The sequence below is a fragment of the Bufo bufo genome, chromosome 5 (assembly GCF_905171765.1).
Source record: "Bufo bufo chromosome 5, aBufBuf1.1, whole genome shotgun sequence".
Lineage (NCBI taxonomy): Eukaryota > Metazoa > Chordata > Amphibia > Anura > Bufonidae > Bufo > Bufo bufo.
Window position 1 is genome coordinate 47,668,597 of NC_053393.1, and position 236,412 is coordinate 47,905,008.

General features: G+C 45.3%; 1 protein-coding gene across 1 annotated transcript; it reads right to left on the minus strand.

The window, feature by feature from the left end:
• Positions 1 to 40,774: 40,774 nt before the first annotated feature.
• On the minus strand, positions 40,775 to 231,153 carry TAF2 (TATA-box binding protein associated factor 2). Its single transcript, XM_040432008.1, has 26 exons — positions 230,924 to 231,153; positions 228,663 to 228,717; positions 222,353 to 222,513; positions 216,338 to 216,456; positions 207,985 to 208,126; positions 203,659 to 203,890; positions 201,742 to 201,926; positions 192,282 to 192,395; positions 190,566 to 190,665; positions 190,142 to 190,227; positions 179,292 to 179,427; positions 167,870 to 168,024; positions 159,504 to 159,618; positions 153,749 to 153,858; positions 148,787 to 148,852; positions 147,313 to 147,565; positions 135,654 to 135,794; positions 134,930 to 135,040; positions 129,465 to 129,658; positions 127,864 to 128,003; positions 97,669 to 97,738; positions 84,455 to 84,564; positions 61,752 to 61,981; positions 56,892 to 56,993; positions 54,668 to 54,773; positions 40,775 to 41,285 (listed from the first exon to the last, which is right to left on the minus strand). The coding sequence occupies exons 1-26, from the start codon at positions 230,974 to 230,976 to the stop codon at positions 41,020 to 41,022; spliced, it is 3,552 nt and encodes a 1,183-aa protein (XP_040287942.1). The 5' UTR covers positions 230,977 to 231,153; the 3' UTR covers positions 40,775 to 41,019.
• Between the last annotated feature and the right edge of the window lie 5,259 nt (positions 231,154 to 236,412).

Consider the following 236,412-nt stretch of genomic DNA (forward strand, 5'->3'; position numbering starts at 1 on the left):
AGTGCTAACCACTGAGCCACCATGCTGTCCATCAGAATATATTATGAGGCAATGACTGAATTTATTGAGTAATGTAGACGCTGTGTATATGACCGATTGGGGTATACCAGGCATCCTCTCTTAAGACCATCTTTTTAAGTCAAAAGTGGCACTCCCTTAGAAGGGTCTGGTTTGTCTAACCATTGACTCCAACGGTCATCATGTAAAGCTTCATGAACACTTGCTGATCACTTCCCTTGGTGTTAATGGCTCTGGGACCCCTTCCCCCTTGGTCTAAAATTTTTTATGGAATCTACCACATGGAAAAATCTATTACATTTTCTATGGAAGAAGGACTGCGCAGCAACCAGACCTCCAGGTGTCTCCAAAACAATGGAATCTGAAGGAATCAATGTAATTTTGGAGATCTCTACCGGATTAAGAAGAATAAAATATCTTAAGTGGTTATAGCTTTCGTCTTGCTTGGACAACCACTTGTTATACACCTTCATTAAACCTTGATGTCACGGTCGCTCCAGCGACAGGTGGCAGGAGATCGGTGAAACTGGCAACACGTGGTTTGATCTGACATGTTTTCCGTTTGGATCAAATGGCGTCTGTGTTGTTTCTGGTGCTCGCCACACCTTCTTTCCCTAGGTGTGGCTATTAGGGTCATTTAACCTTCTCTATTTATAGTTGCTTCTCCCACAATGCGGTTTATAGCTTCTGTTTGGACCTTTGGATAGATTGTGGTTGGTTCTCGGCTGAGTTCCTGGTGCTTCCATAGCACCTTTGAAGTTAAGTCTTTCCTTTCCCTTTTGTATTTTGTTTGGGTTCTTTGTGTTGCATTTCCCTATTGTTTGTATTAGGCCTGTAGGAGACTCCTGTTCGTCATTCCTTTTGGAGGAACAGGTAGTCTCATCCCTGCCATTAGTACCAGGGTCCTATAGGGCTTTATTCCTGCGTATGAACTCATCTACCTTTGGGGTCTGTTCATACTGGTAGTCAGTTAGGATTTTGGTTAGGGTTTTCACTAGGAGGTGTCCATTTTCCTTCCCTAGTTCTCAGGCCTGATTCCCTGTTCCCCCTTCCCTCCTATGCTCGGTGTGGTGTTTCCCTCCCATACCGAAGTGTGACACTTGTTTAGTTCTAGAGTCCCCTTCCCATCTTAGAGAGTGACTGTGTATCCACAAATTGTGTCCTTAAGGAGCCTATACATGCACCGTTCAAGCAGGCAATTATCGGGAACTGACTGGACTGGGACTGAAATTCAGCCCCAACATTTTAAAACAGACAAGCCCACTTTCTGCGTGGTGAATGTGAACTTGTTTGTGTGCCCTCTATCTAACCCCCCTCCCCTGCCACAGTGCTAATGGAATATTTGGATGGTCATACTACTAAACATACAGGAGAACACAGCACCACATATCCATTACATCCAGTGATGTCTCCTCTGATGTAGACATATTTTTCCCTCATCTTCTCCATTGGAAGCAGACCGCCATGATGACATCTTTAAGCCAAGTCTTATCTCTGCAAAGTTTGCCACACAGATATCTTAGATTCCTCACTTTTCCACAATCCCCCCGGCGCCCAACAGTGTTATTCTACTGCTAACCCAATACCATGCCAGCTATGCTCCTTAATGTCTCAAATATTATACTGAAGAAATAACAGTACCATACAGATTGTCCCCCTCCCCCCATACTAGTGCTCCTCTACAATGATAATGCTCCCTGAAAGTGCCCCGATTAGCAGTAGTACTATGTAGTACTATAGTTGTGTTCAACTAGAATAATGGCCCACAGTGCTACTAGCAGTAATAGTAACCCATAGTGCTCTTAGCAATCATAAAGCTCCATAAAGTGCCCCCAAGCAGTAATAAGGCCCCTGAAAGTGCTCTCAGTAGTAATAAGGCCCCCCTAAAGTGCCCCAATAACAATAAGGCCCGCTAAAATGCACGCAGTAGTAATAAGGCCCCTCCGTAGTGCCCCCTTGTAGTGCCCCAGTAGTTATAATGCCCATTGTACTGCCCTAGTACTTACGGTGTATTATACCCTTGCAGAGCTCTACCATAGTTATAGTGTCCCCCTGTAGTGACCCTAGTAGTTATAATGCCCCCCATATTGCCCCATTATTTATGTCCCCCTCAGAATAATAATAATAATAATAAAAATACTCTCCCGCTCCATGCTTCAGTCGGCGAAACAGGTCATAGGACTAGTCTGGCCTGCCGTCTGAGTTGTCCATGACCCAATGCTGGAAGTAACTGTGAAGTCATTGTGCTGCCTGCATCGTGGCACAATAGTGTGACCGCCTGAGAACTGGTGCATCACTTCACTAGCAAATGCAGTGCCTCATAGGCTTCAGACCCTGTGGCCTATGAGAGTGAACAGCGGGGCCAGAAACCATTTGTTCCTATGCCCCGTCACACTATTTAACTGTGTTGATATACTGAGGATGGCGAAACAGTTGTATCTACAGCGGCCACTACTTTTGAGGCCCTGGGTAAAACGTTTTACCCAGGGCCCAAGCCCAAGATGTTTTGACCTAGTGACTCCCCATCTGGCATTTGCTAGAATTGCCAGATGGGCAGTCCAGCCCTGGCCAGAAACAATGATTTAGGTTTCCACATAAACAATCAATTCCCCCAATAAACAAGAGTTTTGCTCGTTCCTGAGGTGATCTGCAGCACCTTTGAAGGGCCAATTATCAGGAAAACGCGTTCGTACTGACGATACTCAGCCCAACAATTGCCCCATGTAAACCTGCTCTTACTTGGTACAGCCAAGGCTAATTTCACACCTGCACTTTCCCTTTCCGCTATTGAGATCTGTCATAGGATCCATCACCTAATGACTTACAATGGTTTTAGAGACGGATCCCTCATGGCTACTTTAGAGATAATACAACTGGATCTTTTCATAACCCTTGCAGACAGTTCTATTATTATGACGGAAGCGTTTTTGATGATCCATGACGAAAGTATTAAAGTACCCACCCCAATACAACTATACAAAGAAAAGAATCAAGCTCAAGATAATCTAGTCTAATTTTTACAGTAAATTCCTAACGAAGTGAGTTAGCGGAAGGTGCCATGGATCGATACTCCAGGAGGTTTGGTCATGGCACCTGGCTTAGGCAACTTTGACTTGGCTGCTTGAAAGTGACCAAAAGCCGATCAAGATGGCAAGGTAAGATAATACCACAAGTGTCAATATGATGCAAATGTATGATGAGCTTTTAGAGAGGAAGATTAAAAAAAGGATATGTGGAGGGCCCAGAAGGCACATTTTGTCTATGCTATAAGTTGGCCCTAAATTTAGCTTTGAGTATGAATAGAGGGAAAATGGTCCAGTTTGGGTGGAGGAAATGAGGATCTTCTGGCAATCACCTGGTCACAGCAGGTTTGGCTGCTGAAATCCTGGCGATCAGCTGCTATCACTGGGAGGAAGCTGTGGCCATCTACACATTTATCCTGCAGTGGCCACTGGAGGAGAAATGTGGTATTACATGTCGGCTATTCAAACAAACGGGCAGCTGAGTAAGAACTCCAGAGCAGGTTTGCTGAGCTATGATCTGGGTCCTGATATGTGATCTAGACCAAAAGAGACTCTGTGTGCTGAAATATAAGGTCCATGTACATGGCGTTGTTGTAAGCATGAGCCCTGGCTACAAAATCTGCATTTTGTTTTCTTTAGTGCAATGCTCTATGGTGTTAGCTGGACAATATTACAAAGCAATCTGTCGAAATGTACACCCTGTACGGCCATGGAGCTGAATTCCTGCATTTACCTGCATTTTCTAGTTCAGCTCAGATATTAGCAGATCCAGCAAGGTCAGCTCTTTTGTGTAATCCCTGATAATTTTTTCAGATTGACTAAACAAGATAGTATCTAGCATAAACATAGTAAGTAGCTATGGGCCTTTACAAACAGAACCTTAGGGCTGGAGTGTACTGTGGAACATCACACCAACATGACAGGTCAGTTCTGTTACCCCAAGAAACCATAACAAACAGACACAGGTGTGCGGTTTTACAACCGGGGACACTTACATACTTTAACTAAATAGACATATGACTGAACAGAAAATGACTGATAAGGCTACTTTCACCAATATTTTCTGGTATTGAGATCCGTCATAGGGTCTCAATACTGGGAAAAAACGCTTCAGTTTTGTCCCCATTCATTGTCAATGGGGACAAAACGTAACTGAACAGAACAGAATGCCCCAAAATGCATTCCGTTCCTTTCTCATACCGGAGAGCAAACCGCAGCATGTTGTAGTTTGCTATCCGTCCTGGGATGAGGAGCAAGACGGATTCTCATTATTTATTATTAAAGCGCCATTCATTCCATAGCGCTGTACATATGATAAGCGGTGCACATACATAATACAGACAATTGCACTAATCATAAACAAAACGAGTTACACACTGGTACATAAGGAGAGAGGGCCCTGCCCGTGAAGGCTTACAATCTACATGGTATGGGAGAAGGACACAGTAGGTGCGGGTGAAGCTGGTCATGGCGGTATAGAGGCAGCAGGGTCACTGGTTGTAGGCTTGTCTGAAGAGGTGGGTTTTCAGGTTTCTTTTGAAGGATTCCACTGTAGGTGAGAGTCTGATATGTTGGGGTAGCGAGTTCCAGAGTATGGGGGATGCGCGGGAGAAATCCTGGAGGCGATTGTGGGAAGAGGTGATAAGAGGAGAGAAGAGAAGGAGGTTTTGTGAGGATCGGAGAGTGCGTGTGGGGATGTATCGGGAAAGTAGCTCAGAGATGTATGGAGGGGACAGGTTGTGGACGAATTTGTATGTATTTGTTAGTACTTTGAAGTGAATTCGCTGGGCAATGGGGAGCCAGTGAAGGGATTGGCAGAGGGGAGAGGCAGAGGAGTAACAGGGTGAGAGGTGGATTAGTCGGGCAGCAGAGTTGAGGATAGATTGGAGGGGTGCGAGAGTGCTAGATGGAAGGCCACAGAGGAGAATGTTGCAGTAGTCTAGGCGGGAGATGATGAGGGCATGTACAAGCATTTTCGCAGTTTCAAAGTTAAGGAAAGCGCGAATGCGGGTGATGTTTTTGAGTTGGAGGCGGCAGGTGGTGGAAAGGGCTTGGATGTGCGGTCTGAAAGAGAGGGCAGAATCCAAGGTCACTCCAAGGCAGCGGACTTGGTTGACCAGGGATAGTGTGCAGCCATTGATCGTGATAGACAGGTCTGTTGGGGGGGGGTTGAGCAAGATGGGGGAAAGATGATGAGTTCTGTTTTATCCATGTTAAGTTTTAGAAAGCGAAAGGCGAAGAAGGATGATATAGAAGATAGACATTGTGGGATTATTGATAGTAAGGTGGTGATGTCTGGACCAGAGAGGTAGATTTGTGTGTCGTCAGCATAAGAGTGATACTGAAAGCCATGGGACTCTATGAGATATCCCAGGCCAAAAGTGTAGATAGAGAAGAGCAGGGGTCCTAGGACAGAGCCTTGCGGGACACTAACAGAGAGGGAATGAGACAAGGAGGTGGAGTGGGAGACACAAAATGTCAGTTCTGTGAGGTATGATGTGATCCAGGAGATGAGAGAGTTTGCAACAGAAGGGAGTGGTCAACAGTGTCGAAGGCAGAGGACAGGTCAAGGAGGAGGAGAGTAATGTTTTCTGGTTTTGGCTGTTAGTAGGTCATTGGTGACTTTGGTAAGGGCAGTCTCAGTCGAGTGGTGGGGTCGGAAGCCAGATTGTAGCCGGTCAAAGAGGGAGCAGAAGGAGAGGTGAGAGGACAGTTCCGAATGGACATGTTCAAGTAGCTTTGAGGCATACGGAAGAAGTGATATGGGGCGATAACTGGACAAAGCAGATGGGTCAAGTAAAGGCTTTTTGAGGATGGGAGTAATGGTAGCATGTTTAAAAGCAGAGGAGAAGACACCAGAGGTTAGTGATAGGTTGAAGAGATGAGTAAGGGCTGGGATAAACACTGTGGTGAGGTTAGGGATGAGGTGGGATGGATCCGTCATGACCCACAATGCAAGTCAATGGGGATGGATCAGTTTTCTCTGACACAATAGAAAATGGATCCATCCCCCATTGACTTTCAATGAAGTTCATGACGGATCCGTCTTGGGTATGTTAAAGATAATACAACCGGAACAGTTCATAACGGATGCAGATGGTTGTATTATCATGACGGAAGCGTTTTTGCAGAACCCTGGCGAATCCAGCAAAAATGCTAGTGTGAAAGTACCCTAATCGGAGTGTTACATCTAACAGGCAGTGCTCCAAAAAGAAATTAAGCCTTGATGGGAACATTTAGGGGGGGTTGGGTGCATCATAAAGGTCTCTACAGAGAGATCAGACACCTTTGACATTGGAAATCTGACACAACACTCTAGGCAGAGGGTTATTTAAACCAATGGACCTTTGCTTGGAAATCTGTGTCAGATTTCAAGTTACGGCCTGATCATGGCATCTTTTGCAGTAGTGGCCGCTTTGTTTTTATTGGTAGGTTATGCTGCCGTTGGAGGCCACGCCGCACCTTGAGACGATAATGGGTGTCTACAAGAGGCAGCACTTAGTGTAGGTTCCCATCCAAAATAGATCACCTTGCCGTGGTGGATAGGCAAAAATGATCTGAATCAAAATGTATTTGCTAACTATCTCACATTCACTTATATAGTAAGTGTAGCATTAGTTTATATATTTTGTGATCATGTATTTTGCATATGCAGAGTGCTGTTGCATGGTGTTTGATTTTGTATTTTACAGCTATGGCGACATGAACCTACACATTAGGATTTGATGACAATTTTTTCCTTGCTTTATGCACTTGGAGGTATGGCTGTCTCTATTTTGGTTGTGCACTCCTGAATAATCCATATTTCCCACAGGCTGATTTTAATTAGTGCAGTATAAAGCTGCAGCCTGCTCTTCCTGCATTCATTTGAGGTCTGCTGGCACCAGGAAAGGTAAAATACAGAGTAAGCTCAGCATATACAGTATGTGGAACATGCCTTCCCAAAAATTCATTGGATGACGGATGGCACAGAGAGAGGTGTTATATACAGTAGGTTACCATCCAAAGGAGGTCACCTTGCCGTGGTGGATGGGCACAAATGATTTTGTTAAAAATTTATTTGCTAAGAACCTAACCTTCATTTATATAGTGAGTGTAGCATTAGGTAATATATTTTGTGATCATGTATTTTGTGTATGCAGAGTGCTGTTATATTGTGTTTGATTCATTGGGGCTAAACCGTGCGTGGGTCTGCGGCATTCAAAGTAAAAAACCGTGGCAGATTTTGCACCTTCCAAATTTCTGTGTAAACATACCCTAATAGCAATCTTTAACTAATTACATAGTATATACAGTAAAGTTGAAAAAAGACACAGGTCCATCAAGTCCAGTCTATAATCCCATTGTTAATCCAGAGGAGTGCAAAAACCCAAGTGAGGCAGATGCCTATTGCTACATACAGGGAAGGGGGGGTCCTTCTCGACTATAATATTGGCAATCAGAATAAATCCTTGGATCAACGTTCCTTTGCCAGAAATCTAGTACATATGATTTGTGATACATTATTGCTTTCAAAAAAGGCATCCAGACCCCTCTTTAAAAAAATCAACCATCACAACCTCCTCTGGCAGACAAATCCCAGTCAATGACAGCGATCTCTGTACCATCCATTTTGTAGTTAGATTCCGCTAAACCGACAAGTTTGATAACCTGTATTAGCAGAGATGGACTAAGAATTTAAGGTGGCTTGGAATAAAAAAAACTTAAAAGTGGCCCCATGTTGTAGGTGGGTACAAATTGACAGGTCATGGGGCAACATAAGTAGGCAGGGCCAACAGAAGTAGGAGGGGCACAAAATACCGCCCCAGCAGAACCAAATACCACATTGCAGCCCTCACCACAGTATTCAACTGTATCACCGTCCTGAGTTCAGGAGGAAACCTGCAGCTGCCAGCCAAGTGCATGTAGCTGATACTCCTAGCATTAAATAATGCTAAGTGCATCAGATTATTCTGTATCCAGACGGTGTGCATGAAAAGGGCTCAGACGGCACCCTGGACACTGGCCCACCGGGAAATTTCCCTGTAGGGTCAATGGTCAGCCCATCCCTGTGTATTAGTACTTAAATCCAACCATTCACTTGACTTAAAGGGAATCGGTCACCTGGTTTGAGCATATTAAGGTGTTACTACTGCCATGTACAATAAAATACCTTATTTCTTGCTGTAGTCTTTATTTTTTGTTTCATGGTTTCATTAGCGATAAAATCCACTTTTTATGTTATGCAAATGAGTGTCCAAGGTGCCTAGAGGGGCGTTATTATCCTTCTCTGGAGCCCAGTAACTCCCCCCTACAGTGCCCAACCCGCCTTCCTTTAGAGCCCAAGCACGCCTCTTCCAGCATAAGTAACTGCCCACACCCGAACTCTTTGCTGCCGCCACCCTCCGCTATGTGAAATCACACTCAGGCGTAGTACCGTGGACTGCCTGCGCAATGTAGAAACTCCTGAGGGCAATAACTTTAAATTGGTCACTGGGCTAGGAGCTTCTACATCGCGCAGCCTGCGTTAGATTTCACATAGCAGAGGGGGGCAGTGGCAAAAAGTTCGGGTGTGGGCAGTTACTTAAGCTGGAAGAGGCGTGCTTGGGCTCTAAAGGAAGGCGGGCTGGGCACTGTAGGGGGGAGTTACTGGGCTCCAGAGAAGGATAATAACGCCCCTTTGGACACTCATTTGCATAACATAAAAAGTGGATTTTATCGTTAATGAAACCATGAAACAAAAAATGAAGACTACAGCAAGAAATAAGGTATTTTATTGTACATGGCAGTAGTAACACCTTAATATGCTCAAACCAGATGACAGATTCCCTTTAATCGTCCTCTGTTGCACCCACTATAGTTCAGCTAGGTCCTTATACACAAAAACTGTACACAATATTCCGTGTGGTCTGACTAGTGCTTATTACTGCAACTTGCAGCACAAAAGTTGTGTTTCCTTGGGACAAACTGCAAGATGTAAATAAAAATCAACATGGTTGGCGTGTTCACTTTGGTTTGCTTATTTCCTATAGGAAAATATTAAAGTTGTACACTGCGTGCAGAATTATTAGGCAAATGAGTATTTTGACCACATCATCCTCTTTATGCATGTTGTCTTACTCCAAGCTGTATAGGCTCGAAAGCCTACTACCAATTAAGCATATTAGGTGATGTGCATCTCTGTAATGAGAAGGGGTGTGGTCTAATGACATCAACACCCTATATTAGGTGTGCACAATTATTAGGCAACTTCCTTTCCTTTGGCAAAATGGGTCAAAAGAAGGACTTGACAGGCTCAGAAAAGTCAAAAAAAGTGAGATATCTTGCAGAGGGATGCAGCACTCTTAAAATTGCAAAGCTTCTGAAGCGTGATCATCGAACAATCAAGCGTTTCATTCAAAATAGTCAACAGGGTCGCAAGAAGCGTGTGGAAAAACCAAGGCGCAAAATAACTGCCCATGAACTGAGAAAAGTCAAGCGTGCAGCTGCCAAGATGCCACTTGCCACCAGTTTGGCCATATTTCAGAGCTGCAACATCACTGGAGTGCCCAAAAGCACAAGGTGTGCAATACTCAGAGACATGGCCAAGGTAAGAAAGGCTGAAAGACGACCACCATTGAACAAGACACACAAGCTGAAACGTCAAGACTGGGCCAAGAAATATCTCAAGACTGATTTTTCTAAGGTTTTATGGACTGATGAAATGAGAGTGAGTCTTGATGGGCCAGATGGATGGGCCCGTGGCTGGATTGGTAAAGGGCAGAGAGCTCCAGTCCGACTCAGACGCCAGCAAGGTGGAGGTGGAGTACTGGTTTGGGCTGGTATCATCAAAGATGAGCTTGTGGGGCCTTTTCGGGTTGAGGATGGAGTCAAGCTCAACTCCCAGTCCTACTGCCAGTTTCTGGAAGACACCTTCTTCAAGCAGTGGTACAGGAAGAAGTCTTCATCCTTCAAGAAAAACATGATTTTCATGCAGGACAATGCTCCATCACACGCGTCCAAGTACTCCACAGCGTGGCTGGCAAGAAAGGGTATAAAAGAAGAAAATCTAATGACATGGCCTCCTTGTTCACCTGATCTGAACCCCATTGAGAACCTGTGGTCCATCATCAAATGTGAGATTTACAAGGAGGGAAAACAGTACACCTCTCTGAACAGTGTCTGGGAGGCTGTGGTTGCTGCTGCACGCAATGTTGATGGTGAACAGATCAAAACACTGACAGAATCCATGGATGGCAGGCTTTTGAGTGTCCTTGCAAAGAAAGGTGGCTATATTGGTCACTGATTTGTTTTTGTTTTGTTTTTGAATGTCAGAAATGTATATTTGTGAATGTTGAGATGTTATATTGGTTTCACTGGTAAAAATAAATAATTGAAATGGGTATATATTTGTTTTTTGTTAAGTTGCCTAATAATTATGCACAGTAATAGTCACCTGCAAAAGCAGATATCCCCCTAAAATAGCTAAAACTAAAAACAAACTAAAAACTACTTCCAAAAATATTCAGCTTTGATATTAATGAGTTTTTTGGGTTCATTGAGAACATGGTTGTTCAATAATAAAATTAATCCTCAAAAATACAACTTGCCTAATAATTCTGCACTCCCTGTAGTGCCGGTCCCACTAATTCCTTTTTTTCCCCTCACAATGAAGACCTAGTCTAAGCCCTAAGTGCCAGAACAAGAGGATTCTACATAAAGCGGCGATGATCTACTAAATATAACAAAGAAAGTGCAAAGTGCCTCTCAACACAAATAAAGGCCCATCGTCCAAGGTTGAGCATTTTCTTTCCACATATTGGATCTTCCCATGTAATATTTCCTAGAGCCTTTTCTCTCATGACCATAATGCAAACCATCCAAGTGAAAATTAAATCTACCCTTTTCGGCTTAGGTGTTTATTATGTATGTGTGCCAAAGGATTACTCAGCAAAAGGGGACAGTAATCCTCTAAGCTCACTTCCTTGGCTTGTGCAAACGTCAACTTTCCAATAATTATTTCTGTGGTTCACATGGGGAAAATAATCTTTATGGGACAATTCTAAGAAAGTAGTATCATCCTATCAAACACGAATCTAAAAGATCTTTGATGAACCCGTTTGGTGACCATACAGATAAATGTTTAAAGAGGTTGTCCACTTGGACAAATTATTTTCGATAGAAGGTCCTCAGTTGATCATAAAGCGATCAGTGGAGAAAACCTGGCGGCAAGTGTTCAGTTTCCCTGCAGCGCCACCACAAGGGGGAAATTAAATATTCCACAAAGAAATCAATGGGCTGTCCGTGTAATTTATGTATTGGGACCTCCAAAGGAAGAGATGATGTTTATGCATTCAACGCTTTGGCTAATAGATGAGAGGTAGATACTCCCCTCCATTAGCTCATCCAATTTCCCATGTTTCCTTATTACAACTGTGTGATAGAAAAGCATCTATGCTCACAGAACATTTCCATGGTATAGTTCCATTCACTCACTGTTCCTGTGGACCCTACCTTAAACCATCCTGTTCCAAGTCATTCCTGGTAACTGCAGTACTACCTGACTACAGGGTATTCCAAGGGGCAGACTGGAAACTTAAAGTGGCCCTGGAAAAAACTAAAAGTGGGCCTATTTTGTAGTGGGGCCCAAAATGACAGAAGGCAGGGTCAACACAAGTAGGCAGGGCTAGCAATACCATATTGCAGTACATTATACCACCCTAGCAGAGCCAAATACCACAGTGCATCACAAAATACCTCCCCAAAAACTGCCACTCTGGTGGTGGCCAGAGCCAGCTGCCATGTTTTGTACTACTACTCCAGTTGCCTTAGGATGGCAATTCAGTTGAATTCAGGAGGGGAATGTCAGATCATTATTTACCATGGCTGGTAGAAATAAGGGGGGCTCAAGCGGCACCCCGGTCATCTGCCCACTGGGAAGTTATGGTCGGTCCGAACCTGCCTTGATCCTTGGTTACTATGCCTGCTTCCCGAACACATGGTTCCGTTCTATACCACGATCCTGCCCGGCACTCTTGTTCGAGCCCTGGCTCTACAATCTAGCCTGTCCATGTTCCAGCTCCTTGTCTGTTGCAGGTGTCCATGCTTCTGTTCTGTTCCATGCTCTACAGCTGGTTGTCATTGTTGCTGGTGACTATTGCATGGACTGCAACCTGGGGATCCTCCTGCAGCAAAGTCCTCATCTCTGTATGGAGGTTAAATTGTTAAATCTAAGAGATCTCTTAGGCTTTGAGCCCTAGTCTACCCAGCGCAAAATTGACTATGGCCATAAGGATCCACATTTATGTCAAGAAACAGTACTGTATATTGAAACCTGATCAAGTTGAATAATAGGGGAACCCTACAGAATAGGAATCATTGACAAAAACTCTCTGGATATGGTCCTTGAGCAGATTATTAATCACATTACAAACTGTACTTTCTAAACCTATAGACTTTATTTTCTCTGGCGAGTCAAGACGCTTTTGCAAAGTCCAAAAACACCAGGGGGGTAATTTACAATCAGAAATACTCCTATATTAGGCGCATTTCTGGCGCAGATTGCGGCGCAAAGGTTATTTGTGTCGCAATCTGGGACTTTTCCCCGTTCGCGCCAGGTCAAAAAAATTGGGCGTGGCAAGGACTCATTTGTCATTGTATATGCCTGTTTAAGGCGTAGAAAATGGTCGAAATGTAAGCCAGCAAGGAAGCTGGCTTACATTTAGACCGACGCTGATATGCCGAAGTTATGTAGAGGCCAGCGCCTCTACATAACTTCGGCGGGCCCACCGCCAGCGGAGGTGCTTATTTAATGCTGGTCTCAATAAATGACACCCTAAATCCACAGCCACCGCTCTTGTCCAGGCTTCTACTCACCTCTTCATAAGAACAACTAAGGTTAGTTAGTATGACAACTTCCGTCCTTGGAAAAACCACACTGCCTTATAATCACTTAAAATACTGGCTGGCATAGATTTCAGGGTTCTATGGCAGAAAACTGGCAAAGAAGATGATAAATGTGGCGGAGCCACCAGCCCTGTCCCCTCCCTCACCACGTCCCCTTCTCAGGAAAGTGGTGAGACCAGCGGAGAAATGGCACTTGCGTAAAGATTTTTGTGCAGGTACCGTAGGAAAAGTTGCAAACGTCCAGCTTGCGACTTTTTCACGCCACAAAAGTGGCCTATCTTTATGAAAATTTGCCCCAAAGTGTTCTCTACTTCGTGTTTCTCCAGCATTACGTATTCACAAATCTCCTGCTAACACTATCACGTGGGTCAGAAATCTTTTAAGAATTGTTTTTTTTTTAGCCAAAAACAGGGCAGCGGGAGTCAGGCTCGCTTCACGGGAAATAACATTTTAAATTAATCCCCCATGAGATCGTAAGATGGGACTGGATTTGTTTGATGGTAGCAGATTTCATCAGAGGGCCAAGAGCAGAAAGAACAAGGCTAATATTGCTCATGAGACTTGTGAACTGGAAACATGAAAGGTTTACACAGAAAACCAAGCGTGGCCATGTGGTAATGATCTCAGTTACTTTACTCTGACGCCAAGATAGCTTTCTCCAGTAATGTTGTCATCTCGGAGTTTCATAGTATCCAAGTGGAGGAGCGAGTGGTGCACAGTTCTCAGCTATATAGATAGTCATGTGGAAGCTTTTCTTTTTCCAATCAGTATCCAAACAGTATACAGAACAGTGATGCCACTGCAAAAAAAACTATATATGCACCTAGCAATAACTTATTAAACACAGCCTTCACATATAGGCAATTTTGGCATTGCCCTCATTGGAAAAATAAAACCCCGGCAGACAGTTCTTGTAATCTTCTACCAATTCTCTTCAAATTCTAAGAGAATGGTTTTCCACTCCTCTATAGACAATATTTTAAGCTGCGCGATGTTTGATGGGATTTTTGTATTATTTGTCATAGTGGAAGGTCCACATTTGCTCGGGAATGTCAGCGATATTGTCTGGTGTGAGGGGTACTGCTGCCGCCACTTTGTATTTGTGCAGGGCATCATGATTGGCGGTCTCCTGTGTGGCTTGGGGTATGCATTTTTCCTATATACTGGAGGTGGGCTGTGCCTGGCAACAGCTGAAATTTTGCTGATCATTTCCATTGTTAAACTCAAGCACACTGGAGGAAGTTACGGATGGGTGGGGGCATGTGTAGTTTCATATTGATGCGACGGTATTGTCAGAAGTTGGAGAGCATCTTCAGGACATTTTGTGGGGGGAGGGCATGTGGATATGGGGGTTTCTGTATTGTACACTTATTAAAATGTTAATAAAAGAGACTTAATTAAAAAAAAATAATAATAAAAAAGGTCCACATTTGGCTGGGCTTCAATCTTTCGACAAAAGGTCTCATTTCCATTGTCGTGCTCTACAATGAAATTCTTTTTTTCTGTGGTTTTGAGAAACATATCTTTCACCACTATGGCCAGATAACCATCTTTACATTGTCTGCCCGGAGCACTTTGTTCCAAAAGTCCTGATGTTTGCCTAAGTGTTCCTGGGGAAACGTTAGACTTGCTCTGAAGTTCCTTCTATTTTCCTGGTACCTCGCCTGTTGATCTTATTTGGGCAGCACCTCACCTATAGATCTTATATGGCGCAGCACCTCGCCTGTAGATCTTATTTGGCGCAGCACCTCACCTGTAGATCTTATTTGGCGCAGCACCTCGCCTGTAGATCTTATTTGGGCAGCACCTCGCCTGTAGATCTTATTTGGGCAGCACCTCGCCTGTAGATCTTATTTGGGCAGCACCTCGCCTGTAGATTTTATTTGGGCAGTACCTTGCATGTTGATCTTATTTGGCGCAGCACCTCGCCTGTAGATTTTATTTGGGCAGCACCTCGCCTGTAGATCTTATTTGGGCAGTAACTTACATGTAGATTTTATTTGGCGCAGCACCTCGCCTGTAGATCTTATTTGGCGCAGCACCTCGCCTGTAGATCTTATTTGGGCAGCACCTCGCCTGTAGATTTTATTTGGGCAGTACCTTGCATGTTGATCTTATTTGGCGCAGCACCTCACCTGTAGATTTTATTTGGGCAGCACCTTGCATGTTGATCTTATTTGCCGCAGCACCTCGCATGTAGATCTTATTTGGGCAGCACCTCGCCTGTAGATCTTATTTGGGCAGTAACTTACATGTAGATTTTATTTGGCGCAGCACCTCGCCTGTAGATCTTATTTGGCGCAGCACCTCGCCTGTAGATCTTATTTGGGCAGCATCTCGCCTGTAGATCTTATTTGGGCAGCACCTCGCCTGTAGATCTTATTTGGGCAGCACCTCGCCTGTAGATTTTATTTGGGCAGTACCTTGCATGTTGATCTTATTTGGCGCAGCACCTCGCCTGTAGATCTTATTTGGCGCAGCACCTCACCTGTAGATCTTATTTGGCGCAGCACCTCACCTGTAGATCTTATTTGGGCAGCACCTCGCCTGTAGATCTTATTTGGGCAGCACCTCGCCTGTAGATCTTATTTGGGCAGTAACTTACATGTAGATTTTATTTGGCGCAGCACCTCGCCTGTAGATCTTATTTGGCGCAGCACCTCGCCTGTAGATCTTATTTGGGCAGTAACTTACATGTAGATTTTATTTGGCGCAGCACCTCGCCTGTAGATCTTATTTGGGCAGTAACTTACATGTAGATTTTATTTGGCGCAGCACCTCGTCTGTAGATCTTATTTGGGCAGCACCTCGCCTGTAGATCTTATTTGGGCAGCACCTCGCCTGTAGATTTTATTTGGGCAGTACCTTGCATGTTGATCTTATTTGGCGCAGCACCTCGCCTGTAGATCTTATTTGGCGCAGCACCTCACCTGTAGATCTTATTTGGGCAGCACCTCGCCTGTAGATCTTATTTGGGCAGCACCTCGCCTGTAGATCTTATTTGGGCAGTAACTTACATGTAGATTTTATTTGGCGCAGCACCTCGCCTGTAGATCTTATTTGGCGCAGCACCTCGCCTGTAGATCTTATTTGGGCAGTAACTTACATGTAGATTTTATTTGGCGCAGCACCTCGCCTGTAGATCTTATTTGGGCAGTAACTTACATGTAGATTTTATTTGGCGCAGCACCTCGTCTGTAGATCTTATTTGGGCAGCACCTCGCCTGTAGATCTTATTTGGGCAGCACCTCGCCTGTAGATTTTATTTGGGCAGTACCTTGCATGTTGATCTTATTTGGCGCAGCACCTCGCCTGTAGATCTTATTTGGCGCAGCACCTCACCTGTAGATCTTATTTGGCGCAGCACCTCACCTGTAGATCTTATTTGGGCAGCACCTCGCCTGTAGATCTTATTTGGGCAGCACCTCGCCTGTAGATCTTATTTGGGCAGTAACTTACATGTAGATTTTATTTGGCGCAGCACCTCGCCTGTAGATCTTATTTGGGCAGTAACTTACATGTAGATTTTATTTGGCGCAGCACCTCGCCTGTAGATCTTATTTGGGCAGTAACTTACATGTAGATTTTATTTGGCGCAGCACCTCGTCTGTAGATCTTATTTGGCGCAGCACCTCGCCTGTAGATCTTATTTGGCGCAGCACCTCGCCTGTAGATCTTATTTGGGCAGCACCTCGCCTGTAGATCTTATTTGGCGCAGCACCTCGCCTGTAGATCTTATTCTGGCAGCACCTCGCCTGTAGATCTTATTTGGGCAGTAACTTACATGTAGATCTTATTTGGCACAGCACCTCGCCTGTAGATCTTATTTGGCACAGCACCTCGCCTGTAGATCTTATTTGGCACAGCACCTCGCCTGTAGATCTTATTTGGGCAGTAACTTACATGTAGATTTTATTTGGCGCAGCACCTCGCCTGTAGATCTTATTTGGGCAGTAACTTACATGTAGATTTTATTTGGCGCAGCACCTCGCCTGTAGATCTTATTTGGGCAGTAACTTACATGTAGATTTTATTTGGCGCAGCACCTCGCCTGTAGATCTTATTTGGGCAGCCTTTACATAATGGTAGACCCCTGCACTGTGACTTCAATAGTTATGAGAACTGCCTGTTTAAGCCCCCATACACATTAGTGTAGAGCTAAACCAGCCAAGAACTACAAACCGATGATGTCGGAAGGCAGAAGGATTGGGCAAAGTAAATATTTTCGCTCGATCCACTTGTTTCTTCCAGGAGATAAGCCACTGCCATACAAGCGTCTGCCAGTGGCTTTCTCCCCAAACGCGCATGTGTATGGGGGAGAGAAAACTGTCCGATGAATGATCATTCGTTCTACAGCTATTGAATCTGTGACCGCCCTTAGTCCCATGAAGTGATAAAAATAAAAAAAATCTGCATCAGAATGAAAAAAGAAGGATTAGAAGGATCACTCACCATTAACGACTCAGCCCAACCCAGCAAGCAATTGTCAGGACAAACCATTCATTCCTGACCACTGCCTGCTCATCAGAGAAAGTGAGATCTGAATTTACATGCAGCAATCACCTCCTCTGTATGAGGACGAGAATGACACCGATGCCGTCGCTCGTCACCGTAGAGAATCATTGTTTCTGGGCAGCAGATCCCTGTTTACACAGCACAATCCGCTGCCCAGAAATGATGTTTATAGTGTCTGAATCAACAATGCTTTTATCCGATCAATAAGTGTTTGCCCATTCATCGGGTAATCTGCGGCGCCTTTTACACATGGTGATTATCAGGAAAGAGTGTTCCTAGGAACTCTTCTTCGTGATAATTGCCTTGATCATCGACCCATGTAGAGGGGCCTTTAATGGCAGCTGCCTAGCACTGGTTGCTAATGTGTAGATCTTTTTAAAGTCCCTTTTACACGGGATGATTATCAGGAACAAACCTTCAGTTCAACCCACTGAACTCGCTCGTGTGAAACCAGCCTAAATCATAATTTCTGGGCAGCTAATTGTCCTGCGTAAACAGTGATCTGCTGCCCGGAAGAAATGTGTATGGGGATAAATGATCACAGCAACTACTGCTCATCCCCCTACAGTGGAGGCGACTGCTGCCTGTAAATGCAGCTCTCACCTCCTCTAGTGAACAGGCAATTATCCGGAAGGAACAGTTTGTTGCTGATAGTTGCCTGCTCATTCAGTTCATTAGGCTCATAGTTGCACACAACTAAGGCTCCATTCACACGTCAGTGGTGTATTGCGAATCCGCAATACACCGGGCCACACATGGCCGGCACCAAGTCCTATTCTTGTCCGCAAAAATAGGACATGCTCTATTTTCTTGCAGATCTGCGGACCGGAAGATCGGGGCCGTGCTTCGGAAATGCGGATGCGGAGAGCACATAGTGTTCTCTCCGCATCCATTCCATCCCCGTAGAGAATGAATGGGTCTGCACCCGTTCCGCACAATTGCGGAACGGATGCGGACGTGTGAATGGAGCCTTAAAGAGATAGTCTAACTCAACTGTAGATTATATATGTCCACATCTCTTCTGCTGTTGCATCAGAAAGCCAGTATTCATGCTGGCAACCCAGTGAACCCTATCATAGTGAATGAGATCCAATGGGCGCCGCCGGTCTCCAGTATATTTCGGGTACGGCAATTCCAGTATTCTGTTGCTATGCCAGAACAGAATAGCAAAATTATAACCGCAGATGTGGATGTAACCTAACTTTGCAAATACACTGCTTATCTTATACAGATCAAGACTTACAGCCTCTTCTAAAGCGGAGTTCAACCCTCCTACCATTCCATGCCTGTAGTTACACAGCTTATTCTGATGAAGGCCCCGCACATTAATATAACATAGATGAAACTAGATCATGTACTGCACTACAGAGGTTCAGTGTGTGGCTGTCGACAAGCTGTCAGCTGAGTCACAACTGACATCAAGGTGTCTATGGCTCACAGGGGGATAGAGTTACAGTCAGCCCAAACTCTAGAATGGCAAACATAGAGCATGCTTACACCCATCTCTATGACTTCCCCTGCAAGAACTGGGGGTCCTGGCATCTACTGAGGTTTGCCTGTTCCTGACGGCAGCTCCTACACCAGACATGTAGATGCAGCATTAGAACTCATGCACACAAACGTATTTTTTTTCCGTGTCCGTTCCGTTTTTTTTGAGGACCGTATGCAAAACCATTCATTTTTAATGGGTCTGCAAAAAAAAACAAAAAAAACGGAAGTTACTCCGTGTGCATTCCGTTTCCGTATTTCCATTCCGCAAAGAAATAGAACATGTCCTATTATTGTCCGCATTGCAGATAATGATAGTTCTGTTCTATTAGGGGCCAGAGGTTCCATTCTGCACACGGATTTTACGTACTTTTTGCGGATCGCAAAATACATATGGTCTAGTGCATGAGCCCTTAAGGAATAAACCAGGCTCAGTATGAGATAAAGGATTAACCTTTTTATAAATATATATATATTTTTTTACATATAAACTAACACATAATGTTTAACTGTAATCTTAGGTTTTAAATGATCATATAGGCTAATATTAAAACAGTCCGCCGGTGACCACATGAACAATGTTTCTTAATAAAGAACCTAAGTTTGGTCTTCAAACTTCTCAGTCATCAATTTACATCTTAGGAGCCTATCGGCACAAACTGTCTGGCTCCTTAAGGCCCCCACCGAGAAAAGTGGGTTCAGACGACAGTCTAATGTGTATGGGGAGCTCCTGACTCTCCCCCGACAGATGATATCAGGAGAGAGAGAAGGATATGACAAATATTGTCACCTAATGCCTTTGTTCTCCTGGGAGATAAGCTGTCATCTGCAGTAACAGATTTACATCTCAAGATTCGGCACCCATCAAGTAGGCAACACCTCAATTAGGGTCCATTCACATGTCCGTATGTGTTTTGCGGATCCGCCAAACACAGACACTGGCAATGTGCGTTTCACATGGCTGGCACTCTAAAAGAAAATGCCTTTTCTTGTCCGCAATTGCGGACAAGAATAGGACATGTTCTATTTTTTTTGCGGAACGGAAGTGCGGATCTGCAAATGCGGACAGCACATTCCGGCCCCATTGAAAATGAATGGGTTCGCACCTGTTCCGCAAAATTGCGGAACGGATGCAGACCCATTTTGCAGACGTGTGAATGGACCCTTAATGTATGGCTTTAAAATGTTTGTCCGATCCTAAAATGCAGGGGACTGCAGTGAGTTTCCGACATCCAGGGTCCTCAGCCACTGGCAGAGGATTTTTGACTAAGGTTCAGGAATCGGATGAAAATTAGTGATAACAATGGAAAATAATGTTTTGCGTGCATCAGTTTTTTTGCATGGAAATTATTACTGAAATTAAGCAGCTCGGTAATTAATCTCCAGGCCACATGTCAACATTTATAGTTTTACTATGAGATTCAGGGCTGAATTGGTGACCGGCTACCGCAGCCGTCATGCTAAGAAAAACTGAAGTTTGCAAAGTTTATTTGAACCATCTGTTTGCAATGAACTAGATTGGCCTTAGGGTAGCACAATACTTCATATTCTTAGGCCTCATGCACACCACCGTATGTGTTTTGCGGTCCGCAAATTGCGGATCCGCAAAAAAAACTGATGATGTCCGTATGGCATCCATTTTTTTTTTGCGGATCCATTGTAATAATACCTATTCTTGTCCGCAAACTGGAAAAAAATAGGACATGCACTATTTTTTTGGGGGGGCTACGGAACGGACATACTGATGCGGACAGCACACGGTGGGCTGTCTGCATTTTTTGCTGACCTATTGAAATGAATGGGTCCGCATCCTATCCGCAAAAAAAAAAACGGAACGGACAAGGAAACAAAATACGGTCGTGTGCATGAGGCCTTAGGCTTGTAGAGCTACAATAGTCACAAAGCTCATCTTCTCAAGGAGAGACAGTACCCCCCAAAAAGCTCATCTTCCCAAGGAGAGACAGTACCCCCAAAAAAGCTCATCCTGACATGGAGATTTTACCTTCCCTTTTCTAATATATCCAATGCAAATAGTTACTCTTGGAGTTCATATAAACTAAATGGTAAGGCAGAAGTTCAACTAAAATTTTGCATTATTTTCGGATAAAATGTTGCCTTTAAGGTATTATGCACACGACCGTAGATTTGGTCCACATTTTTTGCGGGTCGGATGCGGACCCATTCAGTTCAATGGGGCCATAAAAGATGTGGGCAGCATACCGTGTGCTGTCCACATCCGCCTGTCTGTTCCGTTGCACCCGCAACAAAAAATAGAACATGTCCTACTCTTGTCCGTTTTTCAATACAGGCCAGGATTTTCCGTAAAATGCAGAACGCACTTTGCAGACTACAAAAAAGGTTGGTTGAAAACTCAAATTGTTGGTTGAAAAATCAAATCCATCAAGTTGCAACAGTCTAAGGCCCCATTCACACGACCGTATTTTTGGTCCGGATCTGATCTGCAAGTTTTGCGGATCGGATGCGGGCCCATTCATTTCAATGGTGCCGCAACCCAAAAAATGTGGACAGCGCTCCATGCGCTGTCCGCATCCTTAAGTCTGTTCTGCTGCCCCTTTAAAAAAGATAGAACGTGTCTTATTCTTGTCCATTTTGCGGACAAGAATAGGCATTTTTAACATAGGGTGGGACATCTGGAACGGGAAAATGAGGGACTTACACCACCAGTATCCGCATTTTGCAGATCCGTGATTTGCAGACTGCAAAATAGATACAGTCGTGTGCATGTGGCCTTATACTTACAAGCCCGAGTTGATCCAGAGGAAGACAAAAAACATTTTAGATGGCAGAAAAAATTCCTTCCTGGGTCCTAGTGCAATCAGACAGATCCCTGATATACTAACCCCAGTAAAGCAGTGTAATGTGTTTTACAAGGAAGATATCTAACCTCTCCTTCACGCTATTCACACTTTCAGCCATTACCATTTCTTGACACTTTACGGGAACTTAACGGTTCGGATTTTAGAATTTCCTGATGAAATTGCACTTCTTTTAACTGTAAACATATTTTCCGTTGCGATAGAATTATTTACCACATAGGATATTAGAGGGACCATTTTTACACATTTATATAACAATATATCACAATCCTCTCAGTCTTCTCTAGAGTAAATACATTTAGTTTTGATAACCTTCCTTCACAGCTGAGATGTTCCATGCCTCATATTAATTTGGTTGCTCTTCTCTGTTCTCTCTCTAGCTGATATCTTTATTTTTTATGAACTGGTGACCAAAACTGGATTGCATACTCAAGAAATGGCCGCAGCAATGCTTTATAAAGGAGTAAAATAATACCATTCCTTTCCTAACGCAGGACTGCAAGATGTGATAGACATGTGCCGATTTTGCAACAAAAAGAAGAAAATAAAAACATTACAAAAATGATTTCCATCACCATTAAAATAGGTTTTAATAAAGTTTATCTGAAGGTTTAGCTATACTTTCACATGCTCAGATAAGGCCAGATGGACTGTCAGCTCCCCCTCTTTATAGAGTGTCCATAAAAGTATACAGAAGGGGGATTGAACCAACAGTCCATCTTGAGACATGGAAAAATGTTACTTTTTTTTTGGGGGGGGGGGTAGAAAAGAGTTGATAACTGGATTAAAAGCCATATTTCTCTGTGATAGTAGGCAATCACCTCTGGGACCCGCAACTATCTTTAGAACGGAGCCTGCAAAGTGAAGAAGGTCAAACCGCGCATGCACGACTGCCCTCCATTCACTTTCAGAGGTGGGACCGCCACCTATGAGACATTGGGGGCATATCCTAGCTTTAAGCATCTAAAACGTGGTTCAGAAAGACAAAACGTGGCCTTTAACCCGTTCGCTACCAGCGCCCGCTCACACGTGCAGCAGGCGCCTTGGCCGGCAGGTCTCTGCTGTTTCATACAGCAGAGACCTGCGGCTAATTACCATGACCGGCAATAATGCCGATCACGGTAATTAAAGGCTTTAGATGCCGTGATCAAGTGAGATCACAGCATCTAAATGCGCAAAAAAACGGAAGCTCGCTTCCGGGCTTCCTACTGATGCCCCGTGCGGCCAATGTGGGCATCGGCAGTTGTACTGAACACTGTAAGGCCCCATTCACACGTCCGCAATTCTGTTCCGCATTTTGCGGAACGGAATTGCGGACCCATTAATTTCCATGTGGCTGCACGATGTGCAGCCCGGATATGGAATTGCAGACCCGCACTTCCGTTCCCGAAAAAAAATAGAACATGTCATATGACAAGAATAGGCATGTTCTATTAGTGCCGGCGATGTGCGGTCGGCAAAATGCGGAACGCACATTGCCAGTGTCCGTGTTTTGCGGATCCGCAAAACACATTACGGACGTGTGAATAGAGCCTTAGCCTCGCTGACGAGGCTTTAAGTGTTCATGCTGCAATTTCTATTTTGGCCACCAGATGGCAGGCCAGGATAAGAAAAGAGCAATTTCTAGTTTAAATGTCATTTTAAAAATCCCTGATAGAACAAAATCATAAATTATAAAACATTATTTATAGGCTCATATATGAGCTTCAAAATCATCACAAAAAAACAAAAATAATATATATATAAAAAATATATATAAAAGTTTAAATCACCCCCCTTTCTGTATAATTAAAAAATACCTAAATAATAAATATAAACATCATAGGTATAAAGGTTTCGCGACCGAAAACGCCCATACTTTTAAAATATAAAAATAAAAAAATCCAATATGGCGAATGGCGTAACAGAAAAAAGGGTTAAAATGGACGATTTGTTGTTTTTTCATTGCTTCTCTTACCCCAAAAAATGTAATAAAAAAGTCACGCACACTCCAAAATGGTATCAATAAAAACGACAGATTATGGGCTCATTTTTTGCAGAACAAAAAGCTCAGTAGACATAAGTATCTGACCCAGAGAATGAAGGGCATGGGTCAGTTTTGTCATAAACAAAACGCTGTGGGAACAAAACCCGTAAAACGGTGGAGGAATTGTGCTTTTTTTCCAATTCCACCCCATTTGGAATTTTATTTACCGCTTCCCACTACATTTTATGCCACAATTAATAATGGTGTTAGAAATTAAAACCTGTCCCGCAATAAATAAGCCCTCGTACAGCTATGTGACCGGAAATATAAAAAGTTATGGCTCAAGGAAAATAGGGAAGAAAAATGAAAACGAAAAAACCTCTAGTAGCCTAAGGGTTAAAAAGCTCTGTGTATCTAAAGTGACTGCAACTAATCTTTGTTGATGCCTCAATACAAACACTTTAGACTTCTACATGAACTTGAATGCCGTGGTTTGCTACGTTCTATAACCATGGTGGCATCTGGCAGCCAGGACAACTAACGTCAAGAAGAAAAGGTTTCCATCCTGAACTCCTATTGATTCAATGTGTCCTACACGTCGTCATGTCTCCATGAAAACCAGCACTGGGACACTTAACATCAGCAGAACTTCAGGGGAGTAACATGGAGCCATGGGGCCCCACTCCACCATGACCAGTTTCAGTAGCAAGTTCAGGACATGAGAAGGTTATAATTATGTTAGTTTCCGTTATGCCCAGGGATAATGCAAGGTGATGCCACAATAGTGGAAGAATGTGCACAGTGATGTCACAGTACTGGAAACATCTACTCAGTGATGTCATAATACAAAGTGCCCACAGTGATGTCACAGTAATGGGATAATACACTGTGATGTCACAGTACAGAGATCATCTATTCAGTGATGTCATAGTGCATATATAATACACACAGTGATGTCACAATAGTGGTATAATGCACTGTGATGTCACAGTACAGAGATCATCTGTTCATAGATGTCATAGTGCAGAGATAATACAGATGATCTCTGTACTGTAACATCACAGTGCATTATACCATTACTGTAACATGACTGTGTTATCTCTGCACTATGACATCTATGAACAGATTATCTCTGTACTGTGACATCACTGTGTGTATTATCTCTGCACTATGACATCACTGAATAGATGATCTCTGTACTGTGACATCACTGAATAGATGATCTCTGTACTGTGACATCACAGTGCATTATACCACTATTGTGACATCACTGGGTGTATTATCTCTGCACTATGACATCAATGAACAGATGATTTCTGTACTGTGACATCACAGTGCATTATCCCATTACTGTAACATGACTGTGTGTATTATCTATGCACTATGACATCTATGATGTCACAACAGTGAGATAATGCACTGTGATGTCACAGTACAGAGATCATCTGTTCATAGATGTCACAGTGCAGAGATAATACACACAGTGATGTCACAATAGTGGGATAATGCACTGTGATGTCACAGTACAGAGATCATCTGTTCATAGATGTCACAGTGCAGAGATAATACACACAGTGATGTCACAATAGTGGGATAATGCACTGTGATGTCACAGTACAGAGATCATCTGTTCATGGATGTCACAGTGCAGAGATAATACATACAGTGATGTCACATAGGGTTGTTTTGGTTATCGAACATTTGATACCCAATCGATACTTTTAGCCCAGTATCGATACGATACCGGGATTTGTCTTTTTTCGATACTAGACTGTGCTACTGCACAGCCCAGTATCAGAGAATATGGATCGCACTGCTCTCAGCAGCACAGGGAAGAAAGAAGCAGTCTGTCCCTCCCCCTGTGCTGCTGCCGCTGCCTCCAATGAGGGCGCAGAGGGGGGCGGAGGAGGGGAGGGGCTGTGGCCACTGCGCCACCAATGATAACTAATGTTTAATACATTACAAATGCAGGCGGCGGCAGAAACACATTGCCGACACCCTGCCTCTGACAGGGCGCTGCAATCTACGGCAGTTAATCCCTCAGGTGCGGTACCTGAGGGGTTAATTGCCGCGGATCGCAGTGCCCTGTCAGAGGTCAGTGTAATCCTGGGGCTCCAATCGGTTGCCATGGCAGCCAGGACGCTACTGAAGCCCTGGCTGCCATGGTAACATCCCTGCTGCAGTGTGTACTATGCACAGGGCAGCAGGGAGAGTGTAAGATCCTATTCACCCTGATAGAGCTCTATCAGGGTGAATAGACAAGGGATTAAAACATCCCAGGTTCTAGCCCCTAAGGGAGGAAATAGTTATTAAAGGGAACCGGTCACCAGGATTTTGTGTATAGAGCTGAGGACATGGGTTGCTAGATGGCCGCTAGCACATCCGCAATACCCAGTCCCCATAGCTCTGTGTGCTTTTATAGTGTAAAAAAACCCTGATTTGATACATATGCATATCCCGGTTTTGGGATAAGCGTTATGTAGGAATGCAGAATTGATGGAGGTATCAGGGTACCCTGTAGGAAGGTATTAAAAAGTGTTACCATATGGGGCAGAAGAATGGAAGAAAAGGTCTTATAATACGTATAGGGTAAGCCATCAGGCCCAGGGGATTTGTTGTTTGGAAGTTGTTTCAAAACCTTCTGTAGTTCTTCAATTGTAATCTGTTGCATTGGGTTAGGAAGGAGTGGAAAAGTTTTTGGCGTTCTGTTTAATCAGATGGTAGCTGTTGTGGAAGGGAATACAAAGTCGCATAATATTCCTGAAACATAGCTGAGATAGTTTTTGGATCATATACCAGTGTACCATCAGGTCTTTCTCATAACCGATGGGGATCCTGAGATATTAGAGTCCTGCAGTTGGCGTGCTAAAATAGTATGCGACTTGTTGCCCCAGGTATAAAAAACTTTTGCCGTGAAAACAGCAGCCATCTTTCAGTTTTTTGGTATGCCAATTCATGCAACCTAGTTCGTAGCAAGACTATGCGACGCAACAAATGGCGCGAGGCTTTAGATTGTAATTGGGTTTCTAATTCATTTAACTGTGTTGTGAGAGTGCGTTGTTGAAGGTTACGGTCTCTTTTCAGTTTAGATCCTACAGCAATGCAGTGCCCTCTAAAAACCGCCTTATGTGCCTCCCATAGCGTAGACACGGAAGACACAGAAGATTGGTTCAGAGCAAAGTACTCCACAAGAGAATCATGAAGTTCTTGTCTAGGAATTGGGTTGGCAAGGAGGGTTTCATTTAGCCACCAATGACATATTTTCGTGTGATATCCAGATGTTTTGATATTGATAAATATAGGCGCATGATCAGACCAGGAGATGTTCCCCAACTCTGCCGATTCTAACATTCGGAGAGCCGAAATGTTCCCAAAAAAACTATCTATGCGGGTGTGCGTGCGGAGGCTGTCCCAATGGTTTCCTGAATACCTTGTTAAGGAATGGGATTTGAGCAGAATTAGGGGCATAAAGATTACACAACACCATGGGGACACAATTAAGTGATGCTTTGAGAATGACATATCTACCATCAGTATCAGATATATGGGAGTCTACTTGGATAGGGCAGTTGGCAGACAAGAGAATAGCAACTCCCGCGGTTTTCCTGCCTGCAGTGGCAGCGTAAACTCGTGGGAACAATTTAGATGCAAATTTGAAGGAACCTTCCTTGTCAAAATGTGTCTCCTGGAGAAAGACCACATCCGCCCTCTGGGAGCGTCATTCATTAAGAGCCAATCTTCATTTTACATTAGAGTTTAGGCCCGTCACATTCAATGACATGCACTTAATCATTATGACAATAGGTTAAGAGCACCAAGCTTGCTAATAAACTTATAACACATATTCTTCTGGTGAACCATCTGGCGAAAAGTGGTCTCTGATATTTGTGATAGGCGTGAGGGTAAACCGTGGTACCTAAAACAGAAGAAAGGGAGGGAGGACACAAAAGGGAGCGGGAGGACACAAACAAATACAGACACTCATCCAAAAACCACCATAGTGTCGGAACCTTGGGCAATAGTGCCCAGTAAGAGATCAATATAGTGCAACAATTAGATGCCAACAAACTCTGCACTGTATTCTCTTCCCTAAAAAAAGGAAGGGAAAGAGGAAGGGTAGAAAAAAGGACCTTTTTTGGAGGAGAGTGGATAAACGCTCCTAGGGATCGGGTGCTCAGAGAGGAAGAGCAAAAAATAAGTGAGAACAGACAGAAAAAAGTAAAACAAAACTGTAACAATTTCTCTTCCAATGGAGTCGCCGCATAATAAAGTAGCGGAAATAGGAGATGGGCAGTGGGGATCATCCCACACTAGACAGTTCATGGGGGAGCAGCACAGGAGCTAGAGGCAAGTAACTCATCTTGTAGAGCAGAGCGCTGTCTCTTCTTCCGGACTTCCTGCCAAACCGGAGCTGGAACAGGTGGCGGATCAGGTACCTCCCAGTCGTCTATTGATGGAGTGGAAATGTCCAGATCGGAGCAGAACATTGGAAGATCTGCGAAAGGCCCTTAGGACAGACGATTCGCCATTCTTGCAGGCTATCAGGGCAAAAGGGAAACCCCACCTATAGGGTATTTTCTTTTCTCGCAAGAGCATGAGCAGGGATTGCAAAACTTTCTGCTTATGTAATGTCAACCAGGAAAGGTCTTGATATATTTGGACCTTGGCACCATGGAAATCTAATAAACTAGCTTGAGCCATGATGCTTTCTTTCAGCTGAAAGTAGTGTACGCAACAGATCACGTCACGTGGTTGTGCGGAAGATGATTTGGGAAGAAGTGCCCTATGTGCCCGGTCCAGCTTAATAGCCTGTGGTTGTGGAGTTCCCAGTATCATATTGAAAAGTTCCAACAATATATTTTGCAAATTCTCATTTGCTGGAGGTTCAGGTAGTCCCGATTCGGATATTATTTCGACACGCTCTGTTATCTAAATCTTCCAAGTGGCGGGTATTTTCTCGGATAGTTTGACAGTGGGCTGAGATCACAGATTGTAAATGAGCGACGTATCTACGAGTGTCATCATGTTCAGATTCCACCGATTCAATGCGGGCAGACAGTTGTTTAAAGTCTTGTCGCAATGAGGAGATTTCAGATTTACATGCACTTCTCACTTCAGATATCAGTGTCTTGAAGTCATCTTTAGTAGGCAGGTGCTGCAGGGTCTGATGTAGCAGTGTGGAAGACTGTGCGGGCTGCAGTAATTCTTAGTCTCCCTGCCCTATGCCATCAGATAGTTGCTCCCACACTGTTTTGTCCCCCTCAGTGGTCATCTGGGAATGCGCAGAGTCTTTGGCCTCAGCAGAGGGGTCAGGCCAGTCGCGATGGTGTAGCAGCCTACTTCAGTTTTTTAGCCGCTAATTTCGGCGGCATGGCAGCGGCCTGACTAGGCCGGTTGCGGAGGCCCGGGAGTGCCGCTGACGGGTCCCCTCCACAACTATCTGGAGGTCTAGGGACAAATTCCCCCACTAGCGGGGACAAAGTGGAGAGGATGGTTTCTCCTACCTCGTTATGCGCCGCGTCTGGTGGCAAGGGACGCGCGCACTTCACTGCCGCTTCGCGGCTCTCAGAGGACCAGACCGGAAGTAGGCCGCAGGCAGGAGACGGAGGAGCTAAACTCTGTGTGAAGCAAGAGTCCAGCGTCAGGGACTTTGGATGGGTGACCGGAGCGATACTAGGGGCTCCTGGGTATGTTTTCTTGCCCATAGGAAGCGGGAGACTCTCCTTGCTTAAGATATGTGGCGGAGCTCAGCAGTTAGGCGGCCATCCCTGAAGACGTCCAGGCCACGCCCCCCGCAATTTTTTTTAGTCATCTTGTCCCCCCCAACAAAACAGGATAGGACTGTTCGATTATGGGCCGTACGTTCCACAAAATGCGGAATGCACGCGGCTTTTTTTTGGCATTTTTTTTTTTTTCGTGTGGTATCGAATATAGCAATACTTTTTTATGGTGTCGAAACCGAATCAAAATTTTGGTATCGAAACAACCCTAATGTCACAATAGTGGGATAATGCACTGTGATGTCACAGTACAGAGATCATCCGTCCATTGATGTCATAGTGCAGAGATAATACAGTGATGTTACAGTAATGGGATAATGTGCAAAGTGATGTCACAGTACAGCAATAAGGCTCACAGTGATGCCACAATAATATCATCATTTTATAATATCATAATACACTTGGTCATGAACAGAAATAAATCAGTGAGGTCGCACCACAGAAATAATGCAAAAAGTCATGCACTTTTTCATTCTCCACCCATATCACTAACTGTATATACTGTATATCTGAGTGGATATGGGCCCCCATAGCAGCTGCTAATAAAGGGGTTTTCTGATGAAGAGCTTTTAATGGTATCTGGCATGTAAAAAACATGACCTTTAGATATATGTGTGTACCTTGTGAGGATCATGTTGCACTTGACGTTGACTGTTTTGATTGATTTCAAGACCTGCTTTCTCTGACTTTCCTAAAGGTAAAGCTGCGAACTCTGAGCTTAGGGGCCGTTCTCTGTGAAGCTTCTCTCAATGATCTACACTGTGACATCCATCTCACATAGACGAGCTGGGATTTCTGGGAGAAAATGCAGAGGATTCATCTGGGATATATCATTTAAAGATTACATCGTTTTATGCACAACATACTTGGAAACGTTTCCATTGTTTATTAGATTAAGATCAAATGGGTAAAATATCCTCATTCTTGCTCTAAATCAATAAGTACCATTTGTTCTGCATATGTTAAATATATACACCAAATATGATGTAAAATAGACTTTTTGGTAAGCAGGGGAGCATCCAGAATGCGATCAACAGTAGACAGGTCCACAACAGCCTTATACACTTTCCATTGGCAGAACATTTCCGAATACTTTCTTTTGTTCCCTCATAACTTATAAGTAACTTAATGGCGGCTCAGCCATGACGTCCGTGTGAACAGCAGCTCAGGCTATTAACGCTCTCAGTCATATCAGATTTTACATAAATATTGGGCCCACTTCAAAACTAAATGGAGCACTAAATACACACATGGACATAATTGTTGGTACCCTTCTGTTAAAGAAAGAAAAGCCCACAATGGTCACTGAAATAACTCGAAACTGAGAAAAGTAATAATAAATACAAATTTACTGAAAATCAACTAATTAAAATCAGACATTGCTTTTGAATTGTGGTTCAACAGAATAATATTATTATTATTATTATTATTATTAATAATAAAATGTATGAAACTGGCCTGGACAAAAATAATGGTCCTAGAAAAGAATGAAAATAATTTGACCATAGGGACAAGTTAAGCTAAGGTGTGCCGTGTAATTTGCATCACAGGTGTCTTCAAACTTGTAATCAGTCAGTAGTCACTGTGAAAAGTAGCCACTGTGGTCTTTGGTATCATGGTGGGTACCACACTGGACATAGACCAAAGAAAGCTAAGGAGAGAGTTGTCTCAGGAGATTAGAAAGAAAATTCTAAACAAACATGTTAAAGGTAAAGGATATAAGATCATCTCCAAACAGCTTGATGTTCCTGTTACTACAACTGCACATATTATTATGAAGTTTAAGGTCTACAGGACTGTAGCTAACCTCCCTGGACATGGCCGCAAGAGGAAAACTGATGACAAATTGAAGAGACCTAATATAAATGGTAACCAAAGAGCCCAGGACAATTTCCAAACAGTTTAGAGGTGAACTCCAAGGTACAACAGTGTCAGATCGCATCATCCGTTGCTGTCTGAATCAAAGTGGAATTAATGGAAGACGACCGAGGAGGAAACCACTGTTGTAAGCAACTCATAAAAAAAAATAAAAAAAAATCGAGACTGGACTTTGCCAAAATGCATATTGATAAAGCCACAAAGCTGCTGAGAGAATGTCCTTTTGGACAGATGAGACAAAACTGGAGCATTTTGGCAAGTCCCATCAGCTCTATGTTCACAGATGCAAAAACGAAGCATATAAAGAAAAGAACATTGTACCTACTGTGAAACATGGAGGAAGCTCCGTTATGTTTTGCTGCATCTGGAACGTGGTGTCTTGAATCTGTGCAGGGTACGATGAAATCTCAAGACAAGCAAGGTATTCGGAACGAAATGTGCTGCCCAGTGTCAGAAAGCTTAGTCTCAGAAGGGTACCCCCACTGATGCTGCCACCCTGCCTGTTTTTTTAAAATAGCGCTCCTGCGCCCCATTATGGCCCCCCGCAAATTTCGCGCTCAGTATGCTAATACTGAGCATTGGGGAGGAGACGCAGTCTCTCTCTGTGGGCATCTCCTTCTCCCCTGGCTGTAGTGCTGTTCCATCGCAGCGCAGAGCGTCACAGCCAGGGAGAAAAAAAACCGTCCCTGGCTGTGACGCTCTGCGACTGGACAGCGCTACAGCCGGGGAGAAGGAGACGCCCACAGAGAGAGACTGCGTCTCCTCACCATTAGCATACTGAGCGCAAAATTTGCGGGGGGCCATAATGGGGCGCAGGAGCGCTATTTAAAAAAAAAACAGGCAAGGCATCTGCAGGGGGTACCCTTCTACAGATATTTATCTCACTTACTACAAACCCATGAAAGGTCCTCTAACAGGAGGTTTCCAACAATTTTGTCCACGTGTGTAGGTGGTGGGTTGGGGAGCAAAAAAAACAAACCTTGAGCGACAGTCATACAGGCTGCGTGCATGACCGAGAAATCAAAATCTTAATCCCCTCAGTACAATGATCCCAAGCGTGCTCGACTACTCCTGGAATTTATATAAAAGTGAAGGGACACGGGTAGAGGGAGACCTTTCCATTCCTAGCAGCACGAGACAGGGCCCATTCTCCAGAAGTGGGACCCACACCTATCGGACATTTATGGCCTATCTTGTGGACGCCATAAATGTCCAGATTGGACAACCTTTTTGAGGGGAAAAAATTCTGACCAAAAAAAAATACTAATTTTTCTCACCTACTAAACTGCTTCCAAGGCACTTAAAACTGAGGTAAAAGATGGGAACTTCAGCCAAAATGCGTTTCATCTTTAGTCTACCCTTTTTCATAGATTCTGTAAATGTTCTACTCTTCCATGCATGCGTTTCTGAATAGGCTGTCTCTTTTTGGCGGAAAAACGTGGATAGATTCGGCAATGTCTCTTTTCGGTGGTGTGCCTCAATATTGGTGTTGTTTCCTGTTGCCCGGAACATCCCATGGTACAGGACTGAGTCTGATGATAACTTGCAAATTGGAAGCTCTGAGTACAACATGGGCCACCGATCGGTAGGAGGAGGGATATGCAGCTGCCTTTTCTCTCTCGGGAAGCTGTATGCTGTTCGGCTGAAGCTACACAGTGACTTTGGCCACAACACGTCCCATGGCCAAACATAGAAGTTCAGTGCCACCTGCATTGCGACTAATGTAAACAAATAGGGTGTGACCTGCACGAGGCTGTGACCACGACATGGCAGTTTCTTGCAAGTGCATTGTGATCGTCGTGTAGTCTCAGTCACGTCAGCAATTCTGTTCCGCATTTTGCGGAACGGAATTGCGGACCCATTCATTTCTATGGGGCCGCACGATGTGCTGCCCGGATCCGGAGTTGCGGATCCGCAATTCCGTTCCCGGAAAAAATAGAACATGTCCTATTCTTGCGGACAGGATTAGGCATTTTCTATTAAGTGCCAGCAATGTGCGGTCCGCAAAATGCGGAACGCACATTGCCGGTGTCAGTGTTTTGCGGATCCACAAAACACACACGGATGTGTGAATCGACCCTAACTGCATGCAGTTCCTTCAGTGACAGAAGATGCAGCTACAGACACCTCCTCCGTTACCATTTATTATATTTTTGCTGTTTTTTATTTCATTGAAGTAAATTCCTATAATAGCACTGTGCAGCAAGGGAGAACTCATGGCCCCATCAAAAAAACAAAAAAATCCAAGTAATGCAGCCCTCGATAAAACGCTATTCCCAGATATATGGCCCATATTCTGCCAAGACCTTCCAGTTTGTAGGTTATCAGACTCTTTTCTGCAAGTAGAACAAGAAGAATAAACAACCACATGACAGTCTGGACTTATGTTGATGCTTCATCTTAATGGCAATCATCTGCACTTTGTTTATAATAACTGCTGTGCTCTTTCTGATCCCTCAGACTCATTAATTACTATAAATGAAAACTATTACCCATTACCTATGTGCTCTGGCCTACTCTGGAATCTGGAATTTTTTCAGCAGGGAATCTAGCAAGGGGACAAACAAAAAGAAGCAATGTTAGATATAAACGATGTACTGTATAGGTGCGTGTATATAAATATATATATATATATATATATATATATATTTTTATAGTCTAATTCATTATAACCACATCTTAGGAAATAATATGAAACTGCATAAGAAGAGATTATGGGGGGATTTAATAAGCTAAACGAGCTGGATTTATTGTACAGGGTGGGCCATTTATATGGATACACCTTAATAAAATGGGAATGGTTGGTGATATTAACTTCCTGTTTGTGGCACATTAGTATATGTGAGGGGTGAAACTTTTCAAGATGGGTGGTGACCATGGTGGCCATTTTGAAGTCGGCCATTTTGAATCCAACTTTTGTTTTTTCAATAGGAAGAGGGTCATTTGACACATCAAACTTATTGGGAATTTCACAAGAAAAACAATGGTGTGCTTGGTTTTAACGTAACTTTATTCTTTCACGAGTTATTTACAAGTTTCTGACCACTTACAAAATGTGTTCAATGTGCTGCCCATTGTGTTGGATTGTCAATGCAACCCTCTTCTCCCACTCTTCACACACTGATAGCAACACCGCAGGAGAAATGCTAGCACAGGCTTCCAGTATCCGTAGTTTCAGGTGCTGCACATCTCGTATCATCTGAAGGCAATCGTCTATGCTGTGAAGATACGAGATGTGCAGCACCTGAAACTACGGATACTGGAAGCCTGTGCTAGCATTTCTCCTGCGGTGTTGCTATCAGTGTGTGAAGAGTGGGAGAAGAGGGTTGCAATGACAATCCAACACAATGGGCAGCACATTGAACACATTTTGTAAGTGGTCAGAAACTTGTAAATAACTCATGAAAGAATAAAGTTACATTAAAACCAAGCACACCATTGTTTTTCTTGTGAAATTCCCAATAAGTTTGATGTGTCAAATGACCCTCTTCCTATTGAAAAAACAAAAGTTGGATTCAAAATGGCCGACTTCAAAATGGCCACCATGGTCACCACCCATCTTGAAAAGTTTCCCCCCCTCACATATACTAATGTGCCACAAACAGGAAGTTAATATCACCAACCATTCCCATTTTATTAAGGTGTATCCATATAAATGGCCCACCCTGTATTTTACACCTCACTGGTCAGTTTAGAAAAGTAGGGGGTGAGTCATAACACTCATATAGGTGGCTCCCTGTGAACCTCAAATCACACCCCAGCCCCGCGCGGCAGTGAAATCATGGGGTGCTGAACGGTGGCACAGTTTAATAGGAAGCCGTCACAAGCACCATAGACTACAAGGCTAAAAGTATTGATGTCTGTATGAGCAGCGGCAGATTGGCTTAAAGTGGCCCTGGAAAAAAGCATAAAAGTGGCCCCATGTTCTAGGAGTGTCTATATTGACAAGAGGCGGGGCAACAAGAGTAGGGGGTCAGCAATACCATAGCACAATTTTTTTTAATAAAAGGTGATAAAAATCAGTTATATATATCCAAAAATTGTACCAAGACTACAGCTCACCCTGCAAAAGACAAATTCTGTAGACAGAAAAACAAAAGTTATGGGTGCCATTTTGTTTGCAAAGATTTTTTTTTTTTAGAGTTTAAAATCTCATTGCAGTTTAAGACGTAAGCAATCTGAAAATCGCATATTCAGGTCCCCTAGGGGGCTTAAAAAAAGTAAACAAAGTATTAAATAAATAAATATTCAAATCACCCCGATTCCCTGTAAAAGATGCTCCTACTATTAAAAGATAAATGCATTTATCCCATATGGTGAACGTCGTAACAGAAAATTAAATCAAAATTGCCAATTCGACGTTTTCTTTCGCGGATTCACCGTGAAATTGAATAAAAAGCGATAAAAAGTCAAACAAACTTCAAAACAGTATCAATAAAAAACTACAGATTGCCCCACAAAAATGAGCTATGGGGGTCTGAATATGTCGATGCAAAGAAGAAATGTTTTTTTTTCCAGAAGTTTTTATTTTTTTCAGTATTAAAACACAAGAAAAACTATACATCTCTCTAATCATACTGACCCAGAGAGAGAAGATAACTGGTCAGTTTTACTGCATAGGGAATCCAGTAAAAACAAAACAGATGGTAAAATTGCTTTTTTTCTCCAATTTCAACTCATTTAGTATTTTTCCCATCTTCCCACTACATTGTATGCAATAGTAAATCGTGCCAATATAAAGTTCAACTTGTTCCGCAAAACACAAGCCTTTGTACGTCTAAGTGAACAAAAAAATAAAACGCAAAAAATAAAACGCAAAAAAATTTTTTAATTGTACTGACCTGCAGTGAATGCAAGAACGGTGAGGTATCGGTAGGAGGACGTACAACTTATTTTATACCCCAGGAAGCTTTTTCCCCCATAAAAGTAAACTGTTTGACAGCTCAAGGTAAACTTCCTTTATGAAATAGTAAAATACAGCAAACATTGAAATTGCAACACAAGGGGAAAAAGTCGTAAAAAATCACAGGATCGACAGATGTTAATGATATGTAAATGCAAAAAATATATTTAAAATACCTCGATTTATTTAGTAGCGAGTATGAGCGCCACGCACAGAAATCCACGCACTTGCACGCCATGGTATGCTTTTAGTGAGGTTAGGGTTTGGGGGGTACATCTCTCCTTGGGGAGAGAGTGCCTTAATCCACGTGAGGAGACTTATAGGCCATGCATGCTCCTCTGGAATTCTGGGAAGAAAAGGATGCAAATGAGCTCTTAACAAGCTCCGCCTCTGATGGCACCAGATGTAAGGCAGCTATCCTATAAGTCAATGTTCGACCCATTAACCCCTTAAGGACCGGGCCATTTTTCACCTTAAGGACCAGACTGACTTTATGTGGTGATAACTTTAAAAATGCTTTTACTTATCCAAGCGATTCTGAGATTGTTTTCTCGTCACATATTGTACTTCATGACGGTGGTAAATTTGAATCAAAATATTTCATTTTTATTTATAAAAAATACCAAATTTACCAAAAATTTGGAATAATTCTCAACTTTCCAAATTTCAATTTCTCTGCTTTTAAAACAGATAGTGATACCTCATATAATAGTTATTACTTTACATTTCGCATATGTCTACTTTATGTTGGGATCATTTTGGGAATGCCATTTTATTTTTTGGGGACGTTAGAAGGCTTAGAAATAAATCTTGAAATTTTTCAGAAAATTTCCCAAACCAATTTTTAAGGACCAGTTCAGGTCTGAAGTCACTTTGTGAGGCTTACATAATAGAAACTACCCAAAAATGACCCCATTCTAGAAACTACACCCCTCAAGGATTCAAAACTGATTTTACAAATGTTGTTAACCCTTTAGGTAAATGGAATATGGAGATGAAATTTCTGAATTTCACTTTTTTGGCAGATTTTCCATTTTAATAATTTTTTTCCGCTAACAAAGCAAGGGTTAACAGCCAAACTGAACTCAATATTTATTGCCCAGATTCTGTAGTTTACAGAAACACGCCATATGTGGTCGTAAACGCCACACGACAGGGCCTAGAAGGAAAGGAATGCCATATGGTTTTTGGAAAGCAGATTTTGATGGACTGGTTTTTTGACACCATGTCCCATTTGAAGCCCCCCGATGCACCCCTAGAGTATAAACTCCAAAAAAGTTACCCCATTTTAGAAACTAAACCCCTAAAGGTATTTAAAACTGATTTTAAAAATGCTGTTAACCCTTTAGGTGTTCCACAAGAATTAATGGAAAATGGAGATGAAATTTCTGAATTTCACTTTTTTGGCAGATTTTCAATTTTAATCATTTTTTTTCCGCTAACAAAGCAAAGGTTAACAGCCAAACAAAACTCATTATTTATTGCCAGGATTCTGTAGTTTACAGAAACACCCCAAGTGTGGTCGTAAACTGCTGTATTGGCACACGGCAGGGCACAGAAGGAAAGGAACGCCATATGGTTTCTGAAGGGCAGATTTCACTGGGATAATTTGAACTTACCATGTCACATTTGAAGACCCCCTGATGCACCCCTAGAGTAGAAACTACAAAAAAGTGACCCCATTTTGGAAACTACAGGATAAGGTGGCAGTTTTATTGGTACTATTTTAGGGTACAGATGATTTTTGGTTGCTCTATATTACACTTTTTGTGAGGCAAAGTAAAAAAAAATAGCTGTTTTGGCACCGTTTTTATGTTTTGTTTTTTACAACGTTCATCTGACAGGTTAGATCATGAGCTATTTTTATAAGGCAGGTTGTTACGGACGCGAAAATACCAAATATGTTTGTTTCAGTTTTACATAATAAAGCATTTTTGAAAACAATGCTTATTTAGTGTCTCCATATTCTGAAAGCCATAGTTTTTTTTTTTTTGGGCGACTGTCTTATGTAGAGGCTCAATTTTTTCAGTATGAGATGACGGTTTGATTGGTACAATTTTGGGGTGAATATGACTTTTTGAGATTTAAGGTGACAAAATGGCTTTTTGACACAGTTTGTATTTTTTTTTTACGGTGTTCACCTGAGGGATTAAGTCATGTGATATTTTTATAGAGAAGGTTTTTACCGATAGTGGCGATACCTAATATGTATATTTTTATTCATTTATTTAAGTTTTATACACTAATATCATTTTTGAAACAAAAAATAAATAAATCATGCGTTAGTGTCACCATAGTCTGAGCGTCATAGTTTTTTTTTACATTCTTTCAGCGATTCTCTTAGGTAGGGTATCATTTTTGCGGGATGAGATGTCAGTTTGATTGGTGCAATTTTGGGGTGCATATGACTTTTTGATCGCTTGCTATTAAACTTTTTGTGATGTAAGGTGACAAAATGGCTTTTTGACACAGTTTGTATTTTTTTTTTTACGGTGTTCACCTGAGGGGTTAGGTCATGTGGTATTTTTACAGAGCAGGTTGTTACGGACGTGGCGATACCTAATGTGTATTATTTTTTATTTTTACATTTAACACAATAAAAGCATTTTTGAAACAAAAAAAAAACAAAACATGTTTTAGTGTCTCCATAGTCAGAGCCACTGTTTTTTTATTTCTTGGGGCGATTGTCCTATGTAGGGGCTAATTTTTTGCGGCATGAGGTGACGGTTAGATTGGTACTATTTTGGAGGCATACGCCTTTTTTATTGCTTGGTGTTGCACTTTTAGTGATGTAAGGTGACAAAAATTGCTTTTTTTGACACAGTTTAATTTTTTTGGTGTCTATCGGACGGAGTGGCTCATGTGATACGGTCGTTACGGACCCGGTGATACCTAATATGTGCTTTTTTTTTTTATTATAAAATCAGGGAAGTTTTTTTCTTTTTACTTTTTTTTAACACGGAGTCATACACTAACAGGTTGCCTAGGAGACGAGCCTGAGGCTGGATCTCCTCGGCACACGTAGAAGGCAGGTCCCGATGCCGTGCAAGGCATTGGGCAGCCTCTGCACGGCATCGAGCTGCCTTCTGACACATTAAGTCCCCGCCACAGCAGCGCAGGGACTCGATGCGCTCACTCACCTGCCAGAAACAACTTCTATGTCGTGGTCAGCGCGGCCCACGGCATAGAAGGGGTTAATCCGCCGGCATCACTATAAACAGCGATGTCGGCGAATACAGCAGGGGCCTGGCTATCAGGGACTGCCAGACCCCTGCACTGATCGGGCGCGCACCGCTTCGGTATCCGCCCGATCAGCCCGCCGTGCATGTACAGCGGAATGCATTCTGGCAATGCATCCCCCGCCGTACATGCATGGCGATTTGCGTTAAGGGGTTAAATAGGCCTTGAGACATGACTCGGAGAGATAGTACCCCCTAAATCCGGACTTAGGCCTCTCACCCAGTTAAGGCTACTTTCACATTAGCGTTTTTTTTTGCTGCATCCGGCAGGATCCAGCAAAAACGCTTCAGTTACTGATTCAGTTACTGATAATACAACCATCTGCATCCGTTTGAATGGTTCCGTCATGAACTCCATTGAAAGTCAATGGGGGACGGATCCGTTTTCTATTGTGGCAGATTGTGCCAGAGAAAACGGATACGTCCCCAGTGACTTGCATTGGGGGTCATGATGGATCCATTTTGCTCCGCATCCCAGGACAGAAAGAAAAATACATGTTGCGGTTTGCTCTCCGATATGGGAACGCAACTAAACGGAACGGAATGCATTTTGGAGTATTCCACTCTGTTCAGTTCAGTCCCCATTGATGATGGGGACAAAACTGAAGCGTTTTTTCCCGGTATTGAGACCCTATGACGGAACTCAATACCGGAAAAATGTAACGCTAGGGTGAAAGTACCCCAAGCCAGTACTTTGCCACAGATTGATGCTAGGTGCTTGAAAATATGATCATCTGCAGATCCTAGCAACACCTGATACTTCCTTAGTTTGCATAACCTTACAGATTGTCCTTCTTGGTGTTGCTATTTCAATGTTGCAATTACCTCAAGACCATAGGTGCACTCATATATGACTTACATAGAATCATCTCTTGATAATAGAACAAGTTAGGCAGAATATCTTACAGATAACACATGAACATGTATCCTAAAAGACTAAAAATCTTAAATATTGTAGGGGTGGCTCTCATAGTACAACTCACTGCTATATATTGAACTGGCAAGTCATTGATTTGGGCCAAGCTCTCAAGTGCTCCTGACGGATGCAGGGTTTCTGGTAACACTGTAGAAATACAATACTACATAAGTAAGGAAGCCATCTGGGCCTCGGAACCACACACAATGGCCCTCCTTGAGCCAGCTTGTAAAAAGTCAGTGGTAACGAGAGCGGAGACACGGTTTTCTTAAAAAAAAGTTTAATAGACATTGTGCTGTTAAAAAGGTTAATGACAGCCCCAACTCACATCCACAAAGCCAAGTGTCTTTTTTGTTGTTGCTAAAAATGCTGTAAAAGCACATGTAGCCCTTTTATTCACGATTACTGCTCTGTGTTTCCCATATAAAAATAACCTTATGGGACTGAAGGTCAATCTACTTCAAAATAAAGGCTACGTTATCCAGACTGACACCTACTAGAAACCAATGACTGCAACAACATCTACACCTGTAGAGCGTAGTCTTTTTGCGCAGCATAATTTTGGCCATCTGTCATAGAAGTGGCGGCGAGATCACTCAGAGAGTGAAGGAGAACGGATGGAGCGGCCGCTGGCGGGACTGTTGGAGAAGGGCACCATCTCCCGCTCTTTCTCTTTGCTTTCATGCTTGTGTTTGTGTTTATGTTTGTGTTTGTGCTTCTTCTTCTTTTTCTTGTGGTCATGGTGATGATGGTGGTGGTGGTCACTGTGCTTAGATGAGCTGGCCTCTTTGATAAAAGACGACAGTGGAGTTTGCGGGATGGACATCATATGCAAGTCCATGGAAGACTGTTCCTTGCCTGAGGGGGAAAAAAAACCAAAACGGGGATATTGTGAATTTGGAAACAAGTAATAAAGTACAGAATTGTGCAATAGTCAATAGTTTAGGGGAAATTGTTCTAAACACAGAGTACAATAGCACGGATTTATTTTGTAATATTTATTTTTTAAAACAAAGGGGCACATTTATTAAGACTGGCGTTATAGATGCTGGTCTTAATAAGGGCCTGCGCCGGAGGTGGATCGGCCGAAGTTATTTAGAGGCGCTGATATTAATCACGCTGCTGGCCGTTCCGGTGCCGGAACCTGGGAGATGTGCATTCATCCAGGCAGCCCTGTGTTTCTGTGGCATCACTCAGCATATGCCGCTACTCATCTCTGCGGTTTTACGTGTTGTCGGTCCCTAGGATCTTTCCACTGGATAGATGATCAGTATCAGATCAGTGGGGGTCCAACTCCCGGGACCCCTGCCAATCAGCTGTTTGCGATACCAAGCACAACCACTATACAATGTTAAGTGTTGCGCTTCTTGAGCTCAGAGACTGCTGCGGTGCTACTGCGAGGGCTGGTGCCTTCTTAAACAGATGATCGGCTGCAGTGTCGGATCCCCACCGATCAGATACCGATGACCTATCCAGAGGATACATCAGTTAAAAAAATCTCGGAAAACCCTATTAACACTTAAAGGGTTTGTTTGGATGCTAGACAGGATGGGTCATCAATATCAGTGTTATCCGGTTGGCACCCCCCACCAATCAATTGTTCCCAGTGGTCGTTGGCACTGGAAAGTCACAGTGGATGAAGCTGGAAGCTCCCTCCAACTGTGTAGTGCTCATATGCTGGGTTACTAGAGCTCGACTGAGCTGTAGTAACCTGGCAAGTCCACTATACAGTGGACAGAGCTTTCTGCTTCAACCTTGGTCCACCGTGTTTTAGAACAGCTGATTGGTGGGGGTGCCAGGTGTAGGACTCCACCAATCTGATACTGAAGACCTATCCTGAGGCTAGGTAATCAATATCTAGAAACTGGAAAATCCCAGGACATTTGTATTCTTTAAGGAGTCCAGCCCCTTGACATTTCTCCCTCAAAGTCTATAATGGTATAAAATGATGATTATATATGACAATGCTTTCCAGGACCCATGTTGATCTAGTTTTTGTCCTACGGAGGCTCCTGTACTCTGAACGGTGACGTCACCACAAGCGGTTTCCCGGGCAACAGACCAACAAGCTCCCTCGCGCCGCGCGTGCTTCCGGCCGGGGCCGCGCTGCTGCTGGTAGGTGAGCCAGGAGGACGCCGCGATTTAAAAGAACAGGACCACTAGAAGAACTTTACAGCAACCAACCCATAGTGATTACCACACCGGACTACTAACTGAAGGACTAACTTCGGATGAACAATAAGGTAGCTACAGCGCTATTATTACTTATACCAGTTTTAGTTTTGTTTTGTTTTTTGCCTAAATGCCAGCAAATATATAAATATACCTTCATAGCACTCATTTTCAGAGCCAGCCGTTCAGTTTCTCAGGCCAGCACTGACTGATATTACCATCTACAGGATTAGCTGTCTTGACCGTGTACTCCAGCGCTATCTGTCCTATATCACCTACGGGTGACATACCTCTCCCATGTTGATCTTTGTATCATGGCCACCAGCAACATTTTGACATAGACAGATGACCACTGCTGGCAATCACTGGCTGCAGCGGTAAGATGTCTGCACCCACAGAATGGGTTCGGTCTTCAAGAGAGAAATAAATGACTGGATAATAGATAGGGGGGCTGAGCCTTTCAATGATGTCCATGTGAATATGGGTGGTGCACAGTGGACAACCCTTTAAAATATGGATTTAGAAAAAAAAAATATATATATTCTTTCTCCAATTTACACACTGGTTGAATTGGAAAAGTTTTTGAGGTTTCCTTCTTCATGAATGATGTGACTTATGAGCGCATTTGGAGTTTGCCTTTTTATCTGGTGGGTGGCCAGCTTGACTGGAGAACACAACTGTGCATGTCATTTATTTTTTTCACCATTTCAACATCTCCACTGAAGCGGTGCTCTACCATTTCCTCATCTGATTCCACTTTCCAGGAGTTTTCCACTGGGGTCAGTGACCATGTGAGCCCCTTTATGAACTCCACGTGTTTTCTTTTAGTTTTGAAGTGTCTGCGGCACTGGGAAGGTCCTAATTCATGTCTATGGAGCTCTAAGTAGGGTGAACATGTGGTTTCGCAGAAAATTTGAACTTCACAAGAAAGCCCTGGTCTTGGGTAATCTTAATTTCTTAACCCGTTAATGACCTTTATTTAAAAGGAACGGACAGAATAAAAAACAAAAACAAAGAAAAACCCAACAGGAACACTACCGACGAAGAACTAAATCTGACTGACAGATCTATAGAAGGACCATACAGAACAGAGTTATCCATGTTACATACTTACTCTTATAGGATACTGAGTTTTCAGTAAACTTTAGATCGGTGGGGGTCTAAGTGCTGAGACGTCCACCGATCTTCAGAACGAGGAGAGAGAAGTGCTTGCATATAATGCGTTGGTACAAATTAAAAAGCATTAAAATACTGGTGACTAACCCTGAGGGTAGGTCAATAACCAGAGGTGTGGGGGTCCGACTCTCAGCACCCCAGACGAACAGCTTGTTTGGAGAAATTGAGGCAATGGGACGAGCACTGTGGTGCCTTTATTGCACACCAAACGCAGCGCCGTACATTGTATAGTGGTTGCGCTTGGTATTGCAGTTCAATCCTATTTACTTGAAAGGGTCTGAGCTTCCTAAAGGTCATGTGGGCATTGGATGTAACGCCACAGGCCGAGGAAAAGGCCGCAAAGTTTGTCCAAGTATCTTCCAACAGCTGATCGTCTGGGTTGCTAGGAGTTGGACTTCTAGTGCCCTAGTGATCAGAAATTGATGACCTAACCTGAGGATAAGTCAATATGGAACGTGCATTCCCTGACTATAATGGAGGCTGGTATGGCACTTGGTGAATGTAGCATTTAGTGTTAGGTTCCCGTCCTAAAGAGATCGCGGACGGGCACAAATAATTTTGTACAAAATGTATTTGCCAAGAATCTCCCATTTACAACATAGCATTAGTATTTTACATTTTATAGTGAGTATAGCATTATTGTATGTACTTATTTTATTCTGTGTGTTTCCGGAGTGCTGTTGCATTGTTTGTCTCTTACTGAGGGTAAGTCAATAGTATAGTTCTGGACAGCCCCTCCAAAGGGGTTTTCCAGTAAAAATAATTGTTTTATCAAGTGCCCACAGCATGGCCCTGAAACAGAAGAATCATACTTACCTGCTCCATGCCGCATCGGTTTTCCATAGGGCTTCCGCTATCTCCATCTTCTAGTCCCGGAACTGTTCACACCCGGCGGGCTACGGGTTTGGCCACATGGAACGCTCCAGACTGGCTTCAGCGGTGATGTGACCATGCCACAGCCAGCCAGGGACCAGAAGATGGAGACAGCGGTAGCAGTACGGAAAACTGCATGGAGCAGGTAAGTACGAGTCTTCTGTGTCAGTGCCATGCTGCGGGAAAATAACAACTTTTACTGGAAAACCCCTTTAAGGGATAATATGAAACCCCTATAAGAGCTGTAAATGAAAGTTAAGCACCAATTAGAGAGCTGCTTTTTCCGAGTCTTGTCGCCATCAGCTTTTCAATCTCACCACAATCACTATGACACGTGTCCGGTTCCAGGGAATAGACTTTTATTAACCCCTCGGGGAGACTACAATGTGTGGAAGTGACAAGGTCATTCCAGGAGACATTAACGTGAGTCAGAGATATGTCCAAAGGAAAAAATGGCTTCATTTACAGAAAGGGATCACAGTATATTTAACCCTGCAGCTGCCACAAGCTTTTCTACCATGCTATAGAATATTTCCTGTGTGCTGAGCCATAGTTTCGCTCATCCAGACTCTGGCTTGGAACATCATATGGTCTTATAGAGCCATGTTATTTGCAATTCTGTGCAGCTAGAGCTGGTCATGGCTGGATGGAGCGTATGTCATAGCTAAGCAAAGTACGTATTATCTAGAGCGGGTACAGCAGCGTTACACAGGGGTTAGGAAAACAGAAGGCATTTGTCCATGTGCGAGTCAGCAGGATCAGTCCTGCAGAAATGTCGCAGAGGGAACAGGGTCTTCCCCTGCATTGCACCATGGTTAGATGGGGGCCGATAAGGGGATTTTTTTAAAGGGCTGGTGTCTCATGGACCTAAACATGAACACACTTAAAGGGGTTGTCCAGGATTATAAAATCATGGCTGCCTTCTTTCAAAAAGAGGACCACCACAGTTCATGAGTTATGTCTAGTACTGCAATACTGCGCACGACCTGTGTACAGGCGTGATGCTGTTTTGGGAAGAAAGCTGCCATGTTTTTCTAATTGTAGACAACCCCTTTGAATAGTACATGTACAGTATACATACAAAACAGCGCACACAGTAACACGTATATGGATGCGACTTGACACACACATCAATGCACTCACACAAATACATAGAGATTGTTCGATACCGTCACACATAGTCACACCTACATATATTGACACAGTCACACACAGTGACACATATCAATACATTTACACACACCATATATATACACTCACCTAAAGAATTATTAGGAACACCTGTTCTATTTCTCATTAATGCAATTATCTAGTCAACCAATCACATGGCAGTTGCTTCGATGCATTTAGGGGGGTGCTCCTGGTCAAGACAATCTCCTGAACTCCAAACTGAATGTCAGAATGGGAAAGAAAGGTAATTTAAGCAATTTTGAGCGTGGCATGGTTGTTAGTGCCAGACGGGCCGGTCTGAGTATTTCACAATCTGCTCAGTTACTGGGATTTTCACGCACAACCATTTCTAGGGTTTACAAAGAATGGTGTGAAAAGGGAAAAACATCCAGTATGCGGCAGTCCTGTGGGCAAAAATGCCTTGTGGATGCTAGAGGTCAGAGGAGAATGGGCCGACTGATTCAAGCTGATAGAAGAGCAACGTTGACTGAAATAACCACTCGTTACAACCGAGGTATGCAGCAAAGCATTTGTGAAGCCACAACACGCACAACCTTGAGGCAGATGGGCTACAACAGCAGAAGACCCCACCGGGTACCACTCATCTCCACTACAAATAGGAAAAAGAGGCTACAATTTGCACGAGCTCACCAAAATTGGACTGTTGAAGACTGGAAAAATGTTGCCTGGTCTGATGAGTCTCGATTTCTGTTGAGACATTCAAATGGTAGAGTCCGAATTTGGCGTAAACAGAATGAGAACATGTATCCATCCTCTGATGGCTACTTCCAGCAGGATAATGCACCATGTCACAAAGCTCGAATCATTTCAAATGGTAGAGTCCGAACATGACAATGAGTTCACTGTACTAAAATGGCCCCCACAGTCACCAGATCTCAACCCAATAGAGCATCTTTGGGATGTGGTGGAACGGGAGCTTCGTGCCCTGGATGTGCATCCCTCAAATCTCCATCAACTGCAAGATGCTATCCTATCAATATGGGCCAACATTTCTAAAGAATGCTATCAGCACCTTGTGGAATCAATGCCACGTAGAATTATGGCAGTTCTGAAGGCAAAAGGGGGTCCAACACCGTATTAGTATGGTGTTCCTAATAATTCTTTAGATGAGTGTATGTCTATATGCAGAGGTATGTATGCAGACGCAGACAGTATTACATATAAACTGTCCACAAGAGCAGGGGCGGACTGAGAACTTAAAGTGGCCCTGGAAAAAAAAAATTCATCTAAAAGTGGCCCTATGTTGTAGGCGGGTCCGAATCAAAAGAAGGTGGGGCAACAGAAGTTGGCGGGGCCTGCAATACCATAGTGCAGCACAAAATACTGCCACCTGGGCCACAGTATTCAACTGTTTCACCGTCTTGAGGACATGGATACGGTTGAGTTCAGGAGGGAACCTGTACCTGTTGACCAAGTGCAAACCTACCTGATGCTGCTAGCATTAATTAATGCTGAGACCATCGGATCATTATGTACCCGGTCAGTGGCTGTGAGGAAGGCTCAGACAGCCCTGTGGGCATAGGCCCATCAGGTAATAGCCCTGTAGGGTCTGTACAAGAGGCAGGAGAATAGATTCCTGGGGATGTGCTGGGAGGAGTGAGGGCAAAAAACGCGATTTTTGTAAAACTTACCAGTAAAATCTCTTTCTCGCTCTTCATTGGGGGACACAGAGACCGTGGATATAGCTATGTCCTCTAGGAGGCGTTGACACTAGTAAAAGCTGTTAGCTCCTCCCCTGGCAGCTATACCCCCTCCAGCCTGGAGAGAGAGCTTCAGTTTGTGAGAAGCAGTAGGAGAAGCAAGTAAACCAACGAAATAACGTGGAACACCAACCATGCCAAGAACCCAACTAGGTTCTAAACAGCAACAGCCACAACTGTGGTCGCACAACAATACTGGGTGGGTGCTGTGTCCCCCAATGAAGAGCGAGAAAGAGATTTTACTGGTAAGTTTTAGAAAAATCTTGTTTTCTCGCCCATATTCATTGGGGGACACAGAGACCATGGGACGTCCGAGAGCAGTCCACAGGGAGGGAAAACCGCAGACCCATGGAGTAAACGCCCCTGCAGGCAACCAAGAACTGCTGCCTGCAAGACCATGCGGCCCAAGGCAGCGCCCGCCGATTCATAAGTATGCACCTGGCAAAATTTTGTGAATGTGCATAAGGAGGACAGTAGCCATCTTGCACAACTATGCGGCCGAACCTTGAATCCTCCGAGCCCAAGAGCGCCCACCGCTCTGGTAGAGTGAGCCGTGACACCGAAGGGCGGAACCCTGCCCCGAGTGCAGTATACTTCAGCAATTGCAGACGTGCAATTGCCACCCTGGAGGCCGCCAATGCCTTGCGAGGACCCTCTGGGATGACAAAAAAGAGGGGTCCGTACACCGGAAGGAACTGGAGGTTGGCAAATAAATCATCAGAGTCCTGACAACGTCCAAATGGCGTAACTCCCTTTCCCTGGGGTGTGAAGGGGAGGGACACCGTGATGGAAGGACAATTTCATAATTGAAATGGAAATCAGAGACCACCGGAATGGCCGGAGAACCGCTTATCCCTGTGAAGAACCAGGAAGGTTCTCTGCAAGAGAGCGCCCCAACCCGGACACCGTCTGATGGATGTGATAGCCCCAAGAAAAATCTACATTCCAGGACCGGAGTTGGAGTGACATCTCCCGCAAGGGTACAAGGAGAGAACTCCGGAGCGCTGAAAGGACCAAGTTCAGATCCCAAGGCGGTAAAGTAGGACGGTATGGAGGAACCGCATGTGCCATTCCCTGAAGGAAGGTTATTATGGGCCCCGGGTGAGTCAGAGGACGCTGGAAAAGGATAGAAAGCGCTGAACCTGACCCATCAAGAAACCAAGGGCTAAACCAAAAACCCAGGACCGCAGGATGCACCCCTGCTAAAGGGAAGCGCTGCCTGAATGAGGCATGTCCAACCACAAGCCAAGGAATCAATACATTTGATAGGCAGAAGTAGAGAAGATATGAGAATCACCGGCGATGGAGTTCCGTCAGCGCCCGTGTATTGACGGTGTAGCAACGCTGCTTGACGGAAATTTCGACCCGACCAAGAGGAGAGAAAAAACTCCTGCCTCGAGGAGGAAGAATAGAAGGGGTGTTCCGTTCCAGGAATGAAACTCCATCAACAGTCGTAGCAGCACCCACCGCTCAGTCTGGCGTGGCGAGTCTCGTAGTCTAGCCACGGAATGTGCAGTGAAAAGGCATGACTACCATCGGACTGACATGGCAGTCATTAGTCAAGACTTGAGAGGAAGCTGCAGATACGGGTAGTACACCCAGGACCAACGGGTAGGATTCACCTGTAGAGGAGAATATGGAAAACGTCACAGCCCAACAGTCGGTCCGGGACGAGACTGGAAGAAAAAAACCACAGAACCAATACCCTGCATGAGCGTAGATGAGGAGAAGTAGTAACTTAGGAGCTACCAAGGTTTGCTGAGTGACCGTGAACCCTGAGCCAGAGCAAGAAAAAAACGGAAGGAAAAAGGAGGCAGAGCGAAGGCCATTCCCCATCTGAGACTGGCACTACACAGAAGTAGCCACCGGATGATAGTGGCAGCGCCATACTCCGCCCAAGGAGGAGGCCATGCAGCGTATGCCACAGAATTCGGCGTTAGAAGAATCCGTCACCTGACGAAGGAGCCGTGCAGGAGGAGCCAGAGTATGAAATGGCTACTCCAGGACCCCAGTACCATAGGAGCCGCAGCGTGCCCGCTAGCACAAACTGAGGGGCAGACTAGAGGAATCCGGTAGAAGCCATGGTACCATACTGTCTCAGGAAAGGAGAGCTAACCTTCAACACTCCACCTGGGAAGAGCGTTGAACAGGAACAACCGCCAAGCCAGCGTCAGGGTAGAACCCCTACCTGAGGGACTGCGAACGCTAGTACCAGCGTAAAATACGCACCAGCGGAGGTGAACACGCTGCAAAGCTAAAGCAGAGTGCCAGCACAACCACTTCCCACATCAGGAATGATGGATAGAGAATATAGAGTCAGTGTGACACTAGACTCGCTAGGACGTAATCACAATATTACGTGCCATGGTGTACACACTACATATTGTTGAAGACACATATTGGAACAGTGGAGGACCATGGAGATTGGGGATGCTAGGACACATGAGTGACGCTGGGCAACCCCATGAGGAGAGAAGTTGTCATATTCATGCCCCAAATCGGCACCGAAGGAAAAGGACACAACGTGGAATGGAATGGGAATTTTCAGAGATTCTGCACCGGATCGCACCGGTGGCGAATTATCAACCAAACAGCCCCGGAGGACGGATTGTGAATCCAGAGGTCCTGTACTGGAGTGCGCTGGAGAATTATCAACCAAACGGCCCCGGAGGACAGATTGGGAATCTAGAGGTCCTGTACTGGAGTGCGCTGGAGAATTATCAACCAAACGGCCCCGGAGGACAGATTGGGAATCTAGAGGTCCTGTACTGGAGTGCGCTGGAGAACTATCAACCACACGACCCAGGGGGTGGATTGGGAATACTTCAGCTGTCCTCCCTGGATCTGCGCATGTGGAGGAATATCGATCAACGACCCAGGAGGGCGGATTGGGAACTATGAGATGTCTTCCTTTGTCCGCTATAGGACACGGGCCCAGCCTGGTACCACACAGACAGGGTGGTCCTGCGGTGAAGAGGGGGGGCGTATGAACGCACCTTTTAATTTATTTATTATATATATATATATTTTTTTTTTAACTAGGATGCCCAGTATCAAGTGGGCAGAGAGGCAGGAAGGGGTTAACTGTTTGAACGTTAAGGAGCTGTCCTCCCTTCACATTGCCCAAATAAGATGTACAGATATCTGGTGTCGGTTACAGAAGTGGCTGGCCCAGAAGGGGTTAAGCTGTTTTGAGGACCGGGGGTGGAGCCTAGCGGACTTGTGGGAGAGGGAAAGTGAGGCGGGAAGAATTTGCGCCACAGCGCACCCCCACCCTCTGTCCAGAGTGGGATTAACCCCCTAAGTGCCCCGACACGAGCGGATCGCATATGGGGGAGTTAGGGACCTCCTCCGCTCCCTTCCTTGCCTGACGACCGGTGCATGGTCCCGCTCCGCAGCGGATGAAGCTGCGGCCGGGCCTAAGTTCTCGCGCACGGCCGACCGGGAGTTGTCGGTCAGCCGGGGCGCAGAGGGACCGAGATCATGGCAACAGGGGGGCCCAGCGGCCATTTAGAGAGCGGAAGCGGCCGCTTGCGCCCACCGGCCGGGGGATGTCACCCCGGACTGGGAAGATCGCAGACCCAGGAGGGTGGCGGCGGCTGCCGGCATCATACAGGCGTTAACCCTGTGGACGCCGTCTCTTCCGGTTCACCACAGAGTATGTGGCCGGCCGAGTAAGCAGCGCCTGCGAGGATGGTATTAACCCCCTAAGTGGCCGCATAGCCGGCGGCCTAGAGGGGAAATAAGAGGGGGTCCTGGTGCTACAACAACCTAGGGATTGTCCCTCCACCTGGAAGGGTCGTGTATAGAACCAATTCACACTGGACCAGCAGTATATATTACTATACACTGCGTGCAGAATTATTAGGCAAATGAGTATTTTGACCACATCATCCTCTTTATGCATGTTGTCTTACTCCAAGCTGTATAGGCTCGAAAGCCTACTACCAATTAAGCATATTAGGTGATGTGCATCTCTGTAATGAGAAGGGGTGTGGTCTAATGACATCAACACCCTATATTAGGTGTGCATAATTATTAGGCAACTTCCTTTCCTTTGGCAAAATGGGTCAAAAGAAGGACTTGACAGGCTCAGAAAAGTCAAAAATAGTGAGATATCTTGCAGAGGGATGCAGCACTCTTAAAATTGCAAAGCTTCTGAAGCGTGATCATCGAACAATCAAGCGTTTCATTCAAAATAGTCAACAGGGTCGCAAGAAGCGTGTGGAAAAACCAAGGCGCAAAATAACTGCCCATGAACTGAGAAAAGTCAAGCGTGCAGCTGCCAAGATGCCACTTGCCACCAGTTTGGCCATATTTCAGAGCTGCAACATCACTGGAGTGCCCAAAAGCACAAGGTGTGCAATACTCAGAGACATGGCCAAGGTAAGAAAGGCTGAAAGACGACCACCACTGAACAAGACACACAAGCTGAAACGTCAAGACTGGGCCAAGAAATATCTCAAGACTGATTTTTCTAAGGTTTTATGGACTGATGAAATGAGAGTGAGTCTTGATGGGCCAGATGGATGGGCCCGTGGCTGGATTGGTAAGGGGCAGAGAGCTCCAGTCCGACTCAGACGCCAGCAAGGTGGAGGTGGAGTACTGGTTTGGGCTGGTATCATCAAAGATGAGCTTGTGGGGCCTTTTCGGGTTGGGGATGGAGTCAAGCTCAACTCCCAGTCCTACTGCCAGTTTCTGGAAGACACCTTCTTCAAGCAGTGGTACAGGAAGAAGTCTGCATCCTTCAAGAAAAACATGATTTTCATGCAGGACAATGCTCCATCACACGCGTCCAAGTACTCCACAGCGTGGCTGGCAAGAAAGGGTATAAAAGAAGAAAATCTAATGACATGGCCTCCTTGTTCACCTGATCTGAACCCCATTGAGAACCTGTGGTCCATCATCAAATGTGAGATTTACAAGGAGGGAAAACAGTACACCTCTCTGAACAGTGTCTGGGAGGCTGTGGTTGCTGCTGCACGCAATGTTGATGGTGAACAGATCAAAACACTGACAGAAACCATGGATGGCAGGCTTTTGAGTGTCCTTGCAAAGAAAGGTGGTCACTGATTTGTTTTGTTTTTGAATGTCAGAAATGTATATTTGTGAATGTTGAGATGTTATATTGGTTTCACTGGTAAAAATAAATAATTGAAATGGGTATATATTTGTTTTTTGTTAAGTTGCCTAATAATTATGCACAGTAATAGTCACCTGCACACACAGATATCCCCCTAAAATAGCTAAAACTAAAAACAAACTAAAAACTACTTCCAAAAATATTCAGCTTTGATATTAATAAGTTTTTTGGGTTCATTGAGAACATGGTTGTTGTTCAATAATAAAATTAATCCTCAAAAATACAACTTGCCTAATAATTCTGCACTCCCTGTACAGCTATGTGCACCACAGACAATGTGACAGGATGCAGACTGTTAGACACAATGCAGAGTCTCTGCAACCTAACATGTAAGGGCCCTCAGATCCTGTCTGCTATTCATACTTAGGCAGAACCTAGTGAGGCCCCATTAACAGCAGCGCCCCATATCCTGCGGCAGAAAGCTTTGTGTCTGGTTCCTGGTGCCCAACCCTAGGAAACTATGGAGGGGGAAGAGGGATAAAACATACTTACCTAATCCCATGTACTCACCTCATCTTCATCCTCTTCTCTTCACCCTCCCTAAGTGGGCCCATAAGGTCACCTTCTCCAGCAGGGTCACCTCCTCAGCAGCTGGCACCGGAGTGGCAGGAGTCTGGTATGGCAGGAGGGTCTTCTCTTTGGCGGACCTAGGTGACCCCCTGGCTGGCGGGAGCAGGGGAGCGAGGCTGCCCTGGTCCACCTTGTCTTCTGTGGGGGAGGCAGCAGTGCAGATGACCGGCACTGGCGCAACTCGACCCCGGGAGAACAGGGCGGCGAGGCGACCACTGTTTTCCCATCTAAAAAAGAAGGAAAAAAATAAACTAAAATAAAAAATCTTCAGGAGATCCCTGCAGAGCAGGAAGGTCTTGCCTCCTATTGACACTAGAAAAAACTGAAGCTCTCTCTCCAGGCTGGAGGGGGTATAGCTGCCGGGGGAGGAGCTAACAGCTTTTACTAGTGTCAGCGCCTCCTAGAGGACATAGCTATACCCACGGTTTCTGTGGCCCCCAATGAATATGGGCGAGAAAGGGAGGTTTTAACCTAATGTACACCGCTGGACTCCCTCCTGTACCCCCCTGGGAACAAATGATAGGGCAGGGTAAAAAAAGACATGGCTTCGCTTGGCTCGTCTCCCCTGCAAAGTAGTAGAATTCTACATCTGCAAGCTGCCTTCTGGCCACACAAAAGGTAATAAGCCTCACTCCATTTTAAAACCTATTATTTTATGCACAAGGGAGAAAATGGATGACTTCTGGTATACATACACTGTATATCGGTATTTTATTTTGTAGTATGCAACAGCATTTTCCTAACATGGCAATGGAGAGGTAAATTTCACTCTACCCTCCACTGTACCAATTAAAGGGGTATTCTGGTTAGAAAAAATGATCCCCTATGATGACTAATAGATTGGTGGGGGTCATACTGCTGGGACCCCGACCGATCACAAGAAAGGGAGCTCCATACACCATGGAACCCCCCTGAAATGGACAGAGCAGATGCTCAGAATGTGCGCCGCCGCACCACTCATTTCTATGGGAGCGCCAGAGATAGCCAAGTACATAGAAATGACAGGAGCAGCAGCGAGCAGTCCGACCAGCCGCTCCATCCATTTCAGGGGGATTCACGGGTCATGGGGCCCATGTTCTCATGATTGAGCAGTATGACCCCCAACATTCTAATAGTCATCCACTGTCCTGTAGATAGGGAATAACTTTTTCTAACCGGAATACCCCTTTAAGTTCTTCCGAAAAGACCACATTCGCACGATGCATATTTAGCTCCAAAGATGTCTGCAGACATTGACCCCGCACAGAATGCTGGTACATTACACTTCAAAATAAGCAAAATAAGTCATTTATTTGCTCAACTTGCTAAGTAGATTTATTATACGTAACCTGTCAAATTATGTTCAAAGGCAGACACATGGTTTAAGTAAGAAAACACTCTTAAGTAAGGCAATTTAAAAAACCCATGAAAAATACCTGGTGTTGACGGTCTTTCCAACATGTTTAAATGATGATAGATGAATGCTTGGCTGTCATGCACAGTGTCCATGTCAATTTCTTCTTCTTCTTGTACATTAAGGAACTGAGGAAAAAAAATGATTATTAATAAATGATTCCATGGAAAGTGTATCGCCTTCCACTTACTGACACTGTGCAGTCCTTACTAACATCTTCACCATTCGTGGTGAGGTCACTGCCTTCCCCAAGAACAACTCACTCCTCTCCTGCTGCTGTTTTCAGGATCATTATTTATTACGGGTTTTTTTTTCCATCCAAGTATAATGTGATTTCAACTGGGTACATGTATTGGATGGAGATTTATTTTTGGTTGCAAGGAGAAGAAGAGGTCAGAGATGTCTCTTGGCACTATTGTATTCAACTTTCCTTTGGTTTCTCTAGATAAGTGCTTCCCAATCATCTTCAGGAGGGGCAATCCCAAACCAGCCAGAGACCCACTGCAGAACCATAACCCGTTCTCTATACAGATGACAAGTCATCAGACTGCAGGGATCTTGCCAGTGTCTTTGGACCATGACAGATTATCAAGGCCAGCTGGGGGGTCGTCTATACTAAAGACGACTGAACCCAAAATTGTGGATGACTTCTTCATATGACCCCAAAATGAATCTAGTCCCCACATCCACACTATATTAATTTATATACCACATTTCCTACCCATTAATTAATATAGACATGGTGCTACAGAATGGACATATTACGGTCAGCCAACAGGACCACACAATGGGGTAGAGTTACTATTTATAATAAGCCAGTTTGGTGCAATTTAGGCAAAAAAACAGGTGTACATGCTTTGCACTGAATTTATCAAGTGCTTTAAATACTTTTCTAGCCTTTTTTTTTATGTCTCTTCTGACAAAGGGTGTAGTTTAGTGGAAAAAAAGTGGGGGCTTCAAACGTAAGGGGTGTGGCTTAAAGTCACATCTGTGAATATAGGCGGCACAAACTTAGATTAGACAGTCTAAAGATGCCCAGATTTATCATCCAGTACCAGCCACTATTACAAATCTTGTGCAGTTTAAGGGTAGGGTTACACGGCGATTTTGGGCATGGCAGGTGTCGTGCACCCATGTATCGCAGTGCAGCAGGTGTGACTCGCAGCAGTGCTAGCTTTTTTAGGATGTGTGCGTCGCAGCAAACATGAGTCTCGGACTGCAACCCCATTCATTCCTATGGCTGCCCTGCAATACTTGTGCATCATACAGGTGTGTGACACATGAGACGCCCAAAATGTTTTGTACTTGTACCCTGACTACTTACTCTGTCTTACTTCTAGACAGTATTAGTCAATCTGCCCTACTCTCTGCATGGCTCACCACCCCCTCTGATGTCTGCCACAGTAATGTTTGTACTGTGAACATAGCACAATTGAACAGTGCAAACAAAGCACAAAACAGACCAAAACCCTGCAAAGACCAAGGAAACTTTCACGGAACCCTGAGATTCTGTGAAACTCATTTTGGGGAACCACTTATTTGTGCCAAAAAGGGTTCTCCAGTCCCATAACTAAATTTTTTTACATCTCTCCAGAGTATCCCTAAAAACTGAACGTTTGCCCCATATACCGGTCTTTCACGTCAGCAATTTCCTTCCCCTGTTCTCAGCATTGCTGTATCCTAGCAGGTTGTGAACATGAAGAACTTCCTGTCTTCATCAGCTTCCTTCTGGGTTTGCTAAACAAAGCCAGTGTGCTTTGCTCTGTAAAGGTTTACAGGACTTCCCCCGCCTAAGGGAGGTGTAGAGGCCATGACTACTGAAGATGGAACAGGGTGACAAGAGCATCAAGCCCTAAGAAACATTACAGAGCAAAGCAAGCTGGATTGGTTATCAAATCAAACAGGAAGCTGATGAAAACAGGAAGTTCTGCATGTAAATATCCTGCAAGGATGCAGTGATGCCAAGAACAGAGAAAGGAAAGTGCTGACAAAAACATGTGTATGCGTTAAAAAATGTGCAGTGTCCTGGGTACTCTTTGCTCGTACTAGAAAACCCCTTGCTTAAACCCTGGTTATATATAGTGGTGGCAATACCTTTTAGGTGCAAATGACAACTTCTTAAAAGAGTAAGTATAAAACTCCATGTCTACCATGCTGACCTCCCTTGACATTGGGAAGCTGAATCCACATCTCTTTACTCTCATTTTCAGTCTAACTTTACTGCTGTTCTCATCATTGTGCAGTACCTGCCCAGGTTCCAGTCCAAACTCGAGAGGCATTTCTGCTTTCCTTTTCATTCCTAGCAGATGGGACACTGCAATGGACACAGACTCTTTGGAGGCTTCATCCTTAAAAAAAAAAGTTTAATAACAAGAACATGTTATTTATGTGTGATTGATAGGAGTTCCACTGCAGAGACAACTGCTAAACCTTAGATTAATGGGAACTGGTTCTGTAAAGCTCAGTGCCAGATGTGGCCTTTTCAATACTGATCTAGCTTTGTGTTGCTTCAACTTTAGGGTACTTACACACTTGCGGCAGAGGATTCCGGCAGGCAGTTCCGTCGCCGGAGCTGCCTGCCGGGTCCGGCAATCTGGATGCAAATGGATGGCATTTGTCAGACAGATCCGGATGCGGATACGTCTGATGAATGAATTGAAATACCGGATCCATCTCTCCGGAAAAACGGATCCGGTATTTTTTTTTTTGCATTTTTAAAGGTCTGCGCATGGGCGGACCGGAAGAGCGGATCAGTCAATGCAGCAATTTTAATGCCAGATCCGGCACTTATACATTTCAATGGAAATTAATGCCGGATCCGGCATTTCGGCAAGTGTTCAGGATTTTTGGCCAGGGAGAAAACTGCAGCATGCTGCGGTATTTTCTCTGGCCAAAAAACGTAAGAGGGACTGAACTGATGCATCCTGAACAGATTGCTCTCCATTTAGAATACATTAGGATTAAACTGATCAGTTTTTTTCCAGTATTGAGCCCCTAGGACGGAACTCAATGCCGGAAAAGAAAAACGCTAGTGTGAAAGTACCGATAGTGTGGCATTTGCTATGCCATGGTCCCTTTGGTCTGATAATTGCAGGTGGCATAACTGATAAGACAATGTTCACGGTGTACATCATTAATCTCCTACACATAACATTAAACTTACTACATGGTAAGATACGTCGGTCACAATCTCACAGCAATTTATAAAGAGAAGGTAGAGAATCGGGCCATGCTAAGGAAGATAAGGAGCATTTCCATCACACACAGAGGGTGCAGAACAGACATAGGAGTGCATGGGAATCTGCGCTAATGTAAACCTGTATATGACGGGAATTTATTTTTATTTTACTCACTTTTAGAGTGTTGACATATTCTGCAGCGCTTTACAGACATTTTCATTACTCGCCGTCCCCAATGGGGATCACAATCTAAGTTCCCATGTCTTTGGAGGAAACCGGAGTACCCGGAGTTTTACTCACTTTTCTATTTGGGAGATGAGAAGGTGGAAACAAACAGCAATTCTGACATTATTTTTTTGAGTTTTATTTTGCACCGTCAGGCCTAAAAGGTCCATGGTAGACCAGCAGTCCATGACATACCTACTGTAACTCTCATCTGCACTGCAGTTAGGTGCCACGGTAGCTATTGACTGCAGCACCTAAGGGGTAACACTGGTGGGAATCAGAGTCTCTAATCCTGTCCATTGCAGCAGGGAGTCAGATGTTACAGGTCATCCCCACTGGCACGGACCAACCTCCTGATCCTCTACAGTGTTGTACATTTACAGCGCTGTATGCGAAGTTTCAGCTAGGTGTGGGATGGGGTTAACCCTTAGGGGACCCTGCGATTTTCCGTTTTTTTTGCATTTTTGTTTTTCACTCCCCGCATTCCCATAGTCCTAACATTTTTATTTTTCCGTTTACATAGCCTTATGAGGGCCTATTTTTTGCGGGACAGGTTGTGCTCTCTAATGGTGCCATTTATGGTTGCATACAATGTAGTGGGAAGCGGAAAAGAAATTCCAAATGGGGAAAAAACACAATTCTGAAAACGGTGTAAAAAAACAAACCTTTCACTATGCAGTAAAATTTACCTGTTACCTTCATTCTCCAGGTCAGTACGGTTACAACGATACCATACTTGTATAATTTTTTGTTTTAATACTGAAAAAAAATTTTTTATCACCATATTCTGACCCCTATAACTTTTTTGTAGTTATGTGTATGGGTCTGTGTGAGGGCCCGTTTTTTGCAGGGCAATCTGAACTTTTCAGTGATACCAATTTGAAGTGTGTGTGACTTTCTGATCACTTTCTTAAAAAAAATTATTGGGGAGTTGAAGTGACAAAAAAATAATGAATTGTCAGTTTTTATTTTTTTCCCCGTTGCGCCATTTGCCGTATGCCATTAATATTGTTATATTTTAATTGTATGGTCATTTTCGCACGCGGCGATGCCCATGATGATTTATTTATTTATTGGTTAATTATTTTTTATTTTAAGGAAAGTGGGGTGATTTGAACTTTTATATTTTTGCTTTTTTTTTTATTTGTATATTTTTAACATTTTTTATTTTTATTTTTTACTTTTTTTTTTTAAAGTCACCCTGGGATACAATAACTGGCAATCATTAGATTGCCCATTGTGCTATATAGCCATCATTGAACACTTAATTTTCAATATAAAAATACAGTGCTGCCACCTAGTGTCCTGTATTGGTATATTCCTCTAATAGACTCTGAAGCCTGTTCAAGGCTTTGGACTATTAGAGAAGTGTAACAGGTTCTCCGATTTGAGCCGGGGAACGCTGTTACCGGAGCAGAAGCGCGTGGCTTCCGCTTCCGGACTGTTTTGATGCCATGGTCACATTTGACCACGGCATCTGAAGGGGAAAATGTATGTGATCAGCCTTATGGCCGCAGCTCTCTGCTATTTTAACCAGAAGAAACCCGGCAGCTATGGCGCCCGCTGCACGTGCGAGCAGACACCATGTTTAAAGACCGTACTTCTGCCTTAGGGCCCATTCAGACGACCGTGGATCTGCAAAACACGGATACTGGCCATGTGCGATTGCAGACAAGAATAGGACATGTTCTATCTTTTCTGCGGAGCCACGGTACGGAATAACGGATGCGGACAGCACACTGTGTGCTGTCCGCATCTTTTGAGGGCCCATAGAAATGAATAGATCCCCAAAACATACGCAAAATTGCAGAACGGGTGCGGATCCGTTCATACGGCCGGGTGAATGAGCCCGTACATGTACGGCGGAGGTCCTGAAGGGGTTAAAGGGGTTGTTTCAGCAAATACAGGTTATTTTTTTATATAATTCTTTATATAATGAAACATTTCCAATGCTACTGCGCATGTGTGCCAATGCACGCTCCCACAGTATCAGCCAGATAGGCCGGCGCTTTTTCCTATAGTAAGCAAGCACGACCACCACTGATGGATTGCAGGGTAGTCGTAACCTCTGGAAACGAGCAGTGTAGAATGTGATTGAAAAATGGATCAGCAAAGGAGGCAATATGGAGAATCACAATACATTAGTAAGTGCCTTGTATTAACTTTCTCTACATGATAAATGCAACTTGTGCAAGTGAGAAAAAAACCTTTTAAGGACAGCAAGCAGAGATCTTGAAAACCATGAGGAATTGATGCAGAGGGTATAGTGGAAATTATATAATTGTATGCTGAATAATATTTACTTGCTGAAACTACACCACCACTTTAAATGGGGAATCTTATCAGGGGCTTCCTTTTAACAAAATCGAAAGAAACACGCAATCCGGTTATGTAATGTAGTCAGTCTCTTTCAATACCGTACAGGGGTTGTCTCTCACTTCAGTAAGTAGCATTTATCATGTAGAGAAAGCGAATACAAGGCACTTACTAATGTATTGTGATTCTCCATATTGCTTCTTTTCCTGGCTGGATTCCTTTTCCCATCACATTATACACTGCTCATTTCCATGGTTACCGACCACCCTGCAATCCATCAGTGGTGGCCGTGCTTGCACACTATAGGAAAAAAGAGTCAGCCTGTCTGGTGGCCGGGACCGTGGGAGCGCACATTGGCCAGTGCTTTTTCCTATATTGTGCAAGCACGACCACCACTGATGGATTGCAGGGTGGTCTGTAACCATGGAAACGAGCAGTGTATAATGTGATGGAAAAATAAATCCAGCCAGCATAGGAGGCAATATGGAAAATCACAATACATTGGTAAGTGCCTTGTATTAACTTTCTCTACCTGATAAATGCTACTTACTGAAGGTGAGAAACTTTATTTTTGTTTAGATAAATACCTTTACTTGCGGGGTACCCCCCGCTGATGTTGCCACCCTCCCTGTTTTTTTCAAATATCGCTCCTACGCCCTGCTGTGCCCTACTGCAGTTCTCCCACTCAGTATGTTAATCCTGAGCATCAGTACAGGGAGGAGGGGACACCAGGGTTTCTCAATGGGCGTCTCCTTCTCCGTGGCTGTGCCGCGATCCAATCACAGCGGAGAGAGTCACAGCCAGGGAGGAAAAAACAGCTCACCTTCTCCCTGGCTGTGATGCTCTCCGCTGTGATTGGATCGCGGCACAGCCACGGAGAAGGAGACACCCATTGAGAAACCCTGGTGTCCCCTCCTCCCTGTACTGATGCTCAGGATTAACATACTGAGTGGGAGAACTGCAGTAGGGCACAGCAGGGCGTAGGAGCGATATTTGAAAAAAAAACAGGCAGGGTGGCAGCATCAGCGGGGGGTACCCCGCAAGTAAAGGTATTTAGCTAAAAAAAAAAAAAAACATGAAAGGTCCTCTTTAAGGTGTATTAAGGAGATGGGTGCCCATGGTGTCCATAATCATACAGGGCGATACTTGCACAACTGTTACTAGATATTACTGATCACAACTCATGTCCCAGGCTCAGGAACCTGGCTGCTTTCGTGGCTGAAAACGTACAAAAGTCAAATGAAAAAGCGGATTTGTATGAAAGCTTCTCAGCGGTGTCAGTGATTTCTTGTATAATACTGCCAATCTCATGGATTAATTCACAGCTAAGAACATAACATTATGTGAGAGGTGTGTAAGACATTAGAAAGATTTAGTTAATCTTACGCTGTACTGAAATCCAGTGACTTGCCCGTGCATGTTGGCATTTGGCAAAGGGTCCAGGCTAGCAATGACCGGCTCGGGAATGATGGTCGGGTTCAGAACGGCTTTTTTCTCCTTCAGATTAAGGACTAATCCAAGTTCTGGCAACGGCAAGCACGAAGGTCTGCTGAGGCCAAACAATATGTGGTAAAGGTCTACGGCTCCGCATCGCAGACGCCAATCATGGGAGGTTCCTGTAAAGATGCAATCATCCGTTATTAAAGGGGTATTACCCATATCAAAGTACATATAAGTAGGATACACCGTTTTTTTTTTTTTTTTTATCCGGCAGGGGTCTGACCTCTGACCCCAACAAATCCTGCACATGAAGAGTACACAGCTATGTTAATTTTTTTACCGCGCAGCGGTGCCTGCGCACAGCCTGGCTGGACACACAGATACAAAAAAAAAAACATTTACTTTAATGGCTGACATACAAGGGAGTGTATGGACAGGGCTCAGAAGCTGCACAAGCTCGGGATGCCAATGCCAGCCCGTTATCATGGCTGCCAGGAGCCTACTAAAGCCTGCCATTTAGTACCTCTATTACACCGTGGAGAACAGTAACATTACGATACAATACAGAAGTACTACAGCTTATTGTACATGAGTTCAAATGCTCTAAGGGGACAAAAAAATAAAAAAAAATTCTATTTGTCATTAACAAATTTGTATCGCCACATTCAAAAATGTCTAAATATTACAGTATCATGTAACTCCAAAAAAATGATGAGTGCCATAAAAAAAAAAAACAGAATACCAGAATTACCAATTTTATGGTGACCTCTAGGGATGAGCAAATCGACTTCGCATGAAACTTCCTTTGAATACTGTACAGAGTGAGCGCTCCTTATAGTATTAGAATGTATTGGCTCAGATGAGCCGAAGTTATTACTTTGCGAAGTCTCGCAAGACTTCAGGTAATAAGTTCAAAAATGAATTTCTACTGTTAAAAACCTTTTACCGAACTCGGGTTCGGTTCCAAGGTACCACTTGGAACCAATCCAGAGTTCGGGAAGTTTTATGCGAATCGACTTTGGACGTTTCATCCGAAGTCGATTTGCTCATCCCTAGTGTCCTAACCTCCAAATAAAATGGAAGAAAAAAAAATGGTCAAGAAATTGTATGTACCCAAAAATGGTACCAATAAAAACAAAAAGCTCACCCTGCAAAAATGAAAAATTAAAAAGTTATGGATTAAGAGCTACACAAAATGTTTTTTTAAAAATTTTTTTAAAGTAGTAAATCTTAACAAAAAACAAAGAAAGCTGGGTTCACGGGAGACGGAGTGACTGACAAGTGGGACAAGAGGCATTTTTCTCTAATAAGATTTATTACAAAGTTTCTTAGGCTGAGTTCACACTTCAATTATTTAAATCAGTTATTGTAAGCCAAACCTAGGTGAGGGTTTAAAACACAGAAGAGGTGCAAATCTTAAAATTACACCTGATCTCTGAGTAAGCTTCACTACTGGTTTTGTCTCACAATAACTGATGGAAATAACTGACCAAATAACTGAAGTGTGAACTTGGCCTAACATGCACTCTGAGTATTGCTTGCGGCAAACTGTGTTGATAGCCTATCTAATTGGTGTTCTGAGTAATAAAGTTTAAAAAGCTGAATAGATTATAGAACAAGGAGCATGTTTCAATTAAAAAAACATATATCTATATATAAATCACAAAAAAGAGGCAGTTGGGGTGAAAAAAATTAGGTTCACCAGCCTTCACCTGATTTGGAGTGCTACCTCTTTTTTGTGTCTTTGATACTTGGACCTAGAGCCGACAGTCTGGAAGGATTTGCACCCACCATATATATATATACACTGCTCAAAAAAATAAAGGGAACACTTAAACAACACAATGTAACTCCAAGTCAATCACACTTCTGTGAAATCAAACTGTCCACTTAGGAAGCAACACTGAGTGACAATCAATTTCACATGCTGTTGTGCAAATGGGATAGACAACAGGTGGAAATTATAGGCAATTAGCAAGACACCCCCAATAAAGGAGTGGTTCTGCAGGTGGTGACCTGACCACTTCTCAGTTCCTATGCTTCCTGACTGATGTTTTGGTCACTTTTGAATGCTGGCGGTGCTTTCACTCTAGTGGTAGCATGAGACGGAGTCTACAACCCACACAAGTGGCTCAGGTAGTGCAGCTTATCCAGGATTGCACATCAATGCGAGCTGTGGCAAGAAGGTTTGCTGTGTCTGTCAGCGTAGTGTCCAGAGCATGGAGGCGCTACCAGGAGACAGGCCAGTACATCAGGAGACGTGGAGGAGGCCGTAGGAGGGCAACAACCCAGCAGCAGGACTGCTACCTCCGCCTTTGTGCAAGGAGGAACAGGAGGAGCACTGCCAGAGCCCTGCAAAATGACCTCCAGCAGGCCACAAATGTGCATGTGTCTGCTCAAACGGTCAGAAACAGACTCCATGAGGGTGATATGAGGGCCCGACGTCCACAGGTGGGGGTTGTGCTTACAGCCCAACACCGTGCAGGATGTTTGGCATTTGCCAGAAAACACCAAGATTGGCAAATTCGCCACTGGCGCCCTGTGCTCTTCACAGATGAAAGCAGGTTCACATTGAGCACATGTGACAGACGTGACAGAGTCTGGAGACGCCGTGGAGAACGTTCTGCTGCCTGCAACATCCTCCAGCATGACCGGTTTGGCATTAGGTCAGTAATGGTGTGGGGTGGCATTTCTTTGGAGGGCCGCACAGCCCTCCATGTGCTCGCCAGAGGTAGCCTGACTGCCATTAGGTACCGAGATGAGATCCTCAGACCCCTTGTGAGACCATATGCTGGTGCGGTTGGCCCTGGGTTCCTCCTAATGCAAGACAATGCTAGACCTCATGTGGGTGGAGTGTGTCAGCAGTTTCTGCAAGACGAAGGCATTGATGCTATGGACTGGCCCGCCCGTTCCCCAGACCTGAATCCAATTGAGCACATTTGGGACATTACGTCTCGCTCTATCCACCAACGTCACGTTGCACCACAGACTGTCCAGGAGTTGGCAGATGCTTTAGTCCAGGTCTGGGAGGAGATCCCTCAGGAGACCGTCCGCCACCTCATCAGGAGCATGCACAGGCGTTGTAGGGAGGTCATACAGGCACGTGGAGGCCACACACACTACTGAGCCTCATTTTGACTTGTTTTAAGGACATTACATCAAAGTTGGATCAGCCTGTAGTGTGTTTTTCCACTTTAATTTTGAGGGTGACTCCAAATCCAGACCTCCATGGGTTAAAAAATTTGATTTCCATTTTTTTCTTTTGTGTGATTTTGTTGTCAGCACATTCAACTATGTAAAGAACAAAGTATTTCAGAAGAATATTTAATTAATTCAGATCTAGGATGTGTTATTTTTGTGTTCCCTTTATTTTTTTGAGAAGTGTATATATATATATATATAATACAATACAAGTAAAGAAAAAGAACTACAGATAGATTTTGTGTGTGTGTGTGTATATATATATATATATATATATATATATATATACACACACACACACACACACACACACAGACCGACCCTATTATATGCTAATCCATACGTACAATATCACTGGGCTTTCGAGTATTAATCAGAGAACATAAGCTAAACTTGCTGTACTTTTATCCCGGAAGCAGGCTGGGTAAACAAAAACGTATTCTTACAGGGGGGACTTGAGAAGTCAGGGATGTAAAGCAATAATCCAAGGCAGTGTTTTAACATCTGGCAGCTGGTACGGCTGGCAAGCGCTCTCTCAATTTACTCCACCTCCCGGGGAGCAAAGAACCGATTGGAAAATATAATAACAATAAAGAAACCCAGAGCGCAGACGTGCACAATAATATACTTGTTCAAAGCGGACACGCTGCCAAGATTTATGGGTAACAGTTCTTACAAAGTCCTCACTGTTCAATATCTTGCCTACGTATTGAGCTGCTTACAGCAAATAATGAGATTTTTTTTTTCTTACATAAAATGTACATTTTAGGTGTACTTAAGAAATTAACAATTTTCAATACACCCCCAATACTTGTTTTCATAAACTTAATTGAAATGAACATAGCACAGATTCAGTCTTTTCAGTATGGATCCTACATTAGTCAGATCTTGGGGTCGTGCTGGTAGCCCATGAGAAATAATGTATGTTTATGGAGCTTTATGTATGCATATAGCAGCCTGTAGACTGGGTGGTCTGGCAGTGACACAGACCTATTAGGGAAATAGAACAGCTAGTACGGTAAAGTGTATGACTAGCATGGAAAAAAGATTGTGGACCCTCTTCTACTGGCCACAGTGGAGAACGTCTACAAAGGGCATCTCTGTACCTATATGACTCAGAACGTCCAAGCTTTCAAATGATTGACCATGGATTTCATTTGTATCTGTTTAATGCTTTATTCCAGAAATCACAGCTAAGACAATATCCCATCAGAGGGAGTAATGATTACGGGTGGTATGTATATATAATTATTTAGTCACAGGGTACCTCCTGTTATAAAACGTAGCCTTTAATGTTAATCACATATAAAATAACAAACAAAACACAGAAAAAAGATAAGAAATGAAGAAACGACACATCAGGGGTGGATGTATACTGTGTGTACTCTGCGGCAATGTTCCTGTTCCTCAGTTATAATTTGAGGACACCAAGATATAGGCAGGGTAATCGTATGTTATTTTGGGCCTGTCGCTAGGTTTGGCCCTCTACTACATGTGCCCTGCCTAAAAACGGAATGGCCGCCCCGATAGGGGCGATCCCGTATTCTGGAACCTCCTGAAATGACCTAGGCTGACCCTATTACAAGATTATAGGCAGAGTGGTATCGGATGCCCATTTAATGATGGTCTAGTCTAGGTACAAAAAATAACAAAATTGCCGTACAAGGAGCAATAGAGCACCACCTCACAGCGCCTCACTGTTCCTTGTGTGAGGTCGCCGGCTTCTACTTTGGAGTGTGATTTAAATAGCCCGCCTAGTTTACAGATGGGAGGGGCTGATGTCGGCGTTCTCACCGTCGTCTATGTGACTCTATCCCTAGGTGGGCGTGAACCGGTGACGTGATAGACACTACGTCACCGCGTGTACTAGTCACGTGACGGCACGTAGCTTAGTCACCAGTCACGTGACATCACCAAGCCTCGATGTGAAGTAGGGGCGCTTTGTGATGACGTAATCCGCATCACCGCATCCACGATCACATGATGGTGCGCTGTCATGTCATCAGTCACATGACATAACAGGTAATCAAGTGAAGACACCGCGCATACATCTGCTAACCAGATCATATGATGCTACTCTATATGTCCCCATTCCTCTCTGGCATCCATTAACTTATTTAAACATACTCCGTTCTACTCTGAGTCAAGATATACATCAGAGTGTTGAGACCTATCCGTCATCTCATTGGCACATAAAGACAGAGGCTACCGGTGGTAGGGTTAATGGTTCTACATGCATGTATAACAGGAATATCCTAGCTATTCATTCTATTTCTGTGCCAAAATCAGTGTGGGCAGAAAGATTTGTTTTGTTTATAATGTTATATGTCAGGAGAGAGTGAAAACGTACAGTGTAGGAGACGGCTACAAACCCAAATGCTTTATTCCGCCTGTGGTGCAGGGACAAATCTAAGCCCTGCTGCCAGGTTACCCCATTAATTACAGCTGAACACTTTTGGTACCAGCAGCAGGACTATCAGCTTATAGACAGGGGACCTTTTAAACAAAAGAGAGATCATACAAGGCAGACACAACCTTTTAGACCAGTTTCATCCAAATGTATTCAGCCAGTGTACAGTCTACAGGAGCCTAGGAGGCAGAGCCAGTGTGCAGTCTACAGGAGCCTAGGAGGCAGAGCCAGTGTGCAGTCTACAGGAGCCTAGGAGGCAGAGCCAGTGTACAGTCTACAGGAGCCTAGGAGGCACAGCCAGTGTGCAGTCTACAGGAGCCTAGGAGGCACAGCCAGTGTGCAGTCTACAGGAGCCTAGGAGGCAGAGCCAGTGTACAGTCTACAGGAGCCTAGGAGGCAGAGCCAGTGTACAGTCTACAGGAGCCTAGGAGGCACAGCCAGTGTGCAGTCTACAGGAGCCTAGGAGGCACAGCCAGTGTGCAGTCTACAGGAGCCTAGGAGGCAGAGCCAGTGTACAGTCTACAGGAGCCTAGGAGGCACAGCCAGTGTGCAGTCTACAGGAGCCTAGGAGGCAGAGCCAGTGTACAGTCTACAGGAGCCTAGGAGGCACAGCCAGTGTGCAGTCTACAGGAGCCTAGGAGGCAGAGCCAGTGTACAGTCTACAGGAGCCTAGGAGGCAGAGCCAGTGTGCAGTCTACAGGAGCCTAGGAGGCAGAGCCAGTGTGCAGTCTACAGGAGCCTAGGAGGCAGAGCCAGTGTACAGTCTACAGGAGCCTAGGAGGCAGAGCCAGTGTACAGTCTACAGGAGCCTAGGAGGCAGAGCCAGTGTACAGTCTACAGGAGCCTAGGAGGCAGAGCCAGTGTGCAGTCTACAGGAGCCTAGGAGGCAGAGCCAGTGTGCAGTTTACAGGAGCCTAGGAGGCAGAGCCAGTGTACAGTCTACAGGAGCCTAGGAGGCAGAGCCAGTGTGCAGTCTACAGGAGCCTAGGAGGCAGAGCCAGTGTACAGTCTACAGGAGCCTAGGAGGCAGAGCCAGTGTACAGTCTACAGGAGCCTAGGAGGCAGAGCCAGTGTACGGTCTACAGGAGCCTAGGAGGCAGAGCCAGTGTACAGTCTACAGGAGCCTAGGAGGCAGAGCCAGTGTACGGTCTACAGGAGCCTAGGAGGCAGAGCCAGTGTGCAGTCTACAGGAGCCTAGGAGGCAGAGCCAGTGTGCAGTCTACAGGAGCCTAGGAGGCAGAGCCAGTGTGCAGTCTACAGGAGCCTAGGAGGCAGAGCCAGTGTACAGTCTACAGGAGCCTAGGAGGCAGAGCCAGTGTACAGTCTACAGGAGCCAAGGAGGCAGAGCCAGTGTACAGTCTACAGGAGCCTAGGAGGCAGAGCCAGTGTACAGTCTACAGGAGCCTAGGAGGCAGAGCCAGTGTACAGTCTACAGGAGCCTAGGAGGCAGAGCCAGTGTACAGTCTACAGGAGCCTAGGAGGCAGAGCCAGTGTACAGTCTACAGGAGCCTAGGAGGCAGAGCCAGTGTACAGTCTACAGGAGCCTAGGAGGCAGAGCCAGTGTACAGTCTACAGGAGCCTAGGAGGCAGAGCCAGTGTGCAGTCTACAGGACCCTAGGAGGCAGAGCCAGTGTACAGTCTACAGGAGCCTAGGAGGCAGAGCCAGTGTACAGTCTACAGGAGCCTAGGAGGCAAAGCCAGTGTACAGTCTACAGGAGCCTAGGAGGCAGAGCCAGTGTGCAGTCTACAGGAGGCAGAGCCAGTGGACTGTCTACAGGAGCCTAGGAGACAGAGCCAGTGAACTGTCTACAGGAGCCTAGGAAGCAGAGCCAGTGTGCAGTCTACAGGAGCCAGTGTACAACACCAGTGTAAGCAGGATGGTTCAGTCAGAAAGGCTGCTGTAGGCCTCAGTCTTTCTGACGGTAAATCTAAGTATTTGAACAAAGTCCCATGGATCTCAAAAGAGAGAGGTCCAGGACAAGCTACCTTTGGCGGAGGAACACTTTCAACCAGGGTGTAGACAAAACTGGTACCAGAGTTGCTCAGACTGAAATGTGCAGTCTATTACAAATAAAATACAGTTTTTTTTCTACTCATTGTCGGAAGGATTTCTCCGCTCAAGACAGCACACTCTAACATGCCTTTTCCATGGAATGTCGAAAATTCTGAATACAGCTCTGGAGTATAACACAGGATGTAACTCAGGATCAGTACTGGATAAGTAATGTAATGTATGTACACAGTGACTGCACCAGCAGAATAGTGAGTGCAGCTCTGGAGTATAATACAGGATGTAACTCCGGATCAGTACAGGATAAGTAATGTAATGTATGTACACAGTGACTGCACCAGCAGAATAGTAATACAAAATAAGTAAAGTCTCTACAAAGTCACTCAAGTTTTTACATAGACTGAATCTATACATAAACTCTAAAAGATTTGAGTTCAACAGCAGGCATAGGCTATAGTGCATTGTAGCTTTAAGCAATTTTACAAAAAATACCATGCAGAATTATTGAACATTTAAAATTTGGGCAAGTTCATTCTTGGAAACAGGTTGTTTAAAAACGTCTTTCCACGTGGTTTCCACCATTAAGTTTTCGCGATGCGACTGGGGCTCAAATCAGGGTGGATTTGATTTAAATCAAACCGATTTAAATCACTATTTAAATCACTAGTCAGTAAGGCTTGATTTAAATCATGTTTTTTTACATAAAGATTCATATTTGGACAATTTTTCTGTTGTACTTAGGAAGGAGAAAAATAATCATTACCTTAATAATAACAATTTAAATAGGATTTATTCAACTAAAACAATAACATTACAGCATGTTATTTGCTTAAACATCCATGTTTGTTAACTAATTTGGCTAAAGAAAATATATATATTTTAAGAAACTTAGACTGTCAGCCCAGCCTACACAAGAAAAGCTTAAAGAGGACCTTTCACCAGAATAAAACCTCTAAACTGACTATACAGACGTGTAGAGCGGCGCCCAGGGATCCCCCTGCACTTACTGTTATACCTGGGCGCCGCTCCGTTCTCTGGTTATAGCCTCCGGTATAGTCATAGTTAGGCTCCACCCAGGGGAACCTGCCGGCGCCTCTTTCTCCTATGCTGTAGCGCTGGCCAATCGCAGCGCTCAGCTCATAGCCAGCATAGGTGAAGGAGACCGCCGCCGGTTCCCCTGGGTGGAGCCTAACTATGACTATACCCGAGGCTATAATCGGAGAACGGAGCCGCGCCCAGGGATAATAGTAAGTGCAGGGGGATCCCTGGGCGCCGCTCTACACGTCTGTGTAGTCAGTTTACATACTTTATTCGGGTGAAAGGTCCTCTTTAAGTGACTTCCACCAGTTCACTGGTGTGACTTTCTTTAAAATATCTTCAGCAAACATATATTTCTTGAATGGTTCCCCCTTGGCTTCGAAGTTGGCATTACAGATGGATGATTGCTGGATACCCATGTCATGGCTAACTCCTCTTCCTCAGCACTAAAGTTTTGACCCTGATACTGGATATTGACAATATTATATATATATATATATAATATTCTCAACTCTTTTCATGTTATAAATTCAGTTTTGAGAACTCCAAAATTAAACCAAGCATCTGTGATAATATCTTGTAGGCAGAGAAACCACCCAGTAATCTTACAAAAACCTCTGGAAGAGCATGACATTGTGAATGGATTAATGGAATTTAACAAAAAATTTAACATATACAGCCTTATTCTACATAATTAAAAAAGTAATCTTTATTTCATAATGAAATAACCTTTGGATGGTAATATATTTTCCTCAAAAAGCATTTTATATTAAAAAATCTGATTTAAATCAAAAAAATCTGATTTAAATCAAAAAAATCCGATTTTTTTGATTTTTTTAAAAAAATCATTGATTTTTATCCACCCTGGCTCAAATATCCCTTTCACACAATCTGAAGGAAACCTGAGCAGGAAAACCAAACAAGTTCCCTAAAGGGGGCCTCAATAGGTAATTAACCGGGCAGCCCGTGTGTGGTATCCCTGGGGACCTGCAAAGTGTGGTTACATGCATAGGCCAATATTTTTTTTCTTTATTTCTTCCTGAATGAATGGCTCAGAAACAAGTGTTTAAATTGGATCATTTTACAGGGTGAAGATTAAATTTGACTCAGCTTTGCTAGCATTGAGAGCGAGGAAACCAGAGTCCTGGTCGGCTCAATGTAATATAAAACTGGTGCAATATTCTTTAATGTACAACCTCTATTAACAGCCAATTTAAAATAAAAGAGGAAGAAAGACAGAGAGGGAGATTTCTGAGAGGAGCCGCACAAGTGGGAATGTAGGAATGTAACAGATCAAATCTGCAATTATTTTATACTGATCCTGAGTTACATCCTGTATTATACTCCAGAGCTGCACTCACTATTCTGCTGGTGCAGTCACTGTGTACATACATTACTTATCCTGTACTGATCCTGAGTTACATCCTGTATTATACTCCAGAGCTGCACTCACTATTCTGCTGGTACAGTCACTGTGTACATACATTACTTATCCTGTACTGATCCTGAGTTACATCCTGTATTATACTCCAGAGCTGCACTCACTATTCTGCTGGTACAGTCACTGTGTACATACATTACTTATCCTGTACTGATCCTGAGGTGCAGCCTTTATTATACTCCAGAGCTGCACTCACTATTCTGCTGGTACAGTCACTGTGTACATACATTACTTATCCTGTACTGATCCTGAGGTGCAGCCTTTATTATACTCCAGAGCTGCACTCACTATTCTGCTGGTGCAGTCACTGTGTACATATATTACTTATCCTGTACTGATCCTGAGTTACATCCTGTATTATACTCCAGAGCTGCACTCACTATTCTGCTGGTGCAGTCACTGTGTACATACATTACATTACTTATCCTGTACTGATCCTGAGGTGCAGCCTTTATTATACTCCAGAGCTGCACTCACTATTCTGCTGGTGCAGTCACTGTGTACATACATTACTTATCCTGTACTGATCCTGAGTTACATCCTGTATTATACTCCAGAGCTGCACTCACTATTCTGCTGGTGCAGTCACTGTGTACATACATTACATTACTTATCCTGTACTGATCCTGAGGTGCAGCCTTTATTATACTCCAGAGCTGCACTCACTATTCTGCTGGTGCAGTCACTGTGTACATACATTACTTATCCTGTACTGATCCTGAGTTACATCCTGTATTATACTCCAGAGCTGCACTCACTATTCTGCTGGTGCAGTCACTGTGAACATACATTACTTATTTTACACTGATATTTATAGCCTGTATTATACTTGAGAGTTCTGGTCATAATACTCCAGTTAAAAAAAAAGTAAAGAAAAATAAATAAAAAAAATCGCTCTTTAAAAGTTCTCAGTAATCCAAATCAACAGCTCACGTTCCTGTTTCGGCCTTACGGGAAAAGGGGAGGGATCCCCACACAAAATCCAATTAAAAAAATTCCCAGCTGCCTTGCTTGCTTAGGCAACTTTCACACTGGCGTTTCTGGGTCCGCCTGTGGGATCCGTTTCAGGGATCTCACAAGCGGCCCAAAACGGATCAGTTCAGCCCCAATGCATTCTGAATGGATAAGGATCCGTTCAGAATGCATCAGTTTGCCTCCGTTCAGCCTCCATTCCGCTCTGGAGGCCGACACCAAAACGCTGCTTGCCTGAAAATGCGGAGCCAAACGGATCCGTCCTGACTTATAATGTTAAGTCAATGGGGACGGATCCGTTTTCACTGACACAATATGGTGCAATTGAAAACTGATCCGTCCCCCATTGACTTTCAGTGTAAGTCAAAACGGATCCGTTTGCATTATCATGAAGAAAAAAATAATAATAAAAAAATAAAAATAAAAATTTTGGTTTTTTGTTCATGGTAATGCAAACGGATTTGTTGTGAACGGATACAAGCGTTTGCATTATAGGTGCGGATCCGTCTGTGCAGATGCCAGACGGATCCGCACCTGACGCAGGTGTGAAAGCAGCCTTAAATCTTATGTCTTTATTTATCAAAAAGTAGTCCTCTAACGGTTAGAGGACTACTTTTTGATAAATAAAGACATAAGATTTAAGCAAGCAAGGCAGCTGGGATTTTTTTAAATTGGATCTTTAAAAGTTCTGACACTTTGGCACCACAGCTCCAGTCCCCTCCAGACCAGAAGTGATGATGTTCTGTTCTTTTTACGTGACTGCTGCAGCCAATCACTGGCTTCAGTGGTCAGGCATGCCAAGACAGCACGTGACCACTAAGCCTCTTCGGTGACGCGCCATTCTTACCCACATGACTGCTAATCCAGTGACTGGCTGTGGCTGCCACATGAATAGGAATAGAAGGTCTGGCAGGGATCGGAACCGCAGCAGTGGAACAGTGAGAATTTTATAGAGTTGCTGATGGTCTGCACCATTTTTTTTTAACCCACCCTGCTGCCTGTAATTTTTTTTTTTACTTTTAATTTTTTTCATAGAAGCATCTCGAGATAGTAGTACTTTTTTTTTCTTCTTACAACGGAGTACTGTACATCGCTTGCTGTAAAGCTTAAACAAATTCTGCAAAACAGCAGAAACGGAAGATGTGGTGCTGGAACGAAGGAACTTTCCTGCTTGTAATTCATTTCAGACAAAACCTTTAAGCTGGCCATACATTGTAGACTTCTGTTAGCTGAAAACTAAGCTCATTTAGCTTAGATCCATCTTTCCTTGCCCCATAAGGCCAAGTTCACACTTCAGTTATTTGGTCAGTATTTCCATCAGTTAGGGCTCATGCACATGACCAGCAGGTCCGCAGTATACGGGCAGCGGCCGTGTGCAGAAGACCGTAACACGGATGCGGACCCATTCACTTGAACGGAGATATTGATTGCCTATTCTTACGATAGAACAAAAATTATTAAAATCTCTGAAAACCACTTTAAAGGGATATATCTATCTGGGACATTGAGGGCATATTGTTAGGATATGCCATCGATGTCAGAGAGGTATGGGTCCCACTTCTGGGACCGGTTCCTATCTGCACAACACGGCCCCTGAAATGAAGGACAACACGATGTGCATGCACAGCTTGCTCTCCTCTCACCACTATGGAAGTTTCGAAAATAGCCAAGCACTGGCGCAGCGGTTTGTAAATTCCCATTGCAGCAAAGGGAGGGTGGCTGAACATGCAAAGCTAGTCTCTCTTCATTACAGGGAGATAGGTGCGGGTCCCACTTCTGAGAACCTCTCCTGTCTGACATTGATAGTATATCATAGATGAGAATACCCCTTTAAGGCCAAAAAGATGTGTGGTACTAAAGGGGTTATCCCATGAATAATGTAAAAAATGAAAATATGACCTCATATAGTCTATGACAATACCTTTCTAGAACCTAGAAAGCTAGATAGAAACATAGAAAGTGTCGGCAGATAAGAACCATTTGGCCCATCTAGTCTGCCCAATATACTGAATACTATGAATAGCCCCTGTCCCTATCTTATATGAAGGATGGCCTTATGCCTATCCCATGCATGCTTAAACTCCTCCACTGTATTTGCAGCTGCCACTTCTGCAGGAAGGCTATTCCATGCATCCACTACTCTCTCAGTAAAGTAATACTTCCTGATATTACTTTTAAACCTTTGCCCTTCTAATTTAAAATGATGTCCTCTTGTAGCAGTTTTTCTTCTTTTAAATATTCTTTCCTCTTTTACCTTGTTGATTCCCTTTATGTATTTAAAAGTTTCTATCATATCCCCTCTGTCTCGTCTTTCTTCCAAGCTATACATGTTAAGGTCCTTTAATCTTTCCTGGTAAGTTTTATCCTGCAATCCATGTACCAGTTTAGTAGCTCTTCTCTGAACTCTCTCCAAAGTATCAATAACCTTCTGGAGATATGGTCTCCAGTACTGCGCACAATACTCCAAATGAGGTCTCACTAGTGCTCTGTAGAGCGGCATGAGCACCTCCCTCTTTCTACTGGTAATTCCTCTCCCTATACACCCAAGCATTCTGCTAGCATTTCCTGCTGCTCTATGACATTGTCTGCCTACCTTTAAGTCTTCTGAAATAATGACCCCTAAATCCCTTTCCTCAGATACTGAGGTTAGGACTGTATCACTGATTTTATATTCTGCTCTTGGGTTTTTACATCCCAGGTCCATTATCTTGCACTTATCAACATTAAATTTTAGTTGCCAGATTTTTGACCATTCCTCTAGTTTTCCTAAGTCCTTTTCCATTTGGTGTATTCCTCCAGGAACATCAACCCTGTTACAAATCTTTGTGTCATCAGCAAAAAGACACACCTTACCATTGAGGCCTTCTGTAATTTCGCTGACAAAGATATTAAACAATATGGGTCCCAGAACAGATCCCTGAGGTACCCCACTGGTAACAAGACCTTGGTCTGAATATACTCCATTGACTACAACCCTCTGTTGCCTGTCCCTCAGCCACTGCCTAATCCATTCAACAATATGGGAGTCCAAGCCCAAAGACTGTAATTTATTGATAAGCCTTCTATGTGGGACAGTATCAAAAGCCTTACTAAAGTCTAGATAAGCGATGTCTACTGCACCTCCTCCATCTATTATTTTAGTCACCCAATCAAAAAAATCAATAAGATTAGTTTGACATGATCTCCCTGAAGTAAACCCATGCTGTTTTTCATCTTTCAATCCATGGGATTTTAGATGTTCCACAATCCTCTCCTTAAGTATGGTTTCCATTAATTTCCCCACTATTGATGTCAGGCTTACTGACCTATAGTTGCCCGATTCCTCCCTACTACCTTTCTTGTGAATGGGCACAACATTTGCTAATTTCCAATCTTCTGGGACGACTCCTGTTGCCAGTGATTGGTTAAATAAATCTGTTAATGGTTTTGCTAGTTCACCGCTGAGCTCTTTTAATAGCTTTGGGTGTATCCCATCAGGCCCCTGTGACTTATTTGTATTAATTTTAGACAGTTGACTTAGAACCTCTTCCTCTGTAAAGACACATGCGTCAAAAGATTCATTAGTCTTCTTTCCCAACTGAGGTCCTTCTCCTTCATTTTCCTTTGTAAAAACTGAACAGAAGTATTCATTGAGGCAGTCAGCTAGTTCTTTATCTTCTTCCATATACCTTCCTTCTTTAGTTTTTAATTTGGTAATTCCTTGTTTTAGTTTCCATTTTTCATTTATGTATCTGAAGAATGCCTTATCGCCTTTTTTCCCTGACTGAGCTAATTTCTCTTCTGCCTGTGCTTTAGAAGCTCTTATAACTTGTTTGGCCTCTCTCTGCCTAATCTTATAAATTTGTCTGTCATCCTCGTTTAGATTTTTTTTATAATTCCTAAATGCTATCTTTTTGTTTTTAATGATTTTGGCCACTTCTGCTGAGTACCACAGTGGTCTCTTCCTTTTTTTGCTTTTACTGACAAGCCTAATGCAATCTTCTGTTGCCTTCAATAGTGCCACTTTTAAGTAGTCCCATTTCTCCTGGACTCCAATGAAACTGTTCCAGTCTGATAGGGACTCGTATACCACTAATCTAATTTTAGAAAAGTCAGTTTTTCTAAAATCTAAAACTTTTGTTTTTGTGTGGTGTGACTCAGTCACTGTACTTATAGTAAACCACACTGACTGATGATCACTAGATCCCAAGCTTTCCCCTACAGTAATATCAGATACCAAATTCCCATTTGTGAATACTAAATCTAAAATGGCCTCCTTCCGGGTTGGCTCCTCCACTACTTGCTGTAGAGATAATCCCAGTAGGGAATTTAGAATATCTGTACTCTTGGAAGAACTAGCTATTTTGGTTTTCCAGTTTACATCTGGAAGATTGAAGTCTCCCATAATGATAACTTCAATGTCATTTTAGCTATTTCCTCAACTAGTAGATCATCTAATTCTTTGACTTGGGTAGGTGGTCTATATATAACACCTACTCGAGTTACCTTATGATTATCAAGCTGCAAGGTAACCCAAACTGACTCTAAATTGTTCTCGCTAACTAGTATCAAATTCGATTTTATGCTATCTTTCACATACAGGGCCACCCCTCCCCCTTCTTGCCTTCTCTGTCTTTCCTGTATAGAGAGAAACCTGGTATTGATATATCCCAGTCATTACTCCCCTTGAACCACGTCTCAGTAACAGCCACTACATCTATATTCTCAGATGCCATTATAGCCTCAAGCTCATTGATCTTATTCCCTAGACTGCGAGCATTTGTAGACAAGACTCTGAGCTTGTCATTTCTTAACCTTTGTGCTACTGGCCTCTTCTGGCATTGTTCCGGGGGGCAGTCGGACTGCTGGACTCTTTTGCCCCCCTTTCCTAGTTTAAATGCTTCTTAGCAAATACTTGGAACTGTTCACCGAGGACATTCGTTCCCTTGAGAGAAAGATGCAAACCATCTTTCTTGTACAGTTCTTTTCCATTCCAACAAGAGCTATCATGAGACACAAAGCCAAACCCTTGGTTCAGACACCATTCACCAAGCCATACATTGAATTCCTTAATGTGCATCTTCCTGTTATGCTGAAGGTTATGCACAGGCAAAACTGCAGAGAATGAAACAGTTGATGCAACCTCCCGTATATCCTTTCCAAGTGTATGAAAAGCTTCTTTCACCTTTGAAACCTCATTGCAAGCCAGATCGTTTGTCCCAAGATGGAGAATAACATCCACTTCCCTTTCCTGCTTTGCTTGCCTAACTATATTTAGGATCTGTCGTCTATCCCTGCTAGCGGTAGCACCAGGGAGACATCTCACAACACCATTCTCCTCAAACTTCACACCTCTTATGATGGAATCGCCCACCAATAGCTGCTTACTATCAATCCTCACATTCTCCTTTTTGTCTTTGGCTGCAGTCTTGCATACTTTAGGCATGGGAGATGATTGTTTCTCACCCACTGTGCTTGAGCCATCCTCCATGTTGCTCTTGCACTCGGAAAGTGCTGCAAATGAATTATGGAGAGCCACAGACTGTGGGATATGCCTTCTATCCACAACTCTCAGTCTACCTGAACCTACAGTAACCCATCTTCCATTTCTAGGGGGCCTCTGTGGCAGTGGCATTGCAATGTTCTTAGCCTGAGTTTGTTTAGTGGTTAATTTAAAAATCTCATATTTCAAAAAGGTAATTTCCTGCTGCATTATGGAGAGCTGTCTACAGATCAGACAGTATCCAAACCTTTGAAGAGTGGAACCTGAAATAAAAGCACAACAATTCCTGCACAGAACCAGATCTGCCATTGTAAAGAGGGGGAAGATTTTAAACAAACAAATCTTACTTGTTTAGATTGTATCCACCTCCAGATTACCTCCTGAGTATCTCCTGAATATCTCCAATGCACTTCTACAGCAGCACTTGAACTAGCAGCCAGCTATGATTAGCAAGCCCTGTACCTCAGATGGGTCCAGAGATCTCCCCATTCATTGCTCTGCTAGATTTATATCAAGCCGACAGCTCAAGGGGAGTGTCCTTTCTGCTGCAGCTCAGGGGGCGTGTCTCAGCTCTCCCCATCACAGCTCAGTGGGCGTGTCTCAGCTCTCCCTATCACAGCTCAGTCGGCGTGTCTCAGCTCTCCCTATCACAGCTCAGTGGGCGTGTCTCAGCTCTCCCTATCACAGCTCAGTGGGCGTGTCTCAGCTCTCCCTATCACAGCTCAGTGGGCGTGTCTCAGCTCTCCCTATCACAGCTCAGTGGGCGTGTCTCAGCTCTCCCTATCACAGCTCAGTGGGCGTGTCTCAGCTCTCCCTATCACAGCTCAGTGGGCGTGTCTCAGCTCTCCCTATCACAGCTCAGTGGGCGTGTCTCAGCTCTCCCTATCACAGCTCAGTGGGCGTGTCTCAGCTCTCCCTATCACAGCTCAGTGGGCGTGTCTCAGTTCTCCCTATCACAGCTCAGTGGGCGTGTCTCAGTTCTCCCTATCACAGCTCAGGGGCATGTCCATGCTCTCCCCATCACAGCTCAGGAGGCAGTTGAAGGATGAAACTGAGCATGTGCGGCCATCTCAGTGAGCAGGTCAAAGAAAAAAAATTAAGTGCCGCTATACAGATACATTTTATTGAATACCCCTGTGACTATACTAAATTTGTAAGGCGGTTTGTCTGGTTTTCTCATACTGATGACTTATTCTCAGGATACTCCAAACCATAAGACCCTGGCAAATGTATGGCATATGTGCTGCATCTAAATAGAATGGCTACTAGCTACCACTTTTTTCATTTGCCATCTCTGTATTCTTTAAAACTTTACAATTAACGCAATACTATTGTCTGACTGTCATGTATATTTTTGCGACATCCACTGCACCTTGCTGCTGCAAAAATATACATGACAATCGGACATTAGTATTGCCCTGAGATTTTTAACCATTTATCAAGAACGGACCCGCACCTATATAGAGAACAAAGCCCCGAAAGTGGTGGAGAGTACACTGCGCATGCGCAGCTGCCCTCCATTCATTTTCTATGAGGTCGCCGAAAATAGAAAATTTCCGTCGGGCCCATAGAAGTGAATGGGAGCAGTGGCCAGTCATGCGCAGTGTACTCCCATTCACTTCTATGGGGAGCATGCTTGGTGGTGGCCGGACTGGAGTCCTCCAGCCACCAGCTTGCGTGGCTCCATTCCCGATATGTACCTATTCCTAACGATATGCCTCATTGTCTGTGATGAGACAACCCCTTTAATATTAAAAGTAAGCTTTTAAAAGACACAGTTGGCCTCAGGATAGGTCAGGGATCAGCAACCTCCCGTGCTCTAGCAGTTTAGAAACTACAACTCCCAGAATCCTCCTTTCACTTCTATGGAGGTAACAAGAACAGCTTGTACAGTTGTACTTCCACAGCAGTTGGAGTGCAGAAGGTTGCCGATACCTGGGATAGATCATGTATATCAGATCGGTTCGGAGTCCGACTGCGGGCACCCCCTCCGATCAGCTGTTTGAAGAGACCTCTTTAACGTTTGCCTGCTCGCCTTGGACATTGCACCGGTGGAGCAGTGTGGTTACAGCTTCCAGTCCCATTCACTTGAATGGAACAGAACAGCTTTGAAAAGGTGGACTCATCACCTTCTTTCCGGGCATTTCTGCTGCTATGTGGGCCTGTTTCTGAGCTGGAGCTTCTCCTCCGGACTGACACCGAGCCTGGCCTGTGCGTGCACGCTCCGTAGCTCATTGCACGTGGTTATTTCTGTATATTTGGATACAGAGATAACAGTGGGTCCCAGCAAGCGCGATGTCTGTCTCCTGATGAGGGGTTACCAGAAAACAGATACCATCATCGCTCTACAAGTTTCGGGTCAGACCTGAAGCTTTCTTACAGTCAGCTTTCAAATGATGATAGCCGGCACTTGCAATCTGTATTACACGTCTGGGGCTATTTGTGCAATCCCCGAACCTGTTATACTTTAAAGGGGTTCTCTGGCCAAAATCAAATCTGTAGATAAAAGATTGGGAGATAAATACTCACCCCCAGCAGCAGCGTTCCCAGGATCCTCTTCACGGTCATGTGACTGCTCCTCCAGCGATTTCATGTCTTCCGGTTCTTCCCTGTCGTCTTTTCCTCACTGAATGTAGAAGACGGCGCGTCATCACTGACGTCACCGTCTCCTGACGGCGTTCCCTGGTCCCAAAGCCTGCACACTACTGCACATGCGCGGGGATCCCCGGCCATCTACTGAGTGTACAGGCTTCTATGCTTGTTATGCTGTGGATGGCACTAGAGCACTGTGGATGCCAAAGGGGCACTGGATGGCACTGTGCATGTCATTTGGGGGCGCTGTGGATGTCCCTGTTATGGGGAGCACAGTGGATGTCCCTGTTATGGGGAGCACAGTGGATATCCCTGTTATGGGGAGCACAGTGGATGTCCCTGTTATGGGGAGCACAGTGGATGTCCCTGTTATGGGGAGCACAGTGGATGTCCCTGTTATGGGGAGCACAGTGGATGTCCCTGTTATGGGGAGCACAGTGGATGTCCCTGTTATGGGGAGCACAGTGGATGTCCCTGTTATGGGGAGCACAGTGGATGTCCCTGTTATGGGGAGCACAGTGGATGTCCCTGTTATGGGGGCACTGTAGATGGCATTTGGGGGCAGTGTGGATGGCACTGGGGACACTGTGGATGTCACTGTTATGGAGCACTGTGGATGTCACAGTTATGGGGGCACTATGGGGCTCAGTATGAGAGAGAGGACTCATGCAAATGCCCATGACTGGCCCAGGAATCCATGTCCCGGTTCATGTGTCAGCCACATTTTCCAGGCCGACTGCATCTTCCCTGACCCGATCTGACTGTATGATAGTAAATGTATGATACAACCAGTATTTGTCTGACCGCGGCGCAGTTGTCGTGCACTCAGCTCCTCATGTGTACATACCCCCGATCAGAGAGAGGCCGGCTGTATCATACATTCATACAGTCCGTTCTGGTCAGGAGAGTCAGTTGGCGTGGAAGAGATGCGGCGACACACAGACCATGTTCCTCGGGCTGATCATTGTCGTATCACACGTGTATCACACATGAAAGGCCAAGATAAACCCTTCAGCAGGCAGGACCGAAAAACATAGGATTAGTCCTCATGCACATGACCGTATCCATTTTGCGGTCTGCATGATGCACATCCGCTAAATAAATATACTGTCCATGAGCGATCTGCATTTTTTTTGGCAGACCCATTGACTTCTATAGGTTTGCGGTCTGCATTTGTAGGACCAGAATAGGAAGTGTTCTATGTTTTGGAGAATTGACATACAGATGTGGAAAACACATGGACGTCATCAGTGTGTCAGTTCTGCAAAACATAGAACATGTCCTATTCTGGTCCGTAAAAAGGAAGACCATGAACCCATAGAAGTCAATAGCTCTGCAAAAAAATGCGGGTCGCACATGGACAGTATTCTTACTTAGCAGATGTGCATTTTGCAGAACAAGAAAACGGAGACAGTCATGAGGATCTATATACAGTACAGACCAAAAGTTTGGACACACCTTCTCATTCAAAGAGTTTTCTTTATTTTCATGACTATGAAGGCATCAAAACTATGAATTAACACATGTTGAATTATATACATAACAAACAAGTGTGAAACAACTGAAAAAATGTCATATTCTAGGTTCTTCAAAGTAGCCACCTTTTGCTTTGATTACTGCTTTGCACACTCTTGGCATTCTCTTGATGAGCTTCAAGAGGTAGTCCCCTGAAATGGTTTTCACTTCACAGGTGTGCCCTGTCACGTTTAATAAGTGGGATTTCTTGCCTTATAAATGGGGTTGGGACCATCAGTGGCGTTGAGGAGAAGTCAGGTGGATAGACTGTTAGAATTTGTATTATGGCAAGAAAAAAGCAGCTAAGTAAAGAAAAACGAGTGGCCATCATTACTTTAAGAAATGAAGGTCAGTCAGTCAGCCGAAAAATTGGGAAAACTTTGAAAGTAAGGGCTATTTGACCATGAAGGAGAGTGATGGGGTGCTGCGCCAGATGACCTGGCCTCCACAGTCACCGGACCTGAACCCAATCGAGATGGTTTGGGGTGAGCTGGACCGCAGAGTGAAGGCAAAAGGGCCAACAAGTGCTAAGCATCTCTGGGAACTCCTTCAAGACTGTTGGAAGACCATTTCAGGGGACTACCTCTTGAAGCTCATCAAGAGAATGCCAAGAGTGTGCAAAGCAGTAATCAAAGCAATAGGTGGCTACTTTGAAGAACCTAGAATATGACATATTTTCAGTTGTTTCACACTTGTTTGTTATGTATATAATTCCACGTGTTAATTCATAGTTTTGATGCCTTCATAGTCATGAAAATAAAGAAAACTCTTTGAATGAGAAGGTGTGTCCAAACTTTTGGTCTGTACTGTACATACTTCAGCAGGCAGGATCATACAAGATAGGATTAGATATGCAGCGCAACAGGCTGTGCATCAGGCTCAGCAGACTGTATTGTACAGGATAGCATTAGATACAGAAGTGTTTGGGTATGCTTGCTGATTCAAGCTGTTGATTGCACTTTGGAGTTGGTGAGGGAAGAGCCTGTGGACTGTCAATTATGTGATTTAGTCACCGAGTGAGAAATAGACTAGCAGGATTCATATATGGGTGTATTAACATGGCCACATGTAGTGGGCGGAGCTCCTAGAGACTGAACAGTGGGGGGCGGGGCCAGCCTGTGACTCATCACTCTGCAGTGCAGCCAGGCTTTATCAATAAAGTTACCTATTTAACAATACAGGAAACTAGGAAAGTAAACACATCTGCTGATGCCCAGAGAGGGGGAAGGAAAGGACAGTCATGAAAAACAGGTACTGTGGGCATATACATGCATGGTGAGGGGTGTTAGGAGCACATAAAAAGAATTTTGATTTTGGTACTGGACAACCTCTCCGATTCTGCAGGCGTTCCTTCCCTGCAATCGCCTGCTCACTGGTGGAGGAGACCAATGCTATTACATGCAGTGATCTTCTCCACAGCATGGGGAGGAGCAATCACTAATGGCATCGCTCGTCTCCATGCTGTCTAGCTATTTGCCAGTAGCAGATAGTTATTAAACTGCACGATCTGCCACCTGCAAATTGTGATCTTTCAGTATGCTGAAAGATGGCGTTTGCTCGTTCATCGGGTAATCTGTGGCAGTATGACACTGCCAGATCATCACTAACAAGTATTACTACGAATGCTTGTAATCGATCAGGCTTTATCCTGGTGCCCTGAAGCTGTTCTATAGGAAGAACGAGGTGGCCGGGTGCGGGGGATAATACAAGAATACCTACGAGGAAGCCGGGGAGGGGAGCTAAGACAGGAATACAAAGAGGTGGCCGGGGACAGGAGCGAATGCGCATACACTGGCCTCTATGCACACTCGCTCCCACGATTCCCGGCCACATATCTCTCTCCTAGTGCACCGCAGGTGCATTGCTGCAGTGGCTGTAACCTCTAGGGTCCAAAAGAAGGTATGATGAAAGAAAATGGGGAAGAGAATTAATATAGTTGCCTTGGGTTAGGACTGGGGTCCCCAGTATCATGGATTACAGCATTTACCTGAATTCATCAGCTTCCAGAGCTGGTCAACGAGAGCTTCATTGCACAGCGGAGACTCCATGTTCTTGGTGAATGGTGGATTCTTTGACAACATGTAAAGAATCTTGTGCCTGAAAACAAATACAATCCATCAAGTAAAAGAAATATCTCAATCCAGTAACTAAACAAAATATTTATTCTGGAAAGTGCTGAATGACTGCACGGTTATAGAAGTACAGTAAAGGAACAAAAGTCCAAAAGGTCAGCAAACAAAGAGCGCGACCATACAGGCAACTGTGGATCTGCTGATGCACAATCATTATAGTTCCTCAGAAGAGCACCATACACAGCGCGGTACCCACAGGACGGGCACAGTGCAGAATCAACCAAGTATATCAAACTACTGGTGCTGTTTAAAGGGAGCCTATTGTATTTGTTCTAATTTATTTCTTAATACACAGTGGAAGGAATGGGAGCTCAATTTTTCTATTTCAGAGCTCCAATGGAGAGCCATAACACTGAAACCACCTGCCTAAAATTATGTAAATTGCTCATGCTCCCTACAGAGCTCTGACCCGTCAAAGCAAGGACTTTACAAGAACTCTGAAGGTGTCCTGCTGTATCTGGCACAAGACGCTAGCAGAAAATCCTTTAAGTCCCGTATGAGGTGCAGCCTTGAAGCATCAGACTTTTTTCTTCCCCAGTACATCCAACAGATGAACGATCAGATTGAGATCTTTGTCAGATTTGAGAATTCGTCACCATGTCATCACCTTTAACACTTTCCTACGGATCCTAACTAACCTTTGAACTATGACGGATCTCAATACCGGAAAATACACTGCTCAAAAAAATAAAGGGAACACAAAAATAACACATCCTAGATCTGAATTAATTAAATATTCTTCTGAAATACTTTGTTCTTTACATAGTTGAATGTGCTGACAACAAAATCACACAAAAATAAAAAAATGGAAATCAAATTTTTCAACCCATGGAGGTCTGGATTTGGAGTCACACTCAAAATTAAAGTGGAAAAACACACTACGGGCTGATCCAACTTTGATGTAATGTCCTTAAAACAAGTCAAAATGAGGCTCAGTAGTGTGTGTGGCCTCCACGTGCCTGTATGACCTCCCTACAACGCCTGTGCATGCTCCTGATGAGGTGGTTGACGGTCTCCTGAGGGATCTCCTCCCAGACCTGGACTAAAGCATCTGCCAACTCCTGGACAGTCTGTGGTGCAACGTGACGTTGGTGGATAGAGCGAGACGTGATGTCCCAGATGTGCTCAATTGGATTCAGGTCTGGGGAACGGGCGGGCCAGTCCATAGCATCAATGCCTTCGTCTTGCAGGAACTGCTGACACACTCCAGCCACATGAGGTCTAGCATTGTCTTGCATTAGGAGGAACCCAGGGCCAACAGCACCAGCATATGGTCTCACAAGGGGTCTGAGGATCTCATCTCGGTACCTAATGGCAGTCAGGCTACCTCTGGCGAGCACATGGAGGGCTGTGCGGCCCTCCAAAGAAATGCCACCCCACACCATTACTGACCCAATGCCAAACCGGTCATGCTGGAGGATGTTGCAGGCAGCAGAACGTTCTCCACGGCGTCTCAAGACTGTCACGTCTGTCACATGTGCTCAGTGTGAACCTGCTTTCATCTGTGAAGAGCACAGGGCGCCAGTGGCGAATTTGCCAATCTTGGTGTTCTCTGGCAAATGCCAAACGTCCTGCACGGTGTTGGGCTGTAAGCACAACCCCCACCTGTGGATGTCGGGCCCTCATATCACCCTCATGGAGTCTGTTTCTGACCGTTTGAGCAGACACATGCACATTTGTGGCCTGCTGGAGGTCATTTTGCAGGGCTCTGGCAGTGCTCCTCCTGTTCCTCTTTGCACAAAGGCGGAGGTAGCGGTCCTGCTGCTGGGTTGTTGCCCTCCTACGGCCTCCTCCACGTCTCCTGATGTACTGGCCTGTCTCCTGGTAGCGCCTCCATGCTCTGGACACTACGCTGACAGACACAGCAAACCTTCTTTCCACAGCTCGCATTGATGTGCCATCCTGGATAAGCTGCACTACCTGAGCCACTTGTGTGGGTTGTAGACTCCGTCTCATGCTACCACTAGAGTGAAAGCACCGCCAGCATTCAAAAGTGACCAAAACATCAGCCAGGAAGCATAGGAACTGAGAAGTGGTCTGTGATCACCACCTGCAGAACCACTCCTTTATTGGGGGTGTCTTGCTAATTGCCTATCATTTCCACCTGTTGTCTATCCCATTTGCACAACAGCATGTGAAATTGATTGTCACTCAGTGTTGCTTCCTAAGTGGACAGTTTGATTTCACAGAAGTGTGATTGACTTGGAGTTACATTGTGTTGTTTAAGTGTTCTCTTTATTTTTTTGAGCAGTGTAGTAACGTAAGTGTGAAAGTAGCCTTAGCTAGGTGGTACAGTGCCTTGAAAAAGTATTCATACCCTTTGAACTTTTCCAAATTTTTTCACATTACACCCAGAAACTTAAAGCGTAACTAAACTTTTATAATAAATTTTAATATGTTGTCCCTAATCCCCTAAATAAAAATTTTCGAATATACTTTATTTATTAATTTAGTATTTTTACTGTACTTTTACATCCCTAAAGCGAACCATTCAGTGTGCGCTTAAAACTCAGTTCTCCCTACACTGCTGAGCTGTCAGAGTACGGAGTACTCATTTTATGAATGGGCAGCAGTACCCATGTACTATGCCAGGATTAGCTGGGCGGAGCAGGCTACTGCTTCTGCCTGCTCCGCTAAGTTAAGAGGACTGTCATGCAGTTCTATTAGCTTAGCGGAGCAGGCATAGGCAGGAGCTCGCTCCGCTCAGCTAATCCTGGTATGGTACATGGTTACAGGGTACCCAAGTACTATGCCAGGAGGTAGTAATTGTCCGGGGAGCACGGGCAGGAGCAGCAATGTGCACTCCAGCCCGTACTCCCTGCGCTGCTGCTGGCCATTCATAAAATGAGTGCTCCGTACACCGCAGAGCTGTCGGCGGTGTAGGGAGAACTGAGTTTTAAGCGCGCATTGAATGGTGCACTTTAGGGATGTAAAAATACAAAATTAATAAATACAGTATATTCGAAAATTTTTATTTAGGGGATTAGGGACAACATATTAAAAATGATTATAAAAGTTTAGTTACTCTTTAAATGTATTTTATTGGGATCTTATGTGATAGACCAACACAAAGTAGCAAGTTTGTGTGAAGTGAGAAGAAAATGATACACGGTTTTCAAAATTAGTTAATAAAAAAAATTCAGCTCGGTACTCTGATAGCCCTAAATAAAATCCAGTGTGACGAATTGCCTTCAGAAGTCACCTAATCCGTAAATAGATTCCACCTGTGTGCAATTTATTCTCAGTATCACTAAAGCTGTTCTGTGAAGGCCTCAGAGGTTTGTTAGAGAACATTAGTGATCAAACAGCATCAGGAAAACTAAAGGAACACCCCAGACAGGTCAGGGATAAAGTAGTGGAGAAGTGTAAAGCAGGACTGCACGCTTATTATGTGCATTTGGATGACAATTTTAACACCATTAGAGTAGATAATCTGCTGGAAAACAGTCCTGGTCCAGGAAGGATCATTTCCTCATATGTCATATTTTTTGAGTCTTGAGTTCTTCAGTGATTGTATTCTAACTACATAACAGTACATTGTTCCTTATAATACACATCTCAGCTCTTGTAGAACCTCTTGTTGAAAGGGGAAGGGATTTATGTCCATCGTTAATTAGTTTATTAATTATTGAAACTTTATCACAAAGCTCTAGGATCTCTAAATGATATAAAACTCAGTGGGGTCATTATTTAGCATATAAATATCTACCTAAATGTATCCTCAGATTGCATGGCAGACAGATCCTATAGCTGTTTTGCTGAATGTCGTTTCTAAACAACTGGCATTAAGAGATCCTGACATGTCAATATTAATGGGATTCTGTCAGTAGTTTTGACCATGCTAAACTGCTGACAACACTAGGTAGGAACTGGGGAGTGTATCACAACATACTTTTTGTGGTGCTTTCTCATCAGAAATAGTGGGAATATCAAGTTTTATTATGCCAGGGTCTGCTCCTGCAAGTGCACTGAAGGTGGAGCTTCATTGTGAAGTGCTCTCTGTACCGAGCTGCGTCACAGCCCCTCCCCTCTGCTCTGATTGGATCCTACAGCAGTTACGCTGAGCAGAGGGAAGGTGCTGTGAGTGCTTCACATTAAAGCTCCGCCTCCAGTGCACTTGCAGGAACAGAATCTGGCAGAATAAAAGTTCATATTTACACTACTCCTGCTAATAAAAGCTCTGCAAAAAGTATGTTTATCCTGCGCTCTCCAGTCCCTACCTAGTGCTGTCAGCAGTTTAGCATAGTCAAAACTGCTGACAGACTTACTTAAAAAAAATTTATGAATGGGGAGAGCGTGCATAAGCCGGGGTGTTGAGAGCGCACTCAAATAAAGCAAATTGATTCACCTAATGGCTAGCAAGTTATGAACGGTTTCCAAAATTGGGTTGAAAGATTTGCTCACCTCTAATGGAGAGTTGCATATGAAGACAGATAGCCATAGATAGGCCCGATTCATGATCAGACCCCTGTCGATCAGCTGTTTGAGAAGGCATCGGCGCTCCTGTGAGTGCTGCTGCCTTCTCACAGCTCACCAAGTACAGTGCAGGACATACTGTAGTATAGTGGCTGTTCTTGGCATCGTGCTCATCCCCATTCAGTTCAATGATGCTGTATGAACCTGCCCTCACACAGCTTAGGAAGGCTGCGACACTCACAGGAGCGTCGCTGCATTCTCGAACAGCTGACCGGCAGGGGTCTGATCATGAATCGGGCCTATCTATGGCTATCTGTCTTCATATGCAACTCTCCATTAGAGGTGAGCAAATCTTTCAACCCAATTTTGGAAACCGTTCATAACTTGCTAGCCATTAGGTGAATCAATTTGCTTTATTTGAGTGCACTCTCAACACCCCGGCTTTTGCACGCTCTCCCCATTCATTCATGCACATGGTCTCTTTATTTTGTCATGCTCTCTCCACCCCACCGGGCACACGCTCTCTCCATCCCAACGTTGGGAGCAAAAATGGTTAAAGAGCAGTGGAATCAATTGCACAACCCTAATAAACAACAGACGTGCACTAGATCTGAAAGCTAAGTGTCTGAAATCATGATATACATAGATGGGTCATAAATTTGAGCAATGTCCTCAGTGACTGTTATGGTTATCATTGCCATCGCTGTAAACAAGTACAATACAAACACGAGCGACTGTGCGTTGCCATGCGGCTGACACGCTACATTAATGGATGTGTTCATTCACTGACGAGTCATACAGCCAACCCAACAGACCCACAGATACTATACTCAAGCCATTTCTCCAACCACGGACAGAAACCATGTAAAATGGTTATAATCCAACATCTGCAAACCAACTTACAGTAAAGGTGCGAGGAGACAATGGATGGTCTCGATAACGTGTGGAGACCTACACTTGCAGTCGGTCACTGACTCAAGTGTTTGTCTGGTAGGGATCGCTTCCAAAGTTGGCTAAAGAGGAAACACAAATTTTCCAACCCTCTGAACACTGTAGTGTTGGCTCCTAAATTTTTATCGATTGGGGTTTGGTTACAGAGTCTGACGCCGATCCCTAAAACAAAGAGGCAGAAGGTCCTTCAGCTTTCGTCTACCCTCTGAGAGGCGAGTATGCCTTGTACGGATCCGTATAAAGTATACGGGGTCCATACACCGCACGCTTGACTCTCAGAGAAGAGCAGAGCAAACGAAAGCCGAAGAAGGGGCCAAGCACCGTTCATTTTCGCCATGTGTGAGGATCTAGGCACCTGGACCTCCCCCAATTGAAACGATTGACATAACATTGTGAGAACGTCCTTCGGGGTGCATACACTGCGCACGCTTGACTCTCAGAGAAGAGCAGGGCAAATGAAAGTCGAAGAAGGGGCCAAGCACCCTTCGTTTTTTGCGATGTGGAGGGTCTCGGTGCCTGGATCTCCCCAACTGAAAATATTGAAATGACATGAGAGGTCAAAAGTTTTATAAGTTTAGTCACTCTTTACAAGAGCAGGTGTTTTGTTTCAGTTCCATCAACCCCAAGCAAATTCAACGTACACGCTGTTCCTGTATCGCCCTTCCCCCAGGGCGCTGGAGGCCATGATCTTGCTTCCTGCTCTCACTTGCAGCTCTTTCCTTTCACCCCCAAAAAACTAAGAAGTTGGACGCGAACCTTTCCATCCTGCTCTCCAAATATTGCACCTAGACCCTGGTAAAATGCTAAAACAAATCTTCCCTTATCCCAGAGTCTTATAGGGGTCATCCCATGATTAATGTAAAAAATGAAAATCAGACATCACATAGAAAATGACAATCTCTTTCTAACAAAGCTAGAACCAGCCCTGGACCTCACATGGATCCAGAGATCTCCACATTCATTGCTGCAATTGCTCTGCAAGATTTATTTCAAGCTTTCAGCTTAGGAGCGTTCCAGGTCAGGGGATGTGTCCTTTCTGCTGTAGCTAGTTGCAGTTGAAGGCTAGAACTGAGCATGTGTTTCCCTCTCAGTGAGCAGGACAGAGAAATTAGAAAAAGAGCAAACAGCAGGTGGCGCTATGCAGATACATTTCAGTGAACAGCTTAGTGGCTGTACTAAATCTTTACTTACAGGGAATCACAAAAGTATTCAAAACCAGGTGCTGGTTTGAAAAATATAAAATATTTTTTGTGGGACAACCCATTTAATGTTAGACAAGATTTACTAATTCTGGCTCATGGACTTTTGTAAATTTAGAATGTCGTAAATCCTGCACCATATTTATGCTAGAATTCTGTCCGTGCGCCAAAAAACTGTCTAGTCTAAGTTTACACCACATACAAGTTGGTGTCGTTTTACTCCAAAAAATGTGCGGGAGGGCCGCATATAGGCCAAGTGCTTTCAAGCAAAGCCACATCCCTCCTCGGACGAGGCGGAAAAAGCTTAGAAGGGTGTAAAACAGTTAGTAAATGTGATGCAAAGCATGTATGCCAATTGTTTTTGCGCATTTTCAATAGCAAATGTGAGCCATGGCAATGAACAGCAGCTCTCATGGTCAAAACAGCTCGTTTCTCCACCAAAACTAAGAATACTAATCATCATGTCCACCTAAGAAGGGGTGATAAATGTACGATCACAGGGGTCCGACTGCTGGGAACCCACTGATGATAACAATGGGAGTCACTGTGTGAATGGCTTGGTAGTGCGCATTCATGAACACCACCACGTTCGCTTCTATAGGACTGCCAGAGATAACGGAGAGTGCTGCCATCAGTAGTGCCACAGAGAGGGAACAGAGCGCTGGTCAAACGTGTGCACTGCCAATCTATTTACACGGGGGACGCAGGGACCCGTTCTCGCGATTGGTGGGGGTTCCCGGCAGTCTTACCCCCAGCCGTCCTACATTTATCACCTATCCTGTTGACAGGTTAACCCCTTAAAAGGGTTGTCTCATTTTAGCATAATGTCATTTACCATGTAGATAAAGTGAATACAAGGGACTGCAGGAGTGGGCATAAGCCAGTACTTTTTCCTATCGTGTGCAAGCACGACCACCGGTGCTGGCGGTCGTAACCCCTGGAAACAAGCCGTGTGTAATGAGATGGAAAAATGAATCCAGCCGGCAAAGGAGGCAATATGGACAATCACAATACATTAGTAAGAGCATTGTATTAACTTTCTCTACATGATAAATGCCATTTGCTGAAGTGAGAAAACCCTTTTAAAAGATGCTGACATCATATATACTACTGTGGTGGAGGATAATGAAATTCACCTCAAATGTGAGCCATCAGATATTCTACTCAACACCAGAATCTTAGTGAAATTTGCCTATAAATATCCTTCTCTTATGTTCTTTTTTTAAATTTTTTTAATTGTGTTACACGTGCCGGAATAAAATTTTCCTTATTGCAGAGAACGCATAAATTTAACTACAATGGGGCACCCCCCGGTCGATGCCCAGAAAGACTTAGTAGACCATAAAGCAAGCAGTTCTTTAACACAGGCACCCCCTTTAATATGTATAGTATAAATCTACAGTCTGATCAATGAGATTTATGTCTTATCTATACGCAGAGGTGATATCATGACATAAGCAGATAACTGCAGTAAAGTGATCCGTACAGACCAAGAAATGGCGCCTATTAGGCTTCGTGGCCAGTGTGAAAACTGCAGGATTTTGAATGGGTTTTGTTTAAATATGGATATTGACATGGAAAATTAAAATTACCATCAAAATTCTTTCAAAATATGATAAACATAAAAAAGTGATTTAAACAATAGGTCATTTTCTGAAGACAAATTCCCTTTAATAATAATAATAAAAAAAATAAAAAATAAAAGCTGAAGCCCATGTGAGGTGTGAGGGTGCGACAGTAAGGAAAAGACTAGTCACTGGTGGCTGGCACAGAGCGGTCGCCTCTAGCTGCTGCCCAATGTCAGCCCCTCCATCTGCTGCGCTGCGGCTCTCCCCGCAGAGGGGCCTCTTGCAATTTACAAGCACTCCCTGTCTCTAAAATACAGAAAAAGCAGAGTCATGATATTTGGGCTTAGCTGCTCTCTGTGTGTTGGTTACCACAAGCCAGAAAGGATAAGTTATCAGAAACATACGCACCCGGGAGAAATAAACCAAGAGAACACACACAATGTCCGCTGTCAAACCTAAACACAGATTTGGCTTACTGCATCCCCCAAGCCTTGAGCACTGAGAGGGGGGATTTATCACGGACTAGTGCTTTACGCCGGTCTAGGATATCCCCTGTGCTGCAAACTCCTCGTCATAAATGAGGTGCATCCTCCGGCAGTCTGTGCACCTAAAGTGATATCTATACCAGCTCCGAGCTGCCCGAGAATTCACTGTTCTTTTACATCAGAAAACTTAGCATAAAAGATAGATAGATATGGCGGGCCCGCTGGCCCCTACCCCTTCTCGGAAGAGTAGCGAACGAGGCAGAGAAACACAAGGTTTGTGACTTTTTTTTTTGTATGTAAAGACGCCTAAATGTGTTTATACCTCATGTAATAACCCAAATGGTGCAGTCACTGAGACCCCCATTAGTGTTAACCTGTCCAATGCAAAATTACAGGGGTGCTCTACTTGTGAGAAGGGTCTTAACAATAAGAAGATCAAAAAGTGCCCCCCCCCCTCCCTTGCTGGGACCCCCAACGATCAGTTGTAATCTGTGGGGAAACCTTATAGTATGTGTTCAATACACCTGCAGTGCCACCACAAATTAAGCATTACACTATGTCCATTGAAATCAATGGGTTCTCTCCGTAAGGGTTTCCTGAGTGGCATCCGTTTTTATAACTGATGTCACTTGGATACCAATCAAACCAATGCATTATGTAATGGCATAATGTACACTACTGTTATTTTAATGAGTCTGTGTATCGGTTACAATGTTTTTAGAAAATGTCAGTTTTCACTGATTCGAGCCACCCATTAAAGTGAAAAACTGAATACACTCGGATGCAACTAAGAGCAAAAAAACGGATACGGATCGGATCAAAAAAACACAAAAAAAAAAAAAACACATCGGTCGTGGTCAAGAGCCCTTATACAGGACAGGTCCTCCAGAGCACGAGAAGCTATTTGTAATTTCTCCACTCTGGCCAAGAGATCAGGAACGTGAAGAGAGGACCCCCCTCGATTAACTCAAAACTCCCTAATAGGATATATGAAAATGGGCTTTTGAAAGTGGACAACCTCATAAAAAAATATACCTACGCATCCCAAAATAAAATTTGAGAAATGTATGGATTCATCACATACAGAAACGTTTCAGATGGAAAACAATTTCTCACGCTTTGTGCCTCTTGTTTTTATTTTTAATCTGACTAGGTCTAAAATTGCGGATGGCCCCAAAACACCTGCACAGACCATGGTAGTGTTCACTTCTGCTTTGAAGCCTCGGTCGCAGATTCCATAAAAAGAGGCAGATTTTTATGGTAAAATGACGGACAGAATCATGGAAACCAACCCGCCACTAGAGGGAGCTTGATGCATACTATTCTCTCATTGAGTTCAATGCATAAGTAGTATGCAGTCAGCTCCTCCACTCCCCCTAGTGGAGAAAACAATTTGCTTCACTGCTTTTTGAGTGATTTAAAAAGGGTTTTCCAAGTGATGACCTGGATAGGTCATCAGTATCTGATCAGTGGGGGTCCGACCCCCTGCCGATCAGCTGTTTGAGAAGGCAGCGGCACTCACGGACAGTCATCTAGAGATAGCTGCCAATGTCTGATAGGGGATAAGCTGGTTCTAGCTTTGTTAGAAAGACTGTCGTGTACTGATGTCTGATTTCGGTTAAGGTCTCCTTTGTGACCACAGCAGTCCCCTAAGAAATGGTAATACTACCAAGGGGTGAGGTTCATGTGTAAGAAAACTCTGAATATTGTTCCAGCCTGGCAAATGCACTTTCCACTCTAGGGGGGCCATAAATATTACCTTATAGATCTGAAATTAAGGAACCATACAGGACAAAACAGTCCTTTACAGAGAGAACTGTGGCAGGGCCCGGTTCACCACACACGTCAGTAATTAATGCTCTTTAAAACACGGCTACAGGTCCCTGGAGGGAAGCAGAGAGCGGTCCGGCCGGCATCAATAGCATTTGGATTACATAATTAGAAAAACTTGGCAGGGAAAGAAAATCCGTTTTATGTCGCTGCCTGCTGAGAGTACACTTCTGTGGACTCATTAAAAGTATTGGTCCCTAGACCGACGCATTAGCTCCCTCTAGTGGAAGGTAATATAACAGTAAGGCTTTAACCCCTTAAGGACCCTGCCATATTTCACCTTAAGGACCAGGCCATTTTTTGCAAATCTGACCAGTGTCGCATTATGTGGTGATAACTTTAAAACGCTTTTACTTATCCAGGCCATTCTGAGATGGTTTTCTTACCACATATTGTACTTCATGACACTGGTAAATTTGAGTCAAAAAATTTCATTTTTATTTATAAAAAAAATAAAAAAATTTACCAAAAAATTGAAAAAATTAGCAAATTTCAACTCCTCTTTTATAATAGATAGTAATAACTCCAAAAAGAGTTATTACTTTACATTCCCCATATGTCTACTTCATGTTTGGATCATTTTGCGAATGCAATTTTATTTTTTGGGGATGTTAGAAGGCTTAGAAGAAGTTTAGAAGCAAATCTTTAAATTTTTCAGAGAATTTCCAAAACCCACTTTTTAAGGACCAGTTCAGGTCTGGTCACTTTGTGAGGCTTACATAATAGAAACCACCCAAAAATTACCCAATTTTAGAAACTACACCCCTCAAGGTATTAAAAACTGATTTTACAAACTTTGTTAACCCTTTAGGTGTTCCACAAGAATTGATGGAAAAAGGAGATGAAAATTCAGATTTTAATTTTTTGGGCAGATTTTCCATTTTAATCATTTTTTTCCAGTTACAGAGCAAGGGTTAAGAGCCAAACAAAACTCAATATTTATGGCCCTGATTCTGTAGTTTACAGAAACACCCCATATGTGGTTGTAAACTGTTGTACGGGCACACGACAGGGCGCAGATGGAAAGGAATGTCATATGGTTTTTGGAAAGCAGATTTCACGGGAATAATTTTCAGCTGCCATGTCACATTTGAAGACCCCCTGATGCACCCCTAGAGTGGAAACTCCAAAAAAGTGACCCCATTTTAGAAACTATGTATTACGGTGGAAGTTTTATTGGTACTATTTTAGGGTACATATGATTTTTGGTTGCTCTATATTACACTTTTTGTGAGGCAAGATAACAAGAAATAGCTGTTTTGGCACAGTTGTTTTTTTTGTTATTTACAACGTTCATCTGACAGTTTGGATCATGTGGTAATTTTATAGAGGAGGTTGTTACGGACGCGACAATACCAAATATGACTAAGTTTTTTGGTTGTTTGTTTCTGTTTTACATAATAAAGAATTTTTGAAAAAAAATATTTTTTTAGTGTCTCCATATTCTGAAAGCCATATTTTTTTGTTTGTTTGGGGCAACTGTCTTGTGTAGGGGCTCATTTTTTTGGGTATGAGATGACGGTTTGATTGGTACTATTTTAGGGTGCATATGACTTTTTGATCGCTTGGTATTACACTTTTTGTGATGTAAGGTGACATTTATTTATTTTATTTTTTAAAGGTATTCACCTGAGGGGTTAAGTCTTGTGAAATTTTTTAAACTATTAGCTTCACTGATTTTTGAGCGATTTTGAGGGGTTTTCCAAGTGATGACCTGGATAGGTCATCAGTATCTGATCAGTGGGGGTTCGACACCTGGGACCCCCTGCCGATCAGCTGTTTGAGAAGGCAGCGGCACTCACGTACAGTCATCTAGAGATAGCTGCCAATGACTGATACGGGATAAGCTGGTTCTACCTTTGTTAGAAAGACTGTCGTGTACTGATGTCTGATTTCGGTTAAGGTCTCCTTTGTGACCACAGCAGTCCCCTAAGAAATGGTAATACTACCAAGGGGTGAGGTTCATGTGTAAGAAAACTCTGAATATTGACGCTAGTGTGAAAGTAGCCTTACAAAGAAAGGAAGGCTGCGCTCACAAGGAGTGATCGGCAGGGGTGCCAGGTGTCGAACCCCCGCTGATCTAATATTGATGACCTATCCTGAGCATAGATCATCAATAGTAAAATCCCGGAAAACCTCTTTAATTTATCTTACTCACTTGATATATTCCACAGCGCTTTACAGCCATTATTGCTCACTGTCCCCAATGGAGCTCACGATCTAAGTTCCCCATCAGTTGGTCTTTATTGAAAAGAGGAATGGCAGCCCAGATGAAATATTAATATGTGTACACAGTTTTAATAGTGGGGTCATTTTCCTCAACAATTTTCTAAAAGGGGTTGGACAATCTCATATGGTGGAGAAGTGGCTGTGCTTGCGCGGTGCACTTCCCATTCATTTCTATGGGACTTCCGAAAGTAGCGGAGCACTCTGCTCTGCTATCTTCTGCGGTCCCATAGACATGAATGGAGGGCAGCCACGCATGTGCAGTCCACTCTCCTTTTCTAGGGACAGAGGTGGGACCTGCACCTATCAGACATTGGGGGCATATCCTAGAGATAGGCCCCCCAATGTATGAGATTGGCCAATCCCTTTAAACAGCTTTTAAAGCACAGCTTACCTTATGTACGGCATAGGGTCACTCTGGGCCATTTTTAACAACCACTGTAAATCATCAGAGCTTCTGTCAACTGTGAAGACAACACACAATGTGTTACTTTATCATGCATGAATGACATAAACTCTTATCTTAGGCTAGTTTTACATTATCACCAGAAGCATCAACCTACTTCCCCGGCCCACACCATAGGATGCAGCTAAAGAAGCACTCCAGCAATTTGCTCATACAGTGCAGCATAGGTTATTATTAATAGTATAGGACTTGTGTATAGCGGTTTGAGTTTAAGTGCCACTTATGGGTTGTCTGCCATGTTAATTCCTTCTTCTCCTTTGATATGGTTTCCCCAAATGCAACCTGCATTTCCCATGATGCCTCTGGTATTGCAGAGACAGAAAAGCGGAGTCTCATCACGCAGCACTAGCTCGGAGTCCAGATGGCAGCAAGTTAAGGATCAGCGACAGATAACTTCTGTCCCTTACCTCACATTGCAGAGTCTCACTTTCACCTTTGTGATGCAGCTTACAAGCAGGAGGCAGGGGGGGTGCAATGTGAAACTGCATCTCATATGATACACTGGAGATTCTGCACACAGCACTCAGAGATGGTCAGGGGAGTTTTATAACTTTGCAGCTAATCATTTGTCCTCACTTACTACCTCTGCACTCCTTGTCCCCTAAATTATGCAATGTAAGAAGAAGTCAGTCATGTAGTCTACTGAGGAAAGCAAGCTCTGTACTGGTTGTCAGAATGTGATCACAAGACACAGGTGGACATAATGAAAGAATCCATAATGTATAAGCTGGGATGAAACAAATCATGCGGCTAGAATATTTGGGGTCAGCTAGAAGTGTGTGTGTGTGTGTGTGTGTGTGTGTGTGTGTGTGTGAGTGTGAGTGTATATATATTCTTCTTTTCATGTAAGCACTGACCTAAATACATTTACTATTCCGTGTAGGCTTGTGAAGGAGAGGGGGAGGGGGCTGCTCATGGCAGCACGTACACTCATTGACAAAAAAATAAAAACTGCACCCAGACAGAAATGTAAGATTGCTGCAAACTCAGCATGCAGTTATGTATCAGGCAGATATTTAAATGTTTATCGGTGTGGTCTGATTAGTCAATGACTAGGTCTTACCTAAGAGGACATAAAAGTGCTTTGCTTGCTGCCCTAGAAAAAAGGTCCACAGATGCTACTTTTGGGTAGTGTACCTCTTGGCAAGAGGTCGTTGACTGCTAGAAATGCCTCTACGACACACCAGAATACATTTTGCCCAGACTTTGGGAGGGGGCGCATCACTGGACTGAGAAAGCAGGATGGTTGCATTGACAAATTGCTTGCCATCTAGGCCGTTCTGACCTGGCTGTTAGGAGGTGTCGGGAGCAGCATTTATGTGCACACGCCACAAACAGACTCCGGATGGCCCAGACAGACCACCAGTAAAAAGGATAATTTTGTCCGTCAACAAGTATGAGCAGCTCCCACAGACACAGGTGACACCATCATTACACATACTTGTCTCTGCCCGGACCATTTCCAGGTGCTCAGCAGAAGGAAATTTGGTGTCACAGTCCCCATTACAAGTCTTGGTATTGACAGCCTGCCACTGTCACCTTCGTTTGCAGTGGTGTCATGAAAGAAAAACCTGGACTGCTACGGTTCCGGAAACTGTATTGTCTTTAACGACTATTCTAGTTCTGTTTGGGATCTGATGGGTCGGGTTGGAGTATGGAGGCCTCGAGCTGAGTGATTCAACCCAGCCTTTGCTGTGGAGCGACATACTGCCCCAAATGCTGGTGTGATGATCTGGGGAGCCATCACATATGACAGTCGGTCAACCCTAGTAGTGATATAAGGGACATTAACAGCTCCGTGATATGTGCAGGACATCCTGCCGCCACATGCGATCCTCTCATGGCAGGGCTTCAAATAGGCATTTTTCAGCAGAATAATGCTCACCCTCACACAGCAAGGGTTTCCCAGAAAAGTCTCCACCAAATTATACCACTTTTTTTGTCCTGCCCGGTCGCCAGATTTATTCCCAATACAGAATTTATGGGACCAGCTGGGACGCCAGCTTCAGCAGCCTATGAGTGTGCAGGATCTACAGGCTCAGATAGAACATGTGTGGGCAAAGGTGCCGCAGGATACCAAGTATGACTCCATGTCCAACCGTATCTCATCTTGTATCCGGGTTAGAGCCCGTATCTCATCTTGTATTCGGCTAGAGCCTGTATATCATCTTGTATCCAGGCTAAGGCCGTATCTCATATTGTTTTCAGGCTGGAGGCCGTATATTATCTTATATCTGGCTAGAGCCCGTATCTCATCTTGTATCCGGCTAGAGCCCGTATCTCATCTTGTATCCGGGCAAGAGGCTGTATCTCATCTTGCATCCAGGCTAGAGGCCGGCTACAGAGTTCTAGAGCCTCCTTTCACTTGTACGGTTTTCCCCAATAAACGTCTCCTTTCGCACTAATAGTGTAATCACTTACGTATATCACCATTACAGTCACACATAGAAAGCGTCATTCCAACAACTCCTTCTTGGTGTGCTATTTATTTTGTCAAGGAGGGGATTCTGCTAATGATGCAATGCTGTGGATATGATGTGCTGAAGGGTTATCTGGGATTATAAAGAAAAAAAAAAAAAAAAAAAAGGGGTTTGCTTTTTGTACGGAAACAGTGCCACATCTGTCCCAGAGCTGCCAACAGTCCATAAATTCCAGGACAGTCTGCAAAAAATGTAGACTTTTTTCCACTGTCAGTATTATGAAAAAAACAACTGTAATTTATCAGCATTTTACAGTCACAGGCAATGTTGCTGATGTGTTTAAGTCAGCTAAAGACTTAAAGGGGTTCTCCGAGAATTTAGAAAATGAAAATACTTAAATATTACTTTATTATAAATACCTTTCATTAGTTATAACTGCTCATTTTGTCTGAGAAGCAATCATTAGGAGAAATAAAATGGCGGCAGTCCTATTAGTATACACAAAACCTGTCCTAATCACACAGCAGGACAAGTTACTTCACAACACTCAGCTAAAGAGCTGCCTCATCCTCTTCTTTTTGACAGGTATTATCATCCTGATGAGAAGATCTTCAGCTGAATCTCTGTAGGAATGGAGTTCATGAAGAGACACTAAGTACAGAGAGGACGGACAGGACAGACTGTGGTAATGTGGGGCTGTGGTAATGGAGACTGCATACAAGTGCTGCTGCTCATCAGTCTCATCCAACTCTCTGTACTTTATGTCTCCTCATGAACTCCATTTCTACGGAGATTCAGCTGAGGACCTTATCTGTATTCAGGATCATAGAGGAGGATTAGGCAGCTCTTTAGCTTAGTGTCTTGAAGTAACTTGTCCTCCTATGTGATTAGGTCAGGTTTTGTGTGTGCTAATAGGATGGCGGACATTTTATTTCCCCTGATGATTGCTCCATAGACAAAGAAAAGGGGGTTAGTCAGCACCTCCCAATGCGCAGGTGCGCGCTGCCATGGCTGAAAACAGAGAGAAAAAAAGACAATGCAGCAGCACCCTGCAAACCAGATAACGTACAATAATGCCATAGTCACAAAAAATATTATAGTGCTAATGCTACGCTTATTTATAAAGTGAGATGCTTGGCAAATACATTTTGTACAAAACCATTTGAGCCCGTCTGCCGAACGTCAAGGCGATCTCTGTAAGACGAGTCCTAACACTAAATAATACCTGTCATTGTGAGGTTCTGACTAACCCCCTTTTCTTTGCAGATTTACAATGCTGGAGATGACTCCAGCGAGTCGTGCACTCCTGATTAGCCTGTCCGCCCCATAGGCTGATTTTAATTAGTTTCAGTATAAAGCTGTGGCCTGCTCTCACTACATTCATTGGAAGCTGTCTGGCACAAGGATAGGTATGGAGTGGGCTCGGCATGTATGTTGGTACCTGCATCCCTTGTAAGTTATGGAGGCCATTTTGGCACCAAAAATGGTAAAAGGCAGAGTGGACCCAGCATGCATGTGGATCCAACACTTCCTGAACTTTATGGCGCATAACAGGTATTATTAAGGACATAGTTGTAATAAAGTCATATTTAAGTATTTTCATTTTCTTAATTCCTGGAGAACCCCTTTAAGGTCTCTTTACACGGGACAATGTACCTGCAGATTGTCGGGAGGGAAGCACTGTTCTGCTGTTCGCTAGTGGAGGAGACCACTGCATTTACATGTAGCGATCTCCTCCAGAGTATGGGGAGGAGTGATAGCTAATGCCATCTCTCTACCCCATAACTTTTCCTGGCAGTGGATCGTGTTAACACAGCACAATCTGCTGTCGGGAAACAAGGAATTTTGTGTTCACACAAACGATCCATTTACACCGCCAGATCAACACTGACGAGCGTTACTATAAACTTGTTAGCGTTTATCTATGCGATTCTCGGCCTGTGTAATGGGCCCTTTACTGTATAGCATTTTTTTTATTTTTTAACAACTAAAAATAACAAGAGAAAAATTTGTTGGCAACCCAGGTCTACAATACCAGAAAAAGCACATGAACATGATGGAGCTGCTTCTAGAGCAACCGTGTTTTTCAAACCTTAAAAGGGAACCTGTCACCTGGATTTTGTGTATAGAGCTGAGGACATGGGCTGCTAGATGGCCGCTAGCACAACCGCAATACCCAGACCCCATAGCTCTGTGTGCTTTTATTGTGAAAAAAAACCCGATTTGATACATATGCAAATTAACCTGAGTCCTGTCCCTGACTCTTCTCCAGGACAGGACTGATCTCAGGTTAATTTGCATATGTATCAAATCGGGTTTTTTTACGCAATAAAAGCACACAGAGCTATGGGGACTGGGTATTGCGGATGTACTAGCGGCCATCTAGCAACCCATGTCCTCAGCTCTATACCCCAAATCCCGGTGACTGGTTCCCTTTAAGATGGTCATCAACAGACTAAGGCCGCGTTCAGTCACGTTTGAAGTCCGGTAGCCTGATCCGGCTGAGGCACTGCCGGATACGACTGTGTACCGCTGGATCCCCATTGACTTATAATGGAATCCGGCCGCTTTTACGGCATAAAATGTGGGGTTTTAGCTGGACAAATACTGCCAGCATTTATTTCGGAACAGCTGTCGGATCGGGCTACCAGATTCACAACACTACCGTGAACATAGCCTAACACGGCATATCAAAAAGATGCAAAATATCAAAGCAGATTCACAGCATAAAAAAATGCAGATAGGTATCATGGCCCAAAAATTCCTGGTCATTAAACGGGTCATCCGGTCACTGATTTAAAAAAAAAATTGGCAAATTATATGTGGATTGGTTAAATATAAAATACGTGATAATCGTTGCACTGATTCTGGCATCTCTTTTTTGTTAGATCCCTCCTGGTGACTCACAGCAGACAGTAAAGGACGGCTCAGCCAATTACTCGGTGGGTGAAGCAGGTCAAAGCTGCCATCAGGATGTGTTTTTCTTCTGGATATTGGGTTTACTGGTTCAGGAGCTTTTGCATAACAGCAGGATCACCGAAAAGAGCACCAGACGCCGCCATTCACTTTATTACGTGAGGAAAACCACAGCTATTTCTGACTGGTTATTTCGCCAAGGGATTAGGTTTGTGTGCTTTGCTTCCTATGTCAGTTAATGAAGTCGGTAGACAAGAGGAAGTCTGGTTCAGACGCGTGTATAAACTGAGATAAATATATAAATGAATTTCACCTAAAACTGCATTCGATTTCCACACAAATCCTAACAGTAGATAAAGATAACCAACTCAAACAAATGGGTCAAAATTATTAGGTTGTTTGTTTATTGAGGATGATCTAATATATGTCTGTGAGGGACAAAAGTATGTAAAATTAGTATTAATATGACAGTCAGGTGTGAGTGGGCGACCTGTTTTATTTGAACAACAGGAATCTATCAAAATGTAATCTCCATAACAACTGTGTCATGGCACGAACAAAGGATATTTCTGAGGACCTCAGAAGAAGAGTTGTTGATGTTCATTAGGCTGGAAAAGGTCATGAGTTAACCATCAGGAGGACGCTGAACAACAATGGAGTGCATGGCAAGGAGAAAGCCGTTGCTCTCCAAAAAGAACATTGCTGCACGTCTGCAGTTAGTTACAGATAACCTGGACGAGTCAAAAGGCTACTGTAATAATGTTTTGTGGACGGATGAGACCAAAATAGAACCTTTTGGTTCAAATGAGAAGCATTATCTCAATAGAACATGGGTCATGCAGCAAGACAATGGCCATAAGCACACAAGTCATTCTACCAAATAATAATGTAATGGAAAAATGAATCCAACCAGCAAAGGAGGCAATATGGGTAATCACAATAAATTAGTAAGTGCCTTGTAATTAAAGGGTTATTTCTATCATATACAATGGGGGCATAGCGCTAAGATATGCCCCCATTGTCTCATAGGTGAGGGTCCCACCTCTGGAACCCGCAACTACAAGGAGAACAGAGCGGGGAGAGCTATGGCTGGAGGACCCGGAGTTTTACCTCAATCACAGATGAACCGGCTGGCTTAGGGTTGGTTGGATATAGCCGGCAGACATGGTGGAATATCACTTTAAATAAGTGTCAGTCCAGTGTTTGGGCAGAATGTGAGTCTGTCCACAGACATTTAGGGCTCATGCAGACGAGGGTGTGTGCCCCGAGCCTGTGCTGCGGAATGCAAATAGTGGACTGCAATGCACGGGCATCGGCCATGTGCATGCCGTTTGTGGATGTGGACCCACTGACTTGAAAGGGTCCACGATCCACAAGAGATGGTCGGCACCGCAAAAAAATAGGACATGTTCTATTTTTTTTGCAGTGCGGAGGCACGGACCGAAATCCCATGAAAACGCTTTGTAGTCCTTGCATGGGCTTTCGATCCGTGTGAAACTCACTAGTGATCGGGCTTTTGGGAGTCTTGTCCTCCACTAGGCCACTTGCAGATCCCACCTGAACTGGCTGGACCTCTCCTCTGGAGCTTCAGAGCAGCGCTGATCTGGGTATGCTGTGATCCAGCAGCTACTGCAGTTACCCTGCAATCACATGATTGCTGAGATGGGAGCAGGGTGTGCCAGGGCCGTATCCTGAATTTTATACACAGGGAAGGGGAAGGCAAAGATGGTAATATGGACACTGACATCATCCTGCAACTTAACATTAAAAGGGTTGTTCGAGATTTAAATACTGATGTTCTAACCTCTGGATAGGTCATCAGTATCTGATCGGTGGGGGTCTAACACTCGGGACCCCCGTTGATCAGCTGTTTGAGAAGGCACTGGCGTTGTTATGAGCGCCGTGGCCTTCTCTGCGCTCACCAAGCACAGAACCGTACATTATATAGGGGCTGTGCATGGTGTCACGCTCAGCCCCATTCTCTTCTATGGGGCTGAGCTCCGTGTAGACCATGTGACCTATAAAAGTGTCGTTACTTGGCCTAGAGAAAAGTGGAGAAGTCTGCGTCGCTACTGGGATTATCACTGCCTTCTCAAACAAATGATCTGTGGGGCTCCCATGGTGTTGGGCCCCCCACCAATCAGATACTGATGTATGTAAGTCTCTGAAAACCCCTTTTACTTCTATGGGAGAGTGCAGTGGGCATGCTCTGTAATCAGTGAGGTTATTGTGCAGGGAGGAGGAGGAGGTGAGCTCTGACCGTCACCTAGCGAGATTGGTATAACCAGTCATTCTAATCCTGTCAAATGAAATGACTGCTGATAAGTGATCTCTACAGAAAAGGAAGTATCAACCTATTAGGAGATTCAGCAGCCAGAGGAAAAAGTAAAGGATTTTGAGATTTTTTTCAAACATACATAATGACCCAGAAAAAAAAAATCTAAAAGATTCTTCAAAGAGGATGTAGCCTAGTCTGGTACTTTACGATAGTAATATTTTTCATTTTCGCATATTCATATTCAGAACACAGCCAAATGACATGGGCCAAGTTACATTTTCTAATGGCATAATTTTGGGTACATCTAATGTATTGTGTAACTTCAAATTTTTCGGGGGTGAAAAGACACAGTAATTATGAAATAGTTTTTTAGGTTTCATGTAATAACTGCCAAGACGCCTACTCAACCCTGCACACGATAGTTGGTGGCAAATTAAGCATCCATATATAAGTAGGTTTGGTGGCCAGCAAGTACTGGCTGCCAGGGTAATCCCTCAGCACCCTGCAAATACGATGTGGCCAAAAGGGGTGAAAAAAAAAAGAGAGGGGCCCATTCACACGCACTAAAAACTTTGACAGTAACATCTAAGGAGTTAAACTACCAGGATCAGAATTAAAGTCAATCAAAGAGGTGAGAGCAGGTGCCAGGTGTAAAAATAGGATTTTTTGTGCTTCCCTGTAAAATCCTTTTCTCGCTGAGTTCATTGGGGACACAGGAGACCATGGGTATAGCTGCTGCCACTAGGAGGCGACACTAAGCAAAAAAAAGTGTTAGCTCCTCCTCTCAGCTATACCCCTCCTGCAGACACTAAGCTGTTTGTACAAAAGCAGTAGGAGCAGCCAGGAGAAGCCAACAGAAAACAATAGAAATCGGAGATGGGTCATCATCAAGAACCAGAAGGACCCATCTAGGAGAACCAGCAATGTACGTACAGGGTGGGAGCTGTCCCCCCCAATGAACTCAGCGAGAAAAGGATTTTACAGGTAAGCACAAAAAATCCTATTTTCTCGCTCCTATCATTGGGGGACACAAAAGACCATGGGGAGGGAACAAGAACAGAACGAATCCAAGCCTGGTCATAAAGGCCCCGCACAGAAATGGGGGGGAAAAGACACACCAGGAACCCTGAAAAGGGACAGGAAGACCCATTCCCCAGAAGGCCAGTCAGAGAGCGGCTGAACACACAGAGGTTCCGGCTGGGCAAAAGAAAGAACAGCCCAGGGAATATAAGTCACGGCTTAGGAGACTTCAGAAGAAGTGGAGAGCACACAGAATATCCACAAGATGGACAAGAAAGACGACAAGTCAGTCACCAGGAGCAACTGCGAAAGATACGAGAGAAAAAATACGTAATATGTAGCCTGGATACAGAAGGCTGCTAAGGAGTGATGCCCATGGATCAAAACCCCAGAAAAAAACCCAAAAGAAAAAACCTGTGGAATACTAATTGGAAGAAGACGAACTGAAAATGGCGTCTGGATATCAATGGCCAACGAACTGCAGACGTGACAAAACTTGCCCCCCATGGGGGAAGAAGTAGGGATGCCCGAAGGCAAAGACCCCACACACCATACCAGACTGCCAGAAGAGAAGAACACTCCAGCGGGACCATGACAAATAAGTCAGGGCTAGAGAACCTGGAAATAAGGCATGAGAATGGCCCACAAGAAAAAAATTCTTGAGGGAATCAAGAAACCCAAAAGGGAACAAAATCTGTGGAACCGACCCAAAACCGCCCAAAAATTTGGGGAGTAACCTGACAGGGAAAGAGTGTCCTCCGGAATCAAAAACGTCCCCTTCAGACCTATGGCCAACGGGGTTTCTTCATAAAAACGTTCCCCCAGGAAAACGCCAATGTGGTAAGCCGAGGCATGTAGAGGAGGACCTTATATTCCTGAAGAAGAGAGGAGAGAAGCCGTCTGATACTCCATGGAAGGCTGCCTGAACTGGCAGACCTAATTGGAAGCTGCAGACAGTAACCAGAGATAGAATAATACTGCGCCAGGAAGGGAGTGTGGACCCCGAACGGCACAAAGCCCCAGAAAAAAACTGGTAACAGAACCAACACCACCCGCGCAGGCAACCCACAGCAGAAAGGGGGCATAGGAGAAGCCAATGGCTATGAACATTGGCCGAGCAGGCGGTAACAGTATGTGGGGGAGCGCAACTACTCGCCCTGCGGAAGGGGAAAAGTAGAAGAAGCCGATGCGGCTTAGTAGAAAACCAGTACTTAGGGGAGACAACAAGGCCAGTACGACCGCTCTACCCGGTGATGGGAGCCATGTAGACAACTCACATATGCAAACTGAATAAGTGCATACCCAAACTCCACACGGAGGGAACGCTGATGCTGTCAACATAGTAGATTGTAGAGGCAATACAGTACATGTAAAGGGAACAAGGCGCTAAGCCAGCGCTATAGAAATTAGTAAGTTATACCAGGTACAGAAAACATACTAATGCTCAGCAGAAGTGAGCAAACCCCTCAGCCGCAGCGTGTCATGGCAGAACATAAGCAAAGTCCCCCCTGTGGAAGAAGAAAATGTAGACCCGATCACAACTACAACTACAGTCATGTGAAAAAATTAGGACACCCTTTGAAAGCATGTGGTTTTTTGTAACATTTTTAATAAATGGTTATTTCATCTCCGTTTCAACAATACAGAGAGATTAAAGTAATCCGACTAAACAAAGAAAACTGAAGAAAAGTCTTTTCAAGATCTTCTGTAAATGTCATTCTACAAAAATGCCTATTCTAACTGAGGAAAAAGATAGGACACCCTCACATGTATTCCCTCTTAAATTGGCTCAGATCTCACACAGGTATATCACACCAGGTGCACATAATTAGTAGATCGTTACTCTGCATGTTGAATGAGGCTTGCCCTATTTAAACCTCAGACATTTAGTTTGGTGTGCTCCTGACTGTTGAAGTGAGAGTGAGCACCATGGTGAGAGCAAAAGAGCTGTCAGAGGACTTCAGAAAAAAGATTGTAGCAGCCTATGAGTCTGGGAAGGGATTTAAAAAGATCTCAAAAGATTTTGAAATCAGCCATTCCACTGTCCGGAAGATAGTCTACAAGTGGAGGGCTTTCAAAACAACTGCCAACATGCCCAGGACTGGTCGCCCCAGCAAGTTCACCCCAAGAGCAGACCGCAAGATGCTAAAAGAGGTATCCAAAAACCCTAAAGTGTCATCTCGAGAACTACAGCAGGCTCTGGCTACTGTTGATGTAGAAGTACATGCCTCTACAATCAGAAAGAGACTGTACAAGTTTAACTTGCATGGGAGGTGTGCAAGGAGGAAACCTTTGCTTTCCAAGAGAAACATCGAGGCCAGACTGACATTTGCCAGCGATAAAGTTGACAAAGACCAGGACTTCTGGAATAATGTTCTTTGGACAGATGAGTCCAAAATTGAATTATTTGGACACAACAGCAGAGGACATGTTTGGCGTAAACCAAACACAGCATTCCAAGAAAAGAACCTCATACCAACTGTGAAGCATGGAGGTGGAAGTGTCATGGTTTGGGGCTGCTTTGCTGCAGCAGGACCTGGTCAGCTCACCATCATAGAATCCACGATGAATTCTACTGTGTATCAGAAGGTGCTTGAAGAACATGTGAGACCATCAGTTAGAAAATTAAAGCTGAAGCGGAACTGGACCATGCAACATGACAATGACCCAAAACATACTAGTAAATCAACCAAAGATTGGCTGAAAAAGAAGAAATGGAGAGTCCTGGAATGGCCAAGTCAAAGTCCAGATTTGAATCCCATTGAGATGCTGTGGGGTGACTTGAAAAGGGCTGTACGTGCAAGAAACCCCTCAAACATCTCACAGCTGAAAAAGTTCTGCATTGAGGAGTGGGGTAAAATTTCCTCAGACCGATGTCGAAGACTGGTAGATGGCTACAAGAACAGTCTCACTGCAGTTATTTCAGCCAAAGGAGGTAACACTCGCTATTAGGGGCAAGGGTGTCCTATCTTTTTCCTCAGTTAGAATAGGCATTTTTGTAGAATGACATTTACAGAAGATCTTGAAAAGACTTTTCTTCAGTTTTCTTTGTTTAGTCGGATTACTTTAATCTCTCTGTATTGTTGAAACGGAGATGAAATAACCATTTATTAAAAATGTTACAAAAAACCACATGCTTTCAAAGGGTGTCCTAATTTTTTCACAAGACTGTAGTTAGAAGACACCATGCCTACAAAGAGGAATGCTGTGTAGATACCGCCAGAATGACAGGGCCGATACTCCACACGGAGGAAGGGGATGTGGAGAAAACCATAAATGCAGTGTCCCCCACCCATGCGTCATGTAAGCCGCAGTTGAAGGATAAATGCAAAAATTCCCCCTAGGAAGGGTTCACGCAATAGTAGCCACGGAACCGGAGTAGCCAGAATATCTATGGGCAGCGCAAAGACTGCCTCACAGGGGGGAGGCGATAGCAACAACTATGGCCTTTAGGGTCAGAGGAGAGACTCCACCTAAAAATGAGGACAACAGCAATAGCCACCAAGAAGTGGTGCTAGCGCAACACTCCACCTGAGAAGGAAGAAAACTGGCAATCAGACCAGACGTTCCACCTACGGAAGGAGTGTGAACACCGGTGTGCCAATGACAATCAACCAAATGAGATTGCCCCCCACAGGGACTCGAGGCACCAGGAGAGGTATGAGGTAGTATACCAACGGCCTGTTAGAGCTACAGGCCCACCTGGAAGACAGAGGCTGCCACGTAGGTGCCAGACACCAATCCAAACTAAGACTACCTGAGGAAGGCGGTAGTGTGAAGCAGTCACAGTATCCAGCAGTAGTGCCAAAATACCACCTATGACGGGAGATAAGGCGATTGTATGTAACGTGTCTAGCCAATAGGCCACCCATGGAACGGGATGCCATGCAATAAGGAACAAATGAGAGTAGTCGCAGTAGACCATGTTGAAGCAATTACTCCACCCAAGAAAGACGGATAATGTAATAGGAGGAACAGTTTCCAGTGGTAGTGGAATTACTCCGCTGACGGAAAGAGGGGAACCGAAAAGATGTACAGAGTCCACTGGTGGTGCAAGCACTACTGGTTGTGCAACTACTCCGTCAATGGGGGGAGGGTAATGCTACAGGATCTCTAGCACGCAATTGGGGTGCAACTAATCCCCCAATAGAAGGGGGAAAGCCGACAGGACAGATGATATCCAATATGAGAGTAATTACTCCGCCTGCAGAGGGGTTAATGCAACAGGACGTATGGTATCCGGTGGAAGTGCAATACTCCGCCTAAGGAAGGAAGGTAATGCGACAGCGTGTACAGGATCTAGCGATAGTGCAATTACTCTATAGAAGTAGGATAATGCTACAGGATCTACAGTATGCGACTGAGGTGCAACAAAACCACCTATATAAGGGGGAAAATCGACAGGACAGATGATATCCAGCATTAGTGCAATCACTCCGCCTGCGTAGGGAAGGAGGGTAACGCTACCGGATGTACGGTATCCAGTGGTGGTATAAATATTCTGCCCATGGAAAGAGGGCAATGCTGCCGGACGTATAGGAACCAACGGGATGTAAACACTCCACCGATAGTAGATTACTCTGCCCATGGAGAGAGCATAATGCTACGGGCCGTACAGTACCCAGTGGAAATGCAATTACTCCACTTAAGGAAGGAGGGCAATGCTACAGGCCGTATAGAACCCAGTGAGGGTGCAATTACTCCTCCTACGGAAGGAGGGCAATGGCACGGGCTGTACAGTATCCAGTGGTAGAGCAAGTACACGGCCTATGGAAGGAGGATAATGCAATGGGCTGTACAGTATCCCATGGTAGAGCAGGTACACCGCCTAGGAAGGAGGGTAATGCTACAGGCTGTACGGTACCCAGAGCAAGGACAATTACTCCACCTATGGAAGGAGGGTAATGCTACAGGCTGTACATCATACAGAGCAAGGACAATTACTCCACCTATGGAAGGAGGGTAATGCTACAGGCTGTACATCATACAGAGCAAGGACAATTACTCCACCTATGGAAGGAGGGTAATGCTACAGGCTGTACATCATCCAGTGGAAGGGCAATTACTCTGCCTATGGAAGGAGGGTATGCTACAGAATGTACAGGATCAAGTGGTGAGTGCACATATTCCGCCTGAGGAGGAAAGGGAATGTGACAGGACTCCCGGAATTCAGTGGCAGTGCAATTACTCCGCCTATAGAAGGGGGGTAAGCTACAGGGAGTGCGGTATCCAGCGGTAGTGCCAGGATAGCTTACACTATAGGATGTATGTATCCAGTGGTAGGGTAAAGAAATTCTGCCTACAGAATGGCGTGGGAACTAGGTCCAGAAGGACCAGATAGCTCCAAGGGTTAATAATATTTAGTGTTTATTTTTTTTTACATACAGCTCAATTCTAACAAAAAAGAGCTAGGGAAACTGAACCCACATCCTTCTGTACCGGCCTCAGCAGAGAGCCCAGTAAGCACTTTCCTCAGCACAGTAGTAGTGAGGCCAGGAAAGGGTTAAGCAGAAGGCAGGGGCGTAGCTGATTGGGCAGCTGGTGGGGCAAAGGCACAACATTTTCACGCTTTGAAAATACAGATCCCGCCCCCGAAACACGCTGGGAGATGCGACCTAGTAGGCTGCAGAGCCGGGGCCTCGAGTACAGGCGGGGCCGACCGCAAGAACTTCCGGTTGGGGCAGCGATGTAGGGAGGGAGAGTGGAGTGCACTGGGAAACGAGGAGGCCGGGAGTGGGCGTACCAATGCCCCGAGTAGAAAAGCAACAGCCGTCCAAGGAGACATGCAACCGCCGGGACTGGCTCGCAGGGTGTGGAAGGGACCAGGGACGGGACCGAAGCGGTGAGTCAACAGACACAGATGACTTAGAGAACACAGGAGAAGGGGGGCTCAGGGGGGCCAGCAGGGGAGGCAGGGAATATACTTACCCAGACGGTTTCTGCTCACCCTGATTCCAGCAGTGTCACCTTCCTCAGTGTGCTGCCCCTTAGGGAGGGCAGCTACACCGGTAACAGAGAAGACTTCCAGAAGTAGTAGCCAAGGTGACACTGTAGCTGGCGGGTAACTGCGGATTTGAGATCCACTGTTCCTCCTTGTCTTCCAGAGGTGGGGAACGAGCAGCAGGCTTGAGGACCCGCTGGTCTCCCCCCTCAAGTGTGAAAAAAACAGGTGGTGAGAAACCTGCAGTCCGAACCTGAAAAATAAAACAAAAAGGAAAAAACTTTGGCGGACCTGCAGAAAAAATATGTCTGCCTCCTACAGACACTAAGCTAAAACTGATTAGCTCAGTGTCTGCAGGAGGGAGATAGCTGAGAGGAGGAGCCAACACTTTTTTTGCTTAGTGTCGCCTCCTAGTGGCAGCAGCTATACCCATCGTCTTCTGTGTCCCCCAATGATACCAGCGAGAAATAAAACTGGCACCTGCAAATGATAGTGCTATCCTACTGCCATACATGTATGATGGGTTGCACACACTGCTGCACATGTATGGCCTTTGGTCGGGAAGGGGTTAAAACTAGATTTTTGCACTTACTGTAAAATCTGTTTCTCTTCCATTCATTGGGGGACACAGGCTTTGACCATGGGTATAGCTGTTGCCGCGAGGAGAAGGACACTAAGCACACAAAGTGTAAGATCCTCCCTCTTCAGCTATACCCTTCCGACAGGGACTAAGCTAAATCAGTTTAGTGCAAAAGCAGTAGAAGAAGCCAGACACAAGAAAATTACATTATGTACAAACCCAGAACCACACAGGCCCAAAAAGTCCCATAAACAAAAGATTGGGTGGAAGCTGTGTCCCCCAATGAACGGAAGAGAAACAGATTTTACAGTAAGTACAAAAAGCTAGCTTTCTCATCTGTCTCATTGGGGGACTCATGCAATGACCATGGGACGTTACAGAGCAGTCCCAAGGGTGGGCTTAACTTTAACCCCCCTGACAATCAGAGAATCGCTGTCTGCAAAACTCTACGCCCCAAAGAAGCGTCAGAAGATGCAAAGGTGTGCACCCTGTAAAATTTGGAAAAAACAAACAGACAACCAGGTCGCCGCCTTGCACACCTGAAGGGCCGAAGCCCCGTGATGTATCGCCCCAGAGGCCCCCACTGCCTGAGCCGAATGAGCAGTTACCCGAAAGGGCGGGGCCGAGTCCTTAACATGGTACGCTTCCACAATAGCCAAAAAAATCCATTGGGAAATGGAAGTCTTTGACGCTGCCAGTCCTCGTTTCGGTCCCTTTGGAATCACGACTCGATAAACTCGAACAGCTCATAACAAATCCAGGGTATGGAGCAACTGCTCCCGAGGAGGAGACGGGTCCAGACAAAATGAAGGGAGAATAATCTCCTCATTTAGATGGAATTCCGACACCACCTTCGGCAGGAAGGACTGCACAGGGCGAGGGACAACTTTATCCTGATGGAGGATCAGAAAGGGAGACCGACATGACAGAGCCGCGAGTTCCGACACTCTACGGATAGAAGTAATTGCACCCAAAAAAGCCACCTTGTAAGACAGGAAGCTCAGCGACACCTGCTGCAAAGGCTCAAACGGAGGAGATTGGAGAGCGTTGAGCACTAGATTAAGATCCCATGGATCCGACAGAGGACAGAAAGGGGGCGCAGCATGCCCCACACCCTGCAGAAAAGTCCAAACCGCCGAAAGCGAGGCTAAATTTTGCTGAAAAAGAATGGAGAGAGCAGACACTTGCCCGTTGAGGGAGCCGAGAGCCAGCCCCAAGTCTATGCCCGACTGCAGGAAAGCCAAAAGTCGCGGCAAAGAAAAGCAAACGGGAGACAGCTGTCGCCGCTCGCACCAACTAAAGTAGGACTTCCAGGTCCGGTGGTAGATTCTGGAAGACGCCGGCTTCCTGGCCCGAATCATGGTCTGGACCACCAAATCAGAAAACTTACGAGCTTTCAGTACGGCGGATTCAACAGCCATGCCGTTAAATGTAGCGACCCTAAATTCGGGTGGAACATTAGCCCCTGCGACATCAGGTCCTCCCGAAGAGGAAGACGCCAAGGTTTGTCGGCAAGAAGGGCTACTAGGGACACGTGCCACACCCTGCGTGGCCAATCTGGGGCCACGAGAATGACGGACAGTCCCTCAGACCTGATCTTCCGGAGAAGATGCGGAATGAGAGGAAGAGGCGGGAACACGTAAGGAAACGTGAACCGACTCCACGGAATTTCCAGCGCGTCGCATGCCAAGGCCATGGGGTCCCTGGACTAGGCGACAAAGTCCTCGACCTTGTTGAACTGTGAGGCCATAAAATCCACATCTAGCCGACCCCACCTCTCGAAGATGGCCCGAAAGACCTGCGGGTGAACAGCCCACTCGCCGGGATCGAGACACTCCTGGCTGAGGAAGTCTGTGATCCAGTTGTCGACGCCGGGTATGTAAACTGCCGACCGTGCCGGAACATGTTTCCCGCCTCCGCCATGACAGCCAGGCTCCGGGTGGTGATTGATGTATGCCACCGCCGTGGAGTTGTTGGACTGCACCCGCACTGGACAACCCTTGAGATGGTCGGCCCAATGTCGCAGAGAGAGCCGAACTCCAGAACATTGATTGGAAGGAAGCGCTCCTCGCATGAGCATACCCCTTGAACACAGAGGTTTTCCAACACTCCCCCCCCCCCCCCCCCCCCACAACCCCTGAGGCTTGCGTCCGTTGTTAACACTTTCCAACGGAGAGGGAGGCACGAGCGACCCAACCTCAACATTGGAGAGACCATCCACCATCTGAGGGCCCTGCGCACTGGGGCAAGGAGACGCATTGGCCGATCCAAGGAGGGTGGGGAGCGATGCCAGCTGGACAGAATGGCTCGCTGAAGCGTTCTGGTATGGAATTGAGCATAGGGAACTGCTTCGAAGGGAGAGATCATGTGCCCCAGAGCCCGCATTGAGAGGCCGGAGGAGATGACCGAAAAAAAACAGGACGGAGGGGAGGACTTGAAATCTAGCTTGTAGCCCTCTGCAATGACCTCCCTCACCCACGTATCTGAGACGTGAGCCAGCCAAACATGTCGAAACACATAAAGCCGGCCAACCACCTGAACGGAGGGCGCCGGGAGCCGCCCATCATCCAGCGGAGTTCTTAGTGTTAAAGGACTTGGAGACCTGTTGACGGGAACGCCAGGCAGGGCGCAGCTTGAAGGAAGGTTTGCGCTTCCGATCCGTGGCCGACTTGTGGAAAAACTCTGAAGGGGACGAAAAAAAGGCTTCCGCTTTTTTGACCTATTAGACCACCTGTTCTATGGTAAATAGGTTTTCTTACCACCTGTAGCGTCCGAAATGATCTCATCCAGGAGATTACCAAAAAGTCTGCCGCCGGTAAATGGGAGAGTCGTCAAGGTCCGCTCAGAAGCATTATCTGCCGCCCAGCAGGAGAGCCATAGGGTACGGCGAATAGCCACCAATAGGGCTGACGAGCGAGCCATAAACCTGGCCGCGTCCAAAGATGCTTCACAAATATATGCACTGGCATGCGAGAGCTGCAGGGCCACATCTGCAAGTTCCCTCGAAGGAACTTACGAGTCGAGACCCTGACCTAAATTACTTGCCCACTCTCCCATAGCCTTGCTCACCCATGTAGAGGCAAACACCAACTCCGGAAAAGAATAAAGGACGTTCAAGAGTTTTGGCAACATGAAATGTCTGTCAGGAAAATTCCACTCCTTGGAGAGAGAGGAATCAAACTCTTGGTGGCTGGGGAAACACTTGTGCGAATGAAGGAACTTCCCAAAGGAAACACCTGCGCTGGCAGATGACGGAGCTGGATTCTCAACATGCAACGTCTCAATAACTGCCATAATTAAATTGTCCACCATGGAGGACAGTTTGGACGACTTACCCTCTGGTGAGACAACATCCTCATCTGACCCTCTCTCCTCGGAACATGCCTCTTCAACTGAGGACACGTCGGAGTGAGACTCTAGTAGGAGGAGGAGGAGAGGCCGAGGAAACAGGAGACACAGACACCCTTTTGGGGGAGGATGTTCTGGACCGTTTTGTGGGACGGCGGTGATGGGCACGCACCCCGTGATCCTCAGAGTCGGACCGGTCAGAGGACTGCCTTGCCGACAAACGCCCCAATATATCCACAACAGCTTTGTTGGTATTGGAGACATCCTGCACCACCCTAGACAAGGAACGCGCCCATTCCGATTCTTCCGTAGCTTGGGTAGCGGGAAGCAACGGGTCTGAAGCCAAGCCACTTGAAGGCGGCGCAACGCACGCAAAGCAGAGGGAGTCTGACTGAAGGGATAGTAATTTTGCGCGACACGACGCACAAGCAAAATGACGCACCAAAGGGATCGCCTACTTCGGGACCTGGTGTCTGTGCTCAGACATGGTGACAATCCTAGCGCCGAGGAAGAGGGGAATGTTATACCCTGTAAGAAGGGACAAACAGCACTTACCCAGCCTGTGTACCTCCAAGCAGCAAGCCAGTCCGTCAGCGTCCCGCCGGGTGCTTTAAATTGCGGAAGTGGGCGGAGCCTACTCTCCCTCTACTGCTGGTGTGGGGACGGGGCAAACACAAGCCCAAAATGACGCCGGCTCTAGCGCCCGCCCATCATCTCTGGCCACGCCCCACTCACTGGCCGTAACACACGCCGGAATCCAGACGCCGGTCAGGGAAAAATAAGCCGTGGGGGGGCCCTGCAGGAGCAGGCCGCACAGAATGCGGGGCCTCAAATAACTAAGGCCCCGGCTGCCCCAGAACAGACGCCAGACATCCCAACCTGCAAAAACTCATTTCAGGGAGGTTTTCATTTTTTTTCTTTCACAAACTTTTTATTACATTTTCCAAACATATGCAGTATCTGAACACTTTGCTCTATGGTGTGGAGGACTGGGCTCATTATCCTGCCCCAAATTATCATATTTATGTATATGATTAAAGGGATTCTGTCACCACCTATAAGCCCTGTGAGCTAAACATATGCTCATGTCCAGGGTAGCATTCTGATTTCTAAGGTGGCCTTATAAAAGCTATTTGTGGCTTTATTCTGCGGAAAAAGGAGACTTTTGTATTACTTACCAGTAAAGTCTCTTTCTCGCTCTTCCTTGGGGGACACAGGAAACCATGGTATAGCTCTGCTCCCTAGGAGGCGTGACACTAAGTGAAAGCTGTAAGCCCCTCCTCCATCAGCTATACCCTTCAGCCTGGAGAAGAGACTGCCAGTTGCGTGTCCAAGTAGTGAAAGATAACCACCAACCGGAAAAAGAACTGTCGAGCCCCAACGGGGGCAACCAAGCCGGAACCACAACTGTAACCCAAATGAAGGGCGGGTGCTGTGTCCCCCAAGGAAGAGCGAGAAAGAGACTTTACTGGTAAGTAATACAAAAGTCTCCTTTTCTCGCCCATATTCCTTGGGGGACACAGGAAACCATGGGACGTTCCAGAGCAGTCCCAGAAGGGAGGGACCAGAACAAACTCAACCAACACCAGAGGCATCAATCAACTGCCGCCTGCAACACCAGACGGCCTAAAGCAGCGTCAGCCGACGCATGAGTATGCACCCTGTAGAACTTGGTGAAGGTGTGCAAGGAGGACCAAGTGGCCGCCTTGCAAATCTGCTCCGTAGAAGCCCGATTCCTCTGAGCCCAGGAAGCCCCGACCGCTCTAGTGGAGTGAGCGGTAACACCAAGGGGCGGAACCTTGCCCTTGGCGAGATAAGCCTCAGTAACAGCCATCTTGACAAAACGGGCGATAGCAACTTTGGATGCCGCCATCCCTCTGCGCGACCCCTCCGGGACCACAAAGAGCGAGTCAGTATGCCTGAAAGAGCTGGTTACTTCCAGGTAAATCTTGAGCGCCCTGACAACGTCCAGGCGATGAAGCTTCCTCTCCCGCGGGTGGGAAGGGGAAGGACACAAAGAGGGGAGAACGATGTCCTCGTTCAGATGAAAGGCGGAGACCACCTTAGGAAGGAAGGAAGGGACCGGACGAAGAACCACCTTGTCCTGGTGGAACACTAGGAAAGGTTCCAGACAGGAGAGTGCAGCCAATTCGGACACCCTCCGAAGAGAGGTGACGGCTACAAGGAAAATAACCTTGCAGGACAGAAGTCGCAAAGAAACCGTCCGCAGAGGCTCGAAAGGGGAAGCCTGGAGCGCTGAGAGAACCAGGTTCAGGTCCCAGGGCGGTACCGGAGGGCGGTACGGGGGAACCGCGTGAGCCACGCCCTGAAGGAAGGTCTTGACAGGACCAAGGGGGGCCAGTGGGCGCTGAAACAAAATGGACAGCGCAGACACCTGACCCTTCAAAGAACTAAGGCCCAGACCTTGGGCCAGTCCGCTCTGCAGGAAGGACAAAACGGTGGGGAGAGAAAAGCGGAGCGGAGGAATCCCCAGATCGGCACAGAACCCCAAAAAGGTCCTCCAGGTCCTATAATAGATCCTAGAAGAGGACGGCTTACGGGCGCGGATCATGGTGCGGACGACGTCCGCAGAAAAACCCCTACGTGTCAGGACGGTGGTCTCAACAACCACGCCGTCAAACGTAGGGACCCTAAACGCGGGTGGAAGATCGGTCCCTGAGAGAGAAGATCTTCCCTGGCGGGCAGCGGCCAGGGCGCGTCTGCCAGGAGCAGCATGAGGTCGGCATACCAAGACCGGCGGGGCCAGTCCGGAGCGACCAGAATCACCGAGACGCCTTCCGCCGCGATCTTCCGAAGGACCTTGGGCAGGAGAGGGATGGGAGGGAATATGTATGGGCGCGCGAAGCCTCGCCAAGGAAGAACGAGGGCATCGGCTCCGCAAGCTCCCGGATCCCTGGCCCTGGACAGATAGGCGGGGACCTTGTGATTGAATTTTGAGGCCATGAGGTCCACGTCCGGTATGCCCCAACGAAGGCAAATGGCCTCGAATACCTCCGGGTGAAGAGACCACTCGCCGGGGTCGACGGTGGTGCGACTGAGGAAGTCCGCCGCCCAATTGTCCACCCCTGGAATAAAAATTGCAGATAGGGCCGGGACGTGGGCTTCCGCCCAGCGGAGAATGCTGGTGACCTCCCGCATTGCTGCAGCGCTGCGAGTGCCCCCCTGGTGGTTTATGTACGCCACAGCCGTGGCGTTGTCCGATTGTACACGAACTGGATGACCCTTCAGCAGATGAGTCCAGTGTCGTAGAGACAGAAGGGCCGCTCTCAGTTCCAGGACATTGATCGAGAGTTTGGACTCCGATGGAGACCAAATGCCCTGGACGGATCGGGGAGGAAACACGCCTCCCCAGCCCAAGAGACTGGCATCGGTTGTAACCACCAACCAGTTGAGTGGCAGAAAGGACCTGCCCAGAAGAGGGGACTGTAACCACCAGCGGAGAGATGACCGCACCGGAGGCGATAGATGGAAGGGATGATCCAGAGACTCCGGCGATTTGTCCCAGGAGGAGAGGATCGCCCGTTGGAGAGGGCGGGAGTGAAACTGCGCAAATGGGATCGCCTCGAAGCAGGCAACCATCTGCCCCAAGACCCGCATGCAGAAGCGGAAGGACGGTCGAAGGTGGAGAAGGAGACCCCGAACCGCCCCACGGAGGACCAGACGTTTTTCCGAGGGAAGACGTACCTCCGCCGCTCCTGTGTCTAAAAGCATTCCCAGGAAGACTAGTTGTCTGGAGGGGGGAAGGGAGGACTTGGGGAAGTTGATGACCCAACCGAACCTCGCCAGAGTCTCTAGAGTGAGATCCACGCTGGCAACCGCTTGAGAAAGGGACGGAGCCTTGATGAGGATATCGTCCAAGTACGGTAGCAGAAAAACACCCCTGGAACGGAGTAAGGCCAAAACCGGGGCCAGGACCTTGGTGAACACCCGGGGGGCTGTTGCCAGCCCAAAGGGAAGGGCGACAAATTGGAAGTGGAGGTCCCCCATGGCGAATCGGAGGAAACGATGGTGACACCGGGCTACCGGAACATGGAGGTAGGCATCCTGTATATCGATGGAAGACATGAAATCTCCCTGCTCCAGGGAAGCCACCGCGGAACGGAGGGACTCCATCCGAAACCGTCGAAGGAGGAGAAAACGGTTGAGCTTTTTGAGGTCCAAAATGGGCCGCACCGAACCTCCCTTCTTGGGAACTACAAAGAGGTTCGAGTAGAACCCTTGGAACCTTTCCTCTAGAGGAACGGGGGTAATCACCCCCCTGTCCAGTAAGGCTTGAACGGCCGCGGAGAACGCAGCCGCGCTTTTCGGGTCCCGCGGCGGGCGGGAGCGAAAGAACCGATCTGGAGGGGAGGATGCAAATTCGATTTTGTATCCGGAGGACACAATTTCGAGGGCCCAGGCGTCGGAGACGTGAGCCATCCAGACGTCCCTGAAAAGGAGGAGCCGGCCCCCCACCCGGGTGGGGGCGCGCCTTCAGGCAGAGGACTGCTTTGCTGCGGGTGTGCGGGCAGCCTGCGGCTTACGCCAGGAGGGCTGCGCCCGAAAAAACGGCTTCCTACGCTTATCCTGGGGAGGAGCCGAAGCAGCAGCTGTGGTGGGAGCCCCAGAGGCCCTGCGGGAAACCGAAAACGAGACGCACCAGGGCGTCCGCGGGGGGCGCCCCTGGCTTGGGGTTGAGGAAGATGGGTGCTTTTACCACCCGTGGCCTCCGAAATAAGTTCGTCTAGGCGGACCCCGAAAAGGCGGGAACCCGCAAACGGTAGCCCCGCCAAGGAACGTTTGGAGGCAGCGTCCGCTTTCCAAACCTTCAGCCAGAGCTCCCTCCTGACGGAAACTGCCAGGGCGGAGGAGCGTGCAATAAGGGCTCCCGCATCAAGGGAGGCCTCACAAACAAAATTCCCGGCCCGAATAATAAGCTGGGCCAAGGAACGTAGGTCCTGGATGGGGACGTCCGAGTCCAACTCCTGTTCCAGCTGCGCACCCCAAGCAGAGATTGCTTTCCCTGCCCAAGCAGAGGCAAAAACCGGTCTGAGAGCAGAACCGGAGGCAGCAAAAATGCCCCTGGAAAGGGTCTCCATGCGACAGTCCTCCGCTGACTGAAGAGAGGACCCGTCGGGAACAGGGATGGCCGTGTTCTTTGACAGCCAGGCCACAGGGGGGTCCACCTTGGGTGGGGAAGACTATGTGGCCACGACATCGGCTGGAAAAGGATAACAAATGTCCAGCTTCTTGGGGTTGACAAAACGGGCGTCCGGGCGAGCCCAAGCCTTAGACACCACAGAGGAGAAATCAGAGTGGATTGGAAAGACTTTTGAGGCCTGCCTGGGTCTGATAAAGGAGACGCTAGCTGCGTCAGAGCTAGGGGGGTCATCCTGTACCTTAAAGGTGTTACGAATATCAGAGATGAGTTGACCCATCGCTGAGGCTAGCTTGGACGGCAGGGCCGAGTCCATTTCCAAATCTGAAACCGCCAATTCACCTTCAGAGAGCGAATCCTTTGGAGAGGAGAGGCCCGTCTGGGTGCGCACGCGTGGCGGGGAGAGTGAGGCCTCAGAGGAGGAGGCTCGCTCTACTCTAATACGCTTCTGAGAGTGCCTAGCTCGGGAGGGGTCACTAAGAGAGAGTGAACCCGCTGCAGCGGCAGAAGCAGTGGACCCGGAGGGCGCGACAGTCAGAGAGGCGTCCTGCGGGGTAGGTGGTCTGTCTATTAGGCGGCCCACGACATGAGTGAGGCTTTCCACGGCCTGGGACAGGGATCTAGCCCAGTCAGGCGGGTCAGAGGAAGCAGGGAGCGACACAGCGGGCGACTGAGGCTGTGGTGGAGCACGGCATGCAGTACAGTGCGGATCAGACTGCCCCCGGGGAAAGGGTTCCCTACAAGCAGTACAGGCATGGTACCAAGGCTTGGCGGCTGCAGAAGGGTCTGACATGGTGGAAAAGAGATGTTCCGGTATGCCCCAAAGCACTTAAAGTGGGAGACCCCAAAGAAAAGTGGTGGCACGGAGGGGGTTAACAGTCCTACCAGACCCGGATGATGCAAGCGGCAGCGGTAAGGGGAACAGACTGAGGAGGCTGTGGAGGAGAGGCAGCAGCACGGAGATGAATGGCTTCAGGATCGCACGGCAGAGAGGATTCCACGCAGCACTGAGAAGTGGAGCCCGATGAAACCGGAAGTAGCGGAGCGCATGTAGGAAGATCCGCCCCCCCTCTGCCGCGCTGAAGAAGAAGCAGAGAAAATGATTTTAACCCCCAAGGTGATGAAGTGCCGGCCAAGATGAAATGGCGCCGTTCACGCCAAGTAAGCGACCCCCAGCCGCGCCTGGATGTGGCAGACGGCTTGCTTGCCTGCAGCCGTCCCCTGAAGGCAGCGTCCCTGCCAAGGACTTGCCCAGATACACTCCCCTGCCCGGTAACGGTCCCGATATGCCCGGGGGGGGGGGGGGGGGGCAGGCCATGTAGCAATGGCCATGTAGCAGTGGCCATGTAGCAGTGGCCATGTAGCAGTGGCCATGGGGGATGTAGCAGCGGCCATGGGGGATGTAGCAGCGGTGGGAGGGAGAAGGGGAGGCTGGAGCAGCCACTCTCACCATACGCTGTCTTCGCCCTCAGTCCATCCAGCGGGGGTCGCCCCTTCAGCTCCTGGCACCGCAGTGGCAGGAAGCCGGGGGAGGGACTTGGCGTGCGGGCGACCCTGAGCTGGCGGGACGCAGGGGAGCGAGGCTGCCCTGGTCCACCTTGTCTTCTGTGGGGGAGGCGGCAGTGCGGAATTACCGGCACTGGCGCAACTCAACCCCGGGAGAAACAGAGGGGTCTAATGCAAAAAAAAAATAATTCATAGGAAAACAACCCTGCATAAGCAGGGGGTGTCTTGCCTCCTTGGACACTAAGCAAAAACTGGCAGTCTCTTCTCCAGGCTGAAGGGTATAGCTGATGGAGGAGGGGCTTACAGCTTTCACTTAGTGTCACGCCTCCTAGGGAGCAGAGCTATACCATGGTTTCCTGTGTCCCCCAAGGAATATGGGCGAGAAAACAGGTTTTACTAACCTGTCAATCATTGAATTAAGGTGCCCAAGCAGGGGAGGTCTGTGGATGCATGGTGCCCGGCCGCACGCATCGCCATTCGTGCCCAGCGCCGCTTTCTACTCCTCAGTGCCGCCTCTCCCTCCCGCTTTGAGATCCCGCGCGTGCGCACAGGCTCAGCCTGATGCGCCGTTGCGGACTGCTGGCATCGGCTTCTTCTTGCACTGTGCACACGGGCCGAGAAGGGGACACTGCTACAGGTTGCCGGAAAGGTTTACTACGATTAAAGTAGAGATGGAAAGTTCGGATCTTTCACATGAATCGGTTCATTCGCTGAGCTGACAAGAAGCAAGTGAACCGAAGCTTAGTTTGGGCAATGCGCATGCGCGGATGCTTCGATTCACTTGCTGACTCGCTGAGTCGGCTCTTGGTCTGAGTCAGGAAGTTTATTCTTTAAAACCCTGTGTGTAATTATCTACCCCACTGTAGGAAAAAAACAAGCATCCAGGGGGGGGTGAATTTAACACTGGGGTAAATAATATAATTAAAATGGAGGGTTAAATGTGTAAATGTATTTAAAAAAAAATACCTCTCTCTCAATAGTTATATAGCTACTGAATGAGACAGAAGGAGGGATGCCTTTAACATATATATCTCCTTGAGAAGCCAATTTGACCCTAAAGGGTTAATTCAACCTGTAATCTAAACTCTGTGTCCTGTCACTTCTCTTATCTCTCTGCTCTGCTATCAGTAAACCTTTCAGGGAGATATTGTCTCACATGCGGGAGTCAGGGAGCCGCTATCTAATAGCAGGAGACTCCCTGAACCTCCGGGAGACTTGAGATCCCTGAGACGCGCCAACCAGGAAGTGGCGCTCAGGAGAAAACTCCACCCCCCTCCTCTCCCAGGTGCGTTCAGGAGGCCGCCGCCGCCGTGGAAATGGACGCCCCCAGTAGTAGGCCCCAAATTAAGCCGGGCTTCAATTACCAATGGCCCTGGGGGCCCTGTGGAAGCGGCGATATCCTCAACCAGGTCGGCCACACAACAGGAGCAGCCCCCTGAGCCTTGCACAGGTGCCATTTAACATTTAAAGAGCTCTTATTACACAAGGGAAGGAGAGGGAACTGGAGGGGGCACTGTGGGCAGTCTCCTACTCACCTGTCCGAAGTCTTCTGCCCCCCTGGCTCCAGCCGGATCACTACCTTCGGTTTGTGGCCCCTTAGTGAGGGACGCTACACCGGAAACAGAGGGGACTTTCCCTGGGGCGGCCATGGTGATGTGATTGCTGGCGAGAGACAGAGATTTTAACGAGAACCTCTGGTCCTCCTTTTCTTCCGGAGAGCGGGAACGAGCAGGGGGTTTGGGTGACCCACTGGTCTCCCGTCTCCTGGTTGGGAGTGTAGGCTGTTTTACGAATTGCCTGAAGCTTCCCGCTAAAGTAGGAAAGGAGAAAAAACTAAATAATCAGCAGACCTGCAACGTGCGGAGGTCTGCCTCCTACAGACACTAAGCTAAAACTGATTTAGCTTCGTCCCTGTAGGAAGGGTATAGCTGAAGAGGGAGGCAACAGCTATACCCATGGAAAAACCAAAAAAGGGGGTCAGTCAGCACATACCAAACCGCAGAAACACATTGCTATGGCAGGGAACAACATTGAAAAACAGAAACATGCAATGCAACAATTAACTGCAATATAGAGTACAAAATTGCATAATAATAACAAGTGCTACACTTTAAGTGCGAGATACTTGGCAAATCGTTTTGTACAAAATTATTTGAGCCCGTCTGCCGAGCGTCAAGGCGATCTCTGTTAGACAGGTTCCTACGCTAAATTCTACCTGGTAGGTGCCAAGACGGCTACCATACACTTCAGGGAGTGTAGGTTCCACATTCCTACGCTAAATTTTACCTGTTAGGTGCTATACCCATGGTCAATGCCTGTGTTCCCCAATAATACGGATGAGAAAAAGGTTCTCTCCAAGCAGTTTGCTCTACATTGCACCTTGGTATTTCAACTCACTCCCATTCTCTTGAATAGGACTTTGTTGCAGAAAGGCCGAGCGACCAGTGGACAGGCCTACGGAGGGGAGCTGTGCTTAGTAGACAATGATGAGACCATAGCGCTTGACACAGCGCTGCAGCCTCTCCATGCAGCTGAGAAGCGAAGACACTGGGATTCAGACCCCCACATATCCTACGGACAGGCAATCATTAAAATCCCGGAATCTGTTTAACATAATATCTTGATTTAAACAAGGGGTCATTTTATGATGATACAATCCCTTTAAGTAAAATCATGTATATTCCACATACTACACACTGGGGTTTTTAGGTATTCTCGGGAGCATCCCTTCAACATTAATGGCTACAAAATCAGCCAGCGGAAGCTCTGTGTTGGTAATTCAGCAGGAACCCTGTCGCCCGTCACACACACCCTCTAAGCTGCACAACACCTTAAGAGGAGAGGAGGTGATGAACAGCCAGACAAGGCCTGCCAGCGAGAGGGAACACAGAGTCCTGCTACATACAATGCTAAAGAGAGCACAAACTCCAAGGTGCTGACAGCACTGATGTGGCGAAAAGAAGGGGCGATGAAATCAAAGAATGTACTACATGTGGTTTAACCCTTTCAGGATGAAAGACCTTTCGATGCTGGAATATCCACAGAAAAATTTGACCTTTGGAATGCCGAAATACTTTGGTCAAATACTTTTAATTTCATTATTTGGTGTACAGATATAGCTTTAGCTGGGGACCAAAACAGACCCAGTATGTTTTATTTTTATTTTTTTATGTAGCAGTAAATGGGGGGAAATGCCAATTTCCTCATTTTTAACTTCCTTTAACATAATTAGCTTAACCAGCCAGACATAAGTCACGACACAACCCCCTACACTCTCCGTGTATAACGATACCAAATATGTGCTCTGGGTACCAACTACACCATTGCTATAACACCTGAGAATAAAGGTCTCCATTTTTTTTTCTAGTGCACCTCCTGCCTTTAGGTGGTATGTGGAATCTGCAAATGGACGCATGCACTAAAAAAAAACAAAAAAGCAGAAATATTAAGATAAAATACTAGCAGGGATAGAAAGCCAAAACCTAGTGACAGGATTTATGTGGATTTCATATTAAAGGGTTTCTGTCACCCCACAAAACTCATATTTTTTTTTTGGATAGTTATATTCCTTATAGCGCGATATAGGAGAATATAATAGTCTTACTTACTTTCATGCGACCGATTCTTTAGAAAACGAAGTTTTATAATATGCAAATCAGGGCTCTACCAGCAAGTAGGGCGTCTACTTGCTGGTAGCCACAGCAGAAAACCGCCCCCTCCTCTTGTTGATTGACAGGGCCAGCCGTGATCTCCTCCTCCGGCCAGCCCTGTCAGTATTTCAAAAATCGCGCGCCTCTGGTCATTCGGCGCAGGCGCTCTGAGATGAGGAGGCTCGTCTCCTCAGCACTCCCTCAGTGCGCCTGCGCCGATGACATCACCGAAAGAGAAGAGGTCATCGGCGCAGGCGCACTGAGGGAGTGCTGAGAAGACGAGCCTCCTCATCTCAGAGCGCCTGCGCCGAATGACCAGAGGCGCGCGATTTTTGAAATACTGACAGGGCCGGCCGGAGGAGGAGATCACGGCTGGCCCTGTCAATCAACAAGAGGAGGGGGCGGATTTCTGCAGCAGCTACCAGCAAGTAGACGCCCTACTTGCTGGTAGAGCCCTGATTTGCATATTATAAAACTTTGTTTTCTAAAGAATCGGCCGCATGAAAGTAAGTAAGACTATTATATTCTCCAATATCGCGCTATAAGGAATATAACTATCCAAAAAAAAAAAAAAAGAGTTTTGTGGGGTGACAGAAGCCCTTTAAATATTCTGGGATATAGAGCGTCCATGTCAAAGAAAATATTTCCTTACGGTGTCGGTTGGTCGGGGGTGGTTTTAATTTTTTATTTTTTCAGCTTTTTTTTCCCTTTGTCTAAAGGAAACAGGGATGGCATAACCTGTGCTACTCCGGCATTCCTCTGTATGCCGATGAGAGGTAATCTTGATCTGACGTCTACTGGCCATTACATCAAATTAGCAGAAATCTGTGTATACAGAGGATTGCTGAGAGACCCCAGATCGTGTCCCCCCAGCATGCTCCTCTCGCCATCAGATTGCTGGAAGCCCATAATATCATCAAGCCACCAAAGGTTTCAATGGCAATGACCCAAATGCAGGAAGGAAGGTCTGAGTGCTGCGTTTAGCGTACCTTGCGACAGGAGGCTGTCATTTCCCAATCTCTGCATTGTGATCTGCCATTACAGATCAAATATATTTAGGTTGCTGCAGCACGAAATATGTGCATGGCGCAAAGCATTGGAATTCAAAGAAAAAAGAATCTCCCTCTGCCCTTTCAGGCCCAGCACCAGGCATAACACCATGTATACGTTTTTCTTCCTTTAATCCATTACAGAGTGTTTTGGTCCTAAATGAGCAGACATTGTAGTGATTTTGGTGGCGAGTCTTCCTCCCTAACATTTTACTTGGGCCTTTTTTGTGCCACATACACACAAGATCCAGACTCACCTTTTGTGTAGTCAACAACGGCCTCTAAGGCGGCCACTCTGACATCTACAAAGTGTCCGTTCTCTGCGTATGACTTGAAGACAGAAGGATCGCTTGGGACATGACCGTTCTTCTGAAGCACACGGATGACTCTCAAGCAGCTGCCAACAGAAGCAGAGAAATCTTAGAAGAAGAGCGTCATAAATCTGGAATAGTGGCATCTACAAGCCTTTACATACAGAAGGGTTTGTGGTTTGCATGTAATGATTTGCTCATATTTCCATTGTAGTTCGCACAGTACGCGCTATGCAATGTTTTATGACAGGTGTAGTCTCCCCATGGAGTAGATCTCAATTTATGATTGACATACAACAGACGAAACTCTCCTCCAGTCATGTGCTCATTGCAGGGCGCGTTACAGTCTCATATCTATTGTGATGAATCCTGTATTTGGGGGATCATCATATGACCAGAACAGAGTTGTCATCCTCTAAAAAATGTCCAGTCAATGACAACTAACATAAATCTTAAAAACTGTGGGGATCTGACACTCAGCATATTTAAAAAGGGTATACATTTTTGTGATATAATTAATAAATCTGTGCTGAAACCCGAAAAACGATTAGGTTAAGTCAACATGAACAAATATTCCACCATGGTTATTGTCGCTAACCTACGTGATAAATCCGCATGAGGTACGCGCACATTCTGCTGCAGATTTCAAGCTATGGGTTGCAAAGGGTGAAATCTGTAGTGAATACATCTGCAGAACGGACAAGCTACAGACTTAAAATCCGCACAGCATGTCACCTTCTGTAGTATGTGGCACATTATCAGTGCTCAAATGCGGATGGAAAATCTGCAGTGCATTCACTTTGTGTGAACAGGGGTTGTATGAAGACTTATATTTCAACTAATATTAAGACTCACCTGACAACCCCTAGCTGCTCCCATTGCTACGCCTCCTGGGTTCCCTGCCAGTCTCTGTGCTTTCTGGCCCCTGTCGACACAGACAAGTGACTGCTTAGCCAAACATCAGCCACAGATGTCACATGAAGCAGCCAGTGCCTGGCTGAGCAACCGTGACCATACGGTATCAACAGGGGCCAAAAAGCTGGATCAGGAGCGACAGGGGGTGAATACGGTGAATATAACTTCTTTTATTACTTTAAAGCAGGGATGCTCAACCTGCGGCCCTCCAGTTGTTGTAAAACTACAACTCCCACCATGCCCTGCTGTAGGCTGTCTAGGCATGCTGGGAGTTGTAGTTTTGCAACAGCTGGAGGGCCGCAGATTGGGCATCCCTTCTTTAAAGCATTCATTTAATCTGATTTTGTCTCATATCGCATAGCAGGGAGTCAGTATATCATGACAAACCTCTGTATGAAATAGGAGGCATACAGATGCACTACAACTCCATGCCCTTCTATGTGCACAAACCAGGGCCATAATACAGCTGTGACCATGAGGCCTACAATCAAAAAATACATAAAGAATTCTCTGTCTGACATTTCGTCTCTCTTGCTGTAAGCTAACAGGCTGCAGATCATCTACTTTCCTACACGAAAAAAATGAAGGGATTTTTAGATAAGTGCTGGATTACAGCGACAATAAAAACCCACCTGACTGTTATGGTATGCCTGTAACTGGGAAGGAGTTTCTCCATATTGAGGAAGCGGGTAATCTCCTCCAGAATAAGGCGCACATCCGCGTTCAGATTGTCCAGGGTGCGACATTCGTTGTTCACGCTGACCGCAGGGGTGACTGAATTGGTAAGAGCATCGATTAGTTCAGCCCGGTAGTAGTTATCTGAAAACTGACCGAGAAAAAAATAAAATAAAATTACAGCATATTCTTCACATTTCATTACTTTATCATAAATCTCCTGTTTAACTTTAGACTGAATTGGATCTTTGAGCCCACATACCAGAGAGGTAGACCACACAGCTTATATGGGGACCTTAAAGGCTATGAACACCTTTGGGGGGCAATTTCTTCTTATGACTGCATTTTACTCACTTTGGGCTAAAAATAATTTTTTTCATTTGCTATTTTATTTGTAGTTTTTGTCATAACGGGTTAACTCTGCCCAGCGGTGCCCATCTTCGAGACCTTATTTACCAGCTATGTATATACCTTATCTTTGAATTCCTAAAGCTTAAATTACACCTTCAGATAATCTTGCAAATCATCTTTAACAAGCGTTCGTATGAACACCCGTTAGCGATGATCTGGCAGTGTAATACTGCCGTGGGTAATTGGAATCTTTCAAAAGGTTTAAAAGTCTTGTGTCTAACCACAATCTACTGCTAGAAAACAATGATTCAGCATGGGGACGAGCGATGGCATTAGTGATTGCTCCTCCTCCTAACGAGGAGGAGATCGCTGCGTGTAATAGCAGCAGTCTCCTCCGCTATCGAACAGGCGATTAGCGGGAAGAAACGCTTCCTTCCCGACAATTGCCTGTGTGATCTGCTAGTTTAATATAAGCTTAAGCGCTCATAAACACTTATTTAAGCCATATTCTTATCTGTATGATAATAATTGAGCTATAATAAGTGTTTACGAGGTCAGGAGATCAAAGATAGAGACATCAGCTGAGCTGCCTGGTACTAGAGAATCTCAAGGCTGTACAGAGAAAGAAGCGGACATTTTTTTTAAATAAAGATCACTTGAAAAAATTATTTTTAGCTCAAAATAAGTACAACGTATTAATAAAAAAAAATGTGTCCATAGTCATTAAAGAGACAAGTTTGGGGGTTGCTACTATGTAGGACTCCTCTATGCAGAGAATAAGAGTGGCGTTGTGGAAACCTCATTCATATCTATGGGATGCAGCATGCACACAGACTTCAACGTGAAATCTGCACCAAAAACCTGTCATGTGAACATAACTTTTACATTGTAGAAATCAACATAAAGCAAGAGACCTTGAAACCGGGTGTCAGGTCCGTGTGTGGGAGGGAGACACCACGCCGGACGAAGAAGGAGAGGGAACAAAGAGCAAGGCCTGAAAGCCAGGGAAGAAAGAAGGACACCTCCTAGTCAAATCCCTAGTCACAGTCCTGACTGGCTATCAGTATGAACAGACCACAAAGTTAGGTGAGTTCATACGCAGGAGTACCTAGAGTGACGCAGGAGTACCTAGAGTCCTCACTCACCCTATAAGACCCCGGCAATAGTGACAGGACTGAGACTACCTGTTCCTCCAGAAAGGAAGGACGACCAGGAGTCTCCCTCAGGCCTACAACAAAGGGCATGGGAAAAACAACATACAGACAAACCAATACAAAATGCAAAAGGGAAAGGAAACATTTAACTTTCCAGTAGCTATGGCAGCAACAGGAACTCGGCCGAGAACCAAACACCAGCAGACCACAGATACCACTGAAGCTATAAACCGCACAGCATTGTGGGAGAAGCAACTACAAATAAGGAAAGTTAAATGACCACAATAGCAACACCTGGAGGTTAGAGGTAGGGCCAGTATCAGAAACAACACAGACGTCTATAGATCCACAAGGAAACCTGTCAGATCAAAGCACGTGTTGCCAGTCTCACAGATCTTCTGTCGCCCACTGTCGTGGGGACGTCCTTATGTCTCGGTTTGTCTGTGACACCGGGGATGAATTGAAATCACACAATAGGTCATAAAGTTTCATTATAAAGTGATTAACTTTATTTATGTAAATTGGGACCCCTTTAAACTGCATATTGATTTGACTTGGTCTTTGTGTTGTAATTTGTGAATAAAATTCAATGACACCAGATCTGCAGTGACTGGAATGACAGTAGTTTTCGATATCCACTCAGGGCTGGATAAAATAACTATTGTTGGGCACATTTATTAAGAGGCGCCAGCCTCTCCATAACTTCGGTGCATCCAGCGCCAGTTCTATATGTAACCCAGCTTCCGAACTGTCTTACATTTAGATTATTTTCTACACCTAAAACAGGTGTAGAAAATGATGAATGAGAAGGGCCTGCCGGCCCGTTCCCTTCTCTGCTCACACCACAACCATAATTTTACAACTGGCTTGAGTGGGGCGAAGTTGCAGATAGCAGCGCAACTAGCTGTTTCTCTGCCATCTGTGCCTGAAATATGCCTAATTTAGGTGTATTTCAGCTTAGTAAATGACCCCCTGTATTCTTTAGGATTAGGCTAGCAGCCACAGTGACAAGGGTCGCTGTGACTTTAATATGACTAATTCTCCTTAATGGCAATCTGATAGATAGCCGGCAAAAGACGTCTCCACGGTCTATGTGGATAGAGCAGACAGGCACAGCTGGTGACGTCACCTAGCAGTGTTTGAAGAGGACATATTCTAAAGGTGGCCATACACATAAAAGTATGGCATATTTCGGCTATTATGGCAGATGGTTGTTTGAAAACTAACACTTACGAGCATTCGCAATTGCCGACGGTGGACTCTCGTCTGCTGAAATTGTGATCTGCTGTGCTGCAAATTTCGGCTGTTTATCAGCCAAAACTGCATGTTGATAGCATGATCGGGTGAATTCAGCCAATCACTTGCCATTGTGCTCGAGCACCAGAAAGTCCTTTTTTTAAAAAAATCTGACTCCCTGGTCGGGCAATTTAGTTGGTGAGATTGTTCGTATGACGACAGATCGGTCGATCAGGAACTCAAACGTATGGCCGGCTTTAGTCCCTCTATCGATCGGTTTACCCCCACAGGGGACTCATAATGGACAGTCGCTTTAACACAAAATGAAGTAAAAAAGTCTTTCATTCCAAGTCTTGGCTATTAAGAATATAAACGGTCAAAAACGACTTGACGCCTGATCTGTAATGCACATCCACAGTTATAACGGTGACATTAAGACTGTAGATCTGAGCGCATAAAATGATGAGCTACAGAAGAAAATTCATGTACACAGTGAAAATAAAATGCATCCATGCAAAACTAATTACAATAATTTCCTGGCATCCAACCAGGTAAACACATGAGCTCAAAGGCTTCCAGCAGAGATGATTCAACCAGTGGGAAGTAGATCAGATACAAGGAGCTGGCTGTGCTGACGTGCAGATCTCACACAACTTGCTTTCTCTAGACATATTCATCTTGGGACATCTCCCATGCAAACAGTTTTTATTTCTGGAGATGTATGATAGAAATTGTCATTCACCTAAGCAGGAATCGGAGACCAAACAGTCCAAAAAAAGCCACCATAATTTGCAATGTTTTACGCTAGGTTTCAAAAGCGGCAAATAAAGTGGGCGAGGCTTAGCCAGAGGGGCATAGCCTGGCGCTGGCCGATAAGTTTGCAATCATTTATGCCAGAAATGGGTGTAAATTACAGATAAGATCTACACTTGCTCAAAGCTGGTGTACATTTCGGTTTCTGCCGCACCAATATGCCAGCAGATGTGCCAAATGCATTAAAAGAGCCTTTTTACCAAGACCGGCGAATGAAATGCCAGTCTTAGTAAATCTGTCTCAGAATTTACCGGGGAGGGAAAAATGAATGGGCATAACGCGATGATCACATGGAATCCAACAATATTTAAGTGCTGGCGATTGTCGCACACCTTCTGTTCTCCACAACGAAATATTGAGGTCAATGTAACCCACAAATGTTACTGGTGGGGGATAAATGCTGCCCAGACCCCAAGCCTAAAGATCTGAGAACGCCATAAGGCTACTTTCACATCTGCGCTTTCCCTTTCCGCTATTGAGATCAGTCATAGGATCTCAATAGCGGGGGAAAACGCTTCTGTTTTGTCCCCATTTATTGACAATGGGGACAAAACCGAACTGAAGGAAACGGAGAGCACCGGAATGTAATCCGTTCCATTTGGTTGCGTCCCCATCGCAGACAGAATAACGTTGCAAGCAGTGTTCTTCTGTCCGCGATGTGGTGCGGAGCAAGACGGACCCGTCATGACACACAGTGTAAGTCAATGGAGACGGATCCGTTTTCTCTGACAATTGAAAACTGATCCGTCCCCCTTTGACTTTTAATGGAGTTCATGACTGATCCGTCATGGCTATATAAGACATAATACAACCAGATCCGTTCATAACGGATGCAGGCGGTTGCATTATCAGTAACGGATCAGTGACGGATCCGGCAAAAACGCTAGTTTGAAAGTAGCCTTTGAAAGGAACATTGTGCCAAGTGATGCCCGAAGTGACCTTCTATCCGCAACTGGAGCCATGCAGTCATTTCAACTCTTGCCCCCCACATTTCATACCCACATAGTATCGCTTACTGCATTCCTACAGTAGTCTTGATGCTCTTTTATTTAGCACAAGGGGGTCTGTGTCAGACCTAATCTCCTTTGTGGCTGCGGTGCTGATCTCCTGGCCACCCCTTCCCACCTGGCTGACAGTATTTTGCCCAGAGCGAGGATTCAGTGCTTCCCCTTTCACACTGCAAAGACTGAGCGGAGGCACAGAGTCACTGTTCTCACCAGAAAGCAGGACTGCAACAAAACAGACGGCAAGTTCAAATCTACAGTACTTTGCACTGTGCACGCGTTCCGACCGAAACGGTCATATATTATCTGATGAAAGTTCTGAAATGGCACAAGCGGATTTGCAGTGGCATAGACAACTCTGAACTCATTTGCTGCTTCACTCTGGACAAAAAGGACCCCTGATACTTCTGCCCGCCTGGAGAGATGCCTACGCAGGAACTTGGTCCTGTCAATCATGGTTCTTTAAGGAACAACACACGCTGAAGCCCTCATTGCCCATGGAGCCCCTTGATGTCACAGCCACTGCAACCTTAGCACCCATGATTGCGACGAGCATGTAATTTTCCCATGTGACCGGCTGCACCCTCTACTGCGCTGCTGCTGAACATGCTCAGTACATGCGCAGATACTGGAATTAATGTGGCCCCTTTCTGTGCCTGTGCTGATCACTTTTTCCATTTCACTGCATCTGCAATTTATGTAAAAGTGCCTACAACATATTACTTGAAAGTGGCAGCCTTTTTTCATGAATACACTGTAAAGTAATGTGCACAGCTGGGCAAAAAATAATAAAAACATCAACCCATTTCTGACCCAGAAATGTGACCGCTTGTCATGTTATTTATTACCTGTAGACGTCCTTACCTTGTTTTTCCGGTTGTCGTTGTATTTAATGAGGTCTAAGATAAAGGAAAGGACATCTTTGGGACATAAGTTATGGACGTCTCTCAGGAGAGCCATAGCAACTGGCATGGTCTGCAAAACAGGAAGGGCAAAAGCTCAGTCAAGTCAATGGGGCTGAGTTGCAATACCAAGTACAGCTACTATATTATGTAAGGCGCTGTGCTTGGAAAGCTGCTGGGAGCCAAGTGCCTTCACCAGAGCTCCTTTGAGGGCGGCGGTTCCCTGAAAGAGCTGATCAGCGGGGAGGAAGGGAATCGGAAACCCGCCAATGTGATAGTGATGACTTATCCGCAGAATAGGTCATCATTATAAATTCCTGGATAACCCCTTCAATTCATTTGAATTCCTGCTCATTCTTGCCTTTGAAGTCAAGGAGGTGGACCTTTCAGTGACCGACAGCTCTCTATATAATTTTACTTAATAAGTAGGCTTAAGAAGGCCTCTGGATGCCATAGGCAGGGAATAGAAGCCCCTTGTCAAACAACTTATGGCACAGTAGTAGCATTTAAAGGGTTAAACAGCCAGGATCAGATGTTCCTCTGATCCCGTCTGTTACAGAAGGACCCAACTATCAATCACCACCAGGCTCCTGCTGTTAGACACATGTACGTCACGGTTCATTAGGGAATTAAAAAAATATAATTTATTATAAACAGTAGAAAGAAAAAGCTGTGGATCGTCTCACCTTCTGAAGAAAGTAGCTCTGGAAATTCATGAAGTTGTTGGTTTTCACAATGTTCGGACAGCTCTTACAACAAAACATGCGTGTAAATAAGGACTTCATCGCTGGGGGTCCAGTCCATGTACTCACCATCGAGTTAGCAATCTGGGATGAGAGACACAACATAAAACAGCTGGAGTATAATACAGGATGTAACTCAGGATCAGTACAGGATAAGTAATGTATGTACACAGTGACTGCACCAGCAGAATAGTGAGTGCAGCTCTGGAGTATAATACAGGATGTAACTCAGGATCAGTACAGGATAAGTAATGTATGTACACAGTGACTCCACCAGTAGAACGGTGAGTGCAGCTCTGGAGTATAATACAGGATGTAACTCAGGATCAGTACAAGATAAGTAATGTATGTACACAGTGACTCCACCAGCAGAATAGTGAGTGCAGCTCTGGAGTATAATACAGGATGTAACTCAGGATCAGTACAGGATAAGTAATGTGATCTATGTACACAGTGACTGCACCAGCAGAATAGTGAGTGCAGCTCTGGAGTATAATACAGGATATAACTCAGGATCAGTACAGGATAAGTAATGTAATGTATGTACACAGTGACTGCACCAGCAGAATAGTGAGTGCAGCTCTGGAGTATAATACAGGATGTAACTCAGGATCAGTACAGGATAAGTAATGTATGTACACAGTGACTCCACCAGCAGAATAGTGAGTGCAGCTCTGGAGTATAATACAGGATGTAACTCAGGATCAGTACAGGATAAGTAATGTATGTACACAGTGACTCCACCAGCAGAATAGTGAGTGCAGCTCTGGAGTATAATACAGGCTGCGCCTCAGGATCAGTACAAGATAAGTAATGTAATGTATGTACACAGTGACTGCACCAGCAGAATAGTGAGTGCAGCTCTGGGAGTATAATACAGGATGTAACTCAGGATCAGTACAGGATAAGTAATGTATGTACACAGTGACTGCACCAGCAGAATAGTGAGTGCAGCTCTGGAGTATAATACAGGCTGCACCTCAGGATCAGTACAAGATAAGTAATGTGATCTATGTACACACTGACTGCACCAGCAGAATAGTGAGTGCAGCTCTGGAGTATAATACAGGATGTAACTCAGGATCAGTACAGGATAAGTAATGTAATGTATGTACACAGTGACTGCACCAGCAGAATAGTGAGTACAGCTCTGGAGTATAATACAGGCTGCACCTCAGGATCAGTACAGGATAAGTAATGTATGTACACAGTGACTGCACCAGCAGAATAGTGAGTGCAGCTCTGGAGTATAATACAGGATGTAATTTAGGATCAGTACAGGATAAGTAATGTATGTACACAGTGACTCCACCAGCAGAATAGTGAGTGCAGCTCTGGAGTATAATACAGGCTGCACCTCAAGATCAGTACAGGATAAGTAATGTGATCTACACAGTGTGCAGAATTATTAGGCAAATGAGTATTTTGACCACATCATCCTCTTTATGCATGTTGTCTTACTCCAAGCTGTATAGGCTCGAAAGCCTACTACCAATTAAGCATATTAGGTGTTGTGCATCTCTGTAATGAGAAGGGGTGTGGTCTAATGACAACACCCTATATCAGGTGTGCATAATTATTAGGCAACTTCCTTTCCTTTGGCAAAATGGGTCAAAAGAAGGACTTGACAGGCTCAGAAAAGTCAAAAATAGTGAGATATCTTGCAGAGGGATGCAGCACTCTTAAAATTACAAAGCTTCTGAAGCGTGATCATCGAACAATCAAGCGTTTCATTCAAAATAGTCAACAGGGTCGCAAGAAGCGTGTGGAAAAACCAAGGCGCAAAATAACTGCCCATGAACTGAGAAAAGTCAAGCGTGCAGCTGCCAAGATGCCACTTGCCACCAGTTTGGCCATATTTCAGAGCTGCAACATCACTGGAGTGCCCAAAAGCACAAGGTGTGCAATACTCAGAGACATGGCCAAGGTAAGAAAGGCTGAAAGACGACCACCACTGAACAAGACACACAAGCTGAAACGTCAAGACTGGGCCAAGAAATATGTCAAGACTGATTTTTCTAAGGTTTTATGGACTGATGAAATGAGAGTGAGTCTTGATGGGCCAGATGGATGGGCCTGTGGCTGGATTGGTAAAGGGCAGAGAGCTCCAGTCCGACTCAGACCCCAGCAAGGTGGAGGTGGAGTACTGGTTTGGGCTGGTATCATCAAAGATGAGCTTGTGGGGCCTTTTCAGGTTGAGGATGGAGTCAAGCTCAACTCCCAGTCCTACTGCCAGTTTCTGGAAGACACCTTCTTCAAGCAGTGGTACAGGAAGAAGTCTGCATCCTTCAAGAAAAACATGATTTTCATGCAGGACAATGCTCCATCACACGCGTCCAAGTACTCCACAGCGTTGTACAGTCCCGGTGTGGGAGATCAAAGGACAATCTAGACCGAAAGGTAGTCCCCCCCAAGTTACCGAGAAGGTAAGTCTACAGCAGAACCATTGTCTTAGAATGGACCACGCAATCTGCACTCAGCGGGAGGACAGAACGCGGTAGACTCGGTAATGGGCACACAGCTAATACAGTCAGTGTGAACAAGGGAGACAGTACGAGGCCAAAAGGAACACCGGAACCATCCACATAAACAACCATGCTCTCCCCAGAGGGGAGGACAGTGAAAGAACAGCCTCTGAAGTCTGGCGGGAAGCCACATCGGAGTGATCTGTACCAAGCGGGAGCCAAACAAAGCCGGCGAGATAAGGTAGTCGAGACAGAGGCCGGCATAACACCCTCCAACCGAAAGGAGGAGGAGTGGGCAACAGGGAAGCCATAGGACAGCTCAAAAGCAGAACCCGCTACACTGTGAGACGCCCGGTTCACTGCCTCGCAGAAGGCGAATACCCTGAAGAACCCAAGGCGGAGGTCCTCCGGACCTGGGTAATCGAGCACCCAAGAGAAGTTGGGTGACCTTCCCGAGAAGAGCGGCCCGAACCTGGTAGCAGATCAGACAGAAGCGAAGAGGCGCCAAGAGGAAGGACTCATACCACACTGCATCCGAAGAGGAGGAAATTGCAGCAGGCAAGGGAACCGCAGTCCTGCCGGAGCCAACGAAGAATTCGAGAGGCGCTGCAGACAACAGCACTTTAGACCATGTGACCACTAGCGCAGGGAAGCAATGCCGCGGAAGGACGAATGGGCATGCATCTAGGACCCACGAACACTCCCTGGAATGAAAGGCCAACTAAATGAATGAGTACCACCCAGCTCGGTGCAGCAGAGAGCAATAGAGCCTGACCGGTCAGGTGGACAGAATGAACTCCTTAGAGACGAGTGCAAGGCTTGCGGCAAGCATCGTATCCCAAGAAAACAAAAGTATGCCGCAGGAAGCAGGTGAGGCATACGTACGAGCAGCCCCGTAAGCAGCGAGAAGGCCAACCCACCTAGAAAAAGGGGGGCTCGCCCCAGAGTGCCACAGCATGTATGGAATTGCAAAGTGCAACCTGAAAGGGAGTTATGCACAAACCTAGTATAGCATGCGATGGAACGCAATCAGTCCGCCCCGAAAGGGGGGAAATTGTACCTGGCCAACTGCAGCGGCAAGAGTGCAAAGGCCCGTCCCAAAAGGGAGTGATGCCTAAGGCCGTACCTACTTCAGAGAAGCAGGACATACCCTATAATCCAGCAGGAACGCAGGAGGTCCACCTAGTGAAAGGGGAACATGCACAGGGGTATCCTAGCATTAAGTGAATGTGCAATAATACACCAACACTGAACTTAGCAAGAGTGCAACTACTCTGCCAATGAAGGGGAACATGTACAAGTCCAGCACAGCCATACAAGGACAGCCGTGAATCTCATGAGCGTGCCAAATTCTGCCCATGGAATGAGGGGTGGTCACGCACAAGGCCAGCACCGTATCCAATGGAAGCGCAAGCATTCCACCCATGTTAGAGGGCCATTCTCATGGCCAGCAATGTATCCGGTGAGAGTGTAGCATGCCACCCAGAAAAAAAGGGGGGTAAAGCACATGGCCAGCATCTCATCCAGGGAGAGTGCGAGCACACCGCCATGCATGGGAGTCATACACATGGCCAGCAACGTACTGGCGAGAGACAAACACAGTCAAGTAAGAATGTGTGTATGTCGCCTGAGGAAGGAAGCCATGCCGTTGGCTGGCAGCGAATCCAGCGAGAGTGCGTACACCGCCCACGGAAGAGGGGTCATGCATATGGCCGACAGCGGATCCAGCGAGAGTGCAAGCACCCTGCCATGTATGGGGTACATGCACATGGCCAGCAACGTACCTGCGAGGAAACAACCACAGACAGAGGGATGTATGTATGCTGCCTGAGGGAAGGAGGCATACCCAAGGCCGGCAGGGAATCCAATGAGAGTGCAGCATACCACCTATGAAATGGCCGGCAGCGAAACCAGTGAGAGTGCAGCATAGTAACATAGTACATAAGTACATCATAGCACATCAGTGAGAGTGCAGCATTCCGCCTATGGAAGAGGGTCGTGCACATAGCCAGTACCGTATTCGGTGAGAGTGCAGTATTCCGCCTAAAAAGGGGGTCATGCACATGATCGGCAACAGATCCAGTGAGTGCTGCGTTCCGCCCAGGAAGGGGGTCACACACATGGCTGGCTTACGCACATGGCCGGCAGCGAATCCAGTGAGTGCTGCGTTCCGCCCATGGAAGGGGGTCACGCACATGGCCGGCAGCAAATCCAGAGAGAGTGCAGCGTTCCGCTTATGGAAGGGAGTCGTGCACATGGCCAGCACCGTATCCGGTGAAGGTGCAGTATTCCGCCTAAGAAGGGGGTCATGCACATGGCCAGCCGGCAGCCAGGGAGAGTGCAGTATCCCGCCTAGGAGGGGGGGGGGGGATGCACATGGCAGGCACCATAACTGGAGAGAAGATGAATGCTGCCTACGGAAGGGCCGCATGCACTTGGCCAGCGCCGTATCCTGGAAGAGGCAAGAAAACCGCCTAAAAGGGAAAATGCCCTAGCAGCGACGCAGGCTGGGAGCGCAACACCATGCCGCCTGTGGAAAGAGGTCATGCAGACATGCAGCACTACTGATGAGGCTGCAGCGTCCTGCGCAGTCCAATAGAAATCAGTGATCTATTATTTATTTTATTATTATAATTATTATTATTTTTTTTTATATAGAAAGTCTGTGAACTCAAGATTGGTGGCTCACCTCAGATGGGGTTCTGGATGTGGTGCTACTAGCCCAGTATAGAGGATCACCCCTCCTCTAGTGATAAATATAACAAAAATTGAAAGTGAGGGCGAGCACTCAACACCTGTAGCCAATTAGTAGTGCATAAAATTTTATTAAATCACCATATAACAATATGACATATAAATGGACCATATAAACTAAAATGCAATATAAAATGCCACTTTAAGGAAAAGGTTAAATAGTAGCAGTCTCTTGTGTTCAAGGCTACTATAGAATGTAGCTAATGCGTTTCACCGCTGCGTTTCACTGTCTCATGCGCATATAACAATAGTCAATGAGTTTGGCTGACTCGTGTGCGCTGCTCCAATATCAGCCAAACAATAGTGCAGGTGGATTCAACAGTGTCCGCTACCACATATGGACTAGACTTGGTGTCCTCAACTGCCAATGGTCAAATGGCCGAGCACATTTAGTTAATAAGCCTCACCGCATGAGGTTTGAACCAGTAGTGTTCCTACCTTCCTCTGGTTTCGAGGACGTTAATCCAGACGTGTGCGGTGGGTCAGCTGCGAGCGACTGCTCCGGCGTCCAGCTCGTGGTGTCTGTGATCAGCTGTTTCCAGATCTTGCGGGACCTCGGAAGTGGTATGTGCCTGGACTGCACAGCAATACTAAGAGTTTCTGTACTTAGCGTCTCAGGAATCCAGCTTCTTCCGATAGTTATGTTGTTCGCATGGCCATGCGTCGATTGCGGAGATGCTTCTGTTGCAGGTGTTGCTGTACCACTGACGAAGGGAAGGAGTTCCCGAAACGCGTCTGGGCCGCACACCTGCAACAGAAGCATCTCCGCAATCGACGCATGGCCATGCGAACAACATAACTATCGGAAGAAGCTGGATTCCTGAGACGCTAAGTACAGAAACTCTTAGTATTGCTGTGCAGTCCAGGCACATACCACTTCGAGGTCCCGCAAGATCTGGAAACAGCTGATCACAGACACCACGAGCTGGACGCCGGAGCAGTCGCTCGCAGCTGACCCACCGCACACGTCTGGATTAACGTCCTCGAAACCAGAGGAAGGTAGGAACACTACTGGTTCAAACCTCATGCGGTGAGGCTTATTAACTAAATGTGCTCGGCCATTTGACCATTGGCAGTTGAGGACACCAAGTCTAGTCCATATGTGGTAGCGGACACTGTTGAATCCACCTGCACTATTGTTTGGCTGATATTGGAGCAGCGCACACGAGTCAGCCAAACTCATTGACTATTGTTATATGCGCATGAGACAGTGAAACGCAGCGGTGAAACGCATTAGCTACATTCTATAGTAGCCTTGAACACAAGAGACTGCTACTATTTAACCTTTTCCTTAAAGTGGCATTTTATATTGCATTTTAGTTTATATGGTCCATTTATATGTCATATTATTATATGGTGATTTAATAAAATTTTATGCACTACTAATTGGCTACAGGTGTTGAGTGCTCGCCCTCACTTTCAATTTTTGTTATTTTTTTTTATATATTTAAACACAGCCTCTCTGAGGCTAAAGGGGAGCCACCATATATGGGCACCTGAGAAAAAAAGGGGGGGCCAACTATACAGACCCATTTGGGAGCCGGCCTGTACCCAAAGGGTTAACAGGGATCCGGCCTGGAGGGCGGCGTGCGATCCCCTGGGGGCGGAGGAACCTCCAGACGGGAAGAATTCGCGCCTGGAAAGGTTCCCGCCCCCTCCACCAGAGACCGGAATATTGCGGCCTAGTAGGCCGCGAAGCCGGGGGCTAAATTTGCGGCGCCCGGCCCGTTTATACCGCCGGGACCTGAGGCGGAATGGCGCTTTAAACCGGCCGCGGGAGCCCACCCCGCGGGCCGGTCGGAATTGCGGCCCAGCAGGCCGCGAAGCCTAGGACCAAATTTGCGGAGCCCCGCCGACCGGCACCGACGGGGCCTGCTGGGGCATAGTCAAGCCCAATGCCGGCCGCGGGAGCCCACCCCGCCGGCCGGAAGAGACAGGGGCCGGAATGGCGGCTTGCTGGCCGCGGGAGCCCACCCCGCCGGCCGGAAGAGACAGGGACCCGAAATGGCGGTTTGCCGGCCGCGGGAGCCCACCCCGCCGGCCGGAAGAGACAGGGCCCCAAAATGGCGGTTTGCCGGCCGCGGGAGCCCACCCCGCCGGCCAGAAGAGACAGGGACCCGAAATGGCGGTTTGCCGGCCGCGGGAGCCCACCCTGCCGGCCGGAAGAGACAGGGACCCGGAATGGCGGTTTGCCGGCCGCGGGAGCCCACCCCGCCGGCCGGAAGAGTAAGGGGCCCGGAATGGCGGCTTGCCGCGGGAGCCCACCTCAAGCCCACCCCAAGCCGCGGAGCCTAAAATTTTTGCGGCGCCCGGCCGCACCGGAATATTAGTGCTGTCCGGAGGCGACTCCGGTAAGGCCCAATGTGATCAGGCGAGATGGGGGGGGGGACCCAGAGACGGGGTGCCCGTGAGGAGAAGGCAGGCGACGGCTGACAGCCACTAGCTGCATGTACTATGAGGGCCAGGAAAAAAAAAAAGGGGGGGGGGGGGGAAGCATGGAGCAGATTGCCGCACTGCGGCACCCCAGGAGCCAGCCTAGGTCCAGCAGGGAAAGGGTCCAGGGGCCCAGTATGGGCGGTCAGGCACGCAGGAGACCATTGGGTGGGGGGTGGGGGACGTAGGGCTGGAGAAGCCACTCTCTTACCACAGCCGTCTTCACCCTCGGTCCATTCCAGCAGGGTCGCCCCTTCAGCTACTGGCACCGCAGTGGCAGGACGCTGGAAGAGGGACTTGGCGTGCGGGCGACCCTTGCGCTGGCGGGATGTAGGGGAGCGAGGCTGCCCTGATCCACCTTGCCTTCTGTGGGGGAGGCAGCAGTGCGGGTGACCGGCACTGGCGCAGCTCAACCCCGGGAGAACAGAGAGGTCTAGTGCGTCTCTGTTATCCCTGATGATCTGGAACAAAAAGAAATAAAAAAGTAAAAATCTAAAATTTAAACAAGGAGAAAACAGCCCTGCAGAGCAGGGAGTGTCTTGCCTCCTTGGACACTAAGCAAAAAACTGGCAGTCTCTCTCTCCAGGCTGAGGGTATAGCTGTGGGGGAGGGGCTTAACAGTCTTCACTTAGTGTCACGCCTCCTATGGAGATGAGCTATACCCAAGGTCTTCTGTGTCCCCCAAGGAAACTGGGCGAGAAAACATGATTTTCATGCAGGACAATACTCCATCACACGCGTATAAGTACTCCACAGCGTGGCTGGCAAGAAAGGGTATAAAAGAAAAAAATCTAATGACATGGCCTCCTTGTTCACCTGATCTGAACCCCATTGAGAACCTGTGGTCCATCATCAAATGTGAGATTTACAAGGAGGGAAAACAGTACACCTCTCTGAACAGTGTCTGGGAGGCTGTGGTTGCTGCTGCACGCAATGTTGATGGTGAACAGATCAAAACACTGACAGAATCCATGGATGGCAGGCTTTTGAGTGTCCTTGCAAAGAAAGGTGGCTATACTGGTCACTGATTTGTTTTTGTTTTGTTTTTGAATGTCAGAAATGTATATTTGTGAATGTTGAGATGTTATATTGGTTTCACTGGTAAAAATAAATAATTGAAATGGGTATATATTTGTTTTTTGTTAAGTTGCCTAATAATTATGCACAGTAATAGTCACCTGCACACACAGATATCCCCCTAAAATAGCTAAAACTAAAAACAAACTAAAAACTACTTCCAAAAATATTCAGCTTTGATATTAATGAGTTTTTTGGGTTCATTGAGAACATGGTTGTTGTTCAATAATAAAATTAATCCTCAAAAATACAACTTGCCTAATAATTCTGCACTCCCTGTATGTACACAGTGACTGCACCAGCAGAATAGTGAGTGCAGCTCTGGAGTATAATACAGGATGTAACTCAGGATCAGTACAAGTAAGTAATGTAATGTATGTACAGAAGTGACTCCACCAGCAGAATAGTGAGTGCAGCTCTGGAGTATAATACAGGCTGCACCTCAGGATCAGTACAAGTAATGTAATGTAATGTATGTACACAGTGACTACCCCAGCAAAACAGTGAGTGCAGCTCTGGAGTAGGGATGCAACGATTACTCGATGTAATCGATGCAAAAAAACCTAAATGCAATTTCCCGGCGGGGGGTGATATTGGTTATTTGAAAGGGGCACCTGTGATTTGAAGGGGATGACGGAACTGGGGGAGTGGGGGATGGGACATGGATGGCATAGAAGAGTTGATTGCGCTGGGGGACATGGCATGGAGGGGCTGATCTGATGGCACTGGGGGACATGGAGGATGGCATGGAGGGGCTGATCTGATGGCACTGGGGGACATGGAGGATGGCATGGAGTAACTGGGGAAGGGGGACATGGCAATGGATGGCATGGAGGCACTGGGGGAGGGGGACATGGCAATGGATGGCATGGAGGCACTGGGGGAGGGGGACATGGCAATGGATGGCATGAAGAGGAAGATGGCACTGGGGGAGTGAGGGACATGGCATGGAGGGGCTGATCTGATGGCACTGGGGAAGTGGGGGACATGGCAATTGGCAATGGATGGCATGGAGGCACTGGGGGATTGGGGGTCATGGCAATGGATGGCATGGAGGGGCTGATGGCACTGGGGGGAGTGGAACTGAAGGCACTGGGGGGGAACTGAGCTGATGGCACTGGAGGGGAACTGATGCACTTAGGCTGATCGCATAGGGGGGAACGAAGGGTGTTGGGAACTGATGGAAGGGGGTCTGATGAGTTTTCATAAAGGAAAACAGTCTATTAATTCATTTTTTCTTATTAGAATACTCAATTATTCGTAAAAATAATCAGTACAATAATCGATTGCTAAAATGATCGTTTGCTGCAGCCCTACTCTGGAGTATAATACAGGCTGCAATTCAGGATCAGTACAGGATAAGTAATGTAATGTATATATACAGTGACTCCACCAGCAGAATAGTGAGTGCAGCTCTGGAGTATAATACAGGATGTAACTCAGGATCAGTACAGGATAAGTAATGTAATGTACACAGTGACTCCACCAGCAGAATAGTGAGTGCAGCTCTGGAGTATAATACAGGATGTAACTCAGGATCAGTACAGGATAAGTAATGTAATGTATGTACACAGTGACTGCACCAGCAGAATAGTGAGTGCAGCTCTGGAGTATAATACAGGGTGTAACTCAAGATCAGTACAGAATAAGTAATGTAATGAATGGACACAGTGACTGCACCAGCAGAATAGTGAGTGCAGCTCTGGAGTATAATACAGGGTGTAACTCAAGATCAGTACAGAATAAGTATTGCCTGAACAAAGTGAATAATGAGTGCAGCTCAAGTACCATACAGGCTGTTCGTCCCTGCTAAATAAGATAAGTGATGTAATGTGTACACAGTAACTCCACCAGAATAATAGTGATTGCTGCTCTGGAGTATAATACAGGATGTAACTCAGGATTGGTACTGAATAAGTAATGTAAGTATGTACACACTGACTCCACCAGCAGAATATTGAGTACAGCTCTTTAATAAAATTACTACCCTTCTATATGACAAAAGTGATATAATGTATTTACACAGTAACTCCATCAGCAGAATAGTGATTGCTGCTCTGGAGTATACAGAATAAGTAATGTATGAATAAAGTGAACAGTGAGCGCAGTTTTGAAATAACATACAAGCTGTACAACCCTTTTATATAAGATAAGGGATGAAATGTATTTACACTAACTCCACCAGAATAATAGTAAGTGCAGATCTGGAGTATAATACTTATATATAGTATACATATATGCATACCTATTTATTGCTTTAGTTATATACCCATTATAGACATACAAATCTTACTATTTGTATATGGGGGGACTAAGCATTTTTAAAGCATCTCTCCAGGCACCCCCTTGCTAACACTGATCGGCCTCAGTATTTGTGTTATAATCTCTGTTCTCAGTGATAGTTTAGTAGTCTGTACTTCCTAATCATTCTCCTTCTGCTATAATAAATTGAATCTCCCCGTGCACTGACTTCCTGCTGTGCCTTTGACGGACAGCAGCCAAACAGACGAAGCAGAGCTGCAGACGGAGGGAGATATTGGCGACCTGAGTAAATGAAGAGTTGGGGGCTATGACTCCTCAGTGGAGCTGAGCTAAAAAGCAAGCAGCAAGGTAATGCTCCCTTGTAGGTACTGACTTATGCCTCATTCACATGTCAGTGTTTGGTCAGTTATTTCCATCAGTGATTGTGAGCGAAAACCAGGTGCGGCTCTAAACACAGAACAGGAGCAGATCTTTCCCTTATACCTTATGCCTGTGGAGGCTCCAATCCTGGTTTTGTCTCACAATCACTGACAAAACACTGGCGTGTGAATGAGGCCTGACATACCATTTGCTTTAATAGTGTGTGCCTGCAGTGATGTGCCTACTCTCACCTTGGCCAGGCAGAAGCATGCCATCATCCTGACTCGGTAGAAACACTGCTCTTGCTCCAGGATGTCTGTCAGAGCAAGCCGAGAGGCCGGGGTGGGGAAGTTTTCCAGAGCTAGAATGGACTCTTCTTGGGCAACCACATCTCTCTCGTAGCGGAGCTGATACTGCCACATGAAATCAGCCTGTTCAAACTCCACCTTCCTCAGCAACGACATGTCCGGATCAATCCGTATCCAGAGCAATGGCGAGTCCGCACTGCAGGAAGAAAATAATGTTGTACAGGTGATAAAATGTCAGATTTCATGAGTTTATTTTGGAAGGAGGTGCTGGCATCATGGAAACTAATGTAAGTAGCATAGTTCGTATGTGTGTGTATACATACATATATATATATACACACACATACACATACAGCCAGGTGAAACTCGAAAAATTAGAATATCATGCAAAGTTCATTTATTGAAGTTCATTTAGGTGAAACTAACATATGAGACAGACTCATTACATGCAAAGCGAGATATTTCAAGCCTTTATTTGTTATTATTTGGATGATTATGGCTTATAGCTTATAAAAACCGCAAAGTCACAATTTAGAGGTCCCCTTTGCTCAGGGGGTATGGATTAATTGGCTAGAGTCTGACACTCTGAGCCTAGAATATTGAACCTTTTCACAAAATTCAAATTTTAAGCTGCATTACTGAAATAAATGGACTTTTGCACGATATTCTAATTTTTCGAGTTTCACATATATATATATATATATATATATATATATATATATATATATATATATATATATATATATATATATATTTTACCACTGGGGCTAATGCCCAATGTATGCCACTATATGGCTATATCGTGGCACACTTCAAGAGTATGTATCAGGGAATATGCCCTAAGGGCTCATGCAGACGAAAGTAAGGGCATCGTGTCGGTGCTGCGGACAGCAAATAGCACAGGTATCGGTCATGTGCACTACAGGTGTGGACTCATTGACTAGGTCCGCTATCCGTAAGTTACAGCAAGATAGGATGTGTCTTATCTTTTGAGGTGCGGAGACACGGAACATCTACATATTTACTCAACATTTTGTCATTACAAGGCAAATGTGCTAAATTATTGAATAGTAGAGTTAAATTTTTTTAAGTTATTAATTTATCATGTATTTTATTTTTTTATTATAATTTTTTTCATTATTTAGTTATTAATTTTTTCATTATTAATCATTTAATTTTAATGTTGTGCTCACACCTACCAGTAACGACGTGGCAGAAGATCACAACACTACTGCACTTCAAAGTTCATACAAATAAGTGCACGCAGATCCATGCAGTTTGTGCGGTGTGCCATGTAAAGCTCTTTTAAAAGGGAGCCATAGGTCTCCTCGATCAGCGGGGATCCCTGTAGTCAGACCCCATGGACAGATAAGTTGTCATTTTGGAACAATCCCTTTGACACAAAGTCTTAACTTACTCCATAGCAGAAAGGTCCATGTCAACTTCTTCCCCATTCATCAGTGGAATTTTCTTCTTTTTATTTCTGTGGGAAAAGATTCAATGTTTTTTTTTTATAATCTCAGTGTTTTTGCTCTAATTCATTGAAAAATGTAAAGTATGCAAACAGTGTTCGTGAAAACTTTTCTACCATTTCGTGTCCACAGTTCCTATGCAGATCAATATGTCTCCATGGTTACAGACCAACAAACACAATGCCACCCACTATACATAAATAGTACATCTTTATTGGAACATAATCACTAAAATAATCACATTAAAAGTTCACAGTCCTGGATGGACACCCAAATAATAGTCTAATGCATAAAACTGGTATCGGGGTGACGATATCGCTGTTCTTTGGAGCCTTTAGCCTGGTATATTTTTACCATTTTGCATTTACTGTCTTGTATATATTGTGAATGATGATGCATCTTATGGGACATTCCTGCAGTGTTTTCTGTTATTCTCTCTAATCAGCCCAAGTGGTATAATTGAGAACAGTAACACCTGTATGATTAGGGACGTGGCGGCCTTTTTCTTACTAGTTGATGTTTTATGCATTAGATTATTATTTGGGATCTGACGGACATGTTTTGTGATATGTGGTGTCCATCCACCATTATTATGATTATTTTACGGATTATGTCCTATTTATGTACACTGTGTGGCATTGTGTTTGTTGGTGTTCGCTGTTGTGATCCCACACAGAATAAATGGCATATTTATAATAGGTGTTATATGGTTACAGACCACAAACCATTCCTTTATAGCCAGATCATGCTGTCAAACCCCCTTCTGAATTCTTACTAAGCTACATTTGGTAGATGATAAAGGCTCCTCTAAACACACATGACTGAGAGGACTAGGTGTAGGGAGTTTGTATATCATATGTAGACTTATCTGAGTGGAAGACCAGGGAGTGTGTTAGTGAGAGCAGACAAACCCATTACCAGCCATTAAAATCAATAAATTACATTTAATACAAAATGGTGAAAATAAAAAAAATAATAAATATAAATTATATTATATATATATATATATATATATATATATATATATATATATATATATAGAAAGGATGGGCAGCACTCCAAAATATAAAATATGAAAAAACTTTATTTACCCCAGTGGGAAATGCACGACGTTTCGGCTCCAAACCAGAACCTTTCTCAGGCAGTTCATACATACAAGATACAGCTGATTTTTTGCTTAAGCTTCGGATGGTCGATTTGGATGGGGTAGAGGGGGTGACATTAGCGTCTTTTGAGGTCACCTCCCTCTATACCTCAATCGACCATCGGAAGGGACTGGCTGCAGTGGCCTATATGCTTGAGAACTCTACACTCACGTGTCAATGTCAACAGTTTGTCCTATCTCTATTACAGATTGTTTTGAAATATAATTACTTCCTGTTTCGGGATTCTTATTATATACAGGAACAGGGCGTAGCGATGGGGTCCAATGTGGCCCCCACCTATGCCAACATATTCATGCGTCGATTTGAGGAGGATGTCGTCTATGGAAGCCACCACTTCGAATTTGTAAGGGCGTGGTGGCGTTACATAGACGACATCTTCCTCATTTGGACTAGTAGTGTCCAGCAGCTCCATGATTTTCATGGTTTTCTTAATGAGAGGGATGATAGGCTTCAATTTACATTGGCACATTCACAAACGGAAATGCAATTCCTGGATACCAATGTGGTTCTGTCAGACGGTGTGGTGGAAACTGAATTGTTCACCAAGCCTACTGACAGGAATACGCTGTTGATGTTCAACAGCAACCATCCCAGACCAATGGTAAATTCTTTGCCATACTCACAGTTTTTAAGGGCCAGACGTATTGTCTCAAATCCTGAGAGCTTTGACAAAACCCTTGACACGATGGTTAACAAGTTTCAAAAACGGGGATACCCAACTAAACTATTGAAAGAAAAAAAGGAAGCGGCCAGACAATTGAATAGGGATGACACCCTTAAAATAACCAAAAAAGAACGCTCAAAAATGATGAGGATTCCCTTTATCTCAACACACTCTGAACAGAGTGTTGAGATAGGGAACATCATACGACGACATTGGGGTATACTAAAAGGCTGCCACAATACGATCACAGAGTTCCAGAGCTCCCCTCTAATGTCCTACAGAAGGTCACGAAGTCTAAAGGATCAGCTAGTAAGGGCAGATGTGGGTACATCGAAAAAGGGTAGACAGGCAACACTAACAAAATCTAGTGTTGGCTGCTTCCCTTGTTTATCCTGTGTTAATTGCAGGTACATACTCAAAGGTAAAACATTTGTACACCCGCAAACTGGCACAACATATCAGATTGGTCATTATCTGACATGTGATTCCAGCTTTGTTATTTATGTTTTAACCTGTCCATGCAATCTTTTGTATGTTGGTGAGACAACTACGGATTTCAAGACGCGTCTCAACAACCACAGGTTGAGCATAAGAAAGAAAAGACTGGATCTGCCGGTCTCGAAACACTTTGCAGAATTTAAACATGTTGAGAGAGACATGAGGTGTTGCATTATTGATTGTGTTCCAAAGCTGAGAAGGGGTGGCGATAGAGTCAGTATTTTAAAAAAAAGGGAATTGAAATGGATCCATGTACTTAACTCCCGCAAACCGCATGGTTTGAATGTGGATTACAATATTGGGGTGATATAGGTTAGTGGCTTGCCCCTGATCAACACGTGGTGCCGATACACTGCACCTGAGTATATTTGGTGATTACCTGTATGGGACAAAACCGTAGTTCCTTATGGATTGCCATTTTTTAATAAACTTTTTGCTGAGAAAGGTTCTGGTTTGGAGCCGAAACGTCGCGCATTTCCCACTGGGGTAAATAAAGTTTTTTCATATTTTATATTTTGGAGTGCTGCCCATCCTTTCTATTTCTGCATTTTTGGAGTGATTCATTTTGGGCCTGCTGCACCCACCAGCTCATATCCAGGACGGTGCTGCCATTGTTTTTTCATATACATATATATATATATATATATATATATATATATATATATCTAGCACTTAATAAAAAAAAAAACTCTCAGTCATGAAGGGCAAAAAAATAGCCGAACCAGCTATTTCCGTCGGCCCCACAGAAATGAATGGGAATGGGGGCCGGTCATGCGCGGTAAGCTCGGTAAGCTAGCATTCACTTCTATGGGTTGCTGGGCCGGAGTCCTCCAGCCCCCACCAAGCAGCTCTCCGTTCTCGATATAGGTGCGGGTCCCAGTGGTGGGACCTGCACCTATGAGACAATGGGGGCATATCTCCTAGCAAAATGCCCCTGTCCATGATGAGACAACCCCTTCAAGGGGGTAAAAGGGGTTGTCTCAGAATGTCAACTTATTACCCATCTAAATGATAGGTGACAAGTACCTTATCTGCTGGGACCCTTATAGATCACAAAAACTGGGTTCCCGTGACCCCCTCTGAATGAAGTCATTGATGAGCATTTGCACTGACACTCTATACAACATGTATAGGATGGTACAGCACTCAGCTACATCCATCCTTACCAGCAGCAGTGCACAAGCTTGACCACTTCCCTTTTCTATAGTGTGTGGGGGGGGACATGGGACCCTCAATCTCATGATCAGTGAGGGTCCCTTCAGTGGGGCCCCCAGCAATCAGACATTTATCACCTATACTGTTAAAAGCTATGTACACCTTCGGAGGAGATTTTTTTTAATTATTGCATTTAACTTATTTTTGGCTAAAAATCATATTTTCAATTGGCCTTTATTAAAAATATTGAGTTATTGTGTCACAAAGGGTTAACTGTTTAGCTAACTGTGTGACTGATACTTTCACTTAGTGTCGGTCATCTAATAAACCTTATCTCTAAACTACTAAGGGGTCATAAACACTTATATAAGTCACATTCTTATCAGTAAGATAAGAACTGAGCAATAATGAGTGTCTATAATATCAGAGAGCAGAGATAAGGAGCCTGTCAGATTAGCTGGCTGACAGACGAGAGAGGAAATCCACAGGCCGCTTGTAGAGCATCTCAGCTCTGTACACAAAAAAGGATTCCATATTGTTAATAAAGACCAATTGAAAAATGTTTTTTGGCTCAAAATATGTACAATGCATTCATTTAAAAAAATTGGCTCCAATCTTTTAAAGGGTCACTAGGTTTTGGTAAAACTTTAGATATATCATAGAGACATATCAAAAGTTTTGATTGGTGGGGATCTGACTGCTGAGACCCACTCCAATCTCTAGAATGAGAAGAGAGAAGCGCACGCATATAACGCTGCAGGAGACGGGCTCAAAAGAAGTCTATGGGCCCGTATCGATTACTTCTTCAGGGAGGAGACACAGAACGCGTTACGTGTGTTTTTCTCTCCTCGTTCGAGCAGTCGATGGGGGTCTCAGTACTAGGACCCCACCAATGAAAACTTTTGATGACTCTATGACATATGAAACGTTTTGCCAAAACTCAGTGACCCTTAAACTTCTGACCCGTCAGATGGGTATGTTTGCAGTCGACCTGAGTGGCGGACATGTTGCCTGTACTGCAGCTCAGTAACATCCTGAACATAATCCTGGACTGATCGGTCAAGTCTCCTAAGGCCTATATAAAAGCTTACTACACGCTGAGGGAACACTAAACTTCTGGGTATACTCCACATTCAGGTTCACACAGCGGGTTATGATCAGCAAATCTATAAAAGAGTCGCCTTCTGTTTAGAATAGATTGGAAAGATAATAAGAAACATGATCCCCCTGATGTGAACTGAAGTGGAAACACATGTTTTGTGAGGACACTGAAGACTGTATCAACACTGAGGAAAGACGTCATATTGCTAGAAGCACTGCCGGAGAGGCAAAAGATTAATATTCATTTAAAAACATAGAAAGTGAATAAAAAGAAAAGAAAATAGGAAGGCAATGTGTGTGGGGAGGGGGTTCCAGCAAATCACCTTCTGCTCTTAGAGTGGCAGGGAATATCATGCTTCAAGCTGTTTTCTTCAATTTGTAACGTGTGGTTGAAAGACCCGTCAAGCTCTTGCACCGTCACTTTAAGAGGGCCCTATGGGAGGAAGCAGAGAGAGATGTAATCAGCTACAAAATTAATTAAAGGGGTTTGACTAAAGGCTTTTTCTCATCATAGGAAGAAGGGCCGAACACTAACGATTTGTCACCTCTTTATCAGTGAGTGTTCGACTGAGGGGACCCCACTAATACTTGTCACACACCATAACACTAAGGCCACTTTCACAATAGCATTTTTTGTGGATCCGTCATGGATCTACAAAAACGCTTCCGTTACAATAATACAACCGCATGCCTCAGTCATGAACGGATCCGGTGGTATTATGTCTTCTATAGCCATGACGGATCCTGCCGGGAGGGATCCGTTTGGCTCCGCTTCGTCAGGCGGACAGCAAAACGCTGCAGGCAGTGTTTTTGGTGTCAGCCTCCAGAGCGGAATGGTGACTGGAGGCAAACTGATGCATTCTGAGCGGATCCTTTTCCATTCAGAATGCATTAGGGAAAAACTGATCCGTTTTGGACCGCGTGTGAGAGCCCTGAACGGATCTCAGAAAGGGAAATCCAAAACTCTAGTGTGAAAGTTGCCCTTCATTTATTTTAAATCCAACCGCCCCCCCCCTTCACACTTTTTTCATGTTGGTGTATTCCTCGAAGTAACTTATCTGTGAGTCCAGGATGCTGCTGCCTTCACTTGCCCTGATGCCTCACAACAGCTCCCTTCCTGAACTGATCCATTTAGGAAGCAAATAAACAATAAAAGAAAAATTCAAAGTTTTCGAATTTTAAACACTTACATAAAACCTAAAAAACGAATTAAAAGGAACCTTTTCACATAGAAAATGGGGTCTGATCTTTGGGCAAACTGTCAGAGAGCAGCGCATGAGTAGACTGATGTATAATCAGGGGCAGATTGGGAACTTAAAGTGGCCCTGGAAAAAAAAAAACATAAAATTGGCCCCATGTTGTAGACGAGTCCAAATTGACAGAAGGTGGAGCAACACAAGCCACAAGTAGGCAGGGACAACAGGAGGCGGCAGAGCAAGGAATACCACAGTGCAGCACAAAATACCGCCCCAGGTGAAACAACTACCACGGTGCAGCATAAAATACTGCCCTAGCACCATACTGAAGACGGTGATATAGTTGAGTTCAGGAGCGGCACCTGTGGCTGCTGCATAAGTACCTGATGTTCCTAACATTAATTACCGGTGAGAGCATCAGATCATTATGTACCCAGCCAGCAGCCATGAGGAGGGCTCCGGCAGCCCCCTGGGAAATTTCCCTGTAGGATATATGGCCAGTCTGCACCTGTGTATAATTTAATAGTAAAAGATTTTAAATAAGAATTGATTTAAACAGGAGATGTGCTTTTATTATAACAATAATGAACCAGCACTTCCAAACAGTATGAAATAAAGCACAGGTGCATGCTAACACGGATGCAAAGCAAACACTAGCAAACACTATATGCAGCAGCACATTGCTCCATGCGCAGACACATGCAAACATTGGAAACATAGATAAATCTGAACTGAACATATAGTGAGCTATGCTTGCTATATGAAAATTAGAAGCTCTAATTACTTTACACAGTTTAGTGTAATCCGCAAAAGTTTATATTTTACTATGCAAGCCTTCTACAAGATAATTAATAAATATATTGAAGAGAATAGGGCCCAATACTGACCCCTGAGGTACTCCACTAGTGACAGTGACCCAATCTGAGTCTGTACCGTTAATAACCACCTTCTGTTTTCTATCACTGAGCCAGGTACCTACCCACATACAGACATTTTCTCCCAGTCCGAGCATTCTCATTTTATATACTAACCTTTTATGTGGTACAGTGTCAAATGCTTTAGAGAAGTCCAGATACACGACATCCATTGATTCACTACTGTCAAGTCTAGAACTTACCTCCTCATAAAAACTGATTAAATTAGTCTGACATGACCGATCTCTCATGAAGCCATGCTGATATGGCGTTATTTGCTTATTTTCATGGAGATATTCCAGAATAGCATCTCTTAGAAAACCCTGAAACAGTTTACCCATGACAGATGTTAAACTTACTAGCCTATAGTTTCTGAGCTCTGTTTTTGTACCCTTTTTGAATTTTGGCATCACATTTGCCAAGCGCCAATCCTGAGGAACAGACCCCATCATTATAGAGTCCTTAAATATCAGAAATAAGGGTCTATCTATGACATTACTTAATTCTCTTAGGATACAGGGGGTGTATGCCACCTGGTCCCTGCGATTTGTCTATTTTAATCTTTTTAAGACGCTGCTGCACTTCTTCCTGGGTCAAACACGGCACTTTTAATGATGAGTTTACTTCGACACTCTGCATTCCATCTGACAGTTTATTTTCCCAGTGAATACAGTGGAGTAAAAATATTTAATAGCTTTGTTTTCTCTTCATCGCTGTCTGCAACTCCTCCCTCATCACTCTGAAATCGGCCAACATTCTCTGGTTTAAATTTTTTACCATTTATATAATTGAAGAATATTTTAGGGTTGGTTTTAGACTCTTTGGCAGTCTCCAGCTTGGCCACTTTTATCTGTCTTTTACATATTCAATTTTTTTCCTTATTGTTTCTCAATGCTTCCTCACTACCTTCCTGTTTTAGAAATTTAAATGTTTTCTTTCTTTCATTCATTGCTCCCTTTACATTCCTATTTATCCACATAGTTTTTTTCTTGTTCCTTACCCTTTTATTCCGGCATGTACCTCTCACAAATAAATAGTTTAGGATGCCTTTAAAAATATCCCATTTTGTGGCTATATTTTTATTTTTGCGGATTTTGTCCCTCATAGTTGGCTAAATTTTGCTTTTTTGAAGTTTGGTATTTTTGTTCCTCTATAAAGAAACAAAAACACTCTTGAATGACAACTGGAAAGTTATTATTTTATGGTCACTATTTCCCAGGTGTCCCCCGACCTGCACGTCTGTTGTTCTGTCAGGTCTATTGGTTAATACTAAGTCCAGTATGGCCGTCCCTCTAGTCGGGTCCTGAACCAGTTGGGAAAGGTAACTGTCTTTGGTTATTGCCAAGAACCGATTTCCTTTATGAGATCTACAGGTACCCAGTCTATATCTGGGTAGTTGAAGTCCCCAATAATAACGACCTCAATACGATTTGCCGCCTCATCTATTTTCCTTAAGGCTCATTCACATGACCGTATTTACGTGTCTGCATTAATTTTAATGGGGCTGCAAAAGATGTGGACAGCACGCCGTGTGCTATCTGCATCCGTACTTTCGTTCCATGACCCCGCAAAAAAGATAGAGCATGTCCTATTCTTGTCCGTAATTGCAGAGAAAATCCGGCAATTCTATCAAAGAGCCGGCCGTGTGCATTCCGTGTTTTGCGGATCTGCTATTTGCGGAACCATAGAACACATACGGTCATCTGAATGAGGCCTTTGTAGTAGAATTTCTATGGACTCTGATATATTAAGTGGCTTATAATAAACAACTATCAGTATTTTATTATTGTTTTTGCCTCCATGTATTTCTACCCACAGTGACTCCACATGTTCATGTCCATCACTTATATCTTCTAGGACTCTGGGCTTTAGACAAGACTTTACATAAAGGAAAAAACCCTCCCCCTCTGCGGTTTTGACGATCTTTTCTAAACAGACTGTAACCTTGTACATTAACTGCCCAGTCATAGCTATCATCCAGCCATGTCTCAGTTATTCCCACTGTCATAGCTATCATCCAGCCATGTCTCAGTTATTCCCACTGTCATAGCTATCATCCAGCCATGTCTCAGTTATTCCCACTGTCATAGCTATCATCCAGCCATGTCTCAGTTATCCCCACTGTCATAGCTATCATCCAGCCATGTCTCAGTTATCCCCACTGTCATAGCTATCATCCAGCCATGTCTCAGTTATTCCCACTATGTCATAGCTATCATCCAGCCATGTCTCAGTTATTCCCACTATCATAGCTATCATCCAGCCATGTCTCAGTTATTCCCACTGTCATAGCTATCATCCAGCCATGTCTCAGTTATTCCCACTATGTCATAGCTATCATCCAGCCATGTCTCAGTTATTCCCACTATCATAGCTATCATCCAGCCATGTCTCAGTTATTCCCACTGTCATAGCTATCATCCAGCCATGTCTCAGTTATTCCCACTGTCATAGCCATCATCTAGCCATGTCTCAGTTATTACCACTGTCATAGCTATCATCCAGCCATGTCTCAGTTATTCCCACTGTCATAGCCATCATCCAGCCATGCCTCAGTTATTCCCACTGTCATAGCTATCATCCAGCCATGTCTCAGTTATTCCCACTATGTCATAGTCCTCCTCACACATCACTAATTCCAGCTCCCCAGTTTTATTAGTAAAGCTTCTGGCATTAGTGTACAGACATTTAAGAGGTTTATGTATATTTTTTACCCTACACCTTTCCTTCTGAGCTGTTCTAGTCCCTCCTTCCATTCCTCCCCCAGTCCCACTACCTTGCCCCCGGTCTCTATCTGCACTATCTTCCCCTTCTATAGTGTAATTACCCTCCCCCCCAGTCCCTAGTTTAAACACTCCTCCAACCTTCTAGCCATCTTCTCCCCAGCACAGCTGCCCCTTCCCCATTGAGGTGCAGCCCGTCCCTACGATAGAGCTTGTAGCCGATAGAGAAGTCGGCCCAGTTCTCCAGGAACCCAAACCCCTCCTTCCTACACCAGTTCTTGAGCCACCTGTTAACCTCCCTAATCTCCCGCTGCCTTTCTTGTGTGGCCCGTGGTACAGGCAGTATTTCGGAAAACACTACTTTTGAGGTCCTGTCCCTGAGCTTGCGGCCTAAGTCCCTGAAATAATTTTTAAGGACCCTCCACCTTCCTCTAACTTGGTCATTGGTTCCAATGTGCACCATGACCGCTGGATCTTCACCAGCCCCTCCCAGTAATCTGTCAACCTGATCCGCGATGTGTCGAATATATCCCGGTCTTTGTGACATATCGCCCTAACTGTATCCCTAATAATGGAGTCCCACACTCCAGATCAGCCAGTATGTTCAATGTGACCCTCTCCCTTCAATCGTTATACCGGACGGCGTTTATAGGTATATAGCAGGCAAAATACAAAAACAGAGTTTTGTCCAGAACAGTGGCTCTCTGCCCACCACACTCCGATCTAGGAGATCCTCTGACATGGTGAGGCTACTGCTGGAGTAATACGTTAGCTAATAAGATATTAAACTTTAATTAAAGGGGTTATCCAATCCTATAAAATGTCCCCCCATACACCGGGCCCCTCACATTTAATATACTTACCTGGCTCCCGCACCGCCGCAGCTGCTTCTCCCCGTGCGGGGATGAAAACATCCGGTGTCGGGGGGGGGGAGAGAGCAGTTAATGGCAGGCAGTGACAAGCCTCACTAGTGTCACCCGCGATGCTAGGGAGGCTCGTTCCCACCTGCCATTGGCTGCCCCCCCCCCCCTTCCTTCCATCCGACACCAGATGTTTTCATCCGCACACGGGGAGAAGCAGCTGCGGCGGTGTGGGGACCAGGAGCGGTGCCGGGAACGGGGAGCCAGGTAAGTATATTCAATGTGAGGGGCCCAGAATATGGCGGGGCATTTTATAGCACTGGATAACGGCTTTAAATATAATCTACTAATACATGACAAAAGTTCACAGATCCCCGTTTCTTACCACATATTTCTGTGTGCCCAGAACTGTGCACTCCTGTTTTATCTCCAATTCTAGGACATTGCGTTTTCTGTTAAAGGCGAAGCTGCCGTAAAACTTCACAACGCCGCTCTGGTCTCTGGAAGAAGGAGTCAAGGGTTTTCTTACAAATTAATGAACGAGAGCAAGATGAGGAGACTGGACCCCTCTGTTTAATACTCTGGTGACAGGGGCTCACAGGTCTTACGATCACTCCTCTCCACTGAGAGATATTTAAGGGGGATCTCCAACAAAAAATTAAGTTTCCTTGTCACCCTCTCACCTGTTCTTTTTCTTGCTGCCTCTATGTCACACAGGGGCAGTTGAATAGTAAGAATGTGAATCAGGCTTTGGTGACACAATATTTTTTTTTTAGCCAAGCGTCACACAATTTTTAGAACATTTAATAGAGAATGGTGTAACTAGCAATTTTTTTTTAATTACTTAATTTAAAAAATCTGCCTGCATCCACCTGAAAAAAAGCTGTACAGTCATGGCCGCTATGGGTCTCACGTCTACCTAATTTGCAGTCCACTGCCTGTTAGGCAAGATCCATCCCTAGTAGCAGAGACTCAGAAGACAGCAGGGAGGAAGGGGGGGCATATCAGCCGCAGATGAGCTCCTGAGCCTGATAAAAGAACTGCTTCTACACTGCTTCTGAAAATCACAAGATCCTTCAGTCTTTCTATAAGAGCGATTTATCCTTCCATATCATTTTTGAGCTCCCTAGAAGAAAACAAACATAGTGGGAAGTAAAGCAAGCGATGTCACTGCATACAGTACTGGCAGAAATTAGATGCCCTCTGCTTCTGAGAGAAATGCATCTAGCTGTGCAGCTGAAGTAGGGAATAATATGGCTGAAAACGAGATTTTTGTATAACTTACCAGTAAAATCTCTTTCTCGCTCTTTCCTTGGGGGACACAGAAGACCTTGGGTATAGCTCATCTCCATAGGAGGCGTGACACTAAGTGAAAGCTGTTAAGCCCCTCCTCCACAGCTATACCCTCAGCCTGGAGAGAAAGGCAGCCAGTTGCGTGTCCAAGCAGTGAGAAAAGGCAAAGTCCAACAAGGAACCAACAAGCCAACTACCCAACGGGTAACACAAACTCGGAAACCGTGTAGAGAAAAAACAACGAATGGGTGGGTGCTGTGTCCCCCAAGGAAAGAGCGAGAAAGAGATTTTACTGGTAAGTTATACAAAAATCTCGTTTTCTCGCCCAGTTTCCTTGGGGGACACAGAAGACCTTGGGACGTTCAAAAGCAGTCCAAAAGGGGAGGGACCACAGCTCCAAGGCGAAGCACCCGAAGGCATCAAGGAACCGCCGCCTGCAGACCCAGGCGGACCAAGGCAGCATACGCCGAAGCCAGAGTATGCACCCTGTAGAATTCTGTAAAGCGTGCAAGGAAGACCTGTGGCCGCCTTGCTCAAATGCATGGCCGAAGCCCAAAGCCTCCGGCCCAGGAGGCACCGACCGCTCTGGTGAACTGAACGGTGACAGTAAAGGCAGAATCCTGCCCTCGGTGCGGTAACCTCAGCAATAGCCAATCTGATAAAGCGGAGGAAAACCACCCTGGAGTCCGTCAACTCTAAGCGCGGACCTCCAGGAAACCCAAGAGACCGAACGTCGACAAGAGTCGGAGATCTCCAAGTAAAAACTGCAAGGCCCAAACAACGTCCAAATTGGTGAAGTGTTGAAGCGAAAGGCAAACACCACCTTCAGAAGGAAGGAACGGGATGTAGAACAGCCCTGTCCTGGGAAAAGACAGAAGGCTCAGAACAAAAAGGGGGCCATTCAGGCACCCGTCAGAGACACGACTGATACAGAAACACAACCGTACAGGACAGGAGGGGTAGAGAGAACTTCTGTAACGGCTCCAAGGACAAGATTGGAGCGCCGAGAACTCAGTATGTAGTTCCCAGGGCGGTACCGAAGGACAGTACAGAGGAACCAAAGAGCCATTTCGAGTAAGAAGGTCTTGACAGGCCCAGAGGGCCGGGGAACGCTGGAAGAGGAAGAACAGCGCTGACACTGATACCTCAAGTAAAGGAATCCCAGTCCCAGGTCCAGGCCGGACTGGAAAAAAGACAGAACCATGGGGAGAGAAAAGTCAGAGTGGGGAATGCACAGCTTCCCACAGAACCCCAGATAAAAAACCCATAAGTCTTACGACAGATCCTGGACGAAATACAGCCAGGAGCGGGCAGTAGCGAAACCGCTGGAGTCGCCTGGCAAGCGGGCGAAAAACCAAATGTGATCAGGCGCAGACCAGTAACACGGGCAGAAGTTGACAAACTGGTCCCGTCGGCCCCCGAGCAACGTTGTCCCGTATCCACCCGAGTGGGGGAGCAGAAGGACAGACGGAAAGGAACCAAAAGGGTCCGCCCAGCATCCGCCAGATGCCAGGACAAGACAGGCTATAGTCCATGCTGATGTAGCCATGTTCTACAGTCCCGATGTAGGAGATCAAAGGATAATCTGGACCGAAAGGTAGTCCCCCCAAGTTACCGAGAAGGTAAGTCTACAGCAGGACCATTGTCTTAGAATGGACCACACACTCTGCACTCAGCGGGAGGACAGAACGCGGTAGACTCGATAAATCGGCACAGCTAATACAGCCAGTGTGAACAAGGGAGACAGTACGAGGCCAAAAGGAACACCGGAACCATCCACATGAACAACCATGCTCTCCCCAGAGGGGAGGACAGTGAAGGAACAACCTCTGAAGTCTGGCGGGACAGAAGCCACATCAGAGTGATCTGTACCGAGCGGCGGCCAAACAGAGCCGGCAAGATAAGGTAGTCGAGACAAAGGCCGGCATAACACCCTCCAACCGAGGAGTGGGCAACAGGGAAGCCATAGGACAGCTCAAAAGCAGAACCCTGCTACACTGTGAGATGCCCGGTTCACCGCCTCGCAGAAGGAGAATACCCTGAAGAACCCAAGGCGGAGGTCCTCCGGACCTGGGTAATCGAGCACCCAAGAGAATTTGGGTGACCTTCCCGAGAAAAGCGGCCCGCACCTGGTAGCAGATCAGACTGTAGCGTAGAGGCGCCAAGAGGAAGGACTCATACCACACTACATCCGAAGAGGAGGAAATTGCAGCAGGCAAGGGAACCGCAGTCCTGCCAGAGCCAACGAAGAATTCGAGGGGCGATCCAGACAACCGCACTCTCGACCATGTGACCACTAGCGCAGGGAAGCAATACCGCGGAAGGACGAATGGGCACGCATCTAGGAACCACGAACATTCCCTGGGATGAAGGGCCAACTAAATGAATGAGTACCACCCAGCTCCGTGCAGCAGAGAGCAAGTAGAGCCCGTCCGGGTCAGGTGGACAGAATGAACTCCTTAGAGACGAGTGCAAGGTTTGTGGCAGGCATCGTATCCCAAGAAAACAAAAGTATGCCGCAGGAAGTAGATGAGGCATACGTACGAGCAGCCCGTAAGCAGTGAGAAGGCCAACCCACCTACAGGAGGAGAAGGCATACACGGCCCAAACAACGCACAAGAACGTCCGCTCACTGCAAAAGGTTAATTTAGCGAGAAAGGGGGGGCTCGCCACAGAGTGCCACAGCATGTACGGAATTGCAAAGTGCAACCTGAAAGGGAGTTATGCACAAGCCTAGTATAGCATGCGATAGAACGCAAGCAGTCCGCCCCGAAAAGGGGGGAAATTGTATCTGGCAAACTGCAGTCGGCAAGAGTGCAAAGGCAGGTCCCAAAAGGGAGTGATGCCTAAGGCCGTACCTACTTCAGAGAAGCAGGACATACCCTATAATCCAGCAGGAACGCAGAAGGTCCACCTAGTGAAAGGGGAACATGCACAGGGGTATCCTAGCATTAAGTGAATGTGCAATAATACACCAACACTGAACTTAGCGAGAGTGCAACTACTCTGCCAATGAAGGGGGACATGTACAATTCCAGCACAGCCATACAAGGACAGCCGTGAATCTCATGAGCGTGCCAAATTCTGCTCATGGGATGAGGGGTGGTCACGCACAAGGCCAGCACCGTATCCAATGGAAGCGCAAGCATTCCACCCATATTAGAGGGCCATTCTCATGGGCAGCAATGTATCCGGTGAGAGTGTAGCATGCCGCCCAGAAAAAAGGGGGGTAAAGCACATGGCCAGCATCTCATCCAGGGAGAGTGCGAGCACACCGCCATGCATGGGAGTCATACACATGGCCAGCAACGTACTGGCGAAAGACAAACACAGTCAGTAAGAATGTGTGCATGTCGCCTGAGGAAGGAAGGCATGCCCCTGGCTGGCAGCGAATCCAGCAAGAGTGCGTACACCGCCCACGGAAGAGGGGTCATGCATATGGCCGACAGCGGATCCAGCGAGAGTGCAAGCACCCTGCCATGTATGGGGTACATGCACATGGCCAGCAACGTACCTGCGAGGAAACAACCACAGACAGAGGGATGTATGTATGCTGCCTGAGGGCAGGAGGCATACCCAAGGCCGGCAGGAATCCAATGAGACTGTAGCATACCACCTATGAAATGGCCGGCAGCGAAACCAGTGAGAGTGCAGCATAGTAACATAGTACATAAGTGCATCATAGCACATCAGTGAGAGTGCAGCATTCCGCCTATGGAAGGGGGTCGTGCACATAGCCAGTACCGTATCCGGTGAGAGTGCAGTATTCCGCCTAAAAAGGGGGGTCATGCACATGATCGGCAACAGATCCAGTGAGAGTGCTGCGTTCCGCCCAGGAAGGGAGTCACACACACATGGCTGGCTCACGCACATGGCCGGCAGCGAATCCAGTGAGTGCTGCGTTCCGCCCATGGAAGGGGGTCACGCACATGGCCGGCAGCAAATCCAGGGAGAGTGCAGCGTTCCGCTTATGGAAGGGAGTCGTGCACATGGCCAGCACCGTATCCGGTGAAGGTGCAGTATTCCGCCTAAGAAGGGGGTCATGCACATGGCCAGCCGGCAGCCAGGGAGAGTGCAGTATCCCGCCTAGGAGGGGGGGGGGATACACATGGCAGGCACCATAACTGGAGAGAAGATGAATGCTGCCTACGGAAGGGCCGCATGCACTTGGCCAGCGCCGTATCCTAGAAGATGCAAGAAAACCGCCTAAAAGGGGAAATGCCCTAGCAGCGACGCAGGCTGGGAGCGCAACACCATGCCGCCTGTGGAAAGAGGTCATGCAGACATGCAGTACTACTGATGAGGCTGCAGCGTCCTGCGCAGTCCAATAGAAATCAGTGATCTATTATTATTTATTTTATTATTATAATTATTATTTTTTTTTTTTTTTTTTATATATATTTAAAACACAGCCTCTCCAAGGCTAAAGGGGAGCCACCATATATGGGCACCTGAGAAAAAAAGGGGGGCCAACTATACAGACCCATTTGGGAGCCGGCCTGTACCCAAAGGGTTAACAGGGATCCGGCCTGGAGGGCGGCGTGCGATCCCCTGGGGGCGGAGGAACCTCCAGGCGGGAAGAATTCGCGCCTGGAGAGGTTCCCGCCCCCTCCACCAGAGACCGGAATATTGCGGCCTAGTAGGCCGCGAAGCCGGGGGCTAAATTTGCGGCGCCCGGCCCGTTATACCGCCGGGACCTGAGGCGGAATGGCGCTTTAAACCGGCCGCGGGAGCCCACCCCGCGGGCCGGTCGGAATTGCGGCCCAGCAGGCCGCGAAGCCTAGGACCAAATTTGCTGAGCCCTGGCGACCGGCACCGATGGTCGGACGGGGCCTGCTGGGGCATAGTCAAGCCCAATGCCGGCCGCGGGAGCCCACCCCGCCGGCCGGAAGAGACAGGGACCCGAAAAGGCGGTTTGCCGGCCGCGGGAGCCCACCCCGCCGGCCGGAAGAGACAGGGACCCGAAAAGGCGGTTTGCCGGCCGCGGGGGCCCACCCCGCCGGCCGGAAGAGACAGGGACCCGGAATGGCGGTTTGCCGGCCGGCTCGGCCGCACCGGAATATTTAACCCCCTGTGCTGTCCGGAGGCGAGGCCTTACTCCACTGCAGCGTCCTGCACTCTCCGGTAAGGCCCAATGTGATCAGGCGAGATGGGGGGGGGCCCAAAGACGGGGTGCCCGTGAGGAGAAGGCAGGCGACGGCTGACAGCCACTAGCTGCATGTACTATGAAGGCCAGGAAAAAAGGGGGGGGGAGGCAGGGAGCAGATTGCCGCTCTGCGGCACCCCAGGAGCCAGCCTAGGTCCAGCAGGGGACTAGAGGCCCAGTATGGGGGGTCAGGCACGCAGGAGACCATTGGGTGGGGGGTGGGGGACGTAGGGCTGGAGAAGCCACTCTCTTACCACAGCCGTCTTCACCCTCGGTCCATTCCAGCAGGGTCGCCCCTTCAGCTACTGGCACCGTAGTGGCAGGACGCTGGAAGAGGGACTTGGCGTGCGGGCGACCCTTGCGCTGGCGGGATGTGGGGGAGCGAGGCTGCCCTGATCCACCTTGCCTTCTGTGGGGGAGGCAGCAGTGCGGATGACCGGCACTGGCGCAGCTCAACCCCGGGAGAACAGAGAGGTCTAGTGCGACTCTGTTATCCCTGATGATCTGGAACAAAAAGAAATAAAAAAGTAAAAATCTAAAATTTAAACAAGGAGAAACCAGCCCTGCAGAGCAGGGAGTGTCTTGCCTCCTTGGACACTAAGCAAAAACTGGCTGCCTTTCTCTCCAGGCTGAGGGTATAGCTGTGGAGGAGGGGCTTAACAGCTTTCACTTAGTGTCACGCCTCCTATGGAGATGAGCTATACCCAAGGTCTTCTGTGTCCCCCAAGGAAACTGGGCGAGAAATAGACATTAAGGAAGCCCAAACCATAACTGCTCCTTCCTGTTTATGATTGTACAAAGCACAGCCATTATGTAAACTTATTTTATTTTTTTATCTCAGGTCCGCTTTAAGAACATTGTGTATGATGAAACTTACATGTTTTGCACCATTAAAGGGGTTATCCAATCCCTAAAATGCCTCCCCATATGCCTGGGCACCTCACAGAGGTTGCACTTACCTGGCTCCCCAACACTCGGCCACCGCTGCATCTCCCCATCAGGCGGATAAAAACATCCGGCATTGGGGGGAGGGGGGGCAGCCAATAGCAGGCCACGATTGGAGCGAGGCTCCGTAGCGTCACCCGCCGGTATGAGAAGTGACGCTAGTGCCAGGGAAGTAAGTACAACTTCTGTGATGGGCCTGGGCGTATGGGGAGGCATTTTAGAGGTTAGATAAGACTCTTCCAAAGAAGAAGCAAACTCCTCTTACAGTTATTGTTCATTGTCGTTTCCCATAATGTTGCATACAACAACAGCATTGTCTAGGCTGGACGCAATTGCATAAATTTTTCAGCCGAGGGCAGGACAAGCTTTGCAAAAGTTTCCTGCCTCTGAATGTAAACAAGAGTGTTCTCATTCACTTACAGCAAGCTAGAATATTAAAAATGGTGAGGAATGGAAACACAAAGTATGTCCGAAAGTTCTTATTTATACAATTACAAAACTTTATTCACACAATACCAAAAAACCCCTTTGAGGTTACGTCCACAAGGATAATTTTCCATCGATGATTTTGCACGGCAAGACCTATGCCGGTTTTGTTGTCTGGATTTTACCCGATGCATTGCAAAGGATGAAATTGGTTGTGAAAATCCAGATATTTCAAATACACATTGTGCGTAAATTTGTGCACAGATATTTGTTGAAAATGTAATCTGCTTTCTTACTACTGTAAGATGCCGCAGTTTCCTGCAAATCTGGATAGAAAATCCAGTGCATCTGCCACATGTAAACATACCCTAAACATGTGCCTGCATGACATGTAGAGCTAGATAGAGGAGTAAGTACTTGTGTGTCCCAATAGGCACCTGAAGGCAATTTCGGATTAGACTAATAACTCAATGGAAATGGTGTAGAAACAAATATGTGCTTTGTAGTAATTAGTCCCATTCCTTCAACATCAAACCTGTAATTTCATTGGTTATGAAGAGGTTAACCAAGTGACAAGGCATGTTATCACCATAGCTATGACATAAGTGCTGGGTATGCAGCAGAGCTGGGCTAATTCCCAGGAATGAAATGGATTTTGCTAACCTTTGGATTTATTTTGCACTGCTGTCTATGGAAGTTTTTATTGTCTGGCCACTTGACTAAACAAAGTGACTTTTGGATTTGTCCAACTGGATCCTAAAGGGCACCCTGGTCTGCAGGATATATGGAAATATACCAATAATGATATGTGGAGCTAATGGCCCATACACAGACATATACCTGCAGTCTCCGTTTCCTACCATCTGCCCTGGATCTGATTATTACACCTTCATACACCAACAGGAGCCCTGCAATATATGAAATATGGTAATAAAGGATACACCCATTGCTTTATTAGTGGCTGGATGTCTTTCCCAGACACGTTGGAGATGGATTTCAAAAACCCAGATGTTGAAACCAACATCTGACTCCACATATGGGACTGGAACTTCTGAGATGAGGCTGTGCTGGCCAGGCTTAAAAGCTTGTTGAAAACCTGGAGTGAAAGAGAGAGAGAGAAAAAAAATTACAAGAAGGTTTACCAGCAAGGAACAGAACCGGGCAACGGTGCCAGCAAGAGACAGAAAAACACTATCACATGTGAAGTGGAGCAGTGTGCGGTATAATGACTACAACCCAAGCCGACGATCCCTTCATGTCTGGACACGGGGGATTCACTTCTGTAATTAGAATGGAACTCATCCCATCCATCCACACAAATGACCACTATCCATGTTTAACCACCTAACTGTTTTGCCCTAATCCAGCTCTGGCAGTGGGAAAAGTAGCTAACTGGAGGGGGGGGGGGGGGGGGGGGGGAACATGCAACTGGTCTTGTTTGAAAGCTGACAGTCCAGGCATACAAGACCAAAATGACAGCTAAAGTCCAAGCAACAGAGGAGAAATCACAGTTAGAAATCAAGTCTGGAATAATCACGGGTAAAACCTGTTTTTACTTTCAGCTGATTCACTGCATCCTGATTTCTATCAGTGATATCTTCCCCTGTACTGAACATATTGCTGTCATTCTGGTATTGTCCAAAAGCTTGGAATGTCAGCTTTCTAGCTGCTGCCATTCAGGTAGCAGCATCTAAATCAGCCCTCCCCCCTCCAGTTAGCTATTTTTCCCACTGCTGGAGCTGGACCAATTAGGGGGTTAAAGAGAATGTGTCATCAGAAAATTACCCATGTTAAATATATTTTTAACTCCTTAATGACCCAGGACGAGAATGCTCGTCCAAATAGCAGGTACTTTTCGCCCCAGGATGAGCATTCTCGTCCTGCGGTCCTTACTCTCCCCCCCCCCCCCCCGCCCCCCCATGTGCGCTGCTGCTGCGATCAGCAGCACGGATCCGGCTGTTACTGACATCCACCAGCATAGGTGATCACGCCGATGCCAGTGGATTAACCCCTCATATGCCGCGGCCAGCGCTGACCGCGGCAGGTGGGAGGTTTGCGCTCCCACTCCTTAGCCATCGGGTCTCCGCACTGCGGTGGAGGGGACCCGATGGTTGCCATGATTCCTTACACAGGCATTGGGGCCTGCCAGTCCGTATGACCGGCTCTATAAAAATATCACATGACCTAACCCCTCAGACAAACACCGTAAAAAAATAAAACCGGTGCTAAAAAAAAATATTTTTTTGTCACCTTACATCACTAAAAGTGCAACACCAAGCGATCAAAAAGGTGTATGCCCCCCAAAATAGTACCAATCTAACCGTCACCTCAACCTGCAAAAAATTAGCCCCTACCTAAGACAATCGCACAAAAAATTTAAAAAACTAGGCTCAGACTATGGAGACACTAAAACATTATATTTTTTTGTTTGTTTCAAAAATGCTTTTACTCTGTTAAAGTAGACATATTGGGTATCACCGCGTCCGTAACAACCTGCTCTATAAAAAATACCACATGACCTAATCCCCCCATCTCCCAAAAAAAAATTATGGCTCTCAGACTATGGAGACACTAAAACATGATTTTTTATTTTTTTGTTTAAAAAAGATAGTGTAAAACTTAAATAAATAAAATAAAGTATACATATTAGGTATTGCCAGGTCCGTAACGACCTGCTCTATAAAAATATGAAATGACCTAACCCCTCAGATGAACACCGTAAAAAATTTAAACTAAAAATGATGTTAAAAAAAAAAGCTATTTTTTGTCACCTTACATCACAAAAAGTGTAACAGCAAGCGATCAAAAAGTCATATGCACCCCAATATGGTACCAATCAAACCGTCATCTCATCATGTAAAAAATGAGACCCTACCTAAGGCCTCATGCACACGACCGTAGTTCGGGTCTGCATCCGAGCCACAGTTTTTGCGGCTTGGGTGCGGACCCATTTACTTCAATAGGGCCAGAAAATATGCGAACAGCACTCCGTGTGCTGTCCGCTTCCTTTGCTCCGTTCCACGGCCTCGCAAAAAAATAAATATATAGCATGTCCTATTCTTGTCCGTTTTGTGGACAAGAATAGGCATTTACACAATGGGCCGCCCGTTCCGTTCCGCAAATTGCGGAAGGCACACGGGCGGCCTTAGTTTTTTTGCGAATCCGCAGTTTGCGGACCGTGTGCATGTAGCCTAAAACAATCACATAAAAAAAATAGGGCTCTCAGAATATTGAGACACTAAAACATGATTTTTTTTTTATTAGTCAAAAATGCTGTTATTGTGTAAAACTTAAATAAAAAAAGTATACATATTAGGTATCGCCGCGTCGATAAGAACCTGGTATATAAAAATAATCAGAAGATCAAACCCCTCAGATGAATACAGTAAAAAAAAAAAAAGCCATTTTTTGTCACCTTACATTACAAAAAGTGTAATACCAAGCGATCAAAAAGTCATAAGCACCATAAAATAGTACCAATCAAATCATCATCTCATACCGAAAAAAAATTAGACCATACATAAGACAGTCGCCCAAAAAAATTAATAAAAATATGGCTTTCAGAATATGGAGACAAAAAAATATAAAAAAAAAAAAAAGCTTTTTTATGTAAAACTGAAACAGTCATATTTGGTATTGTCGCGTCCTTAACAACCTGCTCTATAAAAATACCACATAATTTAACCTGTCAGATGAATACTGTAAATAACAAAAAATAAAAACGGTGCCAAAACAGCGATTTTTTTGTTACCTTGCCTCACAAAAAGTGTAATACCGTATAGAGCAACCAAAAATGTATCCTAAAATAGTACAAACAAAACTGCCACCTTATCCCGTAGTTTCCAAAATGGGGTAATTTTTTGGGAGTTTCTACTCTAGGGGTGCATCAGGGGGTCTTCAAATGTGACATGGCAGCTTAAAATTATACCAGTGAAATCTGCCTTCCAAAAACCATATGGCGTTCCTTTCCTTCTGCGCCCTGCCATGGGCCCGTACAGCAGTTTACGCCCATATATGGGGTGCTTCTGTAAACTACAGAATCAGGGCAATAAATATTGAGTTTAATTTGGCTGTTAACCCTTGGTTTGTTAGTGGAAAAAATGGATTAAAATGGAAAATTTGCCCAAAAAAATTATATTCTGAAATTTCATCTCCATTTTCCTTTAATTCTTGCGTAACACCTAAAGGGTTAACAAAGTTAGTAAAATCAGTTTTGTATACCTTGAGGGTGTAGTTTCTAAAATGGGGTCATTTTGGGTGGTTTCTATTATGTATAAGTAAAAGTGTTTTAAAGTTATCACCACATAAAGTGACACACCCTTAAAGGATAACTGTCGTATTTCTTTTTTTGGGGAGTATTGGATTGTGGTGATTAATATCTCCTTGGTGGCCCTATTTCAACTTTTCACTGTGTATTCAATTACCCCTTAATTCCACATTTTTGTTCCCTGTACTGCATACTTTTACCTGAGCTTAAAATAGGGTTGCTAGGCATGGTCCGTCTATCTGTTGATAGACCGAGCACGCAGCGTGCAGGGTCACATTACTGACAGCCAGGGACTGTAAGTAAATGATTAAAGCCAGGTCCTCCCCAGCAGCTGATAACAGTGCCTGGGCTGTGTGCACTTCTCCCTGTCCCTGCGCTTGGCAGACGCTCCCTCACTCAGCAGAGCTGGAGAATGCAGAGTTGGAGCAGCGCAGACCAGGGAAGGGAGATCTGCCGTCTGCTCAGTGTATAAATGAAAGCAACATGTGGTAAGAGGACCCCTTTGTGCTGCAGCAGATTAACCCTTTAGGGGGGAGGGCTCTGGTTACTGACACTTTTGGGGGGCTATTGTTACTGGCTAGTGAGGGCAGGCGGGGTTAGCCTCAGGGTGAGGGCAGTGGCGGCCATCTTAACTGAATAGTGAGATTGCAGTTTTATGCAGACTGGTTGTTAAGGGCTGAATCGTATTAAATATGGGGTAAGTCAGTCTAAGGCCTCTTTCACACGACCGTTCCCCCCGCCGTTTTTTGCGTTCCGTATATGATTTAAATGGTTCCGCAAAAAAAACGGAATGTACTCCGTATGCATTCCGTTTCCGTATTTCCGTTCCGTTAAAAGATAGAACATGTCCTATTATTGCCCGCAAATCACGTTCCGTGGCTCCATTCAAGTCAATGGGTCCGCAAAAAAAACGGAACACATACGGAAATGCATCCGTATGTCTTCCGTATCCGTTCCGTTTTTTGCGGAACCATCTATTGAAAAATGTTATGCCCAGCCCAATTTTTTCTATGAAATTACTGTATACTGTATATGCCATACGAAAAAACGGATCCGTTTAAAACGGACCGCAAAACACTGAAAAAGCCATACGGTCGTGTGAAAGAGGCCTAAGGCTACTTTCACACTTGCGTTCAGAGCGGGTCCGTCTGGTGTCTGCACAGACGGATCCGCTCCTATAATGCAGACGTTTGGATCCGTTCAGAACGGATCCGTCTGCATTATAGTTTAGAAAAAATTCTAAGTCTGAAAGTTGTTCAGACGGATCCGTCCAGACTTTACATTGAAAGTCAATGGGGGACGGATCCGTTTGAAAATTGAGCCATATTGTGTCAACTTCAAACGGATCCGTCCCCATTGACTTACATTGTAAGTCTGGACGGATCTGCTTGCCTCCGCACGGCCAGGCGGACACCCGAACGCTGCAAGCAGCGTTCAGGTGTCCGCTTGCTGAGCGGAGCGGAGGCTGAACGCTGCCAGACTGATGCATTCTGAGCGGATCCGCGTCCACTCAGAATGCATTAGGGCTGGACGGATGCGTTCGGGGCCGCTTGTGAGAGCCTTCAAACGGAGCTCACAAGCGGAGCGCCGAACGCTAGTGTGAAAGTAGCCTAATAGTAACGGATTCTGGAATATCATGTTATTAGTAACTACATATATGAAAATTGAAATTAGAGAGTCTAAATGTGACAGTTATCCTTTAAGGTGATAAATGGCAGGGTCCTTAAAGGGGTTATCCCATCATAATGATCACTGTTAAATCTGTTAATGATTTGACAGTGATCATTTTTGTAAATATACTTTATTAACAAATTCCCACCGATTAGGAGAAAATTCATCCCCACTTACCTCATTGTTGTGACTCGGTCTCCCCTGGTTGCGACCACCGCTCTTCCGCAAAATCCCGATGGTCGCGCTTGCCCAGAAGACTTCTTCTTTTCTCCCGGCCGGGCCACTCGCTGTCCTGAACGCGCACGCTGCCGCGCATGCGCGACGGTGACTTCTTCCCGGCCAGAATAGTACAGAGCTGCGAACGCGCACGCCGGCTCTGTACTATACTGGCCAGAAATAAGTCACAATGCGCATGCGCGGCAGCGTGCGCGTTCAGTCCAGCGCGCGGCCCGGCCGGGAGAAGACTTCAATCAAGATGAAGCCCGCCCCCAGCCAGAATCCAGGAAGTGAACGCGCGGTGGCAGCAGGTAAGTATAAAAACGCAAAGTGGGATAACCCCTTTAAGGTGTTAAAGAATTTTTCATTTTCCATATCAATGTTTATATTTAGACAAAAAACATAAAAAATACTGCAGTTCTCTATGGCCACTACGCCTGATAGACGACACTTTTAGGCCTTTACAGATCACTTTATTGCAGTTATCTGCTAATCTGTCATTCTAATCCTGCCTGTAATGATATCATGTTCAGAAAATAGAATAAAGAAAACTATAACCAGAAAATAAAAGATGTGTCACTATCTGGTATTAAATGATAGATAAAGATTTTTGGTGACACATTTCCTTTAAAGGGTATATATTATTTTACCAAACTTCTAAATTTCAGAAGTCTTGTTCAGTGGGGGTCTTGATGCGGAGACCCCAAACGATCGTTGAAACAAATGGGAAGCAGCACTCAGCTATACACTCTGCCCCTTTACTTTTGCTCAGCGATGGAAGCGAGCGGTGTACAGACTTAGACTTTCTATGAATGCCTACACAGCTCTATGTGCCACAGTACTCAGCTGAGCGCTTCTGAGCTTTGCACATCCCAATGTATTATTTTTGCATCGTTTTTGTGTATAAACCTCTGTTGGATGTGAGAGTTAGGCACAAATGATTGTTTGGCTATTTAAAAAATAATAATAATTCTGTTTGTAACAAAGTGGCATGAAGGACAACTGCAACTGGGGGTGCACTTACTTTCAAGGAATGTAATCCCGGTATTTTATAAATTCCAGTTTTAGGCTGAAATTAGAATTTCTCTGCTTTTAAGACAGATAGTAATACTTCATAAAATAGTTATTACTTTACATTGCCCATATGTCTATTTAATGTTTGCATCATTTTGTAGATGTCATTTTATTTTTTCAGGAAGTTAAAAAGGCTTAGAAGTTTGGAAGCAAATTTTTGAATTTTTAAGAAAATTGCCAAAACCCACTTTTTCAAGGACCAGTTCAGTTATTGAGTAGCTTTGTGGCACGTACGGTAATTAGTAGAAATCACCCATAAATGACCCCATTTTAGAAACTACACCCCTCAACTTTCTCAAAACTAATTTTACAAACTGTGTTAACCCTTTGGGTATTCCACAAGAATTAAAGGAAAAAAGGAGGGGAAAATTTAAAATTTCATTTTTTGTGCAGATTTTTTATTTTAATAAATTTTTCCTGTTACAGAGTAAGGGTTAACAGCCAAACAAACCTCAATATTTATTACCCTGATTCTGCAGTTTACAGAAACACCCCATATGTGGTTGTAAACTGCTGTATAGGCACACGGCAGTGCTCAGAAGAAAAAAAGCGCCAAATATAGAGGTTAAGTGAATGCTTTGACCCAACAAGCGTTTCATAGAATTTAGAAACGCATGGCTTCACTTTTATTTCCAATATAATGTTGCTTTAGCCCTACATTTTTTATTTTCACAAGGGCTAACAGGAGAAAATGCATTTTTTCCTGAATACGGCAACACCATATATGTGGTCATAAACCGCTGTTTGGGGACGCGGCAGCATTCAGAAGGGAAGAAAGGGCATCGGGATTTTCTAACATGTAATTTGCTGAAATTGTTTTAGGGTCTATAACATTTTTATTTTTTCACCAATGTGGCTGTGTGGGGGCTTGTTTTTTGCAGGACGGGCTGTAGTTTTTATTGGTATCATTTTGGGGTACATAAGTCTTTTTGATCACTTTTTATAACTTTTTTTTGTGGAAGTGAATTGGGTAAAAATGGCAATTGTGTCAGTGTTTTTAAGTTTTTATTGGGTTCCTCTTGCGGTAAATATGATATGATAATTTTATTCTGTGGGTTGATACGGTTATGACGATACCAAATTTATATAGTTTTTTTTATGTTTTACTACTTTTTTTTTAGCATAAAATCATTTTTGTGTTTAAAATCAATTATATTTTGCATCGTCATATACTAAAGTCCATAACTTTTATTTTATGTAGCTGTGTGGGGGCTTGTTTGTTGCGGGACGGGCTGTAGTTTTTCTAAGTATCATTTTGGGGTACATATGACTTTTTGATCACTTGTTATTTTTTTTTGTGGAGGTGAGGTGACAAAAACCAGCATGGAGATCACAGCCTGAAACCGGCATTTTCACACTAAAGCGCTCCAATTGGTTAGTCTGCAGCCGCTAACCAATTGGTGGAGCGCTTGCCAGCAAAGGACCACTCTGATTGGTCCCTTGCCGGCTTCCCCGGTGTGTCTGCTCTCAGGGAGAGCGGCGACTCCGGAGCTGTGACACTTTATAGTGTCACAGCCCAGGGTAAGCAGGTTGGACATGACTGTACGTCCAAATGCAGTAAATTACTTGCAATTTGGACGTACAGTTACGTACAAATGCGTAAAGGGGTTAAAACCAGATGTTTTATCTTTCCATTTCTGGTAATTTTATTAAGGTATGAGCACCTATGACACTGGCTGACCTGTTACATGTGCACTTGGCAGCTGAAGGCATCTGTGTTGGTCCCATGTTCATATGTGCCCGCATTGCTGAGAAAAATGATGTTTTGATAAATGCAAATGAGCCTCTAGGAGCAACGGAGGCGTTACCATTACACCTAGAGGCTCAGCTCTCTCTGCAACTGCCAACCCCCTCTGCAATTAGATTTTTTGAATGAAAAAAAATAATAATCTACCATCAGCAAAAACACTTTAAAATAAATTAATATCTGTTTTTCATTCGTAAATAACATAGCAGATTTATCCCCTTTACATCTCAAGATTTCTGTTCCCCAATAACTGGGAATACAACCGACCATTGTGTTCTAGCTGTCTGTGGCTCCAATGTGCCCCTGACCTGAGAAGGGAAGATGCTATGTAAAAGTAACACTAAGGGCAAGTCTGGTCTATATTCCTATAAATTCGCTCTATGCTATCATGAGACCTAGGATCTCTCCTCTCCCACATGCCGGGCCAGTGTCAATACTAGGCTCCATTTATTTTGGATGCATCTCCACTGTCTGCATGGGAGGTTGCGGCGCTGCTGCAATAGTTAATCCATCCTGTTATTAGTGTCTCCCCGAATCCCAGCCTGTCTACTACCACACTCATCTGCTTGGGCGTCAATCAAATGCTTCACAAGAAGGAAACGTGTTCTTCTTGGCAGCCAGTGACATGTTCTGCTGTTAACCGCATAATCCTGAGCTGGAGATGTAAAGGATTACAAAAGTGCTAGCCATGTGGATGTAGACGGGTTACACGGCTCCTCAGAGCCAAACAAGCCAAATGATACACAACATAAAAGGTGGTTTAACCTCCTTAATGACCAGGGGGTTTTGGTCCGAAATGAACAGGTATCTTTCAGTGATGTGGAGCAGGTGTTGATTTACCAACCCTATACGCTTCAGATCTTGGACTGCCGAAATAAATTTTTGTGCCCTTTGTAAGCGACACAGAGCTGTCTTCTACCACCCTTTTTTAACCCCTTAAGGACTCAGCCCTATTTCACCTTAAGGACTTGGCCATTTTTATTGCAAATCTGACCAGTGTCACTAACGCTTTGACTTATCCAGGCAATTCTGAGATAGTTTTTTTGTCACATATTGTACTTCATGACACTGGTAAAATGAAGTAAAAAAAAAATCATTTTTATTAATAAAAAAATACAAAATTTACCAAAAATTGGTAAAAAATTGCAAATTTCCAAGTTTCAATTTCTATACTTCTATAATACATAGTAATGCCTGCAAAAATCATTATTACTTTACATTCCCCATATGTCTACTTCATGTTTGGATCATTTTGGGAATGATATTTAATTTTTTGGGGATGTTACAAGGTTTAGAAGTTTAGAAGCAAATCTTGAAATTTTTCAGAAATTTTCAAAAACCCAATTTTCAGGGACCAGTTCAGGTCTGAAGTCACTTTGCGAGGCTTACATAATAGAAACCACCCGAAAATGACCCCATTCTATAAACTACACCCCTCAAGGTATTCTAAACTGATTTTACAAATGTTGTTAACCCTTTAGGTGTTCCACAAGAAATTAACGGAAAATAGAGATACAATTTAAAAATTTCACTTTTTTGGCAGATTTTCCATTTAATAATTATTTTCCAGTTACAAAGCAAGGGTTAACAGCCTTTATGAAACACCCCATTAGTGGTCTAAACTACTGTACGGGCACACGGCAGGGCGCAGAAGGAAAGGAATGCCATACGGTTTTTGGAAGGCAGATTTTGCTGGACTGGTTTTTTTGACACCATGTCCCATTTGAAGCCCCCCTGATGCACCCCTAGAGTAGAAACTCCAAAAAAGTGGCCCCATTTTAGAAACTACGGGATAGGGTGGCAATATTGTTGGTACTAGTTTAGGGTACATATGATTTTTGGTTGCTCTATATTACACTTTTTGTGAGGCAAGATAACAAGAAATAGCTGTTTTGGCACAGTTTTTATTTTTGGTTATTTACAACATTCATCTGACAGGTTAGATCATGTGATATTTTTATAGACCAGGTTGTCACGGATGCGGCGATACCTAATATGTATACTTTTGTGCATTTGCATTTATTTTGATATCAGTTGTAAGTTTTCTTTCCTAGGTGCTAGTCCCCTATTGAACCCATATTTAGCATGAAATGAGCAGGAATGTAAGAGGGTGCATCAGAATCAGGTTCCTTAAAGGGGTCTCCCTTTTTGGGGTGGGTGCTCTGTATGTTAGGGCATCTAGGGTCAAGTGATCGGTGGAGGTCCGATTCCTGGCAATTCCTCCAATTAGCTGTTGGAAGAGGCGATGACATAGGTCAAGTGAATGGGAACGAAGCTGCAATACCAAGCACGGGCACTATACAATACTTGTGTAGACTATGAAGAGGCAGCAGTGCTCGTCTTGAGTGCTACGGCCCCTTCAAACAGCTGAACAGTGAAGATACTAAGGATCAGACCCCCACCTATCTGATATCGATGACCTATCCTGAGCTGATGACAGGTTACCGCTCGCGGCAGTGCTCACATGTCGCTGTTAGGACGTCACTGCAGAAGGCCAGGACAGCATACAGACACCAGTAAGGGAACCATCAGAACAGAAGTACCAGGGGATCAATAAGATGAATAATAATTAATTCATTACCTTACACCATTGCAAGCAGTTTTTAAAAACTTTTACATGCCTGAACAACCCCTTTAGAACTTCTTTGATCAGGCCTACTCTAAGTGTTTATCACATGGACTTCTTCGGGGGGACGACACAGTCAGTCACTGGCTGTAATGTGCCAACCATGTGGCCTACCAAGAAAACAGACACGTATTAAAGGGGTTGTGCATCCAGTACATATTGAAGACCTATCCTCAGTATATCTGATTGGAGCGGGTTTGACCCCGAGCGCCAGTTCCAATCATCTAATTTAAGCGAGTGCTACTTCCCCTTCAATATTACACCGCTCGACGTCATGCTTGCAGCGGCAGCACAGTGTAATCACATGTGCTCGTTCAATTCAAGGGAATAAAACAAGAACTTGTAATTAATTACACTGCTCCACCGATACTTCTAAGACGACGCACAGTGTAATCTTGAAAAGGAAGTAGCACTTGCACAAACAGTTGATCGCGGGGGTGCCGGGGGGCAGACCCCCACTGATCAGATGATGATGACCGATCCTCTGGATAGGATGTACTGGTTGCATAAACCCTTTAATATGACATTTTCCATGCGCCGCCACCTCATGTTAGAAATGGGTAAGTGTCGCCACAGTCGGATATTGATGGAATATCCTAGGCCACATTTTCAGTCGCTTCCAACCCTGACTTAGTGTCCAATGCTGTACAGTGTCTATGAAACTACTTGCAAGGAAGAAAGCAGTGGAAGAATAAAAAAAATATTGCGCCCTGAAGGGGTTAACTGCAAATTTTGGTAGAGGACATATACTTGGTCACTTACCTGCAGCATGAATTCCATACTAATGCGATTCTCGATCAGCCTCATGACCAGATGGGCTTTACACTGGAACATGTTGTAATACTCCCAGGACAGCGTATGGGGGTGTTTTATGGAGAAGTGAAGGTGAGTAGCCGGACTGGAAAGACAAGGGGAGACACAAGACGTCAACGCATCACATTACTACGAAGTAAGAACAATCAGCAAAACACAAACTACATGAAAAACTCAAAAGGTCACATATCTATGAATTTGTCCTATATGTATATGGTGTTTTTTACTTTTCAATGACACACACTTATTGGTCATAAGATTTTCGATTTTAGGATTTGCCAGTATACAAAACTGTATGGTCCCTAGAGCAGGAAGACATTTTGAGTCGAGCAATCTTAAATGAGTATTGTTAGGACAACTCCTGTTGATATGCCCCATGACGGCTCCTGCTCTGGTGAACCTCAACCATCCATGCAGAAACATGGAAGGCCATTGACTGGAATGGCTACCATTTAAACCTGCATTTCCAATGACAGTAAAGGGCAACCGATTTAAAGAGACACTAAAAAAAACTGATGGATAGTCTTCTGGTAATGATTTTATGTCATCACTTCATATATTCTACTTCCTGTCCTGTCTCTTTAAAGGGCATCTGTCAGCAGATTTGTACCTATAAAACTGGCTGACCTGATGCATGTGTGCGGCGCCCTCTGCACTTTGATTGACAGGGCCAGACCCTGACCTCTCTTAAAGTGCAGAGGGTGCGGCAGTTGCAGAGAGAGCAGAGCCTCTAGGTGTAATGGTAATGCCCCCGTTGATCCTAGAGGCTCATCTGCATATATATATATATATATATATTTCTCAGCAATGCGGGCACATATGAACATGGGACCAACACAGACGCCTTCAGCTGCCAAGTGCACATGTAACAGGTCAGCCAGTGTCATAGGTACAAAACTGCTGACAGATGGTCTTTAACTTCCTCCTTGGTTTGGACTTCTAGCACATTAAACAGCTTCGCTTTACTTTCTCAGTCAGACCATGAAGGGCGAAGAACGACTCAATTAGATCATCACACATTATATTGGTAAGCGTAATGCTCTGCTCTGGACCTCTTTACCTTGACCTATGTAGAGACCAACAAGGCTGTCATATTGTTATTCTAATTCTATAATCTACTATTACACAAGCAGATAATACCTTCCCCCTCACAGCAGCAGTAGACTAACAATGGGAACCTTAACTATATAGGAGTTTTGAGTCTTGGTGCTGACTGCTACAGAAGGACAATATTTTTGTATTGAATGTTCAGTGGTACATTACTGCCAAAATGAAAAATAGCCAAAAATTCGGAAAAAAATATAAAATAATAATATTTTGGGGGCATTTCTTGTGAGTCCTAAGGCTGTTTTTTTAAAACTTTATTTAATTTTTTTATTAAGAGAAAAAGATTACAAGGAGTAGTATAGATAGAGTTCCTATTTTGTTGCAAATTTTCATGTGTCATTTTGCACCTAAATTTGTGACCTTGCAGCTTCCTCTCCCACCCTCTCAACCTTTACAAAAATGTGAGCTGCATGACCAGTAGTTGGTGGACCGAGGACGGAAAATTAGACCAGAAGTCTATGACAGCTCCCTTGCTGGCATAGATTTCTTTTTTTTGGTGCACAGATGGGCCAGTATTATTACCTCATAATAATTCTGGGGCAACGTACTCCATTGTGGTTACACACACACAGTCTCTGATGAATGTGGCAGCTATGGCGATGGTTTGGGTAGGTGTGGTCAGGTCTATTTTTCTTAGAGTATTTTTTAGAATTTTTTTAACTACTTTTATAAACCTTTTTGCCTTCTCTTCAGGGTCCCCTTCAGTTTATGACCACCAGGCCCCCATCCTGATCCAGTAAGAAAAATTGGTGGACATACACTGCAAACTCAGTCACTCACTGCTATTTGCCAGTGTAAGGCTACTTTCACACTAGCGGTTTTTGTGGATCCATCATGGATCTGCAAAAACGCTTCCATTACAATAATACAACCGCATGCATCAGTCATCCGTTATGTCTTCTACAGATCCGTCTTGAACACCATTGAAAGTCAATGGGGGGACGGATCCATTTTCTATTGTTCCAGAGAAAACTGATCCGTCCCCATTGACTTACATTGTGTGCCAGGACGGAATGGAGACTGAACGGAGGCAAGCGAATGCATTCTGAGCGGATCCTTTTCCATTCAGAATGCATTAGGGCAAAACTGATCCGTTTTGGACCGCTGGTGAGAGCCCATGACGGATCTCACTAACGGAAAGTCAAAACGCTAGTGTGAAATTAGCCTAATTAGTTTCATCCATATATTGTGAACCTTTCATTGTGAGCAGCTGTGTTACGTGATCCCCAGTCTGACCACAGCTCCAGAGCCTGCTCCCCGGTGTAGATAGGTCTGTCAGTTTCTCCCTGTGTGACCTACAGGATTACATCCTGAGTGATCCTCTGCATGTCCCTGTATGCATAGTGATCTACTGAAAATATCACTTCTACCTTATACCTGACTCACACTACCTGTCTATACTATCTGCAATCAGATGCAGCTTCACACTGCTCTTCCCCACCTCCTGCTTGTAAGAGCTGACAGGAAGAAAAACTATCACAAGCAGGAGGCAGGGGAGACGGGCTGAAGCTGAATCACATAGGATTCACTGAGACTCTACAGTGTGAGTTATGGGACGGCAGGTCTGGGTCACTGGCTGCCCTTCGATATCATTCAAGGCATGTGATCCTAAACAGGTTAAGTATGCAGAGATTACACGTCCATATTTTTCAAGTAAATTTGCAGATAAGATTTAGAGTGACGTCAAGTCTGTTCGCAATAATTTAAATAGCCCCTTTCACCAACAAGAAGACCTTGTTCCATTTACTTCAGTTGCCTTATGCTAGAGAAAAAAAAAACAAAAACAAAAAAAAAAAAAAAAAAAACACATGCCAATTTCTGCAATTAAATGGCTCTTAGTAAAGGGATTAATTGAATATTTTTCGTTGACCTTCTTAGCTCGGAGTTAAAACTGGCGAGAGCCTGTTCATTTTGTCCCGATAGTTTGGGAGCTTTCCAGGGCAGACTTGTAAACAGGCGGCTCTGAACAAACTAGATTATTCATATGCTGTAAGTAAAGATTAATGTATATTCCAGGATAAATATGTGAACCCTCCACCACCAGCCAGCATCTGAACAGATCTCTCATTAATGTGACAGCTGCAAAGTGAACCTTCAGTTGTGGTTACGTGTGTCACGTTGTGTAATATCCCATGTGCCTCTTTCATACACACAACCATTAAGTGGAATGGAAACCAGTCACAACTGGGAATTAAAGGGGTTTGTTGGCCCCTTTGCAAAGTTTTTTCTGTAACTCACTGTATGATAGTCGCTGCTGCTGATGTGCTAAGCAAATGCCATCCATATTGTGTCTATCCAGCTCTTTTCTTCCTTGCTGCTGCTCCTGTGAACAGTGGACGTGGTATGTTTTGCCACCACAGCCCTTACATCTGATGTCTTCTGTCCTTTCTTCTACTGCACAGGCACCACAAGAGTCTGGCGCCTGGATCAATGAGGGCTGGGACAGTGCGTATGCCCAGACGCTTCATTTGTCAGCTGCGCACAGGAACATGGGATGGTACACTGGAGGGAGAGAATGTTTACACTGCGCAGGCGCCCATAGCTCGTTGTGGAGCCTGCACAGTAGAAGAAAGGATGGGACGGCTCAAAGTCGGATGGACAGGTGGGGGAGGTAACACTGCCATAAAATGACTTCAGGTGTAAGGGCTGTGGTGGCAAAGCACATCACAGCACCGACGAAGAAAAGAACAGAATCTGAATGGAAGCTGCTTAGCAGAAAAACATTGCAAATTGGTCAACACCTTTAATTATGCCAAAAAAAGCTTGGATATAGAAATGTTGTACAACTTTTTAATATGCTTTGAATTTCAAATTCTCACTGTTTAGAGAGGCCTCTGCTTGCTTCAGTGAATGGAAACATAAATGCTTTACAACCAGAGGGTGAATATTAGTCCTGAAATTGTGCTGCCCAATTCAAGAGTATCAGAGCTTCAGGGTCCACATACACATTCAGCCGTGCTGCAAATGCAGGTGAAATACGTAAAACCATACACATTACCCGTACACGTGTGCCGTTTCTCCCCTGCTGCAGCCCATCTGAAATGCAGCACTTGCATTCGTTAGCGCAAGTGCAGCTGCGCAAGCATTTGTTACTTGTGTGTTAGGTGTTATTTGCCGCAGATATCACCCTTGCATTGCAAAGGAGGAAATCCGCGCAAAAAATAAAATTTATTAAAAAAAAAAAAAAAAACAGAAAAAAAAAAAAACACACATACACAAAATTGACATGCTGCAGATTTCTAAACCGGCACAGCAGACGAATTTCTGCATGGATTTATAAAAAAAAAAAGAAGCAGTGTACATCAGAATTGTATAATCCCACAGTTTGCTGGGAATGTATTACGTTGCATTTTTTTTCCACACAGAAAAACTGTGCATTATTCACCACGTGCAGATATCGTTAAAGGGTTTGTCCGGGCTCAGAGCTGAACCCGGACATACACCCGTTTTCACCCATGCAGCCCCTCCGATATTCACATCAGAGCATTTCATGCTTTGATGCTCTCCATTGCTGTATAGCGCAGGGCAAGGGATGTTCGTTTATACTTTTTTACACTGCTAGGCGGAGGCTTCCGCCTAGCAGCGTTGCTGATAACATCACTGGCACTGATGGACAGGCTTTACGCTGCCCTAGCTTTCGCCTAGCAGAGACCAGGTACGTCACCGGATCTAATTAAAAAAGACCTTGCCCTGCGCGATTCAGCGAAGGGCAAGGGAGAGCATTCTCCGATGCTCTCATCAGAGGGGCTATCTGGGTGAAAAAGGGATATGTCCGGGTTCAGCTCTTTAAGGGGTATTCCCATCTGGGACACTTAAGGAATATTGATCCCACCTCTGTGACCCGTTATTACCTTAAGTACGGGGCAACACTGAATAGACAGCACTCCATGTATGCACTGCGTCCTCTCCATTCACTGCTACAGGACAACAAAGTCAGAGCTAAGCTATTTTCCACAGCAGTGTCCCACAGTGTCCCAGGTCCCACAGCAGTGAACGGAGGGCTCCACAGACACAGCTCACTTCGGGGCCAGTCCTTGAGACAAGATTGGGTCTCAGACATTAATGTCATATCTTATTGATAGGAATGCGTATAACATTTTATCTTTACTTTCTGAACTGGCAGACCTAATCGGAAGCTGCAGACAGGAACCAGAGATAGGAAAAATACTGCGCCAGGAAGGGAGTGTGGACCCCGAACGACACAAAGCCCCAAAAAACTGGTAACAGAACCAACACCACCCGCGCAGGCAACCCACAGCAGAAAGGGGGCATAGGAGAAACCAATGGCTATGAACACTGGCCGAGCAGGCGGTAACAGTATGTGGGGGAGCGCAACTACTCGCCTTGCGGAAGGGGAAAAGTAGAAGCAGCCGATGCGGCTTAGTAGAAAACCAGTACTTAGGGGAGACAACAAGGGCAGTACGACCGCTCGACCCGGTGATGGGAGCCATGTAGACAACTCACATATGCAAACTGAATAAGTGCATACCCAAACTCTACACGGAGGGAACGCTGATGCTGTCACCATAGTAGATTGTAGAGGCAATACAGTACATGTAAAGGGAACAAGGCGCTAAGGCTACTTTCACACTGGCGTTGTGGCTTTCCGTTTTTGAGATCCGTTCAGGGCTCTCACAAGCGGTCCAAAACGGATCAGTTTTGCCCTAATGCATTCTGAATGGGAAAGGATCCGCTCAGAATGCATCAGTTTGCCTCCATTCAGTCTCCATTCCGCACTGGAGGCCGACACCAAAACACGGCCTACAGCGTTCTGCTGTCCGCTTGATGAAACTGAGCCAAACAGATCCGTCCTGGCACACAATGTAAGTCAATGGGGACGGATACGTTTTCTCTGACATAATCTGGCACAATAGAAAACGGATCCGTCCTCCATTGACTTTCAATGGTGTTCAAGACGGATCCGTCTTGGCTATGTTAAAGATAACACAAACGGATCCGTTCTGAACGGATGCATGCGGTTGTATTATCGGTGCAGATCCGTCTGTGCAGTTTGAAAGTAGCCTAAGCCAGCGCTATAGAAATCGGTAAGTTATACCAGGTACAGAAACGTACTAATGCTCAGCAGAAGTGAGCAAACCCCTCAGCCGCAGCGTGTCATGGCAGAACATAAGCAAAGTCCCCCCTGTGGAAGAAGAAAATGTAGACCCGATCACAACTACAACTAGTTAGAAGACACCATGCCTACAAAGAGGAATGCTGTGTAGATACCGCCAGAATGACAGGGCCGATACTCCACACGGGGGAAGGGGATGTGGAGAAAACCATAAATGCAGTGTCCCCCACCCATGCGTCATGTTGAAGGATAAATGCAAAAATCCCCCCTAGGAAGGGTTCACACAGTAGTAGCCACAGAACCGGAGTAGCCAGAATATCTATGGGCAGCGCAAAGACTGCCTCACAGGGGGGAGGCGATAGCAACAACTATGGCCTCTAGGGTCAGAGGAGAGACGCCACCTAAAAATGAGGACAACAGCAATAGCCACCAAGAAGTGGTGCTAGCGCAACACTCCACCTGAGAAGGAAGAAAACTGGCAATCAGACCAGACGTTCCACCTACGGAAGGAGTGTGGACACCGATGTGCCAATGACAATCAACCAAATGAGATTGCCCCCCACAGGGACTCGAGGCACCAGGAGAGGTATGAGGTATACCAACGGCCTGTTAGAGCTACAGGCCCACCTGGAAGACAGAGGCTGCCACGTAGGTGCCAGACACCAATCCAAACTAAGACTACCTGAGGAAGGCGGTAGTGTGAAGCAGTCACAGTATCCAGCAGTAGTGGCAAAATACCACCTATGACGGGAGATAAGGCGATTGTGCGTACCGTGTCTAGCCAATAGGCCACCCATGGAACGGGATGCCATGCAATAAGGAACAAATGAGAGTAGTCGCGGTAGACCATGTTGAAGCAATTACTCCACCCAAGAAAGACGGATAATGTAATAGGAGGAACAGTTTCCAGTGGTAGTGGAATTACTCCGCTGACGGAAAGAGGGGAACCGAAAATATGTACAGAGTCCACTGGTGGTGCTAGTACTACTGGTTGTGCAACTACTCCGTCAATGGGGGGAGGGTAATGCTACAGGATCTCTAGCACGCAATTGTGGTGCAACTAATCCCCCAATAGAAGGGGGAAAGCCGACAGGACAGATGATATCCAATATGAGAGTAATTACTGAATATACAGGGTGGGCCATTTATATGGATACACCTTAATAAAATGGGAATGGTTGGTGATATTAACTTCCTGTTTGTGGCACATTAGTATATGTGAGGAGGGAAACTTTTCAAGATGGGTGGTGAACATGGCGGCCATTTTGAAGTCGGCCATTTTGAATCCAACTTTTGTTTTTCCAATAGGAAGAGGGTCATGTGACACATCAAACTTATTGGGAATTTCACAAGAAAAACAATGGTGTGCTTGGTTTTAGCGTAACTTTATTCTTTCATGAGTTATTTAAAAGTTTCTGACCACTTATAAAATGTGTTCAATGTGCTGCCCATTGTGTTGGATTGTCAATGCAACCCTCTTCTCCCACGCTTCACACACTGATAGCAACACCGCAGGAGAAATGCTAGCACAGGCTTCCAGTATCCGTAGTTTCAGGTGCTGCACATCTCGTATCTTCACAACATAGACAATTGCCTTCAGATGACCCCAAAGATAAAAGTCTAAGGTGGTCAGATCGGGAGACCTTGGGGGTCATTCAACTGGCCCACGACGACCAATCCACTTTCCAGGAAACTGTTCATCTAGGAATGCTCGGACTTGACACCCATAATGTGGTGGTGCACCATCTTGCTGGAAAAACTCAGGCAACGTGCCAGCTTCAGTGCATAAAGAGGGAAACACATCATCATGTAGCAATTTCGCATATCCAGTGACCCCCTTAGACTTATCTTTGGGGTCATCTGAAGGCAATTGTCTATGCTGTGAAGATACGAGATGTGCAGCACCTGAAACTACTGATACCGGAAGCCTGTGCTAGCATTTCTCCTGCGGTGTTGCTATCAGTGTGTGAAGAGTGGGAGAAGAGGATTGCATTGACAATCCAACACAATGGGCAGCACATTGAACACATTTTATAAGTGGTCAGAAACTTGTAAATAACTCATGAAAGAATAAAGTTACGCTAAAACCAAGCACACCATTGTTTTTCTTGTGAAATTCCCAATAAAGTTTGATGTGTCACATGACCCTCTTCCTATTGAAATAACAAAAGTTGGATTCAAAATGGCCGACTTCAAAATGGCCGCCATGGTCACCACCCATCTTGAAAAGTTTCCCCCCTCACATATACTAATGTGCCACAAACAGGAAGTTAATATCACCAACCATTCCCATTTTATTAAGGCGTCTCCATATAAATGGCCCACCCTGTATAGTATACAGTGGAAGTGCAATACTCCGCCTAAGGAAGGAGGGTAATATGACAGTCTGTACAGGATCCAGTGATTACTCTATAGAAGGAGGATAATGCTACAGGATCTACAGTATGCGACTGCGGTGCAACTAAACCACCTATATAAGGGGGAAAACCGACAGGATAGATCAGGCATCCTCAAACTGCGGCCCTCCAGCTGTTGCAAAACTACAACTCCCAGCATGCCCGAACAGCCCAAAGGTATCAGCCTACAGCACAGCATTGTGGGAGTTGCAGTTTTACAACAGCTGGAGGGCCGCAGTTTGAGGATGCCTGGGATAGATGATATCCATCATTAGTGCAATCACTCCGCCTGCGTAGGGAGCAATGCAACAGGACGTATAGTATCCGGTGGAAGTGCAATTACTCCGTCTAAGGAAGAAGTAAATAAATATTCTGTACAGGATGGTGGTGCAATTACTCCCACTAAGGAAAGAGGGTTATGCTCCCGGAAGCATAGGATACAGTGTAGTGCAACTCCGCCGCCTCTGGAAGGAGGGTAATGCTACCGGATGTACGCTATCTAGTTGTGGTATAAATATTTCGCCCATGGAAAGAGGGCAATGCTACCGGACGTATAGGAATCAACGGGATGTAAACACTCCGCCGATAGAAGATAACTCTGCCCATGGAAAGAGGATAATGCTACGGTCCGTACAGTACCCAGTGAGGGTGCAATTACTCTGCCTGAGGAAGGAGGACAATGCTACAGGCCGTATAGAACCCAGTGAGGGTGCAATTACTCCTCCTAGGGAAGGAGGGCAATGGCACGGGCTGTACAGTATCCAGTGGTAGTGCTATTACGCTGCCTATGGAAGGAGGATAATGCAATGGGCTGTACAGTATCCCATGGTAGAGCAAGTACACTGCTTAGGAAGGAGGGTAATGTTAAAGGCTGTATGGTATCCAGTGCAAGGACAAGTACTCCGTCTATGGAAGGGGGGTAATGCTACAGACCGTAAAGCATCCAGTGCAAGGGCAATTACACCACCTATGGAAAGAAGGTAATGCTATACGCTGTACGGTATCCAGTGGAAGGGCAATTACTCCCCCTTTAGAAGGTGGGCAAGCTACAGGGAGTGCCGTATCCAGCGGTAGTGCCAGTATAGATTACGCTATAGGATTTATGTATTCAGCGGTAGGGTAAAGAAATTCTGCCTACAGTATGGCGTGGGAACTAGGTCCAGAAGGACCAGTTTATTGGGCAGCTGGTGGGGCGAAGCATGGGCACAAAATTTTCACACTCTGAAAATATAGATCCCGCCCCCGAAACACACAGGGAGATGAGGCCTAGGAGGCCGCAGAGCCAGGGCCTTGAGTACAGGCGGGGCCGACCGGAAGAACTTCCGATTGGGGAGGCGATGTAGGGAGGGAGCGGAGTGCACTGGGAAACGAGGAGGCCGGGAGTGGGCGTACCAATGCCCCGAGTAGAAAAGCGGCAGCCACCCAAGGAGACATGCAACCGCCGGGAGTGGCTCGCAGGATGTGGATGGGACAGGGGACCGGAGGTGGGACTGAGACGGTGAGTCACCAGACACAGGGGCCAAGGTCTAGGAGACACAACATATATTCCTGTGTTAAATTTAGAGAACTCAGGAGAAGTGGGGCTCACGCACGGCGGGGTGGGGGGGGGGGGGGGAAGAACGACCAGCAGGCTTGAGGACCTGCTGGTTTCCTCCCTCAAGTGTAGGAAAAACAGGTGGTGAGAGCCCACCTGCAGTCCAAACCTGAAAAATAAAACAAAAAAGGAAAAAACTTTTGCAGACCTGTAAAAAATGTCTGCCTCCTACGGACACTAAGCTAAAATGGATTAGCTCAGTGTCTGCAGGAGGGGTATAGCTGAGAGGAGGAGCCAACACTTTTTTTGCTTAGTGTCGCCTCCTAGTGGCAGCAGCTATACCCATCGTCTTCTGTGTCCCCCAATGATACCAGCGAGAAATGCTGATCGATCCCCTGTTGATCTTCTCAACACCAGGAAATGACTGCTGAGCCAATCAGTGGCCACAGCAGTAACATGTCTCAGTAAGTGAATGGCTGAGCATTCATTTTCTGTGTGTCGAGAGGAACCTGGAAGTAGGAATCTGCAGGGACAGGAAAATTGGTACAACGGGAGAGGCTGGGGACCCAAGAAGTATGTTTTTTATCCCTCTAAACCATTTGCAAATAATTTTTTCAGTCAAACAACACACTTTATAAAATATATATTGGAATATATTTGAACATCTTGTTTTACATGTATTACATACTTGTCTTTCTCTTTCCCAACAGAGAATATAGGGTGAAGTAACACGCCGCCGGTTTTTAATTCATAGGCTACGATCTTATCCAGTTCCTAGAAAATTCAACACAGATTATTCAGATTACATTTAGGTAAAATTAAAGTATGGAGATATAAAAGATGAACACCTAGAAAACAAAGCAATAAAACAAAACTCACTATTTATTAGTGGGTAAACAGTACAGAATATGGAGCATGCTGCCCTCTTGTGGTCACATTTATTAATTCAATGATTTACAAAACAGCTCATCTCTGCTGCATGTTTTAGCTTCTGCAGTAGATTTTCAGGTTCAATCACATCCCACCCTCTTGGCTTTTGGTGATAAGTCATATCTTATCTTTAAACTGGGTAAAAAATGAAATGGTAAAAAAAAAAAAAAAAATGATCTCACTTCTTTGATCCAGTGCCGATACTGATTTACACCAAATGTTTTCTTCATCCAGAGCCCGTAAATATAACCAGAGATGCCTTTCAACACCCATTCATCAGACCTAAGAACACAAAGAATAGCAATTAATAATTAACAGTAATGAGCATACACATACAAGCTCTTCCATTGCATTTTAATAGGAAAGGTTTGCATCCAAGGTTCACCAATTCTTTAAGGAGAATTTACACAATACAATTGTCGGGCCGATTATTGGGAATAAAAGTTACTACAAATGCTAGTTCCTGATATTCTGCCCGTGTGCGGGTGCCGCAGATCACCCCAAGAACGAGCAGTAACATGTCTACAACTTTCCACAACTTTTCCTTCTTGGTGTTGCGATTTCAATGCTGAGGAGTGTATCTCACACCTTTACGTTGTAGGTGGCTACTACTCATATATTTTTGTCAGCTAATTTATTTTAACAATGTCTATTTGGCCTGTACAGTATATAGGAAATTTTATTTTTAAAAAATGTATACAATGGACAAGGCTTTATTAAAACTAAATGTTACTTGGATATCTGCTCTATCTGGGACATAGGTAATCATTGCAATTAAATATAGTATCAAGGTAAGGCCTCTTACACAAGAACGTTGTGCGCCCGTGGCCATATTGCGGCCCACATACGGCGGGTCCGCAATACACAGGCACCAGCCGTGTGCATCCCACATCACTTGAATGGGTCTGCAATCATGGAGATGTGGAACGGAAGCACGGATCGGAACCCAACGGAAGCACTCCGTGGTGTTTCTGTCTGTGCCTCCGCACCGCAAAAAAATAGTTTTATTTTTTTGCAGTGCGGACAGATCACGGACCCATTTAAGATTAATGGGTCTCGATCAGTCCCGGCCGCCACACGGCTGCTGCCCGCAATTTGCGGTCCCCAATGCACAACGTTCGTGTGCAAGAGGCCTAACACTAAAGAATTATCCTCTGTGGGAACAGGAGACACAAGATCAGGGAGCCCCACATTCAGGACACAAAGGGCAGCTCTTGCTCAGGTGTATTTGACGTGTAAGTACATTACACATATAAACCATGGATTTGAATACTTTGATTCTCCTACAGGATATTAGATGCAGAGTGGTTACTCCAGTGATACCAGAAGTTGCAAATTTCAAGACCCTCTTCTATCAACTGTACTCTGCAGTTCTAGGTGGAAATCCCCATTAAAGGGGTTGTCTAACTTCAGCAAACGGCAAAGTTTACACAAGGCACTTACTAATGAATTGTCCATATTGTCTCCTTTGCTGGCTGGATTCATTTTTTTTATCACATAATAGACTGCTCGTATCCAGGGACTATGGCCACTGCTGCAGCGCAGATACGAGGTGGACGGGAACATGCATGGCTATGTGCGCTCCCATGGTCCCGGCTACAAGAGAGGTCAGCGATTTTTCTTCATAGTGTGCAAGCATGACCATCGGTATGCTGCATTGCAGGGTGGTCATAACCCCTGGTTCCTAGCAGTGTATAATGTGATGGAAAAATGAATCAACCCAGCAAAGGAAGCAATATAGACGATTACAATACATTAGTAAGTGCCTTGTATTCACTTTCTCTACATGATGAATGCCATTTGATGAAGTGAGACAGACCCTTTAAAAGAGGAATATTAGCAGATACTCTGAACATCTTAGTGGCAAAAATGAGAAGCAGCAGAAGAGTCTCACTCACCAGGACATTCTTGAAATAAAGCACCCAAAGAACTGCTGAGCTAGAGACTCAGCAAGACATCTTCTGGTCAGCGGCGTCTGGTCAATGACCATTGCGCTGTGCAGTAAGTTTGTGCTAAGAAACAGTAAAAAAAAAAAAATATTAATAAAATTATTCAGATATTAAATTCAGTTCCTTTTCCAGTAATACAAAGAAAGAAGAAAAATTAAGCATCAGTCTCAACCAGTCAAAGGAAGCCACTGCAGATGAAAAGCAGCATGTTTGACATTGATCCCTCCCGGTTGCACTCAAAGCTCTGCTGAATTACATTGTCTGGACCGCTGAGCCGCGCGCACATAATGTAGCGGACCCTCTGAGGACTCTATCTGCAGTACTACGGCAAATTATAGTCCTTAATCCAGCTGACCGACTCAAACAGCGCTGTGTAGCTGCGGTTATAAAGATTTATAAAGATTTTCTGCACATTATGACATTAGGCCCTCCATGCAGCTCCATCTCTTAAAGGGGTTGTGTCACTTCAGCAAATATCATTTATTATATAGAGAAATTTAATACAAGGCACTTACTAATGTATTGGGATTGTCCATATTGCTTCCTCTGCCGGCTGGATTCATTTTTTCCATCGCATTATACACTGCTCGTTTCCATGGTTACGACCACCCTGCAATCTATCAGCAGTGGTCATGCTTGCACACTATAGGAAAAAGGACCAGCCTATGAGCGCTCCCATGGTCTCAGCCACCAGAGAGGCTGGCACTTTTTTCCTATAGTGTGCAAGCATGGCCACCGCTGATTGATTGCAGGGTGGTCGTAACCATGGAAACCAGCAGTGGAAAATGCAAATGGAGAAATGACTATAGCCAGCAAACAAAGCAATATGGACAATCACAATACATTAGTAAGTGTACTTTGTATTAACTTCCTCTACATCAGGGATCAGCAACCTCCGGCGCTGCAGCTGTTCTGAAACTACAACTCCCAGAAGCCTTCTTTCACTTCTGTGGGAGTTACAAGAACAGCCAAATAAGTTTGCATGCTGGGAGTTGTAGTTTCACAACACCTGGAGTGCCGAAGGTGGCTGATCCCTGCCCTACATGATAAATGCCACTTTCTGAAGTGACACAACCCCTTTAAATGAGGCAAAGTACATTACACTGTTATAGCTCGTCATGATTTGCCACTATTTTTTGAGTGAGGAGTGACACTTAAAGGGAATGCGTCATCAGAAAATTACCTACTGTTCAACTCCTTAAGGACACAGACCCATTTTTCAAATCTGACATGTGTCACCTTATGTGGTAACAACTATAAGGCTACTTTCATACTGACGTTTCTACTTTCCGGGATTGAAAGTGGCAAATAAGTCGCAATCTCGCTCCAGGAGGAGGGTGGAGTAGCTTCTCTAGACAGAAGTGATAGGTTTAAGGACAAGCCAAATTTATCAAACGTGTGACATTTGATAAATTTGGCATAAAGTACTCCGACACAGACTCAACCAACACTGACTTCCAATATTCTCCTCATGATAAATCCCCCCCCATATGTCCACTTTATACTGCCATCATTAAGTCATATTTTTATTTTTAGGAGACCTTAAAGGGCTTATAAATTAAGCAGCAATTTTACAAATTTTCAAGAAAAATATCAAAGCCTATTTTTTTTAGGGACCAGTTAGAGTTATTTCAAGACTGATATACTGATGAACTATCGTCAGGATAGGTCACCAGTATATGACTGGTGAGGGTCCGACACCTGGGACCCTCGTCGATCAGCCGTTCTGAAAATGTACCCGTGCTCCTGTCAGCGCCGGGGCCTTCTCTCAGCTCACCAGGCACAGTGTTGTCCATTGTACAGTGGCTGTGCTTGGTATCACAGTTCTCAAGAAATAAATATAGGAGTGCAGTGAGCATCTGACCCCACAGGTGTTTCAGACATTTTATTAGAATTGAGGCATGTAAAACAAAAACTACATGTTAATAATATGTAGTTTTTGCAAAAAAAATGAACAGGAGAGTTAACAGGAGAAAAAGCACCCCAAAAATCGTTAGATAATTTCTTCAGAGTATGGCCATACTCCATATGTGGTCATAACCGGCTGCATGGGCATGCTGCAGGATTCACAAGGGAAAGAGCGCCTTTGAAATCCAGATTTTGCTGGAGCGGGTTTGGGACGCCATGTTGAACTTGCAACATCCCCTGTGGTAACCCCAAGAAATAACACAATTTTTTAAATTATGTCCTCATGGACCATGATAATGAAAATTTTTATTTTGTATCGCCATATACTAACGTCCATAACATTTTAGCTTTTCCTGCAACGTAGCTGTCCGGGGGCTTGCCTTTTGAGGGATGATCTGTAGGTTTTATTGGTACCATTTTAAGGCATTTTGATCACTTTTTATTTTATTTTTTGGGAGGTGAGGTGGGTAAAAAGAGTTTTATTATACAGGCAGATATGTTTATGGAGTAACCAAATTTCAAATTTTATTTTTTCATGTTTTACTCCTCTTCTGTTCATTGGGGCTTGACTATGGGTATAGCTGCTGCCACTAGGAGGCGACACTAAGCACAAAAGTGTGAGCTCCTTCCTACAGGGACTAAGCTAAAAAAGTTGCTGCAAAAACAGTAGGAGAAGCAAGAAAACAATGAACAAACCCAAAACAAGACAAAGAGGCCCGTAACCAGAGAGAATGGGTGGGAGCTGTGACCCCCAATGAACGGAAGAGAAACAGATTTTACGGTAACTAAATTTTACAAAAATCTAGTTTTCTCATCCGTATCATTGGGGGATACAGGCTTGACCATGGGACGTTACAGAGCAGTCCCAGGGGTGGGTCATAAACAAATAAACCCTCCAGCCAATCAGATAACCGCCATGTGCAAAACTCTACGCCCCAGAGAAGCGTCAGAAGAAGCAAAGGTGTGTACTTTTGAAATGGTGTGCAAAGACGACCAGGTAGCGGCCCTGCATAACTGAAGGGCCGAAGCCCCATGATGCACTGCCCAAGAGGCCCCTACTGCCCGAGCAGAATGAGCAGTAACCCAGAAGGGTGGGTCCCGGTCACTGATGCGGTACGCTTCCACAATGGCCAAACGAGTGGTCGAGCCCTCGTCTCGACCCCTCTGGAATGACGAAAGGGGAATCCGTCCATATACAAGTTCCGATGCCGAGTATCAAGGCCGTTATATAAATTTTTATCAAGTTAACATATATTCAAAAAGATAGGAGAAGAAAGTGACTCCAACAAGTCTAGGTTATAAGTAATTAAAAGTGTCAGGAAAAGACCTTCCTCAATGATGTATATTAAAAATGGTAAGAATGTTTAAGGTTGTGATATTCATCTGCAGTACCACAGTGCCATCTGGAGGCAGATGGACAATATTATATTATTTTATCATTTGTTCTATACCATATCAAGGGTTAATATGACATCATTGTGTTATTAGCATGCAAATACACCCACCTTACCTGATTGGAAATCCCTAATCTAAAGGAGATGATTCTTAGATAAGGTGGGGAATAATTACTTGTGTGCAGAACAGTAAGGGATCCATTATCCATTGATCCATCCATTCAATCAAGACCAAAAGAAAAACTCAAAAAGAAAACTTTACCAGAAGAAACTTGGATTATTTTTTTGGGATTACTAGGAAAGTTCTTGAGAACTGGTCCCATCTGAACTCTGTCTACCTTTGACCCGGTAACGTATATTTGTGTTTACTGCTTGTGATATTAATAAGATTTTTCTCTCTGTATATAGCCAAGAGTCCCCATACTGTGGGAATATATAGTGTTAGGTGCCTCCATAATGCTGATTATTCTCTTAGCAAAGATGCATATTGTTAATGGAAGATCTGACATTATTTGAAAAGAGGACTAAAACCCTTGGAAATTTATTTTTCCATAGTCTGATTACCGAGCTGAATATTTTATCATATTAATATCATATATTTTTGATTGGTCATAGGAAAACAGAGTCAAGGTATAACAGTTATTTTCCTGTATAATCCGTGTTTTATTGCTATAGCCTGTTTGTCATAAATCACTAAGTTATACTGTGCTGGTGAGATAGGGGTGTGTTAGCAACACCGTGTGACATATTTTGGGTATTATTTTGTAACTTCATCACTTGTTTTGCAATTGTATTAATTTTATATTCTTTGTTTTTATAATAAACGATATATATATTTTGCATATACAATTGTCCCTTTGTTTCACTGCTTGCACAAATCAAATTAAGATACTCAATAAAAAGAACTTAGAGGCATGTTTATGTCCGCCTGAAGGATCATATATGACAGGTAGACTGCTGTGGAGTTGTCGGACTGGACTCGAACTTGACACGCCTGGAGACGGTCTGTCCAATGAAAAAGAGAGAGAGACGAATCGCCCGAAATTCCAGAATATTGATCGGAAGGGAGCGTTCCTCATGGGACCAGGTGCCCTGAACAAAGATTGTCCAGTACTCCCCCCTCAGCCCCGTCCGTCGTTAAAACTATCCAGTGGAGGGGAAGGAAGGAGCGGCCCGACGTCAGCATGGGGGAAATCAACCACCACCGAAGGGCCCCGCGTGTTCGGGCGGGGAGACAGTTAAGTCGATCCAGGGAGGGTAGGGAAAGGTCCCAAATAGTCAGAATGTGCAGCTGAGGATCTGACGACGGAGAGTGGAGAGTTTGTCCGGAGGCAAGAATACCTTGGCCTGAGCGGTGTCGAACAACATGCCCAGAAACGTCAGCTGCTGAGATGAGTGAAGACATGACTTTGATAAGTTCAGAATCCATCCAAAACATTCCAAGATGTCAAAGACAATGCGTAAGCTGTCCGCCGTTGCCCGGAATGACGGACCCTTGATCAGGATATCGTCCAAGTAATGAATTGCCACTATTCCCATGGCATTAGGCAGAGCCATGACCGAGGCCAGAATCTTGGTAAAGACTTTGGGAGCTGTGGCAAGTCCGAACGGGAGGACCAAAAACTGGTAATGAAAAGGTCCCACTGCGAAACAAAGATATTTCTGGTGACTGATGGGAACATGGAGGTAGGCGTCCTTGATGTCTATCGAGGACAGGTACTTCCCCGGTTCCATGGGTGCAATGACCGATCTCAGGGACTCCATCTGGAAGCGGCAGAGCCGAAGGAAGCGGTTGAGGGCTTTGAGGTCTAGGATGGGACAGACCGTAGCCTCCTTTTTGGGGACCACAAAGAGATTGGAGTAGAATCCACGAAAACGTCTTGAGCCGGAAACGGACCAATCACTCCCTGCCGCAGAAGGGTGAGAATAGCTTGAAAAAAAGAATGGGCGGCGGAGGGAGAGGTAGGGACCGGACCTCCAATTTGTAACCCTCCGAGATGACTTCTCACACCCAGGCATCTGAGACGTGAGCAAGCCAGACATGCTGGAACAGATGAAAAAACAACCTCCCACTCGTCTGGAGGGCGCCGGAGACCACACGTCATGCAGAGGAGGACTTGGGGGTATAGGGCTTGGAGCCCTGTTGGCGAGGACGCTAGTAAGGGCAAGGCTTGAAAGATGGCTTGTGCTTCTGATCTGGCACAAACTTATCGGCTGGAAGAACTCAGAAAGGGCCAAAAGGGAGGTCTGCGCTTCTTCAAACTGTTGAAGTGCGCCCTGTTCTACGGCAAATGGGTGCTTTTACCCCCTGTAGCATCATAGATAATCTCATCCAGATGCTTGCCGAAAAGTCTGCTACAAGTAAAGGGAAGGGATGTTAAGGCCCGTTTCGAAGAATTATCTGCCGCCCAGCAAGATAGCCAAAAGGTACGGCGAATAGCCACCAAAAGGGCTAAAGAGTAGGCCATAAGCCTGGACGCATCAAGAGAGGCTTCACTAAAGTAAGAACTGGCGTTGGAAAGCTGCAATGTAATATCTGAAAGTTCCTCCGAGAAGTCCCCAGAGGTGAGGCCCTGACGTAACTTGTTTGCCCACTCGGTCATAGCCTTGCTAACCCATGTAGAGGCAAAAACAGGGTGCAGGGCAGTGCCAACTGCTTCAAAGTAAGATTTGGCAAGAGATTTCAATTTTTTATCTCTGGGGTCTGAAAAGGAAGCCCCATCCGCCATAGGCAAGGTGTTATTCTTAGCCAGGCGGGATACTGGGGGATCAACAACAGGAGAGGACGACCACTTTTTCGTTGAATCCTCTGGAAAAGGATATAAGACGTCTAAGCGTTTCGGCAAAGCAAAACGCCTGTCCTCTCCTTGGAAAGAGAGGAATCAAACTCCGGGTGGTTGGGGAAAAATTTTGGCGAGAGAAGGGATCGCATGAAGGAAGAACTAGAGCCGGTAAATGAGGGCGTAGGGTCCTCAACCTGTAAGGTTTCTATAACCGCTGCAATGAGATTGTCTACCATAGCGAACAGTTTGGAAGACTGGTCCTCAGGGGAGACAAAGTGAGCGTCTGACAACCTTTCCTCAGAACACGCCTCTTCTACTGAGGACACATCGGAGTGAGACTCCATGGGAGGTGGCGGTGACAGAGGAAAGAGTGGAAGCAGACGCCCCTCGAGGAGAGGGTGGTCTGGCCCGTTTTGCAGAACAGCCGCAATGGGGATTAGCAGAGGGGTCCCCAGAGTCTGACTGGTCAGAAGGTGGCCGTGTGGCCAAACGCCCCAGTATTTCCACAATGGCCTTGTTGGAATGAGAAACGTCCTGTACCATCTTAGCCAGGGAGCACACCCACTGCAGTTATACCATGGGCTGGGCAGGAGGGGCGACTGGGTCAGAGTCAGAGCCACTTTGCGGTGGAGAAGAGCACGAAGAGCATAGGGGATCCAACTGACCAGAAAAGAGTTTTGAGCGACAAGCACAGGCAAAATGTCGCACGGACCACCTGCTTTGGGGCCTGGGCTCGGACATAGTGAGTACACTGTAGTGACAGGTAGGAGGATGAGGGGGGTAGGTTAAACCCTGTAGCAAGGGAAGAGAGCTTACCCGGCCTGTGTCCCTAATGCAGCTTGTCCAGAGGTGCCTTGTGCCAGAGTTCTGCAGAGGTCCTCCTGAATAAGGAAGTGGGCGGAGCGAAGAAAAAGCGCCAAAAATGCGCGCCAAAAGACAGATGAAGGAGGGGAAGCAGGGAGGTCTGCCTCCTACAGAAACCAAGCTAAAAACTGATTTAGCTGAAGGGAAGAGCTCACACTTTTGCGCTTAGTGTCCGCCTCCTAGTGGCAGAAGCTATACCCATGGTCAAGACTCTGTCCCCGTAATGATACGGATGAGAAAAACATTTTCTTTGCATCGCAATATCTAAGACATATAGCTTTGCTATATTTTCATCAATGTAGCCAAGTGAGGGCTTGTTTTTTGCAATTCTGGCATGGTTTTATAATTATTATATTTTTTTTTTTACGCCATTGTCACAATCAGTGTGGGGGGGGGAAACTCCACACTGAACACAGGGGGGAAGGGGAACAGTAACTGGGCCTAGAAACTAGGGAAGAAACAGGTCACCTTCTAGACAACCCTAATCCGGGCCCTGACTACCTATCAATATGAATAGACCTTGAAGGTAGGAATATTCAAATGCAGGATACCTAGGCCCTGATTTCCCTATAAGGGCCTGGAATAAGTATAGGACCAGAGACAACCCATTCCTCCCCAGATGGACGAATGGAAGTCTCTGTCTCAGGCCCAGATACAAACAATAGGGAATATAACAAATACAAACAAACGCGACACTTAACTTCTGTAGAGATGGAAGAACAGGAACACTAGAGAGGATCTCACACCAGCTCAGCCAAACCCAAATGAAGCCATCAATCGCATAGTCAGAAGGGTGGGGTGAGACTATAAAGGGTAGAAGTGATGACCACTGAGCAACAGCTGAGAAAAGGGAAGTGGTCATTAACCCTATCAACATTGAATCAAGAGAAATAAAGGAGGCTGTTAGATTCCTCCACGCTCAGCCAATTTCCTTGATTTCCTGACATCAGTCACCTGAGGGACCGGCATTCACCATATGGGATGAGTAATCTGATTCATTCATAGACCAGGTGGTTACCGACTTGACAATACCAATTAAGTGTACTTTGTTTTTTGGGGGGGGTTTTTTACATTTTTTTTTAACCAATTATAAATGTGTGGATACAGAAAAAGGCGATTGTTTTACCTGAAATTTTTATTTAAAATTTGTTCTGTTTTTTTACTTTATTCGAAATTTATTTTCTTTCTCCCAATTAGAGATGTGACGAACCAGTGATCTGATGGCTAGTGAAAAACACTGCAATATAGTCATCTATTGCAGTGTATTGTACTGTCAATTTAACACTGACATTTGGCCTGATCAGTCCCTGCTGCCTTTGGTAAAAGGCAGGCTTGGAAGCCTTTGTAAGGACTCTGCAAGCACCGATCTCGGCCATTGCATCAAGGTGTTAGTTGTACGTTACAGCCGACACCCACTGCTAATTGCAGCGGTTCAGTTCCTGAGCTTCTGCCATAGCCATGCCATAAATGTACTGCATGTGCATTAATGTACTGTTTTCCATACCGTTTTTTTTATTTTCCATGTCACTATCTATATTTTTTAAAACATGCATATAATCCTGCAATTTTCACACTGGCCACTAGGTGAAATAATAGGTCATGATTTTTTAACTTTTCACTAGCCATTATCATCATCACCAGAACTACAATGACAGATAACACCTCTGTATAGATAAGACAGGATCCACCAATGTACAATAGGTGATATCACAGCTTATCAGCTCCCTCCTGACCTCTGCACAGGTCACACAGCACGCCTAGAAAACACTCCCATAGAAGTCAATGGGGTCTTCTCGTGTTCTGTGTGTCTATGGCCCATGTAGGTGCTGTCAAAAGACAGGAAATCTTCACATATTTTAGGCCCAGTGACAAGTGTAAAAAACGAGATTTTAGGATTTTTTTTTTAAATATAGTGACAGAATTTCTTTTTAAAATCACCAAAACTTCTTAAAAAATGTGTTTAACATAAAAACATCATTTAAACAATAGGTCATTTTCAGATGACACATTCCTTTTGAAGGGGTTTCTCCAAGAGTATAAAATGTCCCCTCATGTGTCGGGCACCATACATGGAATATACTTACCCCGGTGCCCGCACCGCCGCTGCTGCTTCTCCCTGCACACAGATGAAAACAGGGACGGGGACGGGGACGAGCCTCCCTAGCATCCGTGTGCAGGGAGAAGCAGCAGCGGCGGTGTGGGGACCAGGAGCGGCGCGGGACCGGGTTAAGTATATTCCATGTGAGGTACCCGGCACATGAGGGGACATTTTATACTCTTGGAGAACCCCTTTAAAACTGTACTGGATATATTCAGATAAGCTAAAAGGTTATTAAAGGGGTTTTCATATAAAAATCATCATCTATGCACAGGATAGGTAATAAATGCATGATCACTGGGGGTCCAACAGCCGGAAGCCCCTGTGTAAACAGAGCAGCAGAGGGGGGGGGGGGAAATCACCTGAAAATACTCATTGATGCATAAGTGGTGAGCTCGATATAGGCTTCATCTACAAACACAGTCTTGAAACAGGAATAAGGGTATCGGCAGGTAAGAATCTCCTCGTAAAACTCAAACACCTCATGGAGGTAAGACGTTGTGTGCTTCAGAAGCGGCAGCAGCTGCGGTAAACAGAAGTGGGTCACCTGGAAGGGAAGAAAAAAAAGCAATATTAGAGTCCAGAGTAAATGGGAACACCCCTGTAAGGCCTCTTGCACACGAACGTGTGCGCCCCATGGTCGTGCTGCGGCCCTCAAAATGTGAGCCGCAATGCACGAACACCGTCCGTGGGGCAGCTGCATCGGATCCCGGACTTATTCACTTTAATGAGTCCACGATTCCGTTTTGCAGAACAGAAGTACGTGACGAAACCCCATGGAAGCACTCCGTAGTGCTTCCGTAGGGTTCCGTTCCGCACCATTCCGCATCTCCGGATTTGCGGGCCCATTGAAGTGAATGGGTCCGCATCCGTGATGCGGAATGCCCATGGAACAGCACCCGTGTATTGCGGATCCGCAAATGCGGTCCACAATACGGAAATGGGGCGCACACGTTCGTGTGCAAGAGGCCTCATGGAGAGGGCTCAGCACCAGCGATGCCTCCTCTTCAATGAACCCTTTGGAAGTTGCGGTCACCACTGCAATCATTTGTGACATATTCTGCTTATGTGCTATAAATGCGTAAGATGAGAACATACATTTTAGTAATCAACAGCAAAAGAATCACAGGTGGCACTGCTGGTGCGTGTTCACACTGGTGCGTGCCTGCACAAGCCTATCGATACCTCCAAACAAAAAACAACAAGGTGGTGCACAATCCAAAAGATAAAGTCATTAAATCTTGCAAACTGAGATGAAGAAATTTTAGTAATGCCAATTGAAAAAGTTGTTTTCACATTTAGTTCTATTTGGGTTAATAGGATAAAAAAAAAAAAAAAAAAAAAGAGATATTTTACATATTTATCCCATATAGTTCTACCAGTAACTGGAGCTATCATACCAACCCCAGATACGAAGGACCTACCCTGACTAAAAGTGTCTGTGCTACCCCTGCTCTCTTCTGCCCAATCTGAAATTGAATGTGAAGAGACGTTACTGCACATCAGCAATGCCCGGCAAGTATCATGCGTAGTCCAATTCAAATGAATGGGACCTATGCATATTTGCTGGGGGTCAGACCGTTGCCTCCCACCTGGAGTGCGGCACCGTCTCTCCATACCCAGTGTAAAGGTGGGTTTAGATGCTCCGATGTACAGCAGCAGCAGTCGGCTGCTCGTTCAGTGAAGGAAACTGCTGCATTTACATTCAGCGATCTCCTTCCCAGTACGAGGACAAGAAGTTGCTATTGCGATCACTCGTCCTCATACAGAATCATTGTTTCTGGGCTGCAGATCGATATTTAGTGAGCACGATCTACTGCCCAGAAACGATAATCTATGTGCCTGCACAAACGACAAGATCGCCCGATGAACGAGCATTTAATTCGTTCATCAGGTGATCGGAGGCTCATTTAGACGAGCAGGTTGTCGGGAACGAGCGTTCGCAGTAACGTTCACTCCCAATAATCTGCCCAATTATCAGGCAGTGTAAATCCACATTATGGTTGAACGAAAGAGAAAGGGGATGCACAACCCCCATGAGTGTTCCAGAGCTCTATCATGTTACGAGCCATGTACTTGCGTCAGCGGAATTTGATCAGGCCAAGATTTCAGCCTTTGTAAATGAATGATTTTTATCCACTGACAGCAAGCAGAGATAAAGAATTGAAAAAGTAGACTCATAAAAAGGTACAGAACTTTGAATAAGCTTTATTAATGGAAAAGTGGAAAACCTATTTAAAAGAGATCAAAGCTAAATAGGCATAATAAACCATAATTACCTCGTGCATATAAGGGTCTACGAGAATTTCAAAGGGCCCCACGGCAAGAGAAATGTTTGGAGATGCAGTTGGGATAGCGAGCGTGTAATGAAAGATCTTCTTCCTCATGTCGTGTGTGTAAACAGTTTCCACAAGATCTCCATTAGACACGGCCACCATGGACGCATCTACTGTAAACTCCAACTTCCAGGTGCACAGTTCTGAAAAGGAGTCGACACAAGGAAACCAGAACCTAAAGGTGAAAAAGAGACACAAAGAATTCATCACAAGGACACAGCGAGGCGGAGGTCATATGGGGTGCTTTTTTCATAGTTGTGCACTTTTTTACGTTTATGTGATGATGATTTTACCACAAATTGCCACGGTTTTGTAATGCAGGTTTTCAGCCACGCAGCTTCTACAAATGAACCTAATGGCCTCATTGTTCAATGTGTTAATGCGTCGGTACCATGTATGTATTTAAAAAAAAATATTTAAATGAGGAAAAACAGGTGTTGTCTGGGGGTGACTTAAAGGGGATTTCTGGGACTTGGATCCCCATGATCTAATATTGATGACCTAAGACCCAGCACCGCTGCTAATCAGCTGTATAAAATGGAAAAAAGGAGCGTGAGTGGGGATGGTCAGAGTACAAGGAAAGGTGGCTGGCTAGGCCACTGGTGGGTGGCGGGGGGAGGGGGGAAAGAGTTGGAGAGGAAATGGAGAGGTGAAGAGAAGACAGTGTGATAGTAGGCAAAGAGGATGGGTGGGGGAGGGGGAATAGGGCACCAAGGTCTTCCCACAAGAAAAAAAAGAGAGACCAAAAAGAAATGGAGATGGGTGAGGCTACTTACACTAAATTGAACTTGTAGTCCAAGTCGGCCTGACTCTCAGGTCGCAGTAGCAGTGGATATACAAGAAAAAAAAGCAAGTGGAGCGCCGAAGTGTAAAGAAAACATAAAAAAAAAAGTAAGAGTGGCAGGAGATGATGTCGACAAAAGCCGACACTACTTTAGGTCTTAAGAAGCTTAGAGTGCCACCCCATAAACCATGCAGACAGAAAGTACGCCTGGAGAGGTGTCAGAGATAGATCATGGTGATAAAATCAATGTTGGACAACTACTGTGGTCTTCAATAAAGTAAACGTCACCAGGGAGGGTGGTGCAAGATAAGCTCAAGACACTTGACACCGGACACTCTCTCGCCGAGATCGCCTGTAGAGTGGTGGTTACTTCGTCGTCCTATTGATAGATGACCCAGAGGACTTCTCAAGTAATACTACATGACGCGTTTCGGGGCTGTCATAAACCCTTTCCTCATGGGCAAAACATGGTGCACATACATTCACAATATTTTATACACAACCCACACATGAAACCAGTTAAGTCCACGTGGTGGGATGGCTAACTTCTGGTCACATGACCCGGAACCGGACGTGCATTCCACCCGAGGAAAGCTCATGTGCTCAATATTCAAAATATACATCTAGGGGTCAGTGGGTGTGGGGGGGGGGGGGGGGGGATAAAAATAATCTGATATAGGCTGGTCTGAAGTCCAACATGATACAAATAGATAGTTCACAGTGCCAGGGCCTGGAGGAGCGCTTTACGGGTGTACTTTCAGTCAAGTGATACCGGAAGTGCGTTCCACCGGTGGAACGCACCGCGGATAAGGTGCTGCGACAATAGGGGGATTAAATGATAAATTACATCATATTATCTACCTGGCTGCATATCTAGTTGGAGAAAGGAATCTTATTTCTATTCTATTAATTAGTGACTGTATTCCAGGGTTTCGTTCAGGCCAAAGGAGTGATGGTGTTGAACCTGTAGATCCGGTACATTTCTCTTTTGCAAAGCTGGGAATAGGATTGGGGAACTGAATCTATGGGGGTTAATTTTAGGCCAAAAGGGTTGCCCCCATGTGCCTCAGAAAAGTGTTTTCACACCCCATGTTTCAAATATTCCCGCTGGATGTTGGAACGATGTTGGTTGAGTCTCTTCCTCACTGTTTGGGTAGTACGGCCAATATATTGTAACCCACAGGGGCACTCCAACATATACACAACGTGCCTGGAGTTGCAATTCATATTGTGTCTAAGCGGAACAGATTCACCCGTGTTGGAAACAATCACCGTGTCTACATGGTCCGAGATACCAAGACAACACATAGGTGATGTACTGAGATCACCATTCCGGGAACCCAGATTACGGCCAGTATGTTTGGGGCAGAAAGGTGCTAATATATTTTTTTAGAGTATGGGCCCGTCTATAGGCGATACTGGTTTGGTGGGGAGTGTTTTGCCAATGATTGGATCTTGATAGAGAATTGGCCAATGTTTTTGAAGGATCACTTTAATGGAGTTATGGAGAGAGTTCTACCTGGTGAAGAAATTATACTGTACATCCAGTGGTTCAATCTTGGGGATGGTTGACCAGGGTTTCAAGCAGTCATCCTGACTCTCTTTCAGGATACGGGATCTAGAGAGTCTCTTATTAAATCTTTGGGATGCCCCTTATCTCTAAATCTCTTCTGCAGTACTGCTAGTGGATTAACTAAAACCTTGCTATCGGAGCAGTTCCTCCGGACCCGTTTCATTTGTCCATAGGAAATGTTCTTTTTCCATTTGTGGAAATGACAGCTACTGAAGTCCAACTATCTGTTCGCATCCACTTCTTTAAAATGTGTGCTTGTTATAATTTTACCTTCTTCTGAATTTATTTATTTATGTTTTCTTTACACGTTGGCGCGCCACTTGCTTTTTCTTCTTGTATAATCAGCTGTTTCGGGCAGCCACAAGTGCTGAAAACTACTCAGTGGAAGGAGCAAGCAGCAGAAGGCTCCATGCAATGTGTAGAGGTCGTGCCCGGGTACTGCATTCCAGGGAACGGGGGCTGAGTTGCAGTACACCGGTACTGAAACAGCTGAACTGGGTTTGGGTTAGGTGTTCTGTAGATTGTATTATTTTCCCTTATAACATGGTTATAAGGGGAAATAATAGCATTCTTAATACAGAATGCTTAGTAAAATAGCGCTGGAGGGGTTACATTTTTTTTTTTTATAATTTAACTCACCTTAATCCACTTGATCGCGCAGCCGGCATCTCTTCTGTCTTCTTCTTTGCTGTGCACAGGAATAGGACCTTTGATGACGTCACTGAGCTCATCACATGGTCCAATCACCATGGTGAGGGACCATGTGATTGGATCATGTGATGTGACGTCACTACAGGTCCTTAGCCGGCAACTCAAGATTACAGAAGACAGAGATCCGCAACTACGCGATCAAGTGGACTCGGTGAGTTAATTATTTTTTATTTTTAACCCCTCCATCACTATTTTACTTTGCATTCTGTATTCAGAATGCTATTATTTTCCCTTATAACCATGTTATAAGGGAAAATAATACAGATCGGGTCCCCAGCCCGATCGTCACCTAGCAACCGTGCGTGAAAATCGCACCGCATCCGCACTTGCTTGCGATTTTCACGCGGCCCCATTCACTTCTATGGGGCCTGCGTTGCGTGAAAAACGCAGAATATAGAGCATGCTGCGATTTTCAGGCAACGCACAAGTGATGCGTGAAAATCACCGCTCATGTGCACAGCCCCATAGAAATGAATGGGTCAGGATTCAGTGCGGGTGCAATGCGTTCAACTCACGCATCGCATCTGCGCGGAATACTCGCCCGTGTGAAAGGGGCCTAAGATGTCCCATTTTGAGCCAAAATTGCTCAAAGTAAGCCAGCCAGAGTCAGAGAAAAGGGTCTATCCCTAAACCAGATTTATCATCCAGCCTGAAAAACTGTGATAAATCTGGTGTAGGTCTAGACAGCCAGTCTAAGCTTCCACCATTTACAGGATTAGTAAATCTGGGCCATAGTCTTTCAAAGCATTGTCGCCTACACTGAAAAGGAGGAAACATATAAGGTCATGGGGGCTTCTCCAGTTGATCGTACACATCGCTCCCCCATGACACAAATCTATGACATGGAGGCTTAAAGAGTTGAAGCATTTCTACCACTCACACTAGTGGGAAAACTCCTATAAGGGCTCATGCACACAAACGTATTTTTGCGGCCTGTATAACTGGCCAATCAGACAAGTTATAAAGTAAAAACGGTATGGGGTGCTTAATTGTGTTGTTTCTAATGTCATGCAGAGTGACAGCACATAATTGTCCTGCTCTCTAGCCAAGACCAAGGACTAAGAATCCACATTCTCGGTAATGGTCTGAGCCCCAGAAGTCGGATCCCAAATCTTGTGGCGAGGTTGTTGTTGTTGACTTTTAGATATTGAGGTGATGACATCTAAGTACTGGTCCAAATCTCAATGCAAGATATATTTACCTGGTGGAATTCTGGTATCCATAGGAAAAGACATGAGCCCCTCTCTCCGCCATACTTCCTTCCACATTGGGAACTACAAAATGAAGGCCACCTTTCGGCTGGTCCAAGGAGAACTCAATGTACACCTTTAGCACTTTTAACTCTGCAATGTTGAGAGGAAAGAGTTAAACACTTTGTTAGCAGTGCTCAGAATTTGAGTCGTGTTTAACAGGTCAAAGAAACGTGTCAGATTACAATATTGATTGGGTTCTGTGGACGCTGCGGCATTTCAGAGAAAACAATTTTGAATGTATTATTTATTTATTTTATGCACTTATATAGTGCTGACATATTCCGCAGCGCTTTAAAAGACATTAGCATCGGGCTGTCCCCAATGGGGCTCACAATCTAAGCTCCCTATCAGTATATCTTTGGAGTGTGGCAGGAAATCCACGCAAACATCATGAGAGAAGAACAGGAAGAAGAATCCACTGGGCGGATATTCTTGCCTGGTCAGTCCTAGAAAACAGCCCAGGTCCCTGGCTGTCAGTAATGTGACCCTGCACGCTGCGTGCTCCGTCCTTCAACAGATAGACGGACCATGCCTAGCAACCCTATTTGGGGCACAGGTAAAAGTAGGCAGTACAGGGAACAAAAATGTGGAATTAAGGGGTAATTGAATACACAGTGAAAAGTTGAAATAAAGCCACCAAGGAGATATTAATCACCACAATCCAATACTCCAAAATATATATATATATATATATATATATATATATATATATATATATATATACACGACAGTTATCCTTTAAGGATGCATTTTCCATTGCACACCGAGGACAATAAGAGTCAGGCCAAAGGCCTATCTTATACATATAAACAGGGGTTTTGTACACCCTGTGTAGCAAGTATAATTGTGACAGACGCTGTGCTTCATTGAGAGTCAAAGAGGGCGTTAGAGACAGCGTATCCTTCCATTGTTCCTGAGTAATATGTCCTACTTCAGCCCCCCATTTATCTTTAACCGGAAGGGTCTCTGAAGGAGAAATGATGCCATTAATATGTCTATATAACAAGGAGATCAACCCCTTCGTATTGCCCTTGCTTAATAGCTGCTGCATAATTGTAGGAGTAGCTAAAACCTTTGCACTCCCCGCAAACTGCGCCTGACATGGTGCCTCAGTTGTAAAAATTGATAGAACGCTGAGTGCGGGAGTGCAAACTCACTTTGTAGCTGTGCACAGGATTTCATATTACCATCCTCCTGAATATGGTTTAGACTGAGGACACCCTTTTTCTCCCAAGGAGAAAACCCCTCTAGTCTAAATATCTCAGGAAGCTTCGGGTTTCACCACAAAGGCGCATGTCCATAGAGTCTAGTAAGGCCAATATCATCTTTAAATTTGGACCAGATCTTACACATTAGGGACACCCTATTTCAGGTACACCGATTGGTATGTCTTACTTTCCCACATAAGATACTATATGTGCTGAGTTGCCTCCAACCCTTTAAGTGTTGCAATTGGGCAGCTACATAATACACCCAGGGATTTGGTACGGACAGACCTCCGTCCTCCTTGCCTCTCTGCAATGTCTTTAGTTTCATTCTAGTTTGCTTTTTCTTCCATATAAGTGATCGGAAAATGCCTTGAATTTTATAGAATAACCTTTGGGGAACCCAAACAGGTGAGTTTTGTAAGAGATATAGCAGTTGGGGCATCAGGATTATCTTAATCAAATTGCATCTCCCTACCACTGAAAGTGAAAGTTTGGACCAGGTGGAGACCTTATCCAGAAATTTAATTAACAGGGGGTCTATATTAAGTTTAACATAGTCCGCAACTCTCGATGCAATCAGGACACCAAGATATTTAAATTTATCGACAATTTGTAATTGAATCGTTGACCAATCCATATGGAGAGGGAGCGTATCAAGTGGAAGTATCACTGATTTATCCCAGTTGATACGTAACCCCGATCGGAGGCCAAATTCAGTAATATGTTGCATCACCGGATGGATCGAGTGCTCCAGGTCACCAATATATAGAAGCAGGTCATCTGCGTATAGGGAGACTCTTTCTTCATGAGAACCCAACGGAAACCCCGTCCAGTCCGGTGATGCACGCAGTGTACACGCTAACGGTTCAATGGCCACTGCAAATAGGAGTAGGGACAGAGGACACCCCTGTCTAGTCCCACGATACAACGAGAATCGCGGACTAAGCTTTCCATTTTCTCTAACTCTGGCCAGCGGGGATCTATATAAAAATTTCACCCAGGATAAAAATCCCGGGTCAAACCCCATAATTTTCATGGTTTCCCATAGATAGTCCCACTTGACGCTGTCAAAGGCTTTGGCAGCGTCGAGAGAAACCACCGCCCTACACCCCGCCGTATCTAATCGCCGTTGGAGATTAAGGAAAAGCCTCCTTAGGTTGATAGACGTTCTTTTATAAGGCATAAATCCTGATTGGTCGTCATGTATTAAAGTATTAATAACCCTGTTTAGGCGGATGGACAATATTTTTGCTAAGATTTTTACATCTACAGGGAGGAGGGCCTGTAGGACTCCGGAAACGTCGGATCCTTACCCGGTTTTGGAATGACCACTACCACAGCCTCCCTCATGGAGGCCGGCAGTAGTCCCTCCCTGAAAGCGTCATTAAACACGTCAAGAAGTTTCGGCAGGATATCATCTTGGTATCTTTTATAAAATTCGCTAGGTAATCCGTCAAATCCCGGGGCCTTTTCGTTAGAGAAAGACCCAAGTGCCATCCTAAGCTCCTCTAATTCTATAGGTTCATCTAAATAATGTGCCGATTCCGGCGATAATTTCCGCAGCGGAATATTGGCAAGATACGACCTAATATTACTAATATCCACCGTAAGTTTAGATGAATACAACTCCCTATAATAGGAATGGAATTCGTGAAGAATGACAGAGTCATTCGTCGACAAGATTCCCCCTGTTGTTCGGATAGCCAGTGTCCTAGAAGATCCAGACTGTAAGCAAACTATTCTAGCTAATAAACGGCCTGCACTCTCCCCCGCTTCAAAATATTTATGGGACATAAAGAAGCGTTTATGGTCTGCAATTTGAGTAAAATGATCCTTTAGTTTATCTTGTGCCTCCTTCCACTGCAATTCCCTTTGAGGAGTGTCGTATATATTCTGCCTCAAACATTTTCACTTCCCTCTGCAGGGTATCTGTAAGCTCCCTAGTAGCGGGATTTCTTCCTCTTAATTTTTTGAATATAAAGACCCCGGACATACGCCTTCATGGCGTCCCAAACAGTCCCAACAGGTGCCGAGCCCTGATTGGTGAGAAAAAAATCCTTAATCTTTTCCGTAATTGGATCCCCTCTATCAAGGAGGTCTATCCAAAACAGATTAAGCTTCCACATATAGGGACCTCCATTTCCACTAACAAATTGCAATTCTACTCGAAGCGCAGAATGGCCCGACAGACTACACGGTAAGTATTGAATGTGCGATATAAGAGGTAACAGTTCCAAGTAGGGCTGCAGCTAACGATTATTTGAATAATCGATTAGTTGTCGATAATTTCATCGATTAATATTAAAACAAATTGTGGATGGCACTGTTATGGGGGGGATCTGTGGATGGCACTGTTATGGGGGGGGGGTCTGTGGATGGCACTGTTATGGGGGGGGATCTGTGGATGGCACTGTTATGGGGGGGGATCTGTGGATGGCACTGTTATGAGGGGGGGATCTGTGGATGGCACTGTTATGAGGGGGGGATCTGTGGATGGCACTGTTATGAGGGGGGGGGGATCTGTGGATGGCACTGTTATGAGGGGGGGGGGGGTCTGTGGATGGCACTGTTATGAGGGGGGGGGGGATCTGTGGATGGCACTGTTATGAGGGGGGGGGGATCTGTGGATGGCACTGTTATGAGGGGGGGGATCTGTGGATGGCACTGTTATGAGGGAGGGGGATCTGTGGATGGCACTGTTATGGGGAGGGGGAGCTGTGGATGGCACTGTTATGGGGAGGGGGATCTGTGGATGGCACTGTTATGGGGAGGGGGATCTGTGGATGGCACTGTTATGGGGAGGGGGATCTGTGGATGGCACTGTTATGGGGAGGGGGATCTGTGGATGGCACTGTTATGAAGAGGGGGATCTGTGGATGGCACTGTTATGGGGAGGGGGACCTGTGGATGACCATGCTATGGAGGGGGGGGAGAATCTATGGATGACACTATATAGCATCTTATGCTATATGTCTCATCCACAGATCTCCCCCATAACAGTGCCATCCACAGATCCCCCTCCCCATAACAGTGCCATCCACAGATCCCCCTCCCCATAACAGCCCCGGCCCCGCCGCTCACAGCAGTATTCCTTAACCGGCAGTAACTTTTACTTTAAATCACCGCATCTTTATTACCTTACAATGAAGCTCCAGTAACATAACAGGCAGAGCGGGCGGCGGCGTGACGTCACTTACTCACGTGACGCTCCTGCTCCGCCCACTTTATGCATGAAGTAGGTGGAGCCTGCGCGTCACGTGAGTAAGTGACGTTACGCCGCCGCCCGCTCTGCCTGTTATGTTACTGGAGCTTCATTGTAAGGTAATAAAGATGCGGTGATCTAAAGTTCAAGGACCCGCAGGCATAGCGCCTGACCGCCCGCTCCCGCCCGCATAGCAACGAATTGACCGATTATTCGATAACGGGATTCGTTGACAACAAATCCCGTTATCGAATATTATCGATAACGTTGATTAATCGTTGCAGCCCTAGTTCCAAGGATCCAACAACCAAATCAATCCTGGAAAGGGAGCCATGCGCCGGAGAGAAACAGGAGTATTCACGAACATCCGGATGCTGAACCCTCCAAAGATCATGGAGATCCAGCTTCCTCAACAATTTGGCCAGTGAAGTCTCCCGTACCTCTCCAGAGAGAGGACTGTATTGGAATTTATCCAACACAGGGTTTAAATATTTGTTAAAATGCCCTAGAATAAGTACTGGAACTATCGGACCCTTAGATACAATAGTGATGACTTGCTTTATCACCTGACATGAATACGGCGGAGGTATATATAGAGCAACAAGGAAAAGTGGTCTATTGTATATAGAGTAGTGAAGGCAAATAAATCTACCTTCGGGATCTATAACAGAGGTATAGCATTCAAAAGGTATGGTCCTATGGATCAGGACACTGACCCCTCTAGCACGAGTAGAGAATGAGGAATGATAGGAGTAAGAGATCCACGGCTTGTGTAGCGGATTTCGATTTTGTGCAGACAAATGCGTCTCCAAGAGACATAATATGGCCGGTTGATGTTGAACTGCCGTGAAGATAGCTTGTCTTTTGACACTGTCTCTTACCCCCCCTAACATTCCACACCAGTACCTGCATTTTACCCAACATTATATTTCAACATGGTAATAATCGGCAGGATGTGCCACATCATAATGGACGGAGTCCGCACTAAGCGCTAGTGTATGTAAGTAGGCCGTCTCACTGCACCCTTTTCCCCAATATGACTGCACTTGACCACAAAAGAACAATGCACAGAACAATTAAACTGTAACAAACAAATTGAAGACAATATCTCCGCTAGGTAGAGATATGACGCTCAAAAAATTCCTGGAGCTAGCACTCATAATAAGGTGCATTCAGTAAAGATACTATAGTGAAAAGATTCTGGCATAGATAACAGAGTCCCGAGCTAAGCATCTCAAGGATAGTCATAAGACCAAGACACATGTAGCTTATTAGTGATACAGGCTGGTCCAAACGCTTCCGGGCCAGTATGTATGGCAATATAATAATGGCAAAGTGAAACGTCCCAACAGGAACAGTCACACCATTAGAAGAGTAATAGAACGCATGAATGGAACAGAATACAAAATATACTCAGCCACCAAACATCTGAAGAGCGAGGACAGTCAGGACGACATCTTTCGCAATCTTCAATAACCCCAATAGCCAGTCCAGATCTTTAGTAGGAGCCTTATGTAGATCCTGTTGATCCAACCAGACGGAGGCGTCTTCTGGTGACTCAAAGAAATGCGTTTTTCCTCCCGCAATCACTCGCAGCTTTGAGGGATACTCCATGGAGTATTGCACATTTCGGATCCGCATACGTCTTTTGACCTCCAGGAATCTGGCTTGTCCCCGCTGGACTTCCGTGGAGAAATCCGGGAATATAGAAACTTTATTGCCATCGATAGTAAGATCCAGAAAATCTCGTGCCTTACGCAGGATGACATCGCAGTCTCGGAAGTGAAGGATCCCAAGCAGTACAGGCCGGGGAGGCGCCCCTGGTGGTGGAGGACGAAATGGTACCCGATGTGCCCTCTCAATGGCAAACAATGGGGATAAGGCCTGAGCACCAAATTTTTCTTTAAACCAATTTTCAAAAAGCCCCTTTCGGCTCTTTACGGCACCCCCACCAGCCTGAGATTATTCCGCCGAGACCTGTTCTCAAGGTCCTCCGCTTTATTAATGAGGAGGGTGATGTTATATATAACCTTGGCCATGTCCCTTTTTACAGGAGGAAGTAACACGTGGTGCTCCACTTATGCTACCCTCTCATTGAATTTCTTAAGATCTTGCCGTATAAAAGTCACATTTTCCTGGAGGGAGCCTATAGAAGTATGCAGAGAGTCCAGTGCAGTGTTGCATTGTTGCACCGCCGCATATACATCTTTAGCCGTGGGTTCAGTCTCCTGGGAGAGGTCAGGAAGTGCCTGCTTTTGCAGAAGGGTTGCCTGCCTTGAAAGTGGGGCCTTGTGTATTTCATCTCTGGCCTGTTTCACCACTAGATCATCCTCCCCCACAGCTTCATTGCCTTTAGTGTGGTCTGGGGCCACAGGGTCAGGGAGAACTGTCTGAGGCTTACCTGCTCCAGAGCCGGTCACCAGCAGGCTCTCCTCAGTCCGAGGAGTTCTGTGAAATTTCTCTAGGCGGGCCGCCGCGTATGCTGCTCTGGCCGCGGCGCCATCTTGTTTCACCGCTAGTATGCCCGGGCCCTCTCTGCTCTCCTTCTCCTTCTTACCCGCACGGGTCATTGCAGGAATCCACCTACGGAGTGTCGGGGTATCTCCTCTTCCACCAGCCCGCCGAATGTGTGTCTCCAGCCTCAGGATAATCGCGATGCCGCTCAGGAGCTCAGCAGCGTGCGTCCTCTCACATCGCTAGCCAGGCCACGCCCCCTTAAATTAGGGTTGTTAACCACTTCATGAGCGGGCGATTTTCCATTTTTGCAATTTCATTTTTACTCCCCGACTTTCCTGAGCCATAACTTTTTTTATTTTTCCATTCACATAGCTGGTTGAGGGCTTGTTATTTGCTGGACACGTTGCTGGAAAAACAACTCCAAATGTGGTGGAATTGGAAAGAGACACAATTCTGCCATGGGTTTTGTTCTTATGCCATTCACTATGTGGTAAAACTGACCCATGTCCTTCATTCTCTGGGTCAGTGTGATTATAACTATACCATATTTATATAGTTTTTATTGTGTTTTAATACTGAAAAAAAAAGCTTTGGAAAAGATTTACTTTTGTCTTTTCATCGCCATATTCTGACCCCCATTACTTTTTTAGAGTTAAGTCTATGGGGCTGTGTGAAGGCTCATTTTTCACAGGACAACCTGTAATCTTTAATCAAAACCATTTTGGGATGTGTGACTTTTTGATCACTTTTCATTGGAGGCGAAGCGACAAAAAAATGGGGAATTAACCACTTAGATTTTTTTTAGGCCCCAACGGAACCCCAAAATGCAATCATTAAATTGCCATTTGAATTCAGTAATGGAATTTTATCTATTACACTATTACAGAATACAAAAATCAGCATATTCCAATTCAGCGCTGCCACCTGCAGGCCTGCACTGGAATATACCAGTAATAGGCCTAGATGCCTTGTACAGGCCCTGGCCTATTACCGCTAAGGATCTCCTTCCCCGATCTCTGCGAGGGGAAGGCGTTCCTGCCTGGGAAGCAGGTGCTTTTTTTACCTTTCACATTTGACCATGGCATCCGAGGGGTCAAATGTCTGCAATTGGCATTATCAACAATTGTAGACATTAGCCCCTGTGAAACAGCAGGCACCCAGTGGCTATGGCGCCCGCTTCGCTCTGGAGTGGGTACCATCTTTAAAGACCCTAATGCCAATATACTGTATATAGTAGTACAGCAGTAGGGAAGTAGTTAAAAACTACCACATGCACAATCGCTAAAAAGTGTCTGGTCATTTACAACTGAAACACTCTGGTCAACAGTTATTAGGCCTCTGAATGTAAACAATGATTGTTTCCATTCACTTAAAAAAAATATATAAATGTTTGCTGTAATTGTGAAGATTTAATACATCAGGTGCATTTGTTACCATCGACGTGTTTCCACAGCTCTGAGGGGACTTTGATGCAGAGTTCTCCATTGCCTGCGTCTGGATCGACTGCGCTGACAGCTGCTGCGTATGCATTGGAGAAGTAGTTAAGGTTGCGTCTAAAGGAAAGGTAAAAAGCAAAGAAAAACTTAATGGGATCATTAGTCGGACAAAGAAATTATATCACACTTTGGCTGATAAAAGATGACAGGATGACTTTGTACTGTACCCAGTCAATAGTCATCTTATCAAGACAACCCCTTCTGTGAAAATGGGTGTAGTTCAGGCTCATAAAACCTCTGGGGGCTGCAGGAGAAATGTAGTATTACACTGTGGTCACTTTGGGTCCCATGTGAACGTACCCTAAATTAGAGCACATTGGGGGATGAAGCGACCCAAAAAATTTAAATTGGTCAATGTAAAAAAAAATTCTGTTATGCTGCTCACCGTACAAGATACTTATATATATTTTAAAAGTACGGGTGTTTATGGATGTGGAAATACTAATGATCTAATGAATACTAATGAAACTCCCTTCGAGTGAGTGGAATATATATATTTTTATATTATTAAAATGTTTGTTCCCCTAGGTGACTGTAACATGTGATTATTTGATTGCTTCTCACATAGACTGCAATGATTTACCATTGCAGTCTATAGGAGAATCACTGCTACAGGCAGAACTTGATAAAAACTTCAACGTGACAGGCCTCGGATCCTTAGAAGGCCCTAGGCCGCCATATCGACCGAACAGCTCCCACGATCTCAGTGCACGGTTAGGAGGTGAGGGGTTAAAAGTCTGTGATCTGCGTGATCACCGATCATAGACTGTACCACCAGGTCTCTGCTGTGCGATACAGAAGTCACCCGGGCAGCTACGGCATCCGCTTAGCCCCTGAGCCATCTTTAAAGACCTGACATTCAGTGTAAATGTATACCTGATGTCAGGAAGGGGTTAAATACAAGGCAGTTCCCATAACATTGGGATTAAAGAGGTTTTCCAGTACTTGAATATTGTTGGCCTATCTGATCGGCGGGGACCCACACCCCACTGATCAGATGTTCTGCAGTAGCTCCGGTGATGGAGGTCAGTGCAGGAGCTACAGTTCCGTCCATTTCTGTAGTGGACAGAGCTGCAAAAAAACACATCCTACGCCTCACAGACCTTCCTCTGGCCTAGCAGCACTGGTATACAAATACACGTACAAATAAGGGCAGAAAGTACACGCAAATTTTGGAATTTGACATGAAGGGGGCATAAATATAGGCACAAGAAATGGTACAGACTTTCATGTACATTTAATGATACATATTAATATAAAAGATGCAAAAAATATACAATAAAACAATTCAATTGGAACATGAAAATAAATAATAAAATATATCATGGGCTAAATTGTATGTTCTGCTGGAGCCGTTAATATAATTTTTCGATGGTATTGAGCCATCTCACGATCTCTCAAAATAACATCCTGCAAATAACATCAAGCACAACTCCTGTTTAAAGTCCTGTTCACATGCGTGCAATTTACAGGTTCTTCTCAAAAAATTATCATATTGTGATAAAGTTCATTATTTTCTGTAATGTACTGATAAACATTAGACTTTCATATATTTTAGATTCATTACACACAACCGAAGTAGTTCAAGCCTTTTCTTGTTTTAATATTGATGATTTTGGCATACAGCTCATGAAAACCCAAAATTCCTATCTAAAAAAAATTAGCATATTTCATCCGACCAATAAAAGAAAAGTGTTTTTAATACAAAAAAAGTCAACCTTCAAATAATTAAGTTCAGTTCTGCACTCAATACTCGGTCGGGAATCCTTTTGCAGAAATGACTGCTTCAATGCGGCGTGGCATGGAGGCAATCAGCCTGTGGCACTGCTGAGGTGTTATGGAGGCCCAGGATGCTTCGATAGCGGCCTTAAGCTCATCCAGAGTGTTGGGTCTTGCGTCTCTCAACTTTCTCTTCCCAATATCCCACAGATTCTCTATGGGGTTCAGGTCAGGAGAGTTGGCAGGCCAATTGAGCACAGTAATACCATGGTCAGTAAACCATTTACCAGTGGTTTTGGCACTGTGAGCAGGTGCCAGGTCGTGCTGAAAAATGAAATCTTCATCTCCATAAAGCTTTATCAGCAGATGGAAGCATGAAGTGCTCCAAAATCTCCTGATAGCTAGCTGCATTGACCCTGCCCTTGATAAAACACAGTGGACCAACACCAGCAGCTGACATGGCACCCCAGACCATCACTGACTGTGGGTACTTGACACTGGACTTCAGGCATTTTGCCATTTCCCTCTCCCCAGTCTTCCTCCAGACTCTGGCACCTTGATTTCCGAATGACATGCAAAATTTGCTTTCATCCGAAAAAAGTACTTTGGACCACTGAGCAACAGTCCAGTGCTGCTTTTCTGTAGCCCAGGTCAGGCACTTCTGCCGCTGTTTCTGGTTCAAAAGTGGCTTGACCTGGGGAATGCAGCACCTGTAGCCCATTTCCTGCACACGCCTGTACACGGTGGCTCTGGATGTTTCTACTCCAGACTCAGTCCACTGCTTCCACAGGTCCCCCAAGGTCTGGAATCGGTCCTTCTCCACAATGTTCCTCAGGGTCCGGTCACCTCTTCTTGTTGTGCAGCGTTTTCTGCCACACTTTTTCCTTCCCACAGAGGTGCCTTGATACAGCACTCTGGGAACAGCCTATTCGTTCAGAAATCTCTTTCTGTGTCTTACCCTCTTGCTTGAGGGTGTCAATGATGGCCTTCTGGACAGCAGTCAGGTCGGCAGTCTTACCCTTGATTGCGGTTTTGAGTAATGAACCAGGCTGGGAGTTTTTAAAAGCCTCAGGAATCTTTTGCAGGTGTTTAGAGTTAATTAGTTGATTCAGATGATTAGGTTAATAGCTCGTTTAGAGAATCTTTTCATGATATGCTAGTTTTTTAATATAGGAATTTTGGGTTTTCATGAGCTGTATGCCAAAATCATCAATATTAAAACAAGAAAAGGCTTGAACTACTTCAGTTGTGTGTAATGAATCTAAAATATATGAAAGTCTAATGTTTATCAGTACATTACAGAAAATAATGAACTTTATCACAATATGCTAATTTTTTGAGAAGAACCTGTAGATGGCTGCGTCCTAGATCTTATAGTGAAAAATATATTGTCCACATGGAAAGGATTAAATATTGGCGGTTAGCAATATCTGTTGTATTAAAGGGAACCTTTCACCTAAAAAATGCATCTACACCCGCCAGCAGTACCTCATACCCCCGCAGCCTGTTAATAATCATATGCTTCCTGCTGTTGTCCGATGCTGCGTAAGTTCAAAAACGCAGTTTTATTCTCCATCAGCGCTATAGTGCCGGCAAGCTTGAAGTCAAGGTAACTACGACCCCTCCTCCCCTCTTGCCTGAGAGTGACAGCCTACAGTGCGGCCGCGATTCCCCAAGTCACGCGCATGCGCGGTGCGCTCTGTAGTAATGCGCTATCCCATCTCCTGCTGCCACTGTTAGCCGGGTTTCAGCGGCGCAAGGCGCATGCGCGAGACTTGGGGAATCGCGGCTGCACTGCAGGCGGTCACTCTCAGACAAGAGGAGACGGTTAGGGGGCGTGGTTACCTTGACTTCAAGCAAGGAGGCCGCTGCCCCCTTGACTTCAAGCTGGCCGGCACTAAAGCGCTGATGGAGAATAAAACTGTGTTTTTGAACTTACGCAGCATCGGAGAACAGGATGAAACATATGATTATTAACAGGCTGCGGGCTACTACGAGGTACTGCTGGCGGGTGTAGATGCATTTTTGAGATGACAGGTTCCCTTTAAGCCTTAAGACTGTATTACATTGGGCGATGGTCGGCTAGATAATCGCTAACGAGAATTCATAGGAATGCTCATTGGCGATGATCTGGCAGCGCAATACTGCCGCTGATTACCCGATGAATGACCAAACGCTCGTTCACCAAGCAATCCGGATTTTAAGCGGGTTTAAAAATCATTTGCTGGCAGTAGATTGTGCTGTCTAATCACAACCTGCTGCCAGCAAACAATGAATCAGTAGTCAATATTAAGAGATAAATAATGATTGTTCAAATGTGCGAGCTTATACAGTACACAGCAGCTGATAATGATGACCTCTGTCCTCTCCTGACATGTCTATTTTAGTAACTACTTGCATTCTCCATGTAATAACAATCCTGGAGCATCTATTCCTATAACTATGTGATGCCATTCCTCTATTATTTCTACTAGGAGTTATGAATGAATTGCTAGCAGTCTGCAGTAAGGGTACAGATGGGTGTTACCAGTTGGGGGGTTGTCCCTGCACAGTCTGACATCAGCACCACTGATTGGAGAGTCAGACCCAACCACTACTGGTAACACCCAGCAGCACTTTTACTGCAGACTGCTGGCAATTTAATTGTAAACTTCTAGCAGGAATAATACAGGAATGGCACAGCACAGAGTCATAAGAACAGATGCTCCAGAATTGTTATTACATGGGGGATGCAAGTAGTTACCAAATCAGACATGTCAGGAGAGGGGACAGGTCCTTTAATAGCGCTGCAATGTGCTCCTTGCCGCCTTTGGGCTTGCAGCGCTGTTTAAATAGAACCAAATGATGGTAATACCCAATGGTGGGAAATACCGTCCGTGGTGGTTCTCAATATGTGACTATACTTCCCACTATGCTAACCAGCAATATTTAACCCTTTCCGTTAGGACAATACATTTTTTGCTATAAGATCTAGGACTCTAGATTTAAATTGCACGTATGTGAACAGGATTCTAAACAGTTGTGTTTGATTAAATCAATTATTTTTATCCAATAACAACGCATCTAATGAGAAAAGGATGTAACACTGAGAGATGATAATATCCGTTCTCACTGGTACGGACGGATCTCTCACAGGTTCATATATTAACAGCTCCAGCGGACATAAGAACACATTTTATATAGTTAACTGTGAGGTCCCTGCGGTTGATTTTTGGGCCAGGATACGCTTTCTCATTATTTATTTTCAAGTTCTAACTGAATAGTTTTAATGCATGTCTTTTATATATTTATATTAATATGCATCATTAAAGGGGTATTCCGGTTAGATTAGGTTACCCCCTATCCACAGGACAACGAATATATCGGTGGGGGTCCTACCACTGGGACCCCCACTGATCACAAGAACAGGGGCCCCATAGCCCCTGCAATGAATGGAGCGGCCGATCGCACATGTACATGGCCTCTCCATTCATTTCTATGGGAGTTCCGCAGATACCTGGAGACAGCGCTACCCTATCTCCGGAAATTTCCATAAAAAGTTAAATTCAGGGGAGCTTCAGGGGGTATGGGGCCCCTCGTTCTTGTGATCAGTATGGGTCCCAGCAGTAGGACACCCACTGATCTAATAGTATAGGGGATAACAATTAACAACCAGAATTCCCCTTTAAATGGAAAAGGGAATTTTTGGTAAGCCAGTCAAAATTGATTTTACTACAATTATTCTTTTTGAACCAGGGTAATCAACAATCTGTGCGCCTATAAATCCCTTCCATATATCAACTGAGATCAGTGAGCCGCCATTCGTTTTATTCTATTGACATGTACAGATGGCAGGCGATGGTATACACATGCATGCACCTTTAACAGGGGCAGGTACACAAACACATGTACATGACAGGGAGAGGCAAATGTACAGATGACAGGTAGAGGTAAATATAACTATAACAGGAGTAGAAGTAGACAGGTACACTTGATAGGACATAGTACACACATAGAAGTACCCATGGCAGGACATAGCACATGTACGTGACAGGACACAGTACACACATACATGTACATATGACAGTGACACAGGCACATACATACATATGACAGTACAGGCAATACCATAGCTTCTAGGGCAGATGACTGAGAACAGACGAGATGCAAGCTGCCATAGTGATGAGTAACTGAATGTCTCTGCTGCAGGGCGGCCTCTGCCCTCTGCCCCCTGCTCCGTATCCGGAGTACTCACTGTTTGGACTCGTGATGACAGACTTCCAGCGTGGGGTCATTGTATATGAACGCTGCTTCCAGATCGTTCACCTTCACTCGATAGATTCTGCACTGCTTGCTGTTCAGCTTGATCCTGTTCAGATTGGCGACGGTGGGGAAAATGGTCAGCTCGACGTAACCCTAGACGGAAGGCAGAGGTTTGAGGCTGCACAGTAATGACTATTCACTATTACAGGATTTGTCCTTCTGTCAGACTCAGGCCGTCCGGGTATTACATAGAATGGACGGGGTGTAATACTGTACTTCTCCAGCAGTGGCCGCTGCAGGAGAAATGTACGGCTATCCACAGCAACCTGAGAACTATATTCCCTACAGCTAGCCTTTCAAGCTCTCGGGCAGAAAGCAGGCACTGCTGTGAATGTATGTGGCTACGTGTACCCCCTATCTGATAATGTCAGAAGAGGTGCCAGCAGGAAAAGATGCAACCCCGTAATACCTCCACTGTCTACATGGTCCAGTCCTTGCACAGCATGGGCATGGTCACATGCACCGCTCCAGCCAATGACTGGCTTCAGCAGTGAAATTCTGCTTGTGAACACATCACTGCTGAAGCCAGTCATTGGCTGGAACTGTGCATGTGACCATGTCCATGCTGTGCCAGGATGGGAAGATTGGGACGGGGGGAGTGCTGTTTCAGGAGGCAGGCTGCGGGCATTAGTTAAAATATAATTAGAACTGGAAACCCCTTTAAAAGGTGTTGTCCAGGTTCAGAGCTGAACCGAGACATATGCCCTTTCTCATCTAGACAGGCCCTCTGAGATGAGCATTGGAGCATCGGTACTAGGGTTTTTACGATATCAATTTATTTTTTTTTTATTTTTTTTTTTAAGTATTGCGTTACTCGATACCATGTGAAAAAAAAAAAAAAACACTAAAAAAGCAGCGTGCATTCCGCTTTTTATGTACAGTCCGGCCCATAATCGAATAGTCTGATCCTATTTTTTGGGGGGGGGGGGGCCAGGGTGACAAGAAAATGGTGAATCGCGCGGTTTTTATTTTTTCTGCTACAGCGTTCACCACATAGGAGATTTTTTTAATATTTTAATAGTTCGCACTTTTTGTGGGCGTAGCGATATGTAATATGTTTATTTTTTATATTGTTAATATTTTTTTATTTTTATTTAATAACTACTTACCCCCTTAGGGGCTAGAACCTGGGATTGTTTAGTCCCTTGTCTATTCATACACCAAATAAGTAACCACGCATCAAAAAAAAATATATATACAGTGGAGGAAATAATTATTTGACCCCTCACTGATTTTGTAAGTTTGTCCAATGACAAAGAAATGAAAAGTCTCAGAACAGTATCATTTCAATGGTAGGTTTATTGTAACAGTGGCAGATAGCACATCAAAAGGAAAATCGAAAAAATAACTTTAAATAAAAGATAGCAACTGATTTGCATTTCATTGAGTGAAATAAGTATTTGAACCCCTACCAACCATTAAGAGTTCTGGCTCCCACAGAGTGGTTAGACACTTCTACTCAATTAGTCACCCTCATTAAGGACACCTGTCTTAACTAGTCACCTGTATAAAAGACACCTGTCCACAGAATCAATCAATCAAGCAGACTCCAAACTCTCCAACATGGGAAAGACCAAAGAGCTGTCCAAGGATGTCAGAGACAAAATTGTAGACCTGCACAAGGCTGGAATGGGCTACAAAACCATTAGCAAGAAGCTGGGAGAGAAGGTGACAACTGTTGGTGCGATTGTTCGAAAATGGAAGGAGCACAAAATGACCATCAATCGACCTCGCTCTGGGGCTCCACGCAAGATCTCACCTCGTGGGGTGTCAATGGTTCTGAGAAAGGTGAAAAAGCATCCTAGAACTACACGGGAGGAGTTAGTTAATGACCTCAAATTAGCAGGGACCACAGTCACCAAGAAAACCATTGGAAACACATTACACCGCAATGGATTAAAATCCTGCAGGGCTCGCAAGGTCCCCCTGCTCAGGAAGGCACATGTGCAGGCCCGTCTGAAGTTTGCCAATGAACACCTGAATGATTCAGAGAGTGACTGGGAGAAGGTGCTGTGGTCTGATGAGACCAAAATAGAGCTCTTTGGCATTAACTCAACTCGCTGTGTTTGGAGGAAGAAAAATGCTGCCTATGACCCCCAAAACACCGTCCCCACCGTCAAGCATGGGGGTGGAAACATTTTGCTTTGGGGGTGTTTTTCTGCTAAGGGCACAGGACAACTTATTCGCATAAACGGGAAAATGGACGGAGCCATGTATCGTGAAATCCTGAGCGACAACCTCCTTCCCTCTGCCAGGAAACTGAAAATGGGTCGTGGATGGGTGTTCCAGCACGACAATGACCCAAAAAATACAGCAAAGGCAACAAAGGAGTGGCTCAAGAAGAAGCACATTAAGGTCATGGAGTGGCCTAGTCAGTCTCCGGACCTTAATCCAATCGAAAACCTATGGAGGGAGCTCAAGCTCAGAGTTGCACAGAGACAGCCTCGAAACCTTAGGGATTTAGAGATGATCTGCAAAGAGGAGTGGACCAACATTCCTCCTAAAATGTGCGCAAACTTGGTCATCAATTACAAGAAACGTTTGACCTCTGTGCTTGCAAACAAGGGTTTTTCCACCAAGTATTAAGTCTTTTTTTGTTAGAGGGTTCAAATACTTATTTCACTCAATGAAATGCAAATCAGTTGCTATCTTTTATTTAAAGTTATTTTTTCGATTTTCCTTTTGATGTGCTATCTGCCACTGTTACAATAAACCTACCATTGAAATGATACTGTTCTGAGACTTTTCATTTCTTTGTCATTGGACAAACTTACAAAATCAGTGAGGGGTCAAATAATTATTTCCTCCACTGTATATATATATATATACACACACACACTCTTTATTTATTTCACAACATATATACAGGATGGGGGCCCCCTGGAAGAAGCCACCGGGCGAAACGCGCGCCGGGGAGTCATTGGAGGTCACATCAGCTTGCGGTCGGTATTGCATATTCCCACTTGTTGTTTTTTCACCTTGCACTTTGCACTTTTTGCCAGTTCTACGATTACATGGGACATGGTTGATGGATTTCAATTCCAGCCTTTGTACTTTTGGTTGGATGTGTGGAACAACACTGATAATATGTATATGGATGTACTGTGGTGCTGACTGTTGACCTACCATATGCTGCTGCTAGGATCCATTTTTAATCGCATTAACATTATTATATATGTTGTGAAATAAATAAAGAGGGTACATATTTTTCATTATTTTTTGATGCGTGGTTACTTATTTGGTGTATGGAGGTGGTTTCTCCACGTGTCTATTTATAATCCTATGTTTATAGGTGTAGTGGCCCTTGTCTAATCACCCTGATAGAGCTCTATCGGGGTGAATAGGACGTCACACTCTCCCTGCTGCCCTGTGCATAGTACACACAGCTGCAGGGAGCTGATACCAGGGTTTCAGTAGCGTCCTGGCTGCCATGGTAACCGATCGGAGCCCCGGGATTACACTGCTGGGGCTCCGATCAAAAGCTGCCACTGCACCACCAATGAGGAGGAGGGGAGGGGACCCTGTGGCCACTGCCACCAATGATTTTAATACTGGGGGGTGCACTGCACTACAAATGTTTTTAGTACGGAGGGAAAGGAAGGGGGGGCGCACTGCGCCACCAATGAAGATAAGTAACCCTTTAACACAAATACAGGAGGCGGGTGCCGGCGGCAGAATCACATAGCCGGCACCCGACCTCTATGACAGGGCGCTGTGATCCATGGCAGTTAACCCCTCAGGTGCCCCTGTCGCAGATCGCAGCGCCCTGTAATACAGGTCGGGTGCCGGCTATGTGATTCTGCCGCCGGCACCCGCTGCCTATATTTGTATTAATGGGTGAGTTATCATTGGTGGCGCAGTGGCCAATCCCCTCCTCCACCCCTCTCTTCTTATTGGCAGCAGCGGCACAGGGGGGAGGGAGGGAGAGACTGCTGAGCAGAACATGGCGCACGCTGAGAGCAGGGTGTGCCATAATCTCCAATAGTAGGCTGAGCAGTAGTACTGCCTAGTATTGGTAAATGTCAAATCCTGGTATCGAATCGATACCGGTACAAAAGTATAGATTGGGTATCGATAATTCGATACCCGCTACAACCCTAATTGGCAGGTCAACGGATCTGCAGTAAAAGGGCGATTCAGCACAGGGCAAGGGAGAAAAATTTCAGAGGGGGTGCCTGGGTGAGAAAGGGGATATGTCCGGGTTCAGCTCTGAACCTGGACCACCCCTCTAGGGGTCTTTCAGACGAGCGTGTCTCTTGTGGGAATCATGCTCCATCTGTGAGAGGGATAGTGCGTTCTAGACTTGGCATTGTCACGATTGATAATGCTGTGTACCTCTGCCTGACCTTCCTAATATATAGGATCATACTGACAGCTTTATGTCAGTATACAGTGAGGAACAGAAGTATTTGAACACCCTGCGATTTTGCAAGTTCTCCCACTTAGAAATCATGGAGGGGTCTGACATTCACATTGTCGGTGCATTCCCACTTTGAGAGACTAATAAATAAAAATAATATTAAAAAATAAAATAAAAATCAGGAAATCACATTATATGATTTTTAAAGAATTTATTTGTCTTCCACTGCTGAACATAAGTATTTGAACACCTGAGAAACAGCAAGAATTCTGGCTCTCGAAGACCTGTTACTGTGCCTTTAAAAAGTCCACCTCTACTCCATTCATTAATCTAACTTAGTAGCACCTGTCTGAGCTCTTTAAAGACCCCAGTCCACCCCACAGTCAGACGCCAACTACTACCATGGGCAAGACCAAAGAGCTGTCATAAGACACCAGAGACAAAATTCACAAGGCTGGAAAGGACTACGGGGCAATTGCCAAGCAGCTTGGTGAAAAGAGATCAACTGTTGGAGCAATTGTTAGAAAATGGAAGAGGCTAAAGACGACTGTCAGTCTCCCTCGGACTGGGGCTCCATGCAAGATCTTACCTCGTGGGGTATCACTGATGATAAGAAAGGTGAGGAATCAGCCCAGAACTACAAGGGAGGAGCTGGTCAATGACATGAAGAGAGCTGGGAACACAGTTTCAAAGGTCACTGTCGGTAGAACACTACGCCGTCATGGTTTCAAATCATGCATTGCACGGAAGGTTCCCCTGCTCAAGTCATCACATGTCCAGGCCCGTCTGAAGTTTGTCGATGACCATCTGGTTAAGGCTGAATGCACACGGCCGTGTTCCGCGGCCGAGAACGGTCCGTGGTATGCCGGGCTGGATTCCTGTTCAGAGCAGGAGCGCACGGCGTCACTGGTTGCTATGACGCCGTGCGCTTTATGTTGCCGCTGCACTACAGTAATACACTATACGAGTGTATTACTGTAGTGCAGCGGCGGCATGAAGCGCACGGCGTCATAGCAACCAATGACGCCGTGCACTCCTGCTCTGAACAGGGATCCAGCCCGGCATACCACGGACCACTCTTGGCCGCGGAAGTTCACACAGTAAATCTTTATAATTGTCGGACCGCGCTGTTCAGAATCCTCAGAAAGTGTTCCTCTTTAATTTGGAGCCACGTGCACCTTCAGACATAGGAAAACATCGGTATCCACATTTCAGGGCCAGGGTCAATTTTTATAATTTATTATACTCACAAATGTAAGCAAGTTTCAAGCATGTGATCAAAGCTGTAAGCCCTCGTATTCCTGCCCAAGCCGGGTTTCGCTCCCCCTTCATGATGCCCCTGGCTGACGGTGCGACCTTTGCTGATTCACGGAGTGGCTCACCGAGAAGGAGGGCGTCTTATGTGGACACCGATGTTTTCCTATGTCTGAAGGTGCACGTGGCTCCAAATTAAAGAGGAACACTTTCTGAGGATTCCGAACAGCGCGGTCCGACAATTATAAAGCATTACCGTGTGAACTTTACCCACTTCACTGTGGACCTGTAGCGCAAAAGTGACAGGCAACGTATTGGAGACTTTGTATATTGTGTTGGACTGATAATGCTGTGTGCCTCTGCCTGACCTTCCTGTAACAGAATTATACTGACATAAAGCTGTCAGTATGATCCTATATATTAGGAAGGTCAGGCAGAGGCACACAGCATTATCAATCGTGACAATGCCCTGCGCTTCCTAAGTCCAGAACGCACGATCCCTCTCACAGATGGCGCGCGATTCCCACAAGGGACACGCTCGTGTGAAAGAGCCCTAAGTCTCACTTGTAAGGGTGGCGTAGAATGATAACGCACAGTATCCCACCATGACAGGAGGAGTAGTACTCACAATCACAGACTTCCGCTGAAAATTGATGTTGTTAATGCAGACGACCTGGTGCGTCGTGTAGGGAAAACAAAGACATCACGTTATACATGTAACCAACATGTGAAATATCATCATGTCTGCTCTGGATAGAGAAAATGTATGATGACACACATGCAAGAAAATTAAAATAAATGACAGGAGGGGCACACACGCGCGTACACACATGACAGGAGGGGCACACACGCGCGTACACACATGACAGGAGGGGCACACACGCACGTACACACATGACAGGAGGGGCACACACGCGCGTACACACATGACAGGAGGAGCACACATACATGTACACACATGACAGGAGGGGCACACACGCGCGTACACACATGACAGGAGGGGCACACACGCGCGTACACACATGACAGGAGGGGCGCACACGCGCGTACACACATGACAGGAGGGGCGCACACGCGCGTACACACATGACAGGAGGGGCGCACACACATGTACACACGACAGGAGGAGCGCACACACATGTACACACACGACAGGAGGAGCGCACACACATGTACACACACGACAGGAGGAGCGCACACACATGTACACACACGACAGGAGGAGCGCACACACATGTACACACACGACAGGAGGAGCGCACACACATGTACACACACGACAGGAGGAGCGCACACACATGTACACACACGACAGGAGGAGCGCACACACATGTACACACACGACAGGAGGAGCGCACACACATGTACACACACGACAGGAGGAGCGCACATACATGTACACACACGACAGGAGGAGCGCACACACACACACACACACACACACACACACACGACAGGAGGGGCACACACGCGCGTAAACACATGACAGGAGGGGCGCACACGCGCGTACACACACGACAGGAGGGGCACACATACATGTACACACACGACAGGAGGGGCACACATACATGTACACACACGACAGGAGGGGCACACATACATGTACACACACGACAGGAGGGGCACACATACATGTACACACACGACAGGAGGGGCACACACACACGACAGGAGGGGCACACACACACGACAGGAGGGGCACACACACACGACAGGAGGGGCACACACACATGACAGGAGGGGCACACACACATGACAGGAGGGGCACACACACATGACAGGAGGGGCACACACACATGACAGGAGGGGCACACACACATGACAGGAGGGGCACACACACATGACAGGAGGGGCACACACACATGACAGGAGGGGCACACACACATGTACACACATGACAGGAGGGGCACACACACATGTACACACATGACAGGAGGGGCACACACACATGTACACACATGACAGGAGGGGCACACATACATGTACACACATGACAGGAGGGGCACACACACATGTACACACATGACAGGAGGGGCACACACACATGTACACACATGACAGGAGGGGCACACATACATGTACACACATGACAGGAGGGGCACACATACATGTACACACATGACAGGAGGGGCACACATACATGTACACACATGACAGGAGGGGCACACATACATGTACACACATGACAGGAGGGGCACACATACATGTACACACATGACAGGAGGGGCACACATACATGTACACACATGACAGGAGGGGCACACACACATGTACACACATGACAGGAGGGGCACACACACATGACAGGAGGGGCACACATACATGTACACACATGACAGGAGGGGCACACACACATGTACACACATGACAGGAGGGGCACACACACATGTACACACATGACAGGAGGAGCACATACACATGTACACACATGACAGGAGGAGCACATACACATGTACACACATGACAGGAGGAGCACATACATGTACACATGACAGGAGGGGCACACATACATGTACACATGACAGGAGGGGCACACATACATGTACACATGACAGGAGGAGCACACATACATGTACACATGACAGGAGGAGCACACATACATGTACACATGACAGGAGGAGCACACATACATGTACACATGACAGGAGGAGCACACACACATGTACACATGACAGGAGGAGCACACATACATGACAGGAGGAGCACATACATGTACACATGACAGGAGGAGCACACACACATGTACACATGACAGGAGGGGCACACACACATGTACACATGACAGGAGGAGCACACACACATACATGCACACATGACAGGAGGGGCACACATACATGTACACACATGACAGGAGGGGCACACACATGTACAGCACACACAGATACTTATAGTTTGTATGGTCGGGGGCTCTCGAAGCCTTTGTCTCCCTTCTTCCTGTTCATGGTGACAGCTCCGCACTCGGAGGCCCCGCGGCTGGTGTCCCGGGCTCTGTGGCCGCCGGGGCCCCCGGTGTCAGGAGCGGCGGCGCTGTGTTACTATGGTTACTTAGGACTCTCCGTTCCCAGAACTAACTCCTCTCCCGCTCCCAGTTCTGAGCCACAACCGGCTGGCACTTCCGCTTCCCGCAGACGTCTCTTCTCGCGAGGTCCTTGCTGATCATGTGACTGAAGCCCCGCCGCCATCTTTGATTGGGGCATATTGCCATTTCTACACTACAGGCTGGTAACTTACCAGTGGTAAGGGTTTGAGGGTATGTTCACACTGAGGTTTTTTTTTTTTTTCTGTGCTGGAAAAAAAAAACTGATGCAGAATCTGCTTCAGGGTTCCTCCAGGATTTTTAAGATGTGATTTTTATTCCAATGTGGTTTTTCATGCATTTTCACCCTGCCCATTTCAATAGGAACTCTGAATACAGAATGTCGCTTCTATTTTCTGTGGTGCATTTGTCAAAACTGCATTCATAAAGAAACGCGATATATATCAGGGCTTATGTACATAACCGTATGTATTTTGCGGTCCGTAAAACACGGATCTGCAAAAAAAAAAAAAAAACGGATTACATCCTTGTGACATCTGTATTGCATCCGTTTTTTGCGTATCCATTGTAACAATGTAACAAACGGACAAGAATAAGACATGTTCTACTTTTTTTGCGGAACAGACATATGGACACTGAATGCACACAGCGTCATTTCCGTTTTTTTCAAGCCCAATTGAAGTGAATGGTTCTGCATACGGACCTGTTAAAAAATGGAACAGAAACGGAAAAAAATACGTTCGTGTGCATGAGCCCTTAACAAGTCGTTTCCCCATTTAGGCCTCTTTCACACGACCGTATGGGTTTTTCAGTGTTTTGCTGTCCGTTTTTCACAGATCCGTTGTTCCATTATTTTTTTCAATTGTGTTTCCGTTTCGGTTCAATTTTTCCGTATGGCATATACAGTAAGCAGTAATTACATAGAAAAAATTGGGCTGGGCATAACATTTTCAATAGATGGTTCCGCAAAAACGGAACGGATACGGAAGACATACGGATGCATTTCCGTATGTGTTCCATTTTTTTGCAGACCCATTGACTTGAATGGAGCCACGGAACGTGATTTGAGGGCAATAATAGGACATGTTCCATCTTTAAACGGAACGGAAAAACGGAAATACGGAAACGGAATGCATACGGAAAAAAAAACGGAAATATGGAAACGGAAACAAAAGTTTGTGTGCATGTAGCCTAATTCAAAGGTTGCCCCTTTAAGGGTTTGTTCAGATGGCGGATGACGTCCGTGTGCATTCCGTATTTTGCGGAACAGAACATCTGGCCCCTAATAGAACAGTACTATCCTTTTCCGTAATGCAGACAATAATAGGACATGTTCTATTTTTTTGCGGAACGGAAATGCGAACATACAGAAATGGAATGCACATGGAGTAACTTCCGTTTTTTTTCCGGACCCATTGAAATGAATGGTTCCATATTCGGTCCGCAAAAAAAAACGGAGCGGACGCGGAAAGAAAATACGTTTTGTGTGCATGAGGCCTAACAAAGCTAGAACCAGCCCTGTACCTCACATGGATCCAGAGATCTCCACATTTATTGCTCTGCTGGATTTATAGCAAGCTGGCAGCTCAGGGGGCGTGTCTTTTCTGCTGCAGCTCAGGGGCGTTTCTCAGATCTCCCTATCACAGCTCTGGGGGCGTGTCTCAGAGCTCCCTATCAAAGCTCAGAGGCGTGTCTCAGCTCTCCCTATCACAGCTCAGGGGGTGTGTCTTAGCTTTCCCCATCACAGCTCAGGAGGCAGTTGAAGGATGAAACTGAGCATGTGCGACCTTCTCAGTGAGCAGGTCAAAGAAATAAGAAAAAACAAACAGCAGGTGGCGCTATACAGATAGATTTTATTGAATAACTCAGTGGCTGCGCTAAATTTTTTATTACATCCAATTACTAAAGTATTCAGATCCAGGTGGGTTTGAAAACTGTAGAATATTTTTTTTGTGGAACAACCCTTTTAAATTTCACATGCAAACTGTGTCCCATTATTTCCAGGGGAATTTGAATTTCACACTGTCCCTTTTCCGTGCGGAAACCTAATTTTTCACACATCATCTCTGCGTTCAGGAAAAATCACAGCACATTCTATATTCTGCTTTTTTACAGTGGTCCTGGCTCCATAGAAGTGAATGGGCCTTGCGTGAAAAAACGGATTGCATCACCGATGGGAGATGTATTGTTATTCCTCATTTTATTTCTTCACGCACGTGAAAAACTCATGCGATCCGGATACTTTCATTAGGTACAACACACTGAGGGGCTTACTTAAAAGAGTAGCAAATCCTGAAAAAACCCTTGAAACGCTAGGGACACCTGTGGAAGCATTTTTTTTATTATTGCATTTTACTTAGTTTGGGTTAAAAGGGATTTATCCAATTGGTCCTAATTAATTATAAAAAAAAAAATTGACTGTCTTCTACAGCCTTCAGGTTATCACATACACTGAAATTATCTTTAATTTCCTCACAGCTCATAAACACTCATTTAACCCTTAGGCCCCAAGCGCTGCTCCTGGTTTTGGCTCACAATCACTGATCAATGTGAACACGGCCTAATGCCTCATGCAGAAGTCTGTGTCACTTTTGGATCACTGGTAATACAGACCGTGTTCAATCCGTGTTTTCTCCCGTGACAGATCCGTTAATTTAACTTAATCCACTTGTTCGCGCAGCCCGGCTTCTCTTCTGTCTTCATCTTTGCTGTGCACAGGAAAAGGACCTGTGGTGACGTCACTACGTTCATCACATGGTCCGTCACATGATCCATCACCATGGTAAAAGATCATGTGATGAGCGCAGTGACGTCATCAAAGGTCCTATTCCTCAAAGATGAAGACAGAAGAGAAGCCGGGCTGCGCGAACAAGTGGATTAAGGAGAGTTAAATTATTTTAGATTTTTTTTTTTAACCCCTCCAGCCCTATTGTACTATGCATTCTGTATTCAGAATGCTATTATTTTCCCTTATAACCATGTTATAAGGGAAAATAATAAAATCTACACAACCTTGAACCCAAACCTTAACTTCAGTGAAGAAGTCCAGGTTCGGGTCTGGGTACCACATTCAGTTTTTTATCACACGCGTGCAAAATGCATTGCAACCGCACGATAAAAACTGAACAATGGAACGCAATCGCAGTCAAAACTGACTGCAATCGTGTACCTACTTGCGCGGGTTTGCCGCAATGCACCCGGGACGCCTCCGGAGCCAAAACGTGACGCCCATGTGAAAGAGGCCTAGGGTACTTTCACACTAGGGTTGCTGGATTCCGGCAATGTGCATGCAAACGGATACCATTTGTAGACAGATCCGTATGCGGATCAGTCTCACAAATGCATTGCAATACCGGATCCATCTGTCCGGTTGTCATCTGGAAAAACAGATCCGGTATTTATCTTTTATCACATTTTTAAAGGTCTGTGCATGCACAGACCGAAAAACTGGATCCGTTTTTCCAGAACACTTAGGGCCGGCATTTTGGACGGTATTTTTCCCGTCCAAAAACCGTACAGTGACTGAAGACATCCTGATGCATACTGAACGGATTGCTCTCCATTCAGAATGCATTAGGATAAGGCCTCATGCACACAAACGTATTTTGTTTCCTTGTCCGTTAAGTTTTTTTTGCAGATAGGATGTTGACCCATTCATTCAAAAACTGCCGACAGCACACTGTGTGCTATCCGCATCAGTATGTCCGTTCCGTAGCCCTGCAAAAAAATATAACATGTCCTATTCTTGGCCGTTTTAGGCATTTTTACAATGGATCCACAAAAAAAAACAGATGGCATGCGGATGTAATCCTTTTTTTTTTTTTTTTTTTGCAGATACGCAATTTGCGAACCGCAAAACACATACGGTCGTGTGCATGTAGCCTAAAACTGATCAGTTTTTTTCCGGTATTGAGCCCCAGGATGGAACTCAAATGCCACTTTACGGGAACCTGTCATTCTAATTTTGGAGCATCTTCTACAGTAATAATGAGTAGTCCTGCAGATATGAACTCTAGACGACTATTTTATTTTCCTTCTGACCCCGGTTCTCCCGTTGTCAGCGTTCAAAGCTGCACTGAAATACAGTCAGGACTGCTGTGCTGTTCTAACACAATGGAGAGGACTTGTGCGCATGCACAGCAGTCCTGACAGTGTATTTCAACACAGCTCTGAGCGCGGACACCGGAAGAACCAGGAGCAGTAGAAAAATACAGAATAGTGATCTGGACTCCGTATCTGCAGGACTACTCATGTATTACTGTAGATAATGGTCCAAATTTAGGGTGACAGATTCCCTTTGATGAGTTTAGCACACCTTGTTATTTTCCATGCACTAGGAAAGGAAATCTATCATAAGTAGTATGTGTGCGGGGCCTCAAGTTTCCACATTCTCACTGATTATTTTTTTCAAAGTGTCGAGAGAGGCGTATTTTTTTTTTTTAAAGTCAAAGTTTGGCAGTGTGTGCCAAAATCTGGGATTTTTCATGCCAGAAAATTTGTACAAGTCGCATAATAAATCCCCCCCAAAAATTTTTTATTTTTTTTTAAATGTTGTATTCAGGCATTAGACTATAGCCGCCATGCATGGCTGATCCCTCTGTATTCATTGCAAGCTTCCAACACGACTCCATGGATTCCAACGTGCGTGATCCTTTGTTTCCCTGGAAGATTCCTATGGTAGATAACCGGCAGCTACTTAGCGCCCCCTCTAATGGCAGAACACACATCAGTTCAGCTGAGCGAGAGGTTTTATGGAGGCCATCCTATACATGTAGTCAGTCCATATCCACACCAATGTCATATCCACTATGAAAGGCAAATGAATGTATTTTTAGATCCGTAATGACTACACTTTGTGCTGCTTCTAATGCCTTTACAGCAGCTCTATGCGGCTGCGGAGCCCTAAACTTCAAATTAAATATGGAGTAAGTCGTCTTGGAACAAGTTAGTGCCTTTTCAGGGTGACACGTAGCATCCACAAACTGCACCGAAATTATTAACGGGCGCACTGTTTTGTAGCTAAAATTGCTGTTTACCTGCAAAACTGTGCTACCTTTAAAGGGGTTCTCTGAGAATAATGAGTTTTTAGCAAGTGCCCCTCTAATCAGAAGATTCATACTTACCTGCTTCCTGTTGCCTCAATGTTCCGGTCTCCGCAGTGTTGACATCCGGCGCTGTATGGGCATGGTCACATACTCCGCTGCAGCCAATGACTGGCTTCATCCTTGACGTGGCCACAAGCAGCACTAGTGATTGGCTGCAGTAGAGCATGTGACCACGCGGCGCCAGATGAGAACACCACGAGAGGACCAGAACATGTAGGAGGCAGCGCAGATTACTG

What these genes read in the sequence shown, in the direction of transcription:
- TAF2 (XM_040432008.1), bottom strand. Translation starts at nt 230,976, where the DNA reads ATGAACAGGAAGAAGGGAGACAAAGGCTTCGAGAGCCCCCGACCATAC. An exon ending in ATGGACCTTTCTGCTATGGA is followed by an intron (nt 147,566 to 148,786) that starts GTAAGTTAAGAC and finishes TTCTTCCTGCAG; the next exon opens with TGCGGACTCGCCATTGCTCT. An exon ending in GGAAAGACCGTCAACACCAG is followed by an intron (nt 41,286 to 54,667) that starts GTATTTTTCATG and finishes TTTCCCCCTCAG; the next exon opens with GCAAGGAACAGTCTTCCATG.